This window comes from Myxocyprinus asiaticus, chromosome 19 (assembly GCF_019703515.2).
Source record: "Myxocyprinus asiaticus isolate MX2 ecotype Aquarium Trade chromosome 19, UBuf_Myxa_2, whole genome shotgun sequence".
In the NCBI taxonomy this organism is placed as follows: Eukaryota; Metazoa; Chordata; class Actinopteri; order Cypriniformes; family Catostomidae; genus Myxocyprinus; species Myxocyprinus asiaticus.
In genome coordinates, this window is record NC_059362.1 from 27,310,860 (window position 1) to 27,590,833 (window position 279,974).

Below are 279,974 nucleotides of genomic sequence, written 5' to 3' on the forward strand. Positions count from 1 at the left end.
TGGTATAAAAGCGGGTGTGCAAACACCATTCCTCAGAATTTTCTGACTTAGGGACAAAGAGCACATCACTCGCACCTCAAAAAACCCTGAGTCCGTAGTGTGGCCAGCTTATGCAGTGTCTCATTCCCTTCATTTCAGGAAACCGATGTTACATACATAACCGAGATGTTCCCATACAATTCAGTATACTTGACATTGCGTCACTAATCTGACGATATGGGGAACAGATTCCCATCACTTCACACTACACGACATAACCTTCCCAGAGAGGAAACATGACGCTGCAGTACCGTGGGATGGCAACCGACATGAGTATGCCACAAGTGAATGACCCTCATGATGAGCCAGAAGGGGAATATAAATTATGGTCATATAGTATGAAGTAACCCCTTTACGAACCCAGTAGGGAAGGAAGTTTATTTGTAATGAAAGTACCTGTGACTTTTGGGAAATACAACGATCTGAATGCAGGCATTGTGTAAAAAGACAGGGAGCTTGTACTTAAAAAGAGGGGCATAAGTACAGTATATGTTTGGCTAATGAAATAGCAAGTGCTCTAGACAGAGATGACTTGCTATGAGAAAGACGTTACTTCTAAGTCGTAAAACCTTTCGAATGTGTTTTGAGAAGACCATCCTGCTGCAAAATATATGTCTTGTAAGACATTCGTCCATGCCCATGAAGAGGCCACACCCCTAGTTGAGTGTACTTTAACACCAATTGGGCAATTTGCACCCTGCGACTCATAAGCCAGGGCAATCGCATCAACGATCCAGTGAGAAAGTCTTTGCTTGGAGATGGACATTCCTTTCGTGCATCCTCCATAGCACACAAAGAGCTGGTCAGACTGGTCAGAATTGGCGGGTGCACTCAATGTATGTGTGTAGCGCTCGCAAAAGGCATAACAAATGCAAGGACTGTTCCTCATCAGAATTAAATGAGGGAAAAAGGATTGAAGGTAAACCACCTGTGCTCTGAAGGGTGTGGTTAGAACCTTAGGCACATAGACTTTCCTGGGTTTGACAGTGGTTTTTGAAAGACCCAGACCAAATTCCAGACATGAATTGTCAACTGACAGTGCTTGCAAATGACCAATCTGTTTTATTGAGGCCAAAGCCAGAAGTAATGCGGTCTTAACAGAAAGCACACATAATTCGACATAGTCCAGAGGCTCGAAGGGAGGCCCCGTGAGTGCCCTAAGGACCAAAGTGTCAGAGTGCTGGGGAAGACAGGACCCAAAAGCAGAGGCAGAGCCAGCCAGCTCCAACTGCACAAGAGAGCACAGTTTACACACACAGTAACAGTTGTAAACACAGTGGCAAACACGGCAGCAACAGTAACACACACACAGTGGCAGTAAACAGTCACAATGACAGTAGACAATGATCCGACATCAGACATGACACACACAGGGGTTTAAATAAGAGGCATGGGGCAGGTGAAGGTTGTAATAATCAGAGTTCCCATGGAAATGCTGAGTCAGCAGAAACAGACAAGGGAACAATGATGCCACGGTCCTCATAAGGTGAACACGCAACCTGGCAAGGTGCCATAACCATGACATTACCAGAGGGCACATGGCGGCAAATCGTGTACAGCGATAACACACCGCCAGACCCATGTGCCCACACAAAACACGAACACAAAACACAAGACAGACGGGATGATGATGTCATGGTCCTCGTCAGACAAAGCCCAACCTGACTGGTTGACAGAACCATGAAATCACCGGAGAGCGCATGGCGGTCCAAACAACCTGACCAGTGCGCTCACACAAAGGGGGAACACAAAACACAAAGGCAGGCCAATACTGCCACGGTCCCATCAGGTAGAACCTGAACCTGACAAGGTGACCGGACTGTGACACAAAGTTAGGTCCCAAGTCGGGACTGTAGCCGGGCGAGGGGGATTTAGCCGCCCTGCCCACTTAAAGAATTGAATGATTAAATAATGTTTTTCTATAGAGGTGCCGGCTTCAGGTGCATGATAAGCAGATATAGTCGCTACATAAACTTTGAGCATTGACGGAGTGAGCCCTGCGTCCAATCGCTCTTAAAGAAATGTACTAATTTCAGGTATGGGGCAGTTCACTGGGTCTTTGCAGTATGAAAAGAACCAATTAGTGAACACATTCCATTTAAGTGCATAAAGGCATCTCGTGGACGGTGCTCTAGACTCCCAAATGGTGTTCATAACCGACTGAGCCAATTTTGGCTCATCCGCTGTGCTCCGATCAAATGCCACACATATAGGCTTCACAGCTCTGGCTGGGGATGCCAAATCATGCCTTGTGTTTGAGAGAGAAGGTCTCTCCTCAGCGGTATATCCCATGGAGGCCCTTCCAATATTTCTAACATCTCCAGAAACCTGGACTGATTGGGCCATTTCGCCGCAATTAACAGAACTGTTTCCATGTCCACTCTGACTTTGCTGATGACAGAATGAAGGAGGTGCACCAGGGGAAATGCATGCATACCATATGTGGGCCAGCGTGTCCTGGCGACTTATATACGCCACTACAGTTGTGTTGTCCGAACGAATCAGAATGTGGTGATTCACGATGTCGGAATGATTAGCTCTCAAAGCTAGAAAGACAGCCAGTAGCTCTAGGTGGTTGACATGCCACGCTGTTTCACACCTTTCTAGATGTCGAAAGTTGGGTGTCCCTTTCCTTCTGAAAATTTGACCCAGCATAACACCCTGTTGGTAGAAGGTCGGCGCTGTCCATGGTGCTATAGCAGCCAGATAGCGGCAAGTCACCATGATGTACATGCGCCCGAGGCTCCAGGCGCAATGTGGAACATCGCTTGAGCCAGTACTGGTGAGGTCTCATGTGTAACAGACCTAACAGTATGATGGCAGATGCTGCCGCCTTAAAACCCAGCATTCTCTGAAATGACATCAGTGGTAATGTTTTTCCAGTTTGAACTGAGACAGACATGAAGAATGGTATATACGCGCTCATTCGTGAGGTGCGCATGCATGCTCACAGGGTCGAGACAAACTCCTAAAAAGGAGATTTACTGGCTGGGGAAAAATTTTATTTTCGCCCAGTTGACAGTAGGCCAAATTTTCCATATAGCAAAGCAGCAAGTCTCTGTGTTTGCTCAGTAGTGCCTCTGATTGGTTAGTACTAACCAATCACTGAAGTAATTCAAAACACACACACGTTCATTTTCAATGGGGCGAGCACTGCATCGATACATTTCGTAAATGTATGGGGAGCCAGAGACAGACTGAATGATACGCAGTTCCCTCAAACACAAATCAAAAAATTGCAAATGCAATTGGTACATGAAATACGCATCCTTCAGATCTATTGACACAAACCAGTCCTGAGGACAGATGTGTGATGAGATCTGTTTCTGAGCTAACATTTTGAATGGGCGCATCGCAAGCACACAATTCAAGCATCTCAGAACTAGAATGGGCTGAAGCCCGCCGTCCTTCTTCAGAATGAGGAAATCCCGCTGTGTGTGTCACATTCTGGGGCAGTCTCCATCGTGTTTTTTGCAAGGAGACTGTGAATCTCTGCGCACAACACCGGCGCATCCTGTGGTCGAACCACAGATTGCAAAGCACTGGTGTAGCGAGGAGGCCGGCATACAAACTGAATCGTATGACTGCGTCTCATGCGTGTGCAACTAGCGCTGTACTCTTTTTTGCGTTCTTTATTGCCTGTGATTGAATGTGAGACACAGAAACATATTGAACAACATTTTGAACAACAATATTATTTCCCGACAAACAGCAGTGGGGAAGAAGGGAACAGTATTGTGTGTCAGGAGGGATGCTGGCGCTGAGGCGGCTGCCTTCGTTTGGCTTCGTGGCTTTATCAGCGGTGACATTTGGTGGCACTGAGGCAGCAGGTGTGGGTTTTTTTTAGCCGGGCGCTGGCTCGAGACAGAGCTGGAGCAAGCCAGTTGTGATGAAGTACTGCTCCGTTTTTGCATAAAATGTCTCATAGCCTGTGAGTGTTGCTGAGTCATGACATAGCGCTCAGCAAATCTATCCACAGAGCTGGCTGGAGACACCGGAGCATCAAATAGAGTGGCTTTTTCCATGTCACGCATTTCCATGAGGGTCAGCCAGATGTGATGATCCAAAACCACCAGGTTGCACATTGACATGCCAATGGCCTGTACAGTGACTTTCGTGGCTCGCAGCGCTAAGTCCGTAGTGGTGCGGAGCTCTTTCAATGTCTCTGGATCATAGCCTTGCTCATCCATTTGCTTGAGGAGCTTAGCTTGGAAAACTTGGAGCACCGCCATCACGGGGAGTGCTGAATCAGCTTGGCCCACTGTGGAGTGTGCTTTTCCAGCCAGTGCTGACGTCAGTCAACACCTTTTACTTTCCACACCCTGCTACTCACCGGGCAGAGATGTGCTGCTACCGCCTCTTCCACAAGGGGTAGTTGGGCATAACATTTGTCTTCTCTGTGGTCCACTTTAGTGAGGAGAGTGAAATCGCTGTGCGAGCAAGCTGAATAGGGCTCATGCCAGGATTTTGTCAGTTTGTTATGAACTTCTGGGAAGAACGGGGCTTGACGGCGTCCGGACTGCAAAAACCATTCATCAAGGCAAGATTTGTCAGGTTCCTCTGGAGGAGACCACTCGAGACCGCCCTTGAAACATCTCCTTGTCAGTGGAGCATGCGCACTCCTCGCACTCGCTGGGGGAAGGGGCGGCAACGTCCTCCATTGACTACTTGTCTGATGCAGCAAGAGACATAACATCATCATACCCAGCATCAGAACTGCCAAACGTGATGAGGTAGTGCACTCCTGCAGAGGGCCGAAGCTCATCACGCACATACTGTATCGGCACAGATGCAGTATATAGAGATTGAGGGGCTTGCGGGGTGTATATATATATATATATATATATATATATATATATATATATATATATATATACACACAATATCAACAATAGCTTATAACGATACAAAGTTCCTGCCGAAGCATTGCGGGGAATCAGGATGCTGAAGCAGCCAGTTCACCAGCGAAGCGTCAAGCGGCAAGGCGGAGTAAATGTTAGCCGGAACACTGCAGGGGAGCGGAGAGTCTTCTCATTGCCGTGAAGATCCCGCCCGCTGACTCGTGTATGTCAACAGCGAAGTAGTAGAAGGCTTCTAGATGAGAGATGAATCGCTGTCTTGAAGGAAGAAAATTCTGAGGAATGGTGTTTGCGTGCCCGCTTTTATACTGGTAAGCTTTGCGCCTAAATGGGTGGGGCTTAAACACCATAACCAATAATGGTTTAAACTATGTCCTATAGAAGGACACTCCCCATAGCGTCAGCTTAGTGACACAATGTTAAGTGTACTGAATCATAAGGGAACACACATACACTGCAATTCTAATGAATGAGCGCTTTCTCAGCCCTTGATGCAAGACAGTGTGGCCTCTGGAGGGTGAATTTTGTTGGCAATTCTAAGTATTCACGAATTTAAACTTTCAGACATGCAATTATTCAGATGAATATGTAGGTTTATTTTTAAAAATGTGTAAGAATTACATGTGTATGAATATTAAGTTGCCCATTTTCTAGAGTCATTACGGTAGTAATTCTGACTCACTGAACAGTGAACAAGGAGAGGATAAAGAGACTGCAAACAGGTATAAAAACTAATTAAACAACAAATAAACATGCGTGTACAAATCTGAGTACACGTGATGTAACGTGAGTCAATCAGACGTTGTGTTGAGTGATAGAGACTGTTTGAGCGATCATGAGCACTTTCAACTACACTGCTTTCAGTATGCTCGCTCTAGGTGTCAATCAAACATGCGCGCTCTCCAGGTGCTTACAGTATCTCATCAGTCAATCATCTCAGCGCTATTCTGTGAGGATCCCAATTTAAATCAGATTAATGTTGGTCACATTTCCACTAATCACAGCAATTACATTCAAACCATAATGGCACTGCATCTTCACACATTTGCTTAATAATTCGTGATTTGTGTTACAGCAAAACGCCAAAGACAGTAAACTAATCATAGATATTAATGATTTCTTACTGGACCAGTTTTAGAGTTTGTAATGGATATATTTTTCTTATTTTTGAATATATCTCTGCTGTGTGTGATGCTCTCATGGTTTTTACTGCTTACCAATATGTCACAATGACCTTTTGATATTGACAACAGAACTATTCATAACTGTTTCGAAACAAATAAATGTAAGCAATTGACAATTAATGTAATTTTAGTAATTTTGGTAACTTTATAAAAAGGTTCCATTCATTAACATTAGTTAATGCATTAGGTATGTATCATGAACAATGAACAATATATTTTTACAGCCTTTATTATTTATAACGTTAGTTAATAAAATTACAACTGTACATTGTTAGTTCATGTTAGTTCATAGTGCATTAACTAATGTTAACTAATACAACTTTTGATTTAAAAAATTTAATAGTATATGTTGTAACTAACATTAAGTTAATTAGTTAATGTTAACTACAGTAATGTTGTTAAATAATGTTAACAAATGGAACCTTTTTGTAAAGTGTTACCATAATTTAACTGTGTGGGGCATAAACATATAACTGCACAATATAACTTGCAAAAGTGTGGCAAAGAGCACTTTAAAAAAATCGGTATTGGTTTTGGCCGATCTTAGTGTTAAAAAAATCGGAGATCGGTATTGGCCTCAAATTTCCTGATCGGTGCACCACTAATTTAAAATAATTTAATTTCCAAACATACAATTTGGAGAGAAAAAAAATGTATTTTATTTTGTGTGTATGTGTGAATATTTGTACACAAATAACTAGTGCACAGGGAAATGGTTCCTACGAAGCATACATTCGGTGGCCCTTTGGTGAACTGCATCATTGATACTGTACATTATTTATTTAATTAAAAGCATAACAAGAAGTGGGGCCATGTGGCTGCAGAGAGAATCTGCAGTCTTGTTCACATGTATTATGTTAAACTTTTCTCACCCCTCATAAGTAACAAGTTGGAACAACTGTTTTAGTAAATACAGTTAGTATGACATTTTTGCATAGATTATATGTCCCTTGTGTAATAGTCATCTTGACTGTAATAGTCATCTTTATTTTTATTTTTTTGGTATGCACTTTAGCACTTGCCCTGATATGGTCTGACAAAAAAACATGATGATAGATTTTATTATTATTATTATTTATTTATTTATTTTTTCGTGATGATAGTTGTTCCAGTTGTTTGGATGGATGAAATCAATCCTCAGTGGTAAAGTGATGCTAAGACATGCCAAGAGGAGCGTCTGGTCCATTGAGCTCCCACAAAGAATCACTTAGAGAATGCTTGTCACAATGGATTACCATTCTGTGTAATTATGCTGAAACATTAGGATTTTTTAATTCATCAAATTGGTTTGTCAAATTATTAGACAGAAAATAGTTATATAGTTCTTCTAACACAAACTGATAAAATGAAACATAAGAAAATGAGTACACCTCACAAGCCACGCATCTTTATTTGGGTAGACTACTATAATGGTTCCTTTCAGCCACTAGATGGCGATAGAATGAACGAATCTGGTCGTCAGGCACTTAATCCATTAAATGTTTATTTAATTATAAATATGGAAGTATGGGATTATTAACTAAATTAAAAGACTAGTGTTTGAAGAAAATGAAAACATGAAAAATAAATGGCATTGTAAGCTAAGGACCCCATACACACACAGCAAGAATAAATATCCAGTGTCATGTCAAAAGAGTACCCATTTTAAAACAAACAAAAAAAAAAAATAAATAACAATACTTTAAATATTAAACTTTTCAAAATATTTATAAATAATATATAATATGTACATACAAATATAAAGAACTACAATTAAATGATCCTATACAGTAAAAACACTGGATGAAAATGCTGGTTATGTTTCAATGTTCAAACAATGCCACTAATTTGCTGCAGTCAAAGAAACTGATTCTAATATAGCAATGATGTGTTGGCAATACAAATATATATATATATATATATATATATATATATATATATATATATATATATTCAAAATGTACAAATGAAAGTACAACGTGCAACTTGATGAGCAATTTGTCAGGATGCTGTCTAAATATAATACTGCAAACAATTTTACTCTATAGTATCAGCCCTGAATATGACTGATACCTACTGTATAACTACTGTAAGACTCAGATTAAATCTGAGTTTTAAAAAATATTTAAAATGTTATTTTGGAGCCTTAATTTAGGTCATAAACTAGGTCATGCAGTGCGAAGGTATATTTACGTGAGAAATGTTTGTTTACATCATGGGATTCCTGTTATGCCTATAAGAACTCTGCAAAGGATGACCCAGCAGAATCTCTTTTTCCTGAACTAAACTGTCTAGCAGCTCCTGCTGCCTGTGGTTATGATAAACCTTCAGGAAGGCCAGCACTGTAAGACCCAGCCAGCATAACCAGGCCGACCACAAACCAAACTGTGAAGAAGAGAGCAAGATATGAGCAGATTTTTCATTTAACTTATTAACATCACATATTATGAATAAGAGACTAGTGAAAGCAGGTGGTATGTTACTTTGTGGATGTTTACCTGTGCTATGGCAAACTGGTCATAAAAGGAGGAGTTGTCCACACCAAGCTCTAAATCAGTGTCTTGCAGATCCTCACAACTGCCAAAGAGAATTGACATTTTTTTAAAGCAGGAGTAATATTAAAGCTTTAAACATAATTGGTTGTAGGTTAATAACAGCTTACCTGCTTGGCATGGCCCCATTTTCCGTGATAGCATCACACCATGCACTGAATCCAACACTGGAGATGGTACCAGCTACAAACACCACAAATACCACCAAGAGGGACAGAAGAAGATTCAGGAAGGCATGAAAATGAGAGCTATAAAGAGATATAAAGAAAGTTATTTAAAAGAAGCAGTTTATGATCAAATATTTTAGTGACTGAAACTTTACTATCTAGGGAGATTTCTATGTTTTGTCATCAGATTTTGGGAGATAACCAATACCTCCCCAACACCACTGATGCAATTGTAAATGCATAAGGTGTTGCCTACTCGTCGTGGCCTTTGCAGAGGAAGAAAAAGGTCCGCCAAGCCTGTACAGCGGAGAGGATGAGGGACACGATGCCCACGAAAGTGATGAAGCGGCAGGATGACTCTGGTCCCCATTCCTCTACAATAAAGCGCTGTTTCCCCGTCGTCATGTTCTCATTTTGCCACATTCCCTGCGTAAACAGCAGACATTTTCCCTGGAAGTCATCCCCATTTTCAGAGAGTGGCACCACGGCGATGAAACCGAAAACAAACGCTAAAAAATAAAGGATGCACTGACCAAAGAGAAAATGATGGACGGCCATCGTTCCGGCGACTGCATTCTGCTACTGCGCATGACGATGAATGTCGAACTGTGTCGGTATCATGCAATTGGAAGAGACCTACAGATTTTATCACATCTTGTATTGCATCTGAAAAGGAATTTTGATCTGATTTTGACAATCAGTGTGTGGCCTAATCATGCATACGCTTTTATAAATATTAGCTCTGTAAATGGTTAAGTATTATGATAGAGAAAAATGTATTGATCTCATGAAGAAACTTCCAAATAGGAATATAATTGACAATGCTCAAGGATGCACTCCTTTCTTATAATATCATTGTCATGGTTAAACTGCATGTCTTGTAATAACTCATAGTAACCGTTATATTTAATCAAACAATTAGTAAGTGTTATCATAAGTAGGGTAGACCGAGTACAGTTGTAACACTGTGAATATTTCCCTACTCAAGCCAACTTGATGACAGACAGACAGACAGACAGACAGATAGATAGATAGATAGATAGATAGATACTTTACAATATGTTTCCATTTGTTAACATTAACCAACTATGAACAAAAGTTGTAGCCTATATGTTAACATTAGTTAATGCACTGTGAACAAACATAAACTAACGATGAACAATAAAATTGTATTAACTTACATGAACTAAGATTAATAAATCCTGTAAAAAATATATTGTTAATTGTTTGTTCATAATACTGTAACTAATGCATTAACTTATGTTAGTGAACATAAATAATAGGACTTAATAGTAGATTCCAGCAGAGGTAAGGAGGAGGTAACATTAATACCATGACCAATGGAAACATGTAAATTCTTCACACTGTAATACCTCCCTCAATTTTTTGTAACTTTTTCAGTGTTCTTTTTGAATTTTTTTTTTTATTTATTTATTTATTTTAAAGTGAACGGAAAATGGTTCACTTTTCACTATTGAGGGTTTAATTTGTTATAATTAAACTTTATTTAAAAACCCTGCCCCACGTTTTCATGCCACTACTGAAACACAAACTAAAACTGTCCATTGGCTGAGCCTGATTTTAGTCTAAAAACCTGGTTATGGCTTGTGTGATAGTCATCTTGTTCCTGTCACAGCACTTGGGTTGCTGTGATACATCTCCCTTGAGACTTAAATTAAGCCTATGCCCCAAAAAAAGAGGTTCAGCAAACAAAATAGCAGGTCAGTCTGGGTCTACGAGGAGACTGATGGTGGGTTAAGTGGGGGTTACGCAAGCTTCATTGAATTGACTGTACTGTGTGGGTTGATCTTACTGGAGATTGAAGGGCTGAATATTACACAGTAGGTTAATACTGCATACTGATATGCATGCAAATGCCTCTTTCCTGGACTGAAAAAAAAAAAATAAATAAAATAAAATGGAAAAAGAATGAAATGATCTGATAGTACCATAGTAACTAGCTCAACCGCACAAGCAAGTTTAGCCAAAATATGGACACCACTTTGTGCTTCATTCACTCACAAGTGCACACACACAATGTATTTAGGTACAGTATAAGACTTTACAGACTTTATGTTTTAATTAATTTCTCCCCAGACTTTGGCTTAAATTAAAGATGACATTGTAATTTTCCACTTCACAAAGATCTTTATAGTTCTTTGTAAATTACACATTTGAAATTACGCATCTTATAACATTATTGCACAAATATTTTTTTTAAATCTCATGTTGTATATAGGTTACACATTTTAGTCTATGATTTTGCGCTGAAACGTATACCTTTAAAGTAATGGAATTTTAGAAGGCCTCACTGTGACCTCAGAGAACTGGTCTGTCATGTAGATTCCATAGACTTTGCATGTTATAGGATGGACAATTATATCCTGTAGAATAGCATTCTTTTTTAAATGCCAAGTTCAAAACATTGGTAACACTTTACAGTAAGGTTACATTTGTTAACATTAGTTAACAACACTAGTTAACATGACCTAACAATGAACAATACTTATTAAGCATTTATTCATCTTAGCTAATGTTAATTTCAACTTATTGTAATACATTTTTAAAATCAAAAGTTGTATTTGTTAACGTTAGTTAATGCACTACTAACATGATCTAACAATGAACAGTAGTCTTTTTATTAACTAACATTCACAAAGATTAAAAGATGTGAAAAATATATTGTTAATTGTTTGTTCATGATACCTAGTGCATTAACTAATGTTAACGAATGGAACATTATTGTAAAGTGTTACCAAAACATCCTTCTTAAAGAATACAGTGACATCAGCTTTTGATGGTATTTGAGAATATTGGTGTACTGAGCTTAGTAACATTAAGTCCTATTATTTTAAGCCTATTTATATGCAATTGTAAGTACATTCTTTTGCTCTCATTGAATTTCCCCTTATATACTTTTAAGGCTTACTTCTATAGAGTTAGCATAGACATGTATCGTTTACATTTAAAACCATACCACTTTAAGATTATCATATTATAGACCTAAAAGTGACCTAACTAAATTAACAAAAATACATAAAATATGCTGCAAGGCAGTTAAAGATTAATGACACATTGATGTATAATTTAGTTAATCAATCTGGGACACATATTAAGTTGCACTGTGAATATTAAGAAAATCTAAACTAAGTTTAATCAGTAACTAAATCAGTCCCAATGTTCTTGATGAAAAGGAGGTTTGTCTAAGTGTAGGCCTTTAAGAAAAAAAGTTTTTAAAATTAAAGTTTTAAAAACTGAATGTTGTACTACTACATAAGTTTTTTTTTTTAAAATCATTTAGTTTGTTATACTTTACTCATCGCATTATAATCATAATACAAGATGCACAAGTGAATTATTGAGAGACTAATGAGAAACTCCAACTGTTAAATTCTTGTTAGAAAAGTTGTGTTTGCACACTCATAACCGGTCTAGCAAGCAGGTTCAGGGTGAACGAACTTCATTTAAAGTGCCCACGCATGGTAAGAACCTCTCCAACAAGTCCAACCGGCAGGATCATCATTCCACACCAACCTGTGTGAGACCCCATGCTTTTGCTCTCTATATAAGCACCATGCATTATTTAGGCAACAGCAGTGCAGTCAATGTTTGTGTAAAGATCTCTTTAAATGGGCTTCAAATGTTTTTTTCCAAGCAGGTTTTGACAGATGATCCAGGATCTATGGCATTCACTTGACTTTCAACTCGACTTTTCTTCGCTTCGGTAACCTGTGGGTTCCTCTTTGGCCGAGTGGTTCTCAACAGTTCAACAGTTCTTATGAAAATTGTGAAATGTTCAGGACCACTTGATCAGATTTAGGAAAACCATTCACCATTGCGCCAGGTCTGTTGCTTTGTTAATGTTTGTTGAATTTGCAGTATCAAATTCAACATTTTTGTTGAATTCAATATTTGTTGGCCTATACAGGTCTTACTGTATACTTACAGCTACTCTTTGTTATTTTCCTACAAACACTGTTTTTTTGTTTTTTGTTTTTGTTTTTTTTTTTGGTAACAAACTACTTTGTACCAATTACTAATTTGTCCTTTGGACTTATGTAAACTTTAATATTCATGGCCAAAGTTTTATGTTTTGGTTTATGCTTTCATGTGACTTTGAACAGGCTACTCAATATGTTTAAACAAAACTCTGTGTAGACAAAATTTTCATGCTGATCAGTATTATTAATCATTATTAGTATTCTTAATCATTTTGTAGCACTGTTAATCATTTGTACTATATTATTACATTTATACTTTTATATTATGTTGTCTTTGTTTTGTCGCATTTACCTTTATCTGTTTGCTATAAGCTTATAAAAGTTACTCACACATCTGTATTACTTAGACCTACACCCAAGAGAGAACATTCCAGAGAACATGCGATTTGATTCTTGCTAAGTAAGAACCTTCTAGAGATGTGATTTGATATTTGCTAAATAGAACATGTGACTTTATTCCTGTTAAAAAAACTGAGAGGTAGTTTTGTTTTTGTCATCTGTGGATGTATTTTTGGATTTTCTCCCCTTTTCTCCCCAATTTGGAATGTCTAATTCCCAATGCGTTATAGATCCTCGTGGTGGCGTAGTGACTCGCCTCAATCCGGGTGGCGGAGGACGAATCTCAGTTGCCTCCGCGTCTGAGACCTTCAACCCACGCATCTTCCTGTGACTTGTTGAGCGTTACCGAGGAGACATAGCGCCTGTGGAGGCTTCACGCTATTCTCCGCAGCATCCACACACAATCCACCATGGAAGCGAACCACATTATAGCAGCCACTAGTGATGGGTCATTCTTGAACGAATCTTTTATGTGACTCAGAAGAACGAGTAGTCTCAGAGAGTGATTCATTCATTTTGTGCATTGCGCAACCTACGTTCGTTTGTTATGTGAAAACCACATAGGTGCTGTACAGGAAACAGAAATGATTAGTTCACCTCTTGAGTCTTCTGGTCCGAGTCGTTCGTTCTTTTGTCACGTGACAGCCGTATACGCTATGCATTGTTCACATAGGAAATAGAAATCATAAGTTCACCTCTTGAGTCATCTGGTCCGAGTCGTTCATTCTTTTGTCACGTGACAGATGTATACGCTATGCTTTGCTCACACAGGAAACAGAAATGACTAGTTCACCTCTCGAGTCTTCTGGTCTGAGTCGTGTGTTCTTTTGTCACGTGACAGCCGTAAATGCTACGCACATATGGCTGTTACGTGACAAAAGAACGAACGACTTGGACAAGAAGATTCCGGAGGTGAACTAATCATTTCTGTTTCTCATAATTTGTCCTTGGCTGCATTATAATTTTTTCCTTATTGGGACTATAATCAAAGTTTGCAGAAGCAGATGTGTTGGGGGGGATTTGGCTATTGAAAATGTAACATTTTAATGTAATTCTGCTTAAATGAACGAAATGAACGAAATGACTTGAATAAAGATTTGTTCATTTTGCTGAACGAGACTCAAAGATTCAAGTCAGTAAAATGATCCGATCTTCCCATCACTAGCGACCACGAGGAGGTTACCCCATGTGACTCTACCCTCCCTAGCAACCAGGCCAATTTGGTTGCTTAGGAGACCTGGCTGGAGTCACTCAGCACCACCTCCAGGGGTTGTAGTCAGCTTCTTTACTCGCTGAGCTACCCAGGCCCCCCTGTGGATGTATTTAAATACACCCTGTATGAGTTAACATCCTCAGAGAAAGATGGGGAGACCAACTTATGACTTCACTCTCCAACTGAAATTTTACTTTCTCTCCTATGTTTGATAACAAACAAACAAACAAAAATAAAAATGATTCTTGGCAAGTAAATTCATGTCTGACTCTGTGACTTCTCAATGGGGAAAAGACAGACATCTTCAACATATTTTTTTCCTTCTTTCTTTTCTTTCATTTTAGAGGAATATGTAGGTTATGTGCTACAGACATATGCTCATTGCTTGCCTTAGAAAATCAATTACGCTTGTATGCCTTCAAGAGGTATCTGAAAGACATGGGGCATTTCAAAACTTAAGTTAGACCTCATTATGGTCATAAGGGAAGCACATAAAGCTATGCAAGGTATGCAAAATCTGTTTTGTCATTGAATGTGCTTACGAATGAGATAAAATAATCGTAATGACACAACAGCCGAAATATTGGGAAAAGCCTTGAAAAGAGTTGAGTCTTTTCATTGAGATGTTCAGAAATTACTTGAAAAGTCCTGAGCAGACATACTGTCTGTTAGAGGTGGAGAAAAGTGGAATTCATGAATGATGTTCTGGAGTACATCTTTACCAGATTGCACTAGGTTTAAACCAGCTGAGGAGTTCCCCTGGGATGCAGTATTTAAGATTCAAGGCATGTCTAGTCTGACTCCACGGATCACTAGGCATGTTACACACCATTTCAAAATGGATTCAAGATCGGATCGCAATAATCCCTTACAATGTAAAAATCCATAACATCAGACTTGTGAGACTTTTTAATAGTTATCGCTATGTTTCAGGGATTCATTAATGAGATCAGGGCCTGCAAAGTTTAGACGTTAAGATTTACGCATAAAGCAAATATACACAGGTGTTTCTCACATTATAAGGTCTAATGGTTTGTGTTCCATGAAAAATAGCCAATGAAAGAGACATTGCACTAGTCTATGATTTAAGACGACTGCAATATTTTTAAGGAAGATATAAATAGCTATATAGCCAACTACATCTCATTAAGAATTTAATCAAATAAAAAACATTCTCTTTAACAATCATTTACATCTCTCCTTCTCATTTCTTTTTTTAGTCGAATTCATCTACTTTTATTGAACTTAAATTTAAAAAATGTCAAGTTGCCATGACTTGAAAGATTACTTTAGTAACTTAAAAACAGTCATCTTCCTTTTGCTAAATTTTTTTTTGCATACATTGTTTCAAATTGTTCAATATTAAATGTTTCACTTTGAGTAAAGTGTTTATTGTCTTAAACCAATGACAACACCACATAATTTACTCATCACATGAACATTCACGAGCTACTAAATGACCATAGGGCCCTATTTCTTTTATATTTTCTAACAAAAAATCCATGATTACATACAATGTAAGTTACCACTTCGTAAAACAATTATCAGTTGTCTGTAAAATGCAAGGTTCATAGCGCACTTCGACTCAACATTAAATATAAAACTATCAATTTTCTGTTTGGATGCGCATTAAAACATACGTTTTATGCTATTTGTCCAAAAGAAAAGGATGGAGAGAGAGTTGCAGTCTTAGCCCCACTTTATTTAACATTTATATTAATGAACTGGCAGAGTTGCTGGACTGCTCTGAAAGCCCAGGACTTGAACTTTATGACACTCAAGTCAAATATTTACTTTATGCAGATTACCTGCTAATTCTGTCTAAGACACCAGAAGGTCTCCAAAACAGTCTGGACATCTTAAATCAATATTGCCATGATTGGGCCCTAGAAATCAACATCCAAAAAACAAAAATAATGATATTTCAGAAAAAATACAGAAATCATGAAAAAAGACACATATTCACTCTCAACAATACCACACTTCGGCACACCTCACAGTACACTTATCTGGGCCTGGTCTTAACCCCTTCTTTGAATTTCAATGCAGCGATTAAAGCATTACTTACAAAAGCCCGTAGAGCAATGTATGCCATACAGATGAGATTATTGAAGATTAACATTCCAATCAGAATTTGGATAAAGATATTTGATAGTGTAATTCTACCCATAGCCTTATACAGAAGTGAGGTCTGGGGCTCTCTTAACAGTTATAGGCATGATACCTGGGACAAACACCCGATTGAAAGTCTAGATGTATAGTTCTGCAGAAACATCCTTCAAGTCCACAGAAAAACACCCAATAATGCATGTAGAGCAGAACTTGGCCATCTCCCTCTAAATGTAAGAATGAAAAAAGAACATTGCCCAAAGAAGACCGTCTGTGCAGTCACATCAGGACAGACAGAGATGCACTTCCTCCTTCACTGCCCAAAATAGACCTCCTTATAAGACTTACTCTACACCTGTGTACTCTTGCTGTGTACATCCAGTACAGTATAACAGTTGTTAAAATGACACCATCTCTTTATTTACCCCTCCCCCATCTCATTGTTTCGTTTGTTTTTCTTTTTTTATTGATGTTATTATATATATATATATATATATATATATATATATATATATATATATATATATATATATATATATATATTTATTTATTTTTTATTTATTTTTTTGCTTTGGTAATATGTTCTGAAGCATGTCACGCCAATAAAGCAAATTTGAATGAATTTGAGAGAGAGAGAGAGAGAGAGAGAGAGAGAGAGAGAGAGAGAGAGAGAGAGAGAGAGAGAGAGAGGAGAGAGGCGGAGACACCAGTGCAGCATTTGAATTGATCCACATGGTTCAATTCAACAAGCTTAGTTTCGTTTTGGACTACCAGGTGTGCACGCGCATTATGGGTGAGCACGTGCAAAGGATGAAGATGGTTAGACATAATTCTACTCTGAGCTCCTGAAAGACATTGTCATTTTAAAAGAGGTAAAATAGTGGATGAGCAACAGATTTCTTTGGTCTTACTCTAACTTCTGATACATGGCTACATCAGCGACATGGTTGGGTTAACTTATAAGACTTTGGTGTATACACCCAGATGAGAGGACAGCACACAGAAGAAGAGGTTTTACATGGCTTTACATGATTCACCACAAAATGCAGGAGAATTACACCAGAGGCCAACACCTGTTGAAGGTGCCACGTTCCTTTTGGATACTGATATCATATTTGGATTGACGAGTCACTATCTGAAGAGAAAACAGAAGGTAATAGCAACTTGTCAGTTTGCATATTGTTTTATAAGCTTTATAGCCGTAAAATATAGCACAAGAACAGGAAGTTATTCTTTCTTAAGAACAGCTTCTTCGAAACACGAGAGCCCCATAAATGTGGATGTGTACGTTTTGTCTTTGGGAAATTAAACTCATTTGACAACATATCTCGCACAGAAATGTTTCATGCCACGGAATGATAACAATCTATTTACACAAGGTACGCCAATGAATAAACTAACTTTATAATCTTTCGTTTTATGGAAATAGAAATTGCGGTTTCTGCCCGTTTGGTGGCGCTAGAGTAATTGTAAATTGGTGATTGCCCCCACTGAAAATTATGATGTGCCTCCGTAATTGCTCTCTCGCTCTCTCTCTCTCTCTCTCTCTCTCTCTCTCTCTCTCTCTCTCTCAATTAAATTCTATTAAAATTAGCTTTATTGGTATGATTGTATACAATGTACAATGTTGCCAAAGCTTTCATTAACAAAATAAATAAATAAACATGTATTACACACATAAAAATGTCAAATAATAAAATAATAATAATAGTAATAATATTAACCATACAGGTAAGTGCACAAAATGTAAAGAAAAATAATTACATAGAACAACGAGTAACGTCTCCGGTTACTCATGTAACCTCGGTTCCCTGAGATGAAGGGGAGGAGACACTGCATTTGAACGCTATAGGGAATTTCTTTTCCACTACCTAGTTGAAGCCCTTGTATCATAACACCAATCTTATGATTGGCAATTGTGTTTGAGCCTTGCCCATTTAGGCGCGCATTTGCTCTATATAAGTGGGCACTCACACTTTATGAGTCATATAATACACAAAAAATAATTTAACCCCTTCATAACCAGAGGTAGGGAGGGATGCTTTATTCTATTGGAAGTGCTTGTGACCTCTAGTGGGAGTAAATTGGATAGCGGCCTACACATGCGGCTGTATTAAAATTATAACAGGTAGCCTGCCCATAATAAGGAGCCCGGGCTCACCCGCTGTGTGTTGGAATAGTAAACTCTATAGACAGAAGACTCGTGAAGTGATGGATGCCAAGTCTAGGTTATAAAACCTTGTGAACATGTTCTGCGATTCATGTGTGATTCACAGTGGTTCATAAGCGAGGGCAATCGCATCAACGATCCAGTGAGAGAGCCTTTATTTGGAGACGGACATGCCTTTTGTGCATCCTCCATAACAAACGAAGAGCTGATCTGACAGTCTAAACTGGTGAGTGCACTCCACATACGTGTGCAATGCCTGCACCGGGCATAATAAATGCGCTAACTGTTCCTCATCCGAATTAGACGGTGGAGAAGAGAAAGCTTGTAGGTACATTGAACCCTAACGGGTGTGGAAAGCACCTAGGGCACATAGCCATTTTTGGGTTTGATGGTGGATTTTGAAAGCCCCCGACCAAATTCCAGACATGAACTTTCAACCAACAGCGCCTGTATATCACCAACCCGTTTGACTGAGGCCAGAGCCAACAGCAGTGCCGTCTTTAAAGAGAGCACATGTAACTCAATTGATTCCAATGGTTTGAACGGGGGGCTCGTGAGCGCCCTCAGCACCAGATTTAAGTCCCATGTTGGAACCATGGCAGGGCGAGGGGGGTTCAAGCCTCTCGCTCCCCTAAGGAACTTTATGATCAAATCATGTCTGCCTATAGAGGAGCCAGCCTTTGGGGCGTAAAATGCAGAGATGGTTGCTACATAGACCTTAAGCGTTGACAGAGTAAGACCTGCATCCAACCGCTCTTGATTGTATGTAAGAAGGAATGCAAGGATCTCCGTTATGGAGCAATTCACTGGGTTCTTGCTGCGCGAAGAGCACCAATCTGCAAACACACACCATTTTAGTGCATAGAGGTGTCTCGTAGGTGGCCCTCGAGTCTGCAAAATGGTGCAAAATGGTGTTCATTACAGACTGAGCCAATTCGGGTTCGTTCGCTGTGCTCCGTTCAGGGGCCATATGTGTAGGTTCCACAGCTCTGGCTGGGGTTGCCGAATCGTACTCTACCCTTGAGAGAGCAGATCCCTCCTCAGTGGTATTTCCCATGGAGGGCCGCCTAATATCTCCATTATTTCTGGAAACCATGGCTGGTTGGGCCATTTTGGCGCAACCAACAAAACCGTTTTCTTGTCATCTCGGACTTTGCTGATGACAGAGTGGAGGAGACATACCGGGGGAAATGTATATTTGCATTTCGTCGGCCACTTGTGGGCCAAGGCGTCCACTCCCAGAGGGGCTTGGGACATGGAGTTTCAAAGAGGGCAGTGGGCTGTCTCTGCAGAGGCAAATAGGTTGAGTTCCGCTTTGCCGAACATTTCCCAAATTCTCAGAACTGTCTGAGGATGAAATCTCCATTCCCCCGCCATCAGTCCCTGGCCAAGCGCTGAAAGCCGGCATCCATCACACAGCGTGACCCAACCCGTGTTGGATGCATCCATGGTCACCACTTTCGTCTGAAAACCTGACCCAGCAAACACCCAGCTGATAAATGTTTGGAGCTGTCCATGGTGCTAGAGCAGCCAGTCAGCGGCGAGTCACGGTGATGCGCACACACCCCCGACACCAGGTGTGACTTGGTACATGGTGTTAGAGCCAGCACTGGAGAGGTCTCGTGTAAAAGACCTAACAGTATGACGGTGGATGCTGCCGCCATAAAACCCAGCATTTTCTGAAAAGACTTCAGTGGAAATGTTTTCCCCAGTTTGAACTGAGACAGACACTGGTGAATGGTCTAGATGCGCTTGCTCGTGAGATGCGTTGGCTGGGGTAAAGTGTGCTTTTTGCCCAGTTGACACTGAGACCCAGGCTGTTCAGACTCAAAAGTATCATGTCCGTGTGCTCGCATGGCAGAAACTTTGATCGGGCCATTAATAGCTAATCGTCAAGGTAATTCAGAATGCGCACGCCGTTCATCTTCAAAGGGGCGAGCACCACATCGACACATTTTGTGAGCGTGGGCGTGGCCAGAGACAATCTCAAGGGAAGGACTTTGGATTGATATGTCATCCCTTTGAACGCAAATCTTAAGAACAACCTGTTGCGTGGTACAATTCGGATATGAAAGTACACGTCCTTTAGATCTATTGACGCAAACCAGCTCCGTGGGTGGATGTGCGATAAGATCTGTTTCTGAGTTAACTCTGGTGAGTTAACTCACTCTGCTGAATTCAGGCAGTATCTGTCCTATGACTTTAAAATATGTGTATCTGATGGTCTCATGTTGACTGCACTCAGTGAGGAAGTGTAGTTCATCCTCTATGACTCCAGATTGAACACAATCTGTTCTCTCTGGGTCTCCAGCTCTGTCTGTGCCGACCCGTCTCTACAGCCAGACTGTGCTCACTCACACGATACTTCGTCAGATGCTTCCTGTGAAGGTAGTCTTTAATTTTGGTCAGATATGACAATTTATATTCTGTCTTAATTTTTTGGAAATAAGTTAATTTGTTTATTTCTTTGAGATTTCTTTGACAATGATGAATATATTCTTCTTGAGTCAAGTTTTGTATTTGTTTTAATTTTAATTTTGCCTGCCTGAATTGAATTGATACATTTAGCTGGTGCTTGTCCACTAAGTACTGTTAAGGGCCATTCACTGGGAGTGCTGCTCTGTGTATAAACACATAGTGATGGTGATTTTCTGGGGAAGAGTCTGATCGGTGGAACCAGATTTTGAATGTCAGTCAAGAGCGGGAATGCTCCCTCTCTCTCTCTCTCTCTCTCTCTCTCTCTCTCTCTCTCTCTCTCTCTCTCTCTCTCTCCACACACACACACACACACACACACACGTTGGTGCAGCTATCATTATGAGGACTCTCCATAGACATAATGATTTTTATACTGTATGAACTATAGATTCTATCCCCTAACCCTACCTCTAAACCTAACCCTCACAAAAAACTTTCTGCATTTTAACATTTTCAATAAAATATCGTTTAGTATGTTTTTTAAGTGATTTGAATTATGGGGACACTAGAAATGTCATCATAAACCACATTTATAGCACAATACCCTTGTAATTACCAGTTTGTAACCTAAAAAAAAGTCCTTGTAAACCACTTAAACCTGCCCCCCCCACCTACACCCACACACACACACACACACACACACACACACACCCACCCACACACACACACACAGAGAGAGAGAGAGAGAGAGAGAGAGAGAGAGAGAGAGAGAGAGAGAGAGAAAGAGTCAATTAACTGCATTAGGACACATTAGCAACACAATACATCCAACATGAAATGCAGTGTCCATCCACATGATGTAGGAGCGTATATCGTCGGCTATATATGGTGTAAACTGTTCCACCGGTGTATATAAAAAATATTCTCACATGTAAAAGCAATAGGACACTATATTGTACATAAAACACTTTAGATTTTTGACTCTTTTAACCATTCAATTCAACTGCACGTTTGAACTGAACTTCGTCTGAATCAAAGTTGGGGATGGGGCGGGGGTGGGGTGCGCTGTCTGAGCGTCGTTTCTGCTCCGCCCATTGAAGTGACTATCTGAATGCTCACGTAACGTTGAGACGAAGTTAAATTCATGTGTCCTCAATGTGGGATTTAGAAGCGCGACAACTCGTAGGACTGCTTTCTAGCATGCCTAAAACTTGGGAAGGTTACACAGAGTTATGGAAATCCGTCACGGAACCTGCAGTGAGTCGAAGCAAACCAGTGTAGCGCGCGTACACGGGGACCTTTAAAGCCTGAAACATGCGCTCTAATTGGGTTCAAGGTGGAGGACGCAGACCAGATTACAGGAGGTTCACGGTGAGATGATGCAAATGTGTGTGTGTGTGTTTTAAAATAATTATTATGGTAACACTTTACAATGAGGTTGCATCCGTTAACATTATTGAATGCATTAGATATAATGAACTAACAATGAACAAAATATATATATATTTTTTACAGCATTTATTAATCTTTGTTAATGTTAGTTAATAAAAATACAATTGTTCATTGTTAGTTCATGTTACTTCATAGTGCATTAACTAATGTTAACTAATACAACTTTTGATTTGAAATGAACATGAACTAAGATTTGTAAAAGTATTGTTCATTGTTAGTTCATGTTAACTAATGTTAACAAATGGAACCTTATTTAAAGTGTTACCATTATTATTATTATTATTATTATTATTATTATTATTATTTATCATCGTTATTATCGTTTTATTAAAGCAAGTATGCCTTCTTTGTTGTTCTTTGTGTGTGTGTGTGTGTGTGTGCGGACCATATTATGAGAGTGTGTTGTTATTGAAGCCTTCATTCATTTCCAAAAACTTTTCATTCCTCCATCAATTTGAATGCTTTTGTGCTCTCATCTCACATTAGATCGTTGAGATATCAGCAAGCAATGAATCAGTGCAGAGTCCAGCACTCAATCCAAGGAAAAGGCTTCATTCAGCAGAGGAAGTGCAATGCGGCAACCGGCCAAACCCGGAGGGTGCCGGCTCAGTGTCCGTAACAGAGTTAAGCCATTCCGAGAACAAGCAGGGGAGGGAAAGCCTGTGTCAGCGATGTCAAATCATCATGAACGAACTAAACAGGCAGGCGCTCGAGCTTGCTGAGCCAGGAACCCTAAAGGTTTGTGGATGTGCATTCAGCTAAACCATTAAAGCAATTAATCTCAGGGACTGTTTCACCATGAAGGGATTGACAATGTTGAATATACTGTATACTGTAATTAATGGCAGTTAAAGTCAAGTCCTAATGAAATCCATCTTTGTAGTGTAGTGATTTGACTGAAATAGTGGAGAAGTGCAGTGGGAATTTATTTAAACCAAGAAACAAGGTAAACTTAAACTACCCCGTAGAAGAAAAATATAATCCAGGCTGGCAGCCCACTGGAGCTGGGCTGGGGCAGACGAACTGGACCGGCCTGGGCTGGACACAGGACCAACTGGAACCGACAGGAGCACAGGACGGACTGACATAAACATGACAAACACAAGACGAACTGGCACTGGACAGCACACATGTTGAGACTAAAATAGGGAAGAAAATCAAACAGGTTAATGGGCAGGTGACTGAGAGACACATTAAAATACTCACTGTTTCAAAAGTATAGTCACAAGACATAAACATTATGCGTGTTAACATGATTTTAGTGTGATAAAATCACTTACATTTTCTTTGTAAAGTCATATCCGATTTCACAGCTTCGTTTCCATGATGTAGCACTGCAAAACCTAAAGCAGGGGCCGGCAACATTTTTGACATGAAGTGCCATTTTTTTATTTCCCTGGTCAATGGCTTATGCCGATTTTTCTTCTATTTTGCATTTTTCTGATTTAATCATTTATTTTTCATTGCAAATTATATTATCAGCATAACAGATTAGTGAAACATGTTTGCAAAACCCGATGATTATGATATAATCATGATCCTTCATGTGAATTTTCACAGAGCATCATGAAAAAGTGCTTTATTGAAAGAAAACCTGTCCTTTTGTACAAAATGAGTCACAAATTTGCTTATTTGATTACTGAATACGAAATTGTGTGGAATCTTAAATATATCTTATATTATGTCTGCATTTTACTAAATCACACAGAGGGGTAATCACTAGCATGCAAGCAACAGCGAGAGAGGAGCAGGCTATTTTATTTATAAGAAGTTTTTCAAAACCTACATTCCAGTCTACATCTTGATGTAATTCTTCCTCATGATCACAGTGTGTTTTCAACAGCTGAATGGGAGGCTAAACACTATTAAAGTGAGACGAGACTTGCACTGCGCGTGCAAGCCATTAACGCATCACAAGCCGATCAAATATTTAGCCCTTTTCGGTGAATCGCAGCTGCAAAATCCTAAAACTTTATTTCCAGGTTTAATTTATATTTTTAATAGACTTTGAACCCCACGATGTGGGTTTATGTTTCCTCTTTTAATCCTTTAATGTAATTTTGAGTGTGACTATGGCTTAAGGAGGGTGTACCCGTATGCTGGGTTTTAAATTTCAAGGATTAATAGTGGTGTTTTTCTTATTACATCACACGTTGTTCTGAAAGCAAAAAGAAACAAATGAAACACAGTCTGACCGGAGCAAAGCGGGTGCGTGATTAACCGAAACTGAAGCGCTGCCGGCTTGTGATGCGTGAATGGCTTGCACGCACTGCACAAGCCTGTTGGGTATACTGCTGTCTCCTCACATTTTAACTTTTTGTTTAGCCACCCATTCAGCTCATGAAAACACGCTGTGTGATCATGAGGAAGGATTACAGAAAGATGTAGATTGGAATGCAGGTGCGGAATTTATATAAATAAAATAGTGTACTCTCTCGCCGTTGCTGGTGTGCCACTGATTACCCCTTAATGCTGGCACGCGTTCCATAGGTTGCCAAACCCTGCCCTAAAGCGACCGCTATGATGAAAATGTACACAACTTTACAGCTCAAATAATACAGAAGAATTAATCTTAGTGATTTTGTAAAATATAAGCTTAACATTTCTGCCTTTAAACCCTCCAAAAATTGGCCCCATTTACTTCTATTGTAAGTGCCTCACTGAAACCTCAATTTTGTGTAGCAGAAACTGTAGTCTGCTGAGTAACTTCCCCATCTCTTCAGCCCACAATGCATCTAAATACCCTTAGACAATGGACAAAAAGATGAGGCATGCCACATTTGGACTCAATTGAGTATTATTAGCTAACTGTGCAGAGAATTCCAGGCCGAGAACAGTTTATAATAGTGCCCGATGGTGGAAAAGCGGCTTATGAGTACTCTATATTGTATGATCATCAAAAATAATACAGCTAGCAGTGCCTCCACTGTCATCCCCCTTCCACACTGATTATTTTAGATGATAGTGGGATGTATTTCAGGTAAAACATACATTTCAGTGACCAGAGCTAGAAAAGTGTCCAACTCAGCAGGATTTTATGGTCCCATTAATTGTGAGTGATGGCACTCTTTGAGTGGCTATATACAAGAGGAGAACTGCTGAGATGAATGGAAGCAGTCATGCCTGTCATTGGTGACGAGATTTCTGATGATATTAGCTGTGCTATTAGAGCATAAACAGAAGACTGTGATTCTCCAGTCCCTTTATTTCTGGTAAATTTGTAAAGCCAGTTACTGAATCTTTTCAAATTGACTGTTTAGCCTTTAACTGATTAATGATATCAAGAGATTTAACATTGAGATTTGAGCCACCTGTTTCCTCTGCTTCTGTTTATATTTAATGACGTTATTGAGAGTGTGATTATAAGCTGTCTTGTTTAGTTGGTCTTACCATGCTTGTATACAAAACCACTTGGGGGACATTGTTCAATGGAACAATGTGCATAAAGGAGGAAAAGATTAAAAATGAAAAGGAAGTTAAAGCCACCTAACTTTCACTACTTAATGAAAGTGTGATTCTGTTGGCTTGGTAATGCATGTTCACAAATGGCCAGAGGCTGTACGTTCCTGCATGTTGACTGAGCATATAAAGACTTGGACCTGTCCATAACCAAGGTTACTTTTAAAAAATATTCCTCTACAGATACAGAATGCATGCTGTAATATGTAATTTTTAACGGATTCTGTTAGATTACTCAAGGTCAGTAACGTAATCAAAATACTTTGGATTACTGCTTCAGCATTGGCACATTTTTTCACTTGTTTTGACTATAAACCAGTAAATAAAATAAGAAAATTAACTTATATACAAAATAAAAATAAAAATTCTCTTAAAAAAAAAAAAAAAAAAAGCCTAAAAATCTTATGCAGTTTTTCTACTTAAGTAAATGTATCTTGTTTTAGGATTTTTATATATCTTTATAGAAAAACAATATTTAAATTATCATTAAGAATAAGAATTTTGCAGTACATCTTTGCTATTATAGCAAAGGTCTTACTAGAGAGAAAACAAATTATGCTCCAACTAGGGGTGTACAGCGGAGCCATTATCTGTATTTGTATCTTTTATATGACAAAATTATCTGTATCTGTCTCTGTATTCGGATAGAACAAGGTGTGGGCGGGCTTAAACCAGAAGTGCTTCAAAACTAAATGAAACGCCCATTTTTAAGTATTACTCTTACATTAATAGTTTCTATTAATAAAATATGCCTTGTATATGCCTTTTAATAATAGCCTAATAATAATAATAATAATAATAATAATAATAATAAAAATAATAATGTTAAATTTATATAGCGCCTTACCAGACTTCAAGAAAACTTCACATTTTCTAATTTAGCACAGTTTAAAGAAGAAAAAAAGATGGAGTATGTTTCAGTTTCTTCGTTTTACATAAGGATTCCTAATAGATGAATACTCTATGGAGCATTGAAACCTTTATGGAGCATTTTAACTTTATTTTTTCAGAATAAAGTCTTAACCAGTTAATTACCTTGATGTGGATATAAATGTGGTCAACTTTAAGAAACAGAAAGAGGAGCTCCAACATAAAATTATCACTTCAGGTCAGGAATTTAACATCGAGCTCAGGTTTAGGCTATAAATAAAAACATGAGAATCACAGATGAATCGTGATACATTAACAGACATTTCAAGTAGTGGAAAGTGTATGTATCTTAGTTAATGTTACACTTGACAAGCTCCAGATGCACACAATTAAGAGAGACCCCAAACTGAGTTATCATCCGTGCATTTTCATTCATAAGGTTTACACTTTAGAAATATTGGCTGCACAGATTCATAAATTCATTGTAATTTTGGATGTTTATTTAAAATGTCGCTTTATCCTTGTGCTTTTTGGATAATCAATCATACAAATATTTTTTATATTATTTGGATGAATCCATTATTCGTGCCTTTCCGAATAAGGTATTCGGCTTTGGGCACATCCCTAGCTCCAATGTACATGTTCGTCATAGAGTTCATTATAAAATATAATCACACCTGGTAACAGATGCATGTAAAGGCAAGAAATAGAATTTTAGCTTAGCAGAAAGCTAAATGTTCACGAGACAGTTTACACAAGTTTAACTATTTTTCTGCTCCAAACTTCAAAAGTGCTCAGAGTGTACACAACGACATCCTTTTCTGACCGTTTGTAGATTCTGTTCATAGAATGAGGCAAAAATATTATTTGTAGCTTTCTATATGATGCTACATTGGTTAAAATTTCTTGTAAAAATACCATAACCACATAAAAAGCATTCAGAATCAGAATGAGCTTTATTGCCAAGTATGCATACACACACAAGGAATTTTTCATGGTGACAGAAGCTTCCAGTGCAAAGAGAATACAAAAAATATACATAACATATACATACAAACATTTAAATATACATTTATACGTAAACAGTGAAATACGAATAAAAATATGATACAAAAGATAAATATATAGAGGAAACTACAGTAGGGCAATAATAATGTTGTTCAAAATATGTTATATACAGAAATACAGTAATGTGCAAGGTGATTTAATATATTGTGCAGAAGAGGAAAACGAGAGGCGGTGGAACATGCTTTTACATCAATGAATGTTGGTGTACAGATGTAACAATGTTAAAGAAGATGTGCTGTCCTAATTTGGAAGCGCTCTTTATTAACTGTAAGCCTTTCTACTTGCCGCAGGAGTTTTCCTCGTTTATTTTGGTGAGTGTGTATATCGCACCAAACGCGTGTTTGAACACAGCGCTGCAACAGCTGGCTGATCAAATCACAGACACGGAACAACAATTCCCGGACTCAATTATTATTATTCTTGGGGATTTTAACAAAGCAAACCTCACACGTGAACTGCCCAAATACAAACAGCACATTACATGCCCAACCAGAGACAGAAATATACTGGACAATAAAGGATGCATATCGCTCTGTCCCTAGAGCAGCTTTGGGACTATCTGATCACTGTCTGGTTCATCTTCTTCCAACCTACAGACAGAAATTAAAATCTGCTAAGCCTGTATTAAGGACTGCAAAGAGATGGACCAACGAAGCAGAGCTGGAACTACAAGCCTGCTTTGACTGCACTGATTGGAGTGTTTTTGAGGCTGCAGACACCAATCTGGACGAGCTCACAGATACTGTTACATCATATATCAGTTTTTGTGAGGATATGTGCATTCTTACTAGGACTTATTTAACATTTAACAACGACAAACCATGGTTTACAGCGGAACTCAGGCAGCTTCGTCAGGCCAAAGAGGATGCTTACAGAGTTGGGGATAAAGTCTTGTACAATCAGGCCAGGAGCACACTGAATAAGGGAATCAGAGTGGCTAAAAGAAGATACACTGAGAAGCTGAAAAACAAGTTTTCAGCTAACAATCCTGCATCAGTGTGGAGTGGCATGAAACAACTTACGAATTACAGGACTCCTGCCCCCAACCCTGTAGTGGACCAACAACTGGCTGATGACCTGAATGTGTACTACTGTAGATTTGAAAGGCCCAATCTTATACCCCACACCCACTCTGACCTTCACTTCACACAAACACCAACATCTCCTGCAACCCCCCTCCTCCCCCCTCCTGCTACTCAACCTGCACTTAAGATCTGTGAAGATGATGTGAGCCGCGTCTTTCGACAACAAAGGATAAGGAAAGCACAGGGCCCAGATGGCGTTTCACCTGCATGTCTTAGATCCTGTGCTAACCAGCTGGCCCCCATCTTCACACAGATCTTCAATAGATCACTGGAGCAGTGTGAAGTCCCATGCTGCATCAAGCGTTCCACTATCATCCCCATCCCAATGAAACCAAAAATCACAGGACTTAATGACTACAGACCTGTCGCCCTGACATCTGTGGTCATAAAATCATTTGAGAGACTGGTGTTGGCCCACCTGAAGAACATCACTGGACCCTTTCTAGATCCCCTTCAATTTGCTTATCGAGCAAACAGGTCTGTGGATGATTCAGTCATCATATCCTGTAACATCTGGACAGACCAGGGACATATGCAAGAATCCTTTTTGTGGACTTCAGTTCGGCTTTCAACACCACCATCACAGCTATACTCCAGAATAAATTACACCAACTCTCTGTTCCCATGTCTATCTGTCAGTGGATTACCAGCTTTCTGACGGACAGGCAGCAGCTTGTGAGACAGGGGAAACTCGCTTCCAGCACCTGTACAATCAGCACTGGTGCCCCCCAGGGATGTGTGCTCTCCCCACTACCCTTCTCCCTCTACACCAATGACTGCATCGCCAAGCACCCCTCTGTCAAGCTCCTGAAGTTTGCAGATGGCACCACTGTCATCGGCCTCATCCGAGATGACGATGAGTCTGCATACAGAATGGAGGTTAAACAGCTGGCTGTCTGGTGCAGTCAAAACAACCTTGAGCTGAACACGCTCAAAATGGTGGAGATGATTGTGGACTTTAGGAGGAACACCCCAACACTGACCCCCCTCACCATTCTAAACAGCACTGTGGCAGCAGTGGAGTCATTCAGGTTCTTGGGCACTACCATCTCACAGGACCTGAAGTGGGAGACCCACATTGACTCCATTGTGAAAAAGGCCCAGCAGAGGTTGTACTTCCTTCGCCAGCTGAGGAAATTAAACCTGCCCCAGGCGCTGCTGATACAATTCTACTCAGCAGTCATTGAGTCTGTCCTCTGCACTTCAATAACTGGTTTGGTTCAGCTACGAAATCAGACATCAGAAGACTACAAAGGACAGTTCGGACTGCTGAGAGGATTATTGGTAGCCCCCTGCCCCCCCTTCAAGAACTATACACTTCCAGAGTGAGGAAGAAGGCTGGAAAAATCACACTGGACCCCACTCACCCTGCCCGCTACCTTTTTGAACTGTTGCCTTCTGGCCGACACTTCAGAGCTCTGAGCACCAGAACCGTCAGGCACAGGAACAGTTTTTTCCCTCAAGCTATCCATCTCATGAACAGTTAAATTGCCCCATTGAGCAATAACTATGTGCAATACACAGTTTAGTCTTTCTTATATTTATCCAGCACATCCAACCTCTTCTGCCATTTCATTCCTCTGAAAAAAAAGACATTTGCACTGTACATAACAGATTTGTATTTACAGTGTACATAACAGATTGTATTAGATTTGCACTACCCATGTGTATGTGTGTATGTATGTATGTGTGTGTCTGTATGTATATGTATAATTATTTTTTATTTTTTATTATTATCTATGTCTTGCTGCTGTTTTTGTATTGTTTTTGTATTGTTGTACACTGGAAGCTCCTGTCACCAAGACAAATTCCTTGTATGTGTAAGCATACTTGGCAATAAAGCTCATTCTGATTCTGATTCTGATTCTGAAGAGGAAGGATATGTCAAATAAATATAAATGGAATATAAATAAGAATGAATAGTTGAATATGCACATGATTGTATTGCCACAATGGAGAGTATTGGGGGCAGTTTTAACTGTTCAAAAGGTGAATGGCCTGAGGGAAGAAACTGTTTTTGTACCTGACTGTTCTGGTGCTCAGTGCTCTGAAGCACCAGCCAGAGGGCAACAATTCAAAAAGGTAGTGTGCTGGGTTAATGGGGTGTAAAGTGATTTTTCCAGCCCTTTTCCTCACTCTGGAGGTGTACAGTTCTTGGGGGGGTGGGAAGGTGAGAACCAATAATCCGTTCAGCAGTCTGGACTTTCCTTTGAAGTCTTCTGATGTCTGACTTGATAGCTGAACCAAACCAGTCAGTTATGAGGAGGACAAACTCAATGATTGCTGAGTAGAACTGGATCAGCAGCACCTGTGGCAGGTTGAACTTCCTCAGCTGGCGAAGGAAGTACAGCCTCTGCTGGGCCTTTTTCACAATGAAGTCAATGTGGGTCTCCCACTTCAGGTCCTGTGAGATGGTAGTGCCTAGGAATTTGAATGACTCCACTGCTGCCACAGTGCTGTTTGATGAGAATGATGAGCGGGGTCGATGCTGGGGTGTCCACTATCATCTCCACTGTTTTGAGCGTGTTCAGCTCCACGTTGTTTTAACTGCACCAGTGAGCCAGCCATTCAACCTCCCTTCTGTAAGTAGACTCATTGTCATCTTGGATGAGGCTGATGACTGTAGTGTCGTCTGCAAACTTCAGGAGCTCGACAGAGGAGTCCTTGGCAGTGCAGTCGTTTGTGTACAGGCAGAAGAGTAGTGGGGAGAGCACACATCCCTGGGTGGCACCGGTGCTGATTGTACATGTGCTGGAAGTGAATTTCCCCAGTCTCACTAACTGCTGCCTATCTGTCAGAAAGCTGGTGATCCACTGACAGATAGAGGTGGGAACCGAGAGCTGAGTTAATTTATTCCATAAGAGAGCAGGGATGATGGTGTTGAAAGCCGAACTGAAGTCCACAAATAGGATCCTCGCATGAGTCCCTGGTCTGTCTAGATGTTGCAGTATGTAATGCTGTTAGCTCAGTAGGCAAACTGCAGGGGATCCAGAAAGGGTCCAGTTATGTCCTTCAAGTGGACCAACACCAGTCTCTCAAATGACTTCATGACCACAGACGTCAGGGCAACAGGTCTGTAGTCATTAAGTCCTGCAAACTTGGGTTTCTTTGGGACAGGGATGATGGTGGAGCGTTTGAAGCAGCTGGGAACTTCACAGGACTCCAGTGATGTGTTGAAGATCTGTGTGAAGATGAGGGCCAGCTGGTCAGCACAGGCTTTTAGACAAGTGGGTGAAACATCATCTGGGCCCTGTGCTTTCCTTGTCTTCTGTTTCCGGAATACCCGGCACACATCCTCTTCACAGATCTTAAGTGCACGTTGAGTAGCATTAGGGGGAGGACGGGGGTTGCAGGAGGTGTTGGTGTTTGTGTGAAGTGAAGGTCAAAGCAGGTGTGGTGTGTGAGACTGGGCTTTTCAAATCTACAGTAAAACACATTCAGGTCGTCTGCAAGTTGTTGATTCCCTACAGTGTTGGGGGATGGTGTCTTGTAGTTGGTAATGTCTTTCAGGCTACTCCACACTGATGCAGGGTCATTAATTGAAAACTTGTGTTCCAGCTTTTCAGAGGAGCTTCTTTTAGCCACTCTGATCTCCTTTGTCAGTGTGTTTTTGGCCTGATTATACAAGATTTTGTCCCCACTTCTGTAAGCATCCTCATTGGCCTGACAAAGCTGCCTGAGTTTTGCTGTAAACCATTGTTTGTCATTGCTGTATGTTAAATAAGTCCTAGTAGATATGCACATGTCCTCACAGAAACTTATATGATGCCACAGTATCTGTAAGCTCATCCAGGTTGGTGGCTGCAGCTTCAAAAACACTCCAATCAGTGGTCAAACAGGCTTGTAGTTCCTGCTCTGCTTCATTAGTCTATCCCTTTACAGTCTTAATTACAGGTTTAGCTGATTTTAGTTTCTGCCAGTAGGTTGGAAGAAGATGAACCAGACAGTGATCAGAGAGTCCCAAAGCTGCTCTAGGGACAGAGCGATATGCATCCTTTAATGTAGTGTAACAGTGATCCAGTATATTTCTGTCTCTGGTAGGGCATGTAATGTGCTGTTTGTATTTGGGCAGTTCACATGTAAGGTTTGCTTTGTTAAAATCCCCAAGAATAATAATAAGTGAGTCCGGGTGTTGTTGCTCCGTGTCTCTGATGTGATCAGCCAGCTGTTGCAGCACTGCTTTCACGCACGCTTGTGGAGGAATGTAAACACTCACCAGAATAAACAAGGAAAACTCCTGTGGTGAGTAGAAAGGCTTACAGTTGAGGAAGAGCTCTTCTAAATTAGGGCAGCACATCTTCTTCAATGCTGTTACACCAACTTGCACTGATGTCAAAGCATGTTCCACCGCCTCTTGTTTTCCCTGATAACTCCATGATGTGATCCGCTCTGAACAGCTGAAAGGCCAGCAGATGTAACGCGCTGTCCGGAATGGTTTCACTCAGCCAGGTTTCCATGTAGAACAGAGCAGCAGAGTTAGCAAAGTCCTTATTTGTATGGGTTATGTGAAGTAGTTCGTCTGTTTTGTTAGGAAGTGAGCGGAGATTCGCTAGATGCTTGCTTGGCAACATGGTTCGGAAGCCTCGTTGAGAGTTTGACCAGTGCGCCGGCTCACTTCCCTCTTGTGTGTCTTTTAGCTTGCTTGTACAGCACCGCAGCTCCTCCGATTAAAATGGCCAACAAAATGTCCAAATAAAAAATTATCTGGTGTTTGCTGCCGAATATTTAACAGTTCATCTCTGGTGAAACTGATTGAAAAGACATTACTAAACACAGGACAAACAAACAAAAACAGCAAAAGAAATGGAGAGCTCCACACCGAGGCGGCCATCCATGGTGCCATTGATATGGCATGTAATCATGTATTTATTGGATTTATGTTTCATCTGTCAAAGCGTTTCTAACTGTTTTTTGTTAAGCTGTAGAAACACGATGTAGCTACTCTATTAAGCTCCCAAGGGAAAATTCCTCAATTAAGTCATTTCCACCTTTTCACTCACAACAGTATGAACTTGTATGAATGTAACACATCATAAGAAAGTGTTTCACTGCTGCTTACACATCTCGGATCGCATCATTTATATGGATACATATTTTCCAACTGAAAAGTCTAAACATTAAATTAAACAAATGACAATAAAATGCAAAGTAATCTCTTCAGTAATCAAAATACTTTTTGAATGTAACTGTATTCTGATTACCAGTGATTTAAACTGTAGTTGTATTGGAAAACAGTAACTAATATTTTGTATTTTAAATACGTAATCACATTACATGTATTCCGTTACTCCCCAACCCTCTCCATACCGTCCTGTTTTTTAGTCTTGTGTGTCAGACGGACCCTGCCACAGGGAAGTGTAGGTTTACCACAAGGCAGCATGGTTTTATACTCTATGGTCAAATTAATTCTTCAGCCATCAAAGACTGTGTTTAACCTACACTGCAGCTAACAATGTTGGCTGTAAAGCTGAAACTGCTTTTCTTTATTAACAAAAAAGTTCAAGGTTTGTTATGGAGACAATCATAGATTTCACTGATTTGTTTTGGGATACTCCTGCTCTTCTAGCTGACTCACAAAATAATTGCTTTCCAGTCCCTCCCTCACCGGCTACTCTGGAACATAATTCCAGCAAATCTGATGTAAAGACAGGCTTACCTGGAAAACATAATGAGGATGTTTCTATATTTATTTACTATTGAAAAATGCAGACCTCCCTTGAAGATTTGTGTTGTTCAGTTATTTGGCACATTAAATGTGAACCTTATTCTGAATAGCAATTGAATGTGACTCTTCTTATAAGTGACGTGTACTGTGTAGGGCACATTTTGTGTTGTAATTGTCTATTTTAATAAAACAACACAATACTATGTCTGGTAATGTAGTTTGATGTAGTTATATGAAATGATTCACCTCAAAGAAAAGAAGAAGGCTAGCAAAGCTTCTTTGCCTTCCCTAAAGCACAGAGAGGATAAATAGTTGCTTTCTTAGACTCCAATTACAAGTCTGGAGATAAGATGAAATGTGGTGCAAGAGTAAAGCTGTAAAATGTGTGTGTGGACATTTCTTCTTAGCTATCTTAGACAGAGTTAAATTATTTGTCAGCGCAGACAATCAGGTCTAGGTCCAGGCAGATTAAGCTGTAAGATATCCCTGCTGAAGTTTAACAAAAGCTAAATGAAAGAATTTCAGGCCTCTTTTAGCACACAATGGGGCTGTCAATACAAGACACCATAAGTTTGTCTCATGGAGTTGTATTTCTGAGAAAGGGTTTAAATTAAAAAGTGTAGTGGCAGTCTAAATTCAATCTGACTCATCAATGGATAACAAATTGAATCGCATTATGGAGGGATTTACCTCAGTTTCAAATCATTATGATCACATCACAGTGGCTTACCACATGAATTAAAGAATTTATCCTCTTGTAGCAGACCTGCAAAAAGAAGATTGCTAACAATAAAGAATTCTATTTTGGCAGTTTTAGCAAAGAGAGACTTGATACTCATGTTAGAATATACACTCACTGAGGACCTTAGGAACACTTGTACACCTACTTATTCATGTGATCATCTAATGAGCCAATCGTGTGGCAGCAGTGCAGTTTTTAAAATCATGCAGATATGGGTCAGGTGCTTCAGTTAATGTTCACATCAACCATCAGAATGGAGAATTTTTTTTTATCACGATTTTGACCGTGGCATGAATGTTGATGCCACACGGGCTGGTTTGAGTATTTCTGTAACAGCTGATCTCCTGGGATTTTCAGGCACAACAGTCTCTAGAGTTTACTCATGCTGCCAAAAACAAAAAACATCCAGTGAGCGGCAGTTCTGTGGACAGAACACCTTTTTGATGAGAGAGGTCAATGGAGAACGGCCAGGCTGGTTCGAGCTGACAGAAAGGATACTGTAACTCCGACAACCACTCTACAATTGTAGTGAGCAGAATAGCATCTCAGAATGCACAACACGTCGAACCTTGAGGCAGATGGGATACAACAGCAGAAGACCACGTTGGGAACTTTATTAGGACCATAGTGTTCCTAATAAAGTTTTCAGTGAGTGTATGTTGAAACTTCACAAATCTTCAAAAGGTCTGAAAGTCATGGATTATTTTTATTATTAAAGAATGTTTGTGTTCAGTAAAATTCTCATAATACCAAGCAAGACGCAAGATTCTGAATTACAACCGAAACAACAGACGTGAATAAGAACGATTTGTTTACTTAAAGGATTCATTCAAAAACACAGATTCATTCATGAATGAACACTACTAGGGCTACTCAAGTGAAACAAAAACGATTTGACAAAACGATTGAAGCATGATGAACACAACATAAAATACAGATTCATGTGCATCATACTAAATAAAGAAGCATGTCCACAGCATGTTGTATGTTTCGAGGTGTTTGCAAATGACAGTTTAAAACCTGTGAAACAAATAAGACAAACGAAACACCCGACATTCAAAGATAAGCCGGTTGACTTCTTTTAGCGGTAAAGGTTGATGAACCAAAAATAACATTGACCAGCCAAACCACAGTTCTAGCCACGGTTTCCATATATCAAAAAGAAGTACCAATCACATTTATTGAACCACGGATTAACATGATGTGCTCAAAGAAACAGGCTCAACCATCAAACTGAATACGGTAAGTGAAAGCCTATACATTTTTGTGTCCTATGCATATAGTAGTCTTATTTATTTGATTTAAATAGTATGTCAGCTATGCCAGGCGTAAGCACGCATTGCTTTCTCAAGAATGCACACACGCATACAAACAATATCACAGTATTTGACTCACAGTATCACAGCTCTGGCTGTTGTGCCCCATATGCCATAGAATGAAGAGGGATTTGAGTGGCTGTAGTGTTTTTGTTTTCCCAATTTACTGTCATCGTCTACTTCGGTGATTTTCTTTGGCCAATCCTAAGACTTTTTTTTTGGACATTTCTGAGTGCTGGCCCTTTGCTTGCCCCCTAAAATGCCAGAGTAGAGAACTCAAGGGCTGAGTTTTTCCAACATAATTTCCTTTTACAGTTACTGAGAAAAATCCCCCTAAAACATTTTCCTAGTTGTGGGCTTAGACAACATAGTACGCAACTGACTGCCCTCCTGTGTCCAGCACTTGTATGAAAGTGGTTCATCCAACTCTGACAATATTTACTTTAAGTACTATTGAGAGGACTGCTTACCAACAAGTGCATTCTAGGTTAAAAGGATGATTACTACAGTCAGCCAGGACCTTATAATGAAAATCACCTCACCATAAATTCACTGGGCAAGTCTATCTCAGAATAGGCCCACACTGGTCTCACTGGAGGGGGTGAAGCAATCTCAAAGAAATAAACTGGGATGGAATGATGTGCTGGTCCATGTGATGAGAATTTAAATCTGTACATGTCTCTGCTGCCTCAGCAGTCAGTCTGCCAGGCATGACCACAGTTTATAGCGGAAGCAAGTGGGGTACTTTCCCGAGGGGACTATGGCTTCCTTTTCTACAGGTCTGTACCTATACCAAGGACATCTCCCTCCCTCTATGAGATTATTCTCCCAATCACTTTGTCCTTGGCTAGCTAGCAGGTGACCTTTTGGCACTGCAAGTGAAGGCTGTGCTCTTTTTTGTTTTCAAACTGCAATATATTTTAGAGGGCAATAGGCGAAGACTGAGGTGATTGGTCCATTCAGGCTTCTTCTGAGGATCACGCTTTTCTTACTGACAACAGACAGTGTGCTAGCTTAGAGCCATATCATCCCAATTCAGGGAAAGCTTCAGTGTTCTCCACAATTGAAGAGGTTTATTATGTTGGTCCATTTCCTCACTGTCATTTCTTTCCATTCTGTTTGTTCAAAGTCTGGACATGGAGAGATTCTGATTTACTCTGGTGTATAGGTAATCTTTAGAATGCTTGTGACCAGATGACATGTTATCACCCTTCCGTTCTCTGTCATTCGATTCCTCTTCCATCCTGCGCTGATTATGTCATGCCCTTTGGGTCACAACTTATCCATCACAGATCAACCCATCACACTGATGGCACGGTGGTTGTCATAGCAACCCGTTTTGAAGGATGGAATAAGAATCACAAGATTTCTTGCATTTGTCTCAGTGTAAATTTCCTAATGCTCATTCAATTCCCATCTAGTCTGTCTGCCTGTCCATTCATCGACTGAATGGACAACAAAAGAACTGGGAATTGGGGGTAGTTATCACACTTTTTACTCCAGTAAATATTTCTTAGTGTAAGTTAATTTTTAAAAGTCAGTATCTGTATAGACAAATACTTTAAAGTCTTGGCTAATAAAAAGCTTTTACAAAACAACAATTTATGAAATGGCATGAAATGTTAAAGGGAACATCCAAGAATATAAAACCATTATTTTGGCCAACAGAACTTTAAGTAATAAGTTGTATATAAATAATGTAACAACTTGCCATAACCTGACATTTATGAATAATCAAGGGCATAGTGAATATACAGTTCAACCTTCATAATATAGTTGACCATTTTCTAAATGTGGCCAGTGTGGTTTTAATGTGTTCACTTTATGTTGGAATTTTAGTTTGGAGTACAGAATTCACAAAAATAATGTAATTTAAAGGAAGAGTTCACCCCAAAATGCTAGTTCCCTATCTGTCACTCACTCGACGTTGGTGTCGATGTAGTGACACAAGGGGTCACTCTTGGGAGCCCGAGACACCTCTGGTCTTTGATAAAAGGCCAATGAAAATTGGCGAGTGGTATTTGCATGCCACTCCCCCGGACATACGGATATAAAAGGAGCTGGTATGCAACCACTCATTCAGATTTTCTCTTCGGAGCCGAACGGTCATGCTCATTGAGCTGAATTCTACTGTTCATTCACCTCTGCTGGATCTGACGGTGCATTTCAGCGGCTTCTGACCCCCCTCTGCACTGGTGCACTGCAGAGAACGCCCCTGGGCGCTTCGGCAGAAAAACTAGAGAGTATATTTTCTGAAAGAGCATTTTTCCCCTCTAAAAGAGTATATATTTCTCTAAAAGAGCGCACACACGGAACGTCTTTTTAAAGATGCTTTTCCGATTGTGTGTTATTCCTGGTTGTGCTCGTTATCTTTCGCCTTCTAATGGTCACGATCACTGTCTTTCGTGTCTGGGCACTGCTTATGTGGAGACAGCGTTCGTGGATGGTCATGTTCTCATTGTGAGAATATGTCCATGGCAACGTTGCGGTCACGGCTCGCCTTCGTAAGAAAGCGAGCCACCCCAGAGGCTCCTGCCTCGGTCCTTTTACCCATGGGTATGAGGCCAGCGTGGCTAGCACTGGGGGCGATTTGGGGACCCCAATGGGACCGCCTCTGCCGGGTATCCCCCGTGGACCTCCCATTCCCCAGCACGCTCGTCTGCCCCGATCGGGCTTCCGGGTGAGTCCGCCGGCTCGTCTCACGGCGAGTTCGACCTCTTATTCGGAGCCCGCGAAAGTGATGAGCTCTCGAGCGCAGCATCGGAGAGCGGGCTCGTCCAGTCGGAAGCCTCAGCTGGGCTCCTCCCTTCGGGGTCGATTGCCCAGTCACAGGCTGACGCGGAGATGACGACATGCTTTCCCGGGCAGCCGCGAGCGTCGGTTAGAGTGGATTTCACCGCTCTTCCCTGAAACCTCACGGCTCGGTGATTGGTTCCTGGGCTTGCGGCACCTTTCAAAGCCACGCCCCGCCCCCATTCCTTTCTTCCCGGAAGTGCATGAAGAGCTGACAAGGTCGTGGGAGGCACTTTTTACTGCCCAGTCCCGATCTTTTCAGCTTCCCCGCCCTCACTACCAATCCCCCGGTGGATAAAGGCGCTCGCGGTGCACCTATGCCCGCAGAGCGCCACCACCTGGCGTGGGTGCCCAAAGCCCCCATCCAAGGCCTGTAGGTTTACGTCGTCTCTGACGGCCAAGGCCTACGGTGCCACTGGACAAGCCGCCTCCGCCCTGCACGCCATGGCTCTCCTGCATGTCCGCCAAGGCGCTAAAGGAACTGCACGAGGGTAGTTCCGCCCCGGGATTGATGCAGGAACCGAGCGACGGAGGTCACGGCGCGGTCTCTCGGGTGGACAATGGCCACACTAGTGGTCCAGGAGCGCCACCTTTGGCTCAACCTGGTCGAGATGGGTGAGGCCGACAAGACACGATTCCTTGCTGCCCCCATTTCCCAGGCGGGCCTATTCGGCGACACTGTCGAGGACTTTGCCCAGCAGTTCTCGATGGTAGAGCAGTAGATGGATGCTAGCTGGCATATCCTGCCCCGGCACGGCTCAAGATCCCACACCCCGTCTACTCATCGCCAAGGGCGCCCCCCCCTGCGGTGACTGCACCGGCTCCGCCGCAGCCCGCCCCTTCGGCCCAGCCCCGGTGTGGAGCCCACTGCAGGAAGCAGACGCCACCCGTCTCGTGGCCGCCCAGAACCCGTGAAAGGCTTCAAAGCGCCCTTGAGACGGGCGACCCAGGGACAACAAAACCCGCTGCTCTGGAGCTGGAAAGCAGATCTTCATCTTTTTGTTACCTTTTGCATTTAATTATGCTGCATGCCCAAGTGGCTGCAGTACTCAAGAGCGGTTTCCTTGTTCCCTGGGACACGTATCCGGTGTGTACGGCTGTAATTACGACCACCGTCCACCACTCCATTTGGCAGGTTTGGCGCTCCAGCGGCGGTCTCCTGCCCCTGAGCACCCAGCTGTGGCACAAATCCACCCCCGATGTGACAGTCTCCACGGGTCATGAGGACAGGCTCTTCCTCCCCCATCCCAGGCTGTTCCGGGGGTGGTCACAAGGAGCCAAGTAAGTGCTTCGATGTCAGACTCAGCACGGCCACGACGTGGTGTGGCACCTCGAGCTCCACCCCGCCGCAAGGCCCCACCTGTCGGTACATCCAATGACGTTGTCCCTTTGGTCCCCCTTGCGTGGAACTTGGACGCATGGCTTGCGCTTTCCAATCCATCACGAGGGCTGGTCCGGACCGTCCGACTCGGCTGCACGATTCACTTTGCCAGGCATCCGCCCAGGTTCAGCGGTGTCCACTTCACCTTGGTGAAAGATGAAAATGCTGCTACCTTGTGCGGAGATCGCTACCCTCCTACAGAAGGGCACGATAGAACCTGTCCCTCCAGCCAAGATGAAGAAGGGGTTTTTTCAGCCCCTACGTCATCGTACCGAAAAAAGGCGGTGGGTTGAGGCCAATCTTGGACCTGTGAGTTCTGAACTAGGCTTTACACAGACTACCGTTCAAGATGCTGACGCAAAAACGCATTCTGGCGAGCGTCCGGCATCAAGATTGGTTCGCGGCGGTAGACCTGAAGGATGCGTACTTCCACGCCTCGATCCTTCCACGACACAGACCCTTCCTGCGGTTCGCGTTCGAGGGTCAGGCGTATCGGAACAAAGTCCTCCCTTTCGGCCTGTCCCTGTCTCCTCGCGTCCTTACGAAGGCCGCCGAGGCTGCCCTTGCCCCGTTAAGGGAATGTGGGCATTCGCGTTCTCAACTATCTCGACGACTGGCTAATCCTAGCTCACTCTCGAGACGTGTTGTGCGCACACAGGGACCTGGTGCTCTCACACCTCAGCCGACTAGGGCTTCGGGTCAGCTGGGAAAAGAGCAAGCTCCTCCTGGTTCAGAGCATCTCTTTTCTCGGATTGGAGTTGGACTCAGTCTCCTTGACAGCGCACCTTATGAACGAGCGCACCCAGTCGGTGCTGGCCTGTTTGAAGGCGTTCAAACAGGGAACAGCGGTTCCACTGAAACTCCCTCAGAGGCTCCTGGGGCATATGGCATCCTCGGCGGTGGCCACCCCGCTCGGGTTGATGCATATGAGGCCGCTTCAGCAATGGCTCCAGACTCGAGTCCCGAGACGGCCATGGCGCCACTGGACACACCGCGTCACCATCACGTTGGTCTGTCACCGTGTTTTCAGCTCTTAGACCGACCTCTCATTTCTACGGGCAGGTGTTCCTCTAGAACTGGTCCCCAGGTGCGTCGTGGTCACGACAGACACCTCCAAAATGGGCTGGGGTGCTGTTTGCAACGGGCACGCAGCAGCCAGCCTCTGGACGGGTCCGCGACTGCATTGGCACATCAACTGCCTCGAGTTGTTGGTATTTCTGCTCGCCCTGCGGAGGTTATGGCCATTGATCCAGGGCAAGCACGTTAGTTCAGACAGACAACACGACAACGGTAGCATATTTCAACCGCCAAGGTGGTTTGCGCTCTCGTTGTATGTTAGAACTCACCTGCCATCTCCTCCTCTGGAGTCAGCAGCACCTCAAGTCGCTGCAAGCCACTCACATTCCGGGGAACCTCAACACCAAGGCGGACGCGCCGTCACAACAGGTTAACCTCAGGGGAGAGTGGAGACTCCACCTTCAGGTGGTCCAGCTGATTTGGAGTCGATTCGACAGGCACAGGTGCACCTGTTCGCCTCCCAAGAATCCTCCCCACTGCCTGCTCTGGTACGCCCTGACCGAGGCCTCCTTTGGCATAGACGCACTGGCACACAGCTGGCCCCCTGGCATTCGCAAATATGCGTTTCCCCCAGTGAGCCTGCTTGCACAGACCCTCTGCAAGGTCAGGGAGGACGAGGAGCAGGTCATCCTGGTAGCACCCTACTGACCCGCCCAGACATGGTGTTCAAACCTCACGCTCCTCGCGACAGCTCCCCCTTGGCAAATTCCCCTGAGGAAGGACCTTCTTTCTCAGGGAAGGGGCACCATCTGGCACCCGCGCCCAGACCTCTGGAATCTCCTTGCCTGGCCCCTGGACGGGATGCAGAAGACCTAAGCTGTCTCCCACCTGCGATGGTAGACACGATCACTCAGGCTAGGGCTCCCTTTACGAGGCGCCTGTATGCCTTTTAAGTGGCGTCTGTTCGCTAAGTGGTGTTCTTCCCATTGGGAAGACCCCCAGAGATGCGCAGTCAGATCAGTGCTTTCCTTCCTGCAAGAGAGGTTGGAAGGGAGGCTGTCCCCTTCCACCTTGAAGGTGTACGTTGCTGCCATAGCAGCACACCACAACGCAGTCGACGGTAAGCCCTTAGGGAAGCACGACCTGATCGTCAGGTTCCTAAGAGGCGCCAGGAGGCTGAATCCCTCCAGGCCGTGCCTCGTTCCCTCATCGGACCTCTGTAGTTCTTCAGGGTCTACAGAGAGCCCCCTTTGAGCCTTTGCAGTCAGCCGAGCTTAAGGCATTCTCCGTGAAGACTGCCCTCCTGACTGTGCTCACTTCCATCAAGAGGGTAGGTGACCTGCAAGCGTTCTCTGTCAGGGAAACATGCCTGGAGTTCGGTCCAGGTTACTCTCACGTGATCCTGAAACCCTGACCGGGCTATGTGCCAAAGGTTCCCACCACCCCTTTAGGGACTAGGGGGTGAACCTGCAAGTGCTGCCCCAGGAGGAGGCAGACCCAGCCCTGTCGTCGCTGTGTCCGGTGCGTGCTTTACACATCTATTTGGATCGCACGCAGAGCTTTAGAATCTCTGAGCAGCTCTTTGTCTGCTTTTGGTGCACAGCTGAAAGGAAGCGCTGTCTCCAAGCACTGGCCCACTGGCTCGTTGACGCCATAACTATGGCATATCTCACCCAAAACATGCTGCTTCCGGTAGGTTTACGAGCCCTTTCTACCCGTGGTGTAGTGGCTTCTTGGGCCTTGGCCAGAGGTGCCTCTCTAACAGACATTTGCAGAGCAGTGGGCTGGGCAACACCCAACACCTTCTGATGGTTCTACAAGGTTCTACAACCTCCGGGTGGAACCGGTTTCATCCCAGGTAGTAGCACGCAACACAAGCAGATAAGTCCGGGATAGCCGGCCGGGTGTATCGCTTGCATATAGCACCTTCCACCTCCTTTTGAGCTGAAGACGTGCACCGTTAATTCCCAGTAGTGTTCACAAAATTTGTTCACTGGTTGACTTCCTCCGAGCCCAGTGGCAGTCGAGTTTTCGGAGAGACTCGCTGCCAGCCCAGTACACGAGCTAACAAAGAGCCCTGTTCTGGGGTAGGTGCTCCGCATGTGGCGGTTCCCTGTAAGGCTAACCCCATGCGATCTATATCTTCCGCTAATTCATTTCCCTACTGGCAAACTGTGTCTTCCTTGGGCAGAGCCCCTCTGCCCCAGTCTCCATGTTTGTAGTAACTCCTCCCCCATTGGGCAGGATCTACCTTGAAGGCTCTGCACATGGTTGGAAAGACCATGTGACGTATTCTTCCACGTAAATATCCCCCCCTCTCTTGGGGCGAGGTGTGGTCTCCGCGGTGTCCTCCCCTTGGGAGGGACACCCCCCGACTAGACCTGGCGGCCCAGTCGGATAATCCCCCTTCTTTTTTAGGGAGTGGAAAAAGAGAAGGGGAAAAGAGGCCACGACTGGGTTAATCCTGTCTTTATCTTTGGGTAGTCGACTTGTCCCCAAAAAGGGCCGTTCGACACTCATAACTGTGTTGGGGGAGGTTACGTGTCGACCTGGTGTGCTGGCTATGAGGCACACAGCAAGTCTGCCCACGACACACCGCCAGTTCACGTAACACAGTTCAGCCTTGTGGCGTTTTGTATAGGGACCCCTAATGTCCCTACATCGACACCAACGTCGAGTGAGTGACAGATAGGGAACGTCATGGTTACTGGTGTAACCTCCATTCCCTGATGGAGGGAACAAGACGTTGGTCCCTCCTGCCACAACGCTGAACTACGCGCTGAAATGGCCGGACCTTATATCGGCTCCTTAGCATAAAACCTGAATGAGTGGTTGCATACCAGCTCCTTTTATACCCGTATGTCCAGGGGAGTGGCATGCAAATACCACTCGCCAATTTTCATTGGCCTTTTATCAAAGACCAGAGGTGTCTCGGGCTCCCCAGAGTGACCCCTAGTGTCACTACATCAACACCAATGTCTCGTTCCCTCCATCAGGGAACAGAGGTTACACCAGTAACCATGACGTTCTCTCATCATTTACTCCTCTTCCAAACCCGTATGACTTTCTTCTGCGGAACACAAAAGGATATATTTTGAAGAACATATAAAAACATGAGGTGTTTTTCCTGTACAATGGAAGTCATTGGAGGATCAAACCTTTCAAGCTCCAAAAAGCACATAAAGGCAGCATAAAATTAATTCATCCGATTCGAGTGGTACATTCCACATCTTCTGATTTAATACGATAGCTTTGAGTGAGAAACAGACCAAAATTTAAGTCCATGTTCACTATAAATCTTGACATCCGGCCCAATTTAAACACAGTGCAGGCTTCAAGAAGGTGATGCTTTGATGCTGCATGCAGTTTCCAGGTACTCAATCCTAGAAATATTATACAACAACAAGATGTTGCATTTTCAATTTCTAGTGTTTATCATAAACATTTTGGCGACCAAAGTACACCTTAAAAGTATCTTTGTTTGTGTTCCACAGAAGAAAGAATTCCATAAATGTTTGGAAGAGCATGAGGGTGAGTAAATGATGAGATAATTTTATTTTTTGGGTCAACTATTACTTTAAGACAGTTTTGTGGTGTTCAAACCAACAAACAAAACAAGTGTTGAGAAGCAAGCATTTTTGTAATTGGAAATGCAAAACTTTGACTCAAAACCTAATAGTAACTGAGATATAGCCCGTGTAACAACTTTCCTGTGTGATAATTATGCCCAATCTCCCTTATTTACAAATACTTTGATACAGAATCACCTTTCCAGTATTTTCACATTCCACGACAGTGTACTATGTCCATTAATCACAAGGATATGTATGCATATCTGGCCACCATGGAGCTTTTGTATGCTTATCCGGCCATCGAGTAATTTTGCCTCTGATGAGTCCGAACAAATGAAAGTGACCTTTGTTTCTCTGTGGAGTCAAAAAGGCAGGGTGAGTAGTACCATAGTCCTGCAGGTAAAAAGCAGGACCACTCCTGCAGCTGAGCGCAGAGCCGAGATCAACGCAGCATTTGCATTAATCACTCTGGAGCGCTCATTCACAGCTAGCACACGATGACTGATGAATATATGAGTGGGAACATGTGTGAGGAGCAGGTTGTAAAGTGCCCTGACTGTGGAACAGAGCCAGCAGCTAATCAGGGTATTGCACAATGCTCGTAGACCCTACAAATCACCACCTGAGTGGGTGAGGCACCAAATGAAAGAAGTTTCATGTCAAATAGGAAAGGTTTCTTGTTAAAGCTCCATAGTTTTTTTTTTTGTTGTTTTTTTTTTTTTTGCCAATCTTACAGAAAAGACCAGCTTAGACCAACATGAATGCCCATGCTGATCCAGTCTGGCTTATCCAGACATGACGAGACAGTTGAACTTGAAATCACTGCCAAGACTACACTGGATATGAGTTATCATGAGATATAGAGACACAACAATAGCGGAGTGAGAAAAAGAGAAAGTTTGATGATCTGAGGGGAGCAGAGAGAATTACTGGTGAGAAGTGCAGAAAACGGGCAAATTCAACAAAAGAAGGAGAGTTGGGGGAAAAGATATAAAGGTTTGTCATTGCTTCCCTCAGAGTCTGTCATTAACCTGAGGCAATGGGAGTTTGACAGAGCAGTGGGGTGGATCAGCTAGATTGTATGGGACAGATAAGCTGATAGAACTACACTGGAACCGATTGAATAACAGGCTAAGTGAGCTGTGAAAAAGATCAGTGCTCTGGTTTGGTAGCTGTAATTCAGTTCTGTCCCTGAGCCTGCACCTCAATCAACTTTCAGAGGCTGCCACTGAGATAAGTGCATCATATAAGTCAAATTGAAAGCCCACATCACAGACTAGGTTTCTCTTGATTGACAAATATTCTAATATCACTATGCAGGAAAGGGCTGGGACATAGTCTGATACACACTGCAAACAATTGCAGGATTTTACAATACAATACTGTACTCTATATAAAATACTGAATCTTACTGTGAAATCAATACAGGCTAGTCCATTTTCTGTCATAAAACTACAAATAACTGTATAAAAGAAATAACAATATCACACTGCCTTGTTCTCTCTGCAGTGCTGAGGCTATGCTTTAGTTGTTGTCTCTCATGAACTTTTTGTATGAGTTGTCAACCAGGCATGCACAGACAACACTCAGCACACAAAAGTCAACAATGGTGACAATTAACAAGCATTTTAGATAAAAAAAAAAAAATATATATATATATATATATATATATATATATATATATATATATATATATATATATATATATATAGATGATCATTGTCACTTTACAACACAACACTGCTACATTACGGTAATTTCCTGGTCCTGTTCACTGTGAAATCACAGTACACAATTGTATTAAATTTTTTATAAATTGTAGAACTGCTACTGCAAAATACAGTATATTGTGAAAGTTTGGCAACTACTTTAGTAACTAGGAATATGCTGTAAACTCACACCAAAAGTTTATGTAGTGCATATCTAATTGTTCTAGCATATAAAGTATATTGATTTCACTGCATTTTAATTTGTCTTTATTGAATATGTATTTTTATATTGCAAAAGAGGCCAAATTAAATAACTTGGCAAGAAAACACACAATGAATGGTCAAGAGGTTGAGCCCTGACTTTAACATCAAGGAGATCAGTGTTCAAATCTGAGTTTTTCAAATGATCTAAGCAGCAGTTTGCATTTAATTTTCACATATTATATGATTTTACTGACTTGATTAACATCCACCCTGTAAATGTTTGGCTTCTAGCAGGTGAGGGGACTTTTGCTGCAAATGACTATTTATGTTGCCAGGATCCATAACTGCATCCTAAATAGGCCCATTGAGGACATATGTCACTTTTTCACCTTTATAATCATTATATATTTGCTTTGTATATTTTAAACGGGTCTCAACAGCCACCCAAAAAAATAATCGTAATATTTTGTCATGTTTTCCAGCAAAAATACCTAAACTTTTTAAAAACAATATTTCTTGAGAAGCAAAATTACAGTACATAGGATATGGAAATATTGTTTTCAGGGAAATCTAACAAAATTTAAAACAAGAAATAACTATTTGCCAATGGCGTAAGCAAAATAAACTTGTTTCCACTTTGAATTAAGTTCCTTTTTCTTAACAAGATACCAAATAGTCATCTTGCTTTAAGCATAAATCTCACTAACTTTTGTTAGATTTCTCTGACAACAGGAGATGATACCTTAAATTTATCTTATATGTATATATACTGGCCACCAGAAGTTTGGAATAATGTACAGATTTTGCCATTTCGGAAGGAAATTGGTACTCTAATTAACCAACGTGGCATTCAAGTGATCACAAAGTATAACCAGGACATTACTGATGTAAAAAACAGCACCATCACTATTTGAAAAAAAGTCATTTTTGACCAAATCTAGACAGGCCGCATTTCCAGCAGCCATCACTCCAACACCTTATTGTAGCATGTACTGGCAATAACAGGCTGACGAAGACGATGTGAAGGACCCAAGTGCTGTTTATTCATAAACATGAAATCCCAAAAACCAGGACCAGAAACATGGACATGGACATGGACATGGACATGGACATGGACATGGACATGGACATGGACATGGACATGGACATGGACATGGACATGGCCTCCAAATAACGTTACATTAACAATACCTGACAAAGGACCTTGGTATTCATGAGGGTATAAATACATGGATAAGGGTAACAAGAAAACCAATGAACAGAGAGCACTATAAACAAGATAACAAGACTAATAAGCTAAAACCAATGAAAAGACAAGACTGATAATGAGTAACTCAAACAATGAACCAATGAAAACAAGACACATGAACATGGAGGGAAACAGGTTATCACATGACCAGGAAACACATGACTATAAACAGAAAATCACATGACATGAAACACAAAACATGAACAAAAACACATTAAACATGACACTTATCCTTGAGTAATCATGCTAAATTGCTAATTTGGTACTAGTTGAAAGCTATTTGTTTCATTAAATGAAACTTAACATTGTCTTTGTGTTTGTTTTTGTGTTGCCACAGTATGCAATAGACTGGCATGCCTTAAGGTCAATATTAGGTCAAAAATGGCAAAAAATAAACAGCTTGCTCTAGAAACTCGTCAATCAATCATTGTTTTGAGGATTGAATGCTATTCAATGCTTGAAATTGCCAACAAACTGAAGATTTCATACAAAGGTGTACACTACATTCTTCAAAGACAAAGGACAACTGGCTCTAACAAGGACAGAAAGAGATGTGGAAGGCCAGATGTACAACTAAACAAAAGGATAAGTACATCAGAGTCTCTAGTTTGAGAAATAGATGCCTCACATGTCTTCAGCTGACAGCTTCATTGAATTCTACCCGCTCAACACCAGTTTCATGTACAACAGTAAAGAGAAGACTCAGGGGTGCAGGCCTTATGGGAAGAATTACAAAAAAACAATCAAAAAAAGCCACCTTTGAAACAGAAAAACATAAAGAAAATGTTAGAGTGGGCAAAGAAACATAGACATTGGACAACAAATAATTGGAAAAGAGTGTTATGGATCTTACCCCATTGAGCTTTTGTGGGATCAGCTAGACTGTAAGGTGCGTGAGAAGTGCCCGACAAGACAGTCACATCTATGGCAAGTGCTACAGGAAGTGTGGGGTGAAATGTCACCTGAGTATCTGGACAAACTGACAGCTAGAATGCCAAAGTACCAATTTCTTCCCATAAGAGCAGAATCTGTACATTATTCCAAACTTTTGGCTGCCAGTGTATATAGAATTTCTTCTATGCATTTTTAAATGATATTTAGCAATTATTACTGGAAAAACAAAACAAAAGTACTGAGTAAGAAAATGATTTTCTGCAGTACACAAGTCAGCTTTACCCCTGGGAAAAGTGGCCCCTATGCCCAATCCATTCCTGGCACAAAGCAGGTAGTAGCTATGGCACTTTACATGGTTTCACAGTGTATCACACGTTGCAGTGCATATATTATTGTTTCAGAATTTTTAATATTTAGGTGTGCTCAAGAGAACACTTTGGTACTGCACCACCACAGTTTTGCCCAAAGAGGCCCCACATGCCTTGTCAAAGCAGGGATATTTAAACTCACACCTGCTTTATAACCCTCACCACACTAACTTTTAATAGCCACTAGAGCAGTAAAGCTACAGGATTACAACTCTCTCCTCATGAGCTCTGCATGCCAGTGCTGTAGCAAAGCAATCAGTCCAGAGCAGCAGACACAGGGAGATTCATTACTGCTTTCCCTCTGTATCCAGTGTTATTATGGCTACTTTGAATTTGTGATTACAGCTATGTATGTGTTAACTTCTCTTTGACTTAGTCACTTTCATCAGTCACTTTTCCTTCTTGTCACTTAATGCTACCAGGTTGTCTACGTCTTACTTTCAACCTCCTTATCTCCTTTAGTCACAGCCTGCCTGGCGGTCACACTTTTATATTAGTTGTCATTGGTGATGTCTGTAAGATTGGAATGTGAGATGTTGATATTTTGGAGGATGGAGCCCAGAACGACTGTGTTAGGGAGATAGCTGTTTTCTCACACCTAGTCTGAGTTTAAGCTTTGAGAACAAAGTCAGAATGTCTTCAAAAGCAAACGGACTGGCATAATTAAAAAGTTTAGTACAGTTCATAGGACTTTTTCATTAAAAGAAAAAGTATAGGTCTAATGAATTAATATTCATATTGATATCTTGTAGATTATGTTTGCACACACCATATTATATTGGTAAAAATCATATAAAAGGCTGAAAATCTGAAAAACCAGTTAGAATTACCATGCAATCAGAATGGTAAATAACTTCTTTTTAATATCTATGTTTGATTTCTGAACAGCGATAATCATAATCTTAATAAATCTGATGTAAGTTTATTGTACAAAGGTATTATAAAAGCTGCACTGGAAACAGATATTAGAAATTTCTGTCGTTAATTACTTAACTTACATTTCTGTCTATACATCACACAATTGCTATCATATGGCTTCAGAAGACTTGGAATATAGCACAGTAGTCATTTGGACCAAGTCAAGTCATTTTTATTTGAATAGCGCTTTTCACAACAAACATCGTTTCAAAGCAGCTTTACAGAAAATCATGCTTTAACAGAAAATGAAACTGTAATATCTATAAAGTCTTAGAGTCATCATTGTGTAATTGTAAATTGTGTATAAAAATAAATAATTAAATAGTTATATAATAATAGTATTTAGAACCTTGGGAGAAACCAGGCTCACTGTGAGGGCCAGTTCCCCTCTGGCTAAACAGCATGAGTATAATGCCAATATTAGTTATTTGTATGCAGTGCAAGTCATGGTTTAAAATTTGTAAACTAAGTAAGTGTTAAGGGCCAGTGTTTAAACAAAGATTTTGTATGAACTGTAAGATTAATGACTAATGTCTTTGAAGTCCATCCTGGATTAACTGCAGAGGTTCACATAGATGCATTGTCCTTTGTTAGCTGGCTGATGAAGACTTTTGTTGGCAATGAATTGATAGTCTGTGTATTCCATTTCAAGAGTGTAGTCCATCAATAAGCAAAGGTGATGCAGGCAAAGATCATTGAGGTGCATTGCAGTTTAACCGGCAGGTCCTTTCGGTGAGGTTCGGTGGGGTCCATCCTAAATCCAAGGTTCAGGCAGTGGCATATGAAGTATCCGATGTCTTACAGTTGGAGCTGGCATCAATTCATCCACTGAAGTCCATTGTAAAAGACTGAAGTGATGTGTACACGTAGCAGTAGAGTCCGACACCAAGCAGGAACGGAGCTGGATCTGGCCGGCTCTGGTAACCTCGGGATGTGAATCCCGAGGTTGAGACAGTGAAACAAATAGAATAATATTAGTGTTGATGCCATTCAGTTTATTGCAGATTTATTCCATAGTTTTTGAGCCAAACAGGAAAAGGATCTACCTCCTTTTGTGGATTTTTATATTCTAGGAACTATTAACAGGCCAGAATTTTGTGATCGTAATGAACGTGATGGAATATAGCATGGTAGAAGGTCACTTAAGTACTGTGGAGCTAGACCATTCAAAGCTTTCTATGTAGTTAACAGCATTTTAAAATGAATACGAAATTTAACAGGTAGCCAATGTAACGACAATAAAATTGGGCTAATATTATCATATTTCTTGGTTCTAGTTGGCACTCTGGCAGCTGCATTTTGAACCAGATTATTTATTGAACTTGCAGTACATCCTCCCAGTAATGCATTACAGTAATCTAGTCTTGAGGTCATGAACGCATTAATTAGTTTTTCTGCATCAGCAACAGAGATCATGTGTAATAACTTTGCAATATTTCTGAGGTGGAAGAATGCTGTTCTACAAACATTGGAAATTTTATTTTCAAAAAACAGATTGGTATCAAATATAACACCTGATTTCTTCGCTGTAGAAGATGACGTAACAGTACATCCATCGAGAGTCAAATAATATTTTAGCTTATTTTTAGAGGTTTTTGGTCCAATAATTAGTACCTCTGTTTTGTCGGAATTGAGTAGAAGGACATTTCTGGCCAGCCAGTCCTTGATTTCTTTGATACACTCTGCTAATTTGGAGAATTGTGAAATTTCGTCGGGTTTAGAATAAATATAAAGTTGGATATCGTTGACATAACACTGGAAACTTATTCCACGATTCCTGATAATATCTCCCAGGGGAAGCATATATAAGGAGAAAAGCAGAGGCCCTAAAATTGATCCCTGTGGCATTCCATACTTAACTTTTGTTTGATCTGACAATTCCTCATTTACACATATAAAGTGGTAGCAGTCTGATACATAGGACCTGAACCATGCTAATGCAAGTCCACTAATGCCAACATAATTCTCCAGCCTATTCAAGAGAATGTTGTGACTATGTTGTCAAAGGCAGCACTAAGATCTAAAAGCACTAGAAGAGAAATGCAGCCACGATCAGATGATAAGAGCAAGTCATTTGTAACTCTGATAAGTGCAGTCTCTGTACTGTGATGGGGCCTAAATCCTGACTGAAATTGTTCATATATACCGTTTCTCTGTAGAAATGAACATAGTTGGGTGGACACTAACTTTTCTATTATTTTCAACATAAATGGGAGATTTGAAATCGTCAATAAGTAGCCAATTCGCCAGTTCGCTTCTTAATAAGCAGTTTGATAACTGCCATTTTAAAGTTTCTTGGGACATGTCCTAAGGATAGTGAGGAGTTAATGATATTAAGAAGAGGTTCTGAGATTACAGAGAATACCTCTTTAAGAGCTTAGTTGGTATTGGATTTAACATACATGGTGTGGCTTTTGATTTTTTGATGAGTGTTGTTAGCTCTTCATAACCAGTGACAGCAGTTGCTCATGTGGAAAATTGAGACAGTTTTCTGAGGTGCTGTGACAATTGATTGCATAATTCCAATTTTATTTCTGATGATTTCTATTTTATCAGTAAAGAAATTCATGAAGTCATCACTATTGTGCTGTAACGGAAGATCTGGTTCAGTCGAGACTTTATTCCTAACCAATTTAGCCACAGTACTGAATAAACACCTAGGATTGTTGTGGTTATGTTCTATGAGTTTGCTAAAATATGCTGACCTGGCAGCTTTTAGTGCCTGTCTGTAGCTACAGACACTATCCTTCCATGCACTGCGAAATACCTCTAATTTTGTATTCTTCCACTTGCGCTCCATTTTCCGAGCTGCTCTCTTGAGAGCATAAGTGTGATCATTGTACCATGAAGCAGGGTTTTTTTCTTTAATTTTCTTTAATCGAAGGGGGGCGACACTATCAAGAGTGCTAGAGAAGACGTATTTATAAGTATTTATATTTTATGTTATTACTTCAAGTTCTTTTAGACTTTTTGGCTTACTGAGTATGTGAGACAATTCTGGAAGATTATTAGTGAAGCTATATTTAGTGGTCGAAAGAATAGTTCTACCTGAACGATAGTGTGGTGTAGATTGAGTGACATTAGCTGATCACAGCAAACAAGAGACGAGGTAATGATCTGAGATGTCTCTGCGGTAGAATCTCTATAGTATTAACATCAACTCCATATGACAGAATAAAATCTAGTGTATGATTATGTGATGAGTTGTTCCTGTCACATTTTGTCTGACTCCAAGTGAGTTGAGAATATTGCTAAATGCTAATCCCAATGTGTCATTTTCATTATCTATGTGAATGTTGAAGTTACCGACAATTAAAGCTCTATCTACATTAACTTTTAGATCTAATAGAAAATTTGCAAATTCACCAAGGAAACCAGAGTACAGCACGGGTGATACTGTAGCAGGGGCAAAAGATGTTTTTTTTTTTTATTTATTTATATCTGATGGTGTCACATTAAACATTATTAGTTCAAAAGAATTAAACTTATATCCTGTGCTCTGAGTAACACCAAAAACTTCACTGTAAGTTGAAGCAACACCTCCTTCTCGACCCTTCAGATGAGACTCATGTTTATAACAATAACCTGGGGGAGTAGATTCATTTAAACTAATATATGAATCTGGTTTAAGCCAGGTTTCAGTCAAACAGAGCGCATCCAAACTATGATCTGTAATAATTTATTTTACAATTAGTGCTTTGGTTGAAAGAGATCTAATGTTTCAATCAAATTTTTTTCTAAATGATTTATTGAAGGGTTTGTGTTTGGTAGTTCGGGGAACAGACACAGCCTCTATATGATATCTAGGTTATACAGTCTCTATGTGTTGTAGTTTATGTGACCTGTGTGATGTCTCAAGGCAGCTAGCAGACGTTCGGATTAACCAGTTTGTCTGCTTCCTGACCTGGGCCCCAGTTAGTCAAAAACTATCACTTTTAAAACTATGAGCCAAATTACTAGAGAGGAGAGCGGCATCTTCCCTGGACGGAAGGAGTCTGTCTCTTTTTAGCAGGTCAGGTCTACCCTGGCTTCTCTTTCTCACTGACCTCCACTAGTGTTCGGATGCGTGAATCTAACCCATTAATCTTCTCCGTCAGCCTGACTAATTCCTTACATTTATGTGAATCCCTCACTGCTGACGGAAGAAGCTATAGTAAACATGTGGCATGCAATGCAGGAAGAAATAACATGAGCGGATGCCATGACTTACTGCAATTGTTTGTTGTTGTTGTTGTTGTTATGGTTGTTCTTGAGCGGCGAGGGTTAGAGATCAATGTGGTTCTATGTGGTTCCTGATCAGCAGATGTTTGAGACTTATGCAATAATCTGTGTAAAACACAGAGGAGAAAACGAATGCACGCAGTCGAGATGTAAGATGTAGATGAGGAAAAAAGAGAGAAATGGGTGAGCGCGGTAAAATACACTCAGTTGAAACAGAGAAAAGTGGAAAAAAAATGAAGCACGTGGTAAAATGGCAAAGGATAAAACGATGAACGTATAAGAATAAGCAATGCTAAGCAGGCTAGCAAACTACAAACACAGACTCGTGCAGCGTGCCGGCTGCAACACTGATGTGATTTATAATCTTTTATAGAGCTTGACATTTCCCAGTCACTCATTTACTTTCATTTTATGGAAAAGAGTGTCTAGGATATTCTTTAAAAATTCATCTTTTGTGATTCACTGAAGAAAGTAAACCATACAGGTTTGGAACAAAAGGAGGGTGAGTAAATAGTGACAAAACTTTAATTTTTGGGTAAGCTATTACTATTAAGGACAAACATTGAAGTGATTTTCTAACCATTTAAAAAAAAAAAAAAAAAAATATATATATATATATATATATATATATATATATATATATTGGTGTACCACAAATCGTACATTATTAAGACATCCAACCAGGTTTCACAATGGCTTCTAAGTTAATGAGCTCATAAAACAACATTTTGGGTGTGTTATGGGATGTGACCCCACATAACTTTGAGGTCCTAGTGTTATCAACAAAGGGTTCCCCTTCTCTTATGTTGAGTCTCAGGATGTCCTGTGAATATTCAGCATTTCAAGAGGACATTCTTAGAGAGGGTGCAAGTAGAGGTCAAGTCCACTTTCTGCGATCAAGAATTTGATCACTCTTTTGGATTCAAAGTTATCTTTTGCCACACCTGTAGGAACATATGGCAGCAGCTTGCAGCTTGCCAGTTTTATTTGACTGGTTTAGTCTGACATTTACATGCAGTAAATAAAATAATGGAATACTTTTTATTATCTCATTGACATTTCTAAACAGCTCTTCACAATTCCTTACCTCATCTATTTATTTATGTGTAGTGCTTAAATACTTACAATGTTTTATAGGTGACGGTGGGTCTGTTGCATTATTGTCAATGTTGTAGAGACATGTACTGTATAAGGTAGTTTCACATTCATTTAATTACACTTGGTCATGAGACAAATTCTGAGTTGTTCTGAGGCTGATGTTCTTGACGTCAGCTAGCTTAAATTTGGATGTTTATGTAGCAGAATGCACACATGACTTGTACAGATAATGCTTTGTGTGTACAGTATGTGAGAGCCATAGAAAGGAAACACAGCTGGGTGCCTGTTGAAAAACATAGGCAACATGTGAGAGGACACACAACAGCAGAGCTTTGACAAGGAAAAAGAAATATGAGTGTTTAGCCATTACTGTTTTCTTCAAAAGGAGATGCTATCACTTTTCACTCCCTGTAAAAACAGGAAATTACAGGTGGACACAGGGAGAAGTGGAATAGTTAATTTGATCTTTGTTGTTTGGAGGTCTGGTATGTTCATCTTTGACCTTCGTGGCTCAAAAACAAGTTTACAAAAGCCGAAACCTGTGGTGAAGTACTTAACATAGGAACTTTTGAATGCCTTGTTGACATGGAAAATGGAATCCCCTACTGTATTGGAATACTCTGAGGCCACCCATCCATCTCGTTTTTGGCATGGCTCAAAGCGTAAATGGATTTTAGGATGAACTTGATGTTCCCTTTGTGTCAGACAATTGTAATCTCTATGTCTGCTGTGATAGTATTCTGAGGAAAAATTAAGTTTGATTTTCTACAGGCTTGCTTGTGTTTTCTTTTTCCCAACTAAGTGTAAATAGTGGTTATTCACACTGTGAGAGCAAGACCTTTGTTGATACAGACTATTTGCAAATAAAACATTTATGAACACAGAACGAGTGAATAGTGGCATTTCACTTGACGTTGATCTTTTTTTTAGCTGATTGCAATTATTCCTTTCTCTAAGTATGTCCAATGTATATTGATGAATATATCAATAAATAATGATATTGCTATTCACCTTATTTTTCAGTGTAACTAGGGCACCACCATTATAAACTTTGAATGTGGACATTTTTCGATATGAGGCCGGTTTCACATATCCTCCGTGAGCGGGGCGTGAGCGAGGCGTGAGCAGCATGTTTTAGTTTCGGCACCCATGTTAACAGACTACACCCTTCACATTGCAAGTGTGATCCGCAAGGTGATGCATCCCAGATGCGGCAGTTAGCGGATAGTTTCGCCACCGAGACTTTGCCACGCGGCTCATGCTGAAGTGGCTCCGGGTGTAGAAGAAAACTAAAATAATCAGCAAATAAACAATATTTAAACCGACTATACACTACAATTAATCTGCATACAAACAAACACAACATAACTAAATAAAGCAAAGACTAAATAAATAAACTTCTGGACTTTTGCACGTGTTGTATACAGTATTTACAGAGACAGTGTAGAAGAGACGGACCACTGGTATTAAATGAATGGGAGAAATTGGAATGCCTGCCTCACAGGTAAAAGAGCCAATCACCTGTTAGGTAAAGACACCGCTTGTCAATCAACTCAAGAACGCTCATGCGCATTAGCTGATCTAGCCTGAAAAAAGTTTTTTTTTTTTTTTTGATAATCTGAGGTAAAGCAGCACAATTTAAGATACTATTGTTCTTAGATTTTACTGCTGACTTTAAATATGTTCTTTGATCATAATCTTGACCAACTGTTTTGGGATTTCTGTCTTTCTCTAGATAGGAGCTGTACTTTTATGCTGCTTTTTTACATAGAAAATAGCTGCCCAGCCTGCCCAGGGGCATTCCAAAGATGACAGCCGAGTGGACTGACTTGCCTTGAAAGGCGCTTTGATATATTAACCAAACATGACCAAGTACGCTGATAAACAACTGCACGTGACTGCCCGCCGTTACCGAAGGAACCTAGAGATGAGACGCGGCCAATGTGAAAGCTCAAACGCGACCGCGTTGCTCACGCCCCCGCTCACGGAGTATGTGTGAATTAGGCGTCAGCCACCTCCATCCATTTTAGCGATACAAAAATACTAATTTATATTGCTTTAGATTGCAGGCTGGCAGTACATTTGTTTTTATTATTATTATTTATTATTATTTTCATAAACACATTAGTTTGGATCGCAGATAGTTTTACCGTTTATCACATTTTGCCGTCATTTTATAACGCACAGTTTCACAGGCAGAATGAATGACTGTACTTTCCACTGCCGTGGAAAAATTCCACTCAGCCCCGTTCAACACGCTAGACACTTTGGGGTGTTTGTAACTTGCAAACAGGTGTTTATTGTCATTTCCGAATGCCCACATTGTACAAACAGTGTTGATTTATTACACTCTTGCTTACCCAGCCACAATGAATCCTTTGAAGTCTGTTTGAAGTCAGAAATAAACATAATGATGTGATTAAGGCACTGAATCCAGCAGAATCTCCAGCATTAAAGACATATTTTGAAGCAGACGTCACTACTTCAGCTCATAGTGATTGGCTGCCACCCGGCATTTACCGCTTGTTATTTGCATAAATGTAATCTTTTTTGATGCTCTCAACTGCCCTCAACGCTTGCTCCGTGCTGCTGTCAATCCCACAATCCTCCTCTAGAGCGTAGCGCTTGTCTTCCATAGGAATGAATTGAAAACGCTTCGCTCACAACGTGTGCAAGCGATACACCCGGCCAGCTATCCCGGGCTTATCCGCTTGTGTTGCGTGCTACTATCTGGGATGAAACCGGTTCCACCTGGAGGTTGTAGAACCTTGCACAGGTGTTGGGTGTTACCCAGCCCGCTGCTCTGCAAATGTCTGTTAGAGTGGCACCCCTGGCCAGGGCCCAGGGAGCCGCTACACCCCTGGTTGAATGGGCTTGTAGCCCTACCGGGGGCGGCATGTCCTAGGCGACATATGCCATAGTTATGGCATCAATGAGCCAGTGAGCGATCCTCTGCTTGGAGACAGCGCTTCCTTTCTGTTGTGCACCAAAGCAGACAAAGAGCTGCTCAGAGATTCTAAAGCTCTGCATATGATCCAAATAGATGCGTAAAGCGCGCACCGGACACAGCGACGACAGGGCTGGGTCTGCCTCCTCCTGGGGCAGTGCTTGCAGGTTCACCACCTGGTCCCTAAAGGAGTGGTGGGAACCTTGGGCACATAGCCCGGTCAGGGTCTCAGGATCACGTGAGAGTAACCTGGACCGAACTCCAGGCATGTTTCGCTGACAGAGAACGCTTGCAGGTCACTTTCCCTCTTGATGGAAGTGAGCGCAGTCAGGAGGGCAGTCTTCAAGGAGAGTGCCTTAAGCTTGGCTGACTGCAAAGGCTCAAAAGGGGCTCTCTGTAGTTCCGATGAGGGAACAAGGCGCGGTCTGGAGGGATTCAGCCTCCTGGCGCCTCTTAGGAACCTGATGATCAGGTCATGCTTCCCTAAGGACTTACCGTCGACTGCGTCGTGTTGTGCTGCTATGGCGGCAATGTACACCTTCAAGGTGGAGGGGACAGCCTCCCTTCCAACCTCTCCTGCAGGAAGGAAAGCACTGATCCGACTGCGCATCTCTGGGGGTCTTCCCGACGGGAAGAACACCACTGAGTGAACAGACGCCACTTAAAGGCATACAAGCACCTTGTAGAGGGGACCCTAGCCTGAGTGATCGTGTCTACCACCGCAGTGTCCCATCCAGGGGCCAGACATGGTCTGGGCACGGGTGCCAGATGGTGCCCCGTCCCTGAGAAAGAAGGTCCTTCCTCAGGGGAATTCGCCATGGGGGAGCTGTTGCGAGGAGCGTGAGGTCCAAGAACCACATCTGGGTGGGCCAGTAGGTCTGTGCAAGCAGGCTCACTGGGGGAAACGTATATTTGCGCATGCCAGGGGGCCAGCTGTGTGCCAGCACATCTATGCCGAGGGGGGCCTCGGTCAGGGCGTACCAGAGCGGGCAGTGGGGAGGATTGCACAGGTGCACCTGTGCCTGTCAAATCGACTCCAAATCAGCTGGACCACCTGAGGGTGGAGTCTCCACACTCCCCTGAGGGTAACCTGTCGTGACAGTGCGTCCGCTGTAGTGTTGAGGTTGCCCGGGATGTGAGTGGCTTTCAGCGACTTGAAGTGCTGCTGACTCCAGAGGAGGAGACGGCGGGCGAGTTGTGACATACTACGAGAGCGCAGACCGCCTTGGCGGTTGACACATGCTACCGTTGTCATGTTGTCTGTCCGAACTAACACGTGCTTGCCCTGGATCAATGGCCGAAACCTCCGCAGGGCGAGCAGAATTGCCAGCAACTCCAGGCAGTTAATGTGCCAATGCAGTCGTGGACCCGTCCAGAGGCCGGCGGCTGCGTGCCTGTTGCAAACAGCGCCCCAGCCCGTTTTGGAAAGTACGCATCCTTCAGGTCTACCGCCGCGAACCAATCTTGATGCCGGACGCTCGCCAGAATACGTTTTTGTGTCAGCATCTTGAACGGGAGTCTGTGTAAAGCCTAGTTCAGAACTCAAAGGTCCAAGATTGGCCGCAACCCACCGCCTTTTTTCGGTACGAAGAAGTAGGGGCTGAAAAACCCCTTCTTCATCTCGGCTGGAGGGACAGGTTCTATCGCGCCCTTCTGTAGGAGGGTAGCGATCTCCACGCAAGGTAGCAGCGTTTTCGTCCTTCACCAAGGTGAAGTGGACACCACTGAACCTGGGCGGACGCCTGGCGAAATGAATTGCGTAGCCGAGTCGGACGGTCCAGACCAGCCCTCGCGATGGATTGGAAAGCGGAAGCCATGCGTCCAAGTTCCGTGCAAGGGGGACCAAAGGGACAACATCATCGGACGTACCGGCAGGTGGTGCCTCGCGGCGGGGCGGAGCTCGAGGTGCCACACCACATCGTGACCGTGCTGAGTCTAAGGACATCGAAGCACTTAACTGGCTCCTTGTGACCACCCCCGGAACAGCCTGGGATGCGGAGGAAGAGGCCTGTCCTCATGACCCGTGGAGACTGTCACATCGGGGGCGTATATTTGCCACAGCTGGGCACTCAGGGGCGGGAGAGGTGGGCTCCACGCCAGGGCTGGGCCGAAGGGGCGGGCTGCGGTGGAGCCGGTGCAGTCTCCGCAGGGGGACGCCCTTGGCGATGAGTAGACAGTGTGTGGGATCTTGAGCCACGCCGGGGCAGGATATGCCGGCTAGCATCCGTCTGCTGCTCCACCATCGAAAACTGCTGGGCAAAGTCCTCGACGGTGTTGCCGAATAGGCCCACCTGGGAAATGGGGGCAGCAAGGAATTGTGTCTTGTCGGCCTGCCCATCTCGACCAGGTTGAGCCAAAGGTGGCGCTCCTGGACCACTAGTGTGGCCATCGTCTGCCCGAGAGACCGCGCCATGATTTCCGTCGCTCGGAGAGCGAGGTCGGTCGCCGAGCGCAGTTCCTGCATCAATCCCGGGGCGGAACTACCCTCGTGCAGTTCCTTTAGCGCTTTGGTGGACTTGCAGGAGAGCCATGGCGTGCAGGGCGGAGGCGGCTTGTCCAGCGGCACTGTAGGCCTTGGCCGTCAGAGATGACGTATACCTACAGGCCATGGACGGGGGCTTTGGGCACTCGTGCCAGGTGGCGGCGCTCTGCGGGCATAGGTGCACCCGAGCGCCTTTATCCACCGGGGGATTGCTGAATAGCACTTGGCCGCCCCACCATCGAGGGTAGTGAGGGCGGGGAAGCTAAAAAGATCGGGACTGGGCAGTAAAAAGTGCCTCCCACGATCTTGTCAGCTCTTCATGCACTTCCGGGAAGAAAGGAACGGGGGCGTGGCTTTGAGCAGCGCCGCGAGCCCAGGAACCAATTATCGAGCCGCGAGGGTTCAGGGAAGAGCGGAGGGTTCCACTCTAGCCGACGCTCGCGGCTGCCCGGGAAAGCATGTCGTCATCTCCGCGTCAGCCTGTGACTGGGCAATCGTCCCCGAGGGGAGGAGCCCAGCTGAGGCTTCCGCATCCGACTGGACGAGCCCGTTCTCTGATGCTGCACTTGAGAGCTCATCACTTTCACGGGCTCCGAATAAGAGGTCGATCTCGCCGTGAGACGAGCTGGCGGACTCATCCGGAAGCCCGATCAGGGCAGACGAGTGTGCTGGGGAATGGGAGGTCCGCGGGGGGATACCCGGCGGAGGCGGTCCCATTAGGGTCCCCAAAGCGCCCCCAGTGCTAGCCTTCGGTAAAAGGACCGAGGCGGGGAGCCTCTGGGGTGGCTTGCTTTCTTACGAAGGCAAGCCGCGACTGCAACGTTGCCATGGACATATCCTCGCAATGAGAACATGACCATCCACGAACGCTGTCTCCACGTGAGCAGTGCCCTGACACGACAGACAGTGATCGTGACCGTCAGAAGGCGAGAGATAACGAGCGCAACCAGGGATAACATACAATCGGAAAAGCATCTTTAGAAAGACGCGTCTTTAAAAAGACGTTCCGTGTGTGCCGCTCTTTTAGAGAAATATACTCTTTTAGAGAAATATACTCTTTTATTTCTGCCAAAGCACCCAGGGGCATTCTCTGCAGTGCACCAGTGCAGAGGAGGGAGAAGCTGCTGAAATGCGCTGTCAGATCCAGCAGAGGTGAATGAACAGTAGTATTCAGCTCAGTGAGCATTACCGTTCTGCTCCGAAGAGAAAATCTGAATGAGTGGTTGCATACCCGTATGTCTGGAGGAGTGGCATGCAACTATACTAAACTATAACTACTGTACCTCTGTAAAAAAGCAGACGATTGCATATAGTATATTCTGACTGTCAAATATTTTATTGTGTGTACTGTATATTTTGATGTATTTCATTTTAGAGGAAACTGTCTGTAGTGCCTTGAAATCTAACTCCTAATGGATGTGCTCGACACATCATCATTCCCCCTCAAACCTGCAGTTGAGTTTGGTCAAAATATGCCTTTCTAACCAAAAGTGCACTCAGACTACTAAGAAAATATTTTTCCCTAATACATTTTATTTGCATTTCTTTTTAAGTTCTCAATATCTATAGTTATCAACTGACTTCATCTACTTGTGTCTAATAAAATTTTCTGCACTGGAACCTCTGTTGTAGAACTGCTGCTCTTGTGAGCGGCTGATACAAATTGTAAGAAATGGGCACATGGGAATAGAATTATATTTATGTCCGTAGTATGAAATTATTGCAGTGCCATCTGAAAAATTTATTTATTCCATTCATTCATTATGACTTATTCTGCCGAATGAGAGTATTAATCATCTGGCTAACTGACTTGGATGATATGCATCAGTGGGACACTAATGATTGTTATGAGAGTGCTAGATTTTTCAATACTGGATGACTGGATGCACTAAAATTGCTACCGGAAGGATTTTGTAATGTTAATTAAGCACTCTAAAAGTCTCTTTATTTGACCTAAAATTGTTCTACCTAGTGTATGCTTGATATCTGTTCAAACATTAAAAATGGCTCAAAGATGGCTCCTATCTTTGCTGTAGGCAAACAGAAAAGCTAGCTTGGTAAAATAGGTTTTGCCAGCTTTTAGCTATATACGATTTTCTTACTTCCTTGGATTTTATCTGCGATATTCCAGAAACTGCTGTGCATTATGCAATAACCTTCATGGAGACAGCAGTGTATTCCTTTGAATGCATCCGTGATATATGTGTATGTCATCTCAGTTATGTAACTGTCTCATTACATTGACAAGAACTCGCTTTTGATATGGATGACTTAAAATGCAAGAGAAACCCAGGATAAACAAGTCTTTGTTAAGTCACTGTGGTGGGACAGTGGCTCTTTTCCCCACGTTAGATATACATGTATATTCCTGTTTCGTCCGGTTGTTCCTTAAAGAACTAAATCCTCACACTCTCAATAACTTTGACATCCTTAGTGTGAAAATATCTGTGAGATGTGTGGCAAACTCTTCTATAACCTTTGTTTATTACAAGCATATTTATTCCTTGCTGCAACAATTCTGCACTTTTTTTTAATGTCAAAACATGTAAATTAGTCAAACAAGGTTGGTGACATTTTTTGGAGTCACTTAGTTAAATCATAAAAGAGTGCATTTCTATAGATGGCCACCTGAATGTAATATAGGCCCACCCGCATGTGATTTAAAAGCTGTCATCTCTGCGCTTGCTCATGATAATGGGAGCTTATCAGGCGAGATGTTATTGTAATGGAACATAATTGCTCTATTAAGTGCCATCACTACAGTTTCTCCCTGCATCTCATCGTCAATTATGTCTGCGTTGTTACCGGCATTATCTTTGGTATCAAAGCCGTATGATCAATCAGAGATTGATGAATGATGGCAAAGGAAGCAATTATTTTTATATAAACTCTTTCACTGACAAAGAGAAAAACTCTACACCAAGGACATGACAAAAGAGCCCTTGGTGAGAGGTAGCATTAGATGTTTTAGAAAGACTCCTGGAACTTTTACGAGTTACTGAATATGAGTTAAAAAAAAAATTCCATTTTTTAATTATCGGCATCAGCCAATACATTTTCCCATTTGGCCAATTACTTCCTCAAGCCACGACGGCGCCGAGAATCGTCTGCTTGCATGTGAAGGAGCCGTCTGAGCATGTTAATGTCCAGTCACAGTTCGTTTTGTTGCCATCATAATACCACAATAATAGACCGCATGAAACACAGTCTCATTTAAACGGTCCTGCATATCAGAGCCGCTACAGATGTGTATGAGCTCATGATGTTTAAAGTGCTTGGGTGTTTCATTCTCTCTCTCTCACTTTCTCTCTTTCTTCTCAACAGATTCCTGTAAATGTTAACTGTCTTGTCTAATGATAAAAAGGTAAATATCGAGTCTAAACAGATTTAATTCACAAACCTCACGAAACTTGTGCAAATCCATTTTCTTCCTGTGGAGGGCTCATATTTATTCCTATTTTTAGCCTGGTCAAAACTCTGTCCCTCTGACTCACAAATGTTGCGCGATGGTCAGTCCATAACACTCAAAGCAGGCGATCCAGGCCAAGTAAATTGGAAGTGGTCAGTAGATTCCTACTCTTGCTGGATCTGCACGACAGCGATACAGCAACTTCAAAGTAAAAGTGCTTCAGGTGTGCTATAAGTAAATGTCATATTTACTGTGCACTGAATGTGCAATTATTTTGATTCTGTCTTTTTGTGAGAATGTGATTGCTAATGCGCACATACCGTCTGTGGTTGCTGGACTACTGTGTGCACCTTTGTTATTTCTTTCTTCCTGATGTATTACAATTTCTTTATGTGCAAACAATTACTTAAATGGGAAGACTAAACAGAAAACATGAGAAAGTGCTATCTACCATATAAAACACACAAAATCTAATTTGGAAAGATTTTTTTTGTTATTTTTACAATGTTAAAGTTTGGTCTGAAAGTTTGAGTAAATATAATACTAAATAAAAGCTTTTTTTAGCCAATTTATTTATATGTCATTTATTATTATATTAAAGGGATAGTTCACCCAAAAATGAAAATTCTCTCATCATTTAATCAAGCCATCCCAGATGTTTATGAATTTCTTTCTTCTGCAGAACACAAACAAAGATTTTTAGAAGAATATTTCATCTCTGTAGGTCCGCACAATGAAAATGAATGGGTACCAACATTTTGAAGCTCCAAAATGCACATAAAGGCTACATAAAAGTAATCCATAAGACTCCAGTGGTTAAATCTATGTCTTTAGTAGCGATATGATAAGTGTGAGTGAGAAAAAGATCAATATTTAAGTCCGTTTTTACCATAAATTCTCCTCCCTGCCCAGTAGGTGGTGATGTGCACAAAGAATGCAAATCGCCAAAAACAAAAGAAGAATGTAAAAGTGAAAGATAGTAAAAAAGGACTTAAATATGAATCTGTTTCTCAGCCACACCTATTATATCGTTTCTGTATATGGATTTAACCACTGGAGTCATGTGGATTACTTTTATGCTGCCTTTATGTGATTTTGGAGCTTCAAAATTTTGGTACCTGTTACCTTGCATTGTGAGGACCTATAGAGCTGAAATATTCTTCTAAAAATCTTCATTTGTGTTAAGCAGAAGAAAGAAAGTCATACACATCTGGAATGGCATGATTAAATTATGAGAGAATTTATATTTTTGAGTGAACTATCCCTTTAAATTGTGTGATATAGGAATTATATCAGCCTGTCAGCCACCCTGCTCTCATAAAAGAGCCTGCCATGCTATGGTATGCTATGCTATGACATGCTTTTCTATGCTATGCTATGCCATGCCATGCTGTACCATGCTAGGCTATGCTATGCTATACTGTGCTTTGCTGTGCTGTGCTATACTATACTATAAATACTATTGCTACTATTACTACTGCGTGGCTAACCCAGTGGCTTTTGTTCAGAAAACTGTGAATGCAGTTCTGCAGTACAATATTTTGTGCTTTTTATTATTAATTTATTGATTTACTATTGAATATGTTTTGTGATGAATCTGTAGATATTGCCCTGTTCACTGCACAGCTGGAGTTTTAAAACAAATTTTAAAACATGAAAAATCTTACAGGGTCAACAACTCTTTGACTTATCTGTTGCACAAACAATCCTCTTCCAAACCTTTTGTATTTTTTGCTTTGTTCTCTATATGTCATTTTTAGATGGCACGATTGTTTATTTTCCCCTTTATTTACAACCCTTACAATTTATTTCACTCTTTTAATATTCATGCTACCAGCAGTCTTCTAAAAACCTGTGTATGCATCCCTTCCCTGTGAAAACTGTTCTCTCCCTCAATGGAGGTGTATACTTTGTTAAAAATAACAAAGCAAAACAATTAATAAAAAAATTAAATATGCATTTGTCACAAAATACTTTCAAATAAGAGACTCTTAAGTAGTATTGCAAATTAACCCTAGTCACACGTGGCTTTACACAAGCTACATAAAATTCAGGTGTCGGAATTGGTGTACTTAGTGCACAAATTTGTTTGAGGAGTATTAACCCTGTCACAAGTGGCTTTATACAAGCTATATAAACAAGCTGCCTTTGTGTGCATTATGCTCATAGTAGTCAGTAATGAGCATAATGCACTAAGTACACCAGTTCCGACACCAGACTTTTATGTAGCTTGTATAAAGCTACTTGTGACCAGGGTTAATTTGCAATACTAATTAGAGTATCCTATTTGAAAGTATTTTGTGGCAAATGCATATTTTGTTTAAAAAAAAAATTTTTTTTTTAAACAAAGAATACACCTCCATTGAGGGAGAGAACAGGTTTCACAGGGAAGGGATGTATACACAGGTGTTTTGAAGACTCCTGGTAGCATGAATATTAAAAGAGTGGAATACATTGTAAGGGTTGCCTTGGAGGCAGCACAGGGGGCAATTTGTGTGTTGATGGGAAGAACAACTTTGACTTGAAGAAGGTAAATTAGTCAGAGTAACCAAGGAGAGGAAATGTATTTTTAAACGTTACTCTATCTGGTGTGGTACTAAAGCAATATCAATCAATCAATCAATCAATCATTTATAAAGCACAATAAAAACAACACTGGTTGACCACTGTGCTCTACAACAATAATTAAAAGGACATAACATAATGCAATTACAAATCCATCTATGTACAACCCTAAAGCACAAAAAGGAAAGACATCATAGCACATATTAAAATTTACACCGACCAAGGACAGGCTCTGGGATTAGTTGTAGGCCAGCTCGAAGGTATAGGTTTTTATCTTTGATTCAAATTCTGATTCTGTCGAAATGATTCTAAGAGATAGTGGTAGACTGTTCCACAATTTCGGGACTGCTAATAGCGAAAGCACGAGTAAATAAGGCATGAGAGGCCTTGTGTTATAGTGATTGTATCATGGGCTAGGGATTTTCTTAGGCATTATGCAAAGCGAAGTGGGTTTTGCCTCCTCTGGCCAATATACTATTTAAATTTTATTCCTTACATTTACAGTATACAGTATAGCACTTTTCTAGGCACGCAAAGCTATTTACATAGTAGAGGGGGAATCTCCTCAACCACCACCAGTGTGCAGCATACACATGGATTATGCGACAACAACCATAGTGCACCAGAACGCCCCCAACACACCAGCTATTGGTGGAGAGGAGGGTACAGAGATGTAGCCAATTCATATGTACAGGGGATTATTAGGAAACTATGATGGATAAAGGCCAGTGGGCAAATTTGGCCAGGACATCAGGGTTATACCTTTACTCTTTTTAAAGGAATGTCCTGGGATTTTTAATGACCACGAGAGTCAAGACCTTGGTTTTAAAGGAATAGTTCACCCAAAAATGAAAATTTGCTGATAATTTACTCACCCTCTGGCCATCCAAGATGTATCTGAGTTTCTTTCTTCATCAAAACAGAATTTAAGACTTTTAGGATTTCATTTCAGGCCTCCTCCTCTAAACAATGCAAGTGAATGTCCTCCATTTTTTGACAGTCCAAAATGCATATTTAGGGAGCATCAAAATAATCCACACGACTCCAGTCGACAAATAAAGTTCTTCTGAATGAAAACGATTTATTATTTTTAGAAACAAAACAATACTTATATACTTTTTAACTACAAATGTTCACTTTGTACATCTCTGTGACATGCGCTCATGAGAGGGATGACGTAAGCTCGTCGGTAAGGTCACGCGTCACGTGGAGGAGGAGTTAGGAAGCGCGTCATTGTTTACAAGAGAAACTTGTGCCGTTCACAAACCAAAACAGTCCAAAACAATTTCAAATCAATATAAAATAAAAAAATTATAATTTCCAAATCATTAATAATAATAAAAAAACGATGTAAACAATGACACGCTTCCTGACTCCTCGTCCACGTGACACGTGACCTTACCAACGAGCTTACGTCATCCCTCTCATGAGTGCGCATCACAGAGATGTATGGAAGCGAACATTTGTAGTTAAAAAGTATATAAGTATTGTTTTGTTTCTGAAAATCGTTTGCATTCAGAAGAACTTTATTTGTCGACTGGAGTCGTGTGGATTATTTTGATGAACCTTAAATATGCATGTTGGACCGTCAAAAAATGGAGGACAGTCACTTGCATTGTTTAGAGGAGGAGGCCTGAAATGAAATCCTAAAAGTCTTAAATTCTGTTTTGATGAAGAAAGAAACTCAGATACATCTTGGATGGCCTGAGGGTGAGTAAATTATCAGCACATTTTCATTTTTGGGTGAACTATTCCATTAAGTCTCATCCAAAAGACAGTGCTTTTTTACAGTATATTGTCCCCATCACTATGCTGGGGGCATTTGGACCCACACCGTCAGGTAGAATTAACACCATTTAACACATAACACATTTTTCCTTAGTTTTCCCCAAGGGGTCTCCCATCCAGGTACTAGCCAGGCTCTACCCTGCTTAGCTTCAGTGGGTAACCAGGCAAGAGCTGCAAAGGGCAAATGCTGCTAGAGTTATATATATACAGTATACTGCATTTGTGTGCCATGTTAGCAGGGATGAAGCCATACAAATTCTCTTTATTAAGACATTTTGTTGAAAACATTTTACATGACATTTTGGTTATCTTCTCACCTATTTTTGTCTTAAGTGTCCATAGGATCTTATCCTTTTTTAGAAAGACATCTTTTTTAGTTTAACATCAGGACCTGTTGGCATTCGTGAATAAAAGGCAAAGCAACTGTTCATTCCTAGCCTTTGACTTCTGCTAGAGGAGCATCCAGGCCACCCCCTGACCTCCAGCACACAAAACACTCCGTCTGTTGCTGTGCTTATGAGGATAATTCTCAATTGTTTGGGTGATGTGATTTATGACACCGATTTGCGAGTAAGCAGAACCGTCTCCAAGATCAGTTAGTTGTGGTTTGACTGCAGATCAGAAGCCATGGTTTGAGAGGTTACAAGAACTTGAACTAGTCAAGTGCCAGAATTTATCAGCAAGTGTTATCTTCATTTGAATGGACTAATGAGGAAAAAGCAGGTAATAAAAAATCTTGTCTTTATAATGTGGTAATTCATACATGCTTTGTTAGAAAACTTTAAGGATTGGATTGAGGATAAAACTGAAAAGATCTTGTGCTCTTAAGTTATGACTTCACAGAGCATTCATTAGTTAGTTGATAAACATTCCTCAATTTATGTATTTTGCTTTCCTATGGTTTTATTGTGTTCTATATTATATAAACAACAACATTTCCGTATATAACCATGTCTTTGATGGAATAAGTTTACTTTTATAATCAGGTATTTAAAGACTATGTCTACAAGTGCACAGAATGTTGCAGTAATTTGGTAGAGGTGTTTCAACATGTAGATGTAAAGAATTACAGAAATATGAACTGGATGCACAAGGGACTATTTGATATAATCTATACACATATGCAGGTTGTAGATGTCAGATGAATAAAAAACTGAGATACGTGGTCCTCTTGTTCATACTGTGCGGCCACGGGATCTAGCATGCAGACGACAATAGGGATGCATTCTGTCATTGAAGTAGCGAACTTGAAGGAGCGAACAACATCCAAGTCAGATGTCCCAATGCACAGAACTGACAATTGGGATGTATTCTGTCAGGTCATCGGACTTCAGCTTGAAGCGATTTTCTGACTGTCACCGAATTGTATTCTTGAAGGAGCGAATAGCATCCAGGTCCGCATAACACTAGTATTTTGGTTATATTAGAAGGCTAATTTGCATATACAGTATTGCAGGTTACCTTAGCATGTATGTCATCTTTATCAGAGTAGCCTATGGAATGTTCTGAACATTATCATTGTTGATACAATGCTATGCACATGTGCAATACAGATACGGAGAATGCATAAGATTGTTGTTGATACGTTGATGCGTTGTGTTGTTGACCAGAGTGGCACAGTAAACAAACACCAGTTTTGAAGTGCATTTTGTGTTTGCGTCTTTTAATATGAGTCTGACAGAACATCACAGCCTATATTTGAGCCACTGCTCAAGGAATTTAGAGGTTAAAGAATTTTAAAGAATTTTAAACATCTGTTAAATGATATAATGTATTTGTAAAGGTAATTTAGGGTGCAATCTGTTGAAGTTCACCGTCATTATACTTCACTAGCACAGTTAGCTAAATGACAATTATCTAAACCACTAAAGGTTTTGTGATTAAATTGTTATTTGTAAAGCCTTAATCGGGAGGGGGTCTGACACCACAAACCCCCAGAAGCTACACCTATATTTATTTATTTAATACCACTGCACTATGTAGTTCTTTATTGGTAAAATCTACTGGCTAGTGTTTCAGATTGCCTGCATCAAATTTCCTCTTACTACTGTTGTTAAGAGGTTCAAGCTCTGTAATGTTTCTGTCATCCTGTCCTCAAGTGTGTCCTAAAGTGTGCCTGGTCACCCTCATCCCTTTGTCATGTCTATCAGAATGCAGTGGCCATTGTGAACACATGTGGGGCGGGGCCCATAGGGCACCAGCTCATAGAAAGGCATTGACTTATGAATGAAGCATTTCTAACCTCTACATGTTTGCCTATGAGGGCACCAGAAGCCAACAGACAAAATAAAGGGTGCAGACAGCAGCCTGGCTTCAAATCTCTATACAATGGAAGGCACTCTCCAGCAGCACTGTGGTGTGACTAGCACTTAACAAGTGGCATTTGTCTGTTGAATGGGTGGAGGGGCTAACACACTCTATGTTTGTGCATGCATTCACATCATCTGGTCATTTTGCATTCTGCAGATGTCATTTAGCATTTTTATGATTCACAGTGTTTAAACGAACACACAGAAAGGCTTTTATGGACAGTTGTTGACAGAGCTTCTACAAAGCCCTTAAACGAATAGACTCTTCCTTTTTATGATAAAGATTTAGTGTACTTTAACACCTATAATTGGAAGTACAAACATTGAACAGTGATTAAAACTAATTTTAAAGAAATAGGTCACTGCCAAATTAAAATTATGTCATCATTTACCCATATTTTGTTCCAAACCGGACTTATTAATGAACAAATCATTCATTTGAGTTTATTTGATCTGGTTCACAAAACTGGTTCCTCACACAAAGTGAACAAATGGCTACAGAAGACTTGGAATATTGTACACAAGATCACTTTTTGTACTTTTGCATTTGTTTTGAATCTAATAATTGCATGTAAAAGAGCAATCAGTACATTCTTCAAAATTTCCGGTTTGGAACGAGTGAGTAAAAAATGACAGCATTTTCATTTTTGGTGAACTAACCCTTTAACAACTTTGCTGAATCAGATTTGATCTTTTTTCTATTTAGTCCAAACTAATTCATTTTCATTATCAATAGCAGTCATTTTCAGTATTGTCAGTCTTGATCTAAGGCCATAAAATTATCAGATCATTGGACTAGTCTCACACATCCAGGGTGCTTCCTCTTAAGGGTGTCAGCCAAGCCTTATGCCCAGAGGCAGCTCTAACAGGTTGAGGGGGTTGCATGCATGCCGATTGAAGCAGATTGCAGGCATCTGGCATGCCTATGTCGTACAATTTCCCCTGCAGTAAACCATCTGCAGAAGTCCTCCGCCCCCAGACAAAAGCACTCAATCATCATGAAGAGTTGTCCTGAGGTCTGGGCTTTGTCCCCTGACCTCCATTTCACTCCCGCAAAAATACACTGAGGGTGTCGGCAGTAGACAGAGAAACCCAGAACTGTGTGTAGTCATGGCTGATAAAGTAACAGCAGGCAAAAGGAGTTTATTAAAATCCTTAAATCAAACTACACACAATGTTGCAATGCATGGAGAGAGAGTGCATTGATTTTATTTTTTTTAAAAGAAGCAGCTGTTAGGAATGCCCAAGTTCACCAAAAGTTTACACTTAAGGATCGTTTTGTGTAACTTATGTTCTACTTAATGTAAGTTCATTTATCTCTTTATACAGTGGCCCTAAAAAGTATTTGGCCACTTAAATCTCCAGTTAAAAATACTAAAATGAATTTCATTGCATTAGAAACTAAATATCAGATGGCATTTGCAAGCAAATCATGCTAGACCTTTTCTCAGAAATTTCTCAGTTATTTTTTTTTTTATAGATATCGTATGAAGTCAGTTCCCCTCAAGTTCACTCAGGTGTCCTAGCAGAAGAACCTCAGGTGTAGCTCATCATGTTTTCAATGGACATGCTCCACTAACGTCTGACAACCAAATAATTTGGAAAGTTTCCAAATAATTCTTGTCTTCATTTTGAAATCTATTGTTTCATCATTTAAAACCTAGCAAACTTTTGCTTTTTTAGATTATTTTACTTTGCTTGTAAAGAGTGATTGTGTTTCTTTAAAATACTTGCCTCTTGGATTGATATTTCATTATCTAATGCAAAGACATTCATACATTTTCAAGTGTGGCTTAATGCTGCCTTCACATGTGTTGGGCCTCATGTATTCAGATAGAAGACAAAGGCAGGCCTAACACAGTCGTAAAACCTAACTCAGGCCCCCACATAACAAGTCATAAATCTTACTGATAAAAACCGCGCCAAAACAAAGGGAGTCCAAAACAGACTACAAATCCCATGAAGCCTTGCTCACTAAAGGATCGAACTCTCAACTCCTATTGGATGAGGCACACGACAGAACGCACCTCAACCATGACATCATCAGGAGTAGAAATACCTCTGAAATGCTTTCGGGACTTGCTTCCAGCAACTTTGCTCGCCGTGCGTAGACGCAGCTCATCGCTGCTCTCAGGTGCAGCCTCGTGGTACAAGGAAGTAACATCTGAATGGAAACTGTGGCCATACAATCTCCATCTCGCTGGACGAGTTGAGATTACTCTGTGTTCCACCGAACACTCTAACGGATCCGAAGGAGACCGCATTCCGCATCTTCATCCGTTTGCCTGCAGAAGTGAAGAGGTAAAAGATTTCTCTTCCAACTTCAATCAAGCTGACGTCGCTGATTTCTCCACCAGCCCGCTGAGAATCAGCAGCCATACTGCCCGCTGACAGAGCGAGGAAACGGCCAACCGTCATCACCCGAGCCTCGAGGAACCGAGTCTGAGTTAAAGGACGGATGAACACACATTCTACGTCCTCATGCAATTCAAGTAAGAGGTTTACGTCTGGGCAGAGATAGAATATTATAGTGTGTTATTCTTGTGTATCAAGGTTATTGCTTGTACAGTTTACGGACCACCGAGTCCGCTCATTGCGATTAACACTCAGGGTATTAATTATCATGAATGAGGTTTGCTGTATTGTAGTCCAACCACATTGGACTGTTGTGCATTTCCGCCATCGCGGGTGAGACCGGCAAACTGAGTTTATCCATTAAAGAATCAAAGACCGCGGGACGGTTTACGATTCATCCACTGCGTCTCTGAGTGATAAACTAACAGCTGCTTTCTCTCCCACGATCGTGAAACCGGCTTTGGGGCCGTCACTTTATTCTCTCTGTCTCTCGTACTAACCACACACACACACACACACACACACACACACACACACACACACACACACACACACACGACCCTTCACAAACATTCTCGCACACATTTTTGGCTTGTAGATAGCTTCGTGATAAAGCTCAGCTTTGTCCATAAGCTACCATTGACTGGTTTCTCTCCGCCCACATTCGCGGCCATATTCTCTGGCTGGAAGTCTCGCGTGACATACTCTCCACAAGAGTCACGTGCGCCATTTTGTGCGCGTCCCTCCTTACACACACACACACACACACACATCCTCATGTGTTATAGGATTATTTTGATTTCCATATCTAATCATATCACTATTTAGTTTGTAGTTGTAAGTTGAAAGTTTATTGACTGCATTGTATTAATTATTAATTGATATTACTGCATAAATAAACTTTGTTATACTTCAAAGAGAAGTGTTTTGGTTTGTTTTGCATACACCTGTGTCATGCTGACGGGATGTCAGTGCTCGGATTCAAGCCTTCATTCATTGTTTTTTTCTCCGAAAATTGATATTCTTCGGATGTCGATTTTCCTAAGAAAACAATCTAATATTGAGACTGTTATACTATCTGGTTATTAGTCCCTGATTCCAGGGTGGTGCCCTGTCAATATTAATCCTTGTTAATATTCTATTGATTTTTGATAGTTGATAATTATCTTTGATGATTGTTGAATTTGAATGATCAATATGCTAGTGTTAATTTTAATTAATGTTTCATCGATGTTAATGATTAGTGATTATCTTTGATAATTGTTGATTTAAAGGATTAAAAAAGCTAACATTGATTCTCATCAATGTTCTATTGATTTTAATAATTAATAATTATCTTTGATAATTATTAATTATTGCTAGTAACCAAACCCGCTCCTAAACGTAGCGCACTACATTTACTGGAGACCCATATGAGGTTTTAATGAGTTAGATTCAATTAATTAATTTAAATATTAATTAATAACTAAAGAAATAATTACCAATTATTTCTGATAGTAACACTGATCTAAACAACCAGTAAAGCCCTACACATGCTATCGGAATTGTTGTAAATATGAGTTTCCCACTTGGAAGTTGCACATGAACGACCCCTTAAGTAATAATTACGACTGGGAAACTCAGAGATAATTTTGATACCTGAGTTTCTGAGATGGGAGGAGTCATAAACTTTCAACATGGCGGAGGAGAGTACAGTTTCTGTAGTGAATGACAGGTTTTGTTCAATTTTCGAAATGCAGCTTCTAAATACAGTTGCCAGCGCTTGCCGTTTTGGTCATATACATTTATGTATATCAGCAACCATTTGATGCATGTTGTAAATTGTTACACCGAGAAAAAAGCTTGTATTTGACGAAAATTCCATTATCGTCAGCAAGCTAACTGAATAATATGTGCCATGGTGTCAAAATAAAAGTTCCTCAAGAAATTTGTATGAATGAACCTGGTGTCGTACATGTTTCCTGTTCTTTCCAACTACAAAGCACTTGAACGCAACATACTCGTAATTACCATATCAGAATTGGGAAGTAGATACAGTAATTCCGATAACACATGTAGGTAACATAAGTGTCCAAATACTTTTGGGCATCCCTGTATGTTATTATTGTATTTCTCACTATAAATATGCCATCAGTATTATATGTGTAAAAAAAAACAAAAAACAAAACAGATTTTATTTTTCATCGGGTTGTAAAATTGGATTTAACTTTACCCAGAAATGGTTAGTAAGCAATTTTATCATACTAAAATCATGTTAACATGCATATTGTTTTTATCTTGTGGTTATACTTTTGAAAAAGTGAGTATTTTAATGTTTACGGACTGGCCCCATTCACACCATTGTAAGTGCCTCACTGGAACCCAGATTTTTGCATATTTTTTGTTCATGTATGATGTTCATGAAACGTTTCAGTTACATAGTTGTTCAGGGGATGTTGAATACTCTTAATTATAGTATGCCTGTTTCTCAGTGTGCATTCTTATGCCTTCTTGTGAACACATTTTCCGTCAACGTCCACCTCCAAAAAAAGAAAATAGAAAAAAAAAATAGATGGTTGTTCAGTTACTTATTGCAGCAAATCCCAATACTCTAATAAATGTTTTCTATGTCCTGCTGTCCCTCTGAGTTTGCTCTTTCAAGGTAGCCAGGCAAGACCGATTTTCACAATAGTTCTTAGCATCGAAAACACCCCATCATTGTCAACATGTGGACTGAGCTGCCACTGCTGATTCTTACTTGAAAGCTTTCTGCCATCATAGTGTGTTATGTCCTGTCCTACATACATAATGCACTAAGTTAAGCCCAGTTTTTTCTTTAAGAATAGTGAATATTTAAGCACAATCTAAGAAGTAATAATCAGTCTGTTAGTTAAACCAAAACACAGTGTAAACACCAAACTAATACCATTAGCAGCTGTGTTGTGTTAACTTGTCATTAACATATTGCTGACTTTCCTTACAGGACCCAAGAATTGCGGCCTTTCTCCTCGACAAGCTCCAGACTCTGGAATGGCCTCCCAGGGGCTGTGGTGCCCAGAGCAGCTGTAAAGTGTGTGGAACCCCACTTCACCACCTGAGACGCCTGGCACTCCACTCTGCACTGGGGCTGGCATTGGACGATGTGCCTGACCTACAGCCTGGTCCCCTTTCTGGCTTGCTGCCACCACGTGTTGCATCCCACAATGTTATTTCACCCCATACTTCCTGGGAATGGCCCACACAGGGCTCTCCAACTGCAAGTGGTCAACACCTCACTGGGCACCTCTGTGATCCACTACCCAGGGAGAAACAGCAGGAGATGCATTTGAATAAAGATGAAGCAGCTAGAGTGGGTGGCAAACGAACCTGTTTGGCCACTGTCACACCTCTTCCTTTCCATGCACAACATTACCTGGAGGGAGTGTGGCATGTGACAAGATCTTCAGACCATTTTCACACTTTGGTAAGAGTAGCTATTGGATGTCTAGTTCTAAAGCTTCCAGAATTGGTTAATGAAGCTGTACAATTTGAATCTCTGGAATTACATTTGAGGGTAAAAACTGGAGAACCATTTAAATTTGCAGAGCCACCAAATACGCAGGAGTTCAAATGGAGTGACAGGGAACCCAGAATATTCACTGTATAATGTCCAGTGGTGGAATGCATGCCTAATTATATGAGACATGAGCAGAAGAGTAATAAGCAGAAGTATAAGATATATTATGTTCTATGCAATGTAATGAGTCTAAGTTTAGTGTAAAATTTGTAAAGTTTAGTGCTTAGGAAGATGGAATTTGGTTGTTCAGTGATAGTCATTATGGGTCATCAAATCAGTCTGATGGTCTGAAGGATTAAACTGTCCTACAGCTGATGGTTGGTATAAAAGCTGGAGCTCTCCTTCAAGAAGTTTTCTGAGATCCATTCTAGTGGTTCACCAAGGCCACTGTGGTGCCTGTTTCTACAGGGGTCTTCACACATCATAGTTGCCTTGCTAATATGCAAGTCTGTGTGATTATGGCCTAGTCATTTGGTTTATAGCTTTACCTTGAGCAGAGTAATGTATTAGCTTTTTTATAAAGGAGTCCCTCATCACAGGGTTTATGCCTATATTTATACCAATATGGAGTACACATCAAGTTCAGGGCCGAGAAACACATATTAAGGGGTTGTTAAGACAGAACTCTGGGACCCTAGAGAGAATAATCAGAGGGATAATGTCTCATATCAGATGTTAATGTTCTGGCTTAAGGTGACTTAAAGGTTTCTGGCAATCTAATGGGATATTATAAATATTTTTTCTAGATATGAGATGCTACTTTTCTATGGCTTGGTTCAAGGTCATCACTGATATCTTAATTGATTTTGCATGGTGCTAAACAAAAACAATGAATAATGCACTGAGGAATGTGACACAACAGAAAGTCAAACAAGGACAAAATTCCACAAGGTCTGATTTTGAGAAAAGTGTGGTACATAGCCAAGGCAAACTGTTGTCAGGCTGTGTTAAGAGCATCCACTGAGATACTTGCTGTCCTAATTCTTACTGCAACACAAACACTTACTCCCTATTAAAGCCCATGAAAAGAAAATGTAACTCTGGCAATATTCCTTGTTTGTACTGCGAGTGACTTGGCATTAGCCAAACATCATTATTTGTGGTCAACTGGTATGGGTTTTTTAATGCCGATGCCAATGCCGATATCCAGAGAGCAGGGTGGCCGATAGGCTGATACAATGCCAATATATCACACAATTTAATATAGTAAATAACATAAACATAAAATTGCAAAAAAACAAACAAAAAAAAAAACTCTTATTTAGCACTATATTTACTCAATTTCACACTAAACTTTAACTTTGTAAAACATTATCTAACAAAATTATGTATTTTAAATGGTAGATAGCAGTTTCTTCTGATTTGTGTTTATTTGAACACGAAGACATTGTTAATATATTAGGAAGAAGAAAATAACAGTACACACAGTTGTCCAGCAACCATCGATGGCATATCCACATTGGAGGTCTGCACGGGCCTTAAAATGAAACCCGAACCCGACCCGTACCCGAGACCATGTGGCCCAACCCTACACGGACCGAACGATACCGTCACATTTTAAGCCCGAACCCAACCCAATCCCAACCCAAATCGCTTACAATCGAATTTCTTCTCCTAGCAAATACTGTTGCAATAGGCTGTATTTTATGTAAGCATATAGGCAACATTCGTAACAGTACTGAAACAGTAAACATACAATTTTAACAAGGCACAGCACCGTACACTAGAGCAGAAGGGGAAAAAAGCATTGCCTTACAGTTTATTTGCTGAAACTTCACTTGGTGCAAAACAATCAAGAATAATATGATACAATGCAACAGTCCCCTCTGTTCAGCCTGAACTTGTTTAGAATGTTGAATCTTTGTGACAGCTGCGCCAAAAAACAATCTAGAAGCAGCGCAAAGAATGAAACAGAGCGTAGGTGTCTCAACATGCGTTTTTGAAAATTTGAAGTTCATTTTAACTTGACTTGGTGTTTAAAATATGCCAGTCCTGTGCGAGATGCTGAAGAAAAAGCAAGACATGGTGCAGATGTCAAAGACATTTTTCCAGCATGTGTTTAAACAATGGGAAAACAGAACAGACGTGTGCAAAAACACATTAGTTGTGAACGGCCCCTGACTCGTCCGTTCGCGCGTGTCTGTGAGTGAGAGTGTGTGCATGAAACAAGTTCGATAAGCCTATTTTTTCATTAATTACAAACCTGAACCTGACCCGAACCTGAAGTTCTATTTGAAAAACTGACCCGAACCCATCCCGTAACCCATCGGGTTCTCGGGTCCCATCGGGCCCAGGTCAGGTTGCAGATCTCTAGTCAATGTTAGCAATCGCATTTTCTCAAAAAATACAGAATCAAACCAATTGCACATACAGTGCATAGCGAACAAGACATTTACTCCTAGCACACGTGAAGTGCTTTTACTTTGAAGTTGCACTCACGCACTCATGTGGATCCAGTGCTAGCAGCAATCTCCTGACAGTTTAAATGGCCTGGATCGCCTGCTTGGATTGTCACGGACTGACCGTCATGATTTGTGAATAAGAGGAACTTTTGATCCTGATCCTGAAGTTTTTGATTCTGGCTGTTGGGATACGCACTTCAGAGGAAGATATTAGATGAGCTCTCGACGGGAAGAAAACACTGGATTTATTATTAATAATAGAAGTATTATTGATATTTGCCTTTTATCATTAGAAAAGTAACATGGAACTGTTGAGGAGAGACTGTTAGAATATGTGCTTCAGAGGGAGATTTATGAATGTTCCACAGTATGCTGGATCTGCTGAAGTTGTGTGAGGTTGGTTTAGTACATCTGTTTAAACGAGATAAGCGCATATTTGAAGACGGTATATGGTATTAGTTTTATTGATCTGTGCCTTTTTATCATTAGACAAGAAAGTTAACAGTTACAGGGAACTGTTGAGGAGAGAGAGAGAATGAAACAGGCGAGCGCTTTAACATTATGAGCTCAAACGCGTCTGCTGCGGCTCTGATATGCAGACCGTTTAAATGAGTGTGTTACACACCAGTCTATTATTGTAGTAACACGATGGCACGTATCAACAAAACAAACCGTGACTGGTCGTTTACATGTCTCAGTCGCTTCACATGCAAGCAGGCGATTCTCAGCACCCTCAAGAAACATATTGGCCAAAGGGGAAAATGTATTGGCTGATGCCGATAATTAAAAAATTCTTGAATAACGGCCGATTTATCGGCCTTGGCGATATATCAGTCGACCACTAATCATTATCTGGTAGATTAGCTGCTGCATGTCTTGTGTATTGGCCATCTCAGTTCTACTTGACCTTCCTGCCAGGACATTGAGCATTAAGTCATCTTGATATGGAATGCAATTTGATGGGCATTTGTATGGCTCACTGTGACCCCATTGTCACAGATGAGCCATTTGTCATGGCTGATACCAACAGAGATAATTAAGATGAAAAACTTAAACGCTGTGAATGTGTGTTACCCCTTGTTTAATGCACTTTGTGAAGGACAGAGCGTTATTTATATATATTATACAAATGAGGTAGGATGGTTTATCTGGTAACTAGTAAGTGTAACGACAGTGCTGTTTCTGAACATTTTGGCACCCTAGGCGAGATTGCTGTTGTTGACCTTGTGTGTGTGCGTGTGTGCATATGTGTGTATGTATCCTCCACCTTGTAAATGTGATGCCAATGTTCACTCTGGTTTTACTCCATTCTCTGTCTCTGTCTTTTAGCAAGTCTTCAAATTTTGGCTTTAACATTTGTAGGCAAAGCTAAATTTCTTTTCCTTTTTAACACAAGTTCATATGTTGTTCATATTCCCTTAGCTAAACAGCTAGTTCAAGTAGCCACGCCCCAAACTTACGCTATAGTTTGAGTTAGAAAGGAATGGGTGGAGCTGAGCGGGCCGCTCAAAATATAAACATCAATGATTGATAGTGCCTGGGAGGCTCAATGTTTATACTTTTGGGGAAGATAAACCCACTAATGGCTTACTTATAGATGTCAATGAACAATAAACTGGGATAGGAGAATGTATTTTGACATCAAGTTACATACATCACCTTTAATCAGTTTAGTAAGCTGAACTTAAATTGGGATAAGTTATAACAACTTCACTATAGTTTACTGAACTTTAAGGTCTGCCACTGTAAAGTTAGTGATCAGTGAACCTGACTTTAATTGTCAAGTAAACCCTGCAAGTTTTGCACGGCAGGATGATCCCTTCTTGAGAGACACAGGCTACACGTATTATAGTTTAATTCGGAGGTGCATAGATGTCAACACTTGACACACAAACCTCACCAATGCTGATACTCAACAAACATCAAATAAAATATCAGCTCTTAAAGCTGCACTATGGTAAGATTTTTTGGTTAAAAATGAACAAATTGCCATTATTGATTGAGTACATATACAATCAGTGTCAAAACAATGTCCTTACACAGGGGCGTAGATTCCGGGGGAGATGGTGGGGAGGTAACCCCCCCCCAATATTCAAAACAACCAAGTACAACCCCCAATATTTATACCATGATCAATGGAAACATGTAAATGCTTCACGCTGCTTCCTATTGTAGGAACTGAGACTGGACAATATAGTATAAATATAGGTCTATTGAACTCGTATCAGCCATATCATGAGTTTAACCTCTTAAATTGAAAATTGTAGTACAATTCAAACATTAATAGTAGATAAAACACTTGAATAATCATATTAAGATATACTGGTGGTGGCTGAGGAGATTCCCCTATTCTCTATTTAAAAGTGCTTTGAGTGTAGTGTCAGAAAAGTGATTTAAGTGTAAAATTCATTCAGATATGTAAATAAGAGTGTTGTTTATCTTCATCAAAGCAAGTAATATTTTCGTTTCAAATGTTTAAACCTATAGCATAATATAAACATGAAAATAGCACGTTATGACTCCGGCTCCAGTCATGATCACACATAGGCGATGTCCAGATAAGCTTAAATTGGGAGATTCATCCACCAGAAGAGCAATGTCAGAACACGACCGACGTAATGCATTGTTCCGCAAATTGCTTGCAGTTTTAAATTTCAACCACAGTGTAACAGGGTTAAAATGGGAAAGGAGGAAGCAGGAACTGGACAAACTATCAAAGTAATGTTTAATGAAAAATTAAAACATAAAGACAAAGACATAAACACACAAACACGGCAGCTGCGTATGGCTCTCTCTCTCTTTCTCGAACTGCCGCATCCGGCTGCCTTATCCCTCTCCTCGGCTGATTAACCCAATTGGGAGACGGGCGTGCGTAGTCACGGCCCGGCCTCGCCCTCCTCCTCGTCACACACAGATGTTGCTAGAGAGCACAAAGTAACGAAGTGCAGCTTTAACATCACCACACAACTATTAATCAACTATAATGACAAAAACAACAACTGCAGCACAAATAAAGTCTGCAATAGCAAGAAAACAAGCCAACAATATTAACCTCATTATTTATTCATGCTCCAATGCATGCTGGGAGCTAGCAAGTCTTTCTTTGTTCAGAAAACTTTGTTAAGCGAGTTGAGATGACAAATACACTTGCTAATTCAACTTGAGTACAAGTTTATAGAATCATAACTTAATATGTAAAGTTGATTCGACAGTTGTGTCAACACAAAAAAGCACCTTGATACAACTAGATGTAAAACATTTTTTACAGTGTATGCTTGTTGCATTAGCAAGGTTGCTTGTAAGTTCACATCCTTCTCTTGTCAATGATACATTTAGTCATTTAGCAGATGCCTTTATCCAAAGCAACTTACAAATGAGGAAAATGGTAAGCAATTTGTCCTACAAAAGTCAACAATATCTGCAGTATTGCACAGTATCGATAATATGGAATGTCAAGTTTCCAATCAGTATTTGAGCCTTAAAGTGATTGGAAAGTGACCTTACCTGCATAGTAGAAAGTAAATTACACAATATGTAATTAGTTCTGACTAGTTAAGCTAGGGAAATTGCTTGGTACCTGTAATAATATATGAATATTTACACAGATGTACATGAAATGTACTGTAGCATCTCCTACTAAGCAGAACAGCTTGTAGGAGTACCCATAACTGCCTTTGGCTATGTAATAAGCATATTCTGTAACAGCCTGAACTGGGCATTCTGATTTCTACTGAAATTAGTTACTACTGAAATGAAATAGTTTTTCAAGCTGTTTGTTTAGTCTCAGACTCTGTTTAGTGTTGTTGATGTTCTTTGATTTAAAATAGTTGTAATATAGGGTTGTATTTGTAGTCAGTGTGCTTTATGCATTTACACATTTATAAATCTTTTTAACAAGTTATGAGAGCATGCACATTTATCCAGCTTGACAATATAACAACCCTGAACAGTCATCATATATTCTAAAGCCCTTCATATTTACATATCCAGTCATGATTTCAACTGGTATAAAATATGGTTTGTAAAATCAAACACATTCAGTGTGTGAAATAGTGTTAGTGAGTTGTGCAATATGCAGTTCTTGAAGGAAGATGGGCTCCCTGCCATTATGTTTGTTTGAATGAATTGCTTGTATGCTGTCTTTCCAAAGTCAACAAGTGTGCAGTTATGGGTAACACCTCCACATGATAAGCAATATTGTTGTAAAGAAAAGCTGATTGGCCCTGTGTCAAATGAACACAATGGATGCGCTCTTCCCCCTCATCTCACAGGCTATGAAAAGCAATTAGACCTTGAAAGTCACAGCACATAGAATCCACACTGAAACACAAGGCTGTTGGTCCACTGAAGAACATTTTCACCCTTGAAGACAAATGCATTGCGCTGTGAATTTTAACGGAGTCATCTTTAGAAATTAGTTTTTCCTTATTTAGTTATGAAGGTGTTTGTTCCAATGTTTTGTCTTGTGTGTACCCTGCTTAAAAGACCAGTGTAGACCATCATGAATTTCTATGCTGGTCTAGGCTGGTTTGGTGCTGGTCTTGATGGTTGACCATCATAGCCATGCAGTTCACCAGCAAAACTGCTTGTCAACCAGCACAGTCTTTTTGGTAAAGCTGATAGACCAAGGAGGTCTTGCTAGTTAAGCTAGTTAAGAAGCCTGGTGGACACATCGTCACACCAGCATTGCATCTTAGGGACCAGCATCCAAAACACAACATACTGTAACTGGTGCCCAGTAATGCTGGTCTTTTCAACATGGTATGTTTTATTTGCAAAACAGACAATACAATACAGCTTCAACAAACTGAAAAGCTGTACAAGGAACCAGGGGTGGAATTAGTCATGTCTTCTATCCATGCCACCCCACATAATATCAGCTTGGAGGCAGCTAGAGGCATTCATACTTTGTGTTTCTGTAGGGTAGGACAGGGCTCATCAGCTTGTCCCCAGGCTTAAATGCCACCCGCAGCCCACTAATGGGCCTCCTCTGGCAGCCTGACTATTTTAAGGCCTTGAGGAGCCCTGTACAAGCTTTATTTGAATGTGTGGAAGGAGCCAAAAGTGCAAATTGTCAACAGATGGGACTGCAATATCACCTGGGGTGAAAAAATGGCACCTGATGTCTGTCTGGGATGGTTGTGTGCTAGAATGCACACACAGGTAGCACATGCTGGCCCGCTTTAACTTGGCAGTGGTCTGATCCTGTGAAGGACATTAAGGGTCTCCTCTGCTGCACTCAAAAATACAGAAACAGCAGAGTAAATTTAACAATTAAATTTTGTTTACTGTCCTGTCCAGCAGCAGAAAATCGCTCATCCCTTAGATATATACATACACACATATATATATATATATATATATATATATATATATATATATATATATATATATATATATATATATATACTATATATATATATATATATATATATATATATATATATATATATATATATATATTATAGCAATAATATCTGGTAATATGTGACTTGGGAGGAGGTTCACCTAAGGGTTTATTAATTATTTTTCTTGCCATCTGATATCTGTTGTTTGACAACATTTAATTTAACCTGATAATTAATAGAATTTTAGAGGGGCAGCTCTCTCCTGTCACCACTTGTGCTAGTGAATGCTCTATAAATGTCAAAGTTAAAGTCCAATGTGACCTTTTCACTGTCACTGAGGTCCATCTGCTGCTGGGATTTATTGGAACACAGCTGTGCCCATCTAACACATTCTTGTGAGCCTGTGGGTTTGTGTGTGAGAGAGAGTGAGAGTGAGCACCACGTATACGTGCTTGATAAAATAAAAGCTCAGGATTGTAGTGTTGATGACAGGGCAAGGTCATTAATAAATTTACCTCAATTTGACATAAACAGAAATGGATTTTCATGGCCCTTGTACAGAAATCAGATTTGATGGATGAAAGAACACTGACTGGCCATCCACACTGTTGGTTCCCTATCTGTCACTCACTCAGAGTTGTGTCGATGTAGTGACAATAGGGGTCACTCTTGGGAGCCCGAGACACCTCTGGTCTTTGATAAAAGGCCAATGAAAATTGGCGCGTGGTATTTGCATGCCACTCCCCTGGACATACGGGTATAAAAGGAGCTTGTATGCAACCACTCATTCAGATTTTCTCTTCGGAGCCAAACGGTCATGCTCACTGAGCTGAATTCCCACGACTGTTCATTCAATTCTGCTGGATCTGATGCCGCATTTCAGCGGCTTCTCCCTCCTGTGCACTGGTGCACTGCAGAGAATTCCCCTGGGTGCTTCGGCAGAAATAAGAGTATATTTCTCTAAAAGAGTATATTTCTCTAAAAGAGTGGCACACACGGAACGTCTTTTTAAAGATGTGTCTTTTTAAAGATGCCTTTCCTTTGTGTGTTATTCCTGGTTGCGCTTGTTATCTCTCGCCTTCTGACGATCACGATCACTGTCTTTCGTGTCTGGGCACTGCTCATGCGGAGACAGCATTCGTGGATGGTCATGTTCTCATTGTGAGGACATGTCCATGGCAACGATGCAGTCACGGCTCGCCTTCGTAAGAAAGCAAGCCACCCCAGAGGCTCCCCGCCTCGGTCCTTTTACCCACGGGTATGAGGCCAGCGCGGCTAGCACAGGGGGGCGATTTGGGGACCGCCTCCGCCGGGTATCCCCCCGCGGACCTCCCATTCCCCAGCATGCTCGTCTGCCCCGATCGGGCTTCTGGATGAGTTCGCCGGCTCGTCTCACGGCGAGTTCGACCTCTTATTCGGAGCCCGCGAAAGTGATGAGCTCTCGAGCGCAGCATCAGAGAGCGGGCACGTCCAGTCAGACGTGGAAGCCTCAGCTGGGCTCCTCCCTTCAGGGACGATTGCCCAGTCACAGGCTGATGCGGAGATGATGACATGCTTTCCCGGGCAGCCGCGAGCGTCGGCTAGAGTGGAACCCTCCGCTCTTCCCTGAACCCTCGCGGCTCGATGATTGGTTCCTGGGCTCACGGTGCCGCTCAAAGCCATGCCCCGCCCCCGTTCCTTTCTTCCCGGAAGTGCATGAAGAGCTGACAAGGTCGTGGGAGGCACTTTTTACTGCCCGGTCCCGATCTTTTCAGCTTCCCCGCCCTCACTACCCTCGATGGTGGGTCGGCCAAGGGCTATTCAGCAATTCCCCGGTGGATAAAGGCGCTCGCGGTGCACCTATGCCCGCAGAGCGCCGCCACCTGGTGCGGGTGCCCAAAGCTCCCGTCCAAGGCCTGTAGGTTTACGTCATCTCTGACGGCCATGGCTCACCTGCAAGTCTGCCAAGGTGCTAAAGGAACTGCACGAGGGTAGTTCTGCCCCGGGATTGATGCAGGAACTGCGCTTGGCGACCGACCTCGCTCTCCGAGCGATGGAGGTCACAGCGCGGTCTCTCGGGCGGACGATGTCCACATTAGTGGTCCAGGAGCGCCACCTTTGGCTCAACCTGATCGAGATGGGTGAGGCTGACAGGACATGGTTCCTTGCTGCCCCCATCTCCCAGGCTGGCCTATTCGGCGGCACCGTCAAGGACTTTGCCCAGCAGTTCTCGACGGTGGAGCAGCAGACGGAGGCTATCCGGCATATCCTGCCCCGGCACAGCTCAAGATCCCACACCCCGTCTGCTCGTCGCCAAGGGTGTCCCCCTGCGGTGACTGCACCGGCTCTGCCGCAGCCTGCCCCTTCGGCCAGGCCCCGGCGTGGAGCCCACCGCAGGAAGCAGACGTCACCCGTCTCGCGGCCGCCAAGAACCCGTGAAAGGCTTCAAAGCGCCCTTGAGACGGGCGACCCAGGGACGATGAAACCCAGCTGGTAATCAGACCTCTCCATCCCCCGGTCGAAGGTCAGGAGGAGAATCTTTTTGTTACCTTTGCATTTAATTGCGCTGCATGCCCAAATGGCTGCAGTACTCAAGAGTTCAGCAAGAGTGGTTTCCTTGTTCCCTGGGTCATGTATCCGGTGTGCACGGCCGTCATCATGACCACCGTCCACCACTCTATTTGGCAGGTTTATCTCGACGATTGGCTAACCCTAGCTCACTCTCGGGACATGTTGTGTGCACACAGGGACTTGGTGATCTCACACCTCAGCCGACTAGGGCTTCGGGTCAACTGGGAAAAGAGCAAGCTCCTCCCAGTTCAGAGCATCTCTTTCCTTGGTTTGGAGTTGGACTCAGTCTCTTTGACAGCGCGCCTCACGAACGAGTGCGCACAGTCAGTGCTGGCCTGTTTGAAGGCATTCAAACAGAAAACAGCGGTTCCACTGAAACTCTTTCAGAGGCTCCTGGGGCATATGGCATCCTCAGCGGTGGCCACCCCGCTCGGGTTGATGCATATTAGACCGCTTCAGCACTGGCTTCAGACTCGAGTCCCGAGATGGGCATGGCACCACGGGACACATCGTGTGGTCATCACGCCAGTCTGTCACCGTCTTTTCAGCCCTTGGACCGACCTCTTGTTTCTACGGGCAGGTGTTCCCCTAGAACTGGTCTCCAGGCGCGTCGTGGTTACGACAGTCACCTCCAAAACGGGCTGGGTGCTGTTTGCAACGGGCACACAGCTGCCAGCTTGTGGACGGGCCCGCAACTGCATTGGCACATCAACTGCCTCGAGTTGTTGGCAATTCTGCTCGCCCTGCGGAGGTTTCAGCCATTGATCCAGGGCAAGCACGTGTTAGTTTGGACAGACAACATGGCAACGGTAGCATATGTCAACCGCCAAGGCGGTCTGCGCTCTCGTTGTATGTCACAACTCGCCCACTGTCTCATCCTCTGGAGTCAGCAGAACTTCATGTCGCTGCGAGCCACTCACATCCCGGGCAACCTCAACACTACAGCGGACGCGCTGTCACGGCAGGTTACCCTCAGGGGAGTGTGGAGACTCCACCCTCAGGTGGTCCAGCTGATTTGGAGTCGATTCGGACAGGCACAGGTGCACCTTTTCGCCTTCCAAGAATCCTCCCACTGCCCACTCTGGTATGCCCTGACCGAGGCCCCCCTCGGCATAGACGCGCTGGCACACAGCTGGCCCCCTGGCCTGCGCAAATATGCGTTTCCCCCAGTGAGCCTGCTTGCACAGACCTTGTACAAGGTCAGGGAGGACGAGGAGCAGGTCATCCTGGTAGCACACTACTGGCCCACCCAGACGTGGTTCTTGGACCACACGCTCCTCACGGTTCGGTTTGTATCATTGTTTTAGGGTCATGGTTTCGGTACAGATTGGTACTAGGTATGCTCAGAAAAAATGACTACTGCCAAATCCAAGGTAAGAATACTCAATTTTGTAACATTTTGTAACAAACTCTTCAACAGGTTTGCTCTTACAAAGTATCACCATGGTTTTACTACAATAACCATACCATGGTGTAAAAATTTTTTTTAATAAAAAGCATAGCCACAAAATTAACCATGGTTCATACAGTCATGGTTACTTCAATATTACTTTTGTAAAACAATGGTAATATGGCTATTACAGTATTAATGTAGTAAAACCATGGTTCATTGTATCAAAACAAAGGTTTCTGCCAATAAAGCCATGGTTATAGCAGTCATGGTTACTACAATAGTAAAACCATGGCTTTTTCTGTAATTACTGAATAAACATTTTAACTTAATACCTTCATTATTATGCTACATGCGTCATAAAGTGCATTTCAAACTCTACTCAATATTCAACATTCGGAAGCTGTACATCAATATAGAAGGAATAATCTTGCTATTAAAATGGATACAAAAAAGTAATGTTGTAATGTGGCTCGAGTGTTTTAATCATACGCTGAAATTCCAAATCTTCATCATTGAAGTAGGACAACATATCAATGGCAATGAACACCCTAAGCACTTTAGTTATTGTATATTGTCTCTCCGAATTATGACTGAGTGATGTCGGTGTAATTGGCTATCATTTACGGAAATTTTAGGAAGTATTTCAGCCTCAGTCACCATTCACTTTCATAAAAAGTCTTAAATATCTTAAATGATACAACAATAGTCTTAATTATTATTTAAAGATGTTTTAAATTTGGAGGCTGAAAGACAGGAATCCTGATATGAACTAATGTGTTAATCAAACTTCAAAAGAATACAATTTAATTAAATAAATGCATGCGCTGCATCCTTCAAAGTAAAAACGTGATAGTTGTATTTTCTCCAAGCACGCGGGGGGCCTGTAAGTGTTTCCAGTTGTTGCAGAGCAATTCGCAATCATTAGGCCATTTTGGAATTTTATGACAAGCGATCACTTATCATCTGTTGATGATGATGGTATAGTGTTGATGAAATATGACAATGTTTACTTTTAATTGTTTATATTGTAATACGTTGTAGATTATTGTAGGTGTATACATTTTATTTCCCTTATCTGTTTGAATGAGCAGCTAAAAACAGTGAAGCGCAAACATTTCAGTCCCCAGTGTATTTCAGCCTTTAAAGTTAAAAGTTCAGCTCTATGAATAATTTTTATATATATATATATATATATATATATATATATATATATATATATATATATATCCTCTGTCTGGCCCTCCCCATCACAGGAAGGAAAGACTAAGAACATTTAATATAGGCTACCAATTAAAAAAAAAAATTGGCAGATTAATTGCCTTTTTTTCAACACATTATCATTTCAGCAAAATCCAATATTGGTCGATCTCTTATTTGTATTTATTTATATAATGGTATATAAACCAATTTTAATGTGATATATGTGGAAAACATGTCTTAAGTATTTTAAACTTGCATATAGCCTACCCTGTTTTACTGATAAGCAATGTTAAGGCCGTGTTGAATTTGTGCCCCGGCCTGTTTAAGTAAGTCTGTGATGCATGATTTATTTGAAGATTGTGTGGGTTTGTTTTTGTATGGGGATACAGTATTCATTTTATTTGTTCAGATCTTAAAAAAGGTCTTAAAAAATCTTAAATTTGATTTTAGAAACTCTGCAGCAACCCTGATCAGTTCAAATCTTCAAAACTTCTTTACACATAAATCATTGGGTTCTCTGGGACTTTAAACCTAAAGACAGTAGTCAATTTAAACAGAACATGAGGTTTAAGTAATAGTGAAAACAGCCTGTCCATTCTGTAATCAAAATGTCTATCTCTCTGCTGTGCTCTAATTGTGAACCCTGACATGAGGATGTAATTACCACTGGAGTGAAGATTAGCACACACTGCCATGGTGGGTGTTTGAGATGATTCTCTCTGGAGCTGAAGATCCTGCACGTGTGAGATTCTCCTATGCTCGTTATCTCTACATCAAGCTGTCAGCAGATCACAGCTATTCCAATTTTCCCAGACTCTCTTGTACCTCATGCCTTCTCATTTCCTCTGTTTTATTAATTCTTGTATGTACATGAATTCATATGTTAAGAGTGTGTGTATGTGTGTATAATGGGGGAGGGGTGATTTTATTTTATTTATTTATTTATCAGAGCACTGGCAGTATTTATCTGGCACAGTGAGAATCTACATACATAGATGGACTCAAATAAATTGGTGAATCAATTTTTAACCGGTATATTTACATGAACCCTTCAAAGAAACCAATCCACTAAAATTAATTGAACTTCCCAATGCTTAATTTCAAAGAGAGCGAAATTAATGAGAGCTTGTGTATTTGATTACTGATGCGTGCACAATACAATATTGGCAAAAAAAAAAAAATAGCAGTGTAGCATTTTGTCACACTCCACACTACCCGTTGGAAGAAGCAGCTCGTAGTAGCACGTGGAAAAACTACTTTTGTTTTAAAATGGCTGACCTACTGTTACGCTACTGAAAAATGTTGTTAAAGATAGTAGAGTTACTATTTTTAGATAGTAAATCTCAACACTGAAACATCAATACTGAGGAGGCAAAAAAATTTTGACGTCGTGGTATATGTTTACCCCATACCTTCATAGGCACTTAGAAGATAAAATCTGTGACATGTCACACTCCCTATATGCTCTTACATAACAGACAGCAGGTGCATTTTATCTGAAGCAGCTTATTAAACTTGAAATTTAAGGTCAGTTTCTGGAGTGCCTTGTTTAAGAGAGTAGTTTCCTAGTTTTTAGGGTCACAGAATACTACCTTCATGTTACCTGTCCAGATCCTCAACCAGTTGGATAACATCACCACATTTAAAAATGGTACCTATAAAAGGGGCTGACATGTATTCAAACAGTTGACAGAGAATAGAGATAATTTGCTATAGATGGGAACAAACCTTAGCTATATTTTAGACTAAATATACTACACAAATTCCATCACATTTGAAGGTATGTTCTAATTCTGGTGTACACACAACATTTGAAAATATATATTTTTTTAATGTTATGAAAATTAATGTCAAAGTATACATTTTGTTGAATGATGAGAGCAGAATTTGTTTATGTTGTCAGTTTACTGACAAACTTAAACAGCATGACATGAACATCAGTAGTGTAGACTCGGGCATACGGAGGCATATGCCGTATGCCCACCTATACGTCTAAGGATTTTGCGTATACTCACCTAAACTGAGTGATGATACCAGTATGGCCACCAGAGCAACAAGTAGGCTTTTGGCCTGTAACTTTTCAATATACTTTGGTGATGCTACAGCACAGTTGAGTGAATTGCGTGTGTGTGTATGTGTGTGTTTAAGTGTACAGATATCCTCTCTAAATGTGCACAGAGCAGGGGGAGGCGGAGTGCAACTGAAGGCATGGACAAGATAGACACTCTGACTCAGCTGACCAGCCAATCAGAATGTTCGTTTCAGACACGATTGGATATTTGCTTACCAATCATATTTTCTGTTTCAAAAAGGGGCTGAACATTTCTAGCGTCTACGGTGAAATGCTGGTGCGCTAGCAGTGCAGAAATCACCATAATTTGCGCTGTATATTTACTTTGCTGCTAGCCTGCTAAATGTAAATATATTTATGAATTTAAATACAACTTATGCAATTAAACTTTGTGAAAATACTGTGTATCGCTGCACCCATACTAGTTTTAAATGCTGTTTCCAGGTGCTGGACCAGTTCATATCAAATTAACTGATATTATATCAAATGTATTTTTATCAAATGTAATTTTTTTCTGACTTTTACTGCTGTCAGTGGTGCCTTTTTTCTCATATTTCAGTTTATATTTCTAAGTTGGAAAACCATAAACATAATTCATATGTATATTTTTATATAAGGTAACTCATGAACATGATTACACTTATATTACAAAGTAGCTATACAAAGCTTAACAGTTTGTAATGTATTATGCATGTATCTTATTTATTAAAAGTATTTATAAAGTATTACCCATTTTACTAGTAATAAAAAGAACATTAATGAAACTTATTAATTTAAACAGATATTTAACATTGAGTTACCATTTTTGTCTTTTTAATGATCTTTTACAAATTAGAGACTGGGTACGTGGGAAGTGGGGGAGTTTGAAAAAATTCACAGTATGCCCACAATATACTACACCACTGATGAACACGGAACACATTACAACTCACTTCCCGTCTACGGGGAAAGAGCGAGACAGAGCGACAGTGAGAGAGGAGAGAAAGAGAGAGAAAAAAAATTACTCGCCGATTCCCAGACACGCCGTCGCCTGGTCCTCGACCACTCCTCCACCCTCTGGCGGACGACAGCCACTCCTCCCCGGGCGGACCGGAGTGAGTCCTCTGACCCCTGGCGGATGGAACGCCCCTCTGCATTCTGGCAACTAGTAGTGAGCCCCTCTGCGCCTGGCAGCGGCTCCACTGCTCCAGGCGGCCGGCAGCGAGCCCCTCCTCCCCTTGTGGACGGCGGCCATTCCTCTGTGTCCAGGCAGCCGGCAGCGACTCCTCTGTCCCATGGCTGATGCCCGCGGCTGCTCCTTTGGGTGGACAGCAGTGGCAAGGGCTCCACGACAGCGCATCCCTCCTCCTTCCCGGGATTCAGCACCAATGTAATAGGGTTTAAAATGGGCAAGGAGGAGGCGGGAACCGGACAAACCATCAAAATAATATTTAATGGAAACTTAAACAGACACAAATATAAACACATACGGCAGCTGCGTGTGGCTCTCTCTCTCCCGAACTGCCGCATCCGGCTTGGCTCCATCCCTCTCCTCGGCTGATTAGCCCGATTGGGGACCGGCCGTGCGCACTCACGGCCCGGCCCCACCCTCGTCCTCGTTACAACTATCTATAGGTCATGGTTTGTTTTTCAGTTATTATTATTGTATTTATATTTACAATTGTATTTATGATCTAATATGTATTGATATTTTTACACCTGTTGTCACTGCAAAAGGGGCTGGTGGAAGATGTTGGAGAGGGTAAAATGTTTGGATTTGGTATGATTTTTTTGACCAATTCGTTATTTTGATTATATATTAATTTAGTTTAAAGTGTAATTTGAATTTAGAAATATTTTTGGTTTAATTTTTCCATGTTTCAATAAATTAATTTAATTGATGAATAGATGAAAATTATTATTAATGGAGACTACATCCATATCCTGAACCACATATTACATGCATATAAAAGGAGCGTGCCACATTATACACAGTTAATGCACAAAATAATGTAAGTCCATATTTCTATTCTTCCAATTCATTGCATACAGTTCATTTACACCAACTTCTTATGAACGTGCTATCTTTGATTATATCACTGGTGCTTGAGGGAATGGACTATATAATATGACGCAGATGGTGCCAGAGAAGAACCTCCGAATTAAATTGCTCTTGACCAAGACCATTAGCGCCTTGTGCGTCCGATACCGCCAAACCTCGCGCCTAGAATTAGCTCATGCATGCACGAAAATACCAAAACTTCATGGCCATGCCATTTACAGCCCACTGACTTTGCAAATTTTTTAAAATAGGGCCCAATGCTGTAAACATATCAAATACTGTATACTATCATTATGTCACAGATTATATTTGTTAGCACCACTGAGATATGGCCCCACGTTTGGGCTCATGGGCTGCTTGGCTGCATTCATATTACTGCTGCATGAGTACCAATGTTTTTTTTGACACCAGTAAGCATTTACTAAGTGTTCCACAGGATTTCATTATTTTACAGCAGCCTGTGCTTGTGGTATTATGTGTGTTTGTAATCCTGTTAGCCAAAGACAGAGCACAGGGAAAAAAGCTGTATGACACATTCTTCAGCAACCTACTCTTCTCCAGACATAAGCATGTCACGACCACAGAGCTTATGCAGCATAAACCACTAGAGCAATGACACATTTAATCGACAGGAAAAAACAGTGAAACGATGAACGGATTACAAGTGAAAATTTTTTGTCATCACTGGAAAAGCCACCATTTCATCACACTATAAGACTGACAGCACACATCGAACTAGAATTGTGGGGGATTAATCATCTGGGGCTCCTATAGATTCAAGAATGCGTCTCCTTTTTGAAACTAACACAACTTGTCAAAGGGTGGATACAATAAAACTGGAACGTTCTCTGGATGTGAATAGAGTTATTAAGTTACTCATTCAGTTGGTCACTGTCTACAAAAAGGTGGCTCACTGCTGGTATTGCTTTTTCACTAGTCTGATTTATGGAAGATGTACGTAGCTTCCTACCCATCTCATGCACTTTCCAAGAAACCTCACTTATCATGGTTCCAGTTTAATTGATCACCATCTCCATAAGTGAAACTTATTTGCTTTGGGGCAACATTTAAATTGGTAAGCATTTGTAATCTCTTATCCTCCTCCTTTCTTAATGTTCTTTTAATAGTCATTCATCTCCCAACAGGGCCACACCTTAGAAAAGGACAGCTTGGTATCAGAAGCCTCCAGATCCAGCCAAGCTAGTGCTGTACACTCAGAATCTTCATCAGAACACAAACCATCAAACCAAGACCAGCCAGCTATCCTGCCTGTGCCCCAAACCAGCTCAGCAGTCTCATTCTTCCTCAGGTAAGCCTAGATCTCTGTGTGGAGACATGTTTTGTCCTAAGTGTACAGCCACACAAGGCCTCAGAACAACATGCATAGTGCATAGCCATCAATTGCCTCTTGATATTGGTGTGTGGCTCCAGATCCCATGTCGTAGTCCCTTAGTGCCTCCTCAGCCTCCTTACACCCACGAACCCAGAATCCACAATTGCCTCAGGCAGTCACATCACTGCAATGCTTTCTCAGTGCCTGTGGAGACTGCAGGGATGTTGAAGGCAGTCCAGCCTAATGTGTTGAAATGTCATCGATCAATGCTCAGGTTTAGCAGTCTGAGAGAGTGCAAATACAAATGGCAGACGTCTGCGCACAGCTGGATTGGGCATGTATCCTCAGGGATAATAGTGTGTCTTAATCTTAATGCACTAAAATTATCTGTAAAAATTGCTTCTAAAAAGCGATGATTTAGTATAACATTTAAAGGACATGCTATTAGTTTTTAGAGTAAAACCTGTGTGTCAGCAAAGGCCAGCTTATATTTCCACAATTCATAAAAAAATTATCTCATTGTATTTATAATTTTTTATCTCATTGTATTTATTTGTGGTTATTTTATTCAACACAATATAAATCTCTCTGCTAATAAAAATATAGAACAACATTGCACCAAAAGAGATTTTGGGTAACACTTTACAATAAGTTTGTATTCGTCAACATTAGTTTGCTTCATTAGTTAACGTGAACTAGCAATGAACTATACTTTTGCAGCATTTATTACATTTATCTTGGTAAATGTTAATTTCAACATATAATAATACATTTTAAAATGTTGTTTTTTTGTTATATGTATATTAACAATAGTTAATGCATTATGAACTGCAATGACAATGACAAATTTATTTTCATCAGGGACTAAAAACATCCTGGTTACTTTCGTAACCTCCATTCCCTGATGGAGGGAACGAGACATTGTGTCGATGTAGTGACACTAGGGGTCACTTTTGGGAGCCCCAAACACCTCTGCTTTTTGAAAAAAAGGCCAATGGGAATTGGTAAGTGGAATTTGCATGCCACTCCCCCGGACATACAGGTATAAAAGGAGCTGGTATACAACCACTCATTCAAGTTTTGTGCTGAGGAGCCGAGACAAGGTCCCGGCCATTTCAGCAGGTAGTTCAGTGCTGTGGCAAGAGGGACACAACGTCTCGTTCCCTCCATCAGAGAATGGAGGTTACGAAAGTAACCAGGAAATTCCCTATCTGTCACTCACTCGACGTTGTGTCGATGTAGTGACACTAGGGGTCCCTATACAAAATGCCACAACTAGCTAAACTGTGTTACGTGGACTGGCGGTGCGAGACGGGCAGACCGCTGTGTGCCTCGTAGCCAGCGCACCAGGCCGTCACGTAACCTCCCCCAATGCTCTTATGAGTGTTGAACGGTCCTTTGGGAATAAGTCGACTGCCCAACAAATAGGAACAGGCTAGCCCAGCCGAGGCATCTTTTCCTCTTTTTTCTCCCCAAAAAGAGTGGAATTTGTTAACCGACTGGGGGCCATAAATGTCTACATCGGGGGGGGGGATGTCACTCCCAAGGAGAAGACACCGCGGAGACCACACCCTGCGGGTGTTTTTGAGGGTTTTTGAATGGAAATACGTCACAGGGTCTTACCGAGTCTTGTCGGAAGTATGTCATGTGGAGAAGCCGCATGGTAGGTCCTACCCAAGGGGGGAGGAGTTTCTACAAACATGGTGACCGGGGGCAGAGGGGCCTCTGCCCAAGGAAGATGCAGTTTACCGACAGGGAAACGATTTAGCAGAAGATATCACATGGGTTCACCTACGGGAAACCAGCACATGTGGAGCACCTACCCCAGTACAGGGCCTAATTAGCACACATACTGGGCTGGCAGCGAGTTTCTCCGCAAACTCGTCTGCCACAGGGCTAAGGAGGAAAGTTATCCAGGGATCACAGCTTGTGAACACGACTGGAGGTCAAAAGCGCATGTCTTCACCTCAAGGGAGGGGAAAGGCACTATGCACAAGTGGTACACCCGGCCAGCTGTCCCAGAACTTACCTGCTCGTACCTGACAATACACGGGACGAAACCGGCTCAACCCGGAGATTGTAGAACCTCACAAAGGTGTTGGGTGTTGCCCAGCCCACTGCTCTGCAGATGTCTGCCAAAGAGGCGCCACTGGTCAGGGCCCAGGAGGCCGCTACACTCCTAGTAGAGTGGGCTCGTAACCCCACGGGCGGCGGCACGTCCTGAGCGTGATATGCCATCATGATGGCGTCAATGACCCAGTGGGCGATCCTCTGTTTGGAGATAGTGCTTCCTTCCGCTGTCCACCAAAGCAGACAAAGAGCTGCTCGGAGCTTCTAAAGCGAGGAGCTTCTCAGCGAGGGTGGGATTATAGGCTGATCGTCATAGTTGCGCCGCCTCTACTGCCGTGACATCATCTTAAACGCGACACAAAAATTACTGACCATAAACAATAACACGACCGCTAGCTGTTAGCTACTAGCTCATTGTGCAACTCATTGTGCTGCCTAAAAAAATACATCTGGCCATCTAAAATCAATTAATAGACAAAATCTCTCTCTCCTGCTTGCATGCACACATTGCTTGGTCGTGTTTGGACTAAACGTCATCTTATGTGGGCCGAATTATTATTTTTTGAACATAATATTTATTTAATAAGTATTTAATTATTTTATTGTAATTATTTGTTTTCATTACAAATCTGCTGTCAGAACCCAGCAGTATAAAATCTGTATAAATGCTGAAATGCATTATATCTAACAATAATTCAGTGAAAACTTGGAAACAACTGAGAAATTTACTTTTTACCTCAATAATCTTGTATGTGGATAAACTGTGCATGTACATGTAGTAATTACAGTTGTGCTCAAAAGTTTGCATACCCTTGGAGAATTGGTAATATATGTACCATTTTTAAAGAAAACGTGTGAGCAGGCAAAACACATTTCTTTTATTTCTTATGGGATTCATATTCAACTGTAGGTTATAACAGAATGGCACAATCATAAAACAAAACATGGCAACAAAGAAAAAAATGAAATGACCCCTGTTCAAAAGTCTGCATACCCTTAGTTCTTAATACTGTGTATTGCCCCCTTTAGTATCAATGACAGCGTGCAGTCTTTTGTAATAGTTGTCTATGAGGCCCCAAATTCTTGTAGGTGGTATAGCTGCCCATTCGTCTTGGCAAAATGCCTCCAGGTCATGCAAAGTCTTTGGTCATCTTGCATGAACTGCACATTTGAGATCTCCCCAGAGTGGCTCGATGATATTAAGGTCAGGAGACTGTGATGGCCACTCCAGAACCTTCACCTTTTTCTGCTGTAACCACTGGAGGGTCAACTTGGCCTTGTGCTTAGGGTCATTGTCATGCTGGAAAGTCCAAGAGCGTCCCATGCGCAGCTTTCATGCAGAAGAATGCAAATTGTCTGCCAGTATTTTCTGATAACATGCTGCATTCATCTTGCCATAAATTTTCACAAGATTCCCCGTGCCTTTAGAGCTTACCCCCAAAACCATCAATGAGCCACCACCATGCTTCACAGTGGGGATGGTATTCTTTTCATTATAGGCCTTGTTGACCCCTCTACAAACATAGCGCTTATGGTTGTGACCATAAAGCTCTATTTTGGTCTCATCAATCCAAATTACAGTGTGCCAGAAGCTGTGAGGCGTGTCAAGGTGTTGTCGGGCATATTGTAACCGGGCTTTTTTTGTGGCATTGGCGCAGTAAAGGCTTCTTTCTAGCAACTCGACCATGCAGCTCATTTTTGTTCAAGTATCGTCGTATTATGCTCCTTGAAACAACCACACCGTCTTTTTCCAGAGCAGCCTGTATTTCTCCTGAGGTTACCTGTGGGTTTTTCTTTGTATCTTGAACAATATTTCTGGCAGTTGTGGCTGAAATCTTTCTTGGTCTACCTGACCTTGGCTTGGTATCAAGAGATCTCCAAATTTTCCTTCTTAATAAGTGATTGAACAGTACTGACTGGCATTTTCAAGGCTTTGGATATCTTTTTATATCCTTTTCCATCTTTATAAAGTTCCATTACCTTGTTACGCAGGTCTTTTGACAGTTCTTTTCTGCTCCCCATGGCTCAGTATCTAGCCTGCTCAGTGCATCCACGTGAGAGCTAACAAACTCATTGACTATTTATACACAGGCACTAATTGCAATTTAAAAATCCACAGGTGTGGGAAATTAACCTTTAATTGCCATTTAAACCTGTGTGTGTCACCTTGTGTGTCTGTAACAAGGCCAAACATTCAAGGGTATGTAAACTTTTGATCAGGGCCATTTGGGTGATTTCTGTTATCATTATGATTTAAAAAGGAGCCAAACAACTATGTGATAATAAATGGCTTCATATGATCACTATCCTTAACTAAAAGACAGTTTTTTTGCATGATCAGTCATACTTTCAAAATCAGTGCCACAATTTCTGCCAGGGTATGCAAACTTTTGAGCACAACTGTATATATAGTTGAACAATTGAAAGGGACTTCATTCCTGTTTTAGGTTACGTTCTGTAAAGAATTTCGTTTGTTTCAGTTTTGGTTTTCATTCCTTGGAAAGTTTTCAGTCCCTGATTTCATAATAAAGATGAATTAATGCTGTAAAAAATATTGTTCATTGTTAGTTCATCATACCGAATGCATTTACTAATGTTAAACAATGCAAACATATAATAAACTGTTATCGGAATGTGTTATCAGAAGATACAATGTGATGATCTTGACTGTTCCTAAAAAGTATTACATAATAATGCAAAGAGGATTTGCTGCTTACGCTATTATCTTTGGTAAGGCTTAAACTTAATTCGAGCCTGTTTTTGTGTTCTTTGAAATTAGAACTAACCGGAAAAATTAAAAGCTGTGATTCCCTCAATGATATTTCCTAAAGATATGAATATACATAAATGAACTTTCAAAGCCTCCATTGACTTTTAAAGTATTTAATCTATTTCTTTCTTTAAAAACTGAGGCAGGTTGCACTGGTGAATAAAAAAAGACCCAAACCAGTAAGACAAAATTTAGTCTCCTTATTTGTCATCATTATTTTGGTCAACAACAACAACAAAAATAAAGACAAAAGAACAAGTGACAGTCGCTCATATTATAAGGGCAGGCAGGAATTTGTGTGCATGGCTGAATGTCTGGGAATAGAATGAGATGCTTAGAGGTGCGAGACACTAATTGCGATGTGACAGTGCATACAATTAGCCTATTGACAACAGCGCTCCCATCTCCAGCTCCCCACCTTTAGTACCACCCCCTGTAAATGGCTGACAGACATAACCCCGAGGGTATTTGCCTTGGCCATTAAATTCCCATAAAAAGAAGTAATAAAGGGGCAGTGGGTAAGTCATGCGATTGATTTTAGACACTGATCACCGTATGACCTGTGCTTTTGTGTGCATCATTAGGTATTATCACTAATCCTTGTCCCTTTGAGCTGACTTGAATCCAGTGTATTAGTATGCACTGTCAGCAATAGCACGTCTGTCTTTTTGATGCACACAGTGGTTGATAAATAAGGTGGGTCATGTTCTGTTCAGTGCAATGATATCTCACCACCTCAAACAGATATGCTCACTCATTCAGAATTCGTCAGAATGAGAGCATGTGCCATTATGTAAATGAGGAACGACTGACAAATAGACATTCTGATTATTGCTTAGACTGCCTGTGGCAAGATATGCATATTCATTACAAAATGTTTTTATACTTTCCTCAATTATAGGAGTCAGAGCAGCTCAAATGTCAGGCATAGCGTTTGTGTCCTCTCCCTGGCCTTGACGTCCACCTGGAACCCACACCTTGCACAGAGTTGCCATGGTTGCACTCTTGTGAAAGAAAGAGAGGCAGAAAAGTGGCTTACAATTTGTATTTACATAAAAAGGAATGGGACTGTACACATAATAAAACTGCAAATGTGGCAATTGAACAGACATGACAAATGAGAAAGACTAGTTGGGGAAAAGAAATATAAACCTACTATTATAAATCTACTGTTTTTGTAAATTTTTTAAGCACTTATGCAGATGCGATCAATATCAAACCAATCAGTAAGATTGCGTGACTATACTCCTAAAGATTCCCGTAATTCTAATGCACCACTTTTGGGTGGTCAAAGCCTTGTGTCTGCATGGTTTTCAAACCAGCAACAGTGCCCACCAGGGCCGGATCTAGGGGGGTACTGGGGTGGGCAAGTGAAGCAAACAGTCAAATTGTATCGCAGTACAAACCCTTTAGAAGAATATCTCAGCTCTGTAGATCCATACAATGCAAGTGAATGGGTACCAAAATTCTGAAGCTCAAAAAAGCATGTAAAGGCAGCGTAAAAGTAATTCACAAGACTCCAGTGGTTAACTCCATATCTTCAGAAGCTGTTTGATAAGTGTGGATGAGAAACAGATCAATATTTTAGTGTTTTGTTCAATGAATCGCCACTTTCACATTCTTCTTTTTTTGTTTTTGTCAATTCGCATTCTTTGTGCATTTCACCACCTACTGGGCAGGGAGGAGAATTTATAGTAAAAAAGGACTTAAATATTGATCTGGATTTAACCATTGGAGTATTATGGATTATTTTTATGCTGCCATAATGTGCTTTTTGGAGCTTCCAAATTTTGGTACCCTTTCACTTGCATTGTGAGGACCAACAGACCTGAGATATTTTTCTAAAAATCTTTGTTTGTGTTCAGCAGAAGAAAGAAAGTCATACACATCTGGGATGGCGTGAGGGTGAGTAAATGATGAGAGAAATTTCATTTTTGGGTGAACTATCCCTTTAAGTGGAGAAATGAGCACTCAGCCATACTGTCTATTTGAAATCAGACTTGTGGAGGAAGGTTATTAACACTTATCTCCTGCAATCAAAATCCATGTAACCTTTAGGGTCAGGGCTAGATATAGCAGATCAGTGATATGTGACATATATACCTGCTATATATATGTTTGCTATGTCTTATGTGTCATGTAGGTAGACTATTGGCCTAGCATGATGCAGAATTCTGCATAGGTGTGCAAAAAGCAAGTACCCAGAGCAAGTGGATTTTTACAACTGAAGACAAGCGGTAATCTTTCCTTTAAAGATTTACAGATAAAAGCAGAGTGGGTTCTTTATTCCTGTAGATGGGACTGTCTCACCTCAGCTTTGATGTTGCTCTGTGGCCGAGGTGCTCTCTCATGTTTCATGTCTCAGTCTTTCATCGGCATGCTGCATGTGTATTATCTGCTGTAGTCATGCACTGTATTATTGTCCTGCTTACTGCTGTGCTGAAATGCATAATCAACAGGGACCAACTGGGACCAACAGAGCCGGCACCTGTTTAGACTGAATAAAATTGCTCATAATGAATGCAGCTAGTGCTGAGGTTTGGAATTCATCAGATAACTGATGTGGATGAACAGGCACTAGTTCTGTTTCCTGCTTTCAACGAATGCTTTTAGGTTCGACAATAACCTCTCTCTTTGCATGATGCTATATGCACTTTGTAGAAATATGTCAGCTTTAGGCATTTCTCCATATAGAGTTTAAAGCGGTTAAAGATAAATTATACCCTTGCAAAAAAACTCTTAAAAGCAAAAGCTTATATGGAAATTGGATCTGGCGGCACATTGCGCTTCAATGCAAAATTCAAAATGTAACGAGATTTACTGCAGCATAGCAATATAAATCCAAGGCTTCTGTAGTATGAACTGACTGAAGTGTCTACTAATGGTGTCCACACTTCCTATTTTTTCTGTTTTGTTTATCTCTTTGCATTATGCTTTACAGACATTTAAATGGAAAGGGGTTGCTCATATTTCCTATTGATTTTTATCATGTCACTCAAATAGATAAAATAGTAAGGATTTTAGGACTATTACATTGAGGTACATATGCTTGAAAATAATTGTATAGCTGTTTTAATTTAACTGTGAAGCAATATGTGACTTAAAAGGATAGTTCACCCAAAGATGAAAATTCTCTCATCATTTACTCACTGTCATGCCATCCCAGATGCGTATGGTTTTCTTTCTTCTGCAGCACACAAACAAATATTTTTAAAAGAGTATTTCAGCTCTGTAAGTCCCCTCACAATGCAAGTGAATGGGTAACAAAACTTTGAAGCTTCAAAAAGCACTTACAGGCAGCTTAAAAGTAATCCATAAGAATCCAGTGGTTAAATCCATATCTTCAGAAGCAATATGGTAGGTTTGTGTGAGAAACAGATAAATATTTAAGTGCCTTTTTTATTATAAATTATCCTCCCTGCCCAGTAGGTTGCGATTTGCACGAAGATTGTGAATTGGCAAAAACAAAAGAAGAAGAATGTGCGAGTGGAGATTGATAGTAAAAAAAACTATAACTGTTTCTCGCCCACACCTAACATATCGATTCTGAAGATATGGATTTAACCACTGGAGTCGAATGGATTACCTTTATGCTGCGTTTATGTGCTTTTGGAGCTTAATTTTCTTTGTACTCATTCACTTGCATTTTGCGGACTTACAGCTGAAATATTCTTATGAAGGTCTTCATTTGTGTTCAGCAGAAGACCTTCTGTGTTCAGCAGAAGATTGAAAGTCATACACATCTGGGATGGCATGAGGGTGAGTAAAAGATGAGAGATTTTTCCTTTTTAGGTGAACTAACCCTTTAAAGTTGCACTTTTCTTCATTAAAAAAACTAAACAAATTAATAATACTTTTAAAAAATATGTTTAAAATCATCAATATTTACATGATTAATATAATAAAATCTGTTTTATTTTACATGGAGCGGGGCCACCATATTGAGATCACATGACAAGCCGACTGTTACTTATTTTGTCTTGGTAACCCCCCTTTTATCAAACACTTTTGCTCATGGAGTAAATACATTTTTCCATAGTGCATTTCTACAATGGCATTGGTAACTGAAAACTATTGATTTTACTATTATTTTTATAATATAATTTATTGCTATTCATTTATGTATTTTTATTTATGTATTGAATTAGCCTAATTTAACTTCATAACTGCACAATGATCTTTTTATTGCATATGGATTGTTTCACACATTATTATCTTGATTATGGGTAGCACACAGACAGTGGCACCTGTAATCATCTCTTGAAAATGTGCTGCTTAGCCTCCAAATCCATACTGTCTGCTGAAAGACTTCTAGTATCACACTGTATTATTTGTGTTAATTGTTTTTTATCCATCTAGACATACCTCGCTGGCTTACTCACTCACAGATACATCAACACTGACCCTGTGTCCCAGTGTGTTTTCAGAGAGATGGCGTTGAATAAGTAATTGCCAATTTCTATAAATAGTGTATAAAATAAAGCATACAAACCAAGTCCTTTTTTCCTTTTTCAACAAACAAAATGGTCAGTGAGGTACTGAACCCTATATTCAAGAAGTCATACTAGATATTATATGAGTGTGGCGAGCAGGGCGGGGCCGAGCAGTGTCTGGGCAGAGCGAGGCCGGGAAGATAAGTGGTGAATGACTTCCACCTGTGTGCCACACCGGTCTCGCATTCCAGTGAGGGGCAGCGGGTGTAATTAAGGAGAGGAGACAGCAGCAGACGAGAGAGAGAAATGCATGAAGCCTGTCTGTGTGTTAGTGATGGGTCGTTCATGAACGATTCATTCATTTTGAACAAATAATTTATGTGACTCAGAGAACGAGTAGTCTCAGAGAGTAATTCATTCATTTTGTGTTGGCCGCCCATGCACATTGTGCAAACTCCATTCGTTTCTTACATGAAAACCGCATAGGCGCTGTACAGGAAACAGAAATTATTAGTTCACATTTCAACTCTGTTGGTCCGAGTCGTTCGTTCTTTTGTCGCATGACAGCCGTATACGCTATGCATTGCTCACACAGGAAACAGAAATGATTAGTTCACCTCTCGAGTCATCTGGTCTGAGTCGTTCGTTCTTTTGTCACGTGACTGCCGTTTATAGTTTGTGTAAGTAGACGTGTTGGGGGGGATTTGGCTATTGAAAATGTAACATTTTCATTTAATTCTGCTCAAATGAACGAAATGACTTGAATAAAGATTCGTTCATTTGCTGAACGAGACTCAAAGATCCATGTCAGTAAAATGATCTGATCTTCCCATCACTACTGTGTGTAACTCTTTATGTTCATATGTAGCTTGCTGAAAAGCAGTGTGTGTCTTTGTTTTGTTTACACACTGAAAAGTGTTTATTAAATGTCTACGTGTTTGTCAAGCCAATCCCAGCTTCCTTCTTTGCCATCTTTGAATTGTTACACTGGTGCTGAAACCCAGGAATGAGGAAGGATGCGGCGTCAAGGAGTCCTCGCCGCTGACTGAGGGTCGCGACGCAGAGGGAGTGCTCGATCCGGTGGCGCTGGAGCACTGCGTCAACCGGCAACCGAAAGGGACAGCTGAGGGGTCCCGTGCCATTGCCCGGCGTCACAGATGGAAGCAGTACAGCAAGCTGAGAGCCATTTGACGGCGTGTCCGGGGCTGGCGAGCCCGTCTCTCTCTCATCTGTCTCTCTCCTTTCTCTGCTTTCTCCTCTCTCTCTCTCTCTGTTCTCCCTCTGTCCTCTCCCTCGTCCTGTTCCCACTCCCAGGCATATGCGGGTCAGACCCGAACACCATCTTGACGCACCAACGCTCCCTACCTAGAAATGGGGGGGGGGGGGGGATTAGGTCACAGGAGTTCCCCGACCTGAGTTTGGCGATGGGGTATGTAGCGAGCAGGGCGGGGCCAAGTGGTGTCTGGCAGAGCGAGGCCGGGAAGATAAGTGGTGAATGACTTCCACCTGTGTGCCACACCAGTCTCGCGTTCCAGCGAGGGGCGGCGGGAGTATTTAAGGAGAGGGGACAGCAGTAGAAGAGAGAGATGCATGAAGCCTGTCTGTGTGTGTCTCTTTATGTTCATACGTAGCTGGCTGAAATGCAGTACGTGTTTTTGTTTTGTTACACACTGAAAAGTGTTTATTAAATGTCTACGTGCTTGTCAAGTCGGTCCCAGCTTCCTCCTTTCCCGAACTGTTAGAATGAGCTGTTTTATTTTCCATTCATTTGATATGTGGTGTGCACATTTTATTCCTGTAACCATAATTTGGGACATGTCTAAATGCAGTTTAAAACCCTGATTTGTGTGATATTGTGTTTAAGATCATTTTATTTAGATAATTGTTTATCTAACGCAAATTGTACCCTATTTCGAATTCTTTCTATTTTCTCTACAATAACTGTCAACCCGGTCTTTCTGTTTGCTACATATTTCTCCAACCTTGTTTCGTCTCACTCTATTACTCTTTCATTATCCCTCGCAGTAAGTAGCTCATAACAGAAAATCTTAAAATTATATTTACAGGACGAGAATATTCTCAGGTGCTTCAAGCACCAAGACTGCCTTTCAGTGCTGTACACACACAAATGTGTGTGTGTACTTGTATGTTTAAAGTATGTATAAGCATTAATCCGCTTAAATCTCCATGCTCTTTAAGGCACCTCTGCACTCTTAAAGGCACCTCCGCTTAAAGGGGCACCTTTACATTTGTGAAGGGCACCTTTAGATTTGTGAATGAAAGGGGCAGGGGCTTCCATCTCGTATTGACTTCCATGATGTTATGAGCTTTGAATATATGTCATTTAAAATTGCTGGTCCTGTCCCACTTCTGATACTGCTGATTTATAGACCCCCTAAACATCATGCAAGTTTTCTCTCTGACCTCACTGAACAACTCACTCTCGCATGTGCACAATACTAAAACATAATTATGCTTGGTGACTTTAACATTCATGTTGACATAGATTGTACTCTTGATAAGGATTTCATGGCTACACTTGATTATTTTGACATATTACAACAACACATTTTCCTGCTCATTCTCATTCCCATACACTTGATCTAGTCTGTTCTTCAGGTGTTGACAATTTTTGTGTGCAGGGTCTTGAAGTTGGCATCTCTGATCATAAACTTATTGATTTTAGTTTAACCCTCCCACTCTTGAAGCCTAAATTGAAAACCACAATATCCTATTGGAACCTGAAATCCATAAACACTTCTAAATTCTCTGCTGCTATCTCTGTCTCCTCTCTACCATCCGCTAACGAACTTTCTTGCCCAGATAAAATTCCCTGCAGTTTATAATGAGACTATACACTGTAAAAAATAAAAAGTTGAGTTAACGTAAAAAAATAAAGCAACTGGCTGCAAACATTTTTTAGGTTATTCAACTTCAGTGGTTGAAGTTGTACCAAATCATATATGAAAGTTCACTAAAACTACTGGTTTAAGTTAAGTCTACCTTCCTCAATAAGTACATCTAAATATACACTATGTGTTTGTTGAAAGAGGAATAAGGGGTAGCGTGAACTACCAGTCTAACTTTAAAAAATGAGTTGGCACAACTACATAGTCCTAAAGTTCATTAAACTCAAAAAAGCTTTGCAGCCAGTTGGTTTAATTTTTTAAAGTTGATTCCACTACCTTTTTCCCTTTAAATTTATAGTTTTAAATCTTACATCCAGATTCTCACCCAGATTTCTGTAGGCTCCTCACATCATTTAAGGATACAAAGGCATGGAGAACAAACAACAAAAACAAGATTTTGTCATCATTACAGAATGTATTTATTGGAATTCTGCAAAATGGCACATTTAAAAGGAACAAAATGTGATGCAGTTCTACTCCACTCCACTTATCAGGATGAAAAAAAAAAATCCTCTCATCTACTGCATTTAGTATATTTTACATGTAAGAACATTTACAACACAAATGCTCTTAAAGAGCTGGAGTAACACAACATTTTTCTTAAAATACCAGAGTGATGTAACAATAATAATCTTAAAATGCTGCAGCAATAAACAATACTCTAAAGTCCTAAACCAAAAGTCACAGCAAACCATATATCCTCTCAACTTGATCCTTAAGATACTTTTGGCACATTCATAACGCAACAAACATGTGCTGGATCAGCAAAGTATTTAAACTATTAAAACAACACTTAAGAGTCATAATAAAGCTTAAACTAACTTTATAGGAAGCCAAACTTTCCTTTTTTTTTTTTTTTTGAAGGATTGGATCCTTGCTGAGCACCTGGGAGTCAAGGCACATAAACACTTTTTGAATGGTTTCAGAAGTGTATTTTAGTTCTTTATTGTAGTCCATGTTGAGGGCATAAATTAAGCCAAAGAGGAGAGCAACAGCAGTGGGAAGGTCGTGTACATCATCCAACAAAATCTGCTCCTCTAGTACTACAGCTAGGCACCTTATATTTGGGTTTGAGTGGATGGTGGCAACATCATCTTCAACGATTGTAAAGATCCCCATCTTCATCCCCTTGGCATGGATGTCCTCTGGCTCTGTGTCCTGCAGTAAAAAGCAGAATAAAATTAATCAGTCAAAGATCAGATCTAATTTGAGTTTTAAATAACAGCCTGTGTGTGTAGCTTCAGGATAGCAAACACACATTTGTGTTTCATTTCTTGCTGTTTGTCTTCTATATTCATATATATTTTTTATTCTTTCATATTACGTTAATTTTACTTACACTTTGCTCTATCTATATTACTGTTTAATTTTTTGTTGAGTGTTGTCTTCACAGGTTGGAGATTAAAGAGAATGTCTCCATCTCAAGATTTTCAATGTCACAGGACAATGTTCTGAAGCAGTAATTTTCCATTTCCTTTGCTTTTGTATAATAACATGTTGAATTTGTGATGATCAGACGAAGTCAGACTGATCACTGATAAATACACATCACAACCGATGAACACACTTATTCAATAAATCATTGCTCATTTTTACTCTTCCCCTGACTATGTCTGCCTCTTGGCTGATAAAAGAGTTAGTTAAACACTAGTTTTGGATAACAGACCAAACAGTCGTCTCCTGATGGGTTCAACTGAAGCAACTCAATCTAACAAACTGTTCAATGGACAGATAACACACATCTTCTTACCAGGCAAGTCTTCAGGAAGTTTCCACACATTTCCCTCATAAAAAGAGTAGACCTATGTGAGCTGTAGCCTTTTTATGGGCAAGCACATTGGAGGTCTGAAAGACACAGAACAAATATGGACCAAGTTATATGCAAGTTAAATCCAACCAGAAGCATGGGACATACAGAAGCTCAAGGTAGAGATGGCACTATTCTCCCTTTAACCAGAGATTTATGAGCAAAATAATTACTTGATTGTCAGGTTGTTCTAGGAGGGTCTTCGTGTCATCTCTAAATGCTCCACTTTGAGCTCTGTACAACTTGATCATTTTTTATGCGTACTCATCCAAAGAAGAGGAAAAAGTGCTCTTCAGGATGGTTTGTGTGATCCTGTAAAACTCAGCACAGACCTTAAAATAAAACATAGTTAACAGTAATAATTAAGTACAGACAAGTAAATTGAGACCAGCTTTAAAAAATAAAAATAAAAAAACCCTCAACTGATTTTTTGGACATCAGCCACAAGGGGTTCTTCATCAATGATCTCCTTCCTTCTCAGTGAAAATGTCAGTTCCATTTTGGAGTCAACAAATGCCATGTTGGGATGTTTCTTTTTCATTTCCTCCTGTAGTGCATCTCTTTCCTTCTGTAGAGAATAATCTGTCTGCCCAACTGAGTTGTCTGGGAGGAAATTCACCTCACATCTCTTTGCTTTCTTCGAACGTCTGGAATCCTTGTTCGCTCTTTTCCAGTTTACAGTGACTTCTGAGCAACCAGCCGATCATAGTTTCTGGCAGTAGTTCCCAATCTTATATTTTATGCTCATAGTCCAGCTGTGATAACCTGTTCCTGAGCCTGGATCCCTAAGACAAGGATGCTTTTCAGTCAATGCAGCAGCCACTGACTCCAACTCTTGATTGTTTGGATAAGCTTTGAATGAAAAAATTGCTTGAGCTATGCCATCCAAGATGTCCATTCTCATTTCTCTCGGTAATGTGAGCAGCGTTCCATTTTCTTTCAAATTCTCATTCCCTTTGTTAAGCTGTAGTTCTACATCATAGGCAAACTCGGGAATCAAGAAAGCAGAGGGCCACTGTGAATTCTCACGCTGCCAGATTGTCACAGATGAGGAACTCTGGTTTGAGCTGTTTGATGGGGAGGACATACTGGCAGTGTCTAAAGAGGAAATTAAAGTCTCTAAATCTGATTCTTCAGGTTCTTTTTGTAGAATCTTCAGCACTGCTCTATCTGGTGGAAGTTCTGTTATATTAGTCAAGTTACAGAGTTCATTTCCGAACTCATCCTTGATTTCAAGCCTTTCTTGGATAATTATTTTCAAGTGTTCAACTGAAGTGAGATTTTCCGAAATATCCAACCTCCTGATATTATCAGGGGCCAACACAACACAACACGCAGTCACATATTCTGTAAAAATAAGAATTTGATAGTCAAAGATCAGAGTAAATCAAGTAAGGGGCAAAGCTTAAAGTATGTGCCAACATGTTAAAGGTGATTTAAAGGGACAGTTCACCCAAAAACCTTCAATTTTCTAAGTTTCATGACATTCCAAATCTGTGTGACTCTCTTGTGCAGAAGAAACATAATGAGAATTTTTAATGAATATTACTGTCATGTCTTTTCAACACAACAGCAGGGAATAGTGACTAAAACTTAAAGGTTACAAAAGTATCATAAGACTAGAGAAGTCTTGGAATGTGATGCACAAGTAAAATTGAATAATTATGAGACTTCTGGGTCCTTTTGAAATTTTTAAATGAGCTATATACCACTGCATTGAAAAAAATAGACTGTGATATTCCTTAAAAACACCTGCTTTTGTTGTCTGCATAAGGCAGTTATACGGGTTTAGAATGACATGAGGGTGAGCAACTTATAAAATAAGTTATATTTTGGGGTGTACTACCCCTTTAACCCATGACAAATCCTTCCTCAAGAATGAACCAATTTTAATGGAGAAGGAACCTCTTCAGTGCAATCATGTTCTTCCGCTGAACTGCATACGATGTGAGAGGATGGTGATTATTCAGGACCTCTGGCTCAAGTATTTCAATTTCACTTGTTTCAGAAACCTCATAACACATATAGTGTTCAATGTACCATGCAAAAAGCCTTTTGCAAAGGAAGGACACCTCGTTAGCATTCACAAGTACACTGAGGATTCTGAAAAATTCAGGCAAGCCACTGCACTGACCTGAGGACAAAATCATGCCATCACTGAAGTGAATTCCATGCACATGTACATCAGACGCAAGCGACAACACTTCTTTGTGTGGGTACTTTTTCTGAACTGCAGTCTTCTGTAGCACTTCTAACGTACATGTTCTTACTGTTTTCACCTTCTGCACGGACAAGGGTGATGAAAAGAGACTTGGACCATTGAGATAATGGGCCATCATAAGCTGATTCTTAGTTGCCAGGGTAAGTAGGATGTTTTTAAGATTATGGGCATCATTCAGCACCCTTTTAAATTAGCTGTGCTTGGCCTCAAATCTGATTGTCCAAAGCTTGACTAATGGCCCAAAGCAGCGAATCAAGTGTGGGTAGTGCTCCACATAGTGATGTTTTGCTCGCAATTTCAGGTTTGGGAACATTTCTTTGAGAAGTTGTAGGGTTCTAAAATTTTCTGTTCTAAAAAGCACAGGGTTGCTTCTGAGAACTGGTCTGACATGACCAACTGCATTATCTCTCTCAAGTCCATACAAATTTCCCAAGCAGGCTCAGAATTGGGTACAAGGTTACCAATCATTAATGGTAATAAACGTAGCAATGCCTAATTCTCGTGCCCATTCCCACATATGGTTTTCTTTGAAAAGCTTGACTGAGAAATTACTTGTGGTCTGTTTACACTGTCTGAGTCCTTGTAAGGAAAGGATTTAATGCAATTGTTCAGGGTATGAAGAGTAAACTGTCCCTTTATGATGAGTTCTTTCAAGCAAATTGATAACTCAGATGGAACAATCCCCTCCAACATGTCATGTAGAACATCTAGTGGGAACCCAGTTATTGGATGAAAGAAAGATGCTTACTGAAGGACACATTATTTTTTTACACCAAGTCTGCTCTGAAGCTCATGGTGGTCTCTCAGTTCATCTGTAAGCTGAAAACAACTAGCGTCTTGATTCTGTATGTCGTATTTGCTGACTTGGCAAAATCTACACTGGTTCATAGCAAGAATGTGAGCCCCCAGATTGTCAGCACATACACAAAACACTGTTCCTTTAAGATGTGTTTTCAGAGCTTCAACAAACACACCTTGCTGCTCCAGGTCTTTCATGCCTTTTAACAGTGGATCAAAAAAATAGTCATAGCCAAACTGTTATATATCACTGCTTTTCCAAGTAGTGCAAGTTGTATTGTGGGAAGTGTAGATCGGAATTTGGCAGGCAAACTTAGAAGCACCCAATAAACAGCCGTGATCTTGTGTATCTTTTTTGAAGTGCCCAGGGGATTGCAAACCTCAGAATCGTCAGTGTAGATTCTCACCGAAATGCAGTCACTTCGAACACCTAAAAGTTTACATTTATACTGTCTTGGTAACTCCTCCTCAACAAAAACAGCTCATTCCAAGACGTCTGCTCTGTTGAGTAAAACTTCAAGAACTCTCAACACTGAGACATACACAAAAGTATTTTGGTGTAGCCTATCAAAACGATACTCCATAGGATCAATTATTTGAAAATGCTCTATAAAATATGCATTCCTTCTATATTCTGTTGAGAGTGTGCCTTCTTTGCAGTCACTGTAAAAACAGGATGTGTTTTGAGCACTTCAGCTGATGTCAATTCAGCAAGCTCTTCTCTCAAAGACTCATCAATGTGGCTTTAATATTTGCTTAAAATATCCCTGATCGATTGTTTTGCTGTATACTTGGAGAATGAAACAATATCTCTGATCCAACGTAATATCTCCTGAGTTGCACTTTTTGAAACATGCAAAATTGTCTGCATATAAAGGATCAATGACGCAAGTTTGTGTTCTAGTCCTACATAGTCCACAGATTCTGAATAAGAGTTTGTTTCAGGTCCAGAAGGAATTACAGGAACAGTGCTCTCTGTAACATCTGACTGTGGATCAGGCACAGGATCTCCTATGTCTTCAGACCATGCCACTTCATTGCTTTCCAAATCCTCCGTTTGAAATGTAACAGAAGAGTTAAAATCTTAAAATCCTTGAGACTTATGTTTACGAGATATGTGACTACTAAAAGTTGTAAGAACATTGGTTGTCAACTCACAATCCTTAAAAAGGCATTTGACAGTGTCATGTCTCTTCGCATGATATCTGATATGGTTAAAAAACTGGGATGGCTGACAAAAATCTTTAAAATCACACAACTCTCATGAAAAATAAAAGAGTTCTGTAACAACAACAGTCTGTTTGTGTGCTCTTGTGAGATGTGATTTTAACGCACCTTCTGTTTAAAAAGTGCAGATGCAGTCAGTGTACAAACAAGGCAGCTGCCAGGATTGCCCTTGATAGTGATGTAATCTGTAGTGTTTCAGGAGGACCTCTGGGCTACTGTGTTTAAATTTGCAAAGTTACACTGCATTCCAAACCTAAGAAAAGAAAATAAATAAGTTTAAAAATGAGCAATGTTAGATTTCTACTAAATATTGACATTAAATGTTTGAAACATAAAAAACAATAAAATAAATAAATAATAATAAAAAAATACTAATATACTTAAATTTTTTTCACATTTCCACTATATTATATATATAATGCAATTCAACAAGTTAAATGAGTTCCCTTACTGATTAACCTGAGGTGCTGGCTAACTATTAATTCTACAACCAGTGTTAATTTTTTTCAGTTGTCTTTTGATAAATAATTTCCTTAAAACGTATAATTCAGTATTAATAGTCAATATTCAGTCATGTCAATTTAAGTTGACGAGAATGTGTTTAACTAGTGCTGGGAGGTATGGCAAAAAATTCTGCATCACATTTTTTTAAGATTCTGGCAGATTCATGATATATCATGGTATTTTTTTCTTTGCATGACTGGGTCATTACATTTGTATAATGGCTTATTTTACTTTCAGGAGTACATAAAATATAAAAACATTATAATATCATATATTGAAGGCTGGGGTGGGTCATATGACTAAAATCTTATATCACAATATAAGTAATTTTATTTCACGGTAACAATATATTTCATGATACAGTTATTTTTGATATTTTAATTTATCTTTACTATTAAAAATAAGAAAATGCAAATACAAACTATAGGACAAACACAATATAAGAAATATACAAATGAAATAAATAGTACTTTAAATTGTTCTGATACAGTAGCTCTATTTAACAGTAGCATTGAAGTAAGAAATAATGCAGAAATAAAATCATGTTAAAATAAAATACTGCATAATTTTCACTAAATGAAATAAATGTATTCTTATTAAAGCTACTAAAGTTATTCAGTCAAGAGCAGTGTGTGTTCTCTTTGCCTTTTTTAACATAAACGGCATAGACATCAGCAGGTTTGAGGCTGCTGTCACTTTAAGGCCTAATGCACAGATCCAATATACTAATACGCATTTGATTTTCTCCCAACTGTTTGCTCTCATTTCAGACAGTTCTTTTTTGCTGCTTATTGTGCTTAGTAGCTCTTTTTATCATAAAGCACGTCCTGCACTTTATTTTCTCATTCATGCATGTTTCTTCATGACAAACAATGTCATCATAAACTTTGTTGGCCATTGAATAGATGCAGCAATTGTTTCATATATGCAAAAAAAATAAAATAAAAAAAATAAATAAATAAATAAAAACTATACTATATAAATACTGTTAATTGTATACTCGTTTAACCAAAATAAACATTTGAACCATATTTCTAACCAATACATTTTGATACATACCTTTCAGATTCTAGCTGGGTGACTGAAATACGAAGCTCGCTAACTAGCCGGCTCACTTCTTTCAGCACATGGTTTAGTATGAATGTATTCTTTTAGGAGCACAAAACTGTATTTTAAACTGTGTAATTTATTTAGCTTATTTTCTATATTAAAGCTAGTTAGAAAAGAACACTTACCTTGACAAGGTGACATCCTTTCCCTTTGACAATGTGGTTGAAGCGGTAAACTTGCATATTACAGCGATAGCATATTGCGCATGCGCAATGACGTGAAGCTAATCGCTCGAATGAAGAAATCCAAATATTACATTTTCTCAACTTACTTGTTTATATTCATTCGACTAAATAGTAGTAAACATTCAGTTAACTTGTTTTTATATGTAGACTCAACATTTTGCTAAAAAATGTCCACTTGACTTAAAATTTTAAACTGAGTTAACAATTTGCAAGTTGTTTTTATTTTTTTACAGTGTATCTTTAATGTACTAGATGCACTTGCCCTGCTTAAGACTAGAGCTGTCCCCTCAATTCATTCCTCCCCATGGTACACCCCCAAACTTTATGTTAATGCTACTGCTTTCTCAGATTATATGTTACAGTACAAATCAGCCCTTAATACTGCACGCTCTACCTACCTATCCACTGTTATTAGTAAATCCAAGTGCAAACCCAGATCACTTTTCTCTAAGATTAACAAACTTCCACCTGCAACTCTTACTGGCTTTAAAGACTCACTGGCTCTAAAGACCCCATCATGGCCTTTTCACCTACTAACACATCCTTGTTTGAACATCTGATTGGTAAATCAAACTCTTCTTCCTGCCAGCTTGATCCATTACCAACACATCTCCTTAAAAACTCCTTGTCTACTCTCATTTCACCTAACACCCATATGATTAACAGGTCTCTTTCTACTGGCTACGTACCGCTTAGACTAAAAACTGCTGCTATCGCTCAATTCTCAAGAAGCAAGGTCTTGATAATACAGTCTTGAGTAACTTTAGGCCTATCTCCAACCTTCCTTTTCTAACTAAGGTATTAGAAAAGGTGGTTGGCGCTCAATTAGTCTCACTTGGAAAATTACAACTTGAATGAACCTTTTCAATCGGGTTTCCACCCCCTCCAAAGTACAGAGACGGCCCTTTAAAGAGTAGTAAATGACCTTCTCCTCACATCAGACTCTGGTGCCTTCAGCGTCCTAGTCCTATTTGACCTGAGCGCAGCTTTTGATACTGTTTGTCATTCCGTACTCCTTACTCACCTATCTGCTATTGGTATTACTGGTACAGCTTTTCAGTGGCTAACTTCATCAGTATTAACAAACACAAATCTCGCTCTGTCACTGTTACACGTGGTGTACCTCAAGGATCAGTTCTTGGTCCAGTTCTTTTTTTTAATCTACATGATTCCGTTAGGTGAGATCATTCGTCGCCATGGTCTTAGTTTTCATAGTTATGCTGATGACACACAAATCTACATCACCTCCCAGTCCAAATCTGTTCTTGCACCCACTTCCATTACTGCTTGCCTCCAAGATCTTAAAGCCTGTATGGCAGCAAATTTTTTAATACTTAACACTGACAAAAGCAAAATATTGATAGTTGGCCCAAAATCCCTGATCTCTTCCCATCATGATATTTCCATTGACATTGATGGAGTCCTGGTTAGGCCTTCACCCATTATACGAAACCTGGGAGTGTTATTTGACCCTACACTGTGTTTTGAAACACATATCAGCCAACTTGTTAAATCCTTTCTTTCACCTCCGCAGTATTGCCCGCCTACGTTCTTTACTTAACCTTAAAGATGCTGAAACTGTCATCCATGCTTGTTTGTCATAACCTCTTGTTTAGATTATTGTAACTCTTTATTCGCAGGGTTACCCACAAAAGCACTTCACCGCTTACAAATTTTGCAAAACTCTGCTGCTTGTGCTCTCACACACAACAAGAAATCAGCTCACATCACTCCTATCTTTCACAAACTGCACTGGCTCGCATACAGTTCAAAATTCTTGTTTTAGTCTTTAAGGCCTTTCATGGATTAGCACCCTCATATTTGACAGAACTAATACATCCTTAGATCTGGTGCTGGAAACTTGCTTGTCATACCTAAGTTCAGACTAACTACTGTCGGTGGTAGTTCTTTCAGTATTACTGCACCAAAGCTTTGGAACCAATAGCCCCAAAATCTTTGCGAATCTACATCATTCCAGACCTTTAAGACATAATTAAAATCTCATTTATTTAAACTGTTTTTCTATCTGATTGATCCTTGTACAGCTGCTATCTCTGTATTATATTCTACATGTTTCCATTTGCCGCAATTTTAACCATCTGATTTATTTTATGTGGACAGAAGGCCTTCAGTAGCTCAATCTGTGTATGACGGTCAGTAATTTTAGAAGCACAAAGTACAAATGTTGCATTAAGTTAAGAAGTAGGCTACTTCTATTTATGTTGCCTAAAATGAGCAATACTCAAACACTAACACAAGTTCAGTGCAGCCTCTGAAATCATTTTCTTTATGCTCTCTGTACCCACCGCTTTACTTTTGAGGTAATCCCCTTAGGTTTCCTCATAGATGAATGCTAATAAGATCACTAGAGATTACCAGATTTTTGTTTTTAACCAAAAAAAAACCCTTTTTGCATTTTAACTTCTTTTTTTTTTTTTAAATAAAATAAATCATAGGTACAGTAAACGGAGCTTAATTCTCATTTGAAAGGGTAGAAAAATGGGAGAAAAAAATAATAAAGGAACACATGGCAGGCTGATATTGACAGAGCTAATCCTTGAGTCTCAGAGCTGGTGTATTTGATGTTTTCCAGTTGGGCAGTATTCCTTTGAAAATGAACGGGGGTTGTGCCTCTATCCCACTGTCTAAACCCCCCACCCTTCTCCTCCACATTATGACTGAGGGCAAAACAGGAGATCCAGGGTTCGATCAGCAGAGGAGGTGCCTAGTCCTTGAAGCAGCTGAGCCCCAGCAGTTCCCAATACCATCAATTACTGCTCGACCTGTTGGTTGCAACAATATTGAACATGAATGTTTGATCAAAATTAGCTCCTGGCTCCTCTTTGTAACCTTTCTTTACAATCACCCTCTGTCAGCAATTAAATCAGTGTTTGTTCTGCCAGGCTGAATCTAAACAGTATGTGCTAATAGTCACTAAAACATCAGACATGCTAGCATGCTGTTAAGAGAGCTGCTCCAGCATTTGTGGCAATGCCCCCTTGCACTACATGACAAAGGCTCCCGAGTAACTCAGGTCAAAAGGGCCACAACACATAATGCATGAAGCAGAACTCAATAATGACAGCAGCTCAAAGCAGCTGCCATACAACATTAGGACAAAGAGTTGAGCAAGTGGCTGCTCAGCAGGTAACACAGGTGTCGGCAAGCAAAAGAAGGTGTTGAGTGATGTCATGGTGTTTTAGGGACACCATTTAGATTTTGCATCAATTATTGAGCTCCAATGCCCTTTAAAATGATCTTTTTCTAGCCATTGGCATTGTGTCCTCTCAATGGTGTCTCATATATGAATCAGTAACTTCATGCTGTTTCTAACCAGGGAATAGAGTTCAAATGAAAGAGATCCTACATGCCATGACAGATGAGGAAGTCTGTGTTTTCATTATTTAAGACCACAACCCTCAAAATGTTCGCTGAGATTAAAAGGAAAGAAATGGCATAGTGGATTACCCTTTTCAGAGTCACATTTCTATTGTGAGAGAATACCAAGCACTGTACAGTATGAAGCAATCAGTGAATAAAAGTTGAGCAACAGTGTCATAAACATGTTTTACGTTTCTGAATTTTGCATATAAGATATCCAGTGATCAGGTAAACAAATACAGTAGATGAAGTACTAAGAAATGCATTTCATATGTGTAGAGGTAAATTCAAGCTTGAATAATTGTGAATCTACTTACACAAATGGGGTGATGGTAGCATAGTGGTTAAAGAGGTGAGTCTGAAGTCTAAACCCTGAAAGGGCTAATTCATATGTATAATTGTTGTTCCCATATCATCATTGTGCCCCTTAGGCACTTAAAGGGATAGTTCACCTCGTCAGTTACTCACTTTCATGTCATCTCAGATGTGTATGACTTTCTTTCTTCTGCTGAACACAAACGAAGACTTTTGGAAGAATATTTCAGCACTGTAGCTCCATACAATGCAAGTGAATGGTGTTCAGGCCTTTGAAGCTCCAAAAAGGAGATAAAGTCAGAATAAAAGCAATCCATACGACTCCAGTGGTTTAATTAATGTCTTCTTAAGCGATCCAGTTGGTTTTGGGTGAGAACAGACCAAAATATAACTCCTTTTTCACTGTACATCTTGCCATTACTGTCACTAGACATGATCATGATTTCAAGCTCGATTACACGTCCTAGTGCTTGACGCACGTGCAGATCTCTAGATGGTGCTAAAGTAAATGTAATTGAGCTTGAAATCATGATCTCCATGGAGACTGCTGTCAAGATTTATAGTGAAAAAGGAGTTACCTTTTGGTCTGTTCTCAACCAAAACCAACTGGATCACTTCAGAAGACATTGATTAAATCACTGGAGTCTGATGGATTATATTTATGCTGACTTTATCTGCTTTTTGGAGCTTCAAAGGTCTGATCATTATTCACTTGCATTGTATAGACCAACAGAGCAGAGATATTCTTCAAAAAAATTTCGATGGCATGAGGGTGAGTAAATGATGAGAGAATTTTCATTTTTTGGGTGAACTATCCATTTAATAACCAAACAACAATGAAACGTCTTATATTGAAGTATATAGTATAAAGTACTCCCTTATGTTTTAAGTTGGACAGCTCTGGGCCTTGTTTCCCAAAAGCAAGTTATTTGTGTGGACTAGTTGGTAACAGCAAAGTGGTGGTATGATTGATGCAGACAATGGTATAAATTAAAATCAGAGAGAGAAGAAAAAATTTAATAACTGCATTAAAATCGTCAGTATATATTGGTGAATCCTTGTCTCCTCTTCCTATCTGACACCCAAAGGTGCTCTCGCCAGCACTACAAGTTGTGTAGCACCGCACATGCAGCATTTCTGTCACCGTTATCAATTTTGGGAGTAAAGATTAGACCTCTGCTTTATTGGTGAATGTCCCTAAAGCGCATCTTCTAAACGTTTTCTTATTGTGCTCTGCGTGATAACACGGTGAACCTCGTAATATTCAATTAATGCTTGTAATTAGCAGGATCATACATTGGGCCTCCATTGTTTTCACTAATCCTGGAAGCTTTCATATTGAGAGAAATGTGTGAAAACGAAATATTACACATGCACGCCTGATTATGGAAGCAGATTAGGTAAAATATATAGATTGTTCTGCACAAAATTATTGTAGAACAACATGTAAATATGTAGTTAATCAGGTTGAATATTTAAGAAAATATTTTTAAACAAATATTAGCGAGGTAAAGTACAATCATTGTAAAGTTGCGCACAAATATAATATTGTTACAATGATGAGCAGCACTATACGATCACATTTCAGCACTGTCACATAGACAAAGACTCTTAAGTAACACTTAAAGCGCATCCTCGCATGTTCAGGTTAAGTGCAGTTTTGGGAAACGCACATAAAAAATAACGAATGTGCATAAAATTGCTCGTAGAATACGCTCTTAACCGCTAAGATCAATCGTTATTGGAAAACGAGGCCCTGATCTTCTAGAGGCCTTCAGTCTAGCAGCAACCTGCCAATCAATGTTGTGACAACTTGCCCTCTGTTCAAGAGGTTCGAGGCCTCTTATGTAGTTTTCAAAGTCACTTGAAACTTTTCTCAATATCTGTGGACCTCATATTGATTCAATGTGGGATTTTATTATACATGTAACTCATAACAAAAATTTTGATTCCCCATTTAGACTAGGCTATTTTTAGATGAGTTATCATGTTGCATCTTTCCATTTGTCCTGTAGTTTCAGTAAAATATTTCACTTGTATCATGCAACCTACATCTGCTGTTTCAAAGATTCCTCATGTCAACATGAATATCCCCGTACAAAGCTTTGCAGTTGTCAGAGATATACAGGTAACAGTACAATATGGAACTTTATCACTTTATTTACTAATCAGGACTAAACCAATCTCCACTCTACTTCCAAGCATCTCTTTTGGAGAAATAGCCTTTTATCAGATCCTACAATTTTAAGACATAGCTGTCAGATTAAATTCTGTTGATGCTGCGGACCTGTTTGAGGGTGTGCAATGTTTTGGGCCAGAGTGAGACTCTTATTCTTCCCTTGCAGCTGCAGACACATCTGACTGCTTGGCACAAGTGAAAGCACCTCTGAGTTTTCAGTGGTCAGAGCTAGACAGGATAGGTAGTTTATCAGCTGCTATGTCTTTCACAGCATTTCCTAAATGGTTATCTGATTCAAGGTGACCACCAATACATAATAATGTGTAGGATTAAAGTGGGGGAAAATAAGGATGTTAGACCTCGTCATTTAAGGAGCTTCAAGCCAAAGCGGATTATAGAGGTTGGTGACAAATTTTCCTTAAGTAACCTTATGGCTATCTCTGCTAATGACCATCAGGTTGGAGGACTCTTGCTATCTGGCAAAGATGGACAGAACTCCAGTTGTCAAGATGGCAATTATTCAAATGCCAGTTTTTGCACACCTTTTTTTCTTTAGTTAAAGATAGGATAAGAAAGCTACAAGACACAGTGGATTCCCGGCTAAACAGACCAGCTTAGACCTGTATGAAGTTCCATGCTGGTCCAAGCTGGTTTTTGCTTTTAGGGAGACACTGAAACAAACACTTACCCACCTGTAATCTGAGTTTATTTTGTTGTCAGGTTGACCATTGAGCATATTGTGGATTACTGAGGGAATGGTGATACAGTGAAGGTGAATCTACTTAGACAAAGCTATCAGACTAAGTCTGCCAACAGTACTGCAGGGCTATATGTCATACTTTTTGCCAGAATTCAGAACATCTCTTTTTCTTTATTTCATCTAATATACCAATTCATCATTCCACACACACACACACACACACACACACACACACACACACACACACATAAATATTACATGTAAATTGGCACTCTGCTTTTCCCAGAGCAGCTAAATGCAGTGTCTGAATGGTTAATAGTTAACTACATTGTTTTTTGCCTATTAGTGAAAGCAGTTGTGGTCTGTAGCTTTGCTTGAGGGCTAATGTCATCATTAACATCTCACAGCTCACCTGTTCCTTCAGCATTCATGCACTCTTTGTTTGTTTTATCTTGGTCCATTGATTTATACTTCAGTGCTGCCATCCATCCCTCGCTAATAATCCCTCCTTCCATCCATCCATCATTCCATCCATCCATCCATCCAAGCAGCCCTTATTTGTATTCCACTAATCACACACCCCCACCCTCCTTAATTTTTCAGCCTATTCTCTCTATATCCTGTGATATCTATAGGTTTGTATAAGCTCTTTAGTCTCTTATCGTTGTACGTCTATGAAAGGAAATGGAGTGACACATTTAAAAGTTCATGGAAAGAAAGGAACACCCTCATTATAAACATAGTTTTGTGTTTCCTTTCTTCTGTTTTAGCACACACACTCACTCTCACACACACTAAACCAGTCTCTTTGAAGTCCAGCAGAATGAGAAAAGGGGGCTCCTCTGCACTCATGAACTATTCATGCCATGTGATATGAGTGTGTGTGAAAGTGCATGCTTTGCACATCAGTGAAGTGTGTTCATGTGATTGAAAGAGAGAGAGAGAGAGAGAGAGAGAGAGAGTGTGTGTGTGTGTGTGAATGCACGGCAAGTGTGTGGAGCATGCTGCCTATCAGTGGCACTTTGCACAGTAGCTGTGTACTAACACTGTCTGGGAGGGGAATGGAAAGGGGGCAGGACTGAGGAGAGAGAGAGAGTGAGTGCAACAAAGCAAGAGGGAAAAGGTGAGAGCGGTTCACAGATTGAGAGAGACGTGGAGCGGAGACGGAGACGGAGACGGAGAGGGGGACCGTTGGACTTCTGCCAGGGTTTCCCAGCAACAGCAAATGCAGGAATCGACTCTTTTTCCTCCTCCCAGGGGAATTGCCTTTGCCACTGCCTTCTCTGGGAGTTCTGTCATCCCACAGCTAGTGGCAGAGAGGAATACCACAGAACAGAGGAAAGAAGTACAGCACAGCGGAGAGGGAAGACGTGCCCCCGCCCAGCCTCATTGCAGAGGTAAAGCGAGGGCTTTCTTGGAGAGAAGTGGAAAAAAGGGGAAAGAAAGAAAGATGGAGAAAGTGGAAGTGAGCAAGTGAGGATAAAAAGTTGATCAGAGGAGAAGTGTCAGTGGAAAAGAGAAAGAACTGAAGAGAGTGGAAGTCATTAACACTGAGGTTAAAAACTCATCATTTTCCGACAGGTGAATGGAAGTGTGGTTCTCTGGGAATTTTTATCACCAACTCCTGGACCGAGACTCACTTCAGAATACTCTGTGGAAAGAGAGCATACCTGAAAATGCTTTGGTGTTGGAGAGCTTCGTACATGCTCCTACAACAGAAAACTTGTCATGGGGTCGTTATGAGTGCTTCTGCTTCTCGTCCTGCTGCCTCCCATCTCCTTGCACCTGTATCTATTTCCTCTTCTCATTTGCTCATTTGGAATTTGCATGAAATGGACCCCTGATGACAGTGATAGTAATCTGTTCATGCCGTCCTCCAGCAGACACCTCTATCCCCCAGCTTCCAGCCAGGTCACACCCTCCACACCCGCCCCACTCTTACACATGCTGGGATCCATGGAGTGCTCTTACCGGGGTCTGGAATGAAGAAGTTAAAAAGCCGCTTTTCTCACCCCTCTGCTGTTATGATCTCTGAACTAAGATAATGGAGTGGAGAGAACTGTAAGTATAATGGACTCTATTTTTTTATTCACCATTACATTCATTTTCCATTTTTTTTTAAGCATTTCTCTTCTCTTCAGCATCTCTGGTTGTTCACACTCTTTCTTGCAAACTCCTCATGGTTGTTAATTTGTTGCTATATTGTTCAGCACTTAAAGGAATTGTTTACCCTAAAATGAAAATTCTGACATCTTTTACTCACACTCATGTTGTTCCAAGCCTGTATGACTTTCTTGGGGGGAAAAAATATGTGTTAGGCAGGACACTAGCCTCAGTCACTATTCACTGTGATTGTATGGAAACAGGATGCAATGAAATTGAAAGGTGAGTAAGACTAACAAGTTGCCTAACATCTTTGTATTATGTTCCACGGAAGAAGGAAAGTAAATCATATGGGTTTGGAACAATGTGAGGGCAAGTAAATGTCAGAATTTTCATTTTTGTATGAACTATTCCTTAAGCTGATGACCAGTAATGCTGGTCATTTCAGCAGGAATGGTTCAACATTAATTATAATCACTTAAGGGGATATTTCACACAAAAATGAAAATTCTCTTATCATTTGCTCACCCTCATGCCATCCCAAATGTGTATGACTTTCTTTCTTCTGCAGAAAACAAACAAAGCTTTTAGAATAATATCTCAGCTGTGTTGGCCCATTCAATGCAAATTAATGGTGACCAGACTTTTCAAGCTTCAAAAATCACATAAAAGCAGCATGAAAGTAATCCATATAACTCCAGCAGTTGAATCTGTCTTCAGAAGCAATATTATAGGTGTGGTGTGGGAAACAGATCAATATTTAAATCCTTTTTTTAACTATAAATCTCCACTTTTACTTTTAATTTCACATTCTGAAAGTGAGATTGCATCGTTTCAGAAGACATATATTAAAGTACGGTAGTCATATGGATTACTTTTATTCTGCCTTTATGTGATTTTTTTGTGCTTCAAAGTTCTGGCCACCATTCACTTGCATTTATAGGACCTACAGAGCTGAGATATTTCTTCTAAAAATCTTTGTTTGTGTTCAGCAGAAGAAAGAAAGTCATACACAACTAGGATGGCATGAAAGTGAGTAAATGATGAGATCATTTTCATTTTTGGGTGAACTATTCCTTTAATGTTGTGTCTTTGGTGCTGGTCAACTAGCTTCACCAGCCGGTGAACAGCATAGCTATGCTGGTCTCCAAACTAGACCAGCACAAAACCAGCATAAACCAGCCTAGACCAACATGGAAATTAATAATTGTCTCAGATGATCTTTTCAGCTGAGAGTGAATTAGAAACCATGGTCAAGACTCACCACTGTGTCTCAGGTTTGCTCTCAGTTTTGTTACTGTCTGTCATGCACAAGTTAAAACCCTAAAACCTCACCTGCAGTAAAACTAACAACAGCTCTTCCATGATAGCAAATCCAGAGGGAAGCTGCTCACTGCAGGGCAGGGAAGGGAGATTTAACAGGTGGGTGAATCTGCGTAAAGCCCAGCCTAGCATGTCTGAGCTCACTCTACCATGCTGCGTTTCACCCACTCTGGTCACTCACCTCTGATGGCTACTGACTAATATCTCAATCTTTTGTGTGTGTGACTGCATTGTGCTTTCTAAAGAGCTTGTAAAGCATTTGTTGTGCTGTCAGACAGGTTGAATGCAGCTCTCTGCCCAGTGTGTGGGTGTGGGTCTTCTTCTCTTTATGTTAGAGGCGCTGTGTGAATGCGTGCTTGTGTGTGAATAGGTGAGGTGTGTAAAGGAGGAGGCAAAAAGAGGCTTTGTCTCCATTGGTGGATTTAACAGAATAAAACCATCCTCCTGTTACTCAATTTATTTTTACCTCCATCTTATTCCCCCTTTCAAGTCCTGCTTCCCTCTCAATCTCTCTCCCTCATTCATATTTATGATACAAATGTAATATTCCAGGCTGTGAGAATAGAATCCGGCATGCGAACTTAAAGGTATAATTCCTCCCACTAAAACATACACATGGTGAGGGTGATGATGTTCATTGCTCTTTTGCTTCTATAGTCTGTGAGCTGTTTGCACACACATCCACTCACACTGTTTATAGCACATACACATTTCCTACGGGGGCCTCCCTTGTGTCCTTCATTGAGACTGTAATTACACAGTGTCCTCTGTGATTTTTTCAACCCTGAAGAGGCTGTGTTGAAGGAGTTGGAAGGTGTGAGGGAGAGAAAGACAGACAGAGAGAGAAGAAGAAAGAGAAAGAGAGAGAGAGGATGTGAGGAAGCGTGGTGCGGCTATCCTTATTAGGACTCTCCATAGACATAATGATTTTTATACTGTACAAACTATAGATTCTATCCCCTAAACCTAAGCCTCACAAAAAACTTTCTGCAGTTTTATATTTTCAAAAAAAAAAAAAAAAACATCATTTAGTATGTTTTTTAAGCAATTTGAATTATGGAGACACTAGAAATGTCCTCATAAACCACATTTCTAGCATAATACCCTTGTAATTACCAGTTTGTAACCTAAAAAAATGTCCTCATATACCACCCAAACCCACCCACACACAGTAAATTATTGTGATGAGTGGGGAAATTTCAGCATTGGCTGGTAATATATGAATAGCAGAAGGACTGGAACCTTGCAGGCCGTTGATTTGTTCATTCAGAAAACAAGATTAAAATAGGTTTTAGAGGAGAACAATCCTTCGATATTGACCACAGAGTTGTCATCATCCGATGGCTCACACTCACTTGGCACATCTGTTTGGAGGATTGTCCAGTTGAAGGAATGAAGAAAAAAATTCTGGTCTGCATACTCTGTGTGTGTTTTAGGGATTTTTATGTGGATAGAGCCTAAATGTACAGGCATCATAAATCACTATATGTAGTTTTATGTATTATTCCTTTTATTATTAGATGCTGGATTCTCATGGACATGGGTGTTGCTGAATAAAACAGCTTAAGACATTCTTAGGTGGTTCGCTGATCTCCCAGTCAGACCAGCTTAAACCAACTGACCCACAAACCAGCTTAGGATAGCCTAAGCTGTTTTATTTGAGCATAATATTCCATTCTAAATGTGTTGATGTCAAATATGGAGGAAATAAATGGAGCAGTATTGCAATGCAGGTTATTAAGAAGGAACCTCTTGGTCATGACTCCTTGACCTGATATTTTTCTGTTTGCTGCTCTTTCACAGGGCTGCCCAGAAGCTGAACCTTTCCAAACGAAAGAAGCCTCAGCCTCTGCCACCCTCCCCACCTGACCCAGAAGAGCCGTTCTTCTACACAGATGGCTTCAGTGCTGCCCTGCAGCTCTCACCCCCACCTATACCTCCGTGTCTCCTCAGAGCAGGGTCAAAGGTCAAGGATAGCCCCGGGATGGGAAAGGTAAAGTCTTTATGCTACTGCTGGATGCTTCTGCTCTGCTATTTTTTTTTTAGGTCTTTAAATGTTGGCAGCCTTCAGATATTTTCAGAAGTTTGTTACTTCTATAACCATAGTCTTCAAGGGATAATTCACCCAAATATAAATATTCTGGGATAGTTCACCCAAAAATGAATATTCATTTACTAACTTCTCCTTTTGTGATCCATGGAAAAAAGAAAGTGTCCTGGTTTGGACAAACATGAGGGTGGGTATTTAATACTTTTTGGGGGGTTAATTATCCTTTTTAAGACGTAATCAACATTTAGTAAAAATGATTGAGATCTGACTGAAAAAGAATAATAGTTTAGGACATTTTGATGACATCTCAGCATGACGGCATATATTTAATTCTGTATATTGCAGGGATTACTTTTTTCTTTATTACTGAAAAGACATCATGTAAAAAAACTCTGGTTACCCTCGCTTCAAGAATGCTCTGTGGGTTTATTGATTTGGCTAGTCTTCGGGTTACGATCAAAGCAGGCTATGTGTGACAGCATGGGTTGGCCCAGTTGTTCTGATTCCCAGGCTGTTGGTATTCAAAGAAGCTCCTTCAGAATTCCATACAGCATTCCTCTCTGTAAGTGACGGACAGGCCGTGGGAGTGGGAAACACAATGTATGGAAACAGAAGGGTCAGAAGATGACATCAGGGGGCATATGGATGAAAGGCATATTTCTCTCTCAGAATAGGGCTATTTATTAGTGCTGGACAGTCTGGGTGTGGAAATGCCACAGTTTCTTATGATAGCCCAATGGTTTAAGAAGCCGTTTCTATGTAGGGGATGGGTGCTAGATACAAAGACTTATTAGTCAGTAACAATCTCTGGATGATTTGTTTTTCTTTCTTTTCTTTTCTTTTCTTTTCTTTTCTAATTTGAACATTAGAGTTTTTGAGCATTACTTTTGGTTGTTCCTGTAGCACAACTGGTAGAGCATTAGTACAACTATGAGGAAGGTCATGGGTTTGATTAACAGGGAACACACCAGCTGCTTGTATGTACTCTCACTGAGCACTTTATTAAGAACTCCTGTCCACCTATTTAATCATGTGATTATCTACTCAACCAATTGTGTGGCAGCAGTGCAATGCATAAAATCATGCAGATACGGGTCAGGAGCTGCAGTTAATGTTCACATCAACAATCAGAATGGGGGAAAAAATGTGATCTCAGTGATTTCGACTGTAACATGATTTTTGGAGCCAGATGGGCTGGTTTGAGTATTTCTGTATCTGCTGATCTCCTGGTATTTTCAAGCACAACAGTATCTAGAGTTTACTCAGAATTGTGCCGAAAACAAACAAAACAACATCCAGTGAGCAGCAGTTCTGCGGTTGGAAATGCCTTGTTGATGAGAGAGGTCAACGGAGAATGGCCAGACTGGTTCGAACTGACAGAAAGGCTACGGTAACTCAGATAACCACACTGTACAATGGTAGTGAGCAGAATAGCATCTCAGAATGCACAACACGTTGAACCTTGAGGCAGATGGGCGGAAACAGCAGAAGACCATGTCGGGCACTTTGTTAGGACCATAGTGTTCCTAATAAAGTGCTCAGTGAGTGTATATCTTGAATGCACTGTCTGTCGCTTTGGATAAAAGTGCCTGTCAAATGCGGAAATTGTTGTTTGGACTATTTGAATACCCAGTAGCTAGCTGTCCAAATTGTTTTGTGAGTATTTACCCTTAGTATAAGAAAAACAGTTAGCAAATCCAATATGGAAATATTGTTGCTTACCATTAGGGATTATAAGGCAAAGGAATATGTACAGTATGGTCTGAGCCTGTAGAGATTACATAATCATGTAATGTCTCTAAGGTAGTAGGGATAAGATGAGCAAACTGATAGCCCTGATCCTTCAAGCTGGTCATGTATCAGTTTATCATCAAATCCTGCAGTGGGGTAATATTTTATGGTGGAGATTACATGAATGTAAAGGGATTATAGTGAAGTACTGTAGATGAAACGCTTTATCTTAATATAGTGTCTATCTCTGTCCATTTCCAATTTTATCTACCCCAGTCTCACAGCCAATGCAATGATCTGTTGACCTTTCATTGTGTTGGAAGATATGTGTATTGCCTCTATAAAAACACCATTATTCTTAGGGACTGGAGAGCTACTGTGATCACTGCCATGCTAAAGCACCAATGTACCCATTAGGCAAAGCACTTAATCCCAGCTTGCTCTAGAAGGACTGTTCCAAAATTAGTGTAATTTTGAGTAACTTTGTATAAATAGCATCTGCTTAATATTAACTTGCTTGAGGTCATGCCCTTTCACTATCTTATTTGAGAGTGAGATTTAGAAACAGCTATACAGTACATATAGCAGTATATTTGCTATCATGCTATAAAACAGTTCCATATATACAGTATATATATATATATATATATATATATATATATATATATATATATATATATATATATATATATATATATTCTCTTAGGGACTCACTCACATCATCTGCATCTCAGCATGTCACCTCTATTTTGGGTAACTGGAGGTCTGAAAGACATTGACGATTGCTCTGACCCAAGTATGACCCTCCTGCAGCACAGGTGATGTGCTCTAAATAAATTCAAAGATATATTGCGCATTAGCATCTGGTTTAAGATTTATTTTCTGTGTGAACGTAAGAAGATAATGGCTGTTCTTAGCATTAGAGATTGGGCGCAGACAATCTGCCTAATATGATACTGTAAATGAATAGACCATTGATTCATAAACATCAGCAGGTGGTGTCATGTTTACAGGAAGCTGATTCAGCCATTAAGGACAGTGAGGTCACCATCTCTGAAGTCTGAAAAACCTCATTCACACTGGGCTCTGATCCCGGGATACTGGCGGGATCAATGCTGGGGTGCCTTCTGTGTGAATGCAAGCCGGTGCCAAACTGTCCAAAAATTTGATCCCGGGATCAGACCCTAGTAATATTGCCGGGATCAATCCCACACACGTCTGTGTGAACAAAAGCAGAGCCAATACTGTGAAGGGTGTGTTGTAGTGATGACGTTTTTATATTACATGCGAAGGAGAAAGTTTGTATGCAGATTAGAGATTCAACAGTTCCACAGTGTACCACGGTTTTAAAAAAATACAGGCTATCATAAACCTTTGCCATTTTTTCATTCACAGGTATCAGTCAGGATTGTTTCAGATTTGTTTTTTTTGTTTTTTTAAATATACAAGTAAGGAAATTTGCGTTTCCATTGTAAATATCAGTTAAATAAATTAAAAAAATAAATAAATAAAAATCGGCTACATTTACAGCTTCACCAACCTAACGTGATAAAATAAATAACTTTTTCATTCAGAGTGCTTAAGTCATACAGAAAAAATGGCAGTGCTGCTGCCAAAAAAAAGGAAAAAGAATAACACCAACAAATAAACGGCAAATGAACAGCATAATGAATAGCCTAATTTTTTTATTATAATTAATACTAATGTCTGAAGAAAAAAAGCATAGTTTTACCTGGTATGTTTAAGCTAGTTAGTTTTCTTTATTTTGAGGAAGGTAGGGCCATTGAGAATCAAAATAAATTATAAATGCACAACTTAACAGTTGCAGGGCAGTATCATTGAAAATTATCTGTTTATATATATATATATATATATATATATATATATATATATATATATATATATATATATATATATATATATAATTGTTCTATTATTTAATATTAATAATATTGCAATGCACCTTGATATCATGATTATTATTATTTTGTATTTTCTTTGACAGTTATTACTTTCACTTTCAATCTTTATTGACCATAGGAGGCTTTTCAGTTGGTACACAGCAGCCAATAACACAAAAACAATTAACAACAAACAAAACAAAAATGGTCAGCTATTTATAAAATAGGCCTAACTTCCAGAATAAAATCAATAAAATTGGCTACCATGCATATCTTATACAGGGAGCAAGGGAGTGTTTCGCCATCCGAGCAGATGATGAATTTAACCTTCAGTTTAGTGGTACCGTACGCAATTCTTTTGTTTACAAGAGGATGAAAGAGTGGGCTTCTCGAGAGAAAAGAGGCGGTCATCAGTAAACTCAAGACGCTGTACATTAGACGTCACATCGCGATGTCACTTTGTCTTTATGGGATTGTCCCAGGATGTGTGTGAATGTGAGCACAGATTACGTGAAAGCTCTTGCAGTGTGAATGAACAAATGTTGCAGTCCCAGAACAGTTGCCGGAATGGCTTTCCCAGGATTAATCCTGGGATCTCTGTGTGAAAGGGGCTAAAGAGGTTTGGAACACCTGAGCAGATGTCCCTTTATTTCATCATAATAGCCATTGCAGATGGAGGGCTGCATTAATCAAGCATTTCCTTAATTGTGCAACTAATTGGGTTGATATATTACACTTGCACAAACACAGCATCAGAAAATTTGCACAATAGAAATTAAAAGTTTTTTAAAGTCACACCAAAGGCTAACAGCTTCAAGTTTTTAATGAGGTTTATCAAGAATGATGAAGAGAGTGAAGCTATTGCTAATGAGTCCCATTGAGCTACAGTGTGATACCTGCTGATTTTGAGGCACTTGTGTGGGAAGTGTATACAAACACTCTCATTTACTTTATTTTAGGTAGAAGGAAATGACAAAGCACTATTAGGCAGGTAAAGAAAAACAGGTAATTGTTGGAAGGCAGCACTAATGCAGTGACGGTTATGTAAATTCAGTTAATTTGTAATACATGATTGATTGACATATCACTGGTGCTTTTGCTCTTAATGGAATTGATTGACAACACTGCAGTGTCGCAGTAGTGTGCTCAAGTTACAGGCAACACTATTAGAGATTCATCCATGAGATTCAACTGATGACTAAATTCTCCATTAATGTGTCAACAACCTCAAATATACTGTAACATTATCTAAGGTCACTTATTTGAATGAGAACACCCCTTCTCATAAAACTAATGGAGTTTTGGGTTCCTTGCCACAGTCACCTTTGGCTTGCTCACTGGGGGCCTAAAGACAAATAATTTTTAAAGCATGATTTTTACATTTTTCATTTAAACTGCTCAATGAGGACATTACAGACATTACAGCATCATGTTCTGTTACAGCATAATTTTCTGTAAAGCTACTTTGAAACTAAATGACTTGACTTGACTGTTGTCCATTGATGGGCTTTAGCTCAAAGTATACTTCAGTCAGACTCGAACGCTGAACACTCGACGCAAGACGCAAATCTCACATGAGCAGAGTGCTTGAGCACTGAATGCATGCAGCCCGATTTTTCTAACCGCATGTCTTTGAACATGCAGAATGCGCATTTGCCTGGAGTTATTTGCACTAATTAGTGAGTCCATATGGTGGCAACACTCACATTTGAGCCATTGCTGTCATGAAGAAGCGCTAGAAGAAGATGTAATTGTCGCTTAACATCAGGAGATGAAGGTAAAAACAACAACTGTGGATGTCAAGAGCGTGTGTGTTTAGGAGGTCTGGAGATACCTGCATTTGTATAACTCAAGTCTTAAGGAATATAAAGATATCTTTATGGGATTAATTCTAAACTCCTGAAGAGAAATTGTCCGGTGTCTCACAGCAGTTGTAGTGCATATGCGCCGACTGTCTGTGTACAGTTACAGTATATGGAGTATACTTTGACAGGCTAGCTTTCGACTGTAGACACTGAGCGTTCACATCAAAATGGAAATATACTTAGGGCTTTAGCTATCAAGAACTCAAAATTTTCAGTTTCAGAACTGAAGCTGAAGTCATTTTAAGGGGTGGTCTTTAGCTGGTCTAGCTGTTCTCCCAGACTGGCTAAGCTGGTGTTCAGCTGGTTTAGCTTGTCGGCTAGCTGGTCTCCCAGACTGACCTGCTGAAAAATGCCCAAAACCCTACTAAAACCTGCAAACAGACCAGCCAAAAGGTTGGGAGACCAGCTAACACAGAACGGAAAGCTCAGTCTATAACAGTCTTTATTGCCTATTATCTTTGTTTATGCTAGTGTCATTAGTACAACAAAAAATAAACTTATTGTTTGGTTTGCTTATCAAAACCAGTTGGTAAATAAAGGTATTTGTGGCCTGCCATCTCAGTATGAATAAGGGACACGCTGTTGTAATTCTGATCTGGCAACAGAGTCCCTTCTTCACTGGCAATTGAATTCTTTATCTCAGTGGAGGACTGTAAACTTTACAGGCTGTTTGTTGCTCTCTACTCTAAAAGTGTCCCCAATGGCAGGACTATAAAATAAGGCGTTAATCACAAAAAGTGGAGTACATTATTATCCCATTGAGATACACTAAAATGAACTGCTCTGCTTCAGTCATGTGAGATGTGTTGTTTCAGTTTGCCGTCATTCTGTACATTTGCATGTGTTTATGAGTGTAAGGAAGGGACAGATATTTCATGCATGTTCCAGTAACCAAACCATCTGGAATCTTGAGTGTTAAGTCTATTATTGCATGTGCTTATTATAGTTAGTTCATGTTACTCTACAATGAGATAAAGGAGACATCAGACACAGCTTATACCCTAAACGAGGCTGCACTAAATGAGTTTTTTCCACTGCTTTAATAAGACAGATCCAAACCATTTACCCCAAAATTTAAAATATTACTGTTGATAAGTAATTCTATCACCTAGAAGCAGCAATCAATCAAGGTCCGCCATTTTAGCCAGTGCTTAAAAACTAGTGTGCAAAGCCAGTTTGCTTTACTACAGTCCTATTAGGCTTTTGACGGACCAACTTTATATAAGGTGTCTTTAACTATGGCGTATGTACGTAAGCATTTGATACAATGTACTTATTATGTGCATAATATACGTGTTGTTGCATCGTACTTACATTTAAACAACTGCTTTTAATTACATCTGTAGTTATACTGTTAAACTTACCCCTAAACCTAACTCTTCCCCAACCCTTACTCTAAACCCAAACACCTAACCCCAAACCTGTCCCTACTCATACACATACCTGTACAGTACCTCAACCTCAATAGCAGCAAATGTGAATCTTGCGAGAATTTTGCAGTACAAAATGTAGTTACACAATAAATACATTGTATGTATTTTAATGTCAGTATATAGTAGTTAAAGACACCTAATATAAAGTGGGCCCTTTTTGACTATTTCTGTGTAATGTGACATACTTTAGGTTTGTATTGCAATTGTTGTGATGTCTTATGAAATCAAGAGAGAACTTGACAATTAAACAGTACATGAGCTACAGTCTTATGTCATTTCTCTTGAAACTCAAAATATAATCACTGAATGCTTTGAATTCAGTAGTCAGTTGTGAGTATACCGTAAAGGTCTCCATGCCCAGGGAGGTGGATAAGTGCATACAGTAGATGTTTCCTCAGCTGAGCCTGGTAGAGCATGGTTATGGAAGGCCAGTCCTTGATGTAGAATTTTTCTTTCTGAAGGGCACATTTGCGGATGTCTATCCATGTCCAGGTCCTTTGTGCCATGTTCCAGGGGTTGACTACAGGCTAAACCTTATCTGGATGTATTGTTCTATCAGAAAATTCTCGAGATTATTGGGATTAATACGAACGTAGAGATACAGTACTTTTATCACTTGGTGTAAGCCTCGTCCTATGGTTCAGTGCTCAGACACTTGCTTGAACGAGCTTACCCCTGCCCAGGATGGGTCCTAAACTGGTGGTGATGGGGTGGAGGGGGTAAAAACAATGGAAATATGCCAACAATGAGAGACAGTTGCGCGGGCTTATAAAGTGGAGGCTGTATTGTGATTGGATGAGATCACTGATAGAGTGAATCCCAAAATCTTTCTGCTAGTACTACACTTACTCTTACATTTACAGAGTTGTGCGCAGTGTAGTAAAAAGTATATACTTAACAAGTATTTGATGGTGCAACCCACACCCAGAGAGAAAAATATGTTATCCTATTGGAGAAGAGGCAGTTGCTGTTGCTTGGATGCCGTCAATTTCATTTTAACATGAAGTGTCTGGCCAGAATATGACATGTCTGTTTGGGGAATCCAGACATGAAACATGTTTTACAGCAGAATATTCCCTCTGTAGGAACAGAAGGGGGGTTATGGAATCTCAACATCCATTTTCTGCTGATTTACATGCTTTCCAAGTATTGCCAGTATGAGGGGAATCCTTGAAAAAGACATTATTCCTGAAACAGTATGAGCGGAATCCTGAAATACATTATTCTTGAAACAAAACACTCAATAATTAAGAGAATAAGGAGGGGGAGTTAGCAATTAAAGTCGTATATGTTTTTATTGACTATATTCAGCCTCAATTTTAGTCGAGAATCTCAAGGAGCCTTAGGCTTTGGAGTTGGTCACAAATGAAAGCTGTAATTATTTACAGTTTTATATAAAGTTTATAAAGTAAATAGATAAAGTAACTCTACCAGTTAATTGACAAGAACACACTTAATTGTGTTGACTTAATAACTGTGTGCTTTACAGGTGAAAGTAATGGTGCGGATATGCCCTGCCAAAGGATCCCGAGACACCTCAGAATCCATGTCCTTTATGAAGGTAGACGCCCATAAGAAGCAGCTGACACTTTGTGAGCCGCCCACTAACACACGCTCCGTCTCTGCCACCGCCCCGAAGATGTTTACCTTTGATGCTGTATTTACACAAGATGCTTCACAGGTACAGCACGAGTACAGCTACTTTGATTTCTTGACAATTAGAGTAGCAAAAGCAAGCATTTTGTCATTTTGTTAGTCATACCAAAGATCTTCCTCTCATTTCCTGTCTTTGCTTCTAATTTTGTATTGAGCAAAAATCTGCTTACTATTTTTGTCAAACAGGCAGCACAACTGTTCAGAGATCAAAGAAATATGTAAGGAAGATATACAGTTTTACTTGGTTTTTGAGGGAGATAAAAGGTTGGGGTTGGTGAGTTAGGGTTATCATTCTAAGCCCAGAGCGCCTAAGAATCTCAGAGGAAAAGAAAACGGACAGCTCTACCTCCTGAACTCTTTGAGAGTTTAGAGTCTTTGGGTTTCCTGGCCCAGAAACATCATGTCTGATGATCAATGACTACTCCACACTGTTCAAAGAAGAGGCTTTAAGCAAGCAAACATCAGAGGTAGTTCTTACAATAACACTGCCAAAGCTTTCCTCAAGCTGCAAAGTACACACACATACATCATTCCACAGTTTGAAATCTTTATCTGTGAGTCCTCACTGTATTATGCATCTAAGAGAAGGTTGACATGAGCAAGATGTTATATGGGGAACTAAAAAGTGTTCACTCAGTGATAGCTTTGTTTCTTCATCTGTTATGTTTTATCACCTGACCATGGAATTATGCAAATCAAAATCAGGTAGAGGCGCAATCACAGCCTAAAAGTATTGCTGAGCGCAATATGCAAGCCATAGTTCTCGATCTTGCGGGTGGGTTCTGAGTTCTAGGTTGTAGAGGATGCAGCAGACTACCGCGATCTGGCACTATACAACATTGCTCCACCACTGTGATCCAGGCACCATGAATTGACACTTTATAATACTCTTCTCGATAATTTGATCATCATTTGATATATTTCTATATATCTAAATTTCTGTCTGTCTGTCTGTTTAACTTAATATGCTTCATACCCTATGTCTTGAATTAGAAATGCATAAGGCTATTTTTTTTTTCTTTTGGTTCCTAGCAGTTTGGTATATGTCTCTCAATGTCAGTGTCTCTCTTTAGGCGGAGGTGTGCTCGGGGACAGTTGCAGAGGTTATCCAGTCTGTGGTCAATGGGGCAGATGGCTGCATCTTCTGTTTTGGTCAAGCCAACCTTGGTTGGTAAACATCTCTGTTCCTTAACCTAATAACACAGTCTGCATTCATCTCCTCTTTTTAAATTAACTCTGTCACAATTTCCCCATGTTAAGACAGATAATCCACTGTTCAGAATCCATTGTCTGAACCAGTATTAATTTGTGGCAAAGGGAAAGTATGGGGAATGTACTAATGTTTTGGCTACACTTGAAACTCCCTATCCAGGAGGCAGAGAAAATGGAGGGAGGGCATATGTGTTTGAGCAGCATTAGCGGTTTGTTGAACACAAAGTGCCCTCATTTTACACTTCATGTTTGAAAAACGCTCAGTTTCTCTCTCTCCTCATCTCTTGTTGCTCAGCCCCTCACTGTGAGAGTGTGTGTGCCTCCCACCGCGGTGCTTCAATCCCCCATAGTTAGTTTGGCTGCTCATTTTCTCTGCCTTAGCGAGACATATTCTCTCATGACTAACATCCTTGTGGGTTAATTTTATTAGCTCAGGGGCAGTTTGCATACACAGTGCTATTATTAACACAAATCATATTATATGCCTACTTTTATAACATTAGGGAGTTTAGTTAAGTTAATCAGTTGACAGAATATAATTTTTACACAGTGTCGTGTTGACAACTGCTGCAAACTTATTTTATTATGTACTGCCATGTTTAATCTGATAGACCGAAATAAGAAATATGTGATACTAAATAAAAATGTATTTTTTATATATTTAAGGGATAATTTGCCCTAAAAAGAAATTATGCCCTCATTTACTCAGCCTCATGTTGTTCCAAACTGTATTACTTTCTTCTGTGGAACATAAAAGTAGATGTTAGTCTAAATTTTTCACTTTCATTGTATGGAACAAAAGAGCAGCATCAACCTTCTTCAAAATTTCTCTTATGTTCCACTGAAAAAAGTTATACAGGTTAATGATGACAGAATTTTTATTTTTGTGTGAACTTACCCTTTAGGTAAATTCTTAAACAATTAACACCGAGAATTAAATGAGGAGAGCAGGTGAAAGTTAATGACTGCTGATAATAACACTTTCTTAATTGATTAGCATTGCCAGTTTTTCTTACAATAATTGAGCTTTCCTTTACAGGCAAAACCTATACTATGATTGGCAGGGACAGTTCTACACAGTGCTTGGGCGTGTCCCCCTGTGCTATCTCTTGGCTTTTCAAGCTCATTGAGGAAAGGAAAGAGAAGGCCGGTACGCGATTCTCAGTTCGAGTCTCTGCTGTGGAAATCTGTGGCAGGGAGGAGCTATTAAGAGACCTGCTGGCTGACTTTTCCACAGAGGCCTCCCAGGACAGCCAGAGCGCAGAAGTTGCCCTGAGAGAGGACCCAGTCTGCGGATCCCAGGTGCAATAGCCATGATGAACTATTGGGTGTTAGTTTTTACTATATATACACTCACTTAGCTCTGTATTAGGAACACTATGGTCCGTGAAAAGTGTGCGTGAAAATCCCAGAAGATAAGTGTTACAGAAATACTCAAACCAGCCCGTCTGGCACCAACAATCATGCCACGGTCGAAATCACTTAAATCACATTCTGATGGGTGATGTGAACATTGAAGCTCCTGACCCGTATCTGAATGATTTTATGCATTACACTGTTGCCACACGATTGGCTGGGTAGATAATCGCATGAACAACTAGATGTACAGGTGGTCTTAACAAAGTGGTCAGTGAGTGCAAATTGGGGTTCAAAAGTTCACATTGAAAATCTGGAATTCAATATATTATTTAGACCTAAATTAAATTAAAGAAACAAAAAGTTTTAGGAATTTAAAAAATTTTAAACTAAAAAATGTTATGACAAAATTAATTAGAAATATGTGAGATTCTACATTATTTCTATGTCACTAATCAAGTAAGCAAATTTGTGACAATGATGATGTTAACTCAAAAGTACTAAAGGTCAGATTTTCTGCTTCATTTGAAGCAAACAAGATGCTTTTTGGAACCTTCTCAGAAACATTGATCATTAGGTTTTTGAGGTCACATCAGCTCGAGTGCATGCTGTTATTCAAGCAAAATGGTACATACCAAATACTAAGAAATTCTGAAATTCATGTTCATTTTTTAACTCAACTTTTCAGTCAAATTGTTATGCTGCTAACTTTGTAATAATAATAAAAAAAAGACATTAGAAATGGCAAAATATAACCATCTCAACATTTGAACTCTTGGGGTTCATTGTATATACTGTACTTAGGTGATACATTATGTCTCGGTTGTATTGCAAGTCACCACTACTTTTAATGAATAAAGTCTGTTACTTTTATCTGTTTGATGGCCTAGTGCCACTGGCAGAAATTTTGCTTTTGTCCAATTACTCAACTCTGTCACTATAAAGACTTTCCACTATCCATTTATCTTTTTTTCTCCTCTGCCACACAGGTGTAATATGTAATAGACCACTTTAATTGTAACATCCTGTCTCATCATCCTTGCAACTGCCTCTCTCTCTCTCTCTCTCTCACACTCTTTTTCTATATCCAGCTGCAGAACCAGAGTGAGTTGCGGGCATACTCTGCAGAGAGGGCGGCATTTTTACTGGATGCAGCTCTGGCAGCACGCAGCACTAACAGATGTGACTGTAAAGAAGAAGACCGTCAGAATTCTCACATGCTCTTTACCCTGCACATTTCTCAGTACCGTATGGAGAAGAGCACCAAAGCAGGAAGTATGACTCCCTGTGATTTTATTCCCCATGTTTAATTAGGAATACCTGAAAAGGAAAGCTAATTTATTGCATTTAATAAAATGATTAAGCTATTCAGTATCCAATTGCAAAATGATTATTGTCTTAACACAAGTTTTTTACTTTAAATGTTGTAATTTTAAAATGTAAAAATACTGTGTTTAGAACAGTCATAATAACTATAATATAATTTTGTCATTATTTTCTCACCCTCATGTTGTTCCATCTCATATTACTTTCTTTCTTCCATGGAACACAAAAGGAAATGTGAGGCAGAATGTTACCCTCAGTCTCAATTCACTTTCAATGCATCTTTTTGTATTCGTACAATGAAAGTGAATGGTGGCTGAAGCTGTCAGTCCATGACATTCTGCCTAGCATCTACTTTTGTGTTCCAAAGAAGAAAGTAATATGGGTTTGGATTTGGAACAACATGAGAGTGAGAAAATTATGACCTAAATGATTTTTGGGTGAACTATCCCTTTAATATCCTTTTGCTTCAAGACCAATTTACCTCCACTACACAAATGAAGTTGTGCCCCCTTATCAAAGTCCAAGAATACATCAGTTACCTCAGTTTAGTCCCAATGATAACGGTTTTACAAGAATACTAACAAGAAGGGTTAGCACATTTTCATTACTGAGTGTAGCCATCTGTGGTGATGTGGGCGTGGCCGAGTGACATCTGTGGAGTGAGGCCAGGAGAGGAAGAGCGGTAAGGATTGACACCTGTGAGAAATTATCTCTAACAGCTGTTTCGTGTTGCAGTGAGAGCGGGAGAGGGATAAAAGGGCAATCCGGACCGGCGGAGGAGAGAGAGAGAGAGACGCACACAGCACTGTTTACGTGTGTGCATTTACGTTGTGCTGAAAAGCAAACCTTTTGGTGTTACACTGAAAAGTGTGTAAAATAAAGAATTTACTTTGGACATTTATGCGGAGGAAGCGAAGGCCGGGTAAATGTCACGGCCTCGCTCTCCACAGACTTCACTTGGCCACGCCCACATCACCACACCATCCTGTCAAGTCAGCATGTCAACATTAGCATGATCATTAGTATTGCACTCCTGTTGCTGCAATGCGGGCTGGGTGCTGGTCATTGACACTAGCCAGAATAGATTTTAATATGTAATGAGGCTGGAGTCTCCTCTGCAGAAATGTTTATTGAGCACAGTATGAAATGAGAAATTCATTTGCATTCCCACTCCTCAGGGTCTCTTTCTAGAGCGCTGGCTTTCTAAATCTTGCTGACGTGATGTTAATGGCCTCTATCTCAATGTGAAATGAGAGCATCATATCTCTCCTGTAATGATACTGAATGAATTTTGGTCTAGTGACCTACATGGGGCTGTAATCTAACTAACTGTACTTACTTTTATAGCTTTTTTTGATGGACTTCCAAGAATGTTGAATCACCACTTACATACTAGAGATGCTATATCCAACTGCTTTCTAATAAGGTCACCTACAACAAAGTGCCATGCAGTGCTTGTGGCCTTTGAAAGGTTACCAAGGCATAAAATAATAATAAAATAAATAAATAAAATAAAATACTGGCTTAAAGGTGCTGTGTGATGTTTTTTTATTTTTTTTTTATGTTAAAATCCATTATTCTTTCCCAACTTAAAGGGATAGTTCACCCCAAAATGAAAATTCTCTCATCATTTAGTCACCCTCATGCCATCCCAGATGTTTATGACTTTCTTTCTTCTGCTGAACACAACCAAAGATTTTAAGAAGAATATCTCAGCTCTGAAGGTCCATACTGCAAAGCAATTGAATGATGACCTGACCTTTCAAGCTCCAAAAATCACATAAAGGCAAAATATATGTAATCCATATGACTCCAGTGGTTAAATCTATGTCTTTCGATATAATAGGTGTGGGTGAAAAACAGATCAGTATTTAAGTCCTTTTTTTACTATAAATCTCCACTTTCACTTTTTTTGGGTGAACTATCCCTACAATTAATGTGCAGAGACAAGTAAACCCTTCGAAGGTTTTTACATGGACAATGGCAGTCAGATTCTTAACATGTTGTGTACAACTTTCTGCATAGTGTCTAGTGGTCGGAGTCGTCTGCATCTCTTGGACTTGGGCAGTTGTGAGTCTGATTTGAGCCAAACACGAGATGAAGGAAGAGGCCAGTGTTTGTCCTTGGGTGCCCTCGGAAATGTCATCCTAGCCTTGGCCAATGGAGCAAAGCATGTGCCATACAGGTATGCCCTACAGATAATGGTTCAGATAATCACTGTAAGGTAAATGTGTAACATATTAGACCTCTGTTAATAGTTGTAGTTTGTCTTAAAGCATCCACTGAGTCATCATGATCTGCTAGGATTTCATTCTCACCCTTCTCAGATCAATGAAGCCAATTAACCAACTTTGAAGGGAGAGAAGGCAGCCAGTGAGAGAGGGTAAATTGAACTAAGGTGGAATGTATTGATAGGAATGTGGTCCAGGAGGATTGGAGATGTTTGCTGAAAGACAGCTGAGAAAGATTCACTGGATAGTAAACAGAGCAATAAATTTATCTTTTTCTTTTAAAAGTGGCTGCAAAAAATGACATCCTCCACACCACAATAAAAAAATAAAATAACAGGTCACTAGAAAGTGAGAATGAAAAGGAGGGATTTCTAATAGTCAAGGGAACCATTTTCTTTGCTTGCCATTTATTCAAGTGTGATTCATAATCCACTATTTTTAGACAACCTTTCCATGATCTTAGAGCAAAGGAGGTAGAACGCTGTATGGCCTAGCTTCCTTTTTAGCTAACAAGAAGATTTTTTTTATGTATAATTCAGAGACAGCAAGCTCACCATGCTGCTAAGGGAATCGCTGGGCAACATCAACTGCAGAACTACCATGATTGCCCACATCTCTGACTCGCCAGCCAATTATGCCGAATCTCTCACCACTGTGCAGCTTGCCTCCCGCATACACCGCATGAGGAAAAAGAAATCCAAGGTATGCGAATCCATTTAAACTTATACAATGATCCTTCATATTAGTGTATGAATGTTTATGTACATTCATATAGGACAAAGTTGGACTACATTGTTCCAAACCCACAGAACTTTTTTTCATCAGTTGTGGAACACATAAGGAAATAATTTTAATGAATAGATCCTCAGTTCATGGAGACTTAATTTAATGCTTAGTAAAGCAGCCAAAAGTGTCATAAAAGTAATACCAAGTCATATATCAAGTCTTTTGAAGGCATATGGTCACTTTTTATGATGAACGGACTGTAATTTAAGTTGTTATTCACAATCAAATCAAATCATTAATAAAGTCGGCTATGCTGATAATATCAGACCTCAGTGGTGCTTGCGCATCTTATGACAAAATGTCATGTCGCAAAAACAAATGACGTTGCAACATGTCATTATGTCATATGGTCACGATTTATGGGGCCTACATAACATTATAAGACAATTAGTATTGCTCTACACTTTATGAAAGCAGTTGGAAATAACATTTCTAATGAAGCAAGCCTTTTTTCTAATTTTTATTTGTAAACAATCAGGAGTAGATCATGATTTCATACTCCTGTGTGACTCTTGCTAATCATTTTTCCAGTTTTTCCTGATTGGTTTTTGTAGATGACAAATGGCATTTGTTCATCAGAACCATTGACATTTTAAAGAATAATTGATATTTTGTCAGAGAAACAAATGTTTTAGGTGATAATTTAACTGCTAAATTTCTCAGTGACCATTGTCATGTGATCAATGCATTTGTTCCATAGGGGGAATGTCATGTAGCCATTCCTATTACTGAGGCAATTTTAAATAATAATTAAGCTGCTTTTACAGAATATATTAATAGTTTATAGATCTGATCTGAAATCCTTTGCCTGCATAACTTACAAACCAATGCATTGTATTGACAACTTATTTAGTCTCTCCTTTGGTGTGCACTTTTAAACTTTGTTGATATTGACACACCGTTTCAATCTCAGAATTGATTGCACAGTGTGAAACAGCTACAGTATATGCCTGCAAAAGTATATTGATGCCTATGTGGTATGTGATTCTGTTCAGTATGCATCCAGCTCCTCTGGAGGGGAGAGCTCCTGCGAAGAAGGACACATCAGACGAAGTCCCTTTCACCCTCGTACTGTGGCTCTTGACCCAGACCATCCTGCACTGCTTTCCAATGACCCAGATTACTCCTCCAGCTCTGAGCACTCATGTGATACAGTGATCTATGTGGGACCCGGTGGGGCCCCTATCTCTGACCGCGAACTCAGCGACAATGAAGGCCCCCCAGCATTTGTTCCTATCATTCCCTCCCTAAACAAGAAGCGTGTAAAAGAAGGACCCAAGTCTGATGGGGACCATTTCAAATGCAACACCTTTGCAGAGTTACAAGTACGGCTTGAGTGTATTGATGGCAGTGAGAGCTCATCTGTTTTTACTAGCGAAGAAAAAGGCCAAGAGATTGCCCCCAAATCTGCAGCAGACAAAGTGGCAGAAGGGACTTCAGTGTTGGCCAGGACAGCCAAGTCCTCTCTACAAAAGCCTGTGCAGCTGCAACATGGGGACACATCTGAAGCCAACAAGACTCTGCAAGATACTGAGCCTGTTGTGAGAGAAAAAGTACTCCTCAATAAACGGCCTATACAAAAATCCAATGCTTCTACCTCATTGCAGAACATCTCAAGAAACCCAGACTGTGGTTTAGCCACACAAACACCTCCACAGGGTATGAGCCGGCAAGTCCTTAGACAGGGAGAACTAAGTGGCTCCCCAATTCTTGACAGAGCCCATCACCTTAGTAGAAGTCCTATGGAGGTGAGCCACCTACGTGCTGGTCTAAGGAACAGGTGCTTTGATAGAGATGTTTTAAGGACTACAGTCACACTGCAACAGCCTGTGGAGCTTAATGGAGAGGATGAGCTTGTGTTTACTGTGGTCGAGGAGCTGCCTGCTGGTCTGGTTCCAGACAATGGGCGACCCTCTAGCATCATGAGCTTTAACAGCGACTGCTCTTTGCAGGCTCTGGCATCTGGCTCGCGTCCTGTTAGCATTATCAGTAGCATCAATGATGAGTTTGATGCTTACACATCCCAGATGAGCAGGTCCCAGCTGAATCAAGCTGCTGCTTCAGAGTCACAAGAGGAGCTTACAGCTGGACGTACCACACAAGCACAATCTTCAATCAGGTCCTGGGCTTGCATAACAAACATTTGTACCCCAAGTAATGATGACACAATTTCTGAAACAAGCCTCTCTTCAAAGGCTTTGCGCAGGGGACCAGACAGCAGCTCCATGATGGATTTACCTGGTGGTTTACATGTTGAGTCTTTCTCCCAACAAAGAACAAATAGCTGTTCAGGTGGCAGTGGAATTTGTTTCTCAGAACTAGACTATGATACTGCAACCGCTGACAAATTGTCCATATCGAAGTGCCCTCTATCTCATGACAGTACCAAAGCAACCCTTGGTGGTCCAAAGTCACTAAGATCTAATAGACTTATTACTTCACACTCTGCCCAGATCTCATACATTTCTCCTTCTACTCTCCCCAGAAAAAGCACACAAATTTCATCCTCTAGTAGTAGCTATAGCCATGATCTAATATGCCAAGGAAGTAGAACAGATGAACAATGGATCCACACAAGTAGTGGGTTAGATTCAGCTAGAAATGCTGAGTTTAGCCCTGCTAGCAAGCCTCCGAAAAATGGCATGAGTGGCATTCCATCTAGAAAGACAAGTGGGAATAGCAACAGTGTACCTCGCCCTCCAAAAATGCATACATTGTCAACAGCTCAAAGGGTTGTGGATGGTTGTGAAAAATCCATCATTAAGAAAGGAGATCTAAATAAGATGCCTCAGCTCAGGCGAGGAGCCACCACACTTGGCATGGTGTCTGTGCCCCATAGCTCCTCTGAGACAAAATGGGGTAATGCCTCACAAACAACTGGAAGCTTGAAATTCTCATCTTTAGGAAAAAGAGCTAATGGACATAAGGGTAGTATGCTCCCTAAGTCTGGAAGCATGTCACCCCCTGCTCCACCTGTCAGAAAGTCTAGCCTGGACCAGAAAACACGTATTATGTTGTCTCCTAGTGCCTTAAAGTCTGTGGGTAATGATGGAACAAGATCCTCTTCCCCCAGATCATCAGTTTCCGAGGAAAACTTTGATGTTCGAGTTAGGGGGGAATCCTTTAGCTTTAAATCATCTAGTCTGAGGACGGCTTCTAGTCTCAGATCACATAGTGGTAAAGAAGACAATGAAAGGCATTTTGGTAGTCTCGTATCCCTTGAAAGGTGTGACAGTTTAACGTCAGTAGGTTCAAAACCAGGAACATCAAGAGAGAACAGTAACGTCAGTATCAGCAGTACTGGCAAATCTGGTAAAATGGTACCAAAACTTGGGACTCCCAGTTCCATATCAATACCTGCTACCACTTCTCTTCCATCTACCACTGGAATTAGTAAGCTTGGACAGCTAAAAGCCAGTATAACTCCTAGAGCCATTGTTGGGAATGGCAACAAAGCAAAGGCTTTGTCGATTACTGGTTCAAAGTCTCTTAGCTCATCCACCAAGATCCTTGCCGTCTCAGCTGCACGGAACACCAGTCTACCTCCAACTGGAAAAGCCCCAACTCGCTCAGTCACAGGCTCCAATGGTAAACCAGGGAGGGGCACTATTATGGGCACAAAGCAAGCAATTCGTGCAGCCAATAGTCGGGTCAGCGAATTAGCAGTTGGTAGCTCCAAGAAACACCTCAGGGGTTCTGACCCAGCAGATGGCAACAATAATGCCAGAACAGCCAGCGAGAAACCTCTGGCTGCTCCTCTGCCCTCTCCGTACAGTAAGATCACTGCCCCTCGCCATCCTCAACGCTACAGTAGCGGCCATGGAAGTGACAATAGCAGTGTACTTAGTGGTGAACTGCCGCCAGCCATGGGCCGCACTGCACTTTTTTATCACAGTGGAGGCAGTAGTGGCTATGAGAGCATGATCAGGGACAGTGAAACCACAGGCAGTGCATCATCTGCTCATGACTCAATGAGTGAGAGTGGAGTATCCACGTCCAGCCGAACAAAGGCCTCAAAATCTCCAAAAAAGAGATCCAATGGTAGGTTTTATTATCAAGACACACGGGCTTTATGCCCTCACTGGTGTACAATTCAAGAGATTATTCCTTTCATAGATATAACAGGAGTAATTTTTGGGCTCTTTCATTTGTTTATTATACAAAAATTAGAATGGAGAAAATTTCTACAATGCACTGAAGCATGTTTCTGTACTTGAAGATGATTTATGTAGCTGGCCATTACATTTTACATTTTATTCTGATTATTATTTAATATGATACATACCTATTTAAATGTTTATTTCAAATCTGAAATAATGTATGTAAAGATGTATATATATATAGCCTGGACCAGAAAAATATATATATATAAAAAAAAGCATCCAGTCTTGCCAGTCTAGCCATTTTAGACTAATTTGATTAATGCACCCAAGCTTATAATGAATATTTGGTGCTGGCGCAAATAATTATTTCTTGCTCCTAATGCATATACACTACCAGTCAAAAGTTTTGAAACACACGTTCTTTATTATAATTATTATTTTTTTTTTTTTTTTTTTTTTCACATTCTAGAATAATAATAAAGTCATCACAACTATGGAATAATAGAAATGGAAATATGGGAATTATGTTGTGACTAAAAAAATCCAAAATAAATCAAAACTGTGTTATATTTTAGCATCTTCAAAGTAGTCACCCTTTGCCTAGAATTTGCCTAGAATTTGCAGACATGTACTCTTTTCTCAACCAACTTCTTGAGGTATCACCCTGGTATGCTTTTTAAAGAGTATTGAAGGAGTTCCCATCTATGTTGGGCACTAATTGGCTGCTTTTCTTTATTATTTGGTCCAAGTCATCAATTTCAAAAACTTTTTTTTTTTTTATTACATTTTAGTTTTATAGTGAAATAAATTAATATGGTGGCACAATTATATTTTTGTCTACAAAACTAATTTCAAACATTTAAGCATACGCCTTCAGATCAAAAGATTTTTAAGATCATGAGAAACATTTCAGTCAAGTGTTTCAAAACTTTTGACTGGTAGTGTATAATCACCATAAGATGGAATCACTTCAGCCTTAAATGCTGTAACCACTTTCAAGTCTCATACATATTTAAAAGAATGCCCACAAACTCTGCTGTTCATCATGGGCCCACATGAAGAGCATTGCCCTGTGTGACTCCTCCAGGCCTACAGCGACGGCGACTGATTCCGGCTCCCCTGCCAGACACCTCTTCCCTAGGCAGGAAGGTTGGTGCCGCAGGCCAGTGGGTGGATCTTCCTCCACTGGGGGGGACTATGAAGGAGCCCTTTGAGATCAAAGTGTACGAGATTGATGATGTTGAACGCTTTCAGAGACGCAAAGAAGGACTGACAGAGGTAAGAAGACTCTGTATGTCACAGAACGCTTGGCATGTACATTCTGGTTAGTATGCAATCTGTGATATTTGCATGCTATTTGTATAAAAAGTAAATGTGCGGTTGTTACCTTAAGGAGGTAAGGCTAGGATATACTTCATATTTCCGCTTGCCATCCTGTCTCATGCACGGTCGAACATGTTCAATGCATGCATACTATGACTGACTGTGATACTCGCAAAGACGCTTTTTATATTAAGTACATACCAAAAGTCAAAGAGGAAAAATTAAACTGTTAATGTGTTTTAGTAGTGTATGTATCAAGCCATTTAAATTGGGTATGACTCAATGCAAGTGGATTTGGAGTAAAGTTATTACCCCTTTGTGTGATGCAAATTACTTTTTAATTTATTTGTATTCTTCATAAAACAATCCTGCCATAGTTAACTGTTGATTTGCTAGAGCTTTAACTTAATTTTTCTGTGCAGCAGGGTCCCAGTATGATGGAGTAAATGGCAGAAAAGCCCACAAAATTAGCTTTTCATTTAGACTAAAATCAAAATTATCAGAGCATTTTCTGCTGTTTCTATCACATTCTGTGAAATTTTCAATGGTCAGGAATAAAGCTTATCTCTGGGACAATTACTTATGTTGGCTAATTGATTTTAGATTGGACTGATAGCTTGAATTAGACAGGAATGACTGGTGTGTAGGACAGAATGAAGTGGAAATAGATTAGAACAGTGGGGAGGGGTAAGCGGGGTCAGTGATGAATGCGGTGTGGCCGCACAATCTGTAGGCTGCCTGATCGGTCTTTATGGCCCACTCCACACAGCATGTCCATGGGTCATTAACCGTTTCCCTGTGAGTTTCCCAACCCTGATCTCACAGTCAATTGTGTGGAGAAGATGAGAGGAAACAACATTAACTGAGTTGAATGGCGCTCTGATTTATTTTCAATTGAGAGAAAAAAATCTGTGTTTATTAAAGTAAGGCAATTTGATCATGACGAATTAGGCTATTTGCCCTCTTGTTTTATGTGAATCTATATATATATATGTGTGTGGGTAGAGGGTTATATAACTGCTAGGTTACAGTATATTTATGCATTTTGAGACCGAGACATACATTGTGAAATTGCATCCTATGTGCAGTGGGCTTTCCATAATGGCAGCTTAAATGAGTTTTTCATCATCTGTAGTTCACATAGCTGGGATATTTACATATAGCATGGTGTTTGTAGTACAGTAGATTACAAACAATAAACCTACTTTTAAACCAAGCATGTGCTGTGGGCTTTGAGACTGATCAAGCATCAAATATTTTTAATACACATTATTAAACGCTGTGCCCAAAACACGGGTGAGTGTTATGTTGCGGAAATGTTATTGACATAAATTGTTGCCTTAGGACCCACCAGTCAATGGAAACAATTGTCAGAGTGGCAAACTTCATGACCAAATTATTTTAAATTCAGAACGGTAATATTGCTTATATCACACAAATTAAAGATTGTCATATATTGAGCCGAGCATGTTTATGTCCATTAAATCATACAATGAACCATAGTGCCAGAAGAGCTTGTTTTGACACAACAAAAAGAAAAAGAAAAGATTGCCAGTTACTACAGTAGTTTCAACATCACAGGCCTCACACATCACTCTTCCCACAATTCAGAACCACTGGAATGGACAGCAGCAATTTACTAATCTGACCAGCAAAGACAACAATCTTAACCTGAAGGCAAATGTAACGTAGACACGGCAGTCTACATTCCTTAATATATACAGTATATTTTTTAAACAGACACTACATCCTAATGTTGGAACTATAAAACAGACAGAGCATAACACAAGAAGGACATGATTGCCAGCTCACCACTTCATAGCCTCAGATTAACCAGAAACAATGACATAGAATCTATGTCAGATTTTTAATAAATACATTAACTTACCTTTACTTGAACACAAAATCCATGAGTCTCTCCTTGCGAATGAACATTTCCGTCACTTTGTTGTAAAAGTCGCCTGCTTGTTGAAGTTTCGATAGCCTCTTTTTCTCTATTTTCTATTTAAATTAACTTTGCCAAATCCACGTAGGTTGTCAGTGCCTACACTGGAGAGATCCATTTTAGTACTTCATAACGCATTAGTTATGTGAACTTGAATGTGTTGACACAAAACTAAAATCTAGCCCATCAGATAGCATGACTTAAGGAAGAAGCTTCTGAATGGCTTACTCATTTTGGTAAGCATGCTTACCTTGGCCATTTGTATTAGCGGGCATGATTCAATTTAAATGAACGTACATGTTGAATGAAAACATAAAATAAAGTGCTTATACCTGAGGGTGATGCCAGAGCGAATGAATGAATAACTGTCTGTGCTGCTCACCTGAGATAAAAGTTAACAAATTTGAACGAAAACAGTAGTTTATATTAACAATTACATTTAACACGTCCCTGTGTTAAACATAAAAAAGTGATTTCATTTGAAACTGTCTAATGCCCACCTGTCAATGATGGAATACACATGATAGGAGTAAGGATAATCTGTCCTGTAATTCAACCTTTCAGTTACCTCTTTGTCTTGAACTTGATCTCCCTTTTTAATCCCTTAAACAAACGTGCCTCTAGGAGATTAAAGACCAGTGAGTGTTTTACCTGGATGCTAATTTTATTTCCAGCTTGCCCCTAATTAATTTGACCAAAGGACTGAGGACTTAGAACCTCTGTATAGATTAGTGAGCATTGTGTTGGGCCTCATGTATTCAAGTCATAAATCTTACTGATAAAAACCGCGCCAAAATCAAACAAAGGGAGTCCGAAACAGACTACAAATCCCATGAAGCCTTGCTCACTAAAGGATCGAACTCTCAACTCCTATTTGATGAGGCACACGACAGAACGCACCTCAACCATGACATCATCAGGAGTATAAATACCTCTGAAATGCTTCCGGGATTTGCTTCCAGCAACTTTGCTCGCCGTGTGTAGACGCAGCTCATCGCTGCTCTCAGGTGCAGCCTCGTGGCACAAGGAAGTAACGTCCGACTTGAAACTGTGGCCATACAATCTCCATCTCGCTGGACAAGTTGAGATTACTCTGTGTTCCACCGAACACTCTAACGGATCCGAAGGAGACCGCCGAGCAATCCGCATCTTCATCCGTTTGCCTGCAGAAGTGAAGAGAGAAAAGATTTCTCTTCCATCTTCAATCAAGTCGACGTTGCTGATTTCTCCGCCAGCCCACCGAGAATCAGTAGCCGTACCGCCCAGTGACAGAGCGAGGAAACGGCCTCCCGTCATCACCCGAGCCTCGAGGAACCGAGTCTGAGTTAAAGGATGGATGAACACACATTCTACGTCCTCATGCGATTCAAGTAAGAGGTTTACATCTGGGCAGAGATAGAATATTATAGTGTGTTATTCTTGTGTATCAAGGTTATTGCTTGTACAGTTTACGGACCGCCATGTCCGCTCATTATTAATACTCAGGGTATTAATTATCATGAATTTGATTTGCTGTATTGTAATCCAACCACATTGGACTGTTGTGCATTTCCACCATCGCGGGTGAGACCGGCAAACTGAGTTTATCCATTTAAGAATCAAAGACCACGGGACAGTTTACGAGCTGGCCACCGCATCTCTGAGTGATAAACTAACAGCTGCTTTCTCTCCCACGATCGCGAAATCGGCTTTGGGGCCATCATTTAATTCTCTCTCTCTCTCTCTCTCTCTCTCTCTCTCTCTCGTACTAACACCCACGCGACCCCTCACAAACATTCTCGCACACATTTGTGGCTAGTAGATAGCTTCGTGATAAAGCTCAGCTTTGTCCCTAAGCTACCATTGACTGGTTTCTCTCCGCCCACATTCGCAGCCATATTCTCTGACCGGAAGTCTCGCGTGACATACTCTCCACGAGAGTCACATCCGCCATTTTGTGCGCATCCCTCCTTACACACACACACCCTCATGTGTTATAGGATTATTTTGTTTTCCATTTCTAATCATATCACTGTTTAGTTTGTAGTTGTAAGTCGGAAGTTTATTGACTGCATTGTATTAATTATTAATTGATATTACTGCATAAATAAACTTTGTTATATTACAAAGAGAAGTGTTTTGGTTTGTTTTGCATACACCTGTGTCATGCTGACGGGATGTCAGTGCTCGGATTCAAGCCTTTATTCATTGTTTTTTTTCCCGAAAATCGATATTCTTCGGATGTCGATTTTCCTAAGAAAACGATCTAATATTGAGACTGTTATACTATCTGGTTATTAGTCCCTGATTCCAGGGTGGTGCCCCGTCAATGTTAATCCTTATTAATATTCTATTGATTTTTGATAATTGATAATTATCTTTGACGGTTGTTGATTTTGAAGGATCAATAAGCTAGTGTTAATTTTAATTAATGTATCATAGATGTTAATGATTGGTGATTATCTTTGATAATTGTTGATTTAAAGGATTAAAAAAGCTAACATTGATTCTCATCAATGTTCTATTGATTTTAATAATTAATAGTTATCTTTGATAATGATTAATTATTGCTAATAACCAAACCCGCTTCTAAACGTAGCGCACTACATTTACTGGAGTCCCATATGAGGTTTTAATGAGTTAGATTCAATTAATTAATTTAAATATTAATTAATAACTAAAGAAATAATTATTAATTATTTCTGATAGTAACACTGATCTAAACAACCAGTAAAGCCCTACAATTGAATCAATTCAGTTAAAGCCCCTTCACTGTATACTGTGAGGAGGGCTAAACACAGAGTCTAGCACACACTTGCTACATTTATAGGTCTGCGGTTTACTGTGCACAGCTTACTCACAGCTTACACTACTGCTGTCCCACACTTGTAGGGTTTGCAGTACTTCAGCACCCGCCTTAGGATGCTGGAGAAGAGGCAGCAGCAGATCAGGGAGCTAAGGGTCAAGCACGACAAGCTGAAAAAGGAGTTGGAGGATGCCAAGACTCGTCTCATGATGGACCCCAGCAAGTGGATGGGAGAATGTATGTTTCCAAGAGTCTTATTATCTGTGCGACAAACAAGATAACCATGATGCATTTACACTACTCATGTGGTTCAATACTGATGAGAGGTAGTACACTGTAAAAAATACAACTTCAGTTTTGTCAGACAAGCTCAATTTTAAAAGTTGATTGAACTATCTAATTTCGAAAAAAGTGAGTTGACTTAAAACAATGAATTAACGTTTATGCCATTTAAGTCAGAGCAACTTACATTTTTAAACAGTGTTTAAACAGTGAATGTGTTCAATATCAAGTTTGGTTGTGAAGGTAGAACATACAGGCTTTTGAGCATGCTCAGTTTGATCACTGACCCTCCAACACCCCTACATCAACATTTAAGTTAGACCAACTATTTGGTCTCTTGGTGGGGCTGATACATGATCTTATGTCGAAATATAGATCTACTTTAAAAAAAAAAAAAAAAAAAAAAAAAAAAATATATATATATATATATATATATATATATATATATATATATATATATATATATATATATATATATATATATATATATATATATATATATATATATATATATTATTTTCAAAATTATTGAAAATTATGGACAGCTATACTTAAAAATTCAAGTTTATTGAACTTAATGGTCATTGCTATTTTTGAGTTCCCTGAACATACTGTATTAAGTTCATTGAGCTTAAGATCCAACTTGAATTGTTAAATTGGTCAAACTAATTTGCCTGAAGTTGAGTAAACTCAAAAATGCTTTGCAGCTGGTTGCCTTTTTTAAGTTTGCTCAACATTTTATTTTTTACAGTGTACAAAATATTATTATTTTGTGCCGTATGTACATTTGACTACCATCATAGAATGTAACACTTTATTTATGCCCTTTAGGCTGGGAATTCACAGAACTCATTGTTGTGGTATTCATGGAAAACATTCTGTTTATACTGCAAATTTTGAATGCTTTTAGCCAGCATAGACTTTCTTATGACATTTGTTTTAGTGCGAGTCTTTAACATGCATAAAACATAGGAATGATCAATTTTATCATGCATCTTCTGCATAGTCTTCCCAGTAATGTCATGTAAACTAATGGCTCCCTTTTTGACTCTAATTGAAGCTTCTGAACTTTGTGCTAGCAGATGTGCAAGATAGGGGAAACAGTGAGTGCTGGTGCATTCACAGAAATGTGTTAAAAAGCTAAAACTTCGAACTATTGTCTCAGAAGAGAAGTCTAACAGTGTCCTAACCAGACGTGACTTGAGAATATTTAAAATAAACCTAAACTGTGAAAAGATTTGTTGAGGTGTTTGAAGTAGTATTCCTCTACAGTTTAAGTGATGTCAGCTAAGCCTCTGTTGCCTTCTTCAAGGCCTGTTAGCTGTAAGTAAGAGGCAGAACTCAGGACAAAGACTTTACAACATCTAACCTTCTGGTTAACATTGACCAGAGTAGGAGAGTCACCACATCACACAAGTGGCTTTTTTAATTTATTTTAAATATTTTACTTCAGGATTTTCTCAAACATATACAAAAAGCTTCAGTCTCAAATAGTGCAAGATAATTATTTGAAGAAAATATAGCTGAATAAAGTTGTTTGTATTGTTTACTCTGCTTTGAATTAATTAAATTAAAATTAGAATACATTTTAGAGTCTGCAGCAACAAAGCTTTGTTGATTCTGCATCTCTGTGTTTTATTGTGTAATTATCCCTCAGTTAGAAAAAATAAGAGAGAAGATACAACTTGAGTATTACAAAGCACCAATACAACAATAGCTGCCTCTGCTAGCTGCATCTGCTTTGCTAGAACAAATGCTTTTGTAAACTGTATGTGGGAGAAAAACAGGAATCTTGAAATGTACAATAATAGAGAAAATAGATAGATTGATAGAAAGTGGTGATAGATAGTGGGACTCTGTATGAATATGCGTGTGTCTAAGGGGTGTGTGTTTTCTTGAATCAGTAAGGTATTATTTTTCCTCTTCTGCAATCACTACCTGCCCACTGGCTATGAGATGTTTACCATTCATCTGTGACTGCTGTCTTGGGTAAATCCATGATTGGGGCTGTCATGCTATATAAATCAGGCCCCTCTTCAGAGCCCAGTAAAATGATGCTGGTGTTTCTATAAGCCCATTTCCCATAACTATCACCTCTATCTGGGATTAAGTGCATGCTCACCTATCAATAAGGGTGAAGGGGGTTCAGCATTACAGGGCTATGGCTTATAGCCCCTAGTCACATCTTTATTGTCTAGCAATAGCTAGTAGAGTAATGTGGCTATCTTTTGTGTATTTATTTAAAGAGATATTTATTTAAAGATATTTATATAATGGTGTTTCTTCAACTTCAGGCAATTTCATGTCTCAGGAATCAATTTTTATAATAATAATAATAATAATAATAAAACAGATTTCAACTTGTTTCTTTTTGATATTTGAATGTCACATTAAACCTGACTTTGGAGCTTTTTACAAGGCCATCATTTATTTTTGGTACTTTGCAAATGCCTTTTATTTATAGATTTTAGATTGACTCAGACTTTCAAAGGTACAATAAGAAAATCCAATATTAAAATTACAATTTATTGCATGTATTGAACTATGATAATCTAAAAAGAAGTGAAATTAACAAAAGCAAAAAAAACATTCCAATATTTATTGTGGGGAAATTATTTAGATACATTTTTCAAAAATTACAACTGCTCTACAATTGTGGCATCATGTCCACCGCATCAAACAATTTTTCCCCTTACAAAGTTTTCAAAAGTACCTTACTTGTCCCTTAACCACTACCTTAACCAAGTTGACAAAAGTGTCAGTAAAAAGCATACTTAAAGGTATAGTTCACCAAATTTAAATTTAAATTGTCTCATCTGTTACTCACCCTCATTCCATCACAGATGCGTATGACTCTTTCTTCTGCAGAAAACAAACAAAGATTTTTAGAGTTATATCTCAGCTTTTTAGGTCCATACAATGCAAGTAAATGGTGACCAGACCTTTCAAACTCCAAAAAACACATAAATGCTACATAAAAGTAATCCATAAGACTCCAGTGGTTTCATTAATATCTTCAGAATCACTGTGTAAAATACTGTTTCAAAACTATTATTGATATTACTGTTTATATTTTTCTATTTAATTTTTTTTCTGTATTTAATAGTTGATGTGGACCCAGATCTGGACCAGGAGTCACTGGATTATATAGAGGCTTTGGCCCAGGCCACAGGAGAGCTAGAATTTTGTGTCAATCTATGCAAGTCTCGAGTGATGATGGAGACCTGCTTCGACATTGCGGTGCCCATAATCCCAGGACAAAGTGGACAACTGGAGATGGAGGTCTGAGAGATAAAACATTGTGTGACTTGTGATTAAATTAATCATATAACAAGCTAGCTTGCAGATAATTGTTGGGTAAGCTTGTATTGAAGAAAAAATGAGACTTTTGAAGAGTGTGGAGGAGTTATCTTGTTTTGTGGGGTTGCCTGTTTTAGCAATGCAACAAATGAAGGATTTGAAACAGTTAGCCAGGTCAGAAGCTCCCTAAAATACTGAGAGAGAAAAAGAAACAGAGAAAATAAAATTGAAGCATTGTCCTGAGATATTTTTTAATGTTACCAGAAAGTGCCTTAAACTGAAAGAATCCCAAGAATTGTCTTTGATTTTGATTGGTGCTAGTATTTAAACCAACTTTCCCAAGTAAACTACAGTTATGTTCCCTTTGAGAAACAAAAGTATTTTGCATCGTATTGCAGTGTATAGTGTATTTATGATCTAAAGTGTGTAAAAAAATATATAGTTTTTAGTATTAAACAAAAAAGTTACAAATAAAAATGTTTCAACTCCCTAAATTATTGCCTTTTATAAACTCTAAATAACCACAACAATTAAAACTTGTTAACATGCAATGTTTCTTCAGCATCATACAAAAACCTCAAGGGACCCCTTGATTTATTTTGAAGCCATGCTTGTCCCCAGTTGATGAGATGTCACTTGATTGGATAAAGATGCTGAAGCTGTGCCACTGTCATCTGATTAATTTAATTACAGTTGTTTCTCTGCATTATGAAAGGACTGCAGACGACATGACATTCTTCCTGGATACAGATTGTTTAGATGATTGGTGCAGCTGGTGACCGATCATAAATTAGAGCTTGTCTCAAACACTTCTCAGGACATCTGACTGAAGTGTGTTTGTACGGATTCATGTCAGTGTGTGCGTGTGTGTACTGTATGTATCTAAATGCATCAGAATGATATGTATGCATGTGTCTGTTCTTCACTAATCATGCAACATCCAGCATCTTTTAATGTGGTAAATAATTCCATTGTATCTACCTGAACTTTAAAAGATAATGCCTTTCTTCTCTTTGAACATGAACTTCAAAATGTTAAAATATACAAACCGCTATTATCTGTTGACATCTTCACTGCACAGGACTTTCTCCATACTTAGTCCACTGATTTATCTTCAGTCTCTGATGTGAATGATTTTTGTCACGCTAATCCTTAAAGAGTGTCTCTTGAAAGAAGTGTGACTGCTGTTTCTTATATAGAAATGAAGAAGAAACAAAAAGAAAAGAGATTATTTGGTTTTCAAAGAATTTGTTTGAATTTATTTTACATTTGACAATTACATTTTATGTTTTTGAATGATTCTTTATTTAAAAGTGAAAAAATACTTCTTTTCAAGTTGCTGCATGAGATCTTTAATTATTCTGTCAAAATAATTTAATGTTTCTCTTTCTTTTATAACTTATTCTGTGATTGCTACTAATAATTTAAATTTAACAGATTTGCCAAGCATTTTAAACTTTTACTATTTAAAATATATGACATTTTCTCAGTGTTTCAGCTTTGTATTGTACAGTTTTTTAATCCTTTTTTAAAAACCATGTATAGACTCCTCAGTTTGCATTAACATAAAATTATGTATAAATAAAAAGAATGTTTCCTCTTTATAATTTACTGGAGAAGTGTATTTTATTTCTCTCTAAAAAATATTTCTAGTCTTTATATAGGTACTGACAATTATATTTTTAAAAGAAGTTTTAAAGAGTCACTTTGAAATTATATAATACATAATTTGCACAATGTTTAAATGTAGAGTATTGTGGATACAATCATTGCTGAAGATTGATTTTCTTTGGCATTTGATTCACTCAAATAGATTGAAAAGGCATTGAAAAATAGCAAATTGCCTATTTTAAGTAAAGGCAGCAAGGCCAGCCTTTCAGACAGTTTTTGACTGGTGTTTGATTTCACTTCAACAACAGAAATGTCATCTTGCCTTGGAGAAAAACACTCACTTCCATGTATTCCTCTAGTATCTTGATACAGGCTTTTTTTTTTTTTTACTAAGTTACTCAAAGGCATAATTTTGGGGTGGGAGAGGTGGGACATGTCCCTACCACTTTTTGCCTTTGCCCATTTTTTCCTGCCACTTTTTGAAATGGCTTTCATCAGGTAAGTGTCTAATGCAGAAGAAAAATCTTGAGGAGAATTTCCATTTTGTTCTTGTGTTTTAATAAGTGGCAATCCAACGGTGGTGTTTGCTCAAGTTTCTTCCCAGTTAAATTGCAAAGCAAAATGCAAACAGATTCGTACAGATGCAATTGTTGTTTATTAAGTTAAAAAGTTGTATTATGGCTGATTAGAATCCAGAAAAATGTAAAAAAAAGCTTACTGAGCCACCATATATTTATCAACTAACAAAACCCCAGAGCTTTGATAACAGATCAAGTTATCATGTGTACTATTTATTGGAGCACTTGAATTGGCCATCAAGAACAACTCTTTATCAAAACAGTAAAGATAATATGACATTGTCTGCACATAACCTAATTAATATTTATGAGTTTCACCACTTTGTGTCAACTCCCCAACCCCTAAACTGTTTTAAAACAAACTGACCCCTATGAAGTTGCTACATTACTAAGCAAATACATGTGTTGTAATTTAACTTTATATCCAGTACATATTGTATTTTATACTCAATAAGTTCAAAATTTAAAATCACATTTCTCTCTGATAATCTCATCTGTGCAGGGAAAAAGACTGTGTAAAGTAATGACGGCTTCGCATTTAAGCAGTTGTTCACTGTGCAGTTGTTAAAAGTTGTTACTAGACACAAGAGGGCAGTTGAAGTGATGATTCTACACAGATGGCTAGAGCCAAAACACATTTGAGAATTTAATCACACCACAGATTGATGTCTACCATGTTTTGAGGTCTATGAATGATGAGTTTTCTATGTTCTGATTCAATTAGGCTCTCGAGTACAGTGAGTATATAGAATATCATTACTTGCACAGAGGAGACCTTAAAGTTTTATAGGCCAACAGGGTAAACTCCCTTTATGACTGATTCTATTGGTGTGCTATTCCACCTGCTCTTTCTCTCTCTCCTGAGCAGGTGGCCACATCAAATGAATAGAGCTGTTTTAATCAGTCCCTCTGAAGACATATAATCATTCCTATCATAATGGGTCACTGAAAGTCACTGAGGGAAAGTCCTAGAAAATCTGCTGACCAATAACTTCATGTCTTCTATTTCCACAAAAAAAAAAAAAAAAAAAAAAAAAAGCTCATCATAAAGGGATGGGTATTCATAATATGCTTAATTCATATTTAGCTAATAAAATAGACAGAAAGGATAGAGGACAAATTAAAATAATTGTTGCCATACAGACGAATGAAATTTTTTATAATATACTAAACTACAACATAAGGAAATTAAATCTGAAATGATATAGGACAGACAAGGCCATCATTATGATGTTAAAAAAATCTCATTAATGTCACACCTAAACTTCAGAGTCTCCAACAGAGAGAGCATTCTCTCTCTCTCTCTCTCTCTCTCTCTCTCTCTCTCTCTCTCTCTCTCTCTCTCTCTCTCTCTCTCTCTCTCTCTCTCTGCCTTCCTCTGTTCATAACACACATGGATGGGGGAGGGCAGGTTCAAAAGCAGGCAGTCTATCCTCCAGGCAACAAATGTGATTGAGTTCTCTCTCACCTTGTGAATATGTGCAACCAAAGTGGACAAAGTGGAGGAGGAGTCCGTGGTATTTCAATTCCATCCTTTGACACAATACTTTGCATTTATATGGAAAACTAGTACAAATGGGAAAACACTTTGAAATACATGTACAACGAGCATGACAATGGTTATATAGAATTGCACCAACATCTTTTCAGCAGGATAAAGCACTATTCTTTTTATTGCGTAGAGTAAAATACCCTTACCAAAAAGGACTGTGGTGGTATCCGTAGTGATGATATAAGAAGGTAATACCAAAGCACTATGATAACTGAAATGTATATAAACTGTGCTGCAAGGTACTTCCAAGAATACCATGGTAAATATATAAAAAACATGGCAGTACCATGGTACTTATTGTTACTTTTTTGTGAGTTTATCAATGTGCATGCATGAGTAAAAATTGGCATTAACCTCCTGAGACTCGAGCATGACTGCTGTGTGCATTTTCCACATCCCTTTTTGATTTGAAACTAGTAGCATCTAATAAACAAGCAAAAAAAATAAAAAAAATAGTTTACCTAAAAATGTATATCCACATATGTGGACAGCAGGACTAATTTGTAAAATTTTAAATAATACCAAGCTATAGAAAGTGCTATTTTTTCATCAGATTGTTTATTATGTTCCCAGGAGTGTGGGTTATTCATGTTTTTGAGACGTTACAGACATTACATCAGAAATTAATTACCATAATTAATTCTGAATTAAAGTAGTGGCCAAGGTCATCCAATCACTTCCATGTTAAAATACATTTTGCATGACAATTTCTGAATCTATGTACTGATTACCACTGTCCCATGTCTGCCAAACATGTTGAGTGGTTCAAAAATCATCTGCAGCCTGAAACTAAACTTTTGATGGGAAATTTGGATTGAATACACTTAGCTGCATAGAGAGCTAGGATGCTCCCTTGCTCCCTGTTTAGTGAATGACTTAACCTCCAGTGTGCTGTCTGTCTGCACTGGTCTCAACAGTTTGAAATGCACCTTATTTTCATCCTAACTCAATATAAAGCCTCTGAGGGCAACATTTTTCACATTTTGGATGAACCCATTGATTCTCAATTTGAAAATGCACAGTAAATATAGGAATGCATTTACTAATGTTAAAGAGTAGAACCGTACTGTACACTGATAACAAAATAAAGTATTACAAATGTATATTAAAATGAAGCGAAAAGACCCTAAGATTATTCAAAATGTTTTTGTTTTTTTTATTACTTTTGAGGGAATAAAAATCCATGTATGTGAACATCATGTTTATCAGCGCGCTGACGGATGAAAAATTAATGCATTTTTTTAAGCAGCATATCAAACAAAACTAGAGATGCTACTCCTTACACCCAAACAGGTTTAAATGAAAAAAAACAACAACAACAAAAAAAAACAACAACAAAAAAACATAAAACTTGTCATAGTCGGCAGGGTGTTTTTTTTTTTTTTTTTATACTTCTGGCTGGTTTATAGTATAAGGTAACTATAGCTTAAAGGTGCACTCATTAATTTTTACCTCATAAAAAAAAGTTTTACCCTTAAAGAAATTAATAGTAATTTTGAAACATAGATATAAAATCATGAGCAATCACATGAGATGAAGACTCCAATCATATCAGTAACCTTATAAAAGCTGTTTTATTCTACATGGAGAGGGTCTCCTCATGGGGGCTACCATTTTAGGATCACAGGACCAGCCAAATACTATTGGCTTAATCTCAGTAACCGCCCTATTATTGGACACTTTCACTAATGAATTGAATTAATCCAGGCTGACTGTGTATAGTGATTTTCTACAATGGGATCTGTAACTAAAAACTATTGATATTGAATGATACTGCATCCACACCACTAGTTGTCACTGTAGGTCCAAGATGACACAAATGCAAAAGTTACTGAGTGCACCTTTCAGTTAGTGGGAAAAGCACTAACTGATTTCATACCAGAGGCACTTCTGTTGGCTCTGCACCCGTAGAGGCACTTCAAGGAAATCGACGCCATGCTGTTGTGTAACGTGATCGGGTGCGCCAGATTTTTAACTCTTAAATGACAGTCTAGAGTCTTGTGAACAGTATTCAATCAGTTTAAATTAATTTAAATTATGCGTTGCAAATAGCAAAGCCAAAATACAACGTCCACGCATGCAGACATGGGGTCGCACAAGGTTAATGCATTGAATCCTGAAAATGCTGATTCCGACTACTTTTGGATTTTGAATGTACTATAATTCTAAATGAAAAACAGGTTGTCTTTCAGTGTTATTATTTCAAAGCATTTAACCTCTATTTCTGAAACTGTTGTAGGTACTTCAAGTAAATAACGGAACTAGTTTCTTATTATGTGTGACAAAAGGTTTCTTATATTTGTCTGACTGGCCGTGGAATAACCGCCCTATTCATGAAAAGGCTACACGCTTTTTTTGTTCTCAAAAAATGCTTGCTCTGAAAGCATTGCCTGCCATATGATGATTGAGGTTCCTGGGACTCCTTGAATGGGGAGCCAAAGCAGTGAACCAATCAATGGCAAGTCATTTTGCTATGAACAAGGTTCATTTCCTGGAGAGACAGTCCAAACTGTGCATGCATTGGTGAATGAAGCAGACTACACTGTGACTGGCATATACCAGTGACAGGGTGAAGTGTCTTTCTTTTACTGGCATGTTGAAGTGTAAGGGTTAGAAGTGATGGGGTTAATTACTCCTTGTTTTGAACAGCCAATGTCACCTGTCATGCCTATTGCATTAATCCCATCAGAGGCAGCATGTGCCCATCAAATGCATGGCAACGGTTGCTGTGGCTCACAAGAGAATATACTGTAGCCTTGCCTAGACTGCGGTAATAGTCTGATCTTTTAAAATTCACTTTTAGATGGGCTGTAGGCTAGGTTTGAATGTTACCCTTTTTTCATCTGCACACTTTGAGAAAGAACAGACCTTTCTGACTGCCAGCCATATGCTGAGAAAAAATTGGTTACTTTCAGCTCAAAACGTTCAGATTAGGAGCACCTAGAACAATATTGTTCAGACAAGCAAAATCACAGGGACAGAAAGGTAGAGAAGGATTTAGAACATAGAATGTTGTTTATGCCTTTACATATTTTACCTGTTATAACTAGATATATTCTCAGCCCATGAGTGAAGACTATATATAATTTTTTACTGTTTGTTGTGCTTCATCAGATCAGATGAAACAGGGTTTATTAACTCATTTGACAGCGAATTAGCCCATGCTCAGAAGACAGCCAGGAGCAATCTGTTTTTTTTACACAGATTCCCTCCATCTTAATTAAACTTTGTCATCTGACCACTGTCAGAGAAACAGTTAGCTGTTTATGTCAGTTAGCTGTCAGCTGCATTAGAGGCACAGCTCATTCAGGTCTGACAACCCTGTTGAAAAGACCAGCATTGGTGGTCACCACCATATGTTGCGTTTTGCAGTGTTGGGAAGTAACTAACAGTAGCAATGCTACAAACTTAATTACATTTTCAGTAGTATGACAGAAGCTATTATTTTTTATTATTGGTGATAGTTTAACACAAAATATGAACATAAAGCATAGCATTATACATTCCAAACATAAAAATATATAGTTAAATATTACACGGGATTTGAGAATAAATTATCATAATATCTTATACAATTTTTGGATTTTTTGTTATTTAACATTCTTAAAGATTGCAGAAAAGATTCAAATTCTACAATAAACAGCAGGACAGTGGAGGATGATTGTGCATAATTTTGCTTATGAATGTAAAATGTAGCCAACAGAATAAAAAGGTTAACAATAAATTTTAGACATTTGTCATATTTCTTTTCATAAAATAAAATCATGCCTTTTAGAGTAAAGCAGTAATTAACATTTACTGTTCTAAAAATAAATTTAGCCAAATTCAGTCCAAAAAACATAAATAAATGTGTCAAAGATTCTTTATCGTTCTTACAGAAGGTAAATTCATCAGTGCCAGTGTATCTTGCAATCAAAGATTTTATTGGGTAGATAGTATGTAGAATTTTAAAATGCACTTCCTTTATGTTTAATACAATATTTAAAAGGGTTTAACCAAGCACTCTTCCAATTAATATTGTCAAATAAAGAATCCTGTTTTTGAAAAATGGTTCGAATATGTTTGTTATTACATTATTTACCAGTAAATTAAATGCCATCTAGTATTAATTTAGGAGTAATAACTATTGGTGGGTTATAGCAAAGACGATTTCTTATAAGTTGAACAAGGTCTAAAGGAATAGCCTTAATGACCAAATAAAATTCCTTAAAATGTACAGGAAAAGTGTGAGTAAACATAAAATGTTAGTAGATCCCCATTTTTATCAAACATGTTCAATAGGTGAATTATGTCTCTGTTAAAAGAATTAAGTAAAAATAAAGATTTATTTGCAGTAGTTTTATTAGAATTATTCCAAAGCAAAGAGGTGTGAAGAGAAAAATTATGGGTGTAGCAAATCTTCCAAGCAAGAAGAGCTTGCTGGTGAAACTTAAGACACACATTAACACCTACTTGATTAAAGATACTATATGGGATATGGTTCCAATTGGAATGAGGAGCGAGTAGAAATCTTTTAAGCCAATTTATTTTGAAAGTGTTATTTATGTCCCCAAAGTGAAGCACCTCCAGACCTCCTTCAGCTTTCTTATTGGTAAGTACCTCTTTTTTTTATCTCTGAGATTTATTATTCAAAATAAAAGAATGAATAATATTATTAATATCTTTACAAATAGAGTCTTAAACATATAAAGATAAAGCAGGGTTGGGAGGGTTACTTTTTAAATGTATTCCACTACAGATTACAGAATACATGCTGTAAAATGTAATTTGTAACGTATTCTGTTAGATTACTCAAGGTCAGTAACGTATTCTAAATACTTTGGATTACTTTTAGATTTTTTCTCTTGTTTTGACTATAAAAACTCTTCCAGTACAGTAAGACAAAATACACATGTTAAAAATACATTCTCTAAAAAACCTAAATATTTTAAGCAGTGTTGTTTCTAAAACAAGATAAATCAAATTGATCTTGTTTTAAGGATTTTTTGAAATATTTTTACAGGAAAACAATACAAAAATTATTATCAAGAATATGAATTTTGCCCTAATATCAAAGATCTTACCAGAAAAAAAGAAATTATGATCCAACGTGAATTTTCTTGATTAAAAAATATGATCGTGCCTGGTAACATGTGCACGTAAAATGGCTACAAAATAGCATTTTAGCTTAGCGTAAAGCTGACAATTTACACAAGGTTTATTTCTCTTTCTTCTGCTCCAAACTTACTTCAAACTTACTTCTTTGTCTGCTCATATGAATGTAACACATCATAAGAAAGTGTTTCACCGCTGTTCAAATGCACTTTGGATTGCATCATTTATAAGTATAAATGTATTCCATCTGAAAGGACTATCTATTAAATGAAACAAATTACAATAAAATGCAAAGTAATCTCTTCAGTAATCAAAATACTTTTTGAATGTAACTGTATTCAAATTACCAATGATTTAAATTGTAACTGTAGTGGAATACAGTTACTTATATTTTGTATTTTAAATACGTGATCCCGTTACATGTATTCTGTTACTCCCCAACCCTGGATAAAGAAGGATAAACAAATCGGGATACAGCCACAACCGTAAATTGAAAGATCATGTGCAACCAACAATTAAATATATTTTTTGTCTTCTTTAACCTTGGAGAGAAATTTAGGTGTTGTCTATCCTGAATATCCTTGGTTATAGAAATTCCTAGATATTTAACAGAAAATTTCACTGGAATGTTCATGATAACATTATTGTTTGAACTATGTAATGGGAGTATTTCAGATTAGAAATATTTAGAGTTAATCCAGAAGCCTTGGAGAAAGAATTAATAAATAAAAGGTCTGGTCACCATACACCTGAATTGTATGGACCTACAGAGCTAAAATGTTCTTCTAAAAATCTTTGTGTTCTGCAAAAGAAACTAGGTCATACACATTTGGGATGGCATGATGGTGAGTAAATGATGAGAGAATTTAAATTCTTGGGTGAACTATCCCTTTTAGTTACGTTATGAGTAGCTCAGGAATATACAGTTTCGAATTTTCCAACATGGTGTTTTGGATGCTGGTTTGCTGGTGTCCCCATCAGACCTCTTAACTAGCTGTGGTCAACCACCTTCACCAGAAAGACCTCTCCAACCAGCTAGACCAACACTAAACAAGCAATTAACTATTATGGAAATTCATGGAGGACATGAATGAGGTATTGTCTGTTTTCAACAAATCTTGTTTAGCGTTCCCTAAAAGGTCTGCAAATACAAATAACAGACAAGCAACCCAGCAATGTTCTACGATTCTAAGAATTTACAGAGTCTCTCCTTTACCTTGTCTTTTAGTAAGAGGTCTAAATTGAACTTTTTTTTTGGAAATCAACATGTTTTCTCAGGAAATCAGGTAAGCAAAGAGATGTCTTCTTTTCAGCCCCACCAACATCTGTCAAAAACTTAACACTTTCATATGCATCAATAGCACTGGCTATGACAAGAGTGACCTGCGCATCTGCATAATAAACCACAGTAGACCACAGACTGCCACAGTCTTTCAGAGCCATCATTCTAATCCCCTGTCTGTTTTGCTAATCTACAGTACTTCCAATTCCCTTACCCTTTGATCCCTGACCTTTGTGTGTACTTTGGAGGCCTGTCTTGTGGTGCATTTGCACCATTTCAGTGACAATAATGAAGATACTGTGTAATCACCTTCTCACCCATTCCCTTAACAATGCTGTATTTCTATTAATATGTATGGCGTTTGAGTCTAAGCCATATCATTAATGTGTCAGGAGAGTGTGTGTAAATCATGTAGTTGTAAAACATAGGACTTTGATAAACATTGGGCATGGGGCCAATTTGATTTTTTAAAAAGGGTCTGGAAAAAGAAAATCTTTGCAACACAATAAGGCACCTTGTTGTGGTTATAAAACTGTATGCCATATTTATTATTCCTTTCTGTGTGATTGGGTGAGAATATTGCTTTAAATTAACTAGGCTGTAATTATTATTTGATTTGGATTTGAATGAACTGCTGGCAAATTAAGTTCCCTTTACTTAACTGGAGGTCCACTGATTGCCTGATTATTTTAGTCATAATGTGTGAAATTAATTACACTGCAACAAAGGCATTTGTTGCTTTTGCTGACCTGTATTGTTATTAGTGATATCTCAATCCCCTTTTCTTAACAGCAAGGTCTAATTGTTGTTATTATAGATTGACTAGTGTAATTACAGGTGAATAAATGGTAAAGTGATTATTTATTATTGTTGTTGTTGTTTAAATAGTCCCCCAGCCACTGGGGGTTGTGTCAGGAAGGGCATCTGGCGTAAAACCTATGCCAAGTCTAAATATGCGGATTGTTGAAGATTGTTGTTGTTTAAATCACTAGTTTGTAAGGTTGTTTTAACATTATTTTTTAAGGGAAAACTAGAAAGTCACACTGTTCACCTAAACTGACTTTTTGAAATCTCTCCTTTCTGTTAGAGCTAACAAGTATTAAAAAATATAGATTTGTGCATGCATTGGTTTCATTCATCCTTCTCTGTAAAATGAGAGTAGGCTTTGGAGTTTGCAGTTTTAAATCTGTCGACGATTCCCATATTGAGCCATTTCTTGTTCCAGCCCATTAACTATGATAATGTCTTTCATATTGGAATGGAAAAAGCTGCTCTCACATTGAAGCCCACTGGGGTCCTGAAGAAATAAACATGCTCGGACAGACACAGAGGGAGAAAATCCTTCAAATGTCTCCTGGGATTCTCAAGGTGGAAGAATACAGCTCCATCTAAGAGAGAACAAGGTCAAATCCAAATATTGAATTCTTTGCCTTTTCTGTCCTATTTATGTGCATCTGGTTTCCTCTTTATCTTTCCACTGTAATTCTATCCGATCCACTCTACTATAAATTAACTTAGCACTACTCACCTACGTTCCTGCTCCATACTACATTTATGATTTTATTTCAGAGTACAATGGCTAGGAAATGCATTGCTTTTTTTCAAATTAAAGACACTCATTTTAAAGATGCTCATTGAGTTTTTGTTTGTTTCACTGGTTCATATTCATCCCATCCCCAGGGGTCAAAGGGGTTTACACACACACACACACACACACACACGCGCACACACACACACACACACACACACACACACACACACACACACACACACACACACACACACACACACACATATATATAGTCATTTGTTTCATTTAATATTTAGACCTTTCAGATGGAAAAATGTATACATATAAATGATGCGATCCAAAGTGCATTTGAACAGTGGTGAAACACTTTCTTATGATGTGTTACATTCATACGAGCAGACAGAGAAGTAAGTTTGAAGTAAGTCTGGAGCAGAAGAAATAGAAATAAACCTTGTGTAAATTGTCAGCTTTACGCTAAGCTAAAATGCTATTTCTAGCCATTTTACATGCACATGTTACCAGACACGATCATATTTTTTTATCAAGAAAATTCACGTTGGATCATAATTTCTTTTTTCTAGTAAGACCTTTTATATTAGGGCAAAAATCTTATTCTTGATAATTTTTGTTTTTTATTGTTTTCCTGTAAAAATATCTAAAAATCCTTAAAACAAGATTTTATTAATCTTATTTTAGAAACAACTCTGCATAAGATATTTAGGTTTTTCAAAGAATGTATTTTTAACATGTGTATTTTGTCTTACTGTACTGGCAGAGTTTTTATAGTCAAAACAAGTGAAAAAATCTACCAGTGCTGAAGAAGTAAAAGCAAGTGAAATTATGCTGTAATCAGACAAGGTTTTTAAGGTGAATATTAGATCAATGTTTTAATGAGTGACATGTACCTCCCTAACCTAAAACTTTATCCTAAACCTAACCAATAGTGTCCTAAAAGATAAATGAAAGATAAACAAAACAGAGATCCTCACCCTTAACCAAGGCCTAAACCTAACCGTTAGTGTTTTAAAACCAAATTCGACATGAAAAGTGCATTTATTAAAGCAACCACATCATTTCGCATCACTTCTATGGCACCTCACTGTCATTCTCGCTCCGAGCGTCCTTGGCTATGATCGAGACTTGGTCTCTAAGTCCAAATTTGAACACTCTATCAGGTAAGCTAGAGCGGAAGCTAAACATGATACATGTGTAAATGTAAGTGGGTTTGTAATACAATACAAGCGTTAAAATTTATTGTTTTTCAAATGATGCGTTAGAGTAAAAGTGTTTCAATATCATAACATAGCAGGGTGTGAGTAATAGAGCGAAAAATAAGTGTTTATAAAGTCATAATCAGCCATAGTAGCCTACCCGTGATATGAGTGAAAATGAATAAAACGCACAGTTAATGTAGCGCCTCTAGTGTTAATTTCACCAGGAAACTGCAACAAAACATAGAAAACAGCACTTAAAACTTGGTTTGCAAAAATTTAGTTTTAGTAACGTTCATTCTATGAGGTCAGGTTGCTTTTTTTATTGAGAAAAAAATACAGATTGCACCTTTGACATAATGATTCTGGCTCATACGAGCAAAAATAGAGAAGGAACAGCTTTTCTCTGCGCCTGGGGTCAATTGTGTAGACATCAAACAGACCTCTGGATCTAAGGAGTCTGAAGGGCCAGCCACCATTGCCAGGGTCTAGAGCATCACAGGCTCCAAAACTCGGGCATAAGTATAAAAGATATATGGGCTTTATGGTTGTAAGACCAATGTCTCTTCCATCCCAGAAGTTCAAATGTACTTCTTCATGTAATGTGCCACGCAATGATTTCTGGAAACACATTTGGGTGTTGAAACAAATCGCTGTATTGGTTAGTGAACACAAACAGTTAATTCTAAGAGAATGGGGTCTATTTTCTTGAGTGCGCAAAGCGCAGCGCTACGCGCAATGACCGTGCGAAATATCTTATCCAAGTGCAATTTTTGTGCCAAAGCAAAGCGCAAATGGGCAGGGGTGGGAGTGTTAGCACTACTGTGGGTGTAGGCGCACAAACTGTGGGTGTATGGTATGTAAATGTAGTTGCGCAAAGCACAATTTGCTATTTTCCAAAGAATTTGGTCGCTGTGCTAAGACATTTCAATGCCACCTCTTAACTCAGTGCAAGGTCATAAATTCAGGTTCTGCATTTGCAGTATGGAGATTTTACCAGCAGGTGGTAATAAAGTTCATGTCCAAATTCTGACATTTGAAAGAACATCAAATAATGTCCTTGACGATATCTGTTGAAGCCGTTTTTTCAAACAAAAAATTATGAGATTTGTGTTCTCTATATGTTTCTAGAGGTCATGGTTTATTTATTTTTTAATTATTATTATTATTTTTATAGTTATGTTTAAATCACTGCAAAAGGAGCCGGTGGAAGAAGGAGAGAGTAAACTTTTTGTATTTGGTATGATTATTTTGACCACTTAAAAATTTTGTTTTTTGTTAGTTCTAGCCATGATTTCAGTAGATGAAAATAATTAATAATACTTACATTCTCTATAATTTAACAGAGCCTAGCTACATTCATATCCTGAACCACATTTTCCATTCGTATGAAAGGAACGAACGTCCTAAAAGGACACACAAAATAATGTAAATCCATATTTTTTTTTCTCCAGTGCATTGTATACAGTCTATTTACACTACCAAATTTTTATGAATGTTCTGTCTTTGTATATTGCTGGGGTTTGACAGGGAATGGACTGTATAATTGGACATGATGGTGCCGGAGAAGAACCTCCATTGACCCGAGTAACGCCTTGCGGGCACGATTTTGCCAAACCCACTTGTGCCTAGCTTTAGCGCAGGCTTGCACAAAAATACCAAAACTTCATGGCCATGCCCATTGACTTTGCACTTATGAGTTAAGGCATTGCGCTGTGCTTAATGCTTGCACGCTCAAAATAGGGCCCTATGTTGAGTAAAATCAATCAAACTCTTCAATCTTAAAATAAAATGCTAACAGAAAAATATGGTGTCCTGAAAATTGTCTCTTGAGTGAGTGTGATTACATGCATAACAATATGCTGTTAACTACCAAAAACCAGCTTATTAAAAAAAAAAAAAAAAATTACAATGCAAGAAAATTGCGTTTACATGAGATTTAAATTCACAGATAATTATCAACTTTTGAAGTCAAAACATGTGCTAAACACTTGGGCACATTGGATAAGCCATTAAAAAAATAAAGCTGTTTACATGCAACAAAAAATCAGGGCAATGGGCAAAAATCTACATGTGCAGATTGCTTTTTGCTTAAAGCGTTTACAATATGACCTTACCCTAACCCGATAAAGGAACATAACCTTTACATGACCTTAAACATTGTTGGTTTATTAAGACTTATCGGTGTAAGAACGTGCATATAAACACACTAAATTAGAACAATTTATCTAATCCATTTTTAATTCACATGAGTATTTATTAACTTCCAACCCTTCCTTCCAAGCGTTTTACTTCTTATCAGAATCAGAATCAGAATGAGCTTTATTGCCAAGTATGCTTACACATAAAAGGAATTTGACTTGGTGACAGAAGCTTCCAGTCAGTAGCAGATTTAGGCATAGGCAACATGTGCAGTTGCCCAGGATGGCATCTTGTGGGGTGGTGGTTGCGGCACAAGGCACCCACACAGACCATACAACCACCCTCCCAACAACAACTTTTATACAATCACCACCCCCCGTCAACAACTTTGGGGGTGTGTTGAAGCGGGTTTCGCACAGGGCGCCATACAAGCTAGAACCGCCACTGCTTCCAGTGCACAAACAATAAAACAACAAGACAGAAATAATAGAAAATAGAATAAACAAAGTGAATAGAATATAATTCACTTTGTGAATAGAATATAAAGTTTTTATAAAAATACACAATAAGACACAAAAATATACATATATACAAATACAATATGTTATATACAGATAGTGCAAGGGAATGTAATGTGCAGAAGAGGTAGGATCTGTTAAATAAATATAATTGACTAAGCTTGTTATTGCACATAATTATTGCTCAGTAGGGAGGTTTTAACTGTTCATGAGATAGATAGCCTGAGGGAAAAAGCTGTTCCTGTGCCTGGCTTTTCTGGTGCTCAGTGCTCTGTATGCTGTATTATGCTGGGGTGTTTCTCCTGAAGTCCACACTCATCTCCACTGTTTTAAGTGTGTTCAGATCCAGATTGTTTTGACTGCACCAGACAGCCAGCTGTTCAACCTCCCTTCGGTATACAGACTCACCTGCATCTTGGATGAGGCCAATGACAGTAGTATCTGGAGACTTCAGGAGCTTGACAGAGGGGTCCTTGGTGATGCAGTCGTTGGTGTACAGGGAGAAGAGTAGTGGGGAGAGCACATGTCCCTGGGGGGCGCCAGTGCTGATCGTACAGGTGCTAGAAGTGAATTTCCCCAGTCTCACTAACTGCTGCCTGTCCGTCAGAAAGCTGGTGATCCACTGACAGATAGAGGTGGGAACAGAGAGTTGGTTAAATTTAATGGGATATTCGCTAGATGAATACTCGGCAGCACTGTTAGAAAGCTGCGCTGTCGGAGCTTGACCAGCGTGCCGGCTCGCATCCCTCGCTTGCGTCTCTTAGCGCACTTGAATAACACTGCTGCTCCTCCAACTAAAATGTCCAGCAAAGTGTCTGAATGGCCAAAAACAGCAAAAGAATTGGAGAGCTCCACACCGAGGTGGCCATTCGCCATCATGATTCCTTCCTGTCACAAGCAAAGAATATTAGCAAAAATGCAAGGCATTGCAAAGGTAGGTACTGTACATGAAACTGCCACACTGGCAGGGTTGGGGAGTAATGGAATACATGTAACGGGATTACGTATGTAAAATACAAAATATAAGTAACTGTATTCCACTACAGTTACAATTTAAATCATTGTTAATTAGAATACAGCTATATTCAAAAAGTATTTTGATTACTGAAGAGATTACTTTGCATTTTATTGTCATTTGTTTCATTTAATATTTAGTCCTTTCAGATGGAAAACATTTATACATATAAATGATGTGATCAAAAGTGCATTTGAACAGCTGTGAAACACTTTCTTATGATGTGTTACATTCATACGAGCAGACAGAGAAGTAAGTTTGAAGTAAGTTTGGTGCAGAAGAAATAGAAATAAACCTTGTGTAAATTGTCAGCTTTACGCTAAGCTAAAATGCTATTTCTAGCCATTTTACATGCACGTTAGCAGGCACGATCATATTTTTTTATCAAGAAAATTCATGCTGGATCATAATTTCTTTTTTCTAGTAAGACCTTTGATATTAGGGCAAAAATCGTATTCTTGATCATTTTTGTATTGTTTTCCTGTAAAAACATCTAAAAATCCTTAAAACAAGATCAATTTGATTGATCTTGTTTTAGAAACAACACTGCATTTTTTTTTATAACCCATAAGATATTTAGGTTTTTCAGAGAATGTATTTTTAACATGTGTATTTTGTCTTACTGTACTGGCAGAGTTTTTATAGTCAAAACAAGTAAAAGGATCTACCAGTGCTGAAGAAGTAATCCAAAGTATTTAGAATACTTTACTGACCTTGAGTAATCTAATGAAATACGTTGCAAATTAAATTTTACAGCATGTATTCTGTAATCTGTAGTGGAATACATTTCAAAAGTAACCCTCCCAACCCTGCACACTGGTCTGTGATCATTGCAATCATAAACTCACAGGACAGCTGTCTATAGGTAAGAACCTGTATCATCAATCTTCTTTCAATAAAACAGTCACAGCAACTTCAATATCTGGGAAATTACTGAACTGACAGGAGTTTTGGTGCTACCTCCAGGTGCAGCAGGAAAATCAATAAAGGCTCCCTGTTCAGAGTGCTGTTCTGAATGAAAAGGAGCTATTTATTTATTAGAACCTGTACATTTTTGCTGACTTTGAGGGAGCAGGACCCAAAATGGCTGGAGGGCTAGTGAATGTATGATCAGAGATGACAGGTTTAAAATCCAGCTGGGGGTATTGATTGCCAGGGTTGGGGAGTAACGGAATACATGTAATGGGATTACATATTTGAAATACAAAATATTAGTAACTGTATTCCACTACAATTACAATTTAAATCGTTGGTAATCAGAATACAGTTACATTCAAAAAGTATTTTGATTATTTAAGAGATTACTCATTTATTAGGATTAGGTCATTTGTTTCATTTAATATTTAGTCTATTCAGTTGGAAAACATTTATCTATGTAAATGATGTGATCCAAAGAGCATTTGAACAGTGGTGAAATGTTTTTATTAAGATATTAAATTCAAACGAGCAGACAGAGAACTAAGTTTGAAGTTTGGAGCAGCAAAATGTAAATAAACTTTGTGTAAATTGTCATGTGAATATTTAGCTTTATGCTAAGCTAAAATACCATTTCTATTGCATTTATACTACCGGTCAAAAGTTTTGAAACACTTCTTTATTATACATTTTTTTTCCTTCACATTTTAGAATAACAGTAAAGTCATCAAAACTATGGAATAACATAAATGGAACTATGGGAATTATGTTGTGACTAAACAAAATCCAAAATAAATCAAAATTGTGTTATATTTTAGCATCTTCAAAGTAGTCACCCTTCACCTAGAATTTGACATTTTCTCAACCAACTTCTTGAGGTATCACCCTGGGATGATTTTTAAACAGTATTGAAAGAGTTCGCATCTATGTTGGGCACTTATTGGCTGCTTTTCTTTATTATTTGGTCCAAGTCATCAATTTCAAAAACTTTTTTTTTTTTATTAAATTGTAGTTTTATAATGAAATAAATGAATATGGTGGCACAATTATATTTTTGTCTACAAAACTAATTTCAAACATTTAAGCATATGCCTTCAGATCAAAAGATTTTTAAGATCATGAGAAACATTTCAGTCAAGTGTTTCAAAACTTTTGACCGGTAGTGTACATTTATGCATTTGGCAGATGCTTTTATCCAAAGCGACTTACAGTGCATTCAGGGTATACATTTGATCAGTTTGTGTGTTCCCTGGAAATGGAACTCATGATCTTGGTGTTGCGAACACCATGCTGTACCAGTTGAGCTACAGAAACCTGTGAACAGGCATGATCAGATTTTTTTTTTAATCAAGAGAATCCATGTCAGATCTTTTTTTCTTTTCTCTCTCTCTCTAGTAAGACCTTTGATATTAGGGCAAAAATATTATTCTTAGAATAATAGAATTTTTGTATTGTTTTTCTGTAAAAATATCTAAAAATCATTAAAACAAGATCAGTTGGCTTTATCTTGTTTTCAAAGCAACATTGCTTAAGATATTTAGGTTTTTCAGAGAATGTATTTTTAACATGTATTTTGCCTTACTGTACTGGCAGATTTTTAAAATCAAAACAAGTAAAAGGATCTACCAGTGCTGAAGAAGTAATCCAAAGTATTTAGATTATGTTACTGACCTTGAGTAATCTAACGGAATACGTTACAAATTACATTTTACAGCATGTATTCTGTAATCTGTAGTGGAACACATTTGAAAAGTAACCCTCCCAACCCTGTTGATAGGGCACAATCAGTGTAGAGTGTCACACAGTCCCCTTCATGCTTGGGATGTCTCAACACTAAATTGATTTGGGGACCCCTCTTAAGTCATGATTATCTTGCAAGATACTTCATGTCTTGCAAAGGTGAAATATGATATTTGACCTTACTTTGCCAAATAACTTGGCTGCAAAGGAGCTTGTTACTACTCTTCTTGACATCTAGTGTCAGAAGCATATATTTTAATCTTCGTTTTGTCAGTCCAAGCTACTGGATTCACTCCAAATATTTATTTCAATAGAAAGTACAGATGTATGTCAGTAACCTGTAAAATGCTTCCCTCGTCTTGTTTTCTTCCTTCCATGGTACACAAAAGTTATAAAATCATGGGTCAGTTTAGGTTAAGGGGTTAGACTTTATGATTAGGTTGAGGTTTAAGTTTGGGTTAGGGGTTAAACATAAGAATGTTCATTCAAAACCCTGATGTTTTTCTTTCTTCTGTGGAATACAACAGTGATTTTCCGATTTATATCATGGTTAGGTTTAAAGTTTGGGTAGGGGTTAGACTTAATGATTAGGTTTAGGTTTGGGGTTAAACTTTGGAATAATAGCAATAACATTGTTCATTGGTTTGTTTATTTTTCTCTATGGAAGTAAAAGTCTTATGTATTTGTACAAGCTAACTTGTACCATTTCATATGATCCCCATCTCATACTATTACAACTTATCATAAGACCGGGTTAGAGATCTCTGATACAGTAAGTCTTGTGAGATTTGAAAGAGCAATCTCTGAGCAAAACAAATTTCCTTTGGACTGAACAAAGTGGAAACAAATATGGACATGAAATCACTGTACATGCAGCCAGGCATGCTTACAATGTGACCAAAACTCTAATCTTCTCCACCTATTTGATTTGTCTCTTTATAACCTCAGAAGATGCTCCTTCTGGCACAAAGGAGGTGTTGACTGAAAAGATAAGGCAAACATTACCCACCACATTTCACTGAGGCACGAGGCTTTTGTATTCAGGACACGGCCATCCATCCAATTATCCTTTTCGCCTGATGTCGAGCTGAAATAGATCCCCCCTGTCACCATCCCCCTGCACAACCTCAATTACCCACGTTGAGGAGGATGGAGACAATAAAAAGAAAGAAATGGAGAGTTTTCATACTCACTGTTCCTGAAAAAATTCAGCTACTGTCTTGAGCTCTGCTCAATCTTGGCTGCTCTTCACTTCTCTCAGACAGCATGTTCTCACATATCACAGGCCTGTCAATTGCCAAGACAGCTTTTGTGAGTCTTGCATGTGATGCCCGACTATAGCATGAGAAAAGGAGAAATAATTCATGAAACTGTAAAGTTCTCTCTGAATGAAACCAAACTGGTTAAGAAAGCAAGCCCTGTTGAAAAGAATAACTTAGACCAGAATGGTCCAGCCTGGTTTATGCTGATTTGGTGCTGGTGTAGATAGTAGACCATCGTAGCCATGTTGTCTTTCTGATGGAGCTAGCTGACCAATAGTTCAACCCAAAATGATAATTCTCTCATCATTTACTCACCCATATGCCATCTCAAACTTGTATGACTTTCTCCATACAATGCAAGTCAATGGGGTCCAAAACATTCAAGCTCCAAAATAGACATAAATGCAGCATAAAAGTAATAGATCCAACCCAAGTGGTTTAATCCATGTCTTCTGAAGAAATATGATCGTTTTTTTGGTGAGAAACAGACCAAAATATAACTCCTTTTTCATTACACACCTTGACAACTGCAGTTTCCTTGACGTGTTCATGTAAGAAGCTCGATTACACTTCCTCGTGCCTAACGCATGCATAGTGTGCATGTACAGCATGTAAAGGAGTTATATTTTGGTCGGTTTCTCACTCAAAACTGATCGTATCGCTTCAGAAGACGTGGTTTAAACCACTGGAGTCATACCTTTATGCTGCTTTTATGTTTTGGACCCCATTGACTAACATTGTATGGAGAAATACATATCATATATCCTTCCATCAATCCTTCCATATTTCCATCTTTGTTTGACAATCTTTTATTCAAGAATCTTGCTCTTTTACATACAAAAACACTTCATATTGACTACTGCTGTCAAGGTCCAAAGAGAAAAAAAAAATCATCATTAAAATACCATAAAAGTAGTCCATACAACCCTAAGCTTTTCTATGGCCCCAGAAAGCTTGGAGTAAAGTCCACAAGTCATATGGACTACTGTTATGATGTGTTTATACTGTACCTTTAATTACGCTTTATAGTATTTGCCCTTTTTGAATCCTGAAAACTCCTGCTCACTATAAACTGTTATTCTATGGAATAGAGCTGCTTAAAATATCTGGATTTGGCCATATCTGATTACTAGAGGAGACTTGTCCTCCTCAAAGTATATTGTGGTTATTGTGGAGCTTCGTACATACAGTATTACATTGTTGGCATATGCAATTGGCAAAGTCAGAATTGCTTGATTTGCAGATAAAAATCTGTCAGATTTAATTTAAAAACCTGAGTTAAGAGCATGCAAAGAAAATACTTTGTTTTTGAGAGGATCCCTTACCAATTATATAAAATATACATGGCATGGTGTAATACACTGTATTTTAACTGCTGGCTTTGGTGTTAAAGCACGTGCCTTTAGAGTGGGTCAGTAGATGTCACACCCATAGCTGCAGCACTAGTATCATAGTTTCATTACTGGACTTTACAACACAGAGTCCTGTGAGAAGAGTGCAGCTGCAAGAGCTCACAGTCTCAATCGTTTCTCTTCATGCCCTGTCAGTTCCTATTAAGCAGAGGAGCTTTTGATGCAGAGGAAGTTTAGGAGTGCTTGAATTATGTGTGACACATGTCTACAGTATATGCCCACGAGTTTGAGGATGGATCCAGCCTTTTTTTTCACACTTGTTTCTGAACATAATAAGAATGAATGGAATGAGTAGATGAAAACATATATTTGTAATGCTAGCACATTATTTTTATGATATATTCACAACAAGGAAGGAATGTAAAGAAGGTAACTGATTCAGTGTAGCACAATTTTAAATAATTATTCCAGTCTCTTTTGTAAATAGTGTAATTTGTACATACTTTGTATTAATTTGTACATCTTTTCTGGACCAGATAAAGGTTGTTCAGAATAAGTATAATTTCAATGTCACTAGCATCACCAAACGGAACTGCAAAATAATGATTGTTCTCAAACAGGTTTCCCAAACACACAGGTTCTAGTGTCATGTAAACTGCACTCACAAAGTAATTGCACTCACATAAACAGTGGTGAGCATGATTCGGAGGTTGCATTTTTGCTCTAAAACTAAATTTTTACTGCACTGACGGTTAGGTTTAGGGTTGGGGGTTTGGTTAGAGTGTAGGATTAACACAATATGCATTCTTGTTGACTGTATGTTGACCATATCTAAAAATACAACTTGCTTTTGGTGCCACCCTGTGGACAAATCACCTTAACAACACTTCCAGCTTCAGCCACAGGGGGCAGTGGTTCGAATTTCGGTAAACACAGACTGATTTCAGCAACAGAACTTTTCACCTCTTGTTGCCATTTAATCAGTCTGTTTTGATAGAGTATTTACACTTTTCAGGGGAACCAACTGATGAATTCCTTACTTATAGTTGCTTTTCCACATCAATTATTTGATGCTAAAAAAAAAATACACCCTTGACCTTTAATTTTGTTTTATATCTTTTATAGTGTCATTCTTATTTGACACCCTTAGCTTTGTAACTTTTATAGATGATGAGAAAGACTACAGTGATTGTCTTCAGGCCCTTTGATGACAGAAAAACCGATTGTATGCTGCTTGTATTATGACAATGCACATATTTGTCAAAAAGCATATAATGGCCACATTCCCTCTTGTAGCCTATGTCTTTGTAGAGCTCAGAGTTTAATTTATTGTCAGACAACTACAAATTCTCTAAATGGAGTCCAGAATTGATTTGTTTTAGTTCAGATTACTTGCTCTTCTGTAATTACATTCCATATAATGACTACCTGCTATTATGACATGCGTTGCCATCATGTTCTTGGTTGAATGACATTATTCAGACTTTGTTTTTATGGGTTAATCACATGCATGTGTCTTGGTCAATATGACACTGGTCATTTAACTCAGGTTGGTGAGTTAAATTGAGGTGACACATAGGCTCTTTATGGAGAGGAAGAGGTTAATGAAATGTGATTGGTGGTGTAAGTTACTGCCACTCTCCATAGTCACTCTCGAGGATGTTTCATTATGCTTTTTAATTCCACACAATGAGACATTTTTTGCTGTTAAAACTAAATATGAATGGTGATTGTGTTTTGACAATGTCCTGGTCTATAGTGAAGCTTATAGAAATGAAACAACCGCAAAAACAGCACTAAATAGGTTCACATAACAGTTACATTCTGGTCTGGAATCAACAATGTGTCCCTATTAGAGATAAGAATATCTTATTCTTAAACCATTGTTTGGTTCAGATTTCTTAGATGAACTTGACTAATTGGCTGACATGGTAATGGTAAATGACATCTAAACATGTTTCGATCTGCTTTCAGCAAAATACATTTTGTGAACATATTTAATTCTTATAAAAGCTTCATTCACACTAATAGAAAACACAGAGAAGTAAACTGTTTTACATTGTGAAGGGCATTAAATCCAGAGCGAGCTGATGTAACGATAATGACATGGGGAATAATTGGATAGCAGAATCTAATCAAAGCCCTCTTCTCATAAACTACTGCGATCTGTATATGAAAAAATCTGACCCTGGGTTAAACAGAAGTGCCAATATCTATTTCCGTGCAAGTATCTTCAAAGCCAGTCATTGGAAATATGATTTACCACTGATTAATCCAGTTACAGGATCATGTTGGTCTAGGTACCAGCACTTTTAATTATTTTGTTCCCATGTTTTTTTCTCCTAACTTGGACACTCTTGTCTGTTGATGTTAATTCTTAGATGCACTATAATTGATCCAAAATATCTTTTTCATTTAAATTCATATTGAACATTCTTTTCATACTGGAATTGTCTTGTATTCCAGGCAAGGTTAATTCCGTGTAATTGATTCAACTCTCAGTGAAACAGATCATGTAGCATATAGACAGTAATGATGTTAGGTACTGCTGATTGGTGGTGGCTGGAGCAGTATGCTAATTGCATTGTGTTCCTCTGTCTCCGCTGCCAGTAAACTAAACACATCACTATGAAGTCTGGTTGTATACAGAAACAGTTTAGAATTGTTGCTGCTGAGGTAATAATCAGTTAATGTTGCTATTAATGTTGATTAAATAAAGCAGGATATCTTATTTAGAATTAGAAAATAAGGGATGTTTGTTTGTTATTATACCATCAGTGTATCTGTTTTCTATATATCATTTACAGTATAGAATATTATAAAATGAATAGTAGGGGTGTGCAGCGAATCCATTATCTGTATTTGTATCTATATCTGTTCATTTGACAAAATTATCTGTATCTGTCTCTGTATTCGGATAGAATCGGGTATGGGCGGGGTTTACACTGGAAGTGCATCAAAACTGAATGAAATGCCCATTTTTAAATGTTACTCTTACATTTATAGTTTCTATTAATGAAATATGCCTTGTATATGCCTTTTCATAATAAAAGCCTAATAATAATAATAATAATAATAATGATTATTATTATACAATTATTATTTAAAAGAACATTATTTTATTTTAACCAGATGAAGTTGAAATGATAGGCTACATTAAGTGTGGAATATGTTGTGGTTTCTCCTGGTATTTCAGATATTTATATCTGCATGAAACAGAATTTTCGTTTTTTGTGCATGTCTAACAACATTATTCAGGAGGCAAGAGATGTCAAGCAAAATGTAAAATGTCAAGCACACAATTTGCAGTGAATAATAAATACAAATTCAAACATTAAAATAAATTAAAATAAAATCAATATGGCCTACAAACAGGTGAAAGTTCCGTAAATCTGTCAGGAATTTTTATGATAAGACAGCATTATTTAGTTAAATAATAATAATAATAATAATAATAATAATAATAATAATGTTAAATTTATATAGCACCTTATCTGAGTTCAAGAACACTTAACATTTTAAAATTTAGCACAGTTTAAAGAAGAACAAAAAAGACAGAGCATGTTTCAGTTTCTTCATTTTACATAAGGAGGAATATTCCTAATATGAAGTATTCTATGAAGTATTTAAACCTTTATGGAGCATTTTCACTTTTTTTGGGAATAAAGTCTTAACCAGTTAATTATCTTAATCGCTGATGTGAATAGAAATGTGGTCAACTTTAAGAGACGGAAAGACGAGTTCCGATGTTAAATCCCTGTCTCCCAGGTCAACCTGTTCGGTGACACCGCCAAGGACTTCGCCCAGCAGTTCTCGGTGATGAAACGGCAGACGGAGGCTATTCAGCACAACCTGCCTCGGCGTGGTTCAAGACCCTGCACCCCGTCTGCTCGTCGCCAAGGGCGTCCTCCTGCCACAACAACACCGGCTCCGCTGCAGCCTGTCCCCGCGGCCCGGCCCCGGCGTGGAGAAAACCCGCAGGAAGCAGACGCCACCCGTCTCACGGCCGGACGCCAAGAACCCAAGGAAGGCTTCGAAGCGCCCCTGAGACAGGTGTACCAGGCACGTGGAGACCTGCTGCAGGCCTAGAGATGGTAAGCAGACCACTCCGTCCCCCGGTGGAGGGCCGGGAGGAGAATCCTTTGCCTTTTTTTGATTCGCTGCATGCCTGAAGGGTATCATGACCACCAGCCACCGTTCCTTTTTGGCAGGTATGGAGCTCCAGGGGTGGCCCCCCCGCTCCTGTGGCCCAGCTGTGGCACAAACACGCCCACGCTAGGACGGTTCTGATGGACTGCGGGGACGATTTTCCTCCTCCCCCCTCCCTGACCAGCCCTATGGTGGGTATCCAGAGCCAGGTAACTGCTTCGATGTCCCCAGACTCAGCATGGCCACGGGTTTGGGGCTTGAGCCCCCTCGACGTGGTGCCTCAGGCTCCGCCCCGCCACGAGGCCCCACCCGCCAGTACGTCTGATGTGATTGTCCCCTTGGTCCCCCTTGCCCGGAGTTTGGATGCGTGGCTTGCGCTCTCCAACCCGTCGCGATGGCTGACCCGGACCGTCCGACTCGGCTATGCAATTCAGTTCGCCAGGAGCCTGCCCAGGTTCAGCGGTGTCCGTTTCACCTCGCTGAAGGTTGAGTATGCCACTGCCTTACGCGCGGAGATTGCGTTCCTTCTACAGAAGGACGCGATAGAGCCTGTCCCTTCAGCCGAGATGAGGAAGGGGTTTTACAGCCCCTACTTCATTGTACCCAAAAAAGGCGGTGGGTTGCGGCCAATTTTGGACCTGTAAGTTCTGAACCGGGCCTTGCACAGACTCCCGTTCAAGATGCTGATGCAAAAACACACTTTAGCGAGCGTCTGACATCAAGATTGATTCGCGGCAGTAGACCTGAAGGACGTGTACTTCCACGTCTCGGTTTTACCTCGACACAGGCCTTTCCTACGGTCTGCTTTCGAGGGCCAGGCATACTAGTACAAAGTCCTCCCCTTCGGTCTGTCCCTGTCACCTCGCGCCTTCATGAAAGTCGCAGAGGCAGCCCTTGCCCCGTTAAGGCAAGTAGGCATTTGCACCCTCAACTATCTTGACGACTGGCTGATTCTGGCTCACTTGCAGGACTTGTTGTGTGCGCACAGGGACCTGGTGCTCAGGCACCTCAGCCGGTTGGGGCTTCGGGTCAACTGGGAAAAGAGCAAGCTCTCCCTGGTTCAGAGCATCTCTTTTCTCGGCATGGAGTTAGACTCAGTCTCGATGATGGTGTGCCTCACGAGCGATCATGCGCAGTCAGTGCTAAACTGTCTGAGAGTGTTCAGATGGAAAACGGCGGTCCCACTGAAACTGTTTCAGAGGCTCCTGGGGCATATGGCGTCCTCAGTGGCGGTCACGACACTCGGGTTGATACATATGAGACCACTTCAGCACTGGCTTCAGATTCTAGTCTGAGATTGGCATGGCGCCACAGGGTGCACCACATGCTTGTCATGCTGGTCTGCTGCTGTCTGTTCAGCCCTTGGACTGACCTAGCATTTCTACTGGCAGGGGTTATGACGGATGCCTCAAAATGTGGCTGGGGCACCATGTGCAACGGGCATGCAGTCGCTGGTCCTTGGACTGGCCCGCGCCTGCATTGGCACATCAACTGCCTCGAGAGTTGCTGACAGTATTGCTCGCTCTGTGGAGGCTTCGGTCATTGATTCAGGGCAAGCATGTGTTGGTCCGGACGGACAACACGGCAACGGCAGCATACATCAACCGTCAAGGCAGCGTGCGCTCTCGTCAAGTGTCGCAACTCGCCCGCTGTCTCCTCCTCTGGAGTCAGCAGCAGCTCAAGTCGTTGTGAGTCACTCACATCCTGGGCAACCTCAACAGCGCAGTGGATGCACTGTCGTGGCAGGTCATGCTCAGGGGAGAGTGGAGACTCCACCCCCAGGTGGTCCGCTGATTTGGAGTCGATTTGGTCAAGCGCAGGTAGACCTGTTTGCTTCCCGGCAATCCTCCCACTGCCCGCTCTGGTATTCTCTGACCGAGGCTCCCCTCGGCACAGATGCGCTGGCACACAGCTGAACCCTGGGGCTGCGCAAGTATGCGTTCCCCCCAGTGAGCCTACTTGCACAGATGTTGTGCAAGGTCAGGGAGGATAAGGAGCAGGTCATCCTAGCAGCACCCAACTGGCCCACCCAGACTTGGTTCTCGGACCTCACGGTCCTCGCGACAGCCCCTCCCTGGCGAATTCCCCTGAGGAAGAACCTTCTTTCTCAGGGATGGGGCACCATCTGGCACCCACAACCAGACCTTTGGAACGTCCATGTCTGGCCCTTGGACGGGACGCAGAAGACCTAAGTGCCTACCATCTGCAGTGGTAGACACAATCACTCAGGCCAGGGCTTCCTCTATGAGATGCCTGTATGCCTTGAAGAGGCATCTGTTCGCTAAGTGGTGTTCTTCCCGACGCGAAGACCCCCAAAGATGTGCAGTCGGGGCGGCTGTCCCCCTCCACCTTGAAGGTGTATGTAGCCGCTATATAGGCACATCACGATGCAGTAGACGGTAAGTATTTGGGGAAGCACGACTTGATCATCAGGTTCCTGAGAGGCGCTAGGAGGTTGAATTCCCCCAGATTGCGCCTCATCCCCTCGTGGAACCTCGTGGTTGTGGTCTCGGTCGGGGTGTGACACCCCCTGATGCGGACACTTATGGCCCCCAGATGGTAAATGATTTCCACTCTTTTTTGGGGAGAAAAAAGAGGAGAAGAGGCCATGGATGGGCTAGCCTGTCCCCAAGGTGCAGGGGACCATTCGACGCTCGTAGGAGCGTTGGGGAGGTTACGTGATGGCCCGGTGTGCTGGCTATGAGGCACACAGCGGTCTGCCCGTCTCGCACCACCAGTCCACGTAACACAGTTCAGCTTATTGTGACGTTTTGTATAGGGACCCCTAGTGTCACTACATCAACACAACGTCAAGTGAGTGACAGATAGGGAACGTCCTGGTTACTTGCGTAACCTCTGTTCCCTGATGGAGGGAATGAGACATTGTGTCCCTCTTGCCACAACACTGAACTACCCGCTGAAATGGCCGGGACCTTGTCTCGGCTCCTCAGCATAAAACCTGAATAAGTGGTTGCGAGCCAGCTCCTTTTATACCCAAACGTCTGGGGGAGTGGCATGCAAATTCCACTCGCCAATTCCCAGTGGCCTTTTCTCAAAGATCAGAGGTGTTTGGGGCTCCCAAGGGCGACCCCTAGTGTCACTACATCGACACAACATCTCGTTCCCTCCATCAGGGAACAGAGGTTACGAAAGTAACCAGGACGTTATTCTTGTTGCCTAGCAAATAGAGATTGTTTAAGCTATTTATTTGATAGATTATTACAATACTTTTTTACTGGTGCATATTTAAAGGTGCAGTAAGCGATTTTAGGCATTCTAGAATTTCCACATGCTGTCAAGCTGAGCCATTGGATTATCCACGCCCCCTTTTTTCCCCCCAAAGATACCAAATGAGCTTAATTGAGACAGACATGAGCAGAAATGGTTGTCAGAAACAACAGCAGAAAAAAGCGCCCTCAACTGACAACTGTTATGAGCAACATGGCATACAAAATGGCATTATGCCTCAATTCGCTGCAACTACAATGCTGGACACATTTTTGTTTGCTGTTTATAGAGTCTAGAACTGTCACAGAGACTGATGAGATATCTCAGGACACTTATTTCATTAATATCTTCCATGGAGTAGTAAATAATTTTGCATACCGTTTCATGTTAAAATCACTTACAGCACCTTTAAACAGAGTAATTATGCTTTGTATGACTGATGATATGAAATAATCAGGTAACACAATTACTCCATTTAACACCAGTCCAACGTAGTGCTAATTACTTCTCAAATATACATAGTGTAGGCTTATTGCTCTTAGAGACAGGTTATATGTCTTAAAGGTGAAGTGTGTCATTTTTGCACTACTAGCCGCACCAAACAGAATTGCAAGAAAAACAATTCAAAAATCACTCCCCAACTGCCATTGCTTGCAAAAAGTAGGATTGTTCCCAAGACGACGAGCGAAATGTTCTCTCCCATGCGCCAAACCTAATTGTAATTTAACCAGACTTTTGTGAGAAATAAGTCTGATATTTTTACCAGATAAAACACAATAAAGTGTTGTCTTGAGGGAAAAGTACAAAGACAAATGGATAAAAAAAGAAGAAAAATCAACCCATAATTGTGATGGCACACTCCTAAAATGCATCTCATGAATTGATTTCAAAGTACTCTGCTTCTGGGAACAACAAACACCATCCTATTTAACAATCAGTATAAAGTACGTAACAAGGGAACTTATTTATTGTTTTTTATATTGAAATGCCAGATTATTGTTTTGTCTTTGGTATTCAGCTGGCATTTATTCATATGGAGTTTTATAAACTAGGTTCAGGAGAAGCAAATTTATTTAATCCAACCAATCACATTGCCAGAGTAAGCATATATAAACAGCTGCTTACCTCTACATGGCATCGAGTATTCCGGCATTCGGCCCCGCCCAGTGCCCACGAACAGACCCATGCAAGTGATTTGGATCATTGCATTCATTAGAACAGCTCTTCCGTCTAAATCATTTCGTTTTTCAACAGAAGCTGCCGCAGCAGTTCATTAGTTTTATGGCACTGACTTTTACTCTGTCTTTCTTCCTGGGGGTCTCTGTAAGGGGGAAGGCCACCCAATGGCCCAAGGACAGTATCCACTGACGTGGCTGAAGGTCTCCTGCACGTTCTGTCTTATTGTGCACATTCAGTTTAAGTTATTTTGTTCCAATTAAATAACTATATTATTCGTTTTATGATCCCTGTTTATTTTATCTGACTCCAATTATAAAAGTTTCCAAGGATATATTAATGTTCCAATCTTAATTATTATTAAATTTGGTTTAACATTTGATCATTGTATTTAACTCTATTTGATATTGTACTCGTTCATTCGGATTCCTGTCGCTGAGAGAGTCTTGTGCCAGCCGTGTACGCGGATCTCACGGTCACAAATATGCCAGTATTGGTCATTAAAACAGTAACTGACTAAATACTAATTAGATGGCTGCTCACGCTTGCCCTTTTTTCTAAAGTATTTTGTTTAGTCCCCTTAGATAGTTAACACTTAATTAGAGTAACATTATTTCTACCCAGAGGTCATGACCACTACATTTACAAAGATAGACCAACAATAACTAAGTTAAAATAACTTTATATAATCATGCCATAGTTTCTTATGTACACTTAGCTAGAATATATTACAATAACCAGAGGTTTAGACTTCACCCTATTTAGGCTTGGTCGACAACTTCATGTTGTCCTAAACGGAAATTCCATATCGTGCCTGTACAATCTAAGTACACTAGAAATAATACCAATTTGTTAGTCGGAGCTCTAAAGTCTCAGTCGGTGTGCCCCATTCTCCACTCAGAACTGAACTTTAATCCGCTACTTACCTGGTTGTAGATTTGCGGAAACATGGACATAACGTAATCTACTAAAGACAATAGTTTCAGAGTAAATCAGAATAAACTCAGATGTAACAATTTATTTACCAGGTAAAATAATACATTCATCAATTCCAATTAGACAATAATAAGTAAAATTTAGACATTTTATCAAAACATAAGAAAAAAGATTTGCATACCTGGTAGAGAAACTACACAGGAATTGTGTGGGAGATCTGAAAACAGATTCCCTGATTCCTTTGTCATCTCTCCTTAAATACCAAACGATTCTATTGTTATTTCAGATGTGTATGTTTGATGTTATTCAGGATTTGGTTTACCATTTAGGAGGTTGTAAGTAGACCTTGTGATTGAGTAGGTCGTTTGATGTTTACAAAGAATGCACCTAATCTGCATACAGCATCTGGTCTCTGTGAGAGACTCGGCAGGGGCATGTCCCGGATAGAATACAGTATTTTACTAAGTTCTTAAATATTACTTGTGATTTGACTTGCTGAAAGGGAATGAGACCGTTTTACCAGTTGCACTGAGACTTCTTGAATGATACCAAACATGTATGATCAGAAAACCTTTTACATAACAGAACAGGATAAGTCATAACTTTTGATGACTCTAAAATGACCTGAGGTGAGGTATGTAAGAGAGGGGGGCAGATGTGTGTGAGATTTGCATTTTATGGTCCTTAATCAGTAGGATGTGTTGACTCAGGTGGAGATGATCTTCTGTGTGAGAGTTTTATGATGTTGGTTCTCGCAGAGTTCTTTGACTTTTACAGGAAATAGCGCCTTTTGGGCGTAGACATTCTGGTGCCAGCCTTACAGGGTCTTACTGGGGAAACAAATGTGGGTGGGACTTCCGCCGGAAGTCGTTCTATAGCATTCCATAGCTCTGGCTGCAATCATTTTAGACCTTTTACAGCTGGTGATAAGACAAGTTTTGGATGATCTGATCACAAATGGTCAGTGCTAATATAGGTGTAAACGGGTTTGAGGTTTAAACGCCGTCCTGATGCGTCCACCTCTCACCAGTAGATCACCCAGCGAACAAATGTTTAAACTTACTTGCGGATTTAAAAGGAAATAACCGTCTGATCTGAAAGAAAAAAAAAACAAAAAAAAACTATTACATACCCAAGGATGAGAACTTCATGGCTCTTCCTCAGTGTGTCTGTCTGATTGGAACATGCAGGGTGACAAGATGACAAGTACACACATCTGAAGTTGAACTAACACAGGTACTCCACTGAAACAACCGATAATTTTGCTCAAAATGTTGCGTTTGTGCTTAGATTAAATCTCAACTGCATCTGGGAGAAACAGCGCACTGGTTTTTTTCGTACTTTCTTTGTCTTTCTGACTTTTTTGCAATTTATTATCATTCAGTAACACACTGATATAGTGATTGATATATGTCATCACGAAATCAGACATGCCCTCCTCAAAATCCCAATACCACAACGAAAGAATGAATGGATGTACAGGTGGATAGATGAAGTTACTGTTTACAAACAAACGCTCCGCCCCGCCCCTTCCGGGTTCTTTTGGTTGCCCAGAAAAGAGCTGCTGTCTATGGGCACTTCACTCAAATTGTGCTGAAACTGCCCAAAAAGTGCTGTTTGTGGGGTTGAAACACCCCGTTTCCCATAGATTATTAGGAGATAAGGGCTTCTTTAATTTTCCACCAGATCGTTGCATCAGGAAAAACTCAGGAGTTTACATAAATAATGATATTTCACGAGTCACCAGCTGTTGGTGGATATTAACTTTTTTTAACGAAGAAATCACACAATCACTACGTCCAGGCCGTGGCCTCTCTTGTTTGAATCACTGTGAGGTCTCTTCATTTCGAATGCGGGAGGACCCCTATTTGAATGCAGGCTGGGCTCACCCATTTGAATCGCCATGCATACCTTACGTCAGTTGGATGCGGGATATGCAACAGAGTAAATCATTTACGAGAATAAGCCCAACACAAAGAGAACATTCAATTATCATTTTCAACCTGCTGAATTCTGTCCAACTCTCCCAAGCTAAATTTCCCTCTCAACAAAGCAAACAGACCAAACACAGGAGGATTTTCAATTTTCATTTTCAACCTGCTGACTCCCTTTCAGCCCTTTCAATCACCAGCACACTATCTCCATTACAGAGCATCCAAATCAAAAAACCCTCTCAATCCACTCTTCGTAGATGACAAAAAACAAGCAGTTTCCCGGTTCTGGTTCCAAAAACACCTCAAATCTGTTCTGATTAAATCAGCATCTCAGAAAAACTATATTCAAGCCATTCCTTCCACATCGGCACTGCATCCACTGCAGCCCAAAAAGGCCTGCCCGAGCATCAAATACGCTTACTGGGCCGTTAGTCATCCGACGCTTACCTTAGCTACATCTGTACCAAACATCTTCACATCAAAAACGCACAACAAGCCCTCATTAGCTAACCATGATCCATTCATGACCAGGGTCAGGGGGACACTTGCCTTATCCTTGTCAAACCACCAGGCCGGCCCCACTGTTTAGGCGCTGCAGGGCCTCTTCAGCCAGTCCGGTAGCCCCCCGTCTCAAATTGCTGGATGGGCCGTGTAGGGCTTTACCGGTTGTTTACATCAGTGTTACTATCAGAAATAATTCATAATTATTTCTGTAGTTATTAATTAATATTTAAATTAATTAATTGGATCTAACTCATTAAAACCTCATATGGGACTCCAGTAAATGTAGTGTGCTACGTTTAGGAGCAAGTTTGGTTATTAGCAATAATTAATAATTATCAAAGATAATTACTAATTATTAAAATCAATAGAACATTGATGAGAATCAATGTTAGCTTTTTTTTTAATCCTTTAAAATCAACAATTATCAAAGATAATTGTCAATTGTTAACACCGATGAAACATTAATTAAAATTAATACTAGCTTATTGATCGTTCAAATTCAATCATCAAAGATAATTATCAATTATCAAAAATCAATAGAATATTAATAAGGATTAACATTGACGGGGCACCACCCTGGAGTTAGGGACTAATAACCAAATAGTAAAACAGTCTCAATATTAGATTGTTTTCTTAGGAAAATCAACATCCGAAGAATATCGATTTTCGGGAAAAAAACAATGAATGAAGGTTTGAATCCGAGCACTGACATCCCGTCAGCATGACACAGGCGTATGCAAAACAAACCAAAACACTTCTCTTTGTAATATTAACAAAGTGTATTTATGCAGTAATATCAATTAATAATTAATACAATGCAGTCAATAAACTTCCGACTTCAAACTAAACAGTGATATGATTAGATGTGGAAATAAAAATAATCCTATAACACATAAGGTGTGTGTGTGTGTGTGTGTGTGTGTGTGTGTCAGTGTGGTTAGTGAGAGAGAGAGAGAGAGAGAGAGAGAGAGAGAGAAAGAGAGATGATTAAGTGACAGCCCGAAAGCTGATTTCGCGATAGCTGGAGATAAAGCAGCCGTGTTCATCATTCAGAGACGCGGTTTTACGAGCCGGGCTCGTAAAAGTCCTGCGTTATTTGACTCTTTAATGGATGAACTCAGTTTCTGTCTCACCCGCGATGGTGAAAATGCACAACAATCCAATTTGGTTGGACCACAATACAGCAAAACAAATTTGTGATAATTAATACCCTGAGTATTAATAATGAGCGGACATGACGGTCCGTAAACTGTACAAGCAAAAACCTTGAAACATAAGAATAACACACTATAAAATTCTATCTCTGCCCAGACATAACCTCTTACTTGAATCGCATGAGGATGCAGGTGGAATGTGTTTTCCTCTGTCCTTTAACTTTGACCCGGTTCCTTGAGGCTTGTGTGATGACGGGAGGCCGTTTCCTCGCGCTGTCGGCGGGCGGTACGGCTGTTGATTGTCGGCGGGCTGGTGGGGAACTCAGAAATGTCGACTTGATTGAAGATGGAAGAGAAATCTTTAATCTCTTCACTTCTGTAGGCCAACGGATGAAGATGCGAATTGCTCGGCGGTCTCCTTCGGATCCGTTAGAGTGTTTGGTTGAACACAGAGTAATCTCAACCCGTCCAGCGAGATGGAGATTGTATGGCTACAGTTTCAAGTCGGACATTACTTCCTTATGCCACGAGACTGCACCGGAGAGCAGCAAAAAGCTACGTCCGTATTCGGTGAACTAAGTCGCTAGAAGCGAAATCTTTAAGCTTTTCAGAATTATTTGAACTCCTGATGATGTCATGTTCAAGGGACGTTCTGTTGTGTGCCTCATCCAATAGGAGTCGAGAGTTCGATCCTCCAGTGAGCAAGGCTTCCTGGATTTGTAGTCTGTTTTGAACTCCCTTTGTTTGATTTTGGCGCGATTTTTATCAGTAAAATTTATGACATAGAATGTGGGGGCTTGAGTTATGTTTTTATGACTGTTAGGCCTGCCTTTGTCTTCTATCTGAACACATGAGGCCCAACGGCCACCTAAAACACTCAAGGGCTCTCCCTTCCAAATCACAGCAGGGGGTTCTCCCGTTTGAATGTGTCAGAGCTAACTCATGTTTATTTGTATCATGGGCTCCCCCTTCGAAGCACAGCGAGGACTCCCCCATTCAGATGCAGTGAGGGCCATTGGAGGGGGGGCCCAGGTCAGTTCTGAGCGGCTAGGATTCACGCCTCCGTCTGGGTGCCCCCCGCATTAGGATGTAACAATCCCTCCAGCACATTTCGCTATGGCTGATACCGCCACTGTCCCTTCAGTGTTTCAACCTGCATTCACTCTCCAATCTCTTCCTATCCTACACCTCCCAGTTTCCTATCCCCCGATGTGGACACTAGCATGAGGCTGCCTCAGCTTGATTCTATCTTCTTCTATCTAGCACATCTGCCTATCTCATACAAGATAAGCAAGCAACACCCCCCCCCCCCAACTGGTTTTTCACATTCCTTTTGGGGGCACATGAGATTTAACAATATATTTCATGTTGTCTCAAACAAGGATCCGTAGTCAACAGCTCACTGTCTCGTTTGCTGGCATCTTTTGGGGGTATTCGAGCTCAGGTCAAGCCTTGAGCCTTGAGCTCTTCACCCAGGACAGCGAGCCACACACGTTTACACTATACTCAAAGCAGGATTACATTAACTTGTGAACTACTGAAACCTTTGATGGCCATTTATTTTTTTAGCACACAAAGGCAGTAAACAATCATGCTGCTCAAAAGAAAGAATAAATTAATAATGAAAGGAATTTGAAAGTCATGGCAAATGTGATTTGAGGAAGAAATGTTTGCCGAATTGTTGTTTGAGGAGGAATATTCTTGCAAACTGCCATACCTACAGTATACCAATAGTGTGGTATCTCAAGAGAACCTTCTGTTACCTGTCACTTATACCACTGAGCTGTTGAATGCTTTATTCTGATTGGTTGATGGTCTAAGGCAGGGGTTCTCAATGGATTCACGCTTCCGTCTGGGTTCAAAGGATGCCAGGGGGTGCTGAGAGCAAATTAGTAGAGGGGGGGCATTAGGTTACAAATGGGGGGCATTTATCACTCATAATAATCAAATCTATCGTCAAGTTCCTCTTTGCATTACAACGTTTATCTAGACTTGGAGTATATCAGTTGGTTCTCAATTATATGTGTTGATACGCATTTGTACTGCGGTTCATCTGACTTTGAAGTCTAGCGACGAAGTATCTGGTTTAGCGGCGTCAAATACAGCTCAAAGGACAGAGCAGAACTAGGCAAAGAAGGCACGTTTTTACTCACAGACTGGTCTCAAGCTCTTAAACGCGCAGCTCTGCGAGAATCAGCGAGACGCAAGGTGCGAGAAGAGGAAACAATTTGAATCTGGCACAGAATTCTACATCACCACCCTTGAATTTACTATAGTAACACTAACTGTACTTTAGGGAGAAATAGATTGATAATAAATATTATCATATCACTACTTCAGCTCTATTAAATTTGTCATACCCTACACTAGGGGAGTGAGGGAATATAATTAATTTTTGTTACAACTTATAAATATTTATATTTTGTATTTAATGTTTCTACATGTGCCAATATTAGGTCAAAAATGGCAAAAAAGAAACAGCTGGCCCATTGAATTATTGAAAAATAATACCACCCATAGTGTAACAGCTTTGCATTGTGGCCTTATAACCACCTCGAGTGTGCATTATTTTTCAATAATTCAACAGTCCACCATCAATTATTCCTTACAAAGTCACTTTTGAAAAATCTACATATATGCAAAAAACAAAAAAAAAACAAAACAAAACATACATTTCAGATTTAAAATCCACACACATTTACACTTCTGTTATTTAGTTTTCACAGTATTCATTATTTGTATAAATATTGCTCTCACAGCACATAATGATCCTTAAACAAAGGTATAGTTTTACAGATTTATATTTATTCATTTAGCAAATGTTTTTTGTAAACAGAAAACAAACATAATTTGTTATTTATCCCACAATTCGTGAGACAGTAACATAAGTGCAGCAGTACAAAGGGAGAGACTGTACACTTTAATATATACTTTTATAATAGCCTAATCTGTATCCAGTTTTTAAATCTGTGGACTAGATAAAAGTAAACAACTAAAAAACCTACATGCACCATACATTGTACTGCTTTTTTGGCTATGGAACTGTGAGAAATACAGTAAGATATTCTCTGTCTGTTACCTTTCTGCACTGAAACAACCCAGGACTAATCAAATCTGCTGTCTCATTCATATAATCCAACACTGAAGTTCTCACAAAGGGGTTGTCAATGGGCCTTGACTATTTCACCCCTACATAAAAAGTAGGATGGTGATGTAAAATTGAAATTGATAAGTATACATACCTGTAGAAAGAAAAAGAACATAAGAGGATGGCACAGACTTTGCGATGAAATGAAGACGAATGAATCATATTCACTCTCCAAACCACAGCCCATGGCAAGACCTAACACTAGAGGTGTCCAAAGCCATATGACATCTGCTCTGAGTGTAACATCCCCAGTCTGAGTAATGTATGTCCCTGTCTTGTACAAGTACTGAATGAGTAACGGGGTGTGTAATTTTCACTTGCTGTAGTAGAGGGAAGTAAATGGCAACACAGTCTTACTGGTTTAGGTACCTTATACTGGAATTATATCAATCTGAATAAGATTTTGTGATTATTTTTGCAGTTATTTTATTGAAGGTAGTGGCACAGAAATTACACACTTCCCTTTTTTAATATAAAAGATATACTGGAAACCTGGAGAGTAAACAGCAATACTGAAATATAGTGTTGGAATTTGTAATCATTGGGCAATATCAATTATTTACCTGAACATTAGAGATGTTTATATGGTACTAAAATGTGGACTACTCGAACTAGAAAAAGGATTAAATTAATTTCTGCATATGATCAGGGCTTCCACAATGGTTCTCATTATTTAGTAAATGTGCAAACATATAAAAAAAGAAAAAAAAAAAAAAACCCCAGCAAAACAGCTAAAAATATGTATGTGTATTTGCCAGTTATATAAACATTTGTAAAACATCAGTTGCATTATTATCAATAATACTTAAATAATAAATCAAGCCATTATAATTTTCCTCTTTGTATGGCCTGTTTCGAGTTGAGAAATTTGCTGTAAATGGCCACAGAAGTGAGCATACAGTACATTAATTTCAGTCTGTCATAACACCATGGGTTTGTTCGGCTTAACAGCCCCCTGCTGGGACTGCAGATTCCCCCAGTTTACGGATCTTTGCCTCAGAATAAAAAATTCCCGGATGTGTCCAGCAGACACACTAACAAAGGGAAGACACAAATACACACTCTTGCTTATGAACTGTTTCGTGGCAGTCTTGTAGCAGGTTTTCATTTCAATCCGACGCCTCCATAATAATGCTTTACTCCACTAGTTACATAGAGTTGTATCATATGACCGTTTCTGACCGTCTTATGGCTTTGGAATTAGAGGAGGAAGACAAAGACATTTTGAGTTGTAATTTTCACACCTAATTATGCTAATGTTTTGTGTTGGTGTCTGTGTGAGCAGGGGTTGATGGAGCTGTGTCCTTGAAGTATGACCCGCCGTTACACACAGAAGGCTAGGACAGACGTGACACGATGTGCATACTTTACCCAAGGAAGTACAACCTCCTGCTCCGAACAATCTGTAAACATAAGGGTTATTCCATGCACAGTGTAGCAGGGAGTCTGAAAAGACCTGGACAAAAAAGGCAAGAAAATTTATTTTCTGGAATCTGCAATAATGTGAAGGCGTGGTGCATAGCTGGTAATGTCTTGGGTACAAGCATACTTCAAACTGGTTCATGGCCCCTACAATATGCATCTTTTTTACTTTAAGAACAAAATAATGTATATACAGTACATATATATCGATATTTTAAAAAAAAGAATTAATCGCACAGTTTCCTGTGATTAATCGCGATTAATCATAGTACATCGTACATTACAAAAAAGCATTCAAAAATATAATAAAATATATTTACTTTATACTTTGTTTTAAATGACTTGCAAGAAATTGGTTATTCAAAATTTATTTTAATTATTTAAATACCTTTTGCAGATAGAGTTAATTAGACACATTTTTACAGGTATAAAACTTTGAGTATATGTCTACATGCCATAAAATCAGCTGACATGCTGTAATTAAAAGTTGGGCAAAAGTTACTACTGTTTTCCAGTGGACTTTTTTAATAATAGGATCAAATGGGCAAATAAAATGTATATCAAGCTTTATTGTCAAGAGAAACTTGCCAATGTATTAGACACTATAGATATAGATATAAAACAAAGTGAATGCTGAAGTTCAACATCTCAAAACTATTATTTTCTCTGGCTGCCGTTCAGTCTCTGTCGCGCACACGCCGGGTTTATTTTTTGACACTGGTTCAGATGTAGGGTTGCTCCTATACCAAAATGTTTTTGGTCTTTGATACGATATCAGCCCTGGTACCTCAGTATCAGAATCAGAATCAGCTTTATTGCCAAGTATGCTTACACATACAAGGATCTTGGTGACAGGAGTTTCCAGTGCACAACAATACAAAACAGCAACAAGACAATAATAAAAAGAATAATTAAAAATTTAATAAATTTTGTTTTATAAAAATTGAACAGAAAATAAAGTATATATAGAATAGACAATAAGACTATATATATATATATATATATATATATATATATATATATATATATATATATATATATATACAGTTGTGCTCAAAGGTTTGCATACCCTTGGAGAATTGGTAATATATGTACCATTTTTAAAGAAAACATGAGTGAGCAGGCAAAACACATTTCTTTTATTTCTTATGGAATTCATTTTCAACTGTAGGTTATAACAGAATGGCACAATCATAAAACAAAACATGGCAACAAAGAAAAAAATGTAATGACCCCTGTTCAAAAGTCTGCATACCCTTAGTTCTTAATACTGTGCATTGCCCCCTTTAACATCAATGACAGCGTGCAGTCTTTTGTAGTAGTTGTCTATGAGGCCCCAAATTCTTGTAGGTGGTATAGCTGCCCATTCGTCTTGGCAAAATGCCTCCAGGTCATGCAAAGTCTTTGGTCATCTTGCATGAACTGCACATTTGAGATCTCCCCAGAGTGGCTCGATGATATTAAGGTCAGGAGACTGTGATGGCCACTCCAGAACCTTCACCTTTTTCTACTGTAACCACTGGAGGGTCAACTTGGCCTTGTGCTTAGGGTCATTGTCATGCTGGAAAGTCCAAGAGCATCCCATGCGCAGCTTTTGTGCAGAAGAATGCAAATTGTCTGCCACTATTTTCTGATAACATGCTGCATTCATCTTACCATCAATTTTCACAAGATTCCCCGTGCCTTTTGAGCTAACACACCCCCAAAACATCAGTGAGCCTCCACCATGCTTCACAGTGAGGATGGTATTCTTTTCACTATAGGCCTTGTTGACCCCTCTCCAAACATAGTGCTTATGGTTGTGACCATAAAGCTATATTTTGGTCTCGGCACTCCAAATTACAGTGTGCCAGAAGCTGAGAGGCGTGTCAAGGTGTTGTTGGGCATATTGTAACCAGGCTTTTTTGTGGCATTGGCACAGTAAAGGCTTCTTTCTGGCAACTCGACCATGCAGCTAATTTTTGCTCAAGTATCATCGTATTGTGCTCCTTGAAACAACCACACTGTCCAGAGCACCCTGTATTTCTCCCGAACATTCTTCTGGCAGTTGTGGTTGAAATCTTTCTTGGTCTACCTGACCTTGGCTTGGTATCAAGAGATCCCCGAATTTTCCACTTCTTAATAAGTGATTGAACAGAACTGACTGGCATTTTCAAGGCTTTGTATATCTTTTTATATCCTTTTCCATCTTCATAAAGTTCATTATCTTTTTTGCTCCCCATGGCTCAGTATCTAGCCTGCTCAGTGCATCCACGTGAGAGCTAACAAACTCATTGACTATTTATACACAGACACTAATTGCAATTTAAAAAGCCACAGGTGTGGGAAATTAAACTTTAATTGCCATTTAAACCTGTGTGGGTCACCTTGAGTGTCTGTAACAAGGCCAAACATTCAAGGGTATGTAAACTTTTGATCAGGGCCATTTGAGTGATTTCTGTTATCATTATGATTTAAAAAGGAGCCAAACAACTATGTGATAATAAATGGCTTCATATGATCACTATCCTTAATTACATTTTTTTTTTGCATGATCAGTCATATTTTCAAAATCAATGCCAAAATTTCACAATTTCTGCCAGGGTATGCAAACTTTTGGGCACAACTGTATATATCAGTGGAAAATTCTCAGGGCCAGCAAAGCCTTCTCTGCTGGCCTAACATACCAAATAAATACATATTTTTCATTCCTCCATTCTAAATCACCTTTTTGCCTATATATTTTTAATCACTTTCCACTCTTAATTAATCTACAAACAAACAGAGAAAAACTAAAAGTTTATCCAGTCAGAATTGTTTCCTTGATGCTTACAAGTGAAGTGTGACAGCAGTTTCACAAATCGCATGCCTGAAGCAGTGCGTGAGTCTGAGCTCCACCCCCCTCAGGAATTTCCACAGAATCCCTCAACAGTGCAAATGAATGAGCAACTAAAGTCAGATTGTCAGATTCATCAGCCAATCAGATTTATTTATTTGTTCTTGGTGGGTGAGATCTTTAGGACATGTCCCGGTCGAGGCCTTCTAGCTGGCCTTGAGTGATGCAATCACGCTTTAAGTGATGTACATAATTTGAAAGCGAAGAGCGCAAGATCGTCATCACTGCCGCTATCACCATTGAGAAATTGATCCTTATGGATTTAAAAACACAAGATTTTTCTGCATGACTGTGTGATTGCTTAATTTAATAAACAGGAAAGGAGGACTGATTTTCACTTCAAGTAAATTGGTAAGTACTTTTTGCATTGTTATAACAACATCAGGAGTTTTCTAAGTGTAAATTAGGCTGCTGGAGCATTCAGTGTCAGATCAAGTTTTGAGAAGTAGTGCTGCGTTCCATTAAACTCGGAAAGTCGGATTTTACAACTTCCTACTAAGAAAAGTGCAATGGAATGCATCTTGAAGTCAGAATTACAACTTGTAGGCTCATACAGAAATTCTCAACTCCGATTTCGCCAAGATGCAGGGGCATGATTTCACACAAACATGTCCACACTCAGGGAGATATACAAAGTAAGTGATAAACATTCACTTTATTAAGTAATGTCGATAAATGAGTTTGTTTCCACATTACATTATATTAAAGCTTGTTTAACAAATGTCTGCAGAAACAGGCTTATATAACATTATAATCTCTTTTGATAATTGTACACCTGAAGCACAAATTCTAGCGCAGCAGCCTTGTTTAACAGTTGGGTTGCTAGGAGACATCTCTAATGAGAGTCAAACACCTGCTAAGCGAACGGGAGCGTTGCAGTTCTGAATATCGGGGAATGGAATGCATTTATGGTTGGAGATATCAAGAAGGAATATCCCACATCCAACTTGAATGGAACGCAGCATAACCGTGTACTCTGACGAAACAAAATTTATTGCAAGCAACATTTAAATCGCAAATATTATTAGATATATTTTTCCAGGTATTATAGACCTCCTTGGTAGATTCATATGAAAAATATGCTGCAGTTAAAATTAGGCTTGCTTGAGCATTAAGTGTCGTTTCAAGTTCTGGATTTCATGTGTGGATGTGTTTTTAAAATGTCAGTTGGTATTATTAATTGACTGTCACGTAATGTAATGTCTTATTCATTGTGAAACTGTGTTTTCTTAATGGCATGAATCGCACTAAAGGCCTAGACTTAAAATTCACGGCCTGTGGCTGATATATACACTATATTGCCAAAAGTATTCGCTCATCTGCCTTTAGACGCATATGAACTTAAAGTGACATCCCATTCTTAATCCATAGGGTTTAATATGATGTCGGCCCACCCTTTGCAGCTATAACAGCTTCAACTCTTCTGGGAAGGCTTTCCACAAGGTTTAGGAGTGTGTTTATGGGAATTTTTGACCATTCTTACAGAAGCGCATTTGTGAGGTCAGACACTGATGTTGGATGAGAAGGCCTGGCTCGCAGTCTTCGCTCTAATTCATCCCAAAGGTGCTCTATCGGGTTGAGGTCAGGACTCTGTGCAGGCCAGTCAAGTTCTTCCACACCAAACTCGCTCATCCATGTATTTATGGACCTTGCTTTGTGCACTGGTGCGCAGTCATGTTGGAACAGGAAGGGGCCATCCCCAAACTGTTCCCACAAAGTTGGGAGCATGGAATTGTCCAAAATCTCTTGGTATGCTGAAGCATTCAGAGTTCCTTTCACTGGAACTAAGGGGCCAAGCCCAGCTCCTGAAAAACAACCCCACACCATAATCCCCCTCCACCAAACTTCACAGTTGGCACAATGCAGTCAGACAAGTACCGTTCTCCTGGCAACCACCAAACCCAGACTCGTCCATCAGATTGCCAGATGGAGAAGCGTGATTCGTCACTCCAGAGAATGCGTCTCCACTGCTCTAGAGTCCAGTGGCGGCGTGCTTTACACCACTGCATCCGACGCTTTGCATTGCACTTGGTGATGTATGGCTTGGATGCAGCTGCTTGGCCATGGAAACCCATTCCATGAAGCTCTCTACGCACTGTTCTTGAGCTAATCTGAAGGCCACATGAACTTTGGAGGTCTGTAGCGATTGACTCTGCAGAAAGTTGGGGACCTCTGCGCACTATGCACGTCAGCATCCGCTGACCCCGCTCTGTCATTTTACGTTGCCGACCACTTCGTGGCTGAGTTGCTGTCATTCCCAATCGCTTCCACTTTGTTATAACACCACTGACAGTTGACTGTGGAATATTTAGTAGCGAGGAAATTTCACGACTGGACTTGTTGCACAGGTGGCATCCTATCACAGTACCACGCTGGAATTCACTGAGCTCCTGAAAGCGGCCCATTCTTTCACAAATGTTTGTAGACGCAGTCTGCATGCCTAGGTGCTTCATTTTATACACCTGTGGCCATGGAAGTGATTGGAACACCTGAATTCAATTATTTGGATGGGTGAGCGAATACTTTTGGCAATATAGTGTATATATATATATATATATATATATATATATATATATATATATATATATATATATACAGACATACACATACATATATATACACACACAGACACACACATACATGCATACACACTGTGATGGTTATACGGGAAAGTACGAGTCGGGAAGCACAGACACTGTCAAAGTAAGGCTTTTATTCTCTGCCTTCTGCACAGCTTGTACACTCTTCCTAGTGTTTTTCTGGGCTCACTCAGGTAGCTTTACCAATAACAAAACTCTCCATAAACATACACTTCTTAAAAGACATGCAGTTCTTTGATGTTCTGGAAACACGCCAACACTGGACTGATGTGTCGCTCTCTCTCCCTTTCTGACGGTGGCATGGCTGTTTATATGCCGCTCTCTCCAGCTCACTGGAATTAGAGACAGGTGTTAGACATAATTTAGCTCAGGTGTATGCGCCCTTACCGCTTCTCTCTCTCCGGACGGGTGCTTGACCACGCCCCCGCTGCCACATACCCCCACCGCCCGACTCAAGCCGGGGAGCCATCTGGCCTGTCTACCACTCCCCCCCCCCATTTCTGGAAAGGAAGTCGGCGACAGCCATCTGCACCCCCAGTCTATGGACCACCTTGATTTTAAAGGGCTGGAGAGCCAGATACCAATGGGTGATCAGCGCGTTGGTATCCATCATGCGGTGGAGCCATTGGAGTGGGGCATGGTCCGAGCAGAGGGTGAAGGCCCACCCCAGCAGGTAGTAGCGGAGGGTGAGGACCGCCCACTTGATGGCCAGACACTCCTTCTCCACAGTGCTGTACTTGGTCTCCCTCAAGGAGAGCTTGCGGCTGATGTACAGCACTGGGTGCTCCTCCCCCTCCACCACCTGCGAGAATATGGCCCCCAGTCCTCTGTCTGAAATGTCCGTCTGTAACAGGAAAGGGAGAGAGAAATTAGGTGCATGCAAATGCGACCCCCCACAAAGTGCAGCTTTAATTTGCATGAACGCCTGTTGACACTGCTCCAACCACTGGACCGGGTCTGGAGCCCCTTTTTAATCCACACAGAACCGTACAGACCCGTCGCTCTTAGGTACTAGAACAACCGGGCTTGACCAATTGCTGTGGGATTCCTTTATTACCCCCATATCAAGCATCGCATCCAATTCTTCCCAAACTATTTTCTTTTCATGTTCGGGCAAGCGATAGGGACGGCTACGTACCACCACTCCCGGTTCGGTCTCGATGTGGTGCTGGATGAGGTTCATACGATCCGGTAGAAGGGAGAACACGTCTGCAAATTCTTGTTGCAACTTGGCAACCCCTGCGAGCTGATACGGTGAGAGGTGGTTCCCGCAAGTGACCGGGGTGCTATGATTAGGTTTTATATTTACCTCCGGCCTGAGCTCCACCCTCTCCGGAACTAGCCAATGTCACAGGGACCGCCTCCCTCCACAATTTCAGGAGGTTGAGGTGTTATATTTGACGTACGCCCCCTCTATCGGTTCGCTTTACCTCATGATCAAGATCCCCCACTCATCGTGTGATCTCAAAGGGTCCTTGCCACTTGGTGAGTAATTAGGAGCTCGATGTGGGTAGTAATACAAGTACCTTATCTCCCGGTGTGAATTCCCGCAGCCGAGCACCCCTGTTTTACAGTCGGCTCTGTCGTTCTTGAGCTTGGAGCAAATTCTCCTGTGTTAGTTGTCCCAAGGTGTGGAGTTTTGCTCTAAGATCAAGAACGTACTGAATTTCATTCTTGCTATCTGAAGGTCCCTCCTCCCAAGCTTAACGGATGACGTCAAGCACCCCGCGTGGGTGCCTCCCATACAGCAGCTCGAACGGGAAAAAGCCAGTGGAGGCTTGTGGGACCTCTCGTACTGCAAATAAAAGGGGGTCGAGCCATTTATCCCAGTTCCTAGCATCCTCGTGCACGAACTTACGATTCATGTTCTTAAGGGTTTTATTAAAACGCTCCACCAGGCCGTCTGTCTGTGGGTGGTAGACACTGGTGTGTATCGCCTTAATGCCCAATAATTGGTAAAGCTCATTTAGTGCCCGTGACATGAAAGTTGTGCCCTGGTCAGTGAGGATTTCTTTCGGAATCCCCACCCGGGAGATTTTCTTGAAGAGTGCCTCCGCAACACTGCATGCTAAGATGCTGCGCAGAGGCACTGCTTCCACATATCGCGTTGCATAATCCACTAGGACTAATACAAAGCGATGTCCATGTGCTGACCACTCTAATGGCCCGATGAGATCCATGCCAATTCTCTTGAAGGGGACCTCGATCAATGGAAGGGGGCGCAATGGCACTTTTGGGGTGGCCGGTGGATTCACCAGCTGACATTCACGGCACGCCGCACACCACCTTCGGACATCGCCGCCAATGCCCGGCCAATAAAAATGGGCTATTAAGCGGTTTAGTGTCTTCCTTTCCCTAGGTGTCCCACTATCAGATTACAGTGAGCCACCTGGAATAGCATTTCCTGGCGGCTCTGCGGTATTAAGAGCTGGGTTGTATCTTCTTTTGTTTGAGTGTCCTGCGTCACTCTTTTATAATCGTAAAATAGGGATATGAAAGTGCGACACTCGGCCGGAGTGGCTGACCATAAATTACTCTCACTTGGTCGAAGGTGTGCTTGAGGGTCTCATCTTGCGACTGCTCCAGAGTGAAATCCCCTTTGGGAAATCCCCTGAGGATGGGAGGGGTGGCAGCCTCTCCCCACCTCACGTCATCTTGACATGGAGTTGACGAAGACAGCCCTGGCTCCGCCTCCCCTGCCAGAGCATTGCACACTTCACATCTCCACACTTTCGTGCAGGACCCATCCGCGCATATTCCCTTTAATACATTTCTGAATTCAGGCCAATTAGTCCCCAAAATCAGAGGATGGGTGAGGCGGGAACTATCTGCAGCCTCCACTCTATATTTTGTTCCCCAAAATTTAATCACCAGGGTCACCATAGGGTATTTGTGAAAATCCCCATGCACACACCTCACCCTCACAATTTTAGTGGAGCCCAATGCCTCGCGTTGAACCAAACATTGATCCCAGAAGTGCCCCAGATCCCCACAACCCCAGCAGACAGGCCCAGACACCACACCCGCAGCTGCATCAGTGGGCACTTCCACCTGAGTGGGAGAGCGATGGGGCACTGTAGAGGTAGGGGGCGGTGTCCACCTCCTCAGGCGAGAAACGGACCTTGGTGGCAGAGCTCCCCGCCGCCGTGGGGCAGGAATGGGCTCTGGGGAGAGAGCAGAGTGAGAGGGATGGGAGGTACACACAGGGGGAGGGGGAAGAGAGAGAGAGAGGAGGGCTCTTCTGCCCTCAGGTACACCACCAAGTGGTCCTCCGTAAGCTGGACGGCTTCCTCCAGTGACGCTGGTCGATCACTCCCCCAACGTCACGATTCCCCGCCAGCAGCCATTTCCGGCATGTCTCGGAGCCGCTGGGAAAAGGCAAACGGGCGGTCGGTCTTCCCCAGCTTCAAGATCAGGAACAGTTGGCGATACTCGAGTCAGGAAGCACAGACACCGTCAAAGTAAGGCTTTTATTCTCTGCCTTCTGCACAGCTTGTACACTCTTCCTAATGTTTTTCTGGGCTCACTCAGGTAGCTTTACCAATAACTAAACTCTCCATAAACATAAACTTCTTAAAAGACATGCAGTTCTTTGATGTTCAGGAAACACGCCAATACTGGACTGACGTGTTGCTCTCTCTCCCCTTCTGACGGTGGTGTGGCTGTTTATATGCTGCTCTCCCCAGCTCACTGGAATTAGAGACAGGTGTTAGACATAATTTGGCTCAGGTGTAAGCACCCTTACCGCTTTCTCTCTCTCTAGACGGGCGCTTGACCACATTCCCGCCCCCGCTGCCACACACACATACACATACATAGTGCAAATCTAAATGCAAATCGGTTATATACAGTAATGTACAGGAATGTAATGGCAGAAGAGGTTTGAAGTGTTGGATAAATATAAAAAGACTAGACTGTGAATTGCACATAATGATTGCTCAATGGGGCAGTTTTAACTCTTCATGAGATTGATAGCCTGAGGGAAAAAACTGTTCCTGTGCCTGACGGTTCTAGTGCTCAGTGCTCTGAAGCGTCGGCCAGAAGGCAACAGTTCAAAAATGTAGTGGGCAGGGTGAGTGGGGTCCAGAGTGATTTTTCTAGCCTTTTTCCTCACTCTGGAAGTGTATAATTCTTGAAGGGATGACAGGGGGCAACCAATAATCCTCTCAGCAGTCCGAACTGTCCTTTGTAGTCTTCTGATATCTGATTTCGTAGCTGAACCAAACCAGTCAGTTATTGAATGCAGAGGACAGACTCAATGACTGCTGAGTAGAACTGAGAGTATCGATACTAAATTAGAGATGCACTCAGAAACTTTGGTCTTTGTGTCATCTTGGACTTACAGTGACACCTAGTGGCTTGGATGCAGCATAATTTAAAATCAATAGTTTTCAATTTCAGATGCCATTGTAGAAATGTAGTATTCACAGTCAGCCATGATTACTTTAATCATTGAGTGAAAGTGTCAAATAACAGGACGGTTACTGAGATTAAGCGAGTAGTATTTGGCTGGTCATGTGATTCTAACATGGCAGCCCCCATGTGTGGACCCTCTCCATGTAGAATAAAACAGCTTTTATTAGGTTACTGATAAGACTGGAGTCTTCATTTTAATGTGAGTTGTCATGATTTCCTATACATACAGGTGCATCTCAATAAATTAGAATGTCGTGGAAAAGTTCATTTATTTCAGTAATTCAACTCAAATTGTGAAACTCGTGTATTAAATAAATTCAATTCACACAGACTGAAGTAGTTTAAGTCTTTGGTTCTTTTAATTGTGATGATTTTGGCTCACATTTAACAAAAACCCACCAATTCACTATCTCAAAAAATTAGAATATGGTGACATGCCATTCAGCTAATCAACTCAAAACACCTGCAAAGGTTTCCTGAGCCTTCAAAATGGTCTCTCAGTTTGGTTCACTAGGCTACACAATCATGGGGAAGACTGCTGATCTGACAGTTGTCCAGAAGACAATCATTGACACCCTTCACAAGGAGGATAAGCCACAAACATTCATTGCCAAAGAAGCTGGCTGTTCACAGAGTGCTGTATCCAAGCATGTTAACAGAAAGTTGAGTGGAAGGAAAAAGTGTGGAAGAAAAAGATGCACAACCAACCGAGAGAACCGCAGCCTTATGAGGATTGTCAAGCAAAATCGATTCAAGAATTTGGGTGAACTTCACAAGGAATGGACTGAGGCTGGGGTCAAGGCATCAAGAGCCACCACACACAGACGTGTCAAGGAATTTGGCTACAGTTGTCGTACTCCTCTTGTTAAGCCACTCCTGAACCACAGACAATGTCAGAGGCGTCTTACCTGGGCTAAGGAGAAGAAGAACTGGACTGTTGCCCAGTGGTCCAAAGTCCTCTTTTCAGATGAGAGCAAGTTTTGTATTTCATTTGGAAACCAAGGTCCTAGAGTCTGGAGGAAGGGTGGAGAAGCTCATAGCCCAAGTTGCTTGAAGTCCAGTGTTAAGTTTCCACAGTCTGTGATGATTTGGGGTGCAATGTCATCTGCTGGTGTTGGTCCATTGTGTTTTTTGAAAACCAAAGTCACTGCACCCGTTTACCAAGACATTTTGGAGCACTTCATGCTTCCTTCTGCTGACCAGCTTTTTAAAGATGCTGATTTCATTTTCCAGCAGGATTTGGCACCTGCCCACACTGCCAAAAGCACCAAAAGTTGGTTAAATGACCATGGTGTTGGTGTGCTTGACTGGCCAGCAAACTCACCAGACCTGAACCCCATAGAGAATCTATGGGGTATTGTCAAGAGGAAAATGAAAAACAAGAGACCAAAAAATGCAGATGAGCTGAAGGCCACTGTCAAAGAAACCTGGGCTTCCATACCACCTCAGCAGTGCCACAAACTGATCACCTCCATGCCACGCCGAATTGAGGCAGTATTTAAAGCAAAAGGAGCCCCTACCAAGTATTGAGTACATATACAGTAAATGAACATACTTTCCAGAAGGCCAACAATTCACTAAAAATGTTTTTTTTATTGGTCTTATGATGTATTCTAATTTTTTGAGATAGCGAATTGGTAGGTTTTTGTTAAATGTGAGCCAAAATCATCACAATTAAAAGAACCAAAGACTTAAACTACTTCAGTCTGTGTGCATTGAATTTATTTAATACACGAGTTTCACAATTTGAGTTGAATTACTGAAATAAATGAACTTTTCCACTACATTCTAATTTATTGAGATGCACCTGTATTGCAAAATTATATTTCATGTCTTTAGGAGTTAAACTTTTTTAAAGAGAAAAAAATTAGTGCACCTTTAATACTTAGGCAACAAATAAGTTCTGATGAAATTACACAGAAAATGACCTGATTAAAAGAACTGCATAAAGTCTTACAGTTGCAAATTCTGCGTTTCTCATTTGAATTTTTCTGGATTACATGTTTTAATTATATGTTATCATCAAAACCAAATGAATAATCAAATGAATTTGAATAAAATAAAGTTTTAATCAAATGGAAATATACTAATTAATTGTCTACAAAAATTGCTTTTATATATTTGGACAAATAAAATACTGCACAACAGAGCTTCCCAGTGTTCACAATTCATAGCCTGCTGACATTCAGTTGCTACTGTAATGTTGCTTTCATATTACTATGTAGAGACGAGGAGGGCGGGGCCGGGCTGGAATGAGACACACCCGGTCCCCAATCAGCCTGATGGGGCGCGCGAGGGATAAAGGTGGCCGGGGACGACAGTTTGAGAGAGAGAGAATTGCAGGCAGCTGTACTGTGTGTTTTTGGTTGTGTGTTTTGTTTAAATTGTTTATTAAATTATTATTTATATTATTAAGCCGGTTCTCGCCTCCTCCTTTCCACTGAACCCCCTTACACTGGTGCCGAAATCCGCGGGGGGAGAAGGGAAACGACTCCCCGACTGCCTGGAGTGGTAGGGTCGCTGCCAGGGGCGGAGGAGTGTCCCCACGGGACGCCGGGAACGTGGAGGGGCGTTCTGTCCGCTGGGGGTTGGAGGTCTGACTCCGGTCCGCCCGGGGAGGAGCGGCTGCAGTCCGCCTGAGAGGGTGGAGTAGTGATCGAGGACCACGCGACGGCGCATCAGAGAACCGGTGAGTTTATTTTTTCTCTCTCTCCTCTTTCTCTCTCTGTTGCTCCATGTTGGCCTTTCCCTCGCCATTTTGTTTTGTTGTTTTTCCCCTCCTGTCTCCTCCCAGGTCGAGGAAGGCGGGGATGACCCGCCAGCAGTCGGGGCGTAAGGCACGCCCCCCCCGGAGAGGAAGGGTGGGGGATGTACGTCATGCTGGGGGCTCCCTGGCCTGAGGCAACGCCGGGAGGAGTGTAGAGACGAGGAGGGCGGGGCTGGGCTGGAATGAGACACACCCGGGTCCCCAATCAGCCTGATGGGGCGCGCGAGGGATAAAGGCGGCCGGGGACGACAGTTCGAGAGAGAGAGAATTGCAGGCAGCTGTACTGTGTGTTTTTGGTTGTGTGTTTTGTTTAAATTGTTTATTAAATTATTATTTATATTATTAAGCCGGTTCTCACCTCCTCCTTTCCACTGAACCCCCTTACACACTATTATTATTATGATCATTATTCTTTTTATTCTTATTCTTATTATATGAGAAGATATGATACTACTTTATTTATCCCTGGAGGGAAATTGAGGCAGCAGAGACAGATATCACAAAACAGAACAATAGCAATACAGTAAATGCAACATAATACAACAATAATAATAATAATAATAATAATAATATATATATATATATATATATATATATATATATATATATATATATATATATATATATATATATTAGTATTATTATACAACCTATACTACCAATATTATTGTAATGATGAGTCAGCAGAGTTGAGATCCATGTGCAGCTTTAATAACAGTAAACGTAGTAACACAGACAGGCAGGGGTCAATCACCAGCAATAATAATATCAAAGGTAATCCAGAGGGGTAGTCAATAAACAGGCAAGAAGTCAGGGCAGGCGGCAGACAATCACAGGATATCTCCAGGTAAACAAGGCAGTAATAGTAGACAGGCAGCAACGGGTCAAAATAGGGTAAACAGTCCAGGATCATACACAGGTAATTTAGAAAACTCAGAGAACACTCAGAAATGTGGTGGTGGCGTAGTGGACTAAAGCACTAAACAGGTAAGAAGAAGGTTGTTGGTTCAGTCCCCACAGCCACCACCATTGTGTCCTTGAGCAAGGCACTTAACTCCAAGTTGCTCCAGGGGGATTGTCCCTATAATAAGGGCACTGTAAGTCGCTTTGGATAAAAGCATCTGCCAAATGCATAAATGTAAATGTCAGCCAGAGCAAAACAAGACTTTGCAATGACAGAGAGTGAGTGTGAGACTTAAATAGCTGAATAAATGAGGGACAGGTGAGCAGGTAATCAGTGCCAGGTACGGGGATTATGGGAAATGGAGTTCAGAGAGTTAAAGTCAATACTCAGGTGATGGAGCCCTCTGATGTTGAGTGGGAGGACCTACAGAGGCGGGATTCGTGACAATTATACCATGTGTTCATATTAAATTATTGGTATCAGTAGTATTACACTACTTTAAATATAAAAAAAAAAAACATTTATTCCGTAGTAATATTTTTCTGTTGTTATGTCTCCAATTTCATGCATCCAGTTGAACAGAGCTTTTATTTTGGCAGAACTTTTGTTTTTTTCTGATTTTAACGGTTGTGTTTTTCCTGATTTTAACGGTTGTTTTTAACAAATTCCCCATTCCAAATGAAATGCTGAAATACTTGCGAGCTGAAATCTTAGAGCTGCACTGGAGCAGGAGTTAATGTGAGTTATCAGCTGCTCATACACTAAACACACACATTATGAGTATCACCAGAGACTATTTAGCAGAGATGGGCCACTTCTGTTAAAATCAATGGGAGAAATTGGAACACTCAACCAAGAAGCTAGCGCCCAATGGTCAACAGATGTAAAAAGGAAGTCCAGCCTTACAGGTAAAAGAGCCAATCACCTTTTAGATACAGACATCGCCTGTCAATCATCTTGAGAATGTGCATGCAAATTACCTATGCAAGCTGGGAAATTTGCTGTTTTTTTGTTGCGTAATCTGAGGTAAAGAAGCACAGTTTATGATAATATGTCAGATTATACTGCTGATTTGAAATATGTTCTTTGATCGTAATCTTGACCAACCATTTTAGAGATTTCGATGATCCCCCATTCAAGTAGACCGGAGCTCCACTGGCATGACTGGAAATAGCTTGATATTTCGTTAGTACTGATATACCACACAACCCTATTCAGATGACAGTGAGTGAGCGTTTTTGGGAGATGCGACGAGATACAGTACGGCAGCTTGCCCATAACCTATCTCTTGCATACCTGGGTTACTGCTTGCGAGTGAAGTCTCCATTCTTCGTACAGTAAGTCCACTCCCATTTCTATTTTGCCCAGGACATGCGTCGGGCATACTGAACAAGCGTGCACTACTCCACACAAACAGTTTCTGTGCTAGGATGTGCAGTCGAGTCGATACCTCCTGGAAATGTATATGTGCCAATTTTAGCCTCAGGAAGTGGGGAAAATCATTAGTGAAGTTTCAGGAAGTGAAAAAAAAAAAAAAAAGGATACTGCATTAATTGCGTTTTTTTTTACATTTGTTAAACAGTCAACTATTAATCACAGAAATTAATGTTACATTTCCCAGCCCTAATATACAGTATATACAGAAGTTTTGTAAAACATATAAGCATGTGTGAGCTCCACAGAGTGACACGAAAAGCGAGTCGTATTTTTAGTTTTAAATTATGTAATACAGTCAACAGGAATGCATATTTTATTAACACAATGCCCTAACCCAAACCCCAACACTAAACTAACCCTCAGTGGAGTAAAAGTTTAATTTTAGAGCAAAAATTCAACTACTGAATCACACTCACTATTTTTAATGTAAATGCAAATACTGCTTGGTTCCCATGGGACCAGAGACCTTCTTTCGGAGTTTGCTCCTACAAAAATGTGAAAGTGATCTTATTAAAATGTATACAGAAATGTCTGATATGGCAACATGAACACACAAGAAGTCGGCATGTTGTTTCCAAGAGTTCCAGTACCTTAGGACTGGCCACATTATGCCAACTCACTGACAAGCGCCATCTCCCATCAGACATTTTTGCATCGGCTCAAGTGTGTTTAACTTACCTTGAGGCGCAACCAGAAGCACATTGCATCAGCAGTGTGGGAGACCCAGGATTAAACCAAGAAGTAATTGCGTTTGCATAATCAGTGATAAGCGTGATTCGGAGGTTGCATTTTTACCTCTAACATTACATTTTTCACTCCACTGATGGTTAGGTTTAGGTTTGGGGTTTGGGTTAGAGGGTACAGTTTATAAAATATGCATTCCTCTTCACTGTATTACATCCTGTACAACTGAAAACAACATCCCTGGACATTTCACCTGGAAAATGGAGCTAACACATGCCCATATGCCCAACAACACTTACCGTTTTGGCAACTAGCAGCAAATTTGCCAAATTTCAAATTTCGGTAAGCACAGACTGATTTTAGCTGAAGAAAAGTCAACCTACTGTTTCTGATTTCATTGTTGTCAGATATTTGCATGAATGGGGTTGATTTTCATGTCCATTTGGAAGCAACATGTCGATTTCCTGTGTGATCATATTGACTACAGAAACTTCTTGACTTCTTGTGGTAGGCCACAATGATCATTTCAAAACCTTCATGAGCTACAGTTAACTTTTAGAAATACATTTGCTTTGCACTTGTTATAAAGTTGACTACACAACAAATACTGAAGAGGTCCAATCAGTTCTTCAGATGCATCCTCATGTTCATAAAATCTGTCTCAACCCATTTAAGCCAACATAACCTCTCCACTAAATAACAGAAATAAGCCTGCTGTTTTTCTTCCCATATAAAAGGATCCATTATCAAAGCAGTGAAGAAATGACTTGTTCAGCAGGAAAAAATCACAGCCCCTCCTCCCAGAAATGGACAGACAGTGCCATCTATCATTTGAGTTTAATGTTTCTGTCTTTTAGCAGACAATTAGAGAAATCTCTCATATAGATGAGAACCACTAAAATGCTTATTACTTAATTCATTCTTTAACTGAGCCTCTCACGGGTGTGCTTGAGCTGATCTCGCTTAATAATAGATAATTAGAAAAGCAGTTCTGAATAATTGGCATGAATTATTTTTTACCCAAAATACCCAAATTCATTCAATATGCAAGTCTTACTTCTTACTACTAATACTGTGTACAATTCAGATTTATATATATGAATGTGTATATGTGCACACACCATGTGTGACTAGATATCCATTAATATTTCATGGCTTGAACAGCCTTCTTCATATCATTTACAATGGCTGAGATGTCAGCGAACACACATCCAGGCTTTAACCCAGCAGAGCAGTTTATCACCACCAAAAAGACAGTTATAGCTAGTTAGAAATTGAACAGTAAAAGCTCCAAAAGCAAGAACAAGCCTGAATCATGACATGCCAAATTTCTGTGAGACTTTTAACATTTACAGATGCAGCAAAAACCACAATAGCCATAAATGGCTAAAACGCTCCATAAATTATCTGAATGGGGCAATTTGCCAGCTATTTTAAATAGAGGCAATATACCATTAGACCAGTAATGCGCAACTTCACTCCAGGAACAATGTTCACGTTGGTTTATATCTATGAAAGATAAGCAACCCCACATAAAATCTGTGCCCGCAGAACTCCCCAAAAAGCTCAGAAGTTCTCCACATCCCTCGACCTAATCTGCTTTAGCTTTAATCAGATACATAAACCTAAAAATAAACTGTAATTGTATTCTCCATTTTTACAGCAGAAAATGTGTAAAAAGTCTGCAGATTCCATCTGGGCCTAGAGATAAGCAATGCACACATGTTCATGTTTGTTTATATATATTATATATGCACGTCTACGGTCTAGAGGGTATAAGAAAAATCTGATTTTACATGTCAAAAGCACAAGTGATGCAGAGCCACAACTACCCTGATAGTGTCACAGCACATCCAAAGCTCTCCTATTGCTCAGGGGCATACTGATGCTGCCATTTAAAATAAACAGGCTGGCAGGCTGTCAGCAGTGTCTTTATTGGCCCCAGAGCTCCACAACACACTCACATTTCAACTGTGTTGAAAGGTCAAGGTCACCACTAGAGGACAACCGAAAACTATTTTACTAATGAAGTAAATTTAGCCAATGCCAGTTTTCTTCATTTTAAACTAGAGCAAAACAAAGGTTAGCACATCTGCTTAATATACACATTGTAAAAGGAACGGTCTTTTTCCTTTGATGATTAATGTAATGATTATAGTAATAACAGTAAAGTATGCATCATTACAAGCAACTAACCCTAAACCAAACCCAAACCCTAAACCTATAGTAAGTACATGTTGTTAATTAATATTACTTAGTACTTACTTGTGTAATTACACCTTAACAAGAATACTAAAATTAAGTGTGACCATGGGGAAATTCCAAATTCTGAAATGTATTTTACATTTTCAATTCAACTTTTCACTCAAATTGTTATGCAGATAATCTAATTTGTAATGGGGGAAAAAAAAATTTTTTTTCCTCAAGTGGACTCAGACTTTTGAAACCCACTGTTATTTTTATTTTATTTTATTTTTCCATTTCATTGATTCACAATGAATAAATCAGAGTAAATGAGCATGGGGGTATTCAGTTTTTAATTTGATTACTTTCATGATGTTATCCAAGAAGTGTTGAGCCAAAAACAGTACTGTAGGTACTGTAGTTAGGATGGAGGAGTCATGGCCAAGTCTGCAGCCCAGCGGAGATCGATGGTCATGCTGTGGACACTGCTTAGATCAGCAGGATGGACACCTCCCTGCTACTCCAAACGATCCAGTCATTCTCATTGATCCTTGTGTAGGCTTGGCTTGCTTTCTCTCTGAATACCTCTGTTATGAGTTTATTTATTCTTCATTTAATAAGATGTCTCCAGAAAAGATTTACATGTGTGCAAGCTATGAAATGATGACTTAGTCAATATGACAAAGATAATGTAACGGTTCAATTTAAGAGGTGTTTTTCTTGATGTCCATTTCTTGTTTCTTCAGTCATTATCTTCAGACTATAAAGAATCAGAGTTATGGATGGAAGTCTTACCATTTATTTTTAATCTCTGTAACAATGTGTCAATACAAAAGTTGATAGAATTTCTATCTGATCACAGAATCTTGTGATTCAGTCAAGGCCCGTGAACATCTTTAAGATATCCAGTCCACAGTCCATGACACTGAGAGGATGTTGGAAAGCACAGGCATGTAATATTGATCAGATATCCATTCAGTCCTGTTGGATGTGGTGTGTATACTTTCTCATCACACCTGGCTGTTGTATATAAGGATCTTAATTCATTAGGATTCACAGCAATGGGAATATACTCCATCTATTTCTACATTTCACGGTTAATTTAACAAACAGATATTTGATTAAATACTACATTACTAAACAAAGTACAGAACATTTAGAATATACAGTGAGTTGGGAAAAGCTAATAAAAGCCTTTTTTTTTTTTTTTTTTTTTTTTTTTTTTGACAATTCAGGGTTATTTAGTCTGTATAACTAATAACTAAAAGTTATAAGTACTGGCTAGCCCTGGAGCCCACCAAAGGTCAGACACCTACAGAAAGGTTTGCAGTGGTAGGTGGATGAGCTCTTTGAGATGATTCTACTGATGGAAGGCCCTCATGTCAAGCTGAGAGAACAGTTGTGATTTCAGGCAAATGGTTCTGCAGATTGATTCTGTGTGGTCTTTGCTTTATCTCCTGAAAGATGTGACATTACATGCAGGTGTAACAGTCTCAAGTCTATATAAATATCAAATCTGAATTTTTGGCACAAAAAAACATTCACAAATAATGTCTTAAAATGAAACAAGGCATCTTTGTGAACTCTTACTATAAGACAATATGTTAACATTTTACATGCAAAATGCACTTTCTTGCTCTGTCTACATGAAACATTCCAAAAACGTTAATTGGGGGAATTATCAGTGAATGAACTGTGCCTGCTGATCATCATCATTCAGTAAATTACATGATCACTAGAAAATGTGTACAAACATCTTTGTTAAACACAATTTTACCACCTGTTTTCACTAGGTGATATAGTGCAATGATAATTGTGTCAGGCACATAGAGCTGACTTTTGTAAATAAGGCAGATTCTCTAATAAGCCTTATTTACATAGAAAAGAATGCCAGTGTCTTAATTTAAATACATATGCAATAAATTACAGATAGAACCTGGTTAAGCTGGTTATTCAGTTGCAGGGGCGAAGGAACGATCTAAAAACTTGGGGGTACACATTCTGAATCTCACCAGCCTCTTTTTACATTATGGCAGTTTTAACGAATGTTTAAATAAATGGTGCAAAGAGCAGTGAGTGGTTTATTTGTTTTCTTGTTTGATTAATATTAATGACATACTGATCAGCAGTAGGTCTATTAGGTTACATTTATATTTCAAGTCCGACATTTTGATACAAATCCGTTTTTTTGTCCCACTGTTATTGTTCACTTTAGACATTACTGAATGTATTTACATTAATACCTCTCCAAGATGTGCATTTTTGGCAGAATTTTGAAGTGTATCCACATTACCTTGAGCGCTCTCACAGCACAAGTGCATGTAAAGCTCACACACATACAGTAGGCCGACTGTCAGTCAAACAGCGCACAGCTACAGAAGCGAGAAAATACAAAGTCAATTTTTTATATTTTGGTTATTTGTATCTTTTTTCTCTTTATAATCTTTCCCTTTTGACCTGTTATCTAGATCGACCAGTGGTTTGCAATCAAAGTAATGAGCACCCCTGATTTATAGCCTACTGTGACAATAGATTATTGCTGTCACACACATGACTTTGTGAAAGAAATCCCGAATGTCTGTACCCATCTGTTTATTGGCTGGGTGTTGTACATGAGACATTATTGGTCATTAGTGTTTCAGTGAAAAAAGACTTACAATAAAGAGGTCAGAGATTTAAAACTCACTAAATGTTACCAAAATGTATAATATTTTCATCTGTTTAAAAACATTAACTTCTAATAGTCAAAGATGACTTCTCTTTTTGCTCACGTCTGGTCTCAGACAGATTGCCTGGCAGGCTGTTGGGCTCATTAATATTAATCACATTGTCTGCACTCGAACTGATTTGCTGAATTAAAACGTGGACTGTGACATGTGAGCGCTAACCAATGGGATTAGCTCTTTTGAGTTAGTTCTGCCCACTGCCAAAGCAACCAGCTGTTGGTGGCTTCTGCTGGGTTGTATAGCTTCGTTTTAGGCAAACGGTTGCAGTTTTTTCACCTGCACTACAATTAAGCAAAATAAACATATTAAAATGCAATTATTATTTCTCAGTGTGTGAGTGTGTGTGTGCGCACCTGATCAGATGGTTCCAATGATGTAAACTAACAATAAAATTAAAAGAATAAAAGGTTTTGCTTGGTTTTGGGATTTTGAGATTGCAGATTCTGAGATACAAGATTACACAAATTTCACATGTGGGCACCACACTGCTTCAGGCATCTCTTGAAATGCAATAGAATAGTTACAAACAGCATATTAATTTTAATCCAAAGGCTATAAAAGAAGCTAATTGACGTCCATCTTTCCAACAAATTGATCTGCCTGGACTAGTGTAGACATTCATAGAAAATTTATTTTTTATAAAGTGATGGATTTATCACAACAGAGGACCAGGTTTTATAACCTTACAGTCTGCTAATTCTGTCATGCCAGTTCTTTAGTTTCAGCTAATCTAATTAAATATTATGATTATAATTTTGAACTATAGTTCGTCTCTGTTTTGTGAATAGATTTGACTAAACATGCCCGTAGAACATAAGGTCACAAAACCACCTAAAAGATTCTTTAAAATTCCTTTCCTTTAGTTTCTCAACAAGTATTCCTCAGGCAGTTAAATCTTGTGCCAGGAGTGCACATTCTCTCAGTATGTTAATCATTTGAAGTGCTTTCACACAACGTTTTTCTAAAATGATAACCGGTTTGCATTATTCATATTTCAAACCATAAGTGCCCACAAATGCAAAGCACCTTACAACTGCAATAAAGTTGATAGGTCCATTGCTGATGTTAAGACATTACTCAACTGCCTCAATGGGAACCAAGGGGCCTATTTCCACATGCAAGCATAGACATAAGGGAATAGTAAATTCCTTCGAGTAAAATTAGACCATAGTGTTTACACTCATGCCCAAGCATACACTCAAACCCATGCACATGCACATGCTGTGATTGATTTTATTTTTCATTTATTCATAACCATTAATCCAGACCCAAGATGAAGCATTCTCTATAACATTTAAGAATGAAAAACACAAATGTTTTGTGTTATGGAGTAGTGATTTTCCAGGCATAGAACACAAAATATTTAATATCTTTCACCAGACTTTTCACCCATAACCTTCTCAGTATCTGTTCTCCAGTTTAGATAATCCTGACCATGATAGTAGCTCTAAATTTCTATCTACACTGGTCTCTGGCCCTCATAGAAGAGCTTCCTGTTAGCATTTCTTTATTGAAAATGACAACGCATATATATATATTTTTTCAGGCTAGGCTATAAGCAGTTTTAAAAGTATAAATACAGAGTCCACTTTTGATAAATCATGTATTTCAAGTGCTGCACTGGGATATTAGCACAGATTTGTATCCTGAAAATAAATCTGTTTGAGGGATGAGCAAAACCAATCCTGAACATAATTACATTTAGTCTTACATTTTTTGTGTTACAAATGTTTACACACATGTTTTGCACATACAGTATTCTAAATGTTTAAATTCAGTCATTTGAGTGCCTGTGCTAAAAAGTCATTCAAAGTGACTTCACGGTGAAGTGTGTAATTTTTGGGATGTTTACATGCTTATTCCTATCCCAGTTTAGTGTGAAGAGTCGACTATGCAAGCTATAGGTTATCTTCGACTAAAAGACTAAACACTGTGGCTCTGAGGTGCTATCAAACATTGCTCTGCTCATTTGAGAATCCCAACCAGCCCGACACAGCAACATTGGGTCAAACAATGGAGGGAGTTTGGGGCGGGACTATTTGTTTGTCCAACCAACGGAAAACAGCAGGAGAAAGGCCATTATTTTTGCAGTTCTGTTTGGTGAGGCTAGTGCCACAGAAATTATATACTAGCTTTAATGACTTCTGACTAACTTTAATGATTCCCTGATGGAGGGAACGAGACGTTGTGTCGATGTAGTGACACTAGGGGTCACTCTTGGGAGCCCCAAACACCTCTGCTTTTTTAAAAAAAAGGCCAGTGCGAATTGGCGAGTGGAATTTGCATGCCACTCCCCTGGACATATGGGTATAAAAGGAGCTGGTATGCAACCACTCAACACAGGTTTTGTGCTGAGGAGCCGAGACCAGGTCCCGGCCATTTCAGCGGGTAGTTCAGCATTGTGGCAAGAGGTACACAATGTCTCGTTCCCTCCATCAGGGAACAGAGGTTACGAAAGTAACCATGACGTTCACTATCTGTCACTCACTCGACATTGTGTCGATGTAGTGACACTAGGGGTCCCTATACAAAACGCCACAACTGTCTGAACTGTGTTACGTGAACTGGCGGTGCGTGACGGGCAGACTGCTGTGTGCCTCGTAGCCAGCACACCAGGCCATCACGTAACCTCCCCCAACATTCTTACGTGCCTTGAACGGTCCTTCAGGAACAAGTCGACTGCCCAACAATAGGGACAGCCTCTCTTCCACTTTTATCTCCCCAAAAAGAGTGGAATTTGTTAACCAACTGGGAGCCATAAGTGTCTACGTTGGGGGGTGTCCCTCCCAAGGGGAAGACACCGCAGAGACCACGGGGGGGGGGAGTATTTTGAGTGGAATACGTCACATGGTCTTACCAAGTCTTGTCGGAAGTATGTCATGTGGAGAGGTCCCATGGTAGGTCCTAACCGAAGGGGGAGGAGTTTCAACAAAGCATGGCGACCGGGGCAGAGGGGCCTCTGCCCAAGGAAGACGCAGTTTACCGACAGGGAAACAATTTTGCGGAAGATATCACATGGGGTCGCCTTCGGGGAACCAGCACATGTGGAGCACTTACCTCAGTACAGGGCCTCATTAGCACACGTACTGGGCCGGCAGCGAGATTCTACGCAAACTCAACTGCCAGAAGGCTAAGGAGGAAAGTCATCCAGGGATCACAGTCTATGAACATGACTGGGAGTCAAGAGTGCACGCCTTCACCTCAAGGGAGGGGAAAGGCACTATGCGCAAGCGGTACACCCGGCCAGCTGTCCCGGAACTTACCTGCTCATGCCTGCCAATACACGGGACAAGACCGGCTCAACCTGGAGATTGTAGAACCTCTCAAAGGTGTTGGGTGCTGCCCAGCCCGCTGCTCTGCAGATGTCTGCCAAAGAGGCGCCACTGTCCAGGGCCCAGGAGGCCGCCACACTCCTGGTAGAGTGGGCTTGTAACCCAGCAGGGGGCGGCACATCCTGAGCCTGATATGCCATTGCGATGGCGCCAATGACATAGTGGGTGATCCTGTGTTTGGAGACAGCACTTCATTTCCGCTGTCCACCAAAGCATACAAAGAGCTGTTTGGAGCTTCTAAAGCCTTCAAGGTGGAGGGGGACAGCCGCCCCTCCAACCTCTCCTGCAGGAAGGAAAGCACCAATCTGACTGCGCATCTCTGGGGGTCTTCGCGTTGGGAAGAACACCACTTAGTGAACAGATGCCACTTCAAGGCATACAGGTGCCTCGTAGAGGGAGCCCTAGACTGAGTGATCGTGTCTACCACCGCGGGTGGTAGGCCACTTAGGTCTTCTGCGTCCCATCCAAGGGCCAGACGTGGAGATTCCAGAGGTCTGGTCGCAGGTGGCAGAGGGTGCCCCGTCCCTGAGAAAGAAGGTCCTTCCTCAGGGGAATTCACCGGGGGGCTGTCACGAGGAGCATGAGATCTGAGAACCATGTCTGGGTGGGCCAGTATGGTGCTACTAGGATGATCTGCTCCTCGTCCTCCCTGACCTTGCACAGGGTCTGTGCAAGTAGGCTCACTGGGGGAAACACGTATTTGCGTAGTCCAGGGGGCCAGCTGTATGCCAGCACATCTATACCAAGGGGTGCCTCGGTCAGGGCATACCAAAGCAGGCAGTGGGAGGATTCCTGGGAAGCAAACAGGTCTATCTGTGCTCGACTGAATCGACTCCAAATCAGCTGGACCACCTGGGTTGGAGTCTCCACGCTCCCCTGAGGGTAACCTGTCATGACAGCACTTCCGCTGCGGTGTTGAAGTCACCCGGGATGTGAGTGGCTCGCAGCGACTTGAGGCACTGCTGACTCCAGAGGAGGAGATGGCGGGCGAGTTGTGACATGCAACAGGAGCGTAGACCACCTTGATGGTTGATGTATGCTACGGTCACTGTGTTGTTCATCTGGACCAACATGTGCTTGCCCTGGATCAACGGCCGGAACCTCTGCAGGGCGAGCAGTACTGCCAATATCTCTAGGCAGTTGACGTGCCAGTGCAGCCACGGGCCAGTCCAGGAGCCGGCGGCTGTTTGCCCATTGCATATGGTGCCCCAGCCCGTCTTGGAGGCGTCAGTTGTAACCGGACAGGCCGAAGGGGAGGACCTTGTACTGGTATGCCTGGCCTTCGAAGGCAAACCGCAGGAAGGGTCTGTGTCGAGGTAAGACCGAGACGTGGAAGTATGCATCCTTCAGGTCTACCGCCATGAACCAATCTTGATGCTGGACACTTGCTAGAATGCGTTTTTGCATCAGCATCTTGAACGAGAGTCTGTGCAAAGCCCGGTTCAGTACTCGCAGGTCCAGGATTGGTTGCAACCCACCACCTTTCTTCAGTACGATGAAGTAAGGGCTGTAGAACCCTTTCTTCATCTCGGCTGGAGGGACAGGTTCTATCGCATCCTTGCGCAGAAGGGTCGCAATCTCCGCATGCAAGGTAGTGGCGTTCTTGCCCTTTACCGAGATGAAGCGGACACCACTGAACCTGGGTGGGCGCCTGGCGAACTGAATCACGTAGCCGAGTCGGACGGTCCGGGTCATCCATCGTGACGGGTTGGAAAGCGCGAGCCATGCACCCAAACTCCGGGCGAGTGGGACCAAGGAAATGATCACGTCGGACGTACCGGCGGGTGGGGCCTCATGGCGAGACGGAGCTCGAGGTGCCACATCGAGGAGACTTGAGCCCCGTGGCCATGCTGAGTCCAGGGACATCGAAGCACTTACCTGGCTCCTGCCGCCCACCATAAGATTGGCCGAGGAGGGAGGAGGAGGAATCTAGACCCCGTAGTCCACCGAAACCAATCCCGTGTGGGCGTGTTTGTGCCACTGCTGGGCACACAGGGGCGGGGGATCCGCCGCTGGAGCGCCATACCTGCAAAAATGGGACGGTGGACGATGGTCGTGACGACAGCCGTGCGCACTGGATATGTGACCCAGGAAATGAGAAAACCACTCTTTTTTTATCAAACTTTTGGGTACCGCAGCCTCTTGGGCATGCGGCAAAAAATGAAACAAAAGATTCTCCTCCCGGCCCTCCACCAGGGGATGGAGTGGTCTGTTCACCGGCTCCAGAGAAGCAGGTCTCCTCGCCCCTGGGTTGCCCATCTGAGGGGCGCTTCGAAGCCTTCCTCGAGTTCTTGGCAACTGGCCGTGAGACGGGTGGCGTCTGCTTCCTGCATTGTTCTCCACACCGGGGCCGGGCCACGGGGGCGGGCTGTGGTTGAGCCAGTGTTGTTGCTGCAGGAGGACGCCCTTGGCGATGAGCAGATGGGGTGCGGGGTCTTGAGCCGCACCGGGGCAGGATGTGTTGTATGGCCTCCATCAGCTTCTTCACTGCCGAGAACTGCTGGGCAAAGTCCTTGACGGTGTCGCCAAACAAGCCAACCTGGGAGATGGGGGCGTCATGGAACCGTGCCTTGTCAGTCTCTCACATCTCAACCAAGTTGAGCCAAAGGTGGCGCTCCTGGACCACCAGGGTGGACATCGCCTGCCTAAGAGACTGCGCCGTGACCTTCATTGCCCAGAGAGCGAGGTCGGTCGCTGAGCGAAGTTTCTGCATCAATCCCGGGTCAGAACTACCTTCATGCAGCTCTTTTAGCACCTTGGCTTGGTGTACTTGCAGGAGAGCCATGGCGTGCAGGGTGGAGGCGGCTTGTCCAGCGGCACTGTAGGCCCTAGTCGTCAGGGACAACGTAAACCTACAGGCCCTGGACAGGAGCTTCAGGCATCCGAGCCAGGTGGCGGCGCTCTGCCTACACAAGTGCACCGCAAGCGCCTTATCCACCTGGGGGATCACCGAATACCCCCTGGCCGCTCCACCATCGAGGGTAGTGAAAGCAGGGGAGCTGAAAGACCGGGACCGGGCAGTAAATGGTGCCTGCCACGATCTTGTCAGCTCCTAATGCACTTCCGGAAAAGGGGCGGGGCGTGGCCGTGGGCGGTGCCCCGAGCCCAGGAACCAATCGTCGAGCCGCGAGGGTTCAGGGGAGAGTGGAGGGTTCCATTCTAGCCCGACGCTCGCAGCCACCCGGGAAACATGTCCATCATTTCCGCATCGGCCTGAGACTGGGCGACCATTCCTGAAGGAGGAAGCCCAGCTGAAGCCTCTGCGTCCGACTGGATGAGCCCGCTCTCCGATGCTGCACTCAATAACTCATCGTCTTCCCGGGCTCCGGACAAGAGGTCGAACTCACCCTGAGACGAGCCGGCAGTCTTGTCCGAGTGCCCGACTGGGGCAAGCGAGCGTGCTGGGGAATGGGAGGTCCGTGGGGGGATACCCGGCGGAGGTGGTCCCATTGATGTCCCAAAATCGCCCCCAGTGCTAACCGACGCGGCCTCAAACCCGTAGGTAGAAGGACCGGTGCGGGGAGCCGCTGGGGTGGCTTGCTTTCTTACGAAAGCAATCCGCGACCGCAACGTTGCCATGGTCATGTTCTCGCAATGAGGACATGATCCATCCATGAATGAAGTCTCCGCGTGGGCAGCGCCCAGACACGTAAGACAGCGATCGTGGCCATCAGAAGCGGAGAGATAACGACCGCAACCAGGAATAACACACAAACAGAAAGGCATCTTTAAAAAGACGTTCCATGTGTGCTGCTCTTTTTGTGAATGAAAATATACTCTTTTAGAATATACTCTATTTTTCGCTCTGCCAAAGCACCCAGGGGCGTTCTCTGCACTCCACGGGTGCAGAGGGGGAGAAGCTGCTGAAATGCGCCGTAAATCCAGCAGTTTTGAGGTGCGTCTTTGGAGGGAAATTGAATTCAGTGTACGTAAGCAGGTTCCATGGGGTATGTGAAAAGAATTGGATTTTGCTATGTTAAACCTAATAAAATCACATGTAAGACTTAAATATACTATTAAAAATAATAATAAAGATTAGGGATTCGTGAAAATCTATATTTTCCAATTATTCCTGATCTTCATTTCAACAATCCCAATATCGATCTTTTAGTTTGGCACCAAGAACTTTTCACTGCGTGTTGAGATTAAAAGTTTGGTTTGACTGGTCCTGTGTATTGTGTATCAAAAGATGACATCTACAAAACACATTTGTCATTGAATAATGTCTCTTTTGATACCCTTTTTGTTCTTTGCAGTTTGTTGATCAAAAACAACAAAAAAAGAAACACACATAGCATGGATGCGCTTAAGAAACAGACTGTAGTCTTAAAGAGATAGTACCCTTTTAGCTATTGTTCTACATATCAATGTCAATACTTGTAAATAGTACAAAGTATGCATGTAAACAATAAACATGTAATAAAAACATATGTATGCAATATAATTGTAATGATGCTGGCACTGACAATGATGAAGATGATGACGAAGGAGTGAAGAGACCCCAAGTGCAGTTTATTTACAAAAGTGAAATCGAAACCCTAACTATAAATGTGAAACATGAACTTGACTAGACTTAAAATTTGACTTGACATAAACATAACATGGCTTGGCTTGGCTTGGCTTGGCTTGGCTAGAACAAAACACATCCACATACATTCAATACTTGAAAACTAGACAATGCAAACATGAGGGCTTAAATACATGGACATGGGGGAACATAAACCAATGAACAAACAGAACTGATAACAAGCTAATTAAACAATAAACCAATGAAAACATGACACATGAACATGGAGGGAAAACATGAAATCACATGACAAGGGATCACATGACATGAAAAAGGAACTAAACTTTTCAAAATAAAAGACATGAATCATCAAAATACACATGACAATAATATGTGCAGTTTCATAAAGGGGTACTTCAGCCTTTCTGATGGTGCTGTGGGGGTACTTAAAATGATGAAAATGTATCAGCTTAATGTATCTGCTGGGCATCTATCATTAGGGCAGAAACACATCCATCACAACTGTCCAAGCAAGACACACTCTGTCATGTTCAGCCGCCCACTTGATTGTGTTTTTATCAAGCACTTGCTAAATCAATATGCACCCGATTACTTTGGAATTATCTGCGGCATCAGCTCCATCATTACATCACATTATGGATGTCTAAAAAAGTCAGTAAGAAATGTATTTGGCATATTGCAGCAATGTGCTTGTGACACTGGCTTTTGTAATTTGCCTTTCAATTATTGGAATTCACTTGTCTGTTGTGTCTCTTATGGAATGCATAAAAGCTTCCTTTTCAGAGATATGTTTTAGATAAAGAAGCATATATTCTAAAACTGGGTCAATTTAATAAGTCTAGTATTATACAGTCTAGTAATCAGTCTGTGATTTACAAATGTTTAGGTATTGTTATATCTATTATTTTATATATTTCATTTTCTAAATGCACTACAGTATATCAATTACAGCGACAATTAAACCTTTGTGTCTATAAATTGCTAACTTATTTGTTACACAGAAGACTGTGTGCTCTTTAATTATGTCATCTTAAATGTACATGAAATGAACAAAAGTTAAATCAAATCACAATACATAGGATGTAAAGCAAACACAGCAACACAATAGCATTGATATCGGAATGCAGACATAAACTGAAAACAGAGGGAGTCAGCATCTTCAGAGCTGGTTGAGGACTAGAAACATATCGACCAATTAAAATGTTATCAACAATAACAGAAGAGATTTAGGCTAACTGTGTTAATGCAGTAAATTAATTCTAATGGCATCACACATTCTTGTCTTCTGTATTGTGTGAAGCCTGGATAAATACTCCAGGATTTGCTGATCAAAATGACCCTTTTCTTTAGCAATTTAATGGTGCACTCATTAATTATTTTCTCATTAAAAAGTTTTTTTTTTTTTTTTTTACAGTCGAAAGAAATAGTACTTTTGGAAAATATGTTTAAAATGATGTACTCTCACATGACATGAAGAGCTGGCCTGCCACATGAAGGCTGCCATGTTGAGGTCACATGACCATCTGATTACAGCTTGCTTTATCAAGGTAACCCCCCTATTATTGGATACTTTCGCACAAAGAATAAATATGTTTTAGATGACTGGGAATAGCACATCTCTATACTGCCATTGGTAACTGAAAACTATAGATTTGCGTGATGCTGCATCCACACACTAGCCGTCAATATAAGTCTAAAATGATTGCCATATCGGCGAGCACAACATAAACAAACAATTACGCAGTGGACCTTGAACATATGTGTACAAAATGCCAGTATTTGACAGCTAAGGCAATCCAGATACAACGCAGTAACATTGAGAAAAGAGTGGAATGGTTAGTAGAAACCCTCTTAGGCATGAGAGCAGCGATTGTGACAGAAATAGAGCATTGTGGGGAAGAAACCGAAGCCATGTCAGCCAATATTAATACAGCACAGCCACTGGTCAGCATACAGCAGCTTCATAATGGGAGACTGAGACAGAAAGCAAGGGAAGAGATAGGTATATGGGATGAGTTCATTTGAACTCTTTTGCCTGCATGAAGTAAATAGCCTGAGAGAGTGAAATAAAGATCTATGAAGACCAAAAAAGGAACTGTATTGTGCAGTTCTTTTATTGCTTGCGCCCTAAGTGACCTCACAGATGTATAGCCCTACACTGCTTTAGAGAATGTTTTCTCAATAGCAATATCATTCAATCAGATACACTTTGAACTTTTGATTCAACATGGTTTGCATATCCCTTCAGTGTTTTTTCAGCAATATTGTCTGACCACAAAAGCAACAGTATCAGTAGTCTACACCATGAGGCCAGACAGAGTCATTGTGGGTATGTAAAAAGTGGTGGCAAGTTCTGTAATGATATGGAGGACTGATGCCATACTGGGATGAGAGACACACCAGGATCAGAGGCACTATCTCTCATGCATGCAATTTAAAAAATGGGGAAAGCTTGAAAAGGCAAGAGCAACAGTGGAAAGAAAACATGCATAGCTTCAGTTATTCATGGGGCTGGGGGGGGGGGGGGTGGTGGCTAAAGGACCAATAAAAGATTATACGTGAAGTCCATGAAAATCTGTAATTTTTATTCAAGGAAGAGTGTAGTGGAAACAAACAGGAATGTTATATTGATATAGACAGTTTTCTAAGAGGCTCGAACACTATGCTGGAGTCCCAGGAGTGGGTGCATCGCATCAAAAGGTAATTGAGCCTGGTATTCTCTCCTTTTTTCCATAGTATTTGTATATGCTCACATCGGTTATTTCCTCAAAGCTGAGATGACTGCTAAATGAAGATCTAGAGGTAGCAGTATGAAGTAAGAAGCATTCATCATCTATTATGTGCCGTTTTCAATTTATTTGTTAATAATACAGTGTTAATAATACAGTGGATTCTAAAAGCCTGAGGCCACACTGAAAATCTGGGATTTAAAGCCTAATTTAAACCTTAAAATAAATAGAAAGCTTTAGGATTTTGAAGCATTTTAAACAATGAAACATTATGATGTAAACATGAATAAGAAATGTTTAAGATTCTGCACTTTTTCTAGGTCATTTATTAAATGAGCACATTTGTGACATTGAGCATAACTCCCAAAAATCCTAAATTAAAATTGTACAATTGTCCAGATTCCCTTACTTCCATTGATACACACAAGATGCTCTTTGGAACATTCTCAAATCATGCTGGGATAACATGGATCATCAGCACAAACGTGTGGTGTCCATGCCAGTTCACATGCATGCTGTCATTTAAGCAAAAGAGGGTTGGCCAGTATTGTTATACCAAATATAATAATACTTATACCAAATTTTTATAGTCATGTTACTTTTGCAATTCAACTTTTCACTCAAATTGTTATGCTGGTAATATTATTTGTAATGAAAAAAAAAAAAATAAGTACAAAAATCCACTGTATATATTGTATATATTTTTCATGTCTACAAAGAAGTATTTTTTTTAATCATGCTATTTTGAATTCTTCAGGAATAAATTATATGGTCTGCACTGGTCAGTGAATGCATGACATTAATGGGAAATTATTCAAAATTAAACTCAAACAATCTATCTATCTATCTATCTATCTATATATATATATATATATATATATATATATATATATATATATATATATATATATATATATAAAGCCAAATAGAGAGCCCATAAACTGTAAACAATTAATCAAATTGTTTGTGGTTTAACACAAAGCACATATTGCAAACCAGTAATGGTGAAATGTTAGTTCTTAAGAGGTTCACATGCTCTGTGATTCAAGAGAGTGACTATCCGCTTTTGCCAGGTGTGTTATTTCCAGAGATGTCTTTAATGAATTTCAGATTGGGTCCAGGAGATCTAATTTAATTTTGTGTTGCTATGGAACGAGACCATGTGCATAAGTGTGTATGTGTGTGTGAGTGAGTGAGAGGCAATGATGAAACAGAGAGATTTAATCACACATCACACAAAGCAAGAGAGACCGAATGGGAGGCTGTTTGACACTATCTTAACAGTTTCTTTGCCAATTATTGCATCCCCTTTTGCTGGGTCTCACAGCAATGGATGTGTGTCCAAAAACTGAAGATTGTTGACAGCCCTTAATTATTTTATGTGGGATTTTGAACAAAGTATTATTAGAGCCAAATTTGATAAAACAACATGAAATGTTTAAAATAGTATTTTGCGTGCCAAGTATATTCACCAATGGGATTTTTGGTAATTTAAACTTTCTTTTATTAGGGTTATTCCCAGCTATTACATTTCACTAACTGTTTTTTTCAAAAAATTACACATCATTGTCATTTCCCACTGGAGGGGGATAGATAATTGAAAGGAAAGAGATTCACAGACTGTTGGCCGTACTTTTGCCTAGAAAAGATTTTCATCTGCCCCTCAAAACCATACAGAAGCCCCATGCAGTTTCTTATTAGAATGACACTGGTTTCCTCTTCATGAACACAGACCCAATTGGATTGGATTGCAGGATGTCAGAAGACTCATGCTCTGCATTTGTAAAGCTGATCAATGGGGAACGGTAAACAGAATGTCGGCTCAACATTGTATGAATCACCATATGGTTGATTAATTTCACTAATCACTTCCCTTCACACAATCATTGATGAATAGCACCAGCAAATGTGAAGTGACTGGTCCTGGGTGATTACAATGAATCATCAATATGTAACTTTGTTATGGATTTACAGAGCTGAGCTGAATTTTTTTTTCAATTATAATATGCTCACTCTTGGAAGAATACAACTGAAAAAATATCATTCATTGTATTCCTTGAGCAACTACATCTAGGCCTTGGTAGACTCCAGTCAACAAAGTCCAATCATTACACTGTGTAACAAATTTATAATTTTTTTTATTTCCTGTGTAGTAAGTGTTATTTCCTAATTGCTTATGCCTCAAAAGTATAGAAAATGGCTATTATTCCCCACAAAATTTGCTTTTGTGACCAGGACAGTGATATTTTGAAATTTACCTATTTCCAATGAGAAAACAGCGAATTTGTGTCTTTTATTTCACATAAAGTCAGAAAAAAACAACATATGAATCCAAATGAACATGTATTTATACTAAAGTAATACAAAAATGACTACAAAAGATTTAGAAGTGAGTAGTTTTTCGAGATTTACGATTATATTTAAATCACTTTCACGAATCAGCCCCCAAATGTAGTCTCCCATCATGTTCTCGTTATACTGTCCTTGGTAGCGGCGTTCAAAGTCCAGTATATCCTGATGGAAGTGCGCACCTTGCTCCTCTGAATATGCTCCCATGTTCTCCTTGAATTTATCAAGATGAGCATTAAGGATATGGACTTTGAGGGATTTCAGAGGTGGAGCTGAGGAGAAAAACATCCTAGTTACTTGCGTAACCTCCATTCCCTGATGGAGGGAACGAGACGTTTTGTCGATGTAGTGACACTAGGGGTCACTCTTGGGAGCCCGAGACACCTCTGGTCTTTGATAAAAGGCCAATGAAAATTGGCGAGTGGTATTTGCATACCACTCCCCCGGACATACGGGTATAAAAGGAGCTGGTATGCAATCACTCATTCAGGTTTTGTGCTGAGGAGCCGAGACAAGGTCCTGGCCATTTCAGCGGGTAGTTCAGTGTTGTGGCAGGAGGGACACAACGTCTCGTTCCCTCCATCAGGGAACGAAGGTTACGCAAATAACCAGGACGTTCCCTATCTGTCACTCACTCAACGTTGTGTCGATGTAGTGACACTAGGGGTCCCTATACAAAAACGCCGCAACTGGCTGAACTGTGTTACGTGAACTGGCGGTGTGTGATGGGCAGGCCACTGTGTGCCTCGTAGCCAGCGCACCAGGCCGACACGTAACTTCCCCCAGTACAGTTATGAGTGTCGAACGGCCCTTTGGGGACAAGTCGACTACTCAAATGATAGAGATGGGCTAGCCCAGTCGTGGTCTCTTATCCCTTTTTTATCCTCTCCCCAAAAAAAAGGGAATTAACCGACTGGGGCCACTAGGTCTAGTCGGGGGGGGGGTGTCCCTCCCAAGGGGAAGACATCGTGGAGACGACACCCCACCCAGAGAGGGGGGGAGATATTTAAGTGGAAATATGTCACATGGTCTTGCCGAGCTATGTCGGAAGTATGACATGTGGGGGAGTCCCAAGGTAGGTCCTGCCCTACGGGGGAGGAGTTACTACAAGCATGGTGACTGGGGCAGAGGGGCCTCTGCCGAAGGAAGATGCAGTTTGCCAACAAGGAAACGAATTAGCGGAAGATATACGTCGCATGGGGTTACTCACAGGGAACCACCACATGTGGAGCACCTAACCCAGTACAGGGCTTTAGTTAGCACGTGTACTGAACTTGCAGCGAGTTTCTCTGCAAACTTGTCTGCCACAGGGCTCGGGGGAAATCAACCAGGGAACACAGTTTGTGAACATTACTGGGAGTTAATGGCACACGTCTTCAGCTTAGGGGAGGTGAAAGGCGCTATGCACAAGCGATACACCCGGCCAGCTGTCCCGGACTTACCTGCTTGTGCGTGCCACTACACGGGACGAAACCGGTTCCACCCGGAGATTGTAGAACCTCGCAAGGTGTTGGGTTTTGCCCAGACCGCTGCTATGCAAATGTCTGTTAGAGAGGCGCCACTGGTCAAGGCCCAGGAGGCCGCTACACCTCTGGTAGAATGGGCCCATAGCCCTACCGGGGGCGGCACGTCCTGGGCGTGATATGCCATAGTTATGGCGTCAATGAGCCAGTGGGTGATCCTCTGCTTGGAGACAGCGCTTCCTTTCCGCTGTCCACCAAAGCAGACAAAGAGCTGCTCAGAGACTCTAAAGCTCTGCGTGCGATCCAAATACATGCGTTAAGCGTGCAGCGGACACAGCAACGTGAGGGCTGGGTCCCTAAAAGGGGTCGTGGGAACCTTGGGCACATAGCCCGGTCGGGGTCTCAGGATCACGTGAGACTGAACTCCAGGTACGTTTCGCTGACAGAGAACGCTTGCAGGTCTCCTACCCTCTTGATGGAAGTGAGCGCAGTCAGGAGGGCAGTCTTCAAAGAGAGTGCCTTAAGCTCAGCTTACTGCAAGGGCTCAAAGGGGGCTCTCTGTAGACCCTGAAGATCTTCAGAGAGCTCCCATGAGGGAACGAGGCGTGGTCTGAAGGGATTCAACCTCCTGGCACCTCTTAGGAACCTGATGATCAGGTCGTGCTTCCCTAAGGACTTACCGTCCACTGTGTCATGGTGTGCCGCTATAGCGGCTACATACACCTTCAAGGTGGAGGGTGACAGCTGCCCTTCCAACCTCTCCTGCAGGAAGGAAAGCACTGATCATGACTGCGCATCTCTGGGGTCTTCGCCTCTGGAAGAACACCACTTAGTGAACAGACGCCACTTAAGGCATACAGGCGCCTCATAGAGGGGGCCCTAGCTTGAGTGATCATGTCTACCACCGTGGGTGGTAGACCGCTTAAGTATTCCATGTCCTGTACAGGGGCCAGGCATGGAGATTCCAGAGGTCTGGTCACAGGTGCCAGATGGTGCCCCGTCCCTGAGAAAGAAGGTCCTTCCTCAGGGGAATTTTCCAGGGGGGGGGCTGTCGTGAGGAGCATGAGGTCCGAGAACCACGTCTGGGTGGGCCAGTAGGGTGCTACCAGGATGACCTGCTCCTCGTCCTCCCTGACCTTGCACAGGGTCTGTGCAAGTAGGCTCACTGGGGGAAATGCATATTTGCGAAGTCCAGGGAGCCAGCTGTGTGCTAGCGTGTCTATATCGAGAGGTGCCTTGGTCAGGGCAGTGGGAGGATTCTTGGGATGCAAACAGTTCTACCTATGCCTGCCCGAATCGACTCCAGATCAGCTGGACCACCTGAGGGTGGAGTCTCCACTCTCCCCTGAGGGTAACCTGCCGTGACAGTGCGTCCGCTGCAGTGTTGAGGTTGCCCGGGATGTGAGTGGCTCGCAGCGACTTGAAGTGCTGCTGACTCCAGAGGACATACAACGTGAGCGCATACTGCCTTGACGGTTGACATATGCTACCGTTGCCATGTTGTCTGTCCGAACTAACACGTGCTTGCCCTGGATCAACGGCCGGAACCTCCGCAGGGCGAGCAGAATTGCCAGCAACTCGAGGCAGTTGATGTGCCAACGCAGCCGCGGGCCCGTCCATAAGCCGGCGGCTGCATGCCCATTGCACACAGCGCCCCAGGCCGTTTTGGAGGTGTCTGTCATAACCACGACGTGCCTGGAGACCTGCTCTAGGGGAACACCTGTCCATAGAAACGTGAGGTCGGTGCAAGGGCTGAAGAGGCGGTGACTGATTGGCGTGATGGCCACGTGATGTGTCCCGTGGCGTCATGCCCATCTCGTGACCCTGTACACACATGAATGTGTGGCAACACACAGGTCCAATGCCATCATTAAGTTTGCTGATGATACGACGGTGGTAGGTCTGATCACTGACTATGATGAAACACCCTACAGAGAGGAAGTGCACACTCTGACACACTGGTGTCAGGAGCACAACCTCTCCCTCAACATCATTAAGACAAAGGAGCTTGTGGTGGATTTCAGGAGAAGAGATAGAGAACACAGTCCCATCACCATCAATGGAGCACCAGTGGAGAGAGTCAGCAGCTTCAAGTTCCTGGGTGTCCACATCACTAAGGAACTAACATGGTCCATCCACACTGAAGCCGTTGTGAAGAAGGCTCATCAGCGCCTCTTCTTCCTGAGATGGCTGAGGAAGTTTGGAATGAACTGCCACATCCTCACACAGTTCTACACCTGCACTGTAGAGAGCATCCTGACTGGCTGCATCTCCGCCTGGTACGGCAATAGCACCGCCCACAACCGCAAAGCACTGCAAAGGGTGGTGCGAACTGCCAGACACATCATCGGAGGTGAGCTTCCCTCCCTCCAGGACCTATATACCAGGCGGTGTGTGAAAAAAGCTCGGAGGATCATCAGAGACTCCAGCCACCCGAGCCATGGGCTGTTCTCACTGCTACCATCAGGCAGGCAGTATCGCAGCATCAGGACCCGCACCAGCCGACTTGATGACAGCTTCTTCCCCAAAGCAATCAGACTTTTGAACTCTTGATCTCCCACGATCAAAATACATCAGCACTGCACTTTATTACTCTTACTCTTATATCTCACACCGGACTGTCATAAATTATATTATTATTATATATATTCTCTGTGGTAGTGATTTTTAGTGGATTTATGAAGTCAGTTCCCCTCAGTTTCACACAGGTTTCCAAGCAGAGTAACCACAGGTATAGTTCATCACATTAACCTGAAATGCATGGGAATTTCACCAAACACTCTTACATCTTTGGGTCTTTAGAGACCTGGTACTTATTTCACAAGTGGATACAAAATGCCCAGATAGTGTCACATTTTCAAAATATTTCTAGACAATTAGAAAATAATAGAATCAAATATTTTTCATATATTAAAGAAAAAATGCAACAAATCAGGACAAATCTAGAACAGGATTCATTATTTGAATACTGAAACTTCATGAGACTCAACTGGCTGTCAAAAACATGTTGAGCTACACATAACACATAACCTACACATAAGATACACATAAGTATTTTCTCAGGCACTTATTGAGTCTAAATAGATGCACAACTTACATAATTTCAGTAGTACACCAAAATGACAATAGTCATATCATACTGGTCATGTGTTACACTTGCTATAGTTTACTTCCATTTTGTTTCTTCATCAAAGAAACAAAGTAAAGCCATGTCAAATGTAAATCAAGTCAATTACTGAAACATCAGCGCCACCCTGAGTACGAAATAACGTATAATATGCCCAAATACTTTTTTGTGGTCACACTTTATAAAAATTGTCTTTAACTAACTAACTAACTAACTAACTAACTAACTAACATTCAAATACAGACAATAAAATGAATTTACTGTGCAACTTCATATTGTTCTGCAAAATTCTTACAATATTCACATTTGCTGCTACTGAGGTTGATGTACAGGTAGGTTTAGGAGTAGGGTTAGAGTTAGGGTTAGGGTTAGGGTTTAGGGTAAGGGTTGGATTAGGTTTAGGATTAGGGGTAAGGTTAACAGAGTAACTTCAAATGTAATTAAATGCAGGTATTTTAAATGTAAGTACAATGCAACAACAAGTATGTACATAATAAGTACATTGTATCAAATGCTTAAGTACATAGTAGTTAAAGACACCTAATATTGGGGGCCTGGGTAGCTCAGCAAGTGGAGTCTTAAGTTTGAATCCAGGGCATGCTGAGTGACTCCAGTCAGGCATCCTATGCAACCAATTGGCCCGGTTGCAAGGGTGGGTAGGGTCACGTTGGGTTAACCTCCTCGTGGTTGCCATAATGTGGTTCTCGCTCTCGGTGGTGCTCCTTAAGGTTACAAATATGTACACAAAACAAGAGTACAATCCCAGTGATGGCCTTGTACCTTGTACAATAGGCCTACCTTTTTTTCCTGATAGTGTATGGAAAGAGCTGCGTAAATATTCTCATGTCTACTTTTGTGTAAAATAACAGCATACAGGTTTGGAATGTCATATGGGTGAGTAAATAATGACATAATTTTCATTTGGGGGTGAACTATTTCTTCAAATAACAATTTCTTCACAAGTGCATGAAATGTCCTGCCTCCTGATTTCTCTCACTCACAATGATAACACTATGTAACACAATTTTTGTTCCTGAGTAGTAAGTGTTATTTCCTTATTGCTTACGCCTCAAAAGTACAGAAAATGTCTATTATTCCCCACAAACTTTGCTTTTGTGACCAGGACAGTGATATTTTGTCCTCTGTGGCCAGTCCTGCCTGTGGTAGTGCACCTTGGTGTCCCTGCTGTCCCAAAGGCAAAGATAGCAGGGAAACTTGGTAAAAGACCCATCAGGAATGCCACCGTATTGAAGGCTCCTATGACCTCCCAGCCGTACTCATCATACTTCAAGGTGTCCAGCAAGGTCTTGATGCTGTTGTAATCCTCTTTGAGGTGCACCGAGTGAGTCAGGGGAAGAGACGGGTACTTGTTATCATTATGGAGCAGCACGGCTTTGAGGCTCCTGGATGAGCCGTCAATGAAGAGGCGCCACTCATTCTGGTTACAGGCGATTTAGATTGCCTCAAACAGACTGGTCACATTGTGGCAGAAGCAGAGCCCATCTTGACGGGTGAAGAAGCTGGAAAAAGGTTGGTGATGCTTCCTCTGATCTGCGACTTGCACACTTTCATCCAACAAGTTCCACTGCTTGAGCCTAGACGTCAAAAGCTCGGCATTGGACTTGGTGAGACCAAGATCTCTAAACAAGTCGTTGAGGTCTTTTTGGTTGGGGTAGTATGGGTTCCCTATCTGTCACTCACTCGACATTGTGTCGATGTAGTGACACTAGGGGTCACACTTGGGAGCCCGAGACACCTCTGGTCTTTGATAAAAGGCCAATGAAAATTGGCGAGTGGTATTTGCATACCACTCCCCCAGACATACGGGTATAAAAGGAGCTGGTATGCAACCACTCATTCATATTTTCTCTTCGGAGCCGAATGGTCGATGCTCACTGAGCTGAATTCCCACGGCTGTTCATTCACCTCTGACAGTGCATTTCAGCAGCTTCTCCCCCCTCTGCACTGGTGCACTGCAGAGAACGCCCCTGGGTGCTTCGGCAGAAATAAAAGAGTATATTTCTCTAAAAGAGCGGCACACATGGAACGTCTTTTTAATGACACGTCTTTTTAAAGATGCCATTCTGTTTGTGTGTTATTCCTGGTTGCGCTCGTTATCTCTCACCCTCTGACGGCCACGATCACTGTCTTTCGTGTCTGGGCGCTGCTCACATGGAGACAGCGTTCGTGGATGGGTCATGTACTCATTGCGAGAACATGTCCATGGCAATGATGCGGTCGTGGCTTACCTTCGTAAGAAAGCAAGTCACCCCAGAGGCTCCCCCCTGGGTCCTTCTACCCACGGGTATGAGGCCAGTGCGGCTAGCACTGGGGGCAATTTGGGGACCACACACAACACACTGGCAACTTACTATCAACCGGCAGCCTAAATTACAATACAGTACAATACAACCTACTGTACATTCTATATATACTATATATACTTTTTTATTGTATAATGTGTATTCTATATTGTGTGTATTATATACTGTACATTGTATGTTATTATTTGTATATTATGTTGTGTGTAATTATGTGTATATTAGATTTTAAATTGTGTTGTAAATCTGATGTTTATTGTAAACTGGTATATGTCTCATCACTGTCACGATTTCTATGTTGCTCGGAACTGCACCCAAGAATTTCACACACTATTGCACTTGTGTATATGGTTGTGTGACAGTAAAAGTGATTTGATTTGGGGTTGATTTGGTTTGACTCGAGTCTGAAGCCAGTACAGAAGCAGTCTCATATGCATCAACCCGAGCGGAGTGGCCACCGCTGAGGATGCCACATGCACCAGGAGCCTCTGAAAGAGTTTCAGTGGAACCGCTGTTTTCTGTCTGAACGCCTTCAAACAGGTCAGCACCGACTGTGCGCGCTCGTTCGTGAGGCGCGCCATCAACAAGACTGAGTCCAACTCCAAACTGAGAAAAGAGATGCTCTGAACCGGGAGGAGCTTGCTCTTTTCCCAGTTGACCCGAAGCCCTAGTCGGCTGAGGTGCGAGAGCACCAGGTCCCTGTGTGCACACAACACATCCCGAGAGTGAGCTAGGATTAGCCAGTCGTCGAGATAGTTGAGGATGCGAATGCCCACTTCCCTTAGCGGGGCAAGGGCTGCCTCTGCGACCTTCGTGAAGACACGAGGGGACAAGGATAGACCGAAAGGGACGACCTTGTACTGATACGCCCAATCCTTGAATGCAAACTGCAGGAAGGGTCTGTGTCACGGTAGAATTGAGACGTGGAAGTAAGCATCCTTTCAGGTCTACCGCCGCAAACCAATCTTGATGCCGGACGCTCGCTAGAGTGCGTCTTTGCATCAGCATCTTGAACAGGAGTCTGTGTAAAGCCCGGTTCAGTACGCAGTCGCAGGTCCAAGATTGGCCGCAACCCACCACCTTTTTTCGGTACAATGAAGTAAGGGCTGTAAAACCCCTCTTGATCTCGGCCGGAGGGACAATCTCGTCGGACATACCGGCAGGTGGGGCCTTGCGGCGGGGTGGAGCCTGAGGTGCCACACCGTGTCATGGCCGTGCTGAGTTCAGAGACATTGAAGTACTTACCTGGCTCCTTGTGACCACCCCCAGAACAGCCTGGAATGGGGGAGGAAGAGGCCTGTGGAGTCTGTCACATCGGGGGTGGATTTGTGCCACAGCTGGGCGCTCAGGGGCGGGGAGACCGCCACTGGAGCGCCAAACATGCCAAAATGTAGTGGCGGACAGTGTTCATGATGACGGCCGTGCACACCGGGTATGTGATCCAGGGAACAAGGAAACCGATCTTGCTGAACTCTTGGGTACCGTGGCCACTTGGGCATGCGGCGCAATTAAATGCAAAGGTAACAAAATATTCTCCTCCCGGCCCTCCGCCGGGGGATGGAGTGGTCTGCTTACCAGCTCCAGAGCAGCGGGTTTTGTCGTCCTTGGGTCACCTGTCTCAGGGGCGCTTCGAAGCCTTTCGCGGGTTCTTGGTGGCCACGATACGGGTGGCGTCTGCTTCCTGCGGTGGGCTCCACGCCGGGGCCTGTGCAGTCACCACGGGGGGACGCCCTTGGCAACGAGCAGACGGGGTCCGGGATCTTGAGCCGTGCCGGGGCAGGATGTGCCGGATAACCTCTGTCTGCTGCTTCACCGCTGAGAACTGCTGGGCAAAGTCCTCAATGGTGTCGCCAGACTGGCCAACCTGGGAAATGGGGGCAGCAAGGAACCGTGCCTTGTCGGCCTCTCCCATCTCGACCAGGTTGAGCCAAAGGTGCCGCTCCTGGACCACCAAGGTGGACATCGCCCGCCTGCCCGTACCGTGAGCTTCATCACCCAGAGAGTGAGGTCGGTCACCGAGCGCAGCTCCTGCATTAATCCCGGGGCGGAACTACCCTCGTGCAGTTCCTTTAGCGCCTTGGCTTGGCGGATTTTCAGGAGAGCCATGCGTGCAGGGCATAGACTTGTCCAGCGGCACTGTTGGCTTTGGCCGTCAGAGACAATGTAAACCTACAGTCCTTGGACGGGAGCGTTGGGCGCCCACGCCAGGTGGCGGTGCTCTGCGGGCATAGGTGCACTGCGAGTGCCTTATCCACTGGGGGGATTGCCAAATAGCCCTTGGCTGCCTCACCATCGAGGGTAGTGAGGGCGGGGAAGCTGAAAGATCGGGACCGGGCAAAAAAAGGTGCCTCCCACGACCTTGTCAGCTCTTCATGCACTTCTGGGAAGAAAGGAACAGGGATGGGGCGTGGCTGTGAGCGGCGCCACGAGCCCAGGAACCAATCATCGAGCCGCAAGGTTTCAGGGGAGAGCGGAGGGTTCCACTCTAGCCCGACCCTCGCGGCTGCCCGGGAAAGCATGTCATCATCTCCGTGTCAGCCTATGACTGGGCAACTGCACCCGAAGGGAGGAGCCCAGCTGTGGCTTCCGCATCCGACTGGACGAGCCCATTCTCCGATGCTGCACTCGGGAGCTCATCATCTTCGCAGGCTCCGAATAAGAGGTCGAACTCGCTAAAAGACGAGCCGGTGGACACATCCGGGAGCCCGATCGGGGCAGACAAGCGTGCTGGGGAAATGGGAGGTCCGTGGGGGGATACCCAGTGGAGGTGGTCCCATTGGGGTCCCCAAATCGCTCCCAGTGCTAGCCTCGCTGGCCTCATAATTGTGGGTAGAAGGACCGAGGTGGGGAGCCTCTGGGGTGGCTTGCTTTCTTACGAAGGTAAGCCGCAACCGCATCGTTGCCATGGACATGTTCTCGCAATGAGTACATGACCCATCCACGAATGCTGTCTCTGTGTGAGCAGCGCCCAGACACGAAAGACAGTGATCGTGGCCGTCAGAGGGCGAGAGATAACGAGCGCAACCAGGAATAACACACAAACAGAACGGCATCTTTAAAAAGATGTGTCATTAAAAAGACGTTCCGTGTGTGCCACTCTTTTAGAGAAATATACTCTTTTATTTCTGCCAAAGCACCCAGGGGCGTTCTCTGCAGTGCACCAGTGCAGAGGGGGGAGAAGCTGCTGAAATGCGCCGTAAGAGGTGAATGAACAGCTGTGGGAATTCAGCTCAGTGTGCTTCGACCGTTCAGCTCCGAAGAGAAAATATGAATGAGTGGTTGCATACCAGCTCCTTTTATACCCGTATGTCCGGGGGAGTGGTATGCAAATACCACTCGACAATTTTCATTGGCCTTTTATCAAAGACCAGAGGTGTCTCGGGCTCCCAAGTGTGACCCTTAGTGTCACTACATTGACACAACATTGAGTGAGTGACAGATAGGGAACCCATACTACCCCAACCAAAAAGAGAGATCTTGTTTAGAGATCTTGGTCTCACCAAGTCCAATGCCGAGCTTTTGACATCTAGGCTCAAGCAGTGGAACTTGTTGGATGAAAGTGTGCCCGTCAAGATGGGCTCTGCTTCTGCCACAATGTGACCAGTCTGTTCGAGGCAATCTAAATCGCCTGTAACCAGAATGAGTGGCGCCTCTTCACTGATGGCTCATCCAGGAGCCTCAAAGCTGTGCTGCTCCATAATGATAACAAGTACCCGTCTCTTCCCCTGACTCACTCGGTGCACCTCAAAGAGGATTACAACAGCATCAAGACCTTGCTGGACACCTTGAAGTATGATGAGTACGGCTGGGAGGTCATAGGAGCCTTCAATACGGTGGCATTCCTGATGGGTCTTTTACCAAGTTTCCCTGCTATCTTTGCCTTTGGGACAGCAGGGACACCAAGGTGCACTACCACAGGCAGGACTGGCCACAGAGGACAAAATATCACTGTCCTGGTCACAAAAGCAAAGTTTGTGGGGAATAATAGACATTTTCTGTACTTTTGAGGCATAAGAAATAAAGAAATAACACTTACTACCCAGGAACAAAAATTGTGTTACATAGTGTTATCATTGTGAATGAGAGAAATCAGGAGGCAGGACATTTCATGCACTTGTGAAGAAATTGTTATTTGAAGAAATAGTTCACCCCCAAATGAAAATTATGTCATTGTTTACTCACCCTTATGACATTCCAAACCTGTATGCTGTTATTTTACACAAAAGTAGACGTGAGAATATTTACGCAGCTCTTTCCATACACTATCAGGAAAAAAGGTAGGCCTATTGTACAAGGTACAAGGCCATCACTGGGATTGTACTCTTGTTTTGTGTACATATTTGTAACCTTAAGGAGACAAAAAGGTACTTTTCTTTTTTTCCCCTCAAAACGTCCAGTGGTATTTTGATACTTAGGCTGCACTTAAGTTTGTTAGGTTTTAAATGATAAAACAGTGGATATAATGAAAAATGAACACTAAAAAGGTTCCACTTTATATTAGGTGTCTTTTTTTATTATTTATTTTTCTCCCCTTTTCCTCCCCAATTTGGAATGCCCAATTCCCAATGCGCTCTAAGTCCTTGTGGTGGCGTAGTGACTCGCCTCAATCCGGGTGGCGGAGGACGAATCTAAGTTGCCTCCGCATCTAAGACCGTCAATCTGCGCATCTTATCACGTGGCTTGTTGAGCGTGTTACTGCGGAGGCCTAGCGCATGTGGAGGCTTCACACTATTCTCCACGGCATCCATGCACAACTCAGCACGTGCACCACCGAGAGCGAGAACCACATTTTGGCGACCACGAGGAGGTTAACCCAACGTGACCCTACCCACCCTTGCAACCGGGCCAATTGGTTGCATAGGATGCCTGACTGGAGTCACTCAGCATGCCCTGGATTCAAACTTAAGACTCCAGGTGTGCTGGTCAGCGTCTTTACTTGCTGAGCTACCCAGGCCCCCAATATTAGGTGTCTTTAACTACTATGTACTTAAGCATTTGATACAATGTACTTATTATGTACATACTTGTTGTTGCATTGTACTTACATTTAAAATACCTGCATTTAATTACATTTGAAGTTACTCTGTTAACCTTACCCCTAATCCTAAACCTAACCCAACCCTTACCCTAAACCCTAACCCTAACTCTAACCCTACTCCTAAACCTACCTGTACATCAACCTCAGTAGCAGCAAATGTGAATATTGTAAGAATTTTGCAGAACAATATGAAGTTGCACAGTAAATTCATTTTATTGTATGTATTTGAATGTTAGTTAGTTAGTTAATTAGTTAGTTAGTTAAAGACAATTTTTATAAAGTGTGACCACAAAAAAGTATTTGGGCATATTATACGTTATTTCATACTCAGGGTGGCGCTGATGTTTCAGTAATTGACTTGATTTACATTTGACATGGCTTTACTTTGTTTCTTTGATGAAGAAACAAAATGGAAGTAAACTATAGCAAGTGTAACACATGACCAGTATGATATGACTATTGTCATTTTGGTGTACTACTGAAATTATGTAAGTTGTGCATCTATTTAGACTCAATAAGTGCCTGAGAAAATACTTATGTGTATCTTATGTGTAGGTTATGTGTTATGTGTAGCTCAACATGTTTTTGACAGCCAGTTGAGTCTCATGAAGTTTCAGTATTCAAATAATGAATCCTGTTCTAGATTTGTCCTGATTTGTTGCATTTTTTCTTTAATATATGAAAAATATTTGATTCTATTATTTTCTAATTGTCTAGAAATATTTTGAAAATGTGACACTATCTGGGCATTTTGTATCCACTTGTGAAATAAGTACCAGGTCTCTAAAGACCCAAAGATGTAAGAGTGTTTGGTGAAATTCCCATGCATTTCAGGTTAATGTGATGAACTATACCTGTGGTTACTCTGCTTGGAAACCTGTGTGAAATTGAGGGGAACTGACTTCATAAATCCACTAAAAATCACTGCCACACCAGCTGGTTAAAACTCATTGAAAAAATGGCTAAGAACAGTGAAATAAGTTCAGAGAAAAAAGGACCAGCATCATATGTTTGTTCAAAGACACCATTCTATTTGCCATATCAGCATAAACCTAATCTTCCATCATCTACAATTGGATATTTTGTAAAAAAAATAAAAAAAATAAAAAAATAAAAAAGTACTTGTGAATGAGAACAGTAAAAACAGACAGCAGATTAGACAGGATAATTGTTAGTAAAATCAAGATAAACAGGCAAGAAACAGACATCAATGAGAATTTCCAGATACATCTTACAAATAAGTACCCTGCAAACAGAGAACGTTCCCATAATGTTAGGGTATGGTTCCCGTTTGGTTATTTTTGTAGGAATTTATAACGTTCTAGGAACATTTGTTTAAGGGTTTAGGGTTTTTTTTTTTTTATATAACCGCAAACTAACGTTCCCAGAATGTTGCGGGAAGTTTTTTATGTGACAACCTAATAAGAACTCATACAGAACGTAAATGATTATTTTGGGGTTTTCTTTGATAACTTAAATCTAACGTTCCCAGAACATTCTGGAAATCAAAAATTGTTAGCTGGGTATGGGTACAGAGGGAGAGTAATATAGCGAAAATATTCATTTGCTTAAAGAATAAGAAAGCCAGGATGAAATTCGCAAAATAACATGCACAGAAAGACAGCAGCTTTTGGAGAACTGTCTTATTTTCAATTGAGTCCAAATGGATCTGACAATACAGTATTTGTGTGGAGAAAGCCAAGGGAAGAATAGAATTCCTGCCACAATGCACTAAGGGCACTCTAAAGCACAGAGGTGGAAATGTTAATGTCCGGGGTTTTTTCTCTTACAGTGATGTCGTTCAGCTTGTGTTCATTAACAGAATCATGAACTCTGATATGTACAGATGAATTCTGAATGCAAACTTGCAGAAATCAACTAAGAAATTATTTAAGAGACAGATGTGGATCTTTCAATATGATAACAGTCTAAAGCATACAAGCCGACTGTTGAAAGAATAATTCGTGAAAAAAAATTAAGGTCCTAGATTTGTCCTTCCAAAGCCTTGACCTAAACCCTATATAGGATTGAAATGGAGATAAAAAATGTCAGATTTCTGATTTTCTAGTGTGGATTAACTAAGACGTGCAAAAACCATATATGCAATGTATCATATATGCAATGCATAGGGGTGCCATATTAAGGGCACAATTTCATTATTAACTTGAGGTACAGAAAAGGTCCCTTTGAGGGTATACCACCCCAGTGACGGCCCTTGTACCTTAACAGTACCTTTTTTTCTGAGAGTGTACAACAATAGTTAATTGTGGCCAAGCTCCAAAAAAAAAAAAAAAAAAGAAATAGTCCATATAATTCATGCACTACTGTATATTTCAAGTCTTCTAAAAACATATGATAGCTTGTGAGGAAAATATCTAAATTATGTCATTATTCATAGATAATCTTTACCTCCAATCTCCAAGCTCACTTCTAGCCTGTGTCCATGTCCAGATTCAAAGATGGCATGTCGATGTCATTGATGCAAAAACGGCATTGGTTCCCACATTTGTAGTAACCGAACGTGACTCACCGAACTGTCATTGTAGGGCAAGGGCTGCATTAAGATTCTTCAAATTCCGTTTCATGTGTTCCATAAAAAAACATAACAGTACACAGGTATGGAAGGTCATCATGAGGGGGAGTAAATAATGACAGAATTTTCATTTTTGGTTTTTGGTAAACAATTCCTTTAATGATCAGAGTCTCGGTATAAAACATCTCTCCATAGAAGCCTGTGTTGAAACATCATAATTACTCATGACTTAAGGATATCTAAGGCACCTTTGGCAATGACTACAAAAGCATCCCTTTTCATTACTGTATTGGTCACGGATAATTTTTCAAATCTAATTTGTCAGTCAGACCAAAGTACAACCGAGTCAGCATTGATGACCTCACTGAAAAGAAAGGAAGTCACATCTCTTCTCTCCTCTTTCCTCTACCAGTTCCATATCAATCCACATTGTTAACAGAGCTCTCTCGATTAGGCATGTGACACATAGAACAACAAGAAGGAAAAGGCAGTAAGAGCGTGTCCTCACAGTGTCCTAAAAAATACCCTTGAGCTTGTACTTTATCTGCCCTTCTTTTAAATCATGCTTGCTGCTGATTTATCTCACAAGTAAAATCATAACATAACGATATCTTTGCAAACCATTAGTTAATGATTCATTAAAACAAATGCTGATACAGCCAAAGTACTGCCTAAAAAGTCATGACTTGAGAACAAATGTATCATTAATGACCATCATTGGACTTTATAAAAGCTTTTTATTTAACATCAGTTTCCAAAAACATTGCATCACTAAAGATATATATATATATATATATATATATATATATATATATATATATATATATATATATATATATATATACTTGTTGAGGCACATGACTATTCAAGGAATAGTTCACCCAAAAATGAAAATTTGCTGATAATTTACCCTCAGGCCATCCAAGATGTATCTGAGTTTCTTTCTTCATCAAAACAAAATGTAAGACTTTTAGGATTTCATTTCAGGCCTTCTCTAAACAATGCAAGTGAATGTACTCCATAATTTGCATCAAAATAATCCACACGACTCCAGTCGACAAATAATGTTCTTCTGAACCCAAACGATTGATTATTTTTAGAAACAAAACAATACTTATATACTTTTTAACTACAAATGTTCGCTTCCATGCATCTCTGTGACGTGCTCTCATGAAAGGGATGACGTAAGCTCTTTGGTAAGGTCACGCGTCACGTGGAGGAGTCAGGAAGCATGTCATTGTTTACATTGTTTTTTTTATTATTATTATTTGGAAATTATTTTTTATTTTATATTGTTTTGAAATTGTTTTGGACAGTTTTGTTTTGTGAACGGCACAAGTTTCTCTTGTAAACAATGACACGCTTCCTGACTCCTCCTCCACGTGACGCGTGACCTTACCAACGAGCTTACGTCATCCCTTTCATGAGCGCACGTCACAGAGATGAACGGAAGTGAACATTTGTAGTTAAAAAGTATGTAAGTATTGTTTTGTTTCTAAAAATAATCAATCGTTTGCATTCAGAAGAACTTTATTTGTTGAATGGAGTTGTGTAGATTATTTTGATGCACCCTAAATATGCAGTTTGGACCATCAAAAAATGGAGGACATTCACTTGCATTGTTTAGAGGAGGAGGCCTGAAATGAAATCCTGAAAGTCTTAAATTCTGTTTTGATGAAGAAAGAAACTCAGATACATCTTGTATGGCCTGAGGGTGAGTAAATTATCAGCAAATTTTCATTTTTGGGTGAACTATTCCTTTAACTCATCATTAAGTGTATATATATATATATATATATATATATATATATATATATATATATATATATATATATATATATATCATCTGTGGAAGGGACAGGACTAAAAAATTATCAACTAATCATTGCATTCGGTCCGAACGTAATGATAGGATGTCCTTCCTGTCTGTCAATCTTTATTTGCATACCACCGCACAGCTTGTTCGCGCAGACAATCACACGTCATCAGCGCGGGTTCCTTGACTCTGTGCAGAGTGAGTGCAAGAATGGAAGTTGAACCGCAGCTACCTTATGTTCCTCCTGAACCACCAGTAAAAGGAATCAAGAAAAGAAAGACCGTGTTAGAAACTTCTACGAAAAAACGTCTGGATCAAGAGCGTGCTAAAAGCAGAATTAACATTTCCGTTGCTTTTCCACGCTGGAGGCAACTGCGGGACTCGAAGGGTCTGAAAAATGACGCCATGGTTGCTGTTTTTCTTTTGGACAGGTAATTACATGGTTTGATTTGTTTTTGATATATTTTGTTAATGTAATGATGTATTTAGCTCATGTAGTTTGTGTACCTTTATGAATTATCTCAATGCTAACAGCAGCTACGGTGTAAAATGAAACTATTTTTGTTTTCAAAGTTACCAAAACACTGCAACATCCACACCTTTGGTGCATGGATTCATAAGGCCACCACCACCAAATGAAACCTGTGAATGAGACATGAGGTAATCTGAAACCGTTGCAATCGATTCCACCAACACGTCTCTCCTCCTGGCGCTTAGACTCTGCTCTGTGTGTGTGTGTTCATGTGTGATAGAGGAGGCGCGGCTTTGGAGACACCTCTGAAGCGAGGGCATGCTCTATGCTTTCAAAGCTAGCTTGCTAACTGCTAGCCTCTCTGGATTACACACCCTAGCTTTAATGGTGATGGGATATTAATAAAGTAACATCCTCCCAACTCTGTCAGTAATTAGAGGCTTGGTGTTTTTAGTGTATCACTCTCCTGATGTGCTCTACAGGTCAAAAGAGATTCCCATGATAGCTTTACACATTAGTAACACTCTGTCAGAACAAAGCCTCCTCAAATCTAAATATCCCCACCCCCTCACCAAACATTTCCACTGCCTCTAATTTTGGTGTCCACCAAGCTTTATAGGTGGCACCCATAATTATCACCTGTTTTGCATTCTCAGGCACATGAATCAAGGAGATATTGATCTGCAGGCCTTGTCAGCACAGTGGTCTTTATCTATTGCTGACCCTCTCCCAACAATTTGCAATGCTGATTGCCCAGGGGTACAATAACACATCTTGGGCTCCGGTGCAATTAGAGAAACAGTACTAGTTCTATCTTTTCTATGAGATTGCCACTATGAGAATAATTGTGTACATGTTTATATGCATGGGCAGCTGTTTATGGGCATCTGGATTGTTGAGATTGTGACGTAATTGCAATTTTCAATCTACAAGCCAATAACCAAACACATGATGTAAGCTGACACTGAATGAAATAGAAAGGAATAAGCAACTCTTCCAGTATTTCTTAGACTGAATATGCAGTCTAAATAATTGTGTTTGTTAGGATCAGTGCAGTACATATGCAAAAATAATATTTATGTTGTCATTTAAGTGACCTAATGTAATTATTTGTGTCAAAAATTCGACATTTTGAGAGACCTCTGAATCAGCATTGGTAAAAACCAATTGTGTTGAGCTTGGTCTCTGGTGGCAATATATTTACTGTGTTAAACTCCTTCAAATGCCCCATGTTAGTAAGCATCATCATGCAAGTCAGTTTAAGCTGCCACAGACCAAATACCAAATGACAGCATGGCATGAATCCCTTGCAGCTCTAAGATGAGAGCAAGAGAGACAGAGCAAGCAGGAGAATACATATGTTTTATCCTTACTCATCAAGGTGTAATGATAATAATAGCCCTATTTTCTCTAATTACTGAGTGAAACCACCCCATGGAAAGAATGAAATGGTGATGGAGTGTAAGGACAGAGTGGCAGAGATGTTCATTGCATGCAAATGATTTGTGTGAATCTCGCATGTCACTCAGTGTTGCTGTGAAAATGCATCTTATCTAGTTAGAACAAGTCTTCACATTTAAAGAGCTCATCTATGATGTACTATGTGAGTGCTTTTGTTGTCGCAGTCTGTCTCCCTCACTTTCTTCAAGGACTCTTATTTTGAAGTTTTCCTCCGGACTACATCTCCCATGTTTCACCGCCCTCATCACTTCCATCTGTTCCTTATTATCCTCACTTGTATTCCATTCCCTCATTTAGCTCCTTGTGTTTAAATATCCTCTAGTTTTGCACATTCATTGGTCAGTCTTTGAAGTGTTACGTTGTGTTGATGTAGTGTTTCGCTGTTTTGTTATTTTGTGATGTTTAGCTTAATCGTTTGTTCCACTCCAGTGTTTGTTCCACTCCAGCATTTATAATTAAAATACTGAAAGTATCTACTCCTGCGTCTCCTCTCTTCCTCTTCCACTCTACGTACCCAATGTTACAGAAGAACTGACCCACTAAGAATATGGATTCACTTACCTGCTCTTCCAAACATCCTCCTCTACTCCAGCCTTCCCACTTATCCTCGTCTCCCAGAAAGCCAGACCCCGACGAGCACAACACATTTAGTCATGGAGCTGACCGGTCCTTTAATGGAATTATTTAAACAAGACCTTCCTCTCCTGGATTACACCGCTAAATTCTGTCAACTCGTCACTTCCTCCACTGTCTCGGACCCCTCCCTCTGTGCCATTTATGGAATGGGCCTAAACTTCCATCATCCCACAGCCCTTCCGCAAGTGGAAAATCTTCCCTTTTTAGAATTTGTCCAAGCCACGCTGTCCCTACATCTCCTTTCACCTCTGACGACCCACAAGGAAGATCCTCCATCCAAGCCTTCCACGACTCCTCCTTCCAAGCCTGCCACGGTCAACGAGCCAGCGCCCACGCCTGCCACGGTCAATGAGCCAGCACCCACACCTGCCACGGTCAACGAGCCAACACCCACGCCTGTAGCCTCAACTGTCCCAGAGCCAGTGCCTGTAGCCTCGACCGTCCCAGAGCCAGTGCCTGTAGCCTCGACCGTCCCAGTGCCAATGCCTGTTGCCTTGACTGCCCCTGAGCCAGCTATCACCAAGTTATTAGACCTGGACTTGCTCCCCACCCTAGTTCTCACCCTGGCTACCCTTCATCCTCCGCTGGCTCCACTCAAGACATTTTCTCCTCCTCCTCCTCCTCCTGGTCAGCCAGCTCCTCCCACGTCACTGGCTCGACCTTCGATCTCTGCGAAACACAGGCAAGGGAATCTGTTGACCCTTCGACTCCGCCTTGGCCCTCTGAGCCCTGGACTCCGCCTTGGCCCTCTGATCCCTCATCAACACCTCAGCTCCACATCCCCTCGTCTCCACTGTGGGCCGTCAGCCTATCGGTGTCACCGGGGTCCCTCATCCCTCCAGCTCCGCCTTGGTCCGTTGGTCACCTGGCTCCGCCTTCAGCTCAACCAGGGACCTCCCCCCTCCAGCTCCACCTTGGTCCTCAGTCCCACCGGCTCCGCCTCAGTCCTCCACTCCCCCAGCTCTGCCCCGGACCTCCGAGCCTTCGGCGCTACCTAGGTCCTCCGAAACTTCGGCTCCACCCTGGCCCTTTGAGCCATCAGCTACTCTCCAGGCACCAAGTTCCACGGCTCCGCCTGCCTTCGTCGAGCCTCTCCTAGCTCCGCCCTCAGACTCTTCCACAGCTCCACCCTCAGAGTCTTCCACGGCTCCGACCACTTCCCCAGAGTCTCCTCCTCCAACGGTTCCACCTCCTGACCCAGTCCTTGCCCTGTGGCCGCTTCACAGGCCTCCTGACCCAGTCCCTGCCTGTGGCCACCCACCAAGCCTCCGGATCCATTCCCAGCCCTGAAGCCACCCCCCAGGCCCCCAGATCATCCTCCTTGGATCCTTCTTCACCTTTTGCGTCACCCTACCCTCCTCATCCGTCTTTGGGCGCCAGGAGTTGCCCTTTAAGGGGGGGGGGGGTAATGGCACAATCTGTCTCCCTCACGTTCTTCAAGGACTCTTATTTTGAAGTTTTCTTCCGGACTACATCTCCCATGTTTCACTCCCCTCATCACTTCCATCTGTTCCTTATTATCCTCACCTGTATTCCATTCCCTCATTTAGCTCCTTGTGTTTATATATCCTCTAGTTTTGCCCATTCATTGGTCAGTCCTTGAAGTGTTATGTTGTGTTGATGTAGTGTTTCCTTGTTTTGTTTTTTTGTGATGTTTAGCTTAATCGTTTGTTCCACTCCAGCATTTATAATTAAAATATTGAAAGTATCTACTCCTGTGTCTCCTCTCTTCCTCTTTCACTCCACGTACCCAACGTTACATTTGTAATGAGAAATCTAATATTGGATTACTAAGTAATATAAATATCATCATCTAAATCTTATATATGGAGCTAATTTTTTCTAAATGGCATTCATGGTCACTGATTGAATATCTGCTTCTCATTTTCCATTAATTTTAAAAGTCTTTTAACTGAATAAACATATTGAACAATTCTGTTTAATTCAATTAATTTGTATAGCATTTCTCACAGTACAAATTGTTCCAAATCAGATTTACAAAGAATAGGGCCTTACAAACCATCCAGTCAGCAAGCACAATTGACAGTGACAAAGAAAACACACCCTAAAATATGTTAAAGTAAAAGAGAGAGAAACCTAAAAACTACCTCCTTAAATGGATATTCTGGGTTCAATACAAGTTATGCTCAATCGACAGCATTTATGGCAGCTTAATGTTGATTACCACAAAAATTAATTTTGACTTTTTTGCCCCTCCTCTCCTTTAAAAAAAAAAAAAAGCAAAAATCCTGGGTTCAAGTGAAGCACTTACAATGGAAGTGATTGGGGCCATCCATAAACATTAAAATACTCACTATTTCAAAAGTAAAGCCACAATACATAAACATGCATGTTAAAATTATTTTTGTGTCATAAAAACACTTATAAACCTTTTCTGTTTAAAGTTATATCTAATTTTGCAACTTTGTTGCCATGCCGATGTAATGTCAACAAACCCTAAAACGACTGTAAAAATTATTTTTAACAGAAAAATGTATGTAAGTGCTTTTATAAAATTATTAGCTTCACATATCTGTCTTTAAACCCTCCAAAAATTGACCCCATTAACTTCCATTGTAAGTGTCTCACTGTAACCTCGGTTTTTGCTTTTTTTTTTTTTAAGAAAAGGATGGACAAATCGAAATAATTTTTTGTTGTAATCAACATTATGCCACAAATGCTATCTATTGAGCTTAACTTGTATTGAACCTGGAATATTCCTTTAACCACTAGAATATCCTCAAAATGAGATGCAGGTTTTGGGAGGAGACTTCACCCACTTATGTCCTTATTAAGATGAATCATGGGTTCAGAGGTTCAGCTATTCCCTCAGCTGATATATATGGGACAACCCTCCCTCCACCTTTCTTCTTGTGCCTGGCCTGTATAATAATGTCCCAACCCCAAAGGGCAAAGCTTCATTTCAGCATGGGCTGAAAGCCTGTTTAGCCTTAAAGCCTAAAGAAGGGCTACTGACAGAAATTACTGTCATGTTGAGGAAAAAAATTGCAGAGAGTGTACAGTATTTGGTCTTACATTTGAGAATAATCATGAATAATTAAAAGCAATAGCACAAAATTTGTCAATGTATGAAACACTCACACACGTTTGTTTTTCTGTCACGTTTGGTGCAGCTATCATTATTAGGACTCTCCATAGCCATAATGATTTTTATACTGTACAAACTATAGATTCTATCCCTTAACTCTAACCCTAACCCTACCCTTAAACCTAACCCTCACAAAAAAACTTTCTGCATTTTTACATTTTCAATAAAACATCGTTTAGTATGTTTTTTAAGCAATTTGAATTATGGGGACACTAGAAATGTCCTCATAAACCACATTTATAGCATAATACCCTTGTAATTACCAGTTTGTAACCTAAGAAAAGTCCTTGTAAACCACTTAAACCTGCCCACATGCACACACACACACAAATCTCTCAAATCTCCTGAAAGTGTTTATTTGCTCTCTGTAACAGTTCAAAAAGTAAGATAAAACTGCAAAATCGTCTGGGTGAGCCCTGCATGAGTTTTCTGAAGCCCTTGCATTAAAAATTGATAAGAGGAACCATGGGCTGAGATTGTAGAGTAAAGTAAAGTATACTTTACTGTCCCCGAAGGGTATTATTATTATTTTATTTTAAATAAAATTATCTTTATTAGCTGCACATTCAGCAACACTTGGCTCAAGAGACAAAAAATGAGTTTGATCGCATAAGATCTTCTGCACCTGATTAAGAATACATTGCTCATAAAAACACTGAAGATTAAGATGTTCTTCCTGCCTAACAATTTTTATTGCTGTCATTATCAGGTGCACCAATTTAGATTTGAGCTGTATAGTTAGGTTCCCAAACCATACCGTAATACCATATCTGACCATACTTTCTAAAACAGCTTTGTAAAACAACAACATAATATCCTTGTTAATATCCTTGCAAGACGTAGTCTGTGTAAAAAGTACAATCTCTGGTTCAGACGGGTGCAAACCCATTCAGTGTGTGTTTTCCAAGTAAATGAACTATCTATATAAACGCCCAAATACTTATAAGTCTGCATTTGAATAATGTGTTGGTCAAGTATAACCATGTACTGACCACGTTAAAAAAAAAAGAAGAAGAAGAAGAAAAAAAAAGGGTAAGGTGGTGTTGCTACAGAAGAAGTATTCCCTAAACATTCATTTGTTTTTGTAGTACATAAATATGTAATCTGAGCTAAGGTGTCTGTATCAGGGATGCAATTCATGTACTGTGTATTTGCCTGCAATCAGTCCTGGAATAATGTGAATGACCTGAATCTACATGAGAAAACCACAAGGACAACATCAAATACAAAAGTAGCAATAAATATTGCACAAGATATCATAACCGTAAACACTCCTAGAATATATTTGAAATAACTGGCCAGTCACTATGTTACATTATACAACTCTATACTGTCTATTATCACTGTAGATTTAGATTTAGTGATTGCAATCACTGATTTAATTTGATTTAGAAGCGTTTTCTTTATGTTCATTGTTTTCATAGAATATTTTATTGTATTATTATTATTATTATTAAATAAAATTATCTTTATTAGCTGCACATTCAACAACACTTGGCTCAAGAGATAGTGAATACAAATATCTGACAGGCTTACAGGAACTAGATCAGGCCTAGTTTATAATATAAAAAAACATAAATATTATTATATAAATATTAGGGATTCAAAACAAGTTAAAAAAATAGTTCACCAATAAATGAAAATTCTCTTATCACTTACTCGCCCTTATGCCATCCCAGATGTGTATTACCAAAAGGCATATAAAGGCAGCATAAAAGTAATCCATACGACTCCGGTGGTCCATGTCTTCTGAAGCTAAATGATAGGTGTGGATGAGAAACAGATCAGTAATTAAGTCCTTTTTTAATATAAATTCTCCTCCCTGCCCAGAAGGTGGTGATATGCACAAAGAGTGTGAATTGTTGAAGACAAAAGAAGAACATTAAAGTGAAAGTGGAGATTTTTAGTAAAAAAGTACTTCTCACCCACACCTATTTTTTAAATGTATATTAAGTTAACGTTTACGAATTGGCCCCATTCAATTCCAAGTGCTTCACTGTAACCCAGATTTTTGTTTTTATAAAGAAAAGGAGGGACAAGTCAAAATTAACTTTTGTGGTAATCAACATTTCACCACTAATGCTATCAATTGAGCTTCACTTTCATTGGATCTGAATATTCCTTTAACAGATTAAATAATTAGGAATTACAGAGGCATTTTTTGCTCCCACATTTTAAATAGCTGGGGCATTTATGTCACTTTCAGTGGCAATTCTTGCCCTGGGCCCTGGTTAATCACTGATTCTGGCACAGTATCAGCATATCACACCATATTTTCTTCAAAACAAATGCAATTGGTGGGATTTTTCTCATAGCTGTCTTTAGATTGACTGTGTTGGATGTTGTCTATATATATACAGCTCTAAATATAGCTGACATGAGCATCTGCAGTCATCAGAGTGCACATGCTTCTCAGGAAAGTGAGGACGGGCATAAAAGTGCCTTTTTAAATGTTTATCAGCCTTGACAAAGTAACAGATAGATTGAGGCACGGAGTGAGAGGCAAAATAACTGCATGATATGCAAGCTGTGTGGAGCTGCCTCGGGCGTTGAGACTTTTACATTCAGGAGCTGAGATTTTCTGCCTGTTAGTCAGACAACAATTAGAGGCACACTGAGGTTTTATCAGGTCGAAATGAAAACACCAATAATTTATGTAGTTTGCTTCATTTTCCTCTAAGGGGACAAGGACTCTGCCTGTATGTGCCTTGTTATTGCTGTAACAGATTAACAATCAATATAAGAATACAATAGAATATTCTTTCTTCTGGCCATGTTACATTATTTTACTTATTCAGAGATCTGTACATTATAACATACAGGCAGCTATTCATTTACACTATGCCATACCCAATGCATGATTGTACATTGATTATGTGACCTTTTTATGTTGTCACATACTTTGAAATACCCAGTTAAATGAGCTGAATCCAAGAAAAAATATAAGAAAGGCAAGTTTTATAAAGTGAAATGTCCATTGACCAACGTAATCGAGCTTTAGAGTAATGATAATTGGATATTTGCTGAAAATACAGCAAATTCATGTTAATACATGAGTGTGCAGTGATATATAAATGTAAAGCCATTCCTTTTTGTCTCAAAGAACAAGCTGACCTTATAATATATGGTTTATTCTTCTGTGCCTGTTTTTTTCTCGGTTTATAATGCATAGTCATTCTTGCTATTATTTAGAAGCTGATACTTGGCAGCCAATGGCTGTGTAAATGTATCTTCTATTGATTCCTCTGTCAGTGCTCACTATAACATACAAATATTAAAAGGGTTAATACCAATGTACAATAACCCACATGTTCAGCATATAGCAATATCTTTGTCACATCCTCCCGATCTGTTCACACAAGATCTCCTTCCCCTGAGTATTAACCCATAACCGGACTACATTTCCCAGAACCCCCTTCTTCCCGCCATTGACTCTCACACCTGATTGCCATTCATTCTTCAAATCCCTGTGTATATAATCCCTGCTCAAATTTCACTTCACTGCAAAGTCTTGCCAATTCACCCGTTGTCTTGCATTTCTGAGCATTATCTTTACCTACTGCCTGCCTGTGTTGATTATTGCCTGTCCCTTGGATTACCCCTTTGTTTACCATCTTTGATTTGTTTACTTTGTTTGGACTGCTTACCTGGTTTTGACTTCTGCCTGTTGAACTACTATTGCTGTTAAACTCTGCACATGGATCTTCACTCTGTGTCTGCCTCTGACTCATCACAGATGATTTCGCCAATGTCAGATCCAGCTGAGTTTTCCTCCCTTCAAGCTGCTTTCACATTTCAAGCTAAACAGCTGGCAGTTCACCACCGTCAACTAGGACAGCCTTCCTCTGCCATGGAAGAGGTGTTAAGTTATTTGCGCACCGCTTCCCCAGCCAGGTCTCCTGCACCAGCCACAAATCCAGCCCTCACACCATTGTTAACCACTCCTTTGGAAGTCTCTTCGCCTCGGCCGAATCTCCGAGCCCCTCATCTTGCTCTCCCGGAGAGATTCAACGGCACGCCAGGTCAGTGTGATGGTTTTTTGCTACAATGTAGAATTTATATCGCTCAAGCTTCCTCCTGCTTCCCCACTGAGGAATCCAAGGTGGCCTTTATTACTTCCTTGCTCACAGGTCAAGCACTGGACTGGGCTACGGCAGTATGGAATCGGAATAGCGAGATACGTAACTCTCTTGAAGCTTTCTTTTCCCAGTTCAATAGTGATTTCCAGAATCCAGTGGGTGGCGAAGACATGTGTGATCGCATCGTTCACTTTACACAAGGGAGTTCAACGGCAGCTGACTATGCACTCGCATTCGTACTCTAGCAGCGCAAACCGGATGATCTGATGCACCACTCAAAACCATCTACTGCAATGGACTCACGCTTCAACTTCAGGTAGAGATGGCCAACTGAGACGAAAACCTCTCTCTCGACCAGTTTATTACTCTCCATCAAATTGGACAATTTGAAGCGGAGCCGCACTCCAGCTACCCTGTCTTCACCTCCTCAAGTACCTGCCATAACTACGCCTCAACACAAGCCCATGCAGTTGGGTCACTCTCGTCTGTTGAGAGAAGAATGTCAAAGACGCATCCAATACAGACTGTGCCTGTACTGTGGAGAACCCGGCCATTTTCTCTCCTCCTGTCCCTCACATTCCTCCCTACCCACTAATACTTCGGTGAGTACTGACGAGTCTTATTTGTTGGAAAATAGAAATTTACTAGTTGAGGTAAAACTCTGTTCCAGTCAGAATTCCATTTGTGTCAAAGCTCTTATCGACTCCAGGGCTGCAGGCAATTTTATTGACTCTGATTTCTGCAATCTGTTATCTTTGGATACTGCCCCTTGTGTGCCTTCTCTATCTGTTACAGCGCTAGATGGTCGCCCTCTTCATGCTGGCACAGAGCTTCACGTCACTCAACCCATCTCTGTGCAAGTGGGAGCTCTTCATCATGAAACACTACAACTACTCGTCACCAACACTCCCAAGTACCCTGTCATTCTTGGGTACCCCTGGCTCGCTAAACACAATCCTCACATTTCTTGGACTGACGGAGAGGTCATTCAGTGGGGGACCTCTTGTTTTCCTGCCTTTGTTCGGTGGAACCCGTTTCCCTTCAGACCACTCACATCAACACCGCTGAGGCCTCTGTGCAACCCACCAACCCGGCAGCCTACCAAGACTTCCTGCATGTGTTTAGTAAAGCTAAGGCTACTCAGTTACCTCCTCACCACTCTACTGATTGCACTATCGACCTTCTTCCAGGCACACAACCCCCTAAGAACCGTATCTATCCCCTGTCGATCCCCGAGACACAGGCCATGGAGGATTACATCGAAGAAGCACTTCAGATGGGTTTCATTCAACTCTCCACTTCACCTGTGGCAGCTGGCTTCTTCTTTGTGGCTAAGAACGATGGCGGACTCTGTCCCTGTATAGACTATAGAGGCTTAAACTCCATTAACGTCAAGTTTCCCTATCCTCTTCCGCTAGTGCCTGCGGCACTCGAACAACTACGGGATGCCAAGGTCTTTACCAAACTCAATTTGTGTCATGCTTACAACCTCATTCGCATCAAGGAGGGGGACGAGTGGAAGACTGCCTTCATCACCCATTTGGGGCACTTCAAATACTGGGTCATGCCTTATGGCCTTGCCAACTCACCTTCCATCTTCCAATGCTTCATGAATGAGATCTTTTGGGACCTTCTGCACCGAAGCGTCATACTTTACATTGACATCTTGGTTTTCTCACCTTCTCTAGAAGCTCACATTCTGCACGTACGGCAAGTTCGTGACAGAGGACCTCCATTCACCTCACGGATCTGGAGAGTTCTGCAAACTTCTGAATGTCAACATCAGCCTGACTTCCGGTTATCATCCTCAGTCGAATAGCCAGACTGAACTCATCAATCAAGAAGTAGATCGCTATCTCCGCACCTTCTGTCTCTCTAACCAGTATGATTGGTGTTGATTTCTGCCTTGGGCAGAGTATGCGAGAAACTCCCTTTGCAGTTCCTCTACTGGTCTGACCCCTTTTCAGTGTATCCTGGGATATCAACCCCCGCTCTTTCCCTGGTCAGGAGAACCATCGGAGTTACCTGCGGTTAATCACTGGATGCCAAGTCTGGGAGTCTGCCCATGTTCACATGCAGAGAGCCATCCATCAGCAGAAGATACATGCTGACCGACATCGTCAACCCTTCCCCACTCTCCATCCAGGCCAACAAATGTGGCTGTCCACCCGAGACCTCCGCCTGCGGCTACCCTGCAAGAAACTCTCCCCAAGATATGTTGGCCCATTCAAGATCATCAAACAAATTAATTCTGTGTGTTACAAACTTCAACTGCCTCCTCACTACCGCATCTCTCTTACTTTCCATGTGTCTCTCCTCAAACCTGTGGCTGAGTCTACCAGTACCCCCACTGACAACCTTCCCCCTCCTCCTCTTGACCTCGATGGGGAGATCGCCTACCAAGTCAACACTCTCCTTGACTCTCGATGTCGGGGCAGAGTCCTAAAATATCTGGTAGACTGGGAGGGCTATGGACCTGAGGAACAGTCTTGGGTCTCATCGTAAGACATTCTGGACCCCTCCTCATCTCAGAATTTCACGTAGCCCATCCTGACCGCCCTGATCCCAGGCCCCGGGGCAGACCCCCCGGACGCTCTAAAGGGGGTCCTCAAAGGGGGAGTACTGTCACATCCTCCCGATCTGTTCACACAAGATCTCCTTCCACTGAGTATTAACCCATAACTGGACTACGTTTCCCAGAACCCCCTTCTTCCCGCCATTGACTCTCACACCTGATTGCCATTCATTCATCAACTCCCTGTGTATAAAATCCCCGCTCAAACTTCACTTCACTGTGAAGTCTTGCCAATTCACCCGTTATCTTTATCTACTGCCTGCCTGTGTTGATTATTGCCTGTCCCTTGGATTACCCCTTTGTTTACTGTCTTTGATTTGTTTACTTTGTTTGGACTGCTTACCTGGTTTTGACCTCTGCCTGTTTAACTATTGCTATAAAACTCTGCACATGGATCTTCACTCTGTGTCTGCCTCTGACTCGTCACAATCTTCTCATTACAAATGAATTGATGATTTTTTTTTTCTTTCTAAATGTATGAACTACATTGCAGGCAAAGGCCAGGGTCGGTGGAGGGTTAATGTGGAGACAATATACAGTATGTACCTTGAACTGCATAACACATGAAATTACAAGCATACGTGTATAATTAGTAGGTTACTCATCACTTGCTGTGTGGCTGATGTTCAGTTGTGTGTGTGTGTGTGTGTGTGTGTGTGTGTGTATATATATATACAGGGCCGTTCAACTCATTAGGCGACATAGGCGAGTGCCTAGTGCGGCATCGCTTCAGGGGCGCTGATCTACCGAGCCAATTTTAGCATGTGTCCAAACTTTGTAGAACAGAATGCACCCTGTGCTTTCCAATAACTTATTGTGGTGCCATCCACAGAACCTGTAGACCATGTACTAAATGCCCTACTACCATATTACTCTTACTGTTTCTGTTATATCTGTGTTTGGCAAAAACAGTGAGAGAAGTATGAATAGTATGTTTTAGAGTAATGACAACTGGATATTTGCTGAAAATACAGTAAACACTACTAAACATCAGTACAAAATAATTTCTGTTTTGAGTCAGTTCTTCTCAATGAATTTGTCTAACGTGCGGGCTGAGTCATTTGAAGCGCATTGTCAAGCACTAAAACAGTAACGGGATGGTTTAGAAGACAGAAGACAAAAACAACACTGAATGAAGTGGATATTTACTTACAATTCACTGAAACAAAACCTTCAGCTGCATTCAGTCGTTTGCCAGTAATGAAGAAGGTCATGTGCGAGTGCAGTCTGTGAATGATTGTCTACTGCAGGTAAAGACATTTCAAACTAAAGGTGTTTCAAAGTACTAACATTACATGAAAGCACTTAAAAGTACCAAAAATTACCAAGCCAATACCATGTTTATTCAACATGTTCTTTGGAGTGTCCTAACATATAAATACCATGATATATTATAAAAATACCAAGGTTTTACCATGTTGTACCATCACTTTACCATGATACTGCCACAGCAGGCTTTTGAGAAAGGTAACTTTGATAAACTTGGTGCAAATGCTTTGGTGCTGTTTTTTGCAAAAAAGAAAAAAAGAAATAAATACAATAATTTAAGACCCCCCTACAACGTTATGGTACAATAGAATGTGTACTTGATGGGCCCCAGACTCCCCAGTAATGATGAAAGTGTACAAATGCCCCTGCTGTAAAACAAACTGTACAATGTGCATAGATCTTTAGGGCAGTGTGCCCTTTTTTTTAAAAAACATCTTAGACCACTTGACTTGGTTTATGTGCACTTTACATTAAGTTTATTTCTATATATGGTGATACCCATTTATGATGCCTACTTAAGAAGCCATAACATGGACTTGCATATGATATTTCTTCCCAACATTGTTATAATAAATGTTTTTCTAGTGTAAGTTTATACACATTGGGATGTATATAATTATGTGTCAATTTGTACTTTTTGTGTAAAAATTAATGCATAACTCTCTAATATTTTTTTAGCAGTTGGGGGGTAGATCCTGGGGGGATACTGGAGATATATATATTAACACAGTTTCACAATGAATAAGACACCGTATGCCTATCATACATTACATGGCAGTCAACTAATAATACCAATTAAAATTTTAAAAACACATCCATGAACGAAAGCCAGAACCAAGGAGGTCTAATACCAAGAAAAAGCTCTCTAATAATATTTGCAATTTAAATTTAGCTTAAAATAAATTTTGTTTCGTCAGGGTACATGGTTACTTTTCTAAACTTGATCTGACACTGAATGCTCAAGCAGCCTAATTTACACTTAGAAAACTCCTGATGTTGCTATAACAATGCAAAAAGCACTTACCAATGTGCTTGAAGTGAAAATCAGTCCTCCTTTCTTGTTTAATTAATCAATCGCACGATCATGCAGAACATCTTAGGTTTTTAAATCCATAATGATCTCTTTCTCAATGGCAATAACAGCAGTGATGACAGCTGTCTCGTCAGCAAGATCTCGCGCTCTTTGCTTTCAAATTACGTACATCACTTAAAGCGTGATTGCATCACACAAGGCTAGCTAGAAGGCCTGGACTGGGACATATTCTAAAGACCTCACCCACAAGAACAAATAAATCAATCTTATTGGCTGATGAATCTGACAATCTGACTTTAGATGCCCATTCACTTACACTGTTGAGGGATTCTGTGGAAGTTCTGAAGGCCTGACGGGGTGGAGCTCTACAAGACCCCTGAAGGTGTACTGTGGTATCTGGCACCAAGAAATTAGCAGCAGATCCTTCAAGTCCTGTAAGTTGCGAAGTGGAGCCGCCATGGATCGGACTTGTTGCTCTAGCACATCCTACAGATGCTCAATCTGATTGAGATTTGAGGAATTTGGAGGTCAGTGCAACACCTTGAACTCTTCATCATGTTCCTCAAACCATTCCTGAACAATGTGTGCAGTGTGGCAGGGCTCATTATCCTGCTGAAAGAGGCCACTGCCATCAGGGAATACCATTGCCATGAAGGGGTGTACCTGGTCTGCAACTATGTTTAGGTAGGTGGTATGTGTCAAATTGATGTTCACATATGAATGGCCGGACCCAGGGTTTCACAGCAGAACATTGCCCAGGGCATCACACTCCCTCCACTAGCTTGTCGTCTGCCCATAGTTCATTCAGTATCATCACTTCCCCAGTAAACGGCACACACGTACATGGCCGTCCAAGTGATGTAAAAGAAAACTGGACTCATCAGACCAGGTGAACTTCTTCCAATGCAGCAAGGTCCAGTTCCAACGCTCGCACGCCCATTGTAGGCTGTTTCTACAGTGGACAGGGGTCATCATGAACACTCTGACCATTCTGCGGCTACACAACCCCATACACAGCAGGATGCGATGCACTGTGTGTTCCTCCTGTAGACATCATTAACATTTTCTGATTTGTGCCACAGTAGACCCTCTGTCGGTTTGGACCAGATGGGATAGCCTTCGTTGCCTAGTACATCGAAGAGCCTTGGGCGACCAACACCCTGTCACCAGTTTGTGGTTTGTCCCTCCTCGGACCATTGTAGGTAGGTACTCACCACTGCTGACCGGGAGCACCCCATAAGCCTTGGCATTTCAGAGATGCTCTGACCCAGTCATCTGGCCATAACATTTTGGCCCTTGTCAAAGTCACTCAGGTCTTTACTCCTGCCCATTTCTCCTGCATTCAACGCGTTGTCTACAAGAACTGATTGTTCGCTTACCATCTAATCTACCCAGACTTGACATGTGGCCTTGTTAGGAGATGATCAACGTTATTCGCTTCACCTGTGAATGGTCATAATATTTTGGCTCATCAATGTGTGTTTGTATTTGTATATATATATATATAGCTCTTAGCTCACAGCTCTTAGGCAGTTTAAAAAACAACAATCCTACAAAGCATACATGCCAACCACTACATGCAATATAGTACATTTATAGCATATATTAACTGCTTTTTTCTCAAATAATAACCATTTTTAGAATCCAGCAGACTTCCCAAGAGCTGTGTGAAAACAGTAAAATATCAAGGTATAGCAAGGTATATATCAGAGAATAGCAAGGTACTGATTTTAAAGGAATAGGAGTAAGTGAACAAGAATCTGTGAAATCTTTGTGAATATGTCTATATCATGGTATGTGTGGCCATCACTCAATCAAAGTGAAAACACTATCTTGTGGCCCCCTCTGAGTGATGGCACCTTTGAAAGCAATTTTCACCAAACAGCCATAGTTCTCTCACATATAGAGGAATTATGGAGATGGAGAAAGTATATCTGTCAATCTTTATCCAAGGGAATTCAGTGGGGAAGGGCATTAGATCAAAAAGAAAAAAGGGAAATCACAAATACACATGAGCAAATACACATTGTCAGGTCTAAAGATGTAGATACAACATAACAGAGCCTGGGTCAATACATGTGTCCACCTCTTTTTAAAACTAGAATAGCCACTTGAATTATTCAGTGGGGTCAACTAATTAAGAAATAGGGAACTTGAGCTGGCTAGAAAGTGGATCAGACCCCAAGTGTTAATAGACTGAGAATATTAAGTGCTTAGAAATGGCAGGAGTGTTGTGTGGTGTTACACTCGACTCCAGTCCGACTCCAATGGGCATCTTCATGAATTCTTCATTAGGTGCAGAAATCTGAGGATGGAGGGTTCTCATAGGCTATTCTAATTCACAGTCCCAAACAGAGCTATGTGCTGCTATACCCAAAGCAGGTACACTTACAAATTTCCCTACAGGGGACCATCCTGAATCTTCCACTTCTTTGAATTCTTGAGAAAATAATGAAGCCCCTCAGGTTGAAATGAATTAATGCTTCTATTAATTTTTTTTCTTAACTGTGAAGAATAGTGTTAAGCTATTGGTGAATATATATATATATATATATATATATATATATATATATATATATATATATATATATATATATATAACTCAGCAAAAAAAGAAACATCCCTTTTTCAGGACACTGTATTTTAAAGATAATTTTTTAACATTTTGTGTAACTTTACAGATCTTTGTTGTAAAGGGTTTAAACAATGTTTTCCATGCTTGTTCAATGAACCATAAACAATTAATGAACATGCACCTGTGGAACGGTCATTAAGACACTAACAGCTTACACATGGTAGGCAATTAAGGTCACAGTTATAAAAACTTAGGACACTAAAGAGAGTGTCTACTGACTCTGAAAAACACCAAAAGAAAGATGCCCAGGGTCCCTGCTCATCTGTATGAACCTTCCCTTGGCATGCTGCATGAAGGCATTAGGACTGCAGATGTGGCCAGGGCAATAAATTGCAATGTCCATACTATGAGACGCATAAGACAGCACTACAGGGAGACAGGAAGGACAGCTGATCATCCTCGCAGTGGCAGACCACATGTAGCAACACCTGTACAGGATCGGTACATCCGAATATCACACCTACGGGACAGGTACAGGATGGCACCAACAACTGCCCGAGTTCCACCAGGAACGCACAATCCCTCCATCAGTGCTGTGACTGTCCGCAATAGACTAAGAGATGCTGGACTGAGGGCTTATAGGCCTGTTGTAAGGCAGATCCTTACCAGACATCACTGGCAACAATGTCACCTATGGTCACAAACCCACCTTCACTGGACCAGATAGGACTGGCAAAAATTGCTCTTCACTGACGAGTCGCGGTTTTGTCTCACCAGGGGTGATGGTCAGACTCGCGTTTATCATCGAAGGAATGAGCTTACACCGAGAAGCGGGACAGATTTGGAGGTGGAGGGTCCGTCATGGTCTGGGGCAGTGTGTCACAGCATCATCGGACTGAGCTTGTTGTCACTGCAGGCAATCTCAACGCTATGCGTTACAGGGAAGACATCCTCCTCCCTCATGTGGTACCCTTCCTGCAGGCTCATCCTGACATGACCCTCCAGCATGACAATGCCACCAGCCATACTGCTCATTCTGTGTGTGATTTCCTGCAAGACAGGAATGTCAGTGTTCTGCCATGGCCAGCGAAGGGCCCGGATCTCAATCTCATTGAGCAAGTCTGAGACCTCTTGGATCGGAGGGTGAGGGCTAGGGCCATTCCCCCCAGAAATGTCTGGGAACTTGCAAGTGTCTTGTTGGAAGAGTGGGGTAACATCTTACAGCAAGAACTGGCAAATCTGGTGCAGTCCATGAGGAGGAGATGCACTGTAGTACTTAATGCAGCTGGTGGCCACACCAGATACTGACTGTTACTTTTGATTTTGACCCCTCCTTTGTTCAGGGACACATTATTCCATTTCTGTTAGTCACATGTCTGTGAAACTTGTTCAGTTTATGTCTTAGTTGTTGAATCTTTTTATGTTCATACAAATATTTACACATGTTAAGTTTGCTGAAAATGTAAGCAGTTGAAAGTGAGAGGACATTTCTTTTTTTTTTTTTTTTTTTTGCTTTGTCATATTATTAGAGCACATCCAAAGCAAAAAATTAAACATTATATCATGAGCAAGAATGCTATTGTACTAATTATTGTACTAATTATCAGCACAGTTGTGATTTGGCCACAAGCATGAGGTCATAGGCCAAGCTTCTATACAACAGTTCTATAAAAGTTAATTTTGAATAACTGACATTTTAGACACAATATGACCAGTAATTTTGTCTATTTTTACTCCTCTAATGGAAATAGTCCCAAACTAAACCAAGTCATACTGACATCTGCGAACATCTGTGAAGTGATACAAACAGTGAAGCATGCCAGTGCTGCTACTGTAAAATCGAATTATATGACCTTACTTAGATTTTCAAGCTTTGCATGCTTTTTCTAAGTAAACATACTTATTTTGTCACGGTTCCAGCATTTGTGCTGGCTCATACTGTTGTTGTATTTCTCTCTCCCTCGTGTCTCGCAGGTGGAGCCAGTGACCATGGGAACACTGATCATTCTCAGGGAGATGCTGCTCACGGCAATGATTTACTCACTCGTTCCACCTGCTTCACTCAGATTGCACTACCTACTTGTTCCTTGTGTTTTCCCACTTGGCCAGTTTATTGTTCGCTGTCAATGTTAACTGTGCTCTCTTGTGTAGTTGGAGCGTGCTCGTGTGTCTGTTGGTTGCCTGTTTGTAGAGGTGTGGCAACCTGCCTGCTTGCCGTCGCTCTCACCACTTCTGTGCCCAGTGCAGGAGGATTCCTCTGTCTCTGCCCGAGTCTCGGGAGAATCGTCTGGGTTTTGCTTCGCACCACACCAGCTTCAAATGATTCTCTTCGGATTACTCCTGACTACCACAACGCACACACTCATCATAAGAACACACTCTTCACTAGCCCATAGCGGCTTGTTGGATATCTGCCGTCTGCAGCTGGCGCTGGGAGCGCCTTTCCTTGACTTTGATTCCTTTGTTAATAAATCCAATTGAACTATCATCTCTGCTTTTGGGTCCTTTGTCTTCCCCCACCCCCTCCGTGACATATTTGGCGCAAGTGCACAGAACTTAATTTTTTAAGTAATGTTAACTAAACTCATCTGTGATTAAAGTATCATTGCTTTTATTAGATTTTTTAATTTAGTTATAGCACATCTTATACAGTATAGGGGAAATTATGACTGGAATCTCTGTTAAACATATGGCAAATTGGATTATCTTCAGAACTTCTTAGTGCACATAAATCTCCACTTTTGTAAAGTAAAGTTGAGTATAGTGGAATGTTTTATATTTAACAGGCTCCAAGTTCACCAGAGGTGACACTAATCACCCTAATGGGGACTGCACACAAATCATAACTATCAACCAGCTACAACAAAACAACTACAATAGTCATAAGCAGTAAAACTATATACATTTTTAATTATTTTTCTACATAAATTCCCTTGTTTTGACCAAACATACATAATTTATTCAAGCACAAGGGCTTATGGGTATTCCACACGGCCGCAATTTTGTACTTGATAATTTTGAGTTAGTAGGACTCAAAGCCAAAGTTTAAAGAACTTATGATTCCAAAATGTGACATATCAAGTACTGTTTAATTAGGATTACTAAAATGTTTTCATTAATAACAACATTAGGACTAGAGAGTAACTTAATTAAAACTAGTAAGAATAGTAAAAACTTAAGCTTAAGTTGAGTAAACTATTTCCTTTTTCTTTTCTTTTTTCTTCTTCTTTTTTTTTTCTTTTTTTTTTTTTTACAATTTGAGATAAATATCACCAATCAGATTCCCATAGGACCAGAACTACAGGAATATATAGCACATATCTTCAAAAGCGTTCCAAATGTATATTTATTTGTGCTATCACAGCATTTATCAGTACATGGCAGCTGAAATTACACAGTTAATTTAAATTAATTTAAATTTGGAGCAAAAACTAGGCCAAAATTATATTTTATGTGTAAAGACATCAAAATGAAGATTTTTAAAATTATAGATAAGGCCCTGTTATCTTACTCAGTTATCACCAAATAATTAATCTCAGTCCCTTACATGTAATGACACTACTAATTAATGGATAATTAGAGCATTGTAACTTAGCCTAGAGCAAAACCCATGTTTTCACTTGTTATACCTACGGCCTGTTATTTTTATTATTTTATTAATGAGTGCATCACAAACTAAACATCACTATCTAGGATGCCGTTCTCACTGGCATTCTCCAGTTTAGTGAAAAGGTGATGCACTTTCTGAAAGCAGACCAGTTACCATTTCCTAAACTCCATTTTCCTTATGTTGTTGTTCGTTGTGTTGTTTAATAATACAGGAAGAATATAAGGAGAAACAGCCAATTTCTTGCCTCTATTAATGTTCTAAGGGATGTGAAGGGCTCTATCACCTATTCCATAATTCGGTGGTGCAGCTCTTTCCATTCTTTTAACCTCTTGGGACCTGCTATGCAATAATAACAAAATCCTTTCACCATTCTGCTCCTGGGCTCACATATTTGACCAAAGCCATATTAACCATTCATATCCAGTTAAATGAGAGCAGACTTGTCAGTGCTTCGGGAAAGCTTACACTGACGATGATATCTTCTTTTCAAACTCTGTGTTATGAATTGTCTTTATTTTCTCTGTTCTCTGTTCTCTGTTCCTAAATTTTGCAGTGAATAGGGGGAATCAGTTACTGAAGGTCTGGCGCTCACAATGTTTTTCTCTAGGTTATAAGTAGAATTGTACATGAAGGCCTATGTCTTTGCACTTAATTCTGTATCTGTTGACACTTTCCAAAGCTATCTGTGAATTCCAAAATGCAGATCACTGTATGAGATGTTCATCATTTTTAGAACTAAACTTCTGCAATGAACCTGTTCTCAGAATAGAAACTGCTTTGGAATAAGCTATATAGGCCTACATGCATCCTCTTCTTGTATATGGATATATTCATAGAATTTAAGGGACCACAGTGGCTGTATCATTGCCTGTTTATTCCTGCATAATGTATGGACGTCTTGATGGCTGATACATTATGAAAAAAATCCTTTTTTTTTTTTTTTCTTTTTTTTTTTTTGGACATTCACCTTTGCAATCACAGCTGCAGATAAGGATACTGGGCTAGACTGAAGTGCCTGTCCATTAATGAATCTTCAATAATTGCAATTGCACAACTGTCAGTACATCATGCATGTTAGTAGATTCACACATTTTAGTAGCCCAGTGTATGTGAGAAGGATATTTTGTTATATTACATGTGATTTTGTCTCCGTTATGGGCAACAATACCTGTTAAAACAGTAGCAAGATAACTTTCCCTCCTGAGTCTATTGCATCTAAGGGTGATAGTCCTGCTATCTGTGTCTTGGAAATAGCCTTTACTTTGAAATGGGAAACTCAACTCTGAAAGCCATATTATCTGAATCAGAAACAGCATATCTAATTCAAATAAAGGTTAATTTGATGATTTTGCATAAACAATACCTCTGAACCATCAGGTGTTATGGAATTTTAGTTCTCTGAAGTCTTTCAAAAGATGCTTCAATCTGTGTATAATATCATCTAAGAACGCCTGAAAAGTAATGGGACATTGCTATTCTTTTCAGGTATTAAGGAATAGTTTTTCTCTGTATTTTATTATCATATTATACCTTTTTTGATCTCCTCTAATGTGAGAAATAGCTTTATGTGTCTAAAATGTGACATAACCATAAATGTAATCAGCCTAAATTGTTTGCTTATTTGTCTTTTCTCATCAAAAGTTCATAATGGTTTGATTCTTGTCTCACTTTTTGGTACTCTTTCTGCGGTACAGGCCCCTGGCTAGCCCTGATTTTTATCTGACCTGAATATCTGATACTCTTGTGCTTGGCTACACTGTGATGATCCCTCATACATTGAGTGCTATGTCTCTTGGCAAAAAAAAAAAAAAAAAAAAAAAATGAAAGAAAGAGGCAGAACTGATTGAAATCAGACCTTATTGTACTTGTCTCGCTTCACTGGGTAAGATCTGAACTCTGAGCCATTTTTCTTCAGATTGTCAATTACTTAATTCTCTCTGCTAATGGTAAAAGACCACCCTCATGACCCCCTTCTCTACTGGGTTTCAAAAACTTTTCTGTCTCAAGGGATTATCAAGTAAAAGATGTCAGTAAAGAAGAAAAGATAAGCATATTACCCCTTTCACCCACCAAAAAAATAGAAGAAAAAAGGACAGAGAGGAGCATAAGTGTGCTTAATATATTCAGGGATTTTTTTTCCCACTCCTCATGAACTGAAGCTATCATTAAAAGCAGCAAGGAGACCTTTAAGGTTTTCAAGAGCAATGTATCTAATAAAGGTGATTCCATAAAGTGATTCTGTGATGTGTTCTTAGAGACTATATCTTTCAGAATTTAGAGTAGCTCAGCAGTCCATTAAGTTCTCTTATAGCAATCCCTAGGTGATATAGTATTATATACAGTATACTGTATATATATATATATATATATATATATATATATATATATATATATATATATATACTATGAATATTCTAAGTGTTATTGGTTTTTATCAGTTTTTAATTGAAATTGCAATTCTACACATATATTCCATGTAGCCTAATGTGTATTTAGTTTGGGCAGACACACACAGTAGTTAGGGATGGGCAGTATTTCAGATACAGCATATGTATTTGAAATACGTATTTTAAATACAAAATACTATTTTGTACTTTCTATGTTAAAGTCTTTGAAAAAAAAATCTAATGTAATTTGTATCTAAATACATTTAAGTTTGGTATTTGTGTATTTTCAAAATACATAAAATACTTTGTGCCAGTCAACCTCTTTATTAGGCTGCTGATTTCCTGTATCAACTAGTTCAAGCATGCTCCCCAACCCCAACTTTCATGCACACGAGCTGCAGATGTCAGAGAAAATGACTTCATCTAGTATTGGTTCCCCTTATGAAAAATTTAGCATTTATGGTAAATTTGCCGCAAACTTGCCTCCAATTTGCCACTGATATTTTTCACATGCAAATGGACTTTGCAGCAAACATGCCGCAAATTGTCCATTGTTGTCAAAGGTTTGCCGGAGGGTTCACCATTCTGGCAAACATTTGTGGCAAATCAAAAGCTCATTTGCATGTAAAAATAATGAACGGCAAATTTGCGGCTAGTTTAGATTTTTTTGTAAGAGAATTTTCTGTGATCCTGCAAGGAAATGTGATGGTTAGTTCTGCTTGTTGCAAAAAAACATACTAATTGCTGGCAACTGTTATTTAATTTCCATTTAAAATATTAAAGTAGCTATGATACTTCTTGCCAGCCAGTGCAATGCATGTCAACAGTTAGGAAATTAAAACTAGTCAGCAGCCTGCAAGCTAGTTTAACTATCATTAGCGAGGAATGTGAAGGAATAAAAGAGCACTGGCAAGGAGAAAATTGCATTAGCACTAGCACTGGACATTAGTGCTAACTAATACTAGCTCAGTCTTGCTAGCTAATCGGTTGTTAGACAAGTGTGTAAAGCATTATATTTTGACTGTAATTCCACCAAATTCTGTTGCATTGAAAGAAAATGTAATGTTTGATACTGAATAAAAGGGGTCAGTGTAAAAATGTGATGGATTTTGGAAGTACGTGAACACAATGCATATATTGCGTTGCAACTTACTTTTTGGTACCACACCGAAATGCTCTTTGCATTCAGAATACATCCAGATAGATTTCAGGCTAATAGTGATACTACAATGATTGGCCAATTTTACATGTATTTTGTTTATTTTCAAGATACAAAATACTGTATTTTATTTTGATAATTTTTTCCACACAGTATTTGGTATTTTATTTTGATACGTTTAAACTGAGGTATTTTGTATTTTATTTTAAATACATTTTCATATATTTGTGCCCATCACTGACAGTACTGTCTGCTAAAGTGAACATTTTCATGTTATTGCTCTGCTCAGTGGGTAATTATTCACACATGTTTCAAGTCCCAGTTTTTTTTAGCTTATTTTCAGAATGCATTGTTTACTGTGAGCCAATGGCCTGTTAAACTCCAAAGGAATTTAAGTTTCAGATTTTCATTGATTTGGGTGCCCCTGTTCTCTATTATGCAGTATTTTTGCATAACATTTTATATATATATATATATATATAATGTATTGTCACATTAAAACTTGTTGACCGAAACCTGTGGCGCTCATGTTGTGCAGAAGGCTTCTCGGACTAACGTTGCACCACAACACAGCACACACTATACTATACTACTATATAATTAACTTTAGCGCCATCTGCTGGAATGATAGTTTGTCTTACTCAAGTTTCAATACAAGTTAAGCTCAGTCGACAGCATTTGTGGCATAATACCACAAAAAAATATTTTGGCTTACCCCTTTCTTAGGAAAATAAGAAAAGAAAAAGAAGAAGAAGCAAAAATCTGGGTTCCAGTTTCAAAAGTATAGCCACAATACGTAAATAATATGTGTGTTAACATGATTTTAGTGTGATAAAATCAATTACTAACCTTTTTCTTTGTAATATTATAGCCAATTTTACAACTTCGTTGTCATAACGATCTAATGTCCACAAACCCTAAAATTACTGTAAAAATGATGATTTAAACAACTTTACAGCTCAAATGATACATGAGTTTAAACAGAAGAATTAATTTGTGTACTTTTATAAAATTATAAGCTTTACATTTCTGACTTTAAACCCTCAAAGAATTGGCCCCATTCACTTCCATTATAAGTGCCTCACAGGAACTTCGATTGTTGCTTTTTTTCTTCTTCTTCTTCTTTTTTTTTTTTTTTTTTTAAGAAAAAGACGAACGAGTCAAAATTATTTTTAATGGTTATAAACATTCTCTGGTCTAAATTATATTCTCTGTGTCTATGGCCAGCTCAGTGGAGAAAAGACTCGAGGACGAGCAAAAAAAGAGTGACGCCATGTTGGAAAGAAAAGTGCATCAACTTTGTGGTTAACTCCAGGGATGCAGCTGGTTTGCAAATAAAGTTTTCTTTGTGGATGATGGACAATTATTACGAAATAATTAGTAAAATAATCTGTGGAAAGTGCAACATATAGCATGTAAAAGCATTTGATTCTTATTATGTGATGTTGCTTAGTTAATTTGTGTATATTTTGTATAGTGAGTGACATGCTTATGTTTAGATAAGAAAGGTGTCTTTTTGCAGAAACAGTTGAATTTTTACTTAAAATGGAAATGTGAAATATTGTGATGTTGTTTAGATAAAGACATTAAAGAACACGGGTAAAAGTTAGACAATGTAGGTAAAAGTAGCTTTATTTATATATTTTGTATTTTTCTTACACATTCAAACAAATTAGAAATAATATCACATTGTATGTTTTTTAAGGTTATCAACCTGACTAACAAACAACATGTCAATCTGATGAGCAAACTAATTACTGAAAATTCTAAATAAACACCAATCAGAAGAAATTTGAAGAGTTGTTTGGAGTTGTTCCATGCATCTCCTGTGGTTGACTGAGGCCCCTTTCGAGTTAGAGGCAGAAGTTGAAGCTTGAAAATCTCAGATAACTCGACAATGCCACAAATGCTGTTGATTGAGCTTAACTTGTATGGAACCCGGAATATTCCTTTAAGTGCAATGATGCCATTGCAGTGACACTAAACCTAATGCTTCAGGCCACCTCCACAGGTATCTAGGCTAGTAGGACAAATGGGCAGTTCGATGATGCATGCAATTTCTTTTAAGCCAAGGCGCAATGGGATCAGCAATAACAGCATAGCATTAATTTCGACAAACAAGAACCAAATAGTTTGCACCCAAACCAACTACTCAGTGTGCATAAAGCTAATCTTCAATAAGCCATCCACCAATTTCATTCACTTATGAATCTGCAACTTGGCTGATCTGGAATTAATTATTCACCCTGCAAACATTCTTCACAGTTGTCCCAGTTCGCTGGCGCAACTCAATGACCCAGTTCTGGATGTGCCATCCTACCTTTACATCTGTTGATACAACTGTGACCAGGCTGGCATCTGGGGGGAAAAAGCAAAACTATGCCCCTAAATCACCATGTCTCATCTTTTCATTTCTGCCAGTGATCACCACTCCTGATTTATGACACTATATTGTATTTTCTCTGTTTTATGAGGACTACAATGCTGCCACATGACGTAAGTGGGACGGGACTGGGGGGGTTTCACAACTCTGGAGACAGCCACAAAGTACATTTGCTTTCACACCACTAGGTTCAGAAATTAGCATTCTCAGTTGCAAAGTGCTCCGTCCTTGGTGAATTAAAATGTATGAGTAGAGTGCAAATAGAGCACTCTGTGATTTCCAATCCATTATGTCAGAGGAAGAAAAATGAAGATGTTAGTTAAGGCCAAAGGAGCTTAAACAAGGAGAGATAACTGGATCATTTTTGCATATCTGTGTGTATATGTGCATGTATGTGTGTGTAGTATAGAAAGCATTCTTTCAAAGCATTGGAATCACATTAGCTCTATCTGAAAAAATGTTTACCAGTTCTTTTCATATCTCTCTATTTGTGTTTTAGCTAGCTCATGTTTCTCTGGGGAATGCATTCCCCTTGATAAGGAAATCATTTTCATACAGACCAATATGCTCAACAAGCAAGCCACCTACACCTGCACCTGCACCCATGTCATTCTTAGAATCTACAACCACACAGTTCATAGTAGTATTAGTGTCATGTCATATGCAAGTTTGAGCTTGCCACCACAGGTGTGTGAGAGGGGTGTCACCCAATGAAACAGAAACAGTGATAATACCCATCATTATGTTTGTGAAGGAAGTCCCTTTGTGAATCAAGAGAACTAATGATCCTCATTAGAACTGATTCTCCAACTCTGGCCTTAAATTAAAGGGATAGTTCCCCCAAAAATGAAAATTCTGTAATCATTTACTCACCTACGTGTTGTTCCAAATCCATATGACATTTCTTTTATTTCATGGTCCACAAAAGATGTAAGACAGAATGTTAGTCTCATTAAGCATGCACTTCCTTTGTAAGGAAAAAAGATGCAATGAAAATGAATAGTCACTGAGTCTAACCTTTTGTCTAACATCTCCTTTTGTGGTCCACAGAAGAAAGAAAAACATACAGGTTTGCAACAACATGAGAGTGAGTAAATGATGACAGAGTTTTCATTGAACAGTTTTCCTTTAAACTGTGCATACTGTGTTCCTATTAAATTATATTAATGTATCAAATGTACGACCATAGTTTGATCAGCAATTAGGTTCACTAGCATTACTGGGTCAGTAAAAGTTCCAATTTCTGGCAATGTGTGTAAATGTTAAATCACTCTTCAAATATTTTCTCCACAGTACTAAGATGAACTCTTGTTACATAATTATAACAAGATCAGTCAAACCAGAGCAATTACACACTAATGTCCCTTGAGCAGGAAATAATTCTAATGATTTAATGCTTATAGGACAGTAATGGTGTTTTGGAGAGCATGGAGCGTGGTGGATCTGTACGGTATACAACCAAGATACAGTACCAGATACACTGTTTATTTGTGAGGATTCTCGTGATGTAACGCCAGTGACTGGACGGTGAACAAGCAAAACAGTTGTTTTATGACAAAGGATTAAGAAATGTCTAATTTTCTTAGTCTGCAATGTTTTGTTTGTTCTATCAAAACTGTCAAAGTGTTACTTTTATATCCAGCAAACTTCTGAACCTAAGATTCCCTATCTGTCACTCACTCAACGTTGTGTCGATGTAGTGACACTAGGGGTCACTTCCAATGAAAATTGGCGAGTGGTATTTGCATGCCACTCCCCCGGATATACGGGTATAAAAGGAGCTGGTAAGCAACCACTCATTCAGATTTTCTCTTCGGAGCCGAACGGTCATGCTCATTGAGCTGAATTCTACTGTTCATTCACCTCTGCTGGATCTGACGGCGCATTTCAGCGGCTTCTCCCTCCTCTGCACTGGTGCACTGCAGAGAACGCCCCTGGGTGCTTCGGCAGAAAACAAAGAGAGTATATTTTCTGAAAGAGCTTTTTCCTCTAAAAGAGTATATTTCTCTAAAAGAGCGGCACACACGGAATGTATTTTTAAAGACGCGTCTTTTTAAAGATGCCTTTCCGATTCCTGGTTGCGGTCGTCATCTCTCAACTTCGGATGGTCATGATCGCTGTCTTTCGTGTCTGGGCGCGACCCACATGGAGGCAGCGTTTGTGGGTGGTTCATGTTCTCATTGCGAGAACATGACCATGGCAACGTTGTGATTGCGGCTTGCTTTTGTAAGAAAGCAAGCCACCCCAGCGGCTCCCCGCCTCGGTCCTTCTACCTACGGGTATGAGGCCAGCGCGGCTAGCACTGGGGGTATCCCGCCGGGTATCCCCTCGCGGACCTCCCATTCCCCAGCACGCTCGTCTGGCCCAGTCGGGTTTCCGGATGAGTTCGCCGGTTCTTCTGGCTTCTTGTTCGGAGCCCGCGAAGATGATAAGATCTCGAGCGCAGCATCGGAGAGCGGGCTTGTCCAGTCGGACGCAGAATCCTCAGCTGGGCTTCCCCAGTAAGAAGACCACTCCATCCCCCGGTGGTGGGCCGGGTGGAAAATCTTTTGTTGCCTTTTTGTTTGATTTCACCACATGCCCAAGTGGCTGCGGTACCCAACAGTTCAGCAAAAGAGTGGTTTCCTTCCTCCCTGGGTCACATACCTGGTGTGCACGGTCGTCATCACGACTACCGTCCACGGGTTTTTTCTTGCAGGTTTGGCGCTCCAGCTGTGGTCTTTCACCCCTGAGCGCCCAGCTGTGGCACACAGCCGCCCCCCGATGTGGCAGTCTCCATGGGTTACGAGGACAGGCCTCTTCCTCCCCCGTCCCAGGCTGTTCCGGGGGTGGTCACAAGGAGCTAGGTAAGTGCTTCGATGTCCCTAGACTCAGCACAGCCATGACGTGGTGTGGCACCTCGAGCTCCGCCCCGCCGCGAGGCCCCACCTGCCGGTACGTCTGATGATGTTGTCCCCTTGGTCCCCCTTGCGTGAACTTGGATGCGTGGCTTGCGCTTTCAATCCATCGCGATGGCTGATCCAGACCGTCTGACTCGGCTACGCGATTCAGTTTGCCAGGCGCCCACCCAGGTTCAGCGGTATTCACTTCACCTTGGTCAAGAACGAAAACGCTGCTACCTTGCGCGCGGGGATCGCTACCCTCCTACGGAAGGGCGCGATAGAACCTGTCCCTCCAGCCGAGATGAAGAAGGGGTTTTACAGCCCCTACTTCATCGTACCAAAAAAAGGCTGTGGGTTGCGGCCAATCTTGGACCTGCGAGTACTGAACCGGGCCTTACACAGACTCCCATTCAAGTTGCTGACGCAAAAACGCATTCTGGTGAGCATCTGGCATCAAGATTGGTTCACGGTGGTAGACCTGAAGGACACGTACTTCCACGTCTCGATCCTTCCTCGACATAGACCCTTCCTTCGGTTTGCATTCGAGGGTCAGGCGTATCAGTACAAAGTCCTCCCTTTCAGCCTGTCTTCACGAAGGTCTCAGAGGCTGCCCTTGCCCCGTTAAGGGAGGTGGGCATTCGCATTCTCAACTATCTCGACGACTGGCTAATCCTAGCTCACTCTCGAGACATGTTGTGTGCACACAGGGACTTGGTGCTCTCACACCTCAGCCGACAAGGGCTTCAGGTCAACTGGGAAAAGAGCAAGCTCCTCCCGGTTCAGAGCATCTCTTTTCTCGGTTTGGAGCTGGACTCAGTCTCTTTGACGGCGTGCCTTACGAGCGAGCGCGCCCAGTCGGTGCTGGCCTGTTTGAAGGCATTCAAACAGAAAACAGCGGTTCTACTGAAACTTTTTCAGAGGCTCCTGGGGCATATGGCATCCTCGGCGGTAGCCACCCCGCTCGGGTTGATGCATATGAGACTCGAGTCCCAAGATTGCATTGGCACATCAGCTGCCTCGAGTTGTTGGCAATTCTGCTTGCCCTGCGGAGGTTTCGGCCGTTGATCCATGGCAAGCACGTGTTAGTTCGGACAGACAACACGGCAACGGTAGCATATGTCAACTGCCAAGGCGGTCTGTGCTCTCGTTGTATGTCACAACTCGCCCGCCATCTCCTCCTCTGGAGTCAGCATCACTTCAAGTCACTGCGAGCCACTCACATCCCAGGCAACCTCAACACTACAGCGGATGCACTGTCACGGCAGGTAACCCTCAGGGAAGAGTGGAGACTCCACCCTCAGGTGGTCCAGCTGATTTGGAGTCGATTCGGATGGGCACAGGTGGACCTGTTCGCCTCCCAAGAATCCTCCCACTACCCGCTCTGGTACGCCCTCACCGAAGCTCCCCTCAGCATAGATGCGCTGGCACACAGCTGGCCCCCTGGCCTACGCAAATATGCGTTTCCCCCAGTGAGCCTACTTGCACAGACCCTATGCAAGGTCAGGGAGGACGAGGAGCAGGTCGTCCTGGTAGCACCCTACTGGCCCAGCCAGATGTGGTTCTCGGACCTCACGCTACTCGCAACAGACGCCTTCTTCAGGGTCTACAGAGAGCCCCCTTTGAGCCTTTGCAGTCAGCCAAGCTTAAGGCACTCTCATTGAAGACTGCCCTCCTGACTGCGCTCACTTCCATCAAGAGGGTAGGAGACCTGCAAGCGTTCGCAGTCAGCGAAACGTGCCTGGAGTTCATTCCGGGTTACTCTCACGTGATCCTGAGACCTCGACTGGGCTATGTGCCCAAGGTTCCCACCACCCCTTTTAGGGACCAGGTGGTGAACCTGCAAGCACTGCCCCAGGAGGAGGAAGACCCAGCCCTGTCATTGCTGTGTCCGGTGCGTGCTTTACGCATCTATTTGGATCACACACAGAGCTTTAAGATCTCTGAGCAGCTCTTTGTCTGCTTTGGTGCACAGCGGAAAGGAAGCGCTGTCTCCAAGCAGAGGATCGGCCTCTGGCTCATTGATGCCATAACTATGGCATATCACGCCCAGGACATGCCACACCCGGTAGGGCTATGAGCCCATTCTACCAGGGGTGTAGCGGCTTCCTGGGCCCCAGCCAGGGGTGCCTCTCTAACAGACATTTGCAGAGCAGCAGGCTGGGCAATACCCAACACCTTTGCAAGGTTCTACAACCTCCGGGTGGAATCGGTTTCATCCCAGGTAGTGGCACGCAATACAAGCGGATAAGTCCGGTATAGCCAACTGGGTGTATCGCTTGCACATAGCGCCTTCCACCTTCTTTTGAGCTGAAGACATGCGCCATTAATTCCCAGTAGTGTTCACAAGCTTTGTTCCCTGGTTGATTTCCTCTGAGCCCTGTGGCAGTCAAGTTTTCGGAGAGACTCGCTGTTGGCCCAGAACACGTGCTAACTAAGAGTCCTGTTCTGGGGTAGGTGCTCCGCATGTGGCGGTTCCCTGTAAGGCTAACTCCATGCAATGTATATCTTCCGCTAATTCATTTCCCTGTTGGAAAACTGCATCTTCCTTGGGCAGAGCCCCTCTGCCCCAGTCTCCATGTTCGTAGTAACTCCTCCCCCGTTGGGTAGGATCTACCTTGAAGACTCTCCACATGGTTGGAAAGACCATGTGACGTATTCTTCCACTTAAATATCCCCCCTCTCTTTGGGCGAGGTGTGGTCTCCACGGTGTCTTCCCCTTGGGAGGGACACCCCCCGACTAGACCTGGCGGCCCAGTCAGATAATCCCCCTTCTTTTTTAGGGAGTGAAAAAAAGAGAAGGGGAAAAGAGGCCACGACTGGGTTAAGCCTGTCTCTATCTCTTGGGTAGTTGACTTGTCCCCAAAGGGCCGTTCGACACTCATAACTATGTTGGGGGAGGTTACGTGTCGACCTGGTGTGCTGGCTATGAGGCACACAGTAGTCTGCCCACCACACACCGCCAGTTCACGTAACACAGTTCAGCCAATTGTGGCGTTTCATATAGGGACCCCTAGTGTCACTACATCGACACAACGTCGAGTGAGTGACAGACAGGGAATGTCATGGTTACTTGTGTAACCTCCATTCCCCGATGGAGGGAACGAGACGTTGTGTCCCTCCTGCCACAATGCTGAACTACCTGCTGAAATGGCCGGACCTTATATCGGCTCCTCAGCATAAAACCTGAATGAGTGGTTGCATACCAGCTCCTTTTAAACCCATATGTCCGGGGGAGTGGCATGCAAATACCACTCGCCAATATTCATTGGCCTTTTATCAAAGACCAGAGGTGTCTCGGGCTCCCATGAGTGACCCCTAGTGTCGCTACATCGACACAGCGTCTCATTCCCTCCATCAGGGAATGGAGGTTACACAAGTAACCATGACGACTCTGTTTCTAAGAAAGTACATTTCAATGGCAGCTGCCTATCAGTACATAGTAGCTTCACTAGGGTGACCATACATCCTCTTTTTCCCAGACATGTCCTCTTTTTCGGACCTTAAATTTCAAAATTTGCAAAAATGTCTGGGATTCGGCTTTAGTTGCATTATGATGTGCATCTGGTCTAATACTTAACTGTGTGTGCGCGCATATTTGCATTGCTTTAACCCCTCTTTGTAAGTCCCGCCTTCTCGCACACCAGCTGGTCGATTATAAGACGCTTGCAGCAACTATTGGCCAAATTCCTGCCTGTCAATCTCTCCGCGAACGTGCGAAGCACTGTTGTGTTCGGCATCAAACAGTTCTTTGACAGTAGCAGCAAATGACAGCTGAGTGGAAACAATGCCCAAACGAAAGTGCAAATTTACAGAAGATTTGCACAAAAAAATCCCATGCTTTCGTTCAGGTCGAGATCCGTGGGAAGCAGAATGTATGACATGTAAAGCTGGCACTTATGTGT

General features: G+C 40.7%; 2 protein-coding genes across 3 annotated transcripts; one reads left to right on the plus strand and one right to left on the minus strand.

Moving 5' to 3' along the window:
- Window positions 1-7,494: 7,494 nt before the first annotated feature.
- Window positions 7,495-9,457, minus strand: tmem179aa (transmembrane protein 179a, genome duplicate A). The gene is made up of 4 exons (XM_051645145.1): window positions 9,037-9,457; window positions 8,724-8,861; window positions 8,560-8,638; window positions 7,495-8,446 (listed from the first exon to the last, which is right to left on the minus strand). The coding sequence occupies exons 1-4, from the start codon at window positions 9,336-9,338 to the stop codon at window positions 8,270-8,272; spliced, it is 696 nt and encodes a 231-aa protein (XP_051501105.1). The 5' UTR covers window positions 9,339-9,457; the 3' UTR covers window positions 7,495-8,269.
- A 7,766-nt stretch (window positions 9,458-17,223) lies between these two features.
- On the plus strand, window positions 17,224-158,703 carry kif26aa (kinesin family member 26Aa). Of its 2 annotated transcripts, XM_051645504.1 has the most exons (16): window positions 17,224-17,314; window positions 17,427-17,595; window positions 22,969-23,220; window positions 76,929-77,408; window positions 95,652-95,815; window positions 127,678-127,867; window positions 136,344-136,535; window positions 137,584-137,677; window positions 138,762-139,024; window positions 140,170-140,353; window positions 142,430-142,589; window positions 143,175-143,337; window positions 144,417-147,462; window positions 148,612-148,802; window positions 153,664-153,814; window positions 156,966-158,703. In XM_051645504.1, exons 2-16 carry the CDS (start codon window positions 17,461-17,463, stop codon window positions 157,145-157,147), a joined length of 5,847 nt encoding a protein of 1,948 aa, XP_051501464.1. In that variant the 5' UTR covers window positions 17,224-17,314; window positions 17,427-17,460; the 3' UTR covers window positions 157,148-158,703. The 2 variants fall into 2 exon arrangements, with proteins under 2 accessions (XP_051501464.1, XP_051501465.1); XM_051645505.1 differs by lacking the exons at window positions 17,224-17,314; window positions 17,427-17,595 and adding an exon at window positions 22,322-22,401.
- The last annotated feature ends 121,271 nt before the right edge of the window (window positions 158,704-279,974 follow it).

What these genes read in the sequence shown, in the direction of transcription:
- kif26aa (XM_051645504.1), top strand. Translation starts at nt 17,461, where the DNA reads ATGGCTTTACATGATTCACCACAAAATGCAGGAGAATTACACCAGAGG. An exon ending in ATAGCCCCGGGATGGGAAAG is followed by an intron (nt 127,868 to 136,343) that starts GTAAAGTCTTTA and finishes TGTGCTTTACAG; the next exon opens with GTGAAAGTAATGGTGCGGAT. An exon ending in CAGCAAGTGGATGGGAGAAT is followed by an intron (nt 153,815 to 156,965) that starts GTATGTTTCCAA and finishes TGTATTTAATAG; the next exon opens with TTGATGTGGACCCAGATCTG.
- tmem179aa (XM_051645145.1), bottom strand. Translation starts at nt 9,338, where the DNA reads ATGGCCGTCCATCATTTTCTCTTTGGTCAGTGCATCCTTTATTTTTTA. An exon ending in AATGGGGCCATGCCAAGCAG is followed by an intron (nt 8,639 to 8,723) that starts GTAAGCTGTTAT and finishes TCTCTTTGGCAG; the next exon opens with TTGTGAGGATCTGCAAGACA. An exon ending in ACCAGTTTGCCATAGCACAG is followed by an intron (nt 8,447 to 8,559) that starts GTAAACATCCAC and finishes TCTTCTTCACAG; the next exon opens with TTTGGTTTGTGGTCGGCCTG.